Source organism: Siphateles boraxobius, unplaced genomic scaffold (genome assembly GCF_051911475.1).
Source record: "Siphateles boraxobius isolate OS27281-9 unplaced genomic scaffold, OSU_SipBor_1 9, whole genome shotgun sequence".
Classification (NCBI taxonomy): Eukaryota; Metazoa; Chordata; class Actinopteri; order Cypriniformes; family Leuciscidae; genus Siphateles; species Siphateles boraxobius.
Genome location: NW_027509219.1, coordinates 15249429 through 15530000, shown reverse-complemented (window position 1 = coordinate 15530000; position 280572 = coordinate 15249429). Strand labels below are relative to the sequence as shown.

General features: G+C 38.1%; 5 protein-coding genes across 9 annotated transcripts; all 5 read left to right on the top strand.

Annotated features, from left to right (window-relative positions):
* The first annotated feature begins 3173 nt into the window (after positions 1-3173).
* Positions 3174-24870, top strand: piwil1 (piwi-like RNA-mediated gene silencing 1). The gene is made up of 21 exons (XM_077222604.1): positions 3174-3267; positions 11212-11325; positions 11403-11514; positions 11631-11759; positions 12215-12429; positions 12532-12653; positions 12740-12820; positions 13925-14122; positions 14368-14476; positions 14559-14685; positions 17875-17992; positions 18073-18187; positions 18279-18466; positions 18544-18616; positions 18699-18899; positions 18974-19077; positions 22447-22517; positions 23263-23416; positions 23499-23624; positions 23929-24076; positions 24175-24870. The coding sequence occupies exons 2-21, from the start codon at positions 11257-11259 to the stop codon at positions 24289-24291; spliced, it is 2577 nt and encodes an 858-aa protein (XP_077078719.1). The 5' UTR covers positions 3174-3267; positions 11212-11256; the 3' UTR covers positions 24292-24870.
* Positions 24871-25383: 513 nt separating this feature from the next.
* stx2b (syntaxin 2b) lies at positions 25384-35315 on the top strand. 3 transcript variants are annotated; one of them, XM_077224487.1, is made up of 12 exons: positions 25399-25644; positions 25749-25887; positions 26115-26195; positions 27355-27454; positions 29221-29295; positions 29402-29469; positions 29565-29673; positions 31187-31260; positions 32248-32385; positions 32810-32920; positions 34297-34448; positions 34656-35315. In XM_077224487.1, the coding sequence occupies exons 2-11, from the start codon at positions 25858-25860 to the stop codon at positions 34432-34434; spliced, it is 924 nt and encodes a 307-aa protein (XP_077080602.1). In that variant the 5' UTR covers positions 25399-25644; positions 25749-25857; the 3' UTR covers positions 34435-34448; positions 34656-35315. The 3 variants fall into 3 exon arrangements, with proteins under 3 accessions (XP_077080604.1, XP_077080602.1, XP_077080603.1); XM_077224489.1 differs by lacking the exon at positions 34297-34448 and having other exon boundaries at positions 25384-25644; XM_077224488.1 differs by lacking the exon at positions 25399-25644 and having other exon boundaries at positions 25729-25887.
* A 4923-nt stretch (positions 35316-40238) lies between these two features.
* Positions 40239-215528, top strand: rimbp2b (RIMS binding protein 2b). The gene is made up of 33 exons (XM_077224507.1): positions 40239-40422; positions 40529-40660; positions 68509-68655; positions 97399-97464; positions 109583-109666; positions 137842-137931; positions 151007-151129; positions 151878-151907; positions 155942-156046; positions 158665-158715; positions 159267-159287; positions 160713-160754; positions 161013-161223; positions 162339-162508; positions 164677-164756; positions 167364-167473; positions 168095-169000; positions 169138-169197; positions 182288-182439; positions 184047-184649; positions 190102-190251; positions 191030-191185; positions 193317-194003; positions 201677-201791; positions 202294-202419; positions 205051-205217; positions 206493-206661; positions 207034-207096; positions 208878-208981; positions 213262-213294; positions 214233-214304; positions 214524-214658; positions 214764-215528. Exons 2-33 carry the CDS (start codon positions 40532-40534, stop codon positions 214788-214790), a joined length of 5184 nt encoding a protein of 1727 aa, XP_077080622.1. The 5' UTR covers positions 40239-40422; positions 40529-40531; the 3' UTR covers positions 214791-215528.
* Positions 185865-187821, top strand: LOC143732995 (E3 SUMO-protein ligase ZBED1-like). The gene is made up of 3 exons (XM_077224511.1): positions 185865-186045; positions 186082-187108; positions 187199-187821. Exons 1-3 carry the CDS (start codon positions 185882-185884, stop codon positions 187715-187717), a joined length of 1710 nt encoding a protein of 569 aa, XP_077080626.1. The 5' UTR covers positions 185865-185881; the 3' UTR covers positions 187718-187821.
* Positions 215529-220836: 5308 nt separating the features above from the next.
* Positions 220837-269268, top strand: adgrd1 (adhesion G protein-coupled receptor D1). Of its 3 annotated transcripts, XM_077222656.1 has the most exons (26): positions 220975-221169; positions 221247-221292; positions 222440-222556; positions 223328-223423; positions 225109-225231; positions 225935-226111; positions 227568-227825; positions 230267-230340; positions 232303-232464; positions 233419-233478; positions 233794-233920; positions 235785-235892; positions 238042-238117; positions 243196-243337; positions 254960-255033; positions 256505-256628; positions 259196-259299; positions 259498-259609; positions 260748-260901; positions 263038-263104; positions 263220-263286; positions 263376-263467; positions 263548-263674; positions 263939-263980; positions 264455-264547; positions 265327-269268. In XM_077222656.1, exons 1-26 carry the CDS (start codon positions 221119-221121, stop codon positions 265420-265422), a joined length of 2769 nt encoding a protein of 922 aa, XP_077078771.1. In that variant the 5' UTR covers positions 220975-221118; the 3' UTR covers positions 265423-269268. The 3 variants fall into 3 exon arrangements, with proteins under 3 accessions (XP_077078772.1, XP_077078771.1, XP_077078773.1); XM_077222657.1 differs by lacking the exon at positions 223328-223423 and having other exon boundaries at positions 220837-221169; XM_077222658.1 differs by lacking the exon at positions 223328-223423 and having other exon boundaries at positions 222440-222532.
* Positions 269269-280572: the final 11304 nt, after the last annotated feature.

Sequence of the window (280572 nt, the reverse complement as noted above, 5' to 3'; positions counted from 1 at the left end):
GATTGATAGATTGATAGATTGATAGATTGAGTGATTGAGTGATTGATAGATTGATAGATTGATAGATTGAGTGATTGATATATTCATAGATTGAGTGATTGATAGATTGAGTGAATGATAGACTGAGTGATTGAGTGATTGATAGATTGAGTGATTGATTTATTGAGTGATTGATAGATTGAGTGATTGATAGATTGAGTGATTGAGTGATTGCTATATTGATAGATTGAGTGATTGATATATTGATAGATTGAGTGATTGCTATATTGAGTGATTGTGGTGTTGATATATTGATAGATTGAGTGATTGATATATTGATAGATTGAGTGATTGATGTATTGATAGATTGAGTGATTGATATATTGATAGATTGAGTGATTGATGTATTGATAGATCTGATTGATTGATAGATGAGTATTGATATATGATAGATTGATATATTGATAGATATAAGCGACACAAACACCGTTCTGTATACATCCTGCAGCACAGCACTAGCTATAGCTATCTGGGCATCGACATTAGCGCTTCGGGACGCTTCGGTCTGGCTGTCAAAATACTGAGTGATAAGGCTCGGAGGGCTTTTTATGCTATAAAATCACGACGTGGCCACCTAAAATTACCCATTAAAACCTGGATAAAATTATATAATTCAATAATAAAACCAATTCTTTTATATGGATGTGAAATTTGGGGACCAGTACTAAATTTAAAAAATTGGGATAAAACACCAGTAGAGAAATTACAATTGGAAATTGCCAAAAATATTTAAGGTCTTCATAGAAACACATCCACTGCTAGTGAGCTAGGCTTGTACCCGCTGAACATCGAGATCCAGAAGAGATGTGTTCAGTTCTGGCATCACCTCCATCAGTCTGAACCAGAGTCAGTCCAATATAAAGCCCTCCTCGCCAATGAAAGCTCAGCAGAACCTCATCCTCTAAACACACTCGCTCTTCAACTCGTCCATCAGGCTACACCCTCCGCTGACCACAGCTACAGCCCCAAAACTATTGTTAAAGAAATACACACAAATCTAAAAGACACCCATGATGAGTCACTAAAAGCACATTTTGACCTCCAGAATAAACTCCAATGTTACTCGACCCTCAATAGAACCACTAAATTGGCCAATTATCTATTTATTAAACATTTTAAAGAAAGACAAATCCTCTCCAAATACAGATTAAGTGACCATGATCTAGAGATAGAGAGAGAAAGACATAGACAAACATGGACAGAGAGAGAGCAGAGGATCTGTAGACACTGTGATCTATACAGCACATAGAGGATGAGGAACACTTTCTGCTTTTCTGTCCCAAATATACCGATATAAGATAAACTTTTCTGCCCAAATTTGAAACCTTGATTCCATCATTCTATGAACTGTGTGACACTGAAAAAATGTCCTTCTTACTTGGAGAAGATGATGCAGCTGCACTAGCGGCACTGATAGGCGAGGGTGTGAGGCTTCTCTGGAAAGAAAGATAGAGAGAGGGAGAAAGAGAGAGAGAGAGAGATAGGGAGAAAGAGAGAGAGAGAGAGAGAGAGAGAGAGAGAGAGAGAGAGAGAGAGAGAGAGAGAGAGAGAGAGAGAGAGAGAGAGAGAGAGAGAGAGAGAGAGAGAGAGAGAGATTGCAGACTACTTAACTTTTGAATAATTAATCTTTCATCAAAGTCTTAGAGAGGCAAAAAAGAGAACAGCCCAATCGGGTAAATGGCAGGCTACATAGTACATAGACATCATTATGAAACAGAAAGAAATGGTTGAGATTCAGTAAAGAATCACTAGAACATGAAAATGTATTTATCAGTTAGTGGAACTTAATTCAAATATATAAAATTTGTTGGTTTGTTTAGAAATGTTATATGACAATCGAGCTAGCACTTTGTTCCAGATTGGTTATTTTTAGGAAAAAAAATCCTGGAATACTTTCTTAGGAATATTATTTTTCTGTCTATTTTTATTCTAAAAATATTCTATTTTTAACCATAAACTAACATTTGTAAAACTTTCTGATGACAATTTTTTTTCCACTGGGATACTCTTACTCTAAAATAAAAAGAAAGAGAAAAAGAAGATTTTTTTAAAAAATATAAATCGAGAGCACAGATAAGAGGCAGCTTTAAATTATGGAATATATTTTTGCATCCAAAAACATTAATCAGGACCAAATGTGCAATTATGTCACATAATCATGTGTCTTAAACCTCACAAAGTAACATCAATACAGCAGTGAAAACAAGATGCATTGCCTGATACATGGGCGATCTCTCATGATACATGCTGAGTCTTTTTTTGAAGATATGGCAGAAATTAGGGGGGAGAAGGGAGAAACCATTCAGTATTTGTGTCAACGTCTATTTCTGTACATCCCAGATCTTTTCTGATCTAGCTTAAATCAAAACAAATGATGGATGATGTATACAGACACTTTTGCACTGCAGGAGCACGAAAGCAGCTTATCTATGTTGCCTATCATATCTAACTTTCACAGGCTTGATGAGGAACATAAAGCAGTGTGTATCTATTGGCATCTGATGAGCCTCCCTTAATTTACAGTAAATAAGTTATTAAAACAGTATTGCAAATTGTTATTTTAGTGGGTAAAAATAATTATTTGGTATGCTATTCTTTGTTTTCTCACCAAAAGGAACATTCTGTAACGGCTGAAATCTTTTGGATGAGTGACTGTTAAAAGTAAATAATAACTTAATTTCTTTAACGTTTCATAAGGAACTTTGGTTAAAAAGTTTTAACCTTCAATACGTAATCCGTTTTTTAAATACATCTCCTAAAAAAGAAATCAGTCAATATTACGATTTTGCAAAGCACGTTTTCCCTCAAATATAATTGTGATATGTATTAGCTATTGTTAGCGACATAACTTGAAAATGTACCTTTCACTCTGTGTTGACTGGAACAATCAATTGTTTTGTGTATTTGAACGCCATCTTGTGGTGAATGGCATGATTTACGTGCGTATTTCATGTTAACAGGACCAGGTGACCCCCGTACACAGGTAGTTATTTATCCTTCCAAATAAAATAGTTTTCCTCAACAACCTTTCCCATTCCATTTTCAACTAGCATTTCTAGCAATAATAAGTAATTAAGACTTGAAAATACTGTAAAAGAACGAAGAATTCTGAAAAATAGTAACTATAAAGAAGATGAATCTATTTAGCGGCGGAGGGATACAGGTGAAAACAGGTTAACGAGCTGGCTGAAGTTAATTGAATGTCATTTGGCGCTGCTCGAAGAAAGGGTAAGAGTCAGTCGACGATTTCTAAGACTTCAATGACTTTATACATTTATAATTAGACAGTGTATTGTTCCTGACATTTGCTAAATTGTTTATTTTCTTATAAACAATAGAAATGTCTTGAAAAATGTCTTAAACCATCAAATTTAGATTGCCATATTGTTTTGTCAGTTTCTGGCAATCAAGTCATTAACTTACTAACGTTACATCAGTTGCACTAAATTATATACACGATGAAAGAGCACTTTACTCCAGTATTTAGGTGATATATATGTATTTCGAATCGTTCAAGTTAACTTTTTTCACCAAATAACTAGAACTTTCTGTTACAAGCGCACCAAACACGTTCCTTAATAAAGTTAACGTAACGTATAGGATATTAACAAGAATAAAATATTTAATAAGATTTAGTATTTCTTTTAAAAATACAATAAAGTTACCGTGTATGATATTTACTCTAAACTACTAACTTATGCCGTATTAATGCATTTTACAGGCCTATAATTTATAACGTCACTTATTAAGTGCGAACTTGTCAGAGAACTCGTTATAAATTTGACAATAAAAGTGCACTTTTTAATATGTACAAGGAAAATTAAGTTAACAAACGTTAATTTTATACTATTCAAGAATTTGAGTTTAAACCTAATTAAGACACGATTTGAATGTCACGTGGCCGCTGTGCGCCATGCACGAGATCATGGATGAATCACGTTTTTAAATTCATATAGCAAGATTCCTCTACGCATTATATAAATTAGCTCGTTGTTCGTGGCAGATAATTCCTTTAAGTGTCAGTTGGCTGTTGATAATTACTTTTTCGATCAAATTACTCTTTACAAGTCTTTACTCTTTACAAGCCGAGAATAGGCCTAACGTTACTGCGTTTTAGATTATGGGAGGCACTTCCAGTTTGGAGAAGTTCCACTCAAGGCAAACAATTTTAAATCGTACAGATCCTCCTTATTCGTCTGAATGAGCTGTACAATTTCCTTCGTTTTCTATTTGCAGATGTCAGAAGAAAAACGTAATGTTTGAATTTTAATGTGACTCCTATAACAAGAATATCTATCAAAGAGCTCTTTTCCTCCTGATCATTTTTTTCATGCTTTTTTATTCTGTTGTAAGGTAAACAATATAAAAAGGACAACATATACCACATATTTGTGGTGTGCTCTCCCGATTTAATTTACAAAACCATTAACTGGAATTATTCAAGAATCCATCCTTTTCTCCCCAAATCTTCAAATTTTTTGTTTTGTTTTAGGAATGTTAACAATTAATCGACGATTGATTAATTGTCGATAATACATTTAATCGATAAAATGTATTGATCACAGGGCTCCAAACTAACTTTTTTCAGTAGGAGCACAGTGGCCACCAACTGAAAATTGTAGGGGCACAACCAGAAAAGTTAGGGGCACACACCGTAAATCAACATGCTGACCAAATATTCACATTTTTACTAATTTCCACTGTATTATTAATAAAAATCTTTGATAATAGATGCAGAAATTGCAATGTGCTGTTTCAAATTCAGTGTCACATTTTATTGTGCACTTTTGAAGATGCAACAACAAGGTAAACCAACAGCACCATCGCTGTCATGTCAGTACAAATAGGAAAAAAATATACCATACATTCAGAATAAAAAAGTGCTAAGTGACAAAGTGCTTAGTAACCAGACAAGGATGGGCATTTCAAGCAAAAATAATATCCGAAGATCGCTGGGTATTATTTGATTATTATTCGAAAATCGCACCCCTTCATCACATGCACACACACATGCGTATAGGCCACACACCAGAGCATGTGAGTAAAGCGGAGCGGTGTGACGCTTAAATATAAGTTAAACAAAAACTAAAAAATACTTTTTATGTTTCATTATATAATGTTTTTTATTTTTTTCATCTATGTTGATTATATGAAAAGGGAACCACATGAGATGAGTCAGATACGAGCATAAAATGCCCAATATATCGGAAAACATTTGGAATGGGTCAGACATGATTTTGACCATTTATTAAGTTTTGTTTTGTAGTAAGCCTTTCTTTAAAATGAATTTAGTATAAATTGTATTTTCATTTTAATCAATGTTTCATCAACAAATTGTCTGGATTAATAAGAAGCAAATATAGTAGACGATATAATCAGGACACGTAGGCGCGGGCGCTTGAACTGGAGCACGTCTCATAAATCAACCGAAACTCAGCGTATAAGATACTTGCCTCAAAGACCTGAGAAGTATATCTACAGAAAGCTTATAATGTCAACTTTTAAACAAAATAATTAAAAACGAACAGAAATGGGTTGCTCTCTGCTTATGTAGGTTGATTCATATGAAGTGTGCATTTCTCTCTATAGCGCTTCAATGCGAAGATGGCGAGTCAGCATCGTTAACTCTATCTTTGCAGTCGACACTGACAGAAAACACTAGTTTATTAATAAATAATTTAAATGTCTCATGCATAATCATTACTTTTGCAGTTTTTTTGTGGTAAGCTTTATGCGTGCGTTGAGATGTGGAATGGGCAATATATTACGAAAACGCTCATTATGGTTTAGCATTCTCTCCCATATAGTATACTTAAATTCAGTCGTGCACGGGCAGCCCTACTTATTTCACATATGTTAAACAGCACGTCACACAGGGCGTTCTGAGCGAGCTGCGCTTAATCTTCAGAAATGCGCACTCCGCTCTGGAGGAAATATTACTACTCCGCTCACATGCTCTGGTGTGAGACAATGTATATCTTCTTCTGTTGTCTGAGAGTTGATTGACAGCTTTTAGATGCATTATTGGCATCGCCACCCTCTGGTTACATGAACGTGTCACCGCATCAGAACCGGAAACATGGGGATTTTTTATAGACAATAATCGCACAACCTATTTGATATTCTATAATAAAATCAACTAATCGAATATTTGAAAATCGTGTCTCATCCCTAGCTCAGACGCACATACATAGATGGTTGTGATATTTTCTCCGTCTCCTTCCAACAGACATTTACACACGCTCATTATCTCTAGGACCCTCCCCATCCACACATTAGCCACTTAAGTAGCCTTTCCCTATTCTTCTCACCCTCATTGGCCTGCCACACATTCCGGATTCATTGACGCGCCCCTTCCGAGTTCAACTGTTAAAAAAAAGGGGGGAGGCAAATTTACTGGTCGTACATGTGCGACTGGATGTAAAATTCAGTCGCGCACACTCAAATTTTGGTCGCAGTCTGGAGCCCTGGATCATCGATTAAGTAGGATCATGGACTTGCCTGCTGCTCAACCGCGAAACATGCAACGCCCGTTTCACACATACTCCGTATGCGGTGCGTATTTTTTAACGAACCCATGTCAACGCCGCCTTCACACTGGCAGTTGAAATCAGCTCCGATACGGCTCCGAAACGACCGGAAGTCATTCATTTCCTATAGAGATTGGCAGACCACATGGGTCCGAAACCATAGACATCATATAGATAGACGCCCTATCGCCCGCTACTGCCTATTGGCGCGGACAAGCCGTGGGGCCGCCATCTTTAACTGGTCACACGCTCCACTCAGTGAAATCTGTTTAGCAGGTGCAATGAGCTGTCAGCGCATTTAATTAATCATATACCTCACTGAACTGATTTTCACGCCGGTTTTTTTCTGCAAAGGTCTTACAGGTAGCTATGATACACATGGTTCGGCGTATTTTAATATTCATAGTGGGCTTAACAGTAATAGAATATTCTGATATATGATATAAAGTGGCCATAATCCCCGAAAAGGTGGGAAAAAACTGGGACATTTTGTCTATCAATTTGATTGAAAAACCTAATGTTGTGTCTTCAAAAACAAAACGGGGATAGAGGTAGTTTTTTTCTGTGTTTAGCCAGGGACAGGCAGGCAACCAAAATCGCGGACTGTTCCCTGAAACCGGGGACGTCTGGTCAACCCTATGATATGTGATGTACGCTATGAAAACGTTATGCATTTTGCAAATCACACACTATAAATATGATAGAGAAGCAGAAAGAAAGTGGGAGTAAAGTCAGATATTTTAATAAGTTGAATAAACAATATATGATTATATTATATTAGAGTCTAATTGAAGCTTTTTATATTTGTCTCTCTCTGTCAAACACACACACACTGTATTACAGCATTATTCTGCATCCATCTCTTCCCAGCACTTGACATTTAGCAGCCCGCCTCCCGAGTCCCAACACACACACACGAAATAGTGAAGCTACCACCAAAATACTACATTACTAGTTAAGCTACAAGTAGTGACTGCCCAACACTGATAATAATACAGTCTGTGCCACTTGTGTAAAATTCGCAGGCCAATGTTATACCAGTAATATTTGTTTTATTTCTACAAAAACATTGTGTCAGTTGTAATCTAAGCCAGTGTTATGGAATATGACTTATCAAGTCTCAGTTCATAGCCGGGTGAACACCGGCCGGTGCAGTAAACATAGCCTAGCTAGCTGGCCACGATTTCAGTACAGTAATATCAAAGATCCTTGCTCCTTCTTAACTCTCTGGTAATATTCTATTCACAAAATACAACCAATAGTATTGTAACGTTAAATTTTACTTGTGAAAAGTAATCTCCCGAGCCCTATTTGGGATGGTCCGCCGATTTGAGCAGGAATATGCTGCAAAGTGTTCGGCATCTAAACTGCTGCTATGCGACGAAACTAGGAGTATGACCGGTTTAAGATGGCGGCCGTATTTCTCAGAGCCCAGCGGCCAATAGGGCATCTAGTCTCTATATAATATCCGAAACGACTGAAAAGGCTACATGTTTTGCTAAAAAAAAGCCACAAAGTTCCCCAGTTGTTTTGGTAGAAAGTTGTCTAAAATGTTGTGCTTTAATATGTAATTAATGGTTCATGATCAAATTAAATATGTACAGGTCTAAGTTGCATACGTTTCCAGGACAAGCCTTTTTACTATCTTTACCAAGAGTACCTCTGTTAGTTTGGTGCTACAGTATTTACATGAATCATTCAGCACAAAACTGCGAACATTTGTTATCTCGGTAATTTACAGATACGTTAATAAAGCTAAGTGACATGATGTACAACGCAGCTAGAAGCTAACGTTAACGTTTTCTAATGTTAGGCTAGAGATTAGAGATGCCAAAAATAACGTTCAAATACGTTGTTGACTTAACGTTACCTTAGAACAGATGTAGACATCCTTGTTTAATTTATCCACCACGTTTAGTTGGTGTTGTGGTCTACCGCATAATTTAATCCAGAGCAGACACTTATCTCGGTTGAGATGTGGCTTAATTTGGAAAGGGTAAAAAATACACACTGTCGCCCAGCCTCTCGGGATATCTAGTGTTGGAGTTGCATGTACTCCATGCACACCGTTTGAACATTTTAAACTTAAAATGACAAGAAAAAACATAAAAAAGAATGAAAACTGATTAACTGCAATGCATTTCAATGGACGTGGAAGCAGAGAATGTCCGAGTGTATTGGGAGCTATGCGCACTGTGATTGGCTTATCACGTTTGGGGGCGTGGCTTAGCCATAGGTCAATTCCAGCGGAAGTTAGCGTTGCTATGGTACTGATAAACAAACCTGAATTCATTTCTTAGTTTCTGCATGTTTCAAGTCTTGAAACAGGTTTGTGTTGCCTAACTTTGATGGCATGTATATCTAAAGCACAGTTTGCAGAGCAGGCTGCAATATTAACATTAACAAGAACAGTAACATCTGTTAAAAGAAAATCTCCGCCATTTTTGTACTACTCGCTTCCGACTAGGGTTGGGTACCGAAACGCGGTGCCAATAGGGAACTGGTTCCGACGTAAAGGGTAGGCTAGTAACCAGACCGAATAAGAACGAAAATTTCGGTGCCTGACTCTCTGTGTCATGTGACGCACACACGCAAGGTCTCTCGCTCTCTCTCCGCCGTGCGCGCACTATACGGTTTAGAGCACAGTCTGTTCTGTCTCACATGCGCGCTCTAGCTCGCTCGCTCTGGATTCCGGGAGATTTTAACTAATTTGCGGGCGTCAGGAAGCCGTTATCAATATGCGGGAGACTCCCGGAACGTCTGCTGATAGCAAGGGGATTAATGAAGATGCCGAAGACAAAACGCTCCAAGGTTTGGCTGCATTTCACGTGTAAAATTACGCGTCAGAACGCCCTCTGTGTGTGCCAATTGTCTGAAGCCATATAGAATCACGCCAATCCATTAGCTGATGGCGCGGGCACCGCCTCGACGCTCTTACGTCGTCATATTATATTAGCGCGTGCACCATGTGCTCCTCAGATTTCTCTGCCGAAAAAGGAAGCTTGTCGGCAGCGCGAGGAGCTTGGCAGCGAAACGCAGCGTCTCGTTCCCTATTCAGAGAACATAGGTTACCAGTAACCAGAGACGTTCTCTTTCATAGGTTCACTCAACGCTGCGTAGCTTAGACGCAGTGGGAACGAAACACCAAACTCGCTAAGCGCTGCCGTAAGTAGTACAATGACCAGATAACTTACATAACTGGTTCAAGCAGACAAAACATGGGAACCTGGAGCCATGTAAAGATTAGATTACCATGGTAGTAATCTATATTAATCTCCAGTATTATTACATTGTTTGATACAATATTGTTTTATTTAATGTTATGTAAATGTGAATTTTTATTTTATATTGGTTTATTAATTACCATATGTTACTTGTATTTATATTGTTTAAAGATTTAAGTTAATATTGTGTCCAGTTTGGCCCTGTAAATAAAAGGGTATTATTTTTTGACAAAGTGTGTGCGGTTTCGTTTTCTTAAGTACCGTTTCAAGAACCCTTTAAGCACCGGAAAGGTTTAAAAAATACAGAGTTGGTACTGGTATCAGATAAAACCCATCCGATACCCAACCCTATTTCCGGCGCTTTTCAATGGTTTAGTACGACGTCCGCTGGGGGCATATTGCGTATTACGGAACTGATTTCAACTGCCAGTGTTAAGGCGACGTAACAGGTCACGCCGCCTTACCACTGGCAGTTGAAATCAGCTTTGTATTACGCAATATGCCCCCAGCGGACGTCGTACTACACCATTGAAAAGCGTCGGAAGCAAGTAGTACAAAAATGGCAGAGATTTTTTTTAACAGATGTTACTGTTCTTGTTAATGAACATAAATTGAACATAGTAAATCTGCATCTAACTCAAGATAATACTACACTGTCAAATATGCATTTCGAGACAAAACATGTAATATTAATATTGCAGCCTGCGCTGCAAACTGCTGAAGACACATACCATCAAAGTTAGGCAACACAAAACTTTTTCAAGATTTGAAACATGCAGAAACAGGATGACTAATCAATTCTTGAGATTTAAGAATCGATATTGGTTCGTAAAAATGAGAATCGATTAATATTGAGAAATCAATATTTTTTACCCAGCCCTAGTGTTTAATAATTCATTTTGGGGGTGTTGATGAACTCGATCTACTCCATCTATTTTGATCATAGTTCTTAATCCGTTTCAGACGTGAAAGAGCTGTGACGTGTCACGCCTCGTTCTGGGTGCATGCTTTGGATGTGTGTTGTGCTGTGCACGAAAAACTTAATACACAACAAGCGAGTACCAAACAGAGAGATGCGGTTACTTTCGCTTCTATGTGCACTTGGATGTTTAAATTGACAATGATTAAAAGGTGCAAATTATTCACTTCGGGGAAGATGATAATCCAGTGGATTACTGGTAATCGAGTAATAATTCTGTGAAGGTGAACTCCAGTTGACTGATCCGACAACTGGCCCGAGTGTCTTTCATATTGGCCCCGGGCCATCAGGCAGTCCTTATTGTCGAGCCCTGATTTATATTAAGCTTGAAGGAACGGTATTGGCTGATCATGATGATAAGAAATCGGTAGTCGGTATTGGCTGCAAAAATCCTGATTGGAGCATCCCTAATGGTGACTATAACTTAACTTGTGTACAGCACTTTGAATTAGAATAAGTCAAAGCATTTTGAAGAAGCATCAAAATGACGGGACGAGCAAGAGCGAGATCAAGAGGCAGAGGTCGTGGTCAGGAGCCTGCTGCTCCTGGTGCGGTGAGTTTATTAATACTTATTTGAATATGATACAAGTTTATTGAAATAAACGTATTAATATTTAAATTTGACTGCAGCAACCACCATTATCACAAGAGGCTGCAAAGCCTGTTATGCCCCCTCCACCTGAAGGACAGCTGGTGGGCAGAGGGAGACAGAAACCTGCACCTGGAGCGATGTCTGAAGAAGGTAAGTGCATCAGAGCAACAAGTGAAAATATATACTAAATACTCTGTACTCTGCTATAGTATACTATAACATTCACGAATCACATTTCTTCCTCTTTACCTTGTTTCTTTCTGTAGTGATGCTCCAGATTTCTGCAGGCTTTCAGCAGGTTAAGATAGGGGAGAGAGGTGGGCGCAGGCGGGATTTCCATGATTCTGGTGTCCACACTCGCCAGCTCATGGAACATGTGAAAGAGTCCAAATCAGGTAGCAAAAAAATGTTAATGAGCATTTTTGCCCTTTTGCAAATGTCAGGGTTGGGTATTGGCACTGGTCTCTTGATTTGATTCTGTTTAATAATTTCTACTTGATTATAAATTAGATTAAGTTAGATGAATCCTTTAAATGGGAATAATTCAGTTAATTCAGGCAAAATTATTAAAAAAAATTCTATATCAAGTAAATGTTTTAAACTTTCTATTTATTTATCAAAGTATCCCTAAATCAGGTTTCCACAAAAGTATCAAGCAGAAAACGGTTTTAACATTACTGATGAAAAGAAATAAATGCAGCCTTGATAAGCATAAGATAATTATTTCAAAAGCAATAAAAAAGTCTTACTTAGGTGTATTTTAACCATTGAATGATTGTTCCCACGTTCATGTTCTGGTGTTTAGTTGTGTTAATGTGTGATACTAGATTTGAATCTCTTCCTGTGACAGGTGTTTCAGGCACTGCCATTGAGCTGAGGGCCAATTTCATGCGCCTGCTTTCACGGCCTCTGTGGGCTCTGTATCAGTACCACGTGGACTACAAGCCACCTATGGAGTCCCGACGCCTGCGCTCGGCTTTGCTTTTCCAGCATGAGGAGACTCTGGGCAAAGCACATACCTTTGATGGAGCAATTCTCTTCCTCCCAAACAAACTGCACAATACTGTATGTTTTTTACAACATGCCCATTGTAGTTTAATTGCTGTTGGTGAGGCCTTGGGGTGTGGATTTGATTTCATGGTCAATGATAAGTTGATTTCCCTTTAGGAGACAGTCCTGTGCAGTGAGACCAGAAATGGAGAGAAGGTTGAGATCACTGTCACACTGACCAATGAACTCCCGCCATCCTCTCCTGTATGCCTGCAGTTTTACAACATCCTCTTCAGGAGGTAATCACAGAATGCACTCTGTTTTAAAATACGGTTGTTTTTTATGAGGTGTTTAAACTTCCAATCCTGTTTATTTTGTGTTGTAGAATCCTGAGGATACTAAACATGCAGCAGATCGGACGCCATTACTACAATCCTGATGATCCATTCAACATTCCCCAGCACAGGTTATGAAAGAAGTGTGTTGTGTGTCTGTGCTAGGGATGGCGAAAACTAAAATTTTTCTTGACCGACCACCGAGCCTCATTAGCCGGTAGAAACCGGTTAACCGATTAGTTTAAAATATACTACGCTATTTGAAATAACAGCCGTTACCCTTAACATCTCGAGCCGTGCCTGCAATTTCACAACTCTGTCGCATCTCTCTGCCGCTCTGCCTCCCGCTCACACACACACCGCCCTGGCGCCGTCCTTCCACTCACGTCACTTTTTTTAAATCCCCTACAGCGCGAAACATGAGTCCAGCAAACGCGGCGCCGAGGAGCTTGTATGTAATCGGAGGACAAATGGCTACTTAGTTTCGAAATGGTTTGGGTACAAGGTGATCGCGTTGAAAATAAAGGCGTTAGTCTAGCGTTAGAAGCTCATTTGAAACATTGCCGCGGCTCATTTAAAAATGACAGCTCCGAAGAGACGCCGCTTTAGTTTGAGGTTACGTTAGTGCTAACAATAATAAAGAAAGATGATGATAATCATCACCTTATCTATTACCACTGAAATGTAGATGTAATGTATTTCCAAATCTAATGCGGGTGTCGCGTTTTCAGGTGATACATCATAGATGATGTGCTACTACTGTATTTAAGCACTGTATCACTGTTTGGTGAAATGGTCCCACACACTACTTTTATTTGCACGCTTCATCGTGTCGTCTGCCCTGGCTCTAACATCGAGTGTTTTAGCCTGTAGCCTTTACTTTTCGCAAACCTTGTGAGCGTGCGAACCCATACGCTGTGACCTCGTGCCAAATGTTTTTATTGGTTTATTAAGTACAAACAGGCAAGTTATTAAAAATTGAGTGTGAGGGATTTGTTTACTTCACACAAAAATATCCTGGAATGAGATGGCTAACTGTAGTAGCGTTTAGTCCACTGTCTATATTAGCCTAATTTAGAGATCACTTTTTTTTTTAACCGACTACCGACAACTTTGATCGGCTAACGTTGATACGGTCAACCATCGGTCAAACGGTCATCGGTTAACAACCCTAGTCTGTGCACACATACCCGCTGCTGGAGAATGATTGTACAATGGACCATATCTGTTTGCAGGTTGACAATTTGGCCTGGCTTTGTGACCACCATCCTTCAGTATGAGTCAAGCATCATGCTGTGCACCGATGTAAGCCACAAGGTTCTGCGCAGTGAGACGGTCCTTGACTTCATGTACAGTCTGAGGCAGCAGTGTGGAGACCAGCGATTCGCTGAAGCCTGCACAAAGGAGCTCGTGGGCCTGATCATTCTGACCAAGTAAAATGATCATACACTTACATATACTCTGCCGGTCAAAAGTCTCTTATTCTCACCAAGACTACATTTATTTGATCAAAAATATAATAAATCAGTTTTATTTTGTAATAACAGTACAATTTTAAAATATAAATGGAGTTTTTCTTGGATGGATTTAATACTTGAAAAGAATTTAAATAATTAGCAAAAGTGATTTAACGTGAGAATGTACAAGCAAATGGTGTTTAATAAATTATTATTTATAGGTACAATAACAAGACATACAGGATCGATGACATTGCCTGGGATCATACCCCTAACAACACATTCAAGAAGGGAGATACAGAGATCTCGTTTAAGAACTACTTCAAAACGGTAGCTTAATAATATAGGGAATTATTTTGACACTAGTTGCAGAATTTTATGGTCATACTCAAGTCATTCTCCTCCTCTCCAGCAATATGGTCTGGACATAACAGATGGCAACCAGGCTCTTCTGGTTAGTCATGTGAAGAGACCTGGCCCTGCAGGACGGCCTCCACCAGGACCTGCCATGCTCGTTCCAGAGTTCTGCTACCTCACAGGTAAGTCTTTTGAAAACCCATTAAATTGTTTGAAGAGTTTTCCTTCATGTGATGTACCTGTATGCACTGCATTAGCCATAAAAAAGGACTCATCCTTTTTTAATAGCCAGAATCCTGTAGTTTATTGCAATCAGGGTTCGTACAAGGTGCTTAAAATGATCGAAATACTTGAATTTGACATTCTGAAATTTAAAGGTACAATTTGTAATTTTTTCACCCGCAATTTCAAAACAATAACAAAGACAAAGCTTGATGACAGCTATGGAGAGTTTAATGATGGGAGATGTCTTTTTCACCATCCAGAGATGTATGGAATTCACATCAGCTAATAAATTAGTTTTTGTATTAAAGGACAATTCCGGCCAAAAATTAACCTAGGGGTAAATAACACATGGGTACCGAGTCGACCGTTCGCTGGGATGCGTTTGCATCATAATCGAATGTACCCAGTTTTATCTTTAATTTTAGTTTTACCACAGATGAGCTTATAACGCTAGTATATAGGGCATAGAATAAGTAAAAAATAAAAATCGGTAGCATAATTAAGGTCTCTACCTGCAGTTTAGACAGTTTAATAAGATACTTTATAAAGACAGTACACTTCACGTATTTAGGCAGGAGCCATCTTTGGAAAATAGTCTCGATCAGTCGAACCACGAATGCCATGCTACGTGAGCTGAACTGTGGCTTTTGACCAGCACGTAGCATGGCGTTCGTGGCTAGACTCATTCGAGTCATAAGACGTTTCTTTGTGACTTCAAGACGAAACATTAGCATATTGCGCTTGCAGACACCAGGGAAAACTTGAAACCACTCAAACACTGCAGCTGATTCCTGTGGATGCTGGATAGCATCATGTCGAGACGACGCTGTGCTCTACAATGTGAAGGTAAAGCCAGTTTTTTTCACTGCCCAAGGATGAGCATGTGAAGAATCACTGGTAAAAATTCATCTTTACCAAGATATTTGTTCAGTGTTGAATTCTGCATGCGGGCTAATCCTCTGATTATAACAAACAAAGTGTAGATATTATGAAAGATTCTTTGTGCAGTCAGCTTTATTGATTATAACTGAGACTTGTGAGATCACGATGAATTGAGATGTCAGCTTTGTAGGAATTATCAAGGGAGCGCACTTTGCGCACATTCAGTCATGCCAATGCACGCAGTAGCCTGTTTGCTTTTCTTAAATTAACAGTGGTTTGTGAATGTTGAGGCTTTAATAACAAATAATTTATCGGGAACCTTTTATGCTGATGTGTAGGTGGTGGTGACGCGTAGGCTAACTTGAAAATATTTCATGCATGTACAGAAAAAAATCTATTTATACTTCTATGTAGGCAGGAGTGGGGAAAAAATGTTGCGGGCGGGAGAAGGTAACTTATTTATTTGGGAGCTGGACTGAAAAAACCGTCCCGCACAGGTCTCTAATGTAAGGCCGGGGACATAATGGCTGCGTGACGTGCACGTCTCAGCTGCGTGGTGTGTCCGTTTTTATTTCGGCTCCCGTGTTAACAGGTTAGAGCTTGCATACTGTCTGCGTGACGTGCGTTTCAGGCGTGCATGCTAGAAATAGAACCGACGCCTATTTTTCACGCGACACGCAAGCGTGTTGGAAGTGTTTCCAGACCAAATAGAATAGGAAAAGATGTTTATATGTCATTTTGACACGAATAAATATTAATAAATTACATTTTTATGTTTGAAAGTCTATAGGTTTTGACATAAATGCAGATATAAATATAATTAAAAAAATAATAATAATGATCGATTTTCAATTATTGCACCTGTCAATACAGATCGAAATATTCTGTAGGCTAGCCTATTTTGCAGTCTATACTGCCGACGTGGTCTTTGCTGTATCAGTAGGCTATATAGGCCTATTTATGTTTATAAACATATACATGCATATATATATATATATATATATATATATATTTAAACAGCACCTATGTCCCGAGATGGCCCTCCCTGCACGTCGCCTAGCAGCAGCAGCGCCGCGTCACACGTTTCTGGTGTGCAAAGACACAGAAAACGCAACACAGCTGACACGCAACAGAAACGCCACGCTTACATCACGCAGCTAGTGTGTCGCCGGCCTAATGCTATATTAGCCTGTTACTAATATGTGGCTATTTGTCAAATGATTTGGTGGGTTAATGCTGCTCAGTTTTACACATTTAAAACAATCGTAATAAAAATAAATTTGAACAAACTTTTTTTTTTTGATTTTCGAACGATAATCGACTTTTGCTCCTCGTTTTTCGAATGGCATTTTTGGCAGAAATTCACATCCCTAGAACAAACCCACAGTATTTGCAAGTAATACTTGCAATAGTATTACTTATTTAAAAAAAGTAATACTCAGGTCACTTTGAATAAGGAAAGCGATATCTTTGTCATAGTAACTTTTCAATGGTTAAAGTTACCACAGTAATTGCATCTGCTGCACTTTATTTGTACCGTTTTGTTTTATTGCTTTATTTTTGTTTATCTATTTACCTTTTTTAGAATTTGAAAGATAATAAAGATATTGTTTGATGAGTGTGATCTCTGATTTAAGTCCTTATAAACCAAAAAAGTAGTGATAGAAATTCGTGGAATTGAATTTTACAGTATTTGTTTGAACCCTGTGCAATTAAAGACACTGAAAAAACCTTCCATCATGCATTCGAATATGCCTACAACTTGTCTAAAGTATTCACACAACAGTAAGCAAAAAGCCCTCAAATGACCTACTACTTCTGCCGAGATTCTAAAGTGCTCATCTAAATCTTTACTATCCCACGAGACAACGAGAGAGGATTTATAAAGTGCAGTGAAGCAATGCTACCCTACAAGTCATGTGACAACATGGCTAATACAGTGCATTCATATATCATTCATACTATATAGAACATACTATTTTAATGTTTGAAGGTTTGTTCCTTATCAAATTTCAGTACCTACTCAGTGAGTTATTTGCTACTTGTTTAAAGTCAATGGCAGGTGGTATTTATATTAAGGTGACAGGGACATTTTTTTAGAGACATTTGTTTTGTTTTATTGTGCAAAATTTGTAGACACCTCAAGGTGAAAGGTGACGACCTCAAAACTGATAGACAGAGTAAAATATGATTTGGAACGCATTTAAGTCTTGTTTTCAACTGTAAACAACTCCCTGACCTGTATGTATTCATTTGCCTTGAAGGTTTGACAGATAAGATGCGAGCCGATTTCAACATCATGAAGGATCTTGCCTCGCACACAAGGCTGAGTCCTGAACAGAGAGAGAGCAGAATTAACCGCTTAATCTCCAACATCGACAGGTTCTATACCAGCCCTATTGATGTGTTTTGTTTCTTAATTATGAGTATTTGTATATTTTATTGGCTCTCAAATTCACTAGAAACGGAGACGTGCAGAATGAACTTACTACTTGGGGTCTGAGCTTTGAGAACCGACTGCTGAGTCTGAATGGAAGAGTTCTGCCCTCTGAGAGGATTATACAGGGAGGGAGAGCGGTAAGACAGACCGCTTCACATCCCAAAAGGCATTCATAACGTAACAGTTTCATTGAGGTCCTGATTATTTTCTTTCGTTTTCATCTCTTAGTATGAGTATAATCCATGGGCAGCTGACTGGTCTAAAGAGATGAGAGGTCTCCCTCTGATAAGCTGCATGAATCTGGACAACTGGCTGATGTTCTACACACGCCGGAATGCAGAAGTTGCCCAATCTCTGCTTCAAACTCTCAACAGAGTGGCTGGGCCCATGGGAATCCGCATGCAGAGGGCCATCATGTGAGTTGTGTGAAACGTTTAATGTCCAAAACTTTCCATTCAATTTTCATGTTAATAAGCATTTCCTGCCCAAGCAGGGTTGAGTACGAGGATCGTCAGGAATCTCTCCTAAGAGCCCTGCAACAGAACGTTGCACGTGAAACACAGATGGTGAGACTAGCAATCACATTCATGCACAATTTGAATATCCAGACTGAGCTTTTGTTTCAAACAGCTGATGTGCCTTCCATAGGTGGTTGTGATCCTGCCTACCAATCGAAAGGACAAGTATGACTGTGTGAAAAAGTTCCTGTGTGTGGACTGCCCCACTCCCAGCCAGTGTGTGGTGTCTCGCACCATCAGCAAACCTCAAGCGCTTATGACTGTGGCCACCAAGATTGCTTTGCAGATGAACTGCAAAATGGGAGGAGAGCTGTGGAGTGTAGAAATCCCTGTAAGACTCTCAAATGACTGGCTCTGTTGGTTTGTGCCAAGTGTCCGATTCCAAATGTAATCTTTGTCTTTCAGCTCAAGCAGCTGATGATCGTAGGCATAGACTGTTACCATGACACCGCTTCTGGGAAGAGATCAATCGGAGCACTGGTGGCCAGTCTTAACCACGGCATGTCAAGGTAATATAATGATTTGAAGATGGGACTGTTTAAACAAATGAAAGCTTAAAGCTTGGGTATGTGATTCTCTTTTTTGTAAATTTGTTCAAAGTACTTTAAATCCTATTCCTAACCCACTTACAGCCACTGAGTTAGAAGCGCTGAAATGAAAATTAAGTAATTTAATCATCTGTGGAATGGGCAGGACTCAAACTCCAGCCAATAATTTCCAAGACCACCTAGAATCATTGGGCTGTAAGCTCGTCAATCAAACGGTCGTACCACAACCACTATGGCAAGCCGTTTTAACTTTTATTCATTTCCAGGATATGAATTCTTGATATCAACAATTCAATTTTTGATATCAACAATTACATTTTTTATATCAACAATTACATTTTTTATATCAACAATTTAATTATTGATATCAACAATTTAATTATTGATATCAACAATTTAATTCTTGATATCAACAATTAGATTTTTGATATCAACAATTGAATTCTTGATATCTGTAATTGTATTTTCACTAGTGAAATGTCACCATAGGCTGCCATTCAAAATTAATTGTTGATATCAACAATTGATTTCTTACTAGTAGAAATATAATTTTTCATATCAATAATTACATTGTTACTAGTAAGAATGTGAATTCCTGATATCAATAATTCAATTGTCACTAGTTGAAATGTCTATTCTTGATATCAACAATTTAATTGCTACTAGTAAAAACTTTCATTTTTGATATCTGAAAATGTATTTCTGATATCAATATTATTTCAGATATCTAAAATGGCTTTCTTACTAGTAACAATCACATTCATGATATCAGAAATTAACATAGTCACTAGTGAAAATGGAATTATTGATGTCAAAAATGAACATTGTTACTAGTAGCAATTCAATTGTTGATATCAAGAATAGACATTTCAACTAGTGACAATTGAATTCTTGATATCAAAAATAAAGGTTTTTACTAGTAAGAATTGTATTTCTGATATGTGAAATTGGAATTGCAACTAGTAAGAAATCAATTATTGATATCAACAATTGATTTTGAATGGCAGCCTATGGTGACATTTCACTAGTGAAAATACAATTACAGATATCAAGAATTATAGTTTTTACTAGTTGAAATACAATTCTTGATATCTAGAATGAGCATTTTAATTTGTAAAAATGTGATTGTTGATATCAAGCATTAGCATTGTTACTAGTGGAAATGTAATTTCTGATATCAAAAATTGCCATTGTTACTAGTATAAATCTAATTCCTGATATCAATAACTATAATTTTAACTAGTTAAAATTGAATTGTTGATATCAAGAATTCATATCCTGGAAATGAATAAAAGTTAAAACGGCTTGCCATACAACCACACCCCCCTCCCCCCAGCGCGCGTGACCCCCTTCGTTCGCATACTCAAAGCTAGGGATGCAACGATTAAAGATTTTGTAAGTACGATTATTGTCTGAGAAATAATCACGATTTAACAATTATCACGATTATTATGCATCAATTAATTTCACAACACTATATGTATAATATCACATGAACACTCAACACTAGATTTTCATGTGTTATTTGCCACAACACAGTACAAAATTATAAAATGACAAACGATAATCAATCTCTTCCTTTGGAATTAAAGAGAAGTGCTTTGTAAACATCCAGCATTTTTCTTTTAAAATAACAAATTAAGTCAATGGCTGCAGGGCTCTTTGATTGAAATAGATCACAAAATGATTAAGTGTTTAGTTTGTTCTAAATTTATTTTCAACCTGAGGTAGAAAACTTGATAACATGAAAACAATATCTTGTTGGTATTTGACTTAAAAACAAATAAAGGGATAATAAATCCCAATGAAAATAAGAATAAACAAAGTATTTGGCTCTATTGAATTAAATGTAAGCTAAATATTAACTATGTATTTCTTTTAAAAGAAAACAAATATAGTCCACATGTTATCCACTCCAATATTATTGTACTTATTTTAATACTCTTTTTTAAATTATTAATCCAAATTTTACATGTGCCTTTAGAAAATCATCTATTATAATCTCATTATTTTGGTTTGTTTGTTTGAAGTTTAAGTAAAAATTATAGAAAGAAACTGAGAACATCTCTCATGTAGTGTTATTAATAACTGAAATGCAGTTAATTGGTAGTCCTAGAAGTCTACACGGCCCTGATCTTATGTTAGTGTTTTACACCGGGCATATTAAAACTACAAAGCCTAACATTTACAGGAGAAAGCAATAGGATATTAAGTTAAATGTTCACTGACTGAAACTCTTGAGAGCACGTCACATTCTGTTTTCCACAGACTTGGGTAACCAAAACATTCCGCTGTTTTTTGGTTGTTGTTTTTTTACGTTGCACTGAAAGCTGAAAGTTGCACGCCACGTTCTCCTTTTTCCAAAGCGCTAGGGCGGTTGCGCTCCGGAGGCGTCTGTCGTTGCTGTGTTGGTTCTTGTCACTTGACCTAAGGTGCGCTTGCGGCATTTTGAAAAGTAGAGATGTTTTTATCTCGATGCGGCGCGCACGCGCTTGGAAAAAACGAGCGCGCCGCTTCCCTTATGAGCGCGCATGCCGCACGCTTACATTTGAAATAACGAACTTGAGCGCGCAAAAGACGCGATCTGTGAACAGGCCCTTAAGGCGTTTTTTCGGTGGAAATAGAGCGTCGCTGCTAGTCCCCCTGCCATAGTGGTTGACGAGCACGGCATTAAGCTGGTGCACCGCTGGTGTAACCTTGTTTTCGTTTGGTGCAAAAGTTCCGTTCCGTGCAGAACACTCGGTGTAGCATAGTCTTTACGATTAATTAACCGTGACGTTTTAAAGCGCGGTTAATTGTGAAATCCGGTAATCGCTGCATCCCTACTCAAAGCTCGTGACGTATCTTGTCAGTAAAGCCGGTTCCATGATTAGTAGTAAATTGTCATTACAATCTCTCGCGCATCTGAGTTTTCGCTCGTGCATGATTGCGCGACCATGTTCTTTGAATGGGTGGAGTCAGGGCCAGCGTTGGAGGAAAGAAGGTAGGACCATTTGAATTGTGTATTTTCAAAATCTGCCGGTCGTTTTACAAATCACATACCCCACCTTTAAAATTCTGTGCTCAACATTATGTTGGACTGGTTAGGCAATAAAACAAAAGAGTCCTTACTGTGAATGTTTTTCAAGAAAATGCGAAACATTTAAAGTAGATTAAAGTTGAGTTTTGAGTTAGAAAGGAACCTTGCATTTTGGTTATTGGTGGACTAGGTAGTCAATAGGATTTAGTGAAAATAATGCTGTTGTCATTAATTCTGCAGTTAAAAGATTTCAGAATACATTCATAATTGTACATAATTGTTGTATAATGTTGCTTTTGTTATCTTTTCAGGTGGTTCTCCAAGTGTGTCTTACAAAACCGTGGCCAGGAGATAATCGATGCACTGAAAGGGTCGTTGCAAGGTGTGAAATGTTGCAAAATTATTTTGGTTATTAGTTTCACCTTGCTGCTTTGCCTTTTCTTTAAAAAAAAAATCATAATTATGTAATTAACTCAGCGTGTCATTCCAAATCTGTTTGACTTTAAATGAGTCTGGTGGGTTTTTGGTTAAATGCCTAAAATAAGGTTTATGGTTAACACAAATTCTCAAGATATTAAATACAACAAAATATATCAGTATTACCCCAGTGATTTTTTAAATTAATTGATTAATTTATTTTTAATTATGAAAAAGGCAGTCGCTAACAAGTAGTTGAATGGCACTACAGAGTTTGTTGGTGACACTAAACGTCGGCCCGCAAAAAAAAGGAAAACTCTACAATACTTGCTAGTCTACTTTCACAGCCTTGTTTATGGTCTTGCAAACTATTCTCTCTCAAACTTTCCAACTTGTAGATTTTAAATGAGATTGAAAGAGGTGTCGGAAATTTTGTGGGGGGGGTCATTTCTAAAATCTTAATAGACTAACTTTAACTTTATATTTCTGCCTATTTTATGTAGGCTTTAAAATTTATAAAAGTTATTAATTTGTGAAGATTACCTTGAACAAAATGCAAGAATTAAAATTTTGATGGTCACATCTTACATTCTGCAATAATCCAAAAGCCATTGGGAAAATCCCCTGGTCAAGGGAACCAGGGTGATGCGAAATTGCTAGTTTGCTTACAAAATACATCATCCCTATACTGAAGCTGTGTGTCTCTTTAGCTGCTCTGAAGGCCTATCTGAAGTACAACAATTCCCTGCCCTCACGCATCATTGTGTACCGAGATGGAGTTGGAGACGGCATGCTGCAGAGCGTGGTGGACTACGAAGTTCCTCAGATCATGCAGTCCATCAAGACCATGGGGCAAGATTACGAGTAAGCCACACTTATGCACACATTCACACTGTGGGGATGTTGAATTCCCTTGGTTGTATTCATATTTTTGTTTTGCATACAGGCCCAAGCTGACAGTTGTGGTGGTGAAAAAGCGCATCAGCTCCAGATTCTTTGCCCGGATTGATGGCAAAATTGCCAACCCTCCTCCTGGAACAGTCATCGACACTGAGGTCACTCGTCCTGAGTGGTGTGTATAGATTCTACGGTCATCACGATACTGAAATTTACAACTTCAATACGATACCTTGAAAAATATTAATATTCGATTACCACAGGGAAAAACTGACACATGCTGCCATACAGATTTATTTTGAGATTATATGGATTCGATCTGAATGGATAACATTACGTATTACATATATTTGTGCAGATCATAAAGGTTTTAAAAAGTCTTGCAGTTGATTTTAAAAAGTCCAGATAGCCTAATATTATCTGTTTCATATTAGTACGATAATGCAAACTGCTCACCTTAATGCTACGTCTGCTTTCAGGTATGATTTCTTCATAGTAAGTCAGGCTGTGCGCTTTGGTTGTGTCTCACCTACGCACTACAATGTGGTGTTTGACAACAGTGGCCTCAAGCCAGATCACATGCAGAGACTCACCTACAAACTCTGCCACATGTACTACAACTGGCAGGTAACAACCAATGTAGATCAGCATCACACGACTGAAATAGCTCTATAATACTATGTGCCATCTCATGTATTCTTCATGGCTCTCTTCTTTCTCTGAAGGGGATTGTCCGAGTGCCTGCGCCATGTCAGTATGCCCACAAACTGGCCTTCCTGGTTGGTCAGAGCATTCACAAGGAGCCCAACATGAACCTGGATGACTTCTTGTACTACCTGTAACCTGCAGGGTTACCATAACCCTGTAACCTGTACCTGTAACCATAAGTGATAAGATGGAGGGTCTGGAAGAATAAATGGGCCATTCTTATAGTTTATTTTCAAAGTTGAATCAGTTGAGTGAAAAAGTATATTATCAGGAGAACATTTGTTTATATTACTACATATAGTGTCTTGAGAGAGATGCAGGTACAAAAATGTTTGTTTGTAAGGGAGAAATGCTCATGGTCCTACTTTTTTCTTTTAAATACTCCCTTCTATTGTTCTGATATCTTGTGAAGATAAACTCCCTGTTTTAATGTAAAGGGATAGTTCAAATTGCAGATTTCTTAGATTGTTTAGAGGCTCTGTTAATTGAATTAAACATTTATTTTCAAGTGTCCAATATAAAAGATGAACAGTTAAATGTGTAGTGAATGTCTTGAGTGTTCATGTACTGCATTCATTCATGTATGGGTTTCATGTTTCACACAATTAAATGGTAGTGATTGTAGGAACAAAGGAAAGAAAATTTCCATGTAAATCAGAAGTATTCGAAAGAGCTAAAGATGAGAAAAATAAAGTATTGATGTGTTGTTGAAATCCATTTGGATTGAGTCTTATTGCAGGGCACAGATTTGAAAAGAATAAAGCTCAAGTTCCCATGGCTTGCTAGCTTTTTTTGTTAAAACATTAATTAAAAAATAATTCAGACCACGGGGTACAGTGCAAGTGATTTGAGAAAAGTATGGCTTTAATGGGAATTCAATATACCATTTATGAAAACGGGCATGTGAAAATTTTCAAGTTTCACTTCTAACGGTTTACTATTGAGAAAGTAACTGCAGGCGGCGCATGGAGGCTCAGTAAACCCAATCCTCCATTGAGTCGCATATAAATCTTATTTATCTCATTATTCTTATCTTACAGACATCGACACAAAGTAACATATTAAATCTAATATCTAAGAAGAGTGAGCCTTGACATACAAGTTCATTGACCCTATAAAGGCTAAATTAATTCGCGAACGAAAATGGTTTTGATTGGGCCTTTTTGCCGAGCGCTGAGGAAAATAACAGACGCCACGTGACAGCGTCATACACGCTCTAATTCGTCAGAACTAAAATTTACACCTGAAGAATGACAATGAGAATCGTCATATGCATTTAATCAAAACACAGCAAATGGTAAAAAAAAAAATAGAAAAGAAAAAAAATAATATGACAACGCAGTGCTGTTTCTATGGTTACTACCACCCTGTTTCGTTTAGCAGCGCCCATAATCTAATCTAAACGCGCAGAGAAGAAGAGAGCGTGAGTTAAAAGGATGGCAACCAAACAAACACGCACCACTTCATAACTGGATTAACTTTGAACGGTAAAGCCTTTATTTATAAGCGTTTATCGCTTATAAATAAATATAAAGTTATAAAGTTGCTAACTCCAAACGTTAATTCATGTACTTTCTCCAATACACTTTAGTTTGTCGTGAACTAGTCAGGACTTGCAATGGACTTTAACGCGCGCGGACCGCGACGGATGTGTAACGTTACAATCAACAGAGGATAAACGACGGATCAACGACATTGTTATGAGGGACAGACTGGCTGATTTAAATGCGGTAAGTGATTGATAAATAACCAGTTAGACTAACTAATTGTTAACAGAGTCAATAATATATGTAGATCAATGTGTTTTGGTGACACGGGTACCATATTTTACATAAAACTACACATACATGTTTGGGGGTAACTTTCTCCATTGTTTATGTCTTCATCTCATGTTTGTGTCAGTGTATTGGTCTTCCTCTTCCTCCGTGCTCATCTGTGTCTTTGTGCTTTGTTTTAGGGCAGGCAAAGTACCAGTGAAGATGGAGGTGTCATTGTGTCCATGGAGAGAGATGACTTAATGCAGAACTTTTTCAGAAAGGTGCAGTTATTCATCTTTATGATATGTGCTCCTCATCTGTACACTGTTTATTTGTTAAGGACAGTAAAATGCATTACAATTCGGGCCGAATGAATCGATTATTATAATCCGATAATTGTTTTCATGTTATTGTTCATCAACAAAATAAATGCCAGATATTTCAAATATGTTATTTCAATATTGTTAATTTCCTAATATTTAAATTAACTTTTATTTTTATATTTTCATTTATTCATGCAATATTTTTGTAACACTGTACAATAAGGTTTCATTAGTTAGTACTTTAGTTAACATGAATTTTGAATGAACAATACTTCAGCATTCACTAGGCTATAGCATTTATTTATTTAAATTAATGTTAGTTTCAACATATACTAATACATTATTACAATCAAAAGTTGTATTTGTTAACATTAATTAATGCACTGTGAACTAACATGAGCAAACAATGAACAATTGTATTATGTATTACCTTACAGTAACAACGATAAATAAATACTGTAACAAATGTTTTGTTTGTTGTTAGTTAATGTTAGTTAATACATTAAGATTAACTTATAAAAAATTGTCGAGTCTTTATTTGAGTTATCAAAAACTGTTTTTAATATTTTTAGTTTTGGTTAACAATAACACCACTGATTTTTACACTGTTGTATGTAAATGCATAAATTAACTAATTTAAAACCATTAAAAATTATTTTAAATCGTGTAACAATTTTTTCGATAGTTCACTTTAGACATTCTACTAACAATAAGTAATATGCAACTACATGTCAAATACCAGTCATTACAGTATTAGTAGACTTAATATCTGCTTAACACTTGATGGTCCCTCAACAGACATTGTAACAACTGACAATAGTAACTTTGCAAGTACATGCCAACTTATTCTACTATCCCTGACCCTAACTTAACAGTCCACTGATACTCTAATTATAGTTAGTAGAAAGTGAACTATCAAAATAAATTGCAACCTTAAATTGTACCACTGATATTAGGTACCACACCATCGTAATGTACAGTATTACATTTATAAGAAAGAAAATGAATTACCAATATGATGCAACATGCATACCCAGCAGTTCACGTCTAGAAGTGCACACTAAATCATTAATGAAACCTTAAGGTTTGTGTTGAACTATGTTTTGCTTTATTTCAGGTGGAGGAGGTCAGAGGTGTCATCGATAAGATCTCCTCCCTAGTGAATGAGGTGAAGAAGAAACATAGTGTGATCCTTTCAGCCCCCAACCCTGATGAAAGTAAGTCACCCCTACTCAAAGACTGTGAAATTTGAGCAAATGTTACAAATGAAACAAGTAAGGACTCGTTTCTGAATGGTCAGGTTAAATAGTTTTTAATGACAAGGTGGTCAGGTTAGCAGATCGAAGGTTCAAACCCTTTCAGGTGTGATTTATGAACTGTCACCATTGAGCGTTTGAGCAAGGGACTTAACCCCAGTTTGCTCCAGTGAGAGCAGTAAGGGGCCGTACACACAGAACACATTTTTCCATTCCACTGCACTACGTTTCCTTTACTTTCCCTTGTTCATGTAAACGCAGCTACTGTTTTAACCACAAAATATGTGAAATGCCCCTACCGAACCGTACTATGCAGTGGAAAAGTGCCGTAAAAGGCTTTCACACTATATTTAACTCTGGTTTTATCTTTTTCTAAACCTAGTTAAACCTAGTCATTTTAAAAGTAGGCTAAAATGGGTTAATATGACACTGAGGCTAGTTTACACTGATCGGTAATTAAGTTGTACATTTGTCCAAGTTACTCACTTCAGTTTAGCTTTCAGCCTCTTTGTTGTATTACCCAATAAATGACAATGACTTTGCGTCACACTGCTGTTGTCTTTGTCTGAACCCACTTTAAATGTTTCCGTCATTCATATCCACACACGCACACACACACATGAAAAAAACAACAACAACAACTGATGCTCAGGGTTCGGTCATGAACAAAGAAACAATTTTATAATCCTCGTCCCAGCGGCACATAGCCTTATAACAGGAAAATGGGCTTCTTCTGCCGGAAATATCACATCACATTACTCTATACAAGTACACCTCTGAAGCAAGCCAGGAAAATGCTGTAGGGAAAACATTTCTCACATGCACACACATACTTATGAGTAATTGGACCTTTTGTAATGTCTTGGCAGTGTTCATGAGGGTGAATGGCATTTGCTCACAATGACCAAATGTATAGAAAATAATTTTAAAAAATGGGGAAAAGAGACCCTTTAAAATGTAGTATAGGGAGACAAGTTTGGGCATGCAAGGAATCATGGTTTCCCCCATCCATTCTTAATTTTAAGTCAGTGAGTTGAGGCTAGTTTTGGCTGTTACTTGCAGGGCATGTATGGGACATGCAGGCAGGAATGTGAGATTGAGATAAAGAGATCTGCAAGGGAGTGAGTGTTTCTGCAACAAACTCTATGCTCTGTTTTTCTTCCACACACACGTGTTGTATCTCGGAGATGTATCAAGTTGATAGTAAAATTGAATGATCTGTTTGAGGATTGTGATATTTCACCTATTTAAGAGTGAGCATAGCCATCTACAGTCACTTTTCATCTGTATACCTGCCTGCATTTTATATTCAACTCACCACAGTGTTTTTCCAACATGTCACTTAATGTAACTAGTGCTGTACAGGGGCATATTTATTTCCAAAACTGTTTGTAAAAAAACAAAAAAAACACTAACTTTGATAGCCAGTGGTTTATTTAATAGTCTATTATCTGTGAGTTGTATATCAAGTAAACGTTAGGCCCTGAAATATCAAGAAGGGGCCTTTGCATTTATTTGATCAACATACAGTAAAACCGTAATATAGTAAAACAGTAATTTACTGTATCAGCATACAGTAAAACAGAAAGTACAAGAATTGCATTTATTTGAAATAGAATCTTTTGTAACATATAAATGTCTTTATTGTCACTTTTGATCAATTTAATGCATCCTTGTTGAATAAATGTATTCATTTCTCTTATCCCAAAATATGACTTTGCCATCAGAAACAAAAGAAGAGCTGGAACAACTCACATTGGAAATCAAGAAACATGCCAACTGTGTCCGGACCAGCCTCAAATGTGAGTTTGATGTCGAGCTGCTTCTGTCTGTTGATGATAATAAAGCAGAGCTCACCAATGCACTTGAAAAAGGAAATAAATAAGTTCTGATCTATTTTCTCCTCAGCAATGCAAAAGAATCTACCTTCAGATGAGCAGGAAAATGCAGTGGATGCACGCATTCAGAAAACACAAGTGAGAAATTTCTCTCCCCTTTAAAATCCTACCATCCTGTACAGGCATATTTTCATCTCAAACTGATTTATTGCACTTATTGTTTCTTTTTTTAGTACACTAACTTGTCATGTAAATTTGTGGAGGCAATGACACAATATAATGAAACCCAAGTGTCCTTCAGAGAGAAGAGCAAAAGCAGGATTCAGAGACAGCTGGAGATCAGTGAGTCACACATGTGTACCTTCATACATTCGCAAACACATATGTACATATGATACCTGTAAGCTAGACTATTGACAGTTGACAGATTTCCACTTAAAATAACCATACTGTATATATTTTCATGCATACACTGTATATTAATAAAAAAGGCCCTCTTATTCTCTCTGAGAAAGCGTAGGCGCTGCTTTGTTTATGGTTTGCATATCTGCAGTCCTAGTTTTGGTTTTCCTTTTTGAATGATGAATATAGATACTATGAAATATATATATTGAAACCTGCTGCAAAAGACAGTTATTTCCTTACACACAGGCACAGAATGCATGTGCTAGGTGACTGACAGCTGTAGTGTTTGCAGTGTGTTTTTTGGCCCACGGTCATTACACGGTCAGCTTTTGTCACCGGTCACCACAAGCTCTTTGACGTCGGCTGCGTGTGTCATTCCCTTTAAACTGTGTTTGCTAGGGATGAACGATATTAAGCCGGTATTAGAGATTTTAAAAACATATCAGTATTGTTTGATATATATATATATATATATTAGCTAAAATTGGATATTTAAACTCATCTCTTATATTTTTACATTTAGATTACCTTGGCCTTGATCCAAGACTTACTTAAAATTAATCTTTAAAAAAGCGCTATTATTTAATAGTTATTAATTTAATAATTTTATTGTGAAAATTATATATGAAATGTAGTCTTTAGCCAACCTCATAATGAATATCCATTTCTCATACTGTACATAATGTTGTGATGTCTAAATACACTTGTAGCATTTAAAATGATTAATTTTAGTTTTAGCGCTTTATTTTTATATTTAGGCAAAATAGTAATAGAATTTAGTGCAGTTTGGGCAAAAATGTTTGCCTAATCAATGGTTTCTCTTATCACATGACATTCTGCTCATGAAATATAATTTGAGGTGTGTGTGTTAATAAGGTACTTTCTTTGCTTTACGACACGTGAAACGGAGCGGTTTGTCACCAGAGACTGTAAGGCGAGTGTTACCTGGGCAACAGGCCTCCAGAGATCCTCTGCACAGTGGGCTAGGAGCAGAATGTCATCTGATAGTATAGTGAGTCATAAGTCATGTGACTGTTGTATTCCCATGAAGACCCAGTTACCTCAACTTTGCATTTGAAAAAAATAAAACCCATGAAAAAGGTTTTGTTTTGCGCTATTGGAAGTCAGTATTTGAGGTCCAATTAGTATGTTGTGAGATATTTATATAAGTATGAATGCGTGCACTGGTCCACTGCTAATTATTTGACTGTGTATTTTTCCAGTGGCCTTTGCATTGATGGTTTCAACCATTGTAATGTTCCTTCTCATTTTCCCAGCTGAATCAATATAGTCCCCAAGCATGACCACACACACATCGCAGCCATTTATCCATTGAGAAATGACAAATTCACACACAGTTTATCCAACAAATAATGGCCTAAACAGGATCGTCCAGTTCGTGAGAAGAGTGCTGTTTTTTCTGATCTATTACACTTTCTGAATATTGTAGCTGGAAGAATTACAACTAATGAGGAACTGGAAGAGATGCTGGAGACTGGAAACCCTTCCATTTTCACCTCTGATGTGAGTTTGCTTCTCGAAAATGCTTATTTCCAGTCTTACTCTAGGCTGAAGGAAGGAATATTAAAATACTGCAGCTCTCATCCAGAGCCAATTTCCTTTGGCCTCTCATCTTACTGTTTTTGTGACATGACATGAGAGACACTAATCTTTTCAACGATTATGCAGAATTTGCTCCCTCTGCTGGCTGTTTCTCTGCATTTTGTGTAATGGTTTGTTTAAAGCAGGGATGTCCAATCCTGCTCCTGGAGGGTCACTGTCCTGCAAAGTTTAGCTCTAACCTCAATTAAACACACCTGAATAATCAAGGTCTTTCTAGAAACTTCCTGACAGGTGTGTTGAGGCAAGTTGGAGCTAAACTCTGCAAGACAATGGCCCTCCAGGACCGAGTTTGGACACCCCTGGTTTAAAGGGACAGCTCACCCAAAAATAATAATTCTGTCATCATTAACTTCATTAATCATGTAGTTTTAAACCCATATTTATAACATGGAGTACTAACTTGAGAAATTTTCAACAACATATTTTTTTTACACTTCCATTCATAACTTTAGTGTTGATACGATTAAAAAAAAAAAAATATATATATATATCTTATGCTCACCAAGGCTGATAAAAAAATACAGTAAAAACGTCATTTGTGAAATATTATTGCAATTTAAAATAACCGTTTTCTATTTCAGTAGATTTTAAAATGTAATTTATTCATGTAATGCAAAGCTGAATTTTCAGCATCATTACTCCAGTCTTCAGTGTCACGTGAATATAAATGTTACACTTCAGAAATCATTCTAATATGATGATTTGGTGCTTCAGAAACATTTCTTATTGTCTTTATTCTTATTGTTTTTTGAAAAAAATTAAGAGCTATGTACAGGTTTTTAACATGAGTAAATGACACAATTGGGTGATCTGTCCCTTTAATGTTCATGGAGTGTTGACACTGTTTTTAAGTTCTTAGAGGCTGTAAAATATATCCTTTGATTTCAGATCATCTCCGACTCTAAGATAACTCGACAGGCCCTCAATGAGATCGAGTCTAGACATAAAGACATTTTGCGGCTGGAATCCAGCATTAAAGAGCTACATGACATGTTTGTAGACATGGCCATGCTTGTTGAGACCCAGGTACAGTATACAGTCATCACTAATCTGTATTGTTGTTTGTTCACTTATTTAGTTACATTTATTTAACCAGGCAAGCCACTTAAGAACAAGTTCTTGTTTTCAACAACAGCCTGGCAGGAGAGATAAAATCTCCTGAAAGACATACAAACATACATTGCCATGCACACACATATACATTCAATTAAAACATTTACAGGCTGTGATAAAAACACACTCCCTTTTAGTTTTTTAAATGCATAGATTGAAATATATGTCTCTAATTTCAATGACTTTTGTAATACATTCCAATCATTTGGAGCCGCAAAACCAAAAGCTGAACGACCATAAACAGTTTTCTTATTAGTTAGCATATTGGTTTACTTCTTAGTTGTTATTAGCACTTGTAGTGCATTCATTCGTTGAGTCACTCATTTATGTTGTACAGGGTGAGATGATTGACAACATTGAAAAGAATGTGAACAATGCTGTAGAATACGTCGACCAAGCTAAAGTGGAGACCAAGAAAGCTGTCAGGTACCAGACACAGGCCCGCAGGGTAAGAGAAGAAAAACACACAGTTCTCCATAGAGAAACTGATTAGCTCTGAGATTAAAGGCTGGAATGCACTACACAACACAACTTGAACCGATTTTAAAACACTAGACATCACACATTTGCCAACTTTGTAAATGGTTGCAGAAAAAATTCGGCATCATGCACTAAACATCTGAGGATCACAACTTTCAAGTTGTTCCAAACACAACAAACTCAGGCAGAAACATGCGCCTTGTTACTAGGAGACACACGGCAAACGCAAACAATAATGTGTTTAAAAATCAGCTTAAAATATCAAACATGTTTGACTGGATGGAATCAAAGTCTTAACGCTAAAATAGGCTTTGTCCATCATACAATACATGATTTTATGTGAAATCTGTCAACTCCCACTGCTCAAAATCTGCAGGCTGGCTCTGACTTCCGGCAACTAGCGTCGACTCCTCCAGACATTAAATCGTGGCAAAACCCATGTAGTGTATTCCAGCCTTATCCGGTTTCACAGAAACGTTTTAAGCCTAGTCCCAGACTAAAGTGTATGCTTGAGCTGTTTTAACTGAAAGCAACTTGCACTGGCATATCTTAAAATATATCACTGATATTGTTTTGTTCTTAAGATGCACACCAGTAATGTTTTTCTTAAATGTCCTACTTGAACTAAGGCCTATTCCTGGCTTAAATTAAGCTCTGTCTGTGAAACCAGTCCCACATAATATTCCTCTTTTTTTTCTTTTTTTTTTTGCCTCCAATCAGAGTTTGTAATAATCAGAAATAATACAGCCCTAAAATAACACATTTGTGACCCTGGATCACAAAACCAGTCTTAAGTCGCACGAGTATATTTGTGGGAATAGCCAACAATACATTGCATGGGTCAAAATTATCAATTTTTATTTTATGCCAAAAATCATTAGGATATTAAGTAAAGATCATGTTCCTTGAAGATATTTTGTAAATTTCCTACCGTAAATGTATAAAACATTTATTTTTGTGAGTGAATGCAGCACAATCGCGAACATAAATGGACAACTTTAAAGGGGATTTTCTCAATGTTTCGATTTTTTTTGCACCCTCAGATTCCAAATTTTCAAATAGTTGTATCTCGGCCAAATATTGTCCTATCCTAACAAACCATACATCAATGGAAAGCTTAATTATTCAGCTTCCATGTGATGTATAAATCTCATTTCCAAAAAATGACCCATATGACTGGTTTTGTCACCCAGGGTCACATTTGGAGGGCGTAGAGCTCTTTAGTTTTATTCTGTTACAACATGTACTACAGGCTAAGAATATTCTGCTCTTCAGAATTTTTAAATGTTACCAAGTGCTTAAATAAATGCAATCATTATAACACTTTCTTTCTGTCTTGTACAGAAATACATCATTCTTGCTCTTATTGTTTTGTCCGTGCTTGGTGTGGTCGCACTAATTGTTGGCTTGTCTGTGGGCCTGTCTGCTAAAACCACTACTAACTCCGCCTCCTCCAGCTCTAATGCAGCCAATCCTGTCTAAGCAGGGTTCCCAAGGTAAAAGCCAGTGCCCAATTACTAACAATCTCATCTAGCCTACTTTCACTTTCTTGAATAACAAAGTCATTTTAAAGGGTTTGAAGAAAGATTCAAATGATGCCAGTTTATTTGCTTCTAACTAATTACAAAAAAGGTACATTTGCATTGAGTAATTTTATACATACTGATACTTTTTCTCTGTTGTTCAATATTTCTGTGTCATAGAAACTGGTCTATGTTGGCATTTGTGGAGCCGTGTGCATCATCATTCTTCTCGTCATCATTGTCGTTGCAGTTTACAGCGAAAACAAATAGTTTTTTGTCCTGCTGCATACCACACTGCTCTTGATTTCATTTCCAGTGAATTGTGTGAAAAATTCCAATGAATTGTGGTCAAAGACTTTCCTCTGACTTGTATGCCTTGCCACTTACTATAGCAACCAGAGGTAATTTTCTGTCTTTCATTTATTCAATGCTGGTAATTCAATTTTGCACAATTAAGTAATGTTTTCTAATATTACAATATGTAAATTTGGGTACTTCGTACTTTGGGAGGTCTGACTGACGATGTGGAGTTAAATGCAATCCAATAAAGTGCACTTAAGATATTCTTTAATAAATAAATTAAAATTAAACTATTATATTCAAGTCACAAGTTCAAAATAATTTGTTTCAGCTTTTACACAATGGTTTGACTGTTCGATATGACCGTTGTCTCCACACAATATGATGTCAGATCTGTGAACAATGTTACAAAACAAGTTTTAATCACAATGTTTTTCTTTTTTGTCTCTTGCATATGACTGTACCTGAAAGGAATGTTACCATATAGTCAAATGCTCACAAAGTATATTGTAAAATAAATGAGTTGCTCTCTGCTCAAAACTGTCATACTTTATCCTTTTGTTATTGGTGAATGTTCATCACATACAATTGTGTTCAAAAGTTTGTACTTTTAGTCAGCAAGGATTCATTTAATGGTCTTTACTGTCTCTTTTGGTCATTTACATTGTTACAAATATTTAGCTTTTTGTTCATACTGGAACTTTAATATTGATCATATTTAGAGAAATGATTCTTGAGCACAAAATCAGACTATTAGAATGATTTCTGAAGGATCATGTGACACTGAAGACCGTAATAATAATGCTGAAAATTCAGCTTTGGATCACAGAAATAAATTAATTATATTGAGATAAAAAATGGCTTTTTTAAATTGTAATAATATTTCACAATATTACAGTTTTTACTATATTTTAAATCAAATAATTGCAATCTTGGTGAGCATAAAAGTCTCCTTTAAAAAAATCTTAAATGCCACAAACTGTTTAATGCTAGTTAAATATCGCTTTCTCTACAGTATCAAAAACTAAAAATCATAAGCTTCATTATTTACATTATCTTCTTTTCCATGGTATCGATCAACTGATAATTCCATATCCAGAAAGTCCAGAAAACACTACCGTTGTTTTAATGAGAAGTCCTCAACACTCCTTGTTGATGACATCATCCTCACCGTTACCATGAGAACCTCAGTATGCGTGACAAAGCTGAGGCAGGTGCATATACTGATGCTCATGGGATTTTACTCTGGACGCACAGCAGCTGGGGAACACACTCACACACATTAGACACACTAGATGCTGTCTGTGAAATCCATATGCACATACACATACACAGCATGATGGAAGCTGAATAAATGCCTCTTGTGACATGACACTTTCAGGACATCATATCTCTGCTATTGGGTTGTGAGTGGGCAGAAGCACAGACATTATGTAACTCAAATGTTCCTGCCTCAGAGACAGTAAAGAGAGCATCCACACACACACACACACACACACACGCATGCATGCATGAGAGAGAGCCAGTGAGAAATAAATAAATGAAAATCTCACCTGACCTGGTTAGGGTGAGTGAATAAAACGATGAAGCTGAAAGGGGAGACATTGTTTGTAACGGTGATGAGACAGTCAGTGCTCCTCTCTCATTCTCTGTGAGTCACTGGAGCAGCAGCGTACTGTACTGGAAACCACAGGGAAGGACAACTAGGAAAACGTGAGTTCATTATAGGTATGAATGAGGATTTTCATGTTGAACCCCTTTGAGAGAGGTTGATTTTCTGTTAAATGAATCCAATGGCTACCAAATGCTGCATGAAATATATACTCAGTATATATAATATATATAGTGTAGACTTGTTTGACGTTTTAATTTCATTTGAAGTTTGAGAACAATACCAGACTTGTGTACAACTATTAAAATGAATTGTGGAATAGACATCTTCACACGTTTCATCTTCACTTGTTGACTTAGTATTCTGACTAGTTCTTTGACATGACGGCTGTTTTTTTACTTCTAATATTGAACATAGAAAAGTTCCTTTTAATATTTAGACAGGGGAGAATACATGAACTGAAGAAAATGGATTAAAGTCATGAATGTTTTTTGGACACTTGTGAATAGTTTAGGATTATTTATGGATCAACAAAAGCATGGAAGTTCCTTTTAAAAGAACGTTTCAGAAGAAAACGTGCTGTCGTTTCATAAAAACATCAGTCAATAACATGGGCTTTATAATATGGTATATTGTGAAACGACAGCTGATAGACTGTGTAATTCATGTGTTGTTCAGTCTATCAGTCATAGAAAATATTTAATTTTTAATTACTTTGTACCATCTCAGAATTATTTATTAAATCAATTCAAATATTTTGATATAGGCCTATACACTACTGTTCAAACGTCTAGGGTCAGTAATGTTTCCCTTAAGCAGTAATTATGCATTAGGCAGCACAACTGTTTTCAACAACAACAATAGGTTTCTTGAGCACTAAATCAGCATATGATTTCTGAAGGATCATGTGACACTGATTCAATGTGAACATGAATCATGTTGCCCTTACAGTCCTTTTCATTTATGACTGTAACAGGGCTGATTTTCTTGCTTATACAGCACAGATCATTTGGAAAAACTATGCTGGGGATAAAAAGATAGAAATAGAAAAAGAAAAAGAAAAGAAAATAATTTTACTGGATTTTTGTCAGTGTGCTAAAAAACAAATCCTGATATAAAAACACACGCTGTAGTGAAATGAAAATTGTGTCATTACTTACCCTCAAGTTGTTCCAAACCTGTATGAATGTCTTTCTTCTGTTGAACACAAAAGAAGATATTTTAAAAGAATGTTGGTAATCAGACAGTTGATGGTAGCCATTATTTACTTCATAGTGAAAAACATAGTGCACATATTAAGTCAATGGGAACCGTCAACTGTCTGGTTACCAACATTTTTCTAAATATTTTCTGTTGTGTTCAACTGAAGAAAGAAACTCATAGAGGTGGAATAACATGAGACTGAGTGACAGAATAACATTTGTGGGTGAACTATCCCTTTAAACCTGGTGTCAGTTATATAGGCCTATTGTTTACACACATTTTCATGAGGAACACAAAAGTGGCCATTTCCTTATGGAGTTACTTTTTTATGTAATCAAACATACTCTGTTTAAGAGCAAAAATAAAAGTAAATATATACAAAAACATTTGTGAATAAAAGATGTTGCAAACAAAAAGTATTTTAATTACAGTAACAAAGTTATGTAATAAGTGGTATCAAAACTCATTGCAGTGTGAGTAAATCTTACGGATTTTTTTGTGTGCAGTTTTCATCACGCACACATAAACATTGCTCTGTTCTGTAGTCTGTCAATGTCAATTGGTTAATTATTTCCAGTGTGTGACTGAATAAAAAAAGGACATATCGTGGCCTGGCCCTTGTAGGCTAAAGCTTCAGCGGGGCTTCTCTGTCAGCCTCGCTCGGAGGGGAGATTATTCTGCTGTTCTTGCCTCAGGCAGCGTCCTCGCTTTCCAATGGACTGCTATCGAGTGACTCTATTCATAGCCATAGTCCTGTCCCGGGCAAACCATGTGGCCTCTCAGCAGTACTACACCGCACATCTGTCCAGACGCTTGCCAATGCTTTCTCCATTATCATTCAGTCAGACTCATTTAAGAAGCAATACTATCAGAGGGGATTATGTACACCCCTGAAAGGACTTCTTCCTTTACTGTCTCTCCTCAAGCCGCTTTCTTCCCAGTCAGTTTCTGTACAGTAACAATATAATCCAGCGCCTTCTTATGTAACTTCAGCGAAGTGCAGACATTAATAATCCCACGCGGCCTGTGGCACGCGGGCTCTGTGACATCACCATCAGCAGCAGTGGAGTATGACTAGAGGACTGTGGGTAAACACGTTTAAGAGCAGGACATGATGGAGCGGTTTGCTGGAGTTCACAGTGATGTGTAGATTATTCATAGATTATGGGCCATGGTATGTACGGATGTGTGGATTAAGAAATAATATATTTGTAGATTAGCATGTGGATTGAGTGTCATGTAGTGTAGGCTGCACTAAATCTTAGGAGATGATTTTAAACATATTTGTATCGTCTTTAGGTTTTGTGCATTTATTATGTTTGCTTAGGTTATTAGATTATTGGATTACTAGGGAATGGGACTGTAAAATATTATCTATGCATATGTGTTTATAAGAATGATTTATGTTGTGCATGCAGGGGACAGTTATTGTTCATACTTATGTGATGGCTCAGTGTGTGTGTGTGTGTTTGACTGCACCAGGGGTCTGTGCATGATGTCAGACGTCTGGGTGGGATTTGTATGCATTATGTAAAAAGTGTTTGTATGTAGGCTATGTGTGCGCATTTTTTGCTTGCGTATGGGGAGACTGGGGACTTTTACCATTTTGTTCCTCCGTCTGTTTTACTGCTATGTGTCATATTTAATCTGCCATTCAAATGTTTGGGGTTGGTAAGATTTCTTAATGTTTTTTAATTTTTTAAACAAGTAATTTATGCTCACCAAGATTTAATTATTTGGTTAAAAATACAGTAACATATATATATATATATATATATATATATATATATATATATATATATATATATATATATATATATATATATATATATATATATGTTACTGTATTTTTAACCAAATAATTAAATCTTGGTGAGCATAAATTACTTGTTTAAAAAATATACATATATATATAAACAAATTATTCCTGTGATGTCACAGGTGAATTTTCTGCATTATTAATCCAGTCTTCAATGTCACATGATCCTTCAGAAATTATTCTAATATGCTGATTTGGTGCTCAAGAAACATTTTTTATTACTATCATCAGGATTCTTTGAAAAAAAAAATCAGGATTCTTTGAAAGACAAGTAGGCCTATAGAAAGTTCATAGCATGTTCAAAAGATAATTTATTTGAAGTATAATTTTCGTAACATTATCTCTTTACTGACACTTTTGATAAATGTGAATAAAAGTAGCCTATACTCTTTCAAAAAAAAAAAAAAATTCTTACTGACCCCAAACCTTTGAACAGTAGTGTATCTACAAATGACTATAGAAGAATGCTGTAGTTACATTTTAATTATTCAATCAGTTAATGTCTTTGGTGTTTTATTAATACTTATTCAAAATAGCCCAATTGTTCCCTGTCCCATTCCATCCCTCTCTTTAATTTAACATATTGGAAACATTATAAAAGTTAGAAGTAGATTTAGAAAAAAATCTTAAATCGAATGATAAACAGCTTCGGTGTGAAACATAACAGCAGTTAATGAAAATCTTCATGCACCCACGCCACGAGGTGTCAGTAACGAGTCCAAGACAACTGGAATAAAGAAGAAATAAGCGCACCTTGTCATCAAGTTAAATAAATAAGAGAATTATGTAGGGCTAGCTAATATTAGGCACTAGTTCTGTTCTGTTATTTCAAATTATAAATAGATGTGGAATTTTACTTGTCCCAAAATTGTTTGTTTTTATTTGTTTATTTTACTATTGTTTATTTTACTAAATACTATTGTTTTGTCTTGTAAATCCTCTATTATTTGAGACTAAGACAGAGATTTAATACTTGTACTGTCACACCACGAGGATAGTGATCATGAATAATTGTAATTTTACCCCTGTTGCACATTTTCCAGTCTAGTTAGCTAAACTGATTGTGTTATGACTCTCTCTGGCCTATGGGTGTTTAAGGGATGTGTATCTGACCTGTAGGAGATGATGGGGGTTGAAAGGCAGTGTGAGGTGGAGGTACTAAAACAGCCCCAAAAGGAGTTACAGTGGGTCCGAAAACAGCTGTCAGTCAACTCTAACAGAACCAATGGACCAGGCAGGACCAAGGATAAGGTAAGTCTTTACACCACAACATAGATTATCATTAATTGTTTGTGTTTTTAGATGTTATATGGACTTGAATTCAAGATGTGTGTGTATATACTAATCATAATTGTGATTACTTCAGTGAAAGGTTAGCTTTTTGAACTTTTTGAATGAAAGATCAAAAGGATAAACAATGCACATTTATTTCCCCAAAGCCTTCTTTGAGCAAGGGAGCCAATAATTCTGACCTGGACTGGACTGTGTGTGTATACATATACACACACACACACACACACACACACACACACACACACACACACACACACACACACACACACACACACACACACACACACACACACACACACACACACATATATTTATATATGTATATATATATATATATGTATGTATATGAGATTAGCTTGGTTTAGATTTTAGAATTAAAATGAAAGATGCAATAATCTGCTAGTAATGTCGTGGTTTTGGTTCAGAGCATTATTGGATTAGTCTGTGTCCTGATCATGGTTTGGTTTTCTGAGGACTTGGCCTACTCCCTCTTCAACCCTTTCCCACCCCTCCTTTCCCTTGCACCCTCCATCTGTTCTTTCACCAAAATAAAAATCACAGACTACTTTCTGAAGTCACTTGATGACCTGTTGTAAGCTTTGTAAGCAGTTAGTATCATGGGAAAACATTTAGGAGCACCACATGTAGTGGCATTTCTTTGAGTAACAGATCAGCATTCATCATTAGACCTTATCAATTGGAGCTTAGTGAAAGATCAAATTGTACATAACATTGGGTCTTTTTGTGGCAAAGTAGCCATTCAGTCTGCTCCAGTCTCTTATTTAACAAAGGTAAAATCAATCCTTCACTTTAACCAACAGTGCTTATGAACAGACGTTTTCTGCTTCAGATCTGAAGAGGATGGAAATTGCTCACTTATACTCAGGGCAAATAACATTTACTTGGCTGGAGTGTTTTAGAGATGTTAATGAGTCCTGCGATGTACTCTGGGTCTAGATGTGCCTTTCAGAGATGGGAATCAGTGCAGGTTTATATAGAGTGTTGCCATATTTGGCTGTGGTTATGCAATGTTAGATGTCTGAGACAGCAGAGGGCTCTTTTGGGAGAGACTGAGGGAGACAGAGAAGACAGCCCATTTAATAATTGTTGCGGTTGCCAGGCAGCAGTTTAATGAGTATCCAAACAAGTCAAGCTTGTTTTTCCGTCTAGTTTGTAATTTTATTTTCATGTATATTTCTTTCTTGAATCTCATCGTCTTTTTCTGGATACGCTGCTGTATTCATGCTCCGTATTCGTTTGTTTGTGGTAGCGTTTGAGTAATTGTGCAATACCGGTGAGAGGCACAGAGGGCAGTCTTGTCCTATTGTTTCATTGCCATGTCTGGGGAAACCCTTAACTATCCAAATAATCCTCCTTAATACCCTGCTGCTCCTGCATCCCTGATCTCTGATTGGTCGCAGCTGCTGGGAACGGTCCTGCCACTCCACACAGTGGGAGATAAGCGATTGGGCAGACTCACTCACTGGCGGAAAGAGTAAGCGAGCATGCATGAGAACAGGAGAGAGAGGGTTCACAGGGTTTCTCATCAGGGATCCTCATTAACAAATCAATCTTCTGCAGTCAAATCGCAGAAATGTGTTGAAGCATTTACTGTAATACGCAGACATAAACTGAAGATTGACTGAATTAGTGACCATTGATGAAGCATGTTCCTCAGACATGCAGGTGTGTAGTATAAATACATTTCCGGGCATAATACATCCACCATGTTGGAATTGTCACCTGACCCGGATGTTCTTTGACCCATGGCCTCATGGGATAGTAAAGTGTCCACTTGTTGCACACATAATCTCTCCTGAATACTATTACTATTCAGATACCCTTCTGATTAGTCATACTGATTTTTTGAAAACTTCTGTTTATATATAGTAGTATTGTGTTTATATGTGCAAGAATATTCTAACATTTATCAAAATTAACCTGATTTCCATAATTAGATGAATCCAGTATTCCAGTTTCTGGAAATCTGAATCAGACCACTTGGATTTGCCTATATTAATCAGAATTTTGGGTTGTGTAATAAACTTATTTGTGATATTCATTGTAACTCAACATTAATCTGCGTATGTCTCAAAAAAGGTAATTCTGGGTCATACAGAAACTGAATTGTTGAGCTATTAAAGAAACAATTTTTTTGAGCAAGGAGGAGGTATGTTGTTCTAAAAGTCCCATTGTAACAGAAGTAGCGACAGATCTTTTGAAAATTAATGAAAATCTTATTGAAAAAGCAAAAAATTTAGGCGGGGACTTTGTTCAATTCATCGGTTGTTGATTGGATGGAGGAGGATCTGAATGTGAGCTTTCAGGCAATTGTAAGAAAGGGGCTGGGTTTAAGCAGACTAAATGATTGGAGAAGTCCGGCATACATCACCAAAGACAAGCCTGTCGTTTTCACTGGAATGTTGAGTTATGACATTTTAAGCAAAGAGTAAAACATTATTACAAATAATAATAATAAAAAATTATCAAACATATACATGGACAAATTGTTCACAATAAGATTAATAACATTCATTTAAAAAATAGAGTGATTTTTATTTTCATCCTTGAAACGTCATCCTTATCACTTTAAGGACATCAATGAGAATTGAAGTGTTTGAATTACTCTAATATATTTAATCTGATAGCTGTGCACATTGTGAACATCCTTTGAGTTTAAGGTTTAACAATATTGACCTTAATGAGAAGATTATGTTTATGTAAATGTGGCCAGTTATGGGGGAAGGGAGTGTGTAAGAGAGAATTCAAAAACACCTTATTTGACCTTGTCAGCTCCAGTCATGGAGGATGGGGGATGCTCACCTGGAAGATAATGTAGGTTCACAGCATTTGGCATGAGAGATGGGTATTTACATCAGAGATTTCAAAGGGAACCAACGCACGACTGTTCTGCTGTAAGCTGCACTGGCTCTGCACATGTGCGTGCTTCTGTGAGTGTGTGTGGTAAAGTGAGATCGAATAGGCCAGTCGTGTTCACATATCTTCTTATCCAGCACTCATGTAGAGCGCTTAAAGCGCGCGCTAAATGCAGAGTGTATTCGTGTGCAGCGCTCTTCCAGCAGTGTGAGTGAATGAGTGAGTGCGCGCGCGCGTGCGGTCTCCTCAGTACCGCCCGCTCGAGCGCTTTTCCCTTCCCGACGGTCGCTAATGAACCGTTTTAAGCCCGGATAGCGCTGACAGCGGACCGCAGATGTCAGCTGCACCTTAATATGACACAGTTGGACGCGGCTGTCTTTACGGGATTCATCTTTCAACGGAAGAGCGGCGAAAGAGGTAGAGTCGCTGTCCATCGCTTGTTCTCGTGCACGCGCTCAGCTGATTTGAGAGCATGTTGTGTGTTGATAGGTCAGGTATTGGATGGTTTGGTCAGACATGTCTTTAAATTTGTTACAATTTGGTTGTTTAGTCGGTTAGATGTTAACGTTGCTGCTTTGGTTGTACATTTTTATGATGGCTCGTGCGGTCGTCTGCACTATAACCTTATAGACGGTAGGCAGCATGCTGTATTAAATGTGCTGAAAACATTATTCAGGATTTCTCTGCCAGTGAAACACATGTCTGTGTGGGGTAGGTTTGTCCAAAGCCATTTTAGATTGCAGCACTGCTGAATATCACACAGGAGCTTGTACTATTAAAGAGATAGCCCATCACTTCTGAGCTCTTCAAACTCTCCATCTAGATTTCTCTGTCATAATCAGATACAGTTCTTTATTTTAGTAACAATTAAACGTGTTATTCATTTTTAAACAACCTAAAAGTGATATGTGACGCTGGGGCTAGTTGTCACATGGGTTATGTCTCAGCCAAAAGTCCAATTGCACAAATGTGTTTTCTCTTTGAATGTTGATTTCTAGTTAAAACCCTTCTTAAATTATTAATATAAAGATAAATAATAATAATAATAATAATAATATATATATATATATATATATATATACATATATATATATATATATATATATATATATATATAGAGAGAGAGAGAGAGAGAGAGAGAGAGAAAGAGAAAGAGAGAGAGAGAATTCTACACTTGAAACTAAAATTCAATATATACATTTCTACAATTTATTAATTAGAATTCATAAGCATTTTACTGACCAATATCAAAAAAGTACAGATGGGATATTATTAGTCACCATGAAATCAAAATTGACAAATCTTATTTTTTATGTAAAATTGCCGTATTTATTATAAATGATTTATCTGTGCAAATCTTTTTTATTATTATTATTATTTACATTTTTTTATTCATATGCCTACGTAATATTTAAATATCAAAATAACCTTCCCTCCTTCTTGCAGCGACATCTCTTCTCTTCTCTGATGACGTGTTTACTGACGAAAGGGCGGGACAACCTGTCAATCACATGACATCACTGCAATAGCAAACCACAATGATCCAATCAATTCCTGATGGACTAAAAAAAGTCCCGCCCTACATATTTTCTTGTTGCTGTTTCGCTTGGATATCTGTCACAATAGGGAAGAAAAGACTATTGCTACTTCCATTTCATGCTGACTTTAAGTACTTTATAGTAATCGTTCAGTACCATGATAATTATGAAAGCACCATAATCATGCAGCATGGTACTGTATGAGTACTTTTTTGTAAAGGGATTTCATCTTTAGCATCGTATCAGTTGATGTCAGATCGATCTGTTTTGACAATGAATTTGTGTCTAGGGGAAAGGAGCATGACACATTTCATGAAAAATTCACGTTATCCTGAATTAATTTCAATCAGCAGCCAGTTTAATAGTTATGGTTTTTCTATTAATTCCAGTTGCTTTATATCAAATGCATTTCGTCTAGCCGCCAAAAAAAAAGTAATTCCAAACACATGCAATCACCCATGTGCTTTTTAATTATTAATACAGTCTATGTAATAACATGGTGTAACCTTATCTTCCTGTATGTTGATTTACATCATAGTATGAGGAAGGTATAGATTAAAATTGTACAGATGGTATTGTTTTGTGGTCTTTAACTCCGTAATAAGGTAAATGCTATTAAGCAGGTGTTTTTTTCTGTACTAATTGACATATAGTAAATTAATTCTAAGAACATTGATGCAATGTGGTATTATATATCAGGCACAATGATGGTATAGTATTGCATTCTCAGTAAGTTTTCACATCTTGGATCTTGCCTTGTGGGATTGAATTTGTAACCTTCATGCAAGCTTCTGAGCATTAGCAGTAGTATTTAGGTGAAACTGCTATGGAATAGGCATATTTTCATACATCTAGTATGCTGATACGAATGCTGAGAGTGATGCTTTTTCATTTTTCATTTTAAAATCCAGTGTTTATGATTTAGATTGTATTAGAAGGATGAATAGGTTGTTGTGCTGTTGTAAAGCACTTTACACCAACAGCCTAAATTACGTGAAATGTGTTCTCTCAGAGCTCATAGAATATTAAAAAGAATATAACACCCTCACACAAAACTTCAGCGACTCAACCATCCCAGCATTCTCTCTCTGTCTACAAACACCAACTGTTTTGTTTGTTTCAGTCATGTCATCAGTCAAAATGAGTTCAGTGCATTTGATTTGAGCATTGCAGATTGCAGGTGAAATATGTGATTTTGTGCGCCCCTAATGCTGGTTTTAGCTGGTTTTACTGGAAGATACCAGAACTACACACTCTATATGTCTCTTTCGCAATTATTTGCAAGAAACATGTTTGAACTACTGCAAATATTTAATTATATTATAGCAGATGTTTTACTAATGCCCAATTTTGCTTTGGAGGGCCCTTAAAAGTGCAAAATGGACTCAAATTTATGCTTGTCTTTTACGTCACAGCTCAAGACTAATGAAGGGTTTGGGACTGTGCATGTTCTCATTGGCCAATCAGCTTACAGTAGCATTCTTTAGGTATTATAGAGTGTAACAGTCCTGTTCCAAAAGTTGATTTGTAACAATAACTTATTAACCTTTAAAGGTGCAGTGTATGATTTTTTAGCGGCATCTAGTGGTGAGGTTACGAATTGCAACCAACAAAAGTTATGGTGGCCGACAGGAAAATATGTCATCATCTGAGACAGCATAGAGTAGCCAGTTCAGCAATGAGGTTTCTTTACAAGGATAAATTAAGAAATTATGTTTACTTAATTATTCAGTAAAACTATATGTTATTGCGAATATTATTGTTACTTGTTCATCATTGTGTCAGTGTTTTATTCGCTGAACTAAGCTTGCTTCCTTGCACGAAGAGCAACATGGCGACGAAACGCTTTTGTCCATTTAGGGCCACTGTATAAACATGTCGGCGCATTTCAATTTCAATGGGGACCCACGGTAGCCTGGCTCCGCCCTCCTACGCAGTTCCGCTCAATTTCATTTTCCTTCAGTACTACGCCTGGGATTGCGCTGTAGACTTTGGTTTTCTCCGATCAATTTTTTACCGGGCCAATCAGCGAACAGAGGGAGTGGCTGAGAACGATGACGTTGATGTCGACTCGTGCGTTATTTTGAGTTGTAGTTCAAAATAAGAAAGATGCGAGCGAAGCCATTCGGTCCGTTGTGGCAACGCTGGCGAATATCAAGAAGTTAAAGCCGGAGCAAGAACAATCTTTGCTTAGTTTTGTGTTTATGGCCATCCTCCCACGGGGTTCGGGAAAAGACATATGTCACGACCAAACGTCAGCGATTGGTTATGGCAGATAGAGTGACTCTGGGCAGATCCAATAGTTTTAGACTTCAATAGAATACCCGCCTACAAGGAAGTTAAGGCTTGTCAATGGAGCGGTGCCAGACTCTCTGTACAAATGAAATGTACGAGAGTCTGGTAGAACCAGGCTAGACCCACGGTGTATGTAGATAGAAACTGCTCATTCTAAGGTAATACAAATAAAACGGTTCATTAAGTAAGGTCTTTATACACCACTGAAAACTTCTTTTTCAAGGTAGTGACGAGACGCACTCTGTAGCGCTGTTTGTTCGCTGTCGGCTACGGTAGAAACATGACGACACAACATGTAGACCTCCTTAAGGGGGTGCCCGCGGTTATGGAGATATAAATGTCTCATTCTAAGGTAATAAAAACATAATGGTTCATTATGCAAGGTCTTTATACACCACTGAAAACATAGTTATGGATCTTATATTGCATTTCTATAAATAGATCCTCAGAAATATTACACATTGCACCTTTAAAGACCGACCTACTGTGAGCTACTGTATGAGGTTATTAATCAATGGTATATGTTTTTGTTGAAGCCGTCAGCTTACATTGTTTCAACTTTTTTATTAAAATAATTGCTTAACAGCATAATTTAGTGAAAAACTACATTACCCATGATTCTGTAAAGAACTCCCCATCAATCAGTGCATCAAAACAAGCAAATTGCACCAAACAAACTGCAACACTCTCAAACACTCAAATATCTGTATGTATGATTTTTTGCAATGAACTTCAAATATATTAATTCTGTATATTTGTAATCAACATGTTTAAATCAATAGTTTTATATTTCTCCATAGTTTTTAATCTGATTGTCAATTGCAATGCTTTGTCTTTTTTGTCCAATTTACAAATACTTTTTTGCTTCAAATCAATCCACGTTTGTAATGTTGTGATTCACCTCATATCTGACTATTTTGGTTCATGGCTTATTACACAGCCCCGCCCATGCCAAGAAGAGAAAAAAATGGATATTGTGGACACAAATTAAGAATTTGCTCCCACCATGTATTAATTCGTGGCCATAGGTTATTTAAGATAGACAATGTAACTTTTGGCCTTCTAGCGATTAAAAAACAAAACTGCATGCATTTTGCCTTAGAACATTTTTGGTTGTGGTTTGGCTCTGCGTGACTGTGCGGATGAATATGGTTATCATACTGCTCATAAAACATTCACTACTAGGCTCAAGAGATGTAACCAGTTTAGATGGAAAGGATCTCAAGCTGACTAGCTGAAAATGTTTCAGCACAGTACTTCCTTGACAATAAATTCCAGCACAGCTACAACAAACATAATGAAATGACCCTTCACAATAGATAAGCTACATATTAGAGAGCTACATATGGAAATTTATCTGTTCAATAAAATACCTTACTAAGCTTTTGAGTAATAAAAACACCACTTACTTACAACATTTCAAATCCCTCAGTTCTTGTCATCTGTAAAGCCAAGCCAATCTTGATTATCGTTTTATTACGAGCTCTTCCGCATTCTATTTTTGTAAGCAGAAGTTTCTCTGTTTTGTGTTTTTTTTTTTTTTAAACAGGAAATTCCCCTGAGGTTTGAGATTTAGCGTGCTCCACGTCAACCTCTCTTACTCGTTGTGACAACTAGCCCAAACTATGCCACTCACACATGCGTCAAAGTAGCCAGAGCAACTTTTCTTTATTTACGAGTATATCGAGACACGCATGGACGAGTGGCAAATGTACGAAATGTTGCGCAAAAAGCATCCCGCTCGACCTAAAATATGAACTCTTATAACGATCTTTCCATAGTGAATCAGAGTAAGACAAAAAAACGTTTTGGAAGAAGGATTGATGGTGTATTGACTCATTATTAAAATTGTGTTCATTTTGAACAAAAAAAGTTGCATAGTGCACCATCAATTAATATTTATTAATTGAATTCCATTCCCTTAATTTAGTTAAATCATGTCCTCAATATCTTGCTTTCTTGAAAATAAAAATAATAATAGCTCTATTTTTTAAATGAATGTTATTAATCTTATTGTGAACAATTTGTCCATTTATATGTTTGATTAAATTTTTTTATTATTACTATTTATAATAATCTTTTACTGTTTACTTAAAATGTCATAGCTCAACCTTCCAGTGAAAACGACAGACTTGTCTCTGGTGACGTATGCCGGACTTCTTCAATCATTTAGTCTGTTTAAACCCCGCCCCTTTCTTAAAATTGCCTGCAAGCTCACATTCTGATCCTCCACATTCATATCTTGTCTCCGTAGCTTATAACTCCTTAATAAGGACATTTTTGTCCCATAGGGGGACAAAAGGACCTTTTTGGTCCTTTTACTAGTAGTTAATGAATGAAGGAGGCAGGATGACTGGTTTGGATATTAGGTCACATAAACTGTGCTCCTGATGCTTCATATGTTTTTTGTTTTTTTTTAAACTAATTAGGTTCTGAATCTATCACAGTTTATTCAGGGTTCATGAAGCAGAAGATGTGTGAGAAAAATCTGATTAATTGTAACAATAGCAGAACAAGAGCCTTGTACAAGAGTAAAGATCCTTAAACCTCAACACAAAGAACCATTTCACCATAAAAAGGCTTCGTTATGTAGATATGATTTTGAAATTGAACTAATAATGTCATTATAAAATAATATCATTTTGAGGCTGCGCTGTAATATCTGGATTTCTGGTGATGCTTAGTGCCCTGCTGGCAGTACAGGGCACGTGTCTTTCTCTCGCTCTTTCTCTCTCTGCCTCATTCCCTCCATCCCTGCCTTACTTGTATGAACAGCGGCAGTCATGTCCAGATTACATAACTTCCTTCCCCCTCCCTTGTTTGTGTGGTCCAGTAGATGGAAATGCTCAGCGGGGATCTCATTATGGTGTTGTTCGCCAGGGGTTAAAGTGCATTATGATCATACATGTCCTTTCTGGAACTGTATGCCCATCATATGAATCTCATCAGGCAGGTGCTTGTCACTACGTATCTATCGTTCTTTCGTTTTGCCTGAAATGCTGTGTTTTGGGGATTATATTCGATTCTTCTACAGCGAAGAGGATTTAGATTTACTAGTGTCCACTCTGTATGTGTGCTGAGCTGTGATCTCTGTGACAGACAGCAGTCAGTTTGCAGCTGCCGAGAAAATGGACATGCTTTTGAATAATGAAGTATGTGTGTGCATGTAAGAGGAGGACAAGGTAAAAGGAACAAAGATGGAGAGCCAGAGAGAAAGAAGGTGGAGCGAAGGAAAGAGCGTTAACACCAAGAGAAGACAGATGCCAGTCAGTCAGGCTGGGGTTTGCATGCAAATGAATTTGGAATATAATAGAGGAGGCTGTATTTATGTGTATGGACAGATGTTTTAGTGTGTAGGTGTGTTTGTGTGTTCACGATTAAAGGAGTAGTTTACCCGAAAACAAAATGAAAATGACACTTCATGACATGTTAAAAACATCTGTGGTTTCCGTTCTTGTGGAACACAAAAAGAGACATTTTGAATAATGTGCTAGTCACTCTTTTTAGTGCAGCTATAATGATTGAGGACTAAAGGCCTGTTCACAAAAAGAACGATTACTACAAAGATAACTAGCCTATAAATATAAGCATTTTATTGTAAGCATGCTCTTCAGTTATGTCTTCTGTCGCTTTAAATGCTCAAGCTCATTTGAGGGTGGATTCTGATTGGCTGTTGATTTTTTTTTTTATTGTTCATCGGCTGGAAAAAATCTTTCTGAAAGTGATTCGAATTATATTTTTCCTCTGTCATAGTAGTTATAGTTGTGGTGTGGATTTTCCCTATTCTCAAATTAGAACGATTATTAAAGGCAGAGGCTATTTGCACTAAGTGAAAATAGCAGTATTTTCTTTGTGCTGAGTATTGTTAGATGCCATTTTATATTTAGTGCAAATAGTGGCAGACACTATTTATATATAGGCTATTTTTTTTAAATAAATGCCTCTCCGAGCTGATATGTGATGGGAAAAGGGAGTTCTGAAAAAAATCATTCTTGGGTCGGTCGCTACATGCCACTCAACCAGACAGTGGTGGGCAGAGTTATCTCTGCCAACAAGGTGGGTATTTTGCACTTGGTGTAAATAGATACTCCGATTATTAAAGCGTCATCGCTATCGTACTTGGTGTGATCAAGCCTTAAGACTTTTGAAATCGTTCTGAAATGGAAATTTCAACAGATCTTTGCTTCATTATTGTGACGTACACTGCTTTCTCCCAGATGTGTTTCTTTTAAACACTGTCATTTAGCTCTGCCTTCCCAAGGGCTTCCATAATGAGTTTATGCACCATACTCGTCTTTAGTTCTTGTGGGAACACCCTAAGTGTCCAAGGAGCTCATATCACGTAACACTCCACAACGAAACCTGATGTTCACGATAGCGTAATAAATCGAGCCCTGACCTCGCTGTAATTTCCAGCCGTTTAATTGGCTTTAATTGGGACAAATAAAACACACCAGCTCAGGCCTGCGTTACTAAGAGATAACCTTGACATTCTATTTAGCCCTGTTGTCTCACAGTCCTGGGAATTCAGCCCAGCAATTCAGCTTGCTTCATATCTGACGGTGGAATAGCCGCTCTTCACTTCCAACATCACCAATCTGGACTGTCATCAATCCAAGCAGAAAAAACAAACAAAAAAAACGATTATATCCAGGTTCTCCTCTGAGAGCCACGACTCGCTTTTGATTTTTAATTATACGAACACAACACAGAGGCAGTGATGTTCTACAGAGGTCTTCAACAGATCTGCACTGCTATCCAATTATTCATTGGGTATTAATACTCACTTTTGTGACAAAATGAAAATTCGAGGCTAACGATAAATGTTTAACTGTCCTTCTTGCTTTAATATGTGTTAAAATGCAAGGTGTAAAATTATACTTATGAATATTTTATAATGATTATTTTAATTTCTTTGATCATGTAATACTAATCTTTATGAATGCTATTAAAGAACAGGCTTAAATTCAAGACTCAATCTTGATAAAAAAAATATATTTATATATTTAATTTATGTATTTTAACTAAATTAAACATCACATCCATATGGATTACACAGTTTTAACATAAACTAATTAACTGTGATGTATATTTGTCCGTCCCAGTTCTGTCTCCATGTCCACTGATGTACAGTTGTTGTAGTTTTTAAGCTCTGGTGTCCTGTTTGCTATTTTATTATTCTGAAGGACAGTGGACGACTACTTATTCTGGCCAAGAACCACCCACTTAGACAGGACGAGGCCATCTGATCAACCTGTAAAGCGTCCAACGCAGTTTGTATATGACATTTAGTGCCGGGTATTCTGAAACACAAAAATAGCCTGCTGGTAGTAATTGTGTGCCATATATTGATGAAGCCATTACTGCAAACAGTTGTACAGAATAATACCAGAGAAATTAGCAGATAATGTGCATTGACTATCAGAAATTAAGTAAACAGAAGAATATACAGTTCTTCACATGAATATCTAGTGAATATTTGAATGATGCCGCTAAAACATCAGACATGCTTATTATATCAGCCCGTTACATTGTGAATGTAACTCTGTTAGCTTTCTTATACCTTCCATCATGTTATATACCGTCTTGCACTTGAAAAGGGGTCACAGCACTTGTTGCCATTTCATTAGAATGACGAATTTAAGTGGTTCGTTAATTAAATTCACGAAAATAATGTGAATTTAAGGGATCAAGAGTGATTGCTTATTACCAGTGTGTTGTGGTGCTCGGTCTGATCCACTTTCAACAGAGTTTCTCAGAAATCACTTACTGCACCTTTAAGATGATCTCTTGCTGTATTTGTGTGCAGTATTAACGGCACCAGGTCCTCATTAAACACAAGTCTGGGACCTGAGAATTATTACCCGTTGTAATCACTTTTTTTTTTTGCTTGTGATTAGACGAACACCAGCTAGTTTTAAGGCTTCATACGAGACGAGATTTAGTTCTCCGTGTGATTGCTTATGACCTGAGCATATGAGAGCAGAGGACCTGTTGATCCAATCATGTGGGGATTCACACTAATATGAAGTAACACCTTTCAGTAAAGCTGAGCTTGGGAGGCTGCCTCTGTTACCCAGTGATGTTTTCAGTGACAGCCAAAGCTTCAAAGCTCGCCCTGTAATCATCCAAAAACACCCACCCCATGCGATGACATCGGACATCTGGTGTCACATTCGGCGATTTTTTTGGACACAGATGGCTTGTTTTTGTTCATTGTCTTTATAAGCCAGAACATTTATTTGTTTATTGTCATGTTTGTTAGATATTTATGCGTTTATGTGATTTTATGCTTAAGTAAATGTTTCATCAAAAGTAATTGCTGCATCAAAGCATATAGCTCATTTCTATTTATTAGACCTCTGTAATTGAATACAGAACACCAACAAGGGAAACTTAAAATGGCATTAGGCATTATTACGAGTTTTAAATGAAATATAATTACACACGCAGAGAGTAAGAGACAGGCTACAGTTGGCATATCATACGTTGTTGTTTAGCTTTTTTTCCCCTGCGGTCCATTTGTAATGCTATGTTGTTATTATTACTTTGCATGTAAGACATAATTTAGTTTTTCACGGCTATTTGTCCACCCTCTCTTTCATGGCTATATTTCTTATCTTCCCGTTTTGTTTTTGTGCTTTTAAGGCTTTTATGTACACTAACATCCAAAAGTTTGGGGCTTGTAAGATTTTATTGTGTTTTGAAAGTGTCTAATGCTCACTGTGGCTGCATTTATTTGATTTATTTAAAATCGTTTTTTTTGGTAACATTATACATTTTACTGTCACTTTTGATCAATTTAATGCATTCTTGCTGAACAAAAGTGTTTATTTCTTTCAGAAAAAAATGAACTGACCCCAAACTTATGAATGGTAGTGTAAATGTCCTTTTCGCATATGAAATGAGCAGCAGCATTTACTCGTGAGCTGCAGGTTTGGGCAAAGTTTGTTCTGGTAGTATGTGATCTTTTGCTTATAGATTGACTGGTTTTGACATAGAATGTAAAAATTATCTTTTTTGCCTGGAGTTTTGAGTTCTATAGACCCCTTTTGCGCTGACGTCACAATTACGTCACGGCGTTAGCTGGAGGCAAAACAAAGTAAAAACTGGAGGCGCCAAATACAAATCAGCACAGATTCGGGTACATAATAAGGAGCTTAAATTTGTATTATTATTATTGAATGTCATCTTGTTGTGTTGTTGGGTGCTAGAATCAATGAAAAATGAATATGCTGTATCTGGAATTTTTATTTCTAGAAAATATTCACATCATTAAAATTGCTCCGTAATGTCACTCTTCACATTGTCGCCGTCTTGGCGCTGGCTAGGCAGAACTGCGGATCGTACTACACAAGTCTTGTACATGACCATTCAGCACATAGTTATAGGCATCTAAAGATTTATATGCCCTCAGTTTCTCTATATGCTCGGTTTCTCTATCGGATAGGTGTAGAATTCAGGCTACTCAACCGGAGTTAGCCTAGCGTTAACGTTAATCCTGTCAGATCGTCCATCCATTGAGTGAGCGTGTACGTGCCAGCCAATCTGCTTCCGTCCGTTAAAATTAACTTTAGCAAATAACAATCGTGGTCCTGGACAGTGAGTGACCTTGCACATTAAGATAAAATCGGATTTTCTCCAGTCATTGTTAAAAAACAAGCTAACAAAACTTGCAAACTAACGTTAGTGAAGCGGCCAGAGTGATCGTTCTGCCTCCACCTAAGCTCCGCCCACAAAAAACTTCACCATGTTTACCAACTGTAAAGGGGTCTATAAGTGACAGTGTGTTTTCTAAAGATCAAGGAAAGTTTGGTTCCTTTAAGAGGAGTAAAATTGATCCATGCTGGCTGGCCTGCTGTGAATGTGATAGTCCAGATAAGTCTGGATTGACAGTGATGTGAGTGGATTTGAGGAAAAATGCCCTTCAATTGCTGCTCAATGAAGTCATCCTGACCGTCCAAGAGCATATACATGCTAGCCTTTAGCCGTCATTAGAGAAAGAAAAAGAACAGCACATCTCTGCTTTGCCACTATACAGGCTTCTCAAAAGCTGTGCTGGAATCAAATCTGAGGTGTATTGGAGATTTTCTGAGAGGTTCATTTATAAACAAAGTCTACTGTGAGACACCGGCTGCCAGTATGTGACTTCACTCGTAAAGTTTCTTTGTGTTTGTGACTTGAGTTTTATTTCCCTGAGGATTCTTAACTATTGAATATTGTATATGTGTGTGTGAGAGAAAGCATCCCTTGGCTTTAGTTCGGTGAAGTGATAGGTCTGCTGCGAGTGTTTAGTAATGTTGTTCTTAAAGGGATACTCCACCAGTTTCCTTATTAAACTATGTTATTCCCTTAACTAAGACGAGTTGATACATACCTCTCTCGTCTCAGTGCGTGCACTATATCGCTCTGTATTGCCGCAAAACTATGTTAGCACTTAGCTTAGCCCATGCATTAAATATGGGCCAAGCAGAGAAGCGACCAAACACTTCCACGTTTTCCCTATGTAAACACAGTTACTCGAGTAGTGTAACTTGACCTGGGCTGGTGACACAAAATAAACCGTTGCGCTTTTCTAAGCGTTTAAAATTGATGACTATATTGTATGGCGGAATACCATAACAAGTGCTTTTGAGCACTTCGACTTGGCGCAATAATATCTTCACTCGTGAAAAGTCCTCTTACCGGCTCCCGCTTCCTCTCCCTCTGACATTTCCGTCAATACAACGAGAGGAAGCGGGAGCCGGTAAGAGGACTTTTCACGAGTGAAGATATTATTGCGCCAAGTCGAAGTGCTCAAAAGCACTTGTTATGGTATTCCGCCATACAATATAGTCATCAATTTTAAACGCTTAGAAAAGCGCAACGGTTTATTTTGTGTCACCAGCCCAGGTCAAGTTACACTACTCGAGTAACTGTGTTTACATAGGGAAAACGTGGAAGTGTTTGGTCGCTTCTCTGCTTGGCCCATATTTAGTGCATGGGCTAAGCTAAGTGCTAACATAGTTTTGCGGCAATACAGAGCGATATAGTGCACGCACTGAGACGAGAGAGGTATGTATCAACTCGTCTTAGTTAAGGGAATAACATAGTTTAATAAGAAAAACTGGTGGAGTATCCCTTTAAGACAAACCTTAATAATTTGTATTCCTGAAAAGAGTGTTCTTAAAAATCCTTGCAAATAACCTCTTAAAGTTAGGACATCCTCCAACTTGGATGTCCTAACTTTATGGTACATAATTTTATAGGGATGTGCATGAGTACTATGAAGTGATAATATTGATCGATAATGTAAACAATGATTTGTTATGGTTATGCTTGATATGACTTTTTGCTAAATTTGAAGTTCAGTAACAAGTCGTTTACCATCATTCTGCAACCCCTCTTCCACCAAGGGACAATATTTGCCCCTAGTGCATTTATGTGCAAATAATGTTTTAAATGTTCAATAGAGAAATATTGTAACATGCTCCAAGAACCAAGTTAAAGTCAGTATCTAGATGCAAATAAGAATGATGTTTAATGGCTCACAACAGTAATTCATGGCTTAAGCGTAGGACAATTGACATAGAGCATAAAGCTTCACCATAACAATGAATCCATGAAGGGCATGTTCACACGAACATTAGAACAAACTAACATTCAGACAATAATCCATACAGGTAAGAATGAACACCATGGTTAAATAACAGAGCTAATTAGATAACACGAGACACCTGAGTCTAATTATCAAGAACAAAAGAACTACAAAGACCATGAACAGAACTACAAAAGGAACTTGAAGTCAAATGACAGTTTTCACAATAAAAGACATGACAAAGCACAGGCTACTTACACATATGCAATGATGGTTAAATATTTAACTAAAACCATTTAGTTTGAGCTATTATTTAGTTTTAAAATAGAGCAAACAATACTGAAAAAACTGTGTTTAAAATGTAAATCACTTAATATTACCCTTTTATTTTTAAATCTGTCTCCTTTGCAGTTGTGTCGATATTTGAGAAAAATTGCATTCTTGCTCGTATAATTTATCGCCTCCTCAAAAACGCATGAACATATTTGTTCTTCATGCTAGTAAGTGCTAAATTCAGCCCAGACTCATTAGAAAAACGTACCTGTGGCAACATTTTTGCAAAACGCAAAATACATTGGTCCATTTTATGGTCCTTTTTAAAATAACATACACCTCAAGCCTAAACCTAACCGATAGTGTTAACAAAAGCAAATGTGACTTAGAAATGCAATTGTAACCATGGCAATTCAGCTTGTTTTTTAACTCTTGTCTTCGAGCTCTTTTATTGTTACTCGTCTTTTACGGGATTCGTACCCGAGCTCTCTGCATCACAAGTACAATTGTGCACCAGCTGAGCTACCGAGCAAGGTGAGTTCATCAGTAAAACCGAACATATGGGGCTGGTTAAGTGATACAAACTCCAAAATATATTTGTTCACAAATCATACACTATGGTAAAAAAAAGTGTTTTGAGGTCTTAACATAATTTTGCAAGGTGAAAACAAGTTTTTATGAATCCATTATCTGCCCTTAATCATAATTGTGTGTGAAAACGATTAAAATTGCTTATTATGATTATTATGGTCATCTGCAGGAAGCGCAAAGAGACGGCCTTTGAGGCTTTTTTTCCATTGAGTTGACCAGCAAGTCTTCGTCAAAATCCGTCATACTGTCAGATAACACCAAAGTCTTTTCCTTTTTGTATTTTCTTAATTTATTCTTTCATTCTTACACACTTCTGTCTTCAGTGTAAGTCTATGGGATTTTTGCCTGCTTTGTTTCATAAAGTCAAATAATATACAATCGCACACCCCTCCTCAACAATACTTCCAATTTCAGGTATAATTCATGTCCTTTGGATCTAGTTTGAAATACTTGTTCAAATCCCTTTGAGCAAGGACTGTAGCCAGTCTTTATATAGTTTCCGATACTACTGTGATAGGGTTTCTTTTGGGTGAATTCTTTCTAACAGCCAATAGTGCTTTTTTTGTTTGTTTGTTTAGCTGACTAGCTGATGACTTCTTTTTTTTTTTTTGGATGTGCCATATGTTGTTGTAGACTTGTTTGGATCCACCTTTTCTGGGCAAATGTAGCGTTGCTTTTTTCTGAGCATGCTGGGCAATGGCTCAAGATGTGATGTTGTCAGGGATTTCTTCAGTGATCTGGGACAGATTGGAAACAGCTGCTCGGAGGCTGACGGAACTGGAATTATCAGGCATCGAGTCTAACGATGCGATTTAAAAATGTAGATCAGAAAAGAGAGATTATAACTGTTTCATTATGTAGCCTATCGTTATTAATCAATTTATTACTGAGCACGTCTGTGGTGTGATGTAATCTGCAGTGCTCATATTTTACAGCGCTGTTCTCTTTAAATTGTGGTCATTAATTTAAAGCAATAGTTCACCCAAATATTTAAATTCTCCACCCTTGTGTTGTTCTAAAGCTGTATCATTTGTTTCTTCTGTGGAAGACAAAAGGAGATTTTTGTATAATAAAATTGGATGTTCGTCAAAAAAATCGTAAGTTTAGAAAAAGGAAATTTGGGGTTTGTAAGATTTTTGAAGGATTTTGTCTCTTATGCTCACCAAGGCTGCATTTATTTAATCAAAAATGCAATAAAAGAGCAATATTGTGAAATATTTCTCTTTTCTACAACCCCAAATCAGAAAAAGTTGGGACATTTTGTAAAATGCAATAAAATCAAGAATCTGTTATTTGTTTATTCTATTTAACCTTTTATTAACTGACAAAAGTACAAAGAAACGTTTTCCAATGTTTTCAATGACCAACATAATTGTATTTTGTAAATATGAACAAATTTTGATTTTGATGGCTGCAACACACCCCAAAAAAGTTGGGACAGAGACACGTTTACCACTGTGTCACTTCACCTTTCCTTTTAATTACACTTTTTAATCATTTGGGAGTTGAGGATACTAATTGTTGGAGTTTTGCTAGTGGAATATTTGCCCAATCTTGTCTGATATAAGACAGCCGCTCAACAGTCTGTGGTCATCACTGTCTGATTCTCCTTTTCATGATGGGCCATACATTTTCCATAAGAGACATATCTGGACTGCAGTAAACAGGCACATACCTTCTATGGTGTAGAGTGTCTAGAAACAACTCAGTTTTAGCATGTGCAGAATGAGGCCTGGCATTGTCTTGCTTGCCAGGAAAGATATCATCTTGATGGCAGTTTATGTCTCTGTACAATTCAAATACATTCCTCCATGACAATGGTACCTTCACAATAATGCAAGTTACCCATACCGTTTGCAATGATGCACCTCAATACCAGCACAGATGTTTGCTTTTGCACCTGTCGCTGGTGAAAGTCGGGTTGGTCCCTTTCGTCTTTGGGACTGAGAACTCTGTGTCCATTTTCTCCCAAAAACAAGCTGAAACATGGACTCACCTGACCACAGCGCACATTCCCACTGTCTTCTAGACCATCTGAGATGAGCTCAGGCCCAGAGAACTCGCCGGCATCTCCACATAGAACTGATGTAAAGCTTTCTCCTTGCGTAACAGAGATTCAAGTGGCATTTTTTGATGCAGAGTCAGACTGTGTTCAGTGAAAACGGTTTTCCAAATTACTCCTGAGCAAATATGTCTGTATTTAACGGATTAGCATGATTGTATCTTGTGCAATGCCATCTGAGGGCTCAAAGGTCACGCACATTCAACAGAGGTCTACTGCCTTACCCAACACAGACTGAGATTTCTCTGGATTCCCTGAATCTTGTGACAATATTATGTATGGAAGATGATGAAAGGCATAAATTCTTTGCAATCTTGCATTGAGAAATGTGATTTTTTTAATTGTTTGACAATTCTCTCATGATATTTGGCACAAAGTGATGAGCCATGACCCATCTTTGCTTAAAAAGACTGAGAAGCACTTTTACACCCAAACACGATACCCTCAACTATTACCAATTCACCTGCTCATTGTGGACTGTTTCAAAAGAGTTGGATAATCTAATTTGGATAATCTTTTCACTTTTATTTGGTCTCTGTCCCAACTTTTTTGGGGTGTGTTGCAGCCATCAAAATCAAAATTTGTTCATATTTACAAAATACAATTATGTTGGTCAGTGGAAACCGTTTCTTTGTACTTTTGTCAGTTAATAAAAGGTTAAATAAAATGAACAAATCACAGATTCTTGATTTTATTGCCTTTTACAAAATGTCCCAACTTTTTCTGATTTGGGGTTGTATTTTAACATATGTAACATTTGTTTTCAGGTTTCTTTGATAAATAAAAACAGCATTTATTTGAAATGATAATCTTTTGTATCGTCACTTTTGATCCATTTAATGCATCCTTGCTCAATAAAAGTATTAATTTCTTTTAAAAAGCATCTTTCTGACGGCAATCTTTTAAATGGTGTTATAAATACACTATAAAAGTAGTTTGTAAATCTTGTGATATATTCAGTCTTTGATCCCATACAATAGTGAGAAAGGCTGAAATGTAAATCTTTTTTTTTTCAGTGAAAATATTGCCCTTCATCATAAGAGGTCATATTTTCTGTGAATAATGAATTACATTTTTATCAGATTTTTTTAAAATCTGGTTTTGAAAGTTTGGCTGCTTCTTTTTATTATTTTAATAATCTGTTTTCTCCTATACTTCTGATCAATAAGGAGAAAAAGGCCTGACAGGACCCTTGTTTACTCTGCAGAGCTAATTGATTCTCACTGCTGTTCTGATCAATTTCATTTCACACATCATTATGTCAGCATAAATTTTGTCCCACTGTGCCCACAGATAAATGCTTGTCTTTTCTTTTTGTCCTCTTTTGAAATGTTATCTTCGCACCTTCCGATTCATCTTCGCAGTCGGCTCTCCACAGAGACCGTTAATGTGTTAACGAGAATGTGACCCATTGTTATCGTCCTCTTTATTTAGCCGAGGATGTAATTATAATCCTACATTCTTTCTATATGAAAATTCATTCCTTCAAGCATTACAGTATCATCATATTTTGTGAAAGCCATGTTTTTCATAGCCTGTGTTAAAGGACATTATGGCTTTGAGCAATTGAAAGAGGTTTTAAGTGGCTGCTTGTGATGCCACAAAGGAAAAAGGTCACCTACAAGCTTTCTAAAGGTGTTTGTCTTTGTTTGCTAACTTCATCCTTCCTTTTTCATCACTGTGTTCTGATACATGAAGACGTACAGTAATAGCATAGAAAAATATGTTTTTTCACTTCAAAATAATTGCTATATTGGAAAGCTTTTTTTTTGGAACAGCAGAAAGAAAAAGGAAGTGAATGTGAGAGAGAGCCAGAACTCAAACGCCAGTCAAATGTTTTTCACACCTGTCTGACTTTCTTCTGGTCTTAAGACCTTTTGACCTAAAGGTTTAATGATTAAAATGTATGACATTAATTTTATAGTTATGCTTTTATTAATTTGACAAAACAAGCATTTGAATTTTTAAAAATGAAAAATCTTTAGTAAGAAGAATTTGCTGTAATTTAGGTAGGGGTTCTTTTGATATCATTCCCATACTTCGCTTACTTTTATTCAGCAAGGATGCGGGAAATTAATCAAAAGTTACACAAAGTATTTACACATTAAGTTTTTTTAATATGCTGTTCTTGTGAACTTTCTATTCATCGAAGAAATCAGCAGATCAGCATATTAGAATGATTTCTGAACGATCGTGTGACAGCGATAACGAGTAATGATGCTGAAAATCCACAGGAATAAATTACATTTTAATATATTCAAATAGAAAACAGTTATTTTAAACTGCTATAATATTTCTGTTTTAATAATGTGAGCTCTTTGAGACTTTCAAAAACAATAAAACAAATTCACACTACAAACTTTTGAACTGTAGTGTACCTGATAAACCTCACTAAATCTGGTTATATTTATGCTTTGAAGAAAAATATTTTGACTGTAAAATAAGACAAAAATAATATTTGTACCTGGAAATACCTACTGCACAGCACAGAGTAGAATTAATCAAATGTTTTCTTCTCTTTTTTTTCCTCTGGTGCTGTTCTCTCTTTCTGATGGTCCCATGTTAATTTGAGTAGCGCACCTAATAGATGAGTGCAGATTCTCTATCTCTGCCTCTTAGTGCATGGGAGTAGCAAAGGCTAATTGAATAGCATAGCTGTAATAGGCTAGATTTAATTTGCCTTGCCCTCACTGAAAACCAATTAGGAAAACGGTGAGGAGGGGTGGCCGCCTTCTAGACCGACACTCTCTGCGTCTGCAGAGTTCTTCAGGACTTGCAGCCGAGCCGTTCGGGGAATGTTTGCCTGTGCTGACAGGATTCCAGACCTGACCCCAGTACAATGGCCGCCTGGCTGTTGGGGAAAAAAAGGCTTAACCATATTCACAGACAGCCAAACACGCTAATTAAAATTGATAATGGGGAGAGAACAAGCTCAGCTCCACAAAGCTGTCAAAATGCGGGATTTTTCAGGCCCTTGTTTGTTTAGAAGTTGGACATTGAGCCAAGGGGAAGGTCAGTTTTGTGGTGCTGAACTGGCATGATGGCTTGGTAATCTGCTCTGAATGTTTCTTATTGCATGGGAATTGTTTTAGATTGGATTCATTATTTAATTCATGGACCTGGGACAAGTTTTATATATATCAGATGCTTGGTAATGTTTCTCTAATAATTATAAACATCTCTCCAAAAATGTTGGAGCATATTTTTTAAGGTTTAATCATAACTCATTGAGTTATCCCTAGTATAATAATAGTTATTGTATATGTATATAATACATTATTATAAATATGTATACAATATACATATTTTAAATGAAGAATATTCAGTCATAAAAAACTACAGCTGAGTTATATCACTAAAATACTTTATTAAACTTCATGAGCACAAAAAATATCAAACAATGTTTATAACAAAATGCATTATTTTAAATGCCAAATCATGTATGTATTCTTTGCCAATCACTGAAATTATATCATACATTGAGCATATTTAAATAAATGTAATTTAAACTTTTATTATTATTATTATTAATATGATTATTTTTCAGGCGTTTGTTGTATTGAATGTGCACGATGGAGGAGTAGAGAAACAAAATAGTCTTTAATATAATCCTCAAACTAAAACACAGGAGATTGCTGGAGGATAACGTTACACAAGCACGAAACATCGACGAGACCGGACAATGGAACACAGAAAAACGGAGGGCTTAAATACACAGGGGATGATTTAGTGAAACAGAACAGGTGTGTAAGACTAATTAGCAAACAAGGAAACCAACTAGCAAATCAGGCAGGCAAAACGGTAACAGAACACAGACAAAATGAAACCAAAAGAGATTATTATTATTGTCATATTGCCAGGAGATGTTTTTTATTGAACTGTCCTTAAAGCACCGTGAAGGAGAATAAACAGTCTGAGAATCATTGTTTTGTATTACTCTTCTGTAATTTATATCGTCTGGCTAGGACTAGTTTATAAATTCCAAAGGTAAACAGTGATGGTGGATCTTTTTCTTGCTCTCTTTCAGCCCATTTTTCGTTTTCCTGCCTGATCATTTATTCTCTCCCTTTTGAGGGCTGTTGATGTCCAGATGTCTGTTTGTGTTATGGACGTTAGTGTGGTGGGTTGCCGGAGGGGTGAGCTTGTGTTGCCCAATTGCCTGTTGGCGGGGTGTTGGAGCCATGCAGCTGGGGACGAGTAGGGCTATAAATACCCTGCTGCTCACTCTCTTGAGGCCAATGGCTGTGCAATGCTCTAGCTCTTTCTCTCAACTACAGTCACACTTTCAGCACGCAGCATCTGAAAGGTCATTGAGTGGTCAGCCATGCAAATGACGGATCTCAGACGGTGTGACTATAAAGGTTCTTCAGTAGTACTTTGTAGCACATTCGGTTCTGCAAAGGACCTTCTTATCAAGAGCCATTTTCTCTGTTTGGTGCTCTTGACTTGGGCTCTTGACTTTTAAAGTCACTTCTAATTTGGAAAAGTTGAAAGAGAAATAGTGTAGCAATAATAATAAGAACAACAATTTATTATAGTATTGTCACAGCATTGTTCAGTTTGTTTTAGTTTTCATGGAAACTAAATGGGTGGCGGGAAACTGAAACAAAGAAACTATAATGTGACTAATGAATACAAACTAAAAGTCCATGCAAACTAAAACAAACTGAACATAGCTGTGGCAAGTATACATATTTTGAATTAAGATAAAATAATCACTTTTTGTCTAAATAAATATGTTTAATTACTAAATAGTCACCATTTCAGTTATATCAAAGACATGAAAGATATATAAAAGACCATTTCATATATATATATATATATATAGTTAAAATTAAATACATATTTAACTAAATTTTATGAGTACAAAATTGATTTAAACATTTCAGAGGGCATTTACACTTGGTCTTTTAACGAACCGATAGCTATCCGATCAGAGAAAACATTTGTTCATTCATTTGCCTACTGGTTTGTTTTGGATCAACTGAATGATTGTTTTCAAAGAATGTCATTTGAGCCATATCTTGAAATCGCACAGTTTTAACAGATCCGTTGTGACACCAACACTAAATTACAGCTTAACACAACATGCCTGGTGGTCAGCAGACTATTCAAGGCTATTTGTTTTCACATACTTGTCAATGACAAAACCATTTTCCCTTCGCAGCTGTTCACACCACAGTCTAATTTTAGCCCTGTATATTACCCATGGTTCATCCCCTCAGTGTAACGTTTCTGAATCTTCTCCAGAACAAAGGCCGCCCCCCGTTACACCTGACTGCTGCCATGAATTAGTAAACACGCTTTTTGTTCCTTCTGCTTCCTGTGATCTGAAGGGCTAAGCTAACAGTTTGGCTAACTCATCTATCCTGGTCATTTAAGAGCGGACGCTTAGGCAGGTGTGAGTATCTGAAGATCTCAAATGCCATATATGTAGGTACTTTAAACTGAAACTTTAAACTGCTGAGTCATTACATGGCTGTTTTTGGTGCCTTTTATAGCACATTAGTTTCTTTAATGAAGTATCTTGCACTCTTGTCAAATGGCATCTTCGATAGTTCAGGCTGCAAATATAGTCAATATTAGAGATTTTCTCTGGAGTGCTAATCAAACTATCACATTTAATTATAAATGACATATAGTGAAATCCAAAAGTCTGAAAACTTTAGTGAAAGTGCTTTTATTTTAGCATTTTTATTATTATTATTATTATTATTATTATATGGGTAAATTACACATACAAGTCTAAGATAAAGAAAAGGACAAATATTTTAAAAATCTAGTTTAAACATGTCGAGTTCTAGGAAATATATGCTTTGTAATTATGTTGGTTTCATATGGTTTTGAAAACTTATATACTGTTTTCAAAGAAAGTTTCAATTTATTGTCTCTATATGTGGTGAAACATAAAAGTTGAAGGGTGGAGCCTGGTTTAGTTACACTAGTAGTATTTTGAGATTCACGGCTATGGTAAGGACATTTCTGAAACGCACTCGAAGCAGTTGACCAATCACAACACACTGGTCCAGACAGCCAATCAGAGCAGTGAGAGCACATTGTGTTTTTTCTTTGTAAGGAGGGGCTTCATAAAAACAGGAGCTAAACAGGGGTGCGTTTCCCAAAAGCCTTCTTAGCCAAATATGGTTGCAATTTTTCCGTCTTTTCCAACATAGTTGAACGATTTGATGTTTCCCAAAACCATAGTTCCTACGAACATTCGCGAACAGCATCACAAACTTATGTGGTTGGAACTACAGCTCTTGAGCATAGAGCTTAAATAGATCATGCTCTTGGGGACTAAGTAAGCAGTTTAACATTCAGTTCATTCTATATCTTTCATCCCATTTAAATAAATATACATTTTAATCTATAATTTAGCGTGTTAATAATCAGTGCTGTTTTTGAGGAGTGTGCATGTGCATTGCATAGAGAGAACCCCGGATTATGAAATATGAAAGAACCCGCAATGAATCAAACATCTAATGAAGCAAAACAACAGGGAACAAAAATAGTGTCCTCAGTTCATTACGGCATCATATTAGAAAAATTATGTTACGTAGAGAAAACTGCTGACCAAATGACCCACATGTATACTGGAGTAAAGTGTACGCCAAATACTGCATGTTAATGTGATTTAAAAAATATTAGCCATAAAAATATTAAATACATTAATTGCTATCTCGAATCGATTAATTAGCAGAAGTTATTACTCCACCACCTACACATGACATCATTAATGATAGCCCTATAGTGTTAAACTAATATGGTTCAAACGACAGAGGTGCGACTGGTTTTGGGAAACTAGCTAGTTAGATTAAACAAAATTGCATCGTACCATGATAAACAAACTGTGAAGAGAGGTGCTGCTATAATAATGTAAAATATATGAATTTTTTTGAAAATTCAAGCATGAAAACCTATTCTAGTAGACCCCAAAAACTAAATCCATACTTTGTAAAAGGGCATAATAGGTCCTCTTAAATATATTGAAAATGGCAACAACAAGAAGATTTTCAATGTGGTCTCACAGTTTTGGACATTTTTTTTAGACTTTGCATGTCACACTGATTATGTGGTTGTTTCTTAAACGATCATTTTTTTCACTCATATTTTAACCAGATCATAGCAGTCTGGCAGCCACTTGAATTTGTAAGCTTTTCAGTAACTGAGAGCTTTTGCTGAAGCTAAACATCTGGTTCAGCTTCTGTTATAGCTTTCATGTTACCTGACTAACAGCAGCAAGCAAGATCATCTGTGTATGTGTGTTTGTTCATTTACAGCAGTTTAATATACACACACGCATTTGTGTTCATGCCTGTTTGTTCGTTGCTTTCTTTACATTCAAATGGAGCAGGTGATAATGTTCTGTATGTAACCCAAACCAGTTTATGGACACACACACACACACACACACACACACACACACACACACACACACACACACACACACACACACACACACACACACACACACACACACACACACACACACACACACACACACACACACACAAACAGACATGTTGATAAGCTCCTGTTTGCTTGCCAGAGTAGTAATGGCCCCTGGTAATGTGTAAAGAACATGATGATGGTGTAATGTTGCTTTGTACTCACTGGCCACCTGCTAAAGTCAGGCCTTACAGGAAACCAGTATTGTTGACAAGAACCACAAAAGAGTCACTCTGCTAACAAAGAACACACAGTGTACACACAGACATACTGGCTAGCTAGACTATTTAATTGTAGATGACATGCTTGTTTAGCTGTAACAATCCTTATTTCCTGCATAAAGGAAAAAAACATGATAAAGTTGAGATTTTCAGTTGACCTTTAAGTAGCAAAAATGGCACATAAAAGTGAAGTGAGTACTTTGAAAAGCTTTAACAATAGCTTTAATGAATATGCCACTTGTCTGATATTTCATATCTAATGTAACAACATTCATACATTAAGTTTGACATAAGTGTCCAAATACTATTGGGGTCACAGTAGAAACATTTATCTTTTATATTTTGTATTTTATATAATATTATTATTATTTATTTCTATATTAATAATATTATGTATTAAGATACAATTATGTGGCGAGCATGACGAGGCCGAGGGCCGTGGGAGAACGGTGCGAGGCCGGTGGCGTGTTTACGTATGATCGACACATGCGCAATGCACCGGTCTCATATTTCTCACGGAGGAGCGGAAGCATAAAAGGAGGAGCGACGACAGTGGAGATCGAGAGAGGCCAGGCCTGGATTTTATTTGTTGTTTTTTTATTATGTGAGGCGGCAGTCGACCGTGAGGGACTTCCGTCTTTACTTTCGTTTTTGTATTTGTTTATTTATTATTAAAATTGTTGATTGTTCGCTGGTTACCGCCACCTTCTTCCCATAACATCCAATCTTGTTACAGATTATTTATGTATAATATTTAACTGTTTAAAAGTTTGGGGTCAGTAAGATTTTTGGTCTCGTATGCTCTTATGCTGCATTTATTTGATCAAAAATACAGTAAAAAGAGAAATGTTGTGAAATGTTATTGCAATTTCCATCCATCCATCCATCCAATATTTATGTAGTTTTATTTCTGTGTTTTCCAGAAACTGCGGAATGAGGTGTTTCCATTGCATTTATCTGAATTATCGTCCCAGCATGTGGAAGCGTACCGACTGCTAGAGGAAAGGAAACACAAACTTTCACCCGAGACCGCCGCCCTCTACCTGCTTCGACAACAGCACAAACTTTTGGTCAGTCAGCATGCGTCCTTACTCTTAACCGTATGGCAATCATGCCAAAGACTTAATGTTTAAGGGTTTTGCTTAAGGAAAGTAAAGATGTGTTTTGTTCCTTGCATAATGTTAAAGCCTAAATAAATGTTTGCTTAAATTGATTTTAACACACACTCTTATGTGCATATATACGTATATCCCACCGGAGATTGTTTGGAAGTCTTCAGGCTTCTCTTTGATGTGCTGGTCTAGATGTAAATTAATTGCACTGATTACATGCACACACCAGCTTATATTCCTGTCACATCATGTTTCCCAGTAGAAGCTGTCCGTGAGTCATCAGATTTCCCATTTCAGTAGCTTTCAATTCTGTAAAAGATGTGTTGTCCAAAGAATACTGGATTGCATGTAATGAATGTTGGCCCAAATGTATTAAGTTGAGATTTATTCAATTTGGGCGAATTTTCATTGGGAGTAAAAAACTGAATTATGTAGTGCACAACGTCTTTTATTGCCATTGGCTTTTAGCACAAATACAGTGTCCACATAACTATGCCAATCACATTATAACAATATGATTTAATATTTAATTTTAGTGGGCTTTGTGTCATGTCTGTTTGTGATGATTACACATCATCAACATCATCATGTGGTCGTGTGGCATGTTCGGTTTTCTTTCTTAGTCTCACATTATCTTTTTGTTGTGTTCCTTTACCAAAGAAATCGAGTCCAATGGAGAATAATGATTATAGGCCCATAGCCTTACAGAGGATTCTGTTAACACTATTACTAATACTATTGCAAAACATTTGGAGAGTCCAAAAGCTTATGTACGGTTGCTATTTGTTGATTTTAGCTTGGGTTTTAATACAATTAAGCCTCATGGTTTAATTAAAAAATGTAAGCAGTGGAGTGTGAACCCTTTTTTATTAAATGTTATTATTCTTTTTTAACAAATCTAATGCAGCAGGTGTAAGACTGAAAAAACTGGAAGAACTGTTAGAGAGGGCTACTCTCTGAGAAAACAAAGGAAATTAACATTTAAACTCTTGCTATATTACCATCCCCATTCGAGACATGATCACACTTGAGTTGATCACCTCCCAATTTACACATCATTCCCTTCACCCATCCCTACCTGAATTCACCCAAAAATCTATAAGGTTTAATATTAACAATTATCATACATTACTATACATGTTTGGTATCATTTTAAATGTTTCAGTGCGACTGGTACAAAGGTCTCATTTGATGTTTTGTATTTATTATCTTTGGACTGATTATGAAATTGGCATGATACATTTACCTGACATAATAAATTGTAAACATTTGACTGTCTCTGAAATTGTTTTCCCAAGTAGATTAAACGGATTCGTATGTATCCGCAAGTCAGCGTTATATTAGTGACGACTAATATTTGGCATCAATTCAAGTGTTCTTGGTTTGCAAAGACAAGAAGTTAATTTCAATTAAGAACAGCAAATGCTGCTTGACCAATCTAAATTTGGGTATGTCTTACCTCTGTTTTAATTTAATGTTACTTTAGATAAGTGTACGTGGGAAACCACGGTTTGGCCAAATTCCAAAGCTATTATAAGAGAAGTAATGTTGATTACCTTATATCTGTAATAGTGGCCATACCTCTATGAAGTAAACATTAAGTTAAATTCAAGTGTATGCAATCTCCATGGGGGCGTGAAAGTGACCAATCTCAGGTATATAGCAATTACCTCTGTTTGATGACCAAAACTGATTGAGCTTGTGTACGTGAGACCCGCGTTTAAACGTGAGGACCTCTGAGGGACTAATTTTCCTAATTTGAAGGGATAAATATAATTACAGAGTTAAAAAGAATAATCAAACATTCGCTCTCTTTTAATGATGCTCAGATATCATTAAAGGGTTAGTTCGCCCATTTAAGACATGAAGCTGTATGGAATCCTTACCAACACTATAGTGCATACACACTGACCCACTCTGTAGTCACCTCCCTGGTCAGAGTTTTGGCCGCTGGAAGTTTTTCAAGAAAGTACTCCCGGTTAGTTTCCGGGGCCTCAAAACTGTGCGTTTTTACGTGAAAAAATGATTTGCGTTTCAAAGCTTGATTAATTTAACACACAAAAAACACGCCGGTCAAAATTCATACCTCATTTTTAATCGGCACTATTTTCTTTCCATTTCTATCAATCCACCCTGCTGTCAACGTCAACAGTGCGCACGTTCCGATCAGCTGTTGATAGCGCGACTCGCTGACAACATGTCTGACTGCGTAACTTCTGATGATGAAACCAATTTTAGCACAATGTCAGACGGAACAGATGAGGATGAAAGTAATTTTAGCACAACGCCAAAGGGATACCTTTATGAACCGGAGTATACCGATGCCGAACTTCAACAGATGGAGATAGAACGGGAAGAGAGAGAGCGAGAGGACAGAGATGAAGTTGTCCAAGTTGATGCTGGGCCCACAGCTGTAGCAAGAGCCATGATGAACGACAAATGGTGAGCACTGCACACACGATAATCCTTGATTCTGGATATTTTAGCTCCCACAGAGTAGCCGATGGCAACCAGCCAAAGCTGTCTCGTAGCTATATCCGAAACAGGAAAACAAGGGAATCTGAACGGTGATCCCGGCACATTCTTGTGGTCACAGCCTGGAAATTTACAAGTTCGCACCATCATTCATTTTCTACTTTTTACGTCGTTTCGTAATCGATTGTGTAAACACTATGGAACAGCTGATCGGAACGTGCGCACTGTTGATGTTGACAGCAGCGCGGATTGATAGAAATGGAAAGAAAATAGTGCCGATTAAAACTGAGGTATGAATTTTGACCGGCGTGTTTTTTTTGTGTTAAATTAATCAAGCTTTGAAACGCAAATTATTTTTTCACGTAAAAACGCACAGTTTTGAGGCCCCGGAAACTAACCGGGAGTACTTTCTTGAAAAACTTCCAGCGGCCAGAACTCTGACCAGGAAGGTGACTAACCCTTTAAAACCTTTTTCATTTATGGAGTCAGATGAAATAACGAGGTAATACATATGAGAAAATGTATTTCATTTAATCTTGTTGTGTTGCGTAAAAGGAAAGACAGTAACGCGCAGTGACCTTCACCCGTCTTATTGGAAACCCCTGTTTGGACCGATAAACGGGCTTACACAGGTTAAGGTTAACCATAGTGTATCAGAGTTTAGAAGGACAAGCATAGGTGTTCCACAGGGCTACGTTAGTTCCCCGATTCTCTTTACGCTCTATACAAATAAATGTACTAATTCTGATCCTAGTAACCTCATAATAAAATATTGTGATGATACAGCTTTGCTTAGCCTCTTGTATAGTAATACTAATAGTAACGCAGTTAGATGTTGTGGGAAGAAGGAGGTGGGAACATTCAACAACTTTAATAAAATAATAAACAAATATAAAACGAAAGTAAAGGCAGCAGTCCCTCTCTGACGACTGCTGCTGCCACATATAATAAAACAGAAAAACAACACAAAATCTCTCTCGTCCTTCACTGTCGTCGCTCCTCCTGTTATGTTTCCACTCTTCCGTGAGAGATACGAGACTGGTGCGTCAGAAAGGTGTCGCTCATTATGTCACAATTTCTGCCAAGATTAAGGGTCAAATTTACTTACAGCTTGTGATTTTGGTGTTAAAAAACTACTGTCCGGATTTACTAAAGACACGCAGTGAAAAATTAACGCTGAAAAGGTATGGACAGGTTTATTTTTGCGGTTGATCTTATTGCTTATACATTTGTAGCAGTTTTCATTTCAGACGGAAAATTTATGGTAGGAGAGTATTTAAATGAATCATGCAAGGTGATTTACTAAGGTTTGCGCTCGTCAATTTACTGGTGTTTACTGGTTATTATGGAAATGATCTGGCCCTAAGAGTTTACAGGGTAGAACAGAAAGTAATGTATTTATTTTACCAGGCTGTAATTGAAAGTATAATACATTATGGTTATACTGAATGGTTTGGCAACTTCACAGTCCAAAGCTAAACTTGCTCGCCTGGTAAAGATAATAGGAAATTATAGGAAAAAGGGAATATCAACCATTGGAGTATTCATATGAGCAGTCTGTTATCAAGGAAGCTACCAAGATATTATCTGATCCTTCACATAACTTATATACAGAATATGAGTTTCTGCCTTCTGGCAGATGATAGAGACTACGTCGATTAGACTTTTAAATATTTAAAAAGCAATAATTATTTCTTCTTTTTGTTCTTTGCGTTTATAATGTGCATGTGTATGTTTCATGGATTATGTTTTTGGTCAGTGTATGTGTATGTGTGCTCCAAGTCCAAGACAAATTTCCCCATCGGGGACTATAAAGTGTATTGAATTGAATTGTGGAGGCACAGAGCTGCAGTTCCTCTAACCTGTTAGTTGCTTGGAAACAGCATTTTTATAAAAGCAGTCCATTAGCATTTCACTTATCTTGTTTTGGTGTGTCACATTTTTGCATTGTTCAGTAACTGAGAAGAAGCATGTAGTGTCACGGTATACTATTCTCTGGTTCCTTCTCGTCTCGTGTTTATGTTGTGGTATGAATGCACGTGCGTTGTGGGCGTGAGTGTGATGTCATTACCTGATCCGCTCCAGCTGATCATCATATCACCACCAGCTGCAGTCCATTTCCTCACCCTATTTATACTCACCGGTTTTTGTCCTCTTTGTCAGATCGTTGTTTGATGTCTCCTGTGTCGGTGTTCCAGTCCTGTCATCCCGCTCGTCCGGTGTTCGTGTTCTTCGTGGATTGTCGTTTCGTTGTGGATTATCGTTTGGGTTGTGTGGATTCCGTCTTCTGTGTTTCACCACTTCACGGTTCCTGTCATCACTTCTGGCCATCGAAGTCCCTGCGCTACCATTCCACGCCCGTGTCATTGTTTTGGTCATTAATAAATTGAGTTACTTGCTATTGCTTCCTGTGTTCTGTTCCCCGCCATGACAGAACGATCTGACCAAGCCATGGAAGCAGCGAGTGCACCATCGTCTTCGTTGGAGGACTTCATTCGGCACAGCATACGTAGGATGGATTCCCAAGAGAGAAATTTGAATGACACGGGTCGTGCGGTACAATCTTTGGTGGCGCAGGTGTCCGAGCTTACCCAGCAGATCCAACAAATGCGAGCTCCCACTGCGCCACCCGCACCAGCCGTTCCCCCCACACCACCAGAGTTCCACCACCAGTCTGAGCCCCGCCTACCGGTTCCGGAGGCTTATTCCGGGGAGTCCAGGTACTGTAGAGCCTTTCTGACACGATGCTCGATGCATTTTGCGCTACAACCAAGAACTTTTCAGACTGAACAGGCCAAGGTAGCGTTCGTCCTGACCCTTCTGACGGGAAAGGCGGCGCTATGGGGAACGGCGGTGTGGGAGAACCAAGACCCATGCTGCGCCTCGTTCCAGACACTCTCCTCCGAAATCAGACGAGTTTTCGACCGCGCCGTCGCGGGGAGAGAGGCCGCCAGGGTGTTGGCCGACCTGCATCAGGGAGAGAGGTCGGTTGCGGACTTTTCCATCGAGTTCCGGACCCTGGCGGCCGAATGTCGATGGAACGAGGAGGCGCAGTGGGACATGTTCCTGCATGGGTTGGCTGACCGCGTCCAGAGGGAGATCTACGCCCTGGACCTCCCCACATCTTTAAATGGACTAATCGAGCTGGCACTGCGGGTGGACGCTCGACTCTCACGAGTCGAGCGAAGAGGGTCGTTCACCCGCACACCGGAAGGAGCCGAGGGTCCTAGGTCCAGCGGCAGGGACGCGGTCAGTCCCGTCTACGATCACGAACCCATGCAGGTGGGGCGAGCTCGGCTTTCCCGGGAGGAGAGGGAAAGGCGGAGGTCCCAGGGCCTTTGCCTCTACTGCGGGGGTACGGGACATTTCGCATACAACTGCCCGGTAAAAGGTCAAGCCCGATAGTAAGTATGAGGCTACTATCGGGTGGGATCTCCGCCAAGAAGACCTCATCCACATCTACCCTCCTCCCGGTAAGACTAAGATGGTCAGTCCACCAGCACGACTGTAGAGCACTTTTGGACTCCGGGGCTGAAGGTAATTTTATGGACAAATCATTTGCACTCAAGTTTCAGATTCCCCTCAAGCCCCTCACTCACAGGATTGCAGTACACGCACTTAATGGTCAAGAACTTCCCACTATTTCACTCACGACTGAAGATATTACCCTCATCACATCTGGCAACCACACTGAGACTATTTTTTTTTACATACTGGATTCACCCCTCGCACCCATCGTTCTTGGACACCCCTGGCTCATCCACCACAACCCCCGTATAGACTGGCAGCAAAGAACTGTGCTGGAGTGGAGCAAGGAATGTCATAAGTCCTGTCTTGTGTCTGCTTGTTCGTCTGTGCCTGTTTTTATGTTTCAGGAGGAAGCAGGGGATTTGTCTAGCGTGCCCAGGGAGTACCTGGACCTGAAGGAAGTGTTTAGTAAGTCTCGTGCTGCTTCTCTCCCTCCGCATCGTCCCTATGACTGTGCCATAGATTTACTGCCAGGTAAGTCTCCGCCCAAGGGCAAGTTATACTCACTGTCTGTTCCTGAGAGGGAGGCCATGGAGAAATATATTTCTGATTCTCTAGCAACCAAGTTCATTCGCCCTTCCTCTTCTCCAGCGGGGGCGGGGTTCTTTTTTGTGGGGAAGAAGGATGGTTCTCTGCGACCTTGTATCGATTACCGGGGGTTGAACAACATCACGGTAAAGAATACTTATCCTTTGCCGTTGATGTCTTCAGCTTTCGAGAGGTTACAGGGAGCTTCCGTCTTCACGAAATTGGACTTACGTAACGCATATCATTTGGTTCGCATTAGGAAGGGGGATGAGTGGAAGACTGCGTTTAACACCCCCAGGGGGCACTTTGAATACTTGGTCATGCCGTTCGGGCTGTCCAACTCCCCTGCGGTCTTCCAGGCACTCGTCAATGATGTGCTGCGAGATATGATAGATCAGTTCATTTATGTCTACCTGGATGACATATTGATTTTTTCATCTTCTCTCCAGGAACATGTGCAGCACGTCCGACGAGTGCTTCAGAGGTTGCTAGAGAATGGGCTTTTTGTCAAGGCGGAGAAATGCGAATTTCATGCACAGTCTGTTCCTTTCCTAGGGCACATCATTTCGTCTGAAGGAGTGCGTATGGATCCTGAAAAGGTTAAGGCTGTGGTCGAGTGGCCAAGCCCAGATTCCCGTAAGGCCCTACAGAGGTTTCTGGGCTTCGCCAATTTCTACCGGCGTTTTATTCGCAACTTCAGCCAACTAGCCGCACCTCTGACTGCCTTGACCTCCCCCAGAACGGCGTTCAGGTGGACAGACACAGCGGAAGCTGTGTTTGCCAAACTGAAAGGCCGCTTTGTTTCAGCCCCCATCCTTATTGCCCCTGATTCTTCACGTCAGTTCGTGGTGGAGGTTGATGCGTCAGAGGTGGGGGTAGGTGCAGTGCTATCCCAACGCTCTTCTACAGACGACAAGATGCATCCCTGCGCGTTTTTATCTCATCGCTTGTCCCCAGCCGAACGTAATTACGACATCGGTAACAGGGAGTTGTTGGCAGTCAAAGTAGCGTTGGAGGAGTGGCGTCACTGGTTAGAAGGGTCAGGGGTACCTTTTATCGTCTGGACTGATCATAAGAATCTAGAATACATTAGAACGGCTAAAAGATTGAACTCCAGGCAGGCTCGGTGGGCACTTTTTTTCGGCCGTTTTGATTTTACTCTCTCGTACCGCCCGGGTTCTAAAAACATCAAACCCGATTCATTATCTCGTATTTTTGAGCCTTCCGAACGCCCGTCTACTCCCGAGTGCATTTTACCCGAAACCCTATTTGTTTCCACACTCACATGGGAGGTCGAATCGAAGGTCAAGTCGGCCTTAGAAGGGGTAACGCCTCCGCCCGGTTGCCCACCGAATCGTTTATTTGTGCCGGAGGAATTACGGTCCGACGTCATTCAGTGGGGTCATTGCTCCAACGTGGCTTGTCATCCAGGAGTCAACCGAACCAGTTTCTTGGTTAAGCAACGATTTTGGTGGCCACTTATGGCTCGTGACATTCACAGTTTTGTCTTGGCTTGCTCAGTTTGTGCCACTGGTAAGACTTCTAATCGACCTCCAGATGGGTTACTCCAACCGCTGCCAGTCCCTTCGAGACCCTGGTCCCACATCGCGCTAGATTTTATTACCGCCCTCCCGCCCTCCCAGGGTAACACAGTCGTTTTGACCGTGGTGGACCGGTTCTCGAAGGCGGCTCACTTTATCCCCTTACCCAAATTACCCTCAGCTAAGGAGACAGCGTTGACTGTCGTAGATCACGTCTTTCGTTTACATGGCCTCCCGATGGACGTGGTCTCCGACAGGGGACCCCAGTTTGTGTCCAAATTTTGGCGAGAATTTTGTAGATTACTGGGTGCGACGGTTAGTCTGTCCTCAGGGTTCCATCCCCAGAGCAATGGCCAAACTGAGAGAGCCAACCAAGATCTGGAAAGGATGTTGCGGTGCTTGGTCTCCAAGAATCCTTCCTCATGGAGCCAACAACTATCCATGGTGGAGTACGCCCACAACACGTTACCGGTGTCGTCCACGGGCCTTTCTCCGTTTGAGTGTAGTTTAGGTTACCAGCCACCTATTTTTCCCAGTCTGGAATCCGAGGTCGCGGTCCCCTCTGCTCACGCCTTCGTCCAGAGGTGTCACCGTACCTGGACTAGAGCCCGTGAGACTCTACTCCAGGTGGGGGCGCGCACCAAGGCCAAGGCCGATCGCCACCGGTCAAGGCCTCCCGTATACATCGTCGGTCAAAAAGTGTGGCTTTCTACCAGAAACATTCCTCTCCGCTCCGTCTCCAATAAGCTTGCTCCCAAATTCATTGGCCCGTTCACTGTCACCAAGATCATTAGTCCGGTGGCAGTCCGCCTCAATTTACCTCCGGCGTACAGGAGGATTCATCCCGTCTTCCACGTATCCAAAATTAAGCCCGTGTTTCATTCGCACATTAATCCGCCAGTCCCGGTTCCCCCCCCGCCGCGACTCGTAGATGGGGAAACCACTTATTCGGTCAACCGTATTCTGGACTCTAGGCGGAGGGGACGCGGATTCCAGTACTTGGTGGACTGGGAAGGTTACGGTCCGGAGGAGAGAAGTTGGGTACCTGCTAGAGACATCCTGGATCACTCCCTTATCGATGATTACAATCGACAGGTAAGGGAGTCTGAGAACGCCAGGAGGCGTTCTTAGGAGGAGGGGTACTGTCACGGTATACTATTCTCTGGTTCCTTCTCGTCTCGTGTTTATGTTGTGGTATGAATGCACGTGCGTTGTGGGCGTGAGTGTGATGTCATTACCTGATCCGCTCCAGCTGATCATCATATCACCACCAGCTGCAGTCCATTTCCTCACCCTATTTATACTCACCGGTTTTTGTCCTCTTTGTCAGATCGTTGTTTGATGTCTCCTGTGTCGGTGTTCCAGTCCTGTCATCCCGCTCGTCCGGTGTTCGTGTTCTTCGTGGATTGTCGTTTCGTTGTGGATTATCGTTTGGGTTGTGTGGATTCCGTCTTCTGTGTTTCACCACTTCACGGTTCCTGTCATCACTTCTGGCCATCGAAGTCCCTGCGCTACCATTCCACGCCCGTGTCATTGTTTTGGTCATTAATAAATTGAGTTACTTGCTATTGCTTCCTGTGTTCTGTTCCCCGCCATGACATGTAGGAGTGGTGCATATGTTTGTGTGTATGTAGAGGAGGCAGACCTGAAAACATCTTGCTCATGAATAACGGTTATTTTGCTATTTTGCTAACTCTGCAGTCTTCAAACCGGGGTCCAGAGACTCTCAAATAGGGGTACAACGATTGTTAAGGGAAAAAAGAAACAGACTGTAAAAATCCAATTTTTTATACACACAAAAAAAAGAAAACTTTTGTGAAAAACATTTGAAACACTAAATTGATTTATGAGAATGTTTTAGAATTTAATATTAATAATGGGTAGAAAAACAATATGCTATAAACTTAAAATACTAAATTAAATACTTTCCAGGTAACATGTCAATCAACTATTTTGGATTTAGTACAGTGACAGTATAGAAGCTAATTATTTAACTTTTAAAACAACATGTTCTAATTATAATATCAGACGTAAAGTTTTGATGTAATGGAAGTAGCGACAGTATTGTGTGACGTACACGTAAGTGAAATAGATTAATGGAAAATAAAAAAATAAAAAAGTAGAGTGGGGACTTGGTTCTGTCCATCAATTGTTGATTGGATAGAGGAAGATCTGAATGCGGTTGACTGGAAGAAAGGGACGGGGTGTAAGCGGACTAAATGATTGGTTAGATTGAAGACCCAATACATACGTTTCATACATCAAAGCCATACGTAAAAAAATTAATTAAAAAAAATATTTGTTGCAGAATGCTGAACATTAACAGTTTATTATCGATTCAGTTTATATAGAGTTCTATGTTTTAGAATCATATTTTGGTGGGGCACTGACTATCCTAAGCTGTGACGTCCATCCGGAAGTATTGAACTCGTCTCAACGGGGTCATGAGAGGCCTCTACACCCACTCTCATCCCTATCTCAGCCCTGAAGACACCCACACATACAGACACCTAAAGTATCTCTTATCGTCAACAGTGAAGTAGTGAGATATAGAGCCTGCAGATGCATACATGCATATACACAGGGTCCACAATGAATGCCAATGACAGGTGAAGTAAGATTCCTTATCAGACATCATTTCATTAAAAGGACTCTTTCTGTTCACATGATGAAAAATTCAGTTTTTCTCTAGGATCATGTTACACTCTTAAAAATAAAGGTTGACATTCATGCTTCCATAAAGAACCTTTAACATCTATGGAAACTTTCCATTGCGCAAAAGGTTTTTTTATAGTGGAAGAAGGTTTAAAAAGTTCTTCAAACTAAGAAAACAAAAGTTCTTATTTCTTCTAAGAACTGTGTCATGAAAGGTTCTTTGCGGATCCCAAAATGGTTCTGTTATGGCATCGCTGCAAAAAAACAAACACTTTTGGAAACTTTATTTTTAAGAGTGTAATCAGCCTCTTCAGCCCCTTAATGTGTTTCATATCAAGACATACTGTACCTGAAAGACATTTTCTGAAAAAGACAGTTTCATAAGAACCAGCTCATAAAAGTAATTTGTTTCAGGGATCGGCCAACACTGTTTGCGCTGGATGTCATCGCACCAGAAATGTCCTACAAAATTCACCACAGTTCATAAGTCTTGGGTCAGTAATTTTTTTTAAAGAAATTAATACGTTTATTCAGAAAGGATTCATTAAATTGATTAAAAGCGACGATACAGACACTTACAATGTTACAACAGATTTCTTTATTTGAAGAAAAAAAAAAAAGTAAGATGGTTTCCACAAAATATTAACCAACTGTTTTCAACACTGATAATAAGAAATGTTTCTTGAGCACCAAATCAGCATATGGACCCTTTTTACATTTCCGGGTTTCTCCAAAGCGGAAGTCGTCAAATAGCAAAAGAAAAACACCACGATAGTGTTTTCACGACTCTCAAAAATAGGAAAAATAGAAAGCGATTGATAACGGTAGTCAGAAGCGAGAAAGATGAAGACATTATTTCTGAAGGATCATGTGACACTAAAGACTGGAGTAATGATGCTGAAAATGCAGCTTTGCATCACAGGAAGAAATTACACTTTAAAATATATAAAAATAGAAAACAGTTATTTTAAACTGTAATAATATTTCACAATATTACTGTTCTGACTCTTTTTGATCAAATAAATATAGACTTCTTTAACACCATAATAGGTGGAACACAGTTGGGATATTGTGCAGCTGAAATATTTAAATTTCTGGTTTATTAAGATGAGAAAAGCAACATGTCACACATCTAGATGAAAATGATACCTCTGACATCACCCTTTCTCACTTTCTTTTGTCTCCGAACATCTCCCATTAGATGAGACAAAAAAGAGAAGAGCTGATGACACAGGAGAAATCAGCGGAGTTGAAATCTCTTCCTTCTCTGCCAACTTTCACAATCGTTTTTTCTCTGACTGTGCGAGAATTCATTAAAATTTCACTCAGCCTGCGGCCTCTCTCTCTCTCGTCCTCTCAATCTATCTTTCTCTCTTTGCCTTTTCACTCTCTGAATGAATGAAGCTTTGAATAATGTAACCAGTTTTAACAAGATCATAAAACCACCCCCATCCAACATTCATAAGCCAGTTAGCTGAGGTTGAGGATCTTGGGGACGGCACACACACTATAAGCTCACCTCGTTTTTCTCACACACTCGCACGTACATGCAATCGGGCACGTGCATTCTGAAAAGCACACTCAAATGTCTCTCTTCCAGACGCAACCGCACACACATACTTGAATTCCGCAGAGGATGAAAGAGTGACGCAGGAGCTGGAGAGATGAGAGAGGGATGCCTTGAGGAGGAGGATGAGAGACAGAGAGTGAAATCAAAGAAGCAGTGATGTAAGAGAAGCCCCCATAGGTCCTGTCCTCCTGTCCGTCTGTTGAGAAAATATCATGAGCTCTCTAGCGCTGACACAATTTAGAGGACTGTGAATGTCGTTTACGCTGCTTTTATTTCTAAAACCCTTTAATTATACGTTTTAGTTATCATATATTTATTATAGTCCTGAAGGATAAAAAGGTTGTATTGAATATAACTACAAATACACCAGAAATATCTGAGAACCTAAGGAACATTATTTTCAAAAGCATCCAGCAGTGCAATACTTCCCGTAACCCTTTGCACTATAGAAGAGAAAAGCTCCATTTGAAATGTCAAACCTTCAAAGTATGTGATTGCAGAAGTGCAGTATTTGATGGAAAACTGTTTATTGTTCATGAAGTATGTTTTATTGGTATCCATGTGTATAGTATGAATACAATCAGATTCAGAATATTGGCGGAATTCTATTTTCTGAATACTGTGTATTTGGACATACTATGTATTTGAGTATTGCTTTTTGCATACTACTGTATATAGTATAATAGTACTATTAGTATTTGTTAATATTTTGAATTTGGCTTTTATTTTTATATTTTTAATTTAATTTTTCAATTGTATATATGCATCCAATACAATAAATTAAGGTAATACAATTTGCTATGCTATTTTTAGCTAGCTATTTTTTTATCACTAGTGCAGAACATTTTTGTACAGATACTCATACAAATGATTCACATACAAATGAAGGATAAACCAAGAAGCATTTTCATACATAACATTTCCGTAGTGTAATGTGATCCTGATTTAGCGATACAGGAGTGTGTGTGTTTGTGTGTGTGTGTGTGTGTGTGTGTGTGTGTGTGTGTGTGTGTGTGTGTGTGTGTGTGTGTGTGTGTGTCTCCTTTAAGTCTGTGAAAAGGAAATGTGACCTTCATAAGAAGATGAAATACACTGTGAGCAACAGACTTACATTGATTTCTGCAGCAATTATTGCCATTCCCAGCTCAGCTAGTGCATAAATATTGATGTTCCATGTTGAGACATTCAACATTTGGTGGGTGTATATCAGCATGTATGCGTATTTTTGCATATATTGCTGGTTCTTTTACTTTCCCTCTCACTTTCTCTATATATATTTGCTTTTCACATTTTCCATGAGCATATAGCTCATATTCACATTGTCTATTTTTCAGCCGTTCTCTCTTCGCAAACAGATGCAGAACGCCACACATCCTTCCAGCAGACGTGTCAGACGTCACAGTGAGAATGCACTCCAAATCTGTAACATCTAATTTTACGCTATCAAAAGGAGGGACATGTTCAATTTCACAGCCCTTAATTAGATCTCTGGCACTGGAGGTGTGCATGTATGTGCGTGTTCACATACACACATCTGTGTGGGTGTGTGTTTGTGCTGTAGAATCAGCAAGAGGCATTACAATCAGTGTGTGTCAGATTCTTGCATGCATGTTCGTGAGAAAAAAACAAAAAATGGAGCATCATATGTCTTCATGTTATTTGGTTCATTAATGGCTCGTTTACAACACCTTATTTATTTGTAGTTCAAATGTTAACTAGTCTCACATATTTTAATGGGTGTTTGTACAAACACAGACTCTCCATGTATTCCCTCTCCATTTGATGCTCATGCAGAGGAGTGCATGTGCAACGTTTACAGAGGAGGATTAGGCCACTCTCGCTTTGATATTTCCAGAATCTCAGCAGGTCGAAGCCCGTGGGAGAGAGTTTTGACACTTTTACGTGTGATGGAAGAAGCAGAAGGATAAAAGTGAACTAAACAGGAGTGTATAGATGAGAGACTACACATTCGAAGCTGCTACAGTACATTGGTTATTATTTAAGGCCTCCCAAAGTGATACTTGGACTATGATTTAGTGCACAATCTCTGTAGAGGGTTCAGACTGAAATAACAACACTTTATGTCGAAATGGTCAGCATATCGGGTGTTTAAATCATCCTAGTTTTAGCCTCAGATGGTCCATAGGTTATTATAGAGACCATCTGATCCATTTTGCAAACAAAGATAGTGAGAATTGGATGAAATCCCTCTAATAAATTGGTCAATGCAGCATTTACAAGTTACAGCTTGTGTGACAATGAGCTCTTTTGAGGAAGAACTGATCTTTGGGTTTTCCCAAATTTTGGAGGCTCATTTAAATCATATTTGTTATTCATATTCAAAAGTTTTGTTTGAGACACTTAGATTTAATCACCCCAACAATCAACTGAAAAAATTAACTGTTGTAGGTCAGAATTCATTAAATATTTTTGGAAGTCATGTGACATGCTATATTAATTTATTAATTTTGTATTTATTAATTTATATTTTTATTAAAATAATTAATTCATTAACAAAAAATGGTGTTCATGGACATCGTAGGCCCCGTTTACACCTGGTATTAAGATGCGTTTTGGTCGATTGAATCACATGTAGACAAGGGAGACACATTTCCATTTACATCTGGTGTTTTAATCCGTCTCTTTTGTCCACTTTTAACCACTTTTAACCACTTCTGTCCTGATTTCTTCGAGGGGAGGGTAAATGTTTGAGCTTTTTCACATCTTTCGATCTTATATGAAATAAGCTCACACAATTTACATATGAATGCGACCAGAGACGATGGATCTTCAAACCAAACATGGGTCTTCAGCCAACAAAGTTTAATACAACCAAAACTCATCTTAATACCAGGTGTAAACAGGGCCTCAGACTTCATGTCAAATATCCACATGCCAGTCAAATAGCCTTTTTCTGTCTAAGTGGGTGGTTTTTGGCCAGTAGAAGCTGTAATGTAGACCACACTTAATGCAGATTATCGAAAGTCTGGCTACAGAAGACTAAAAGCATCTTAAGATTGCAAAAAGCACAAAGCATGCTTTTTTTGGGCCTCAAGGCCATCAGCAAAACAAGAAAAAAAGGCTTGATTGGGCAGTGAGTGTATAGTTGAGCTCCACTCTACTGTGTGCTTGATTCAGCACCACGGCCAGCTCCTCTGACTAGAGATAGAGCTGCATCGAGTGGACTACATTCCCTCAAACTGTGTCTGTCCTGTGCCAAAGAGCCAGTTTGTCAACACTTCATTAAAGTCTCATCAAAGAGCTGACTAGTCATGATGAATAAATTATTGGAATAAATTATTAACTGTTATGTTTTTTGCTCAGTGCCTTGTGGTGGAGAGATGCTATAACAAAAACCTCACTGAATTTGCACAGTGCTTATGTTTCTAATCATCTTGCTGCATATACAGTCTTTATCCTTTTGTAACAGCTGACATCTTTGTGGAATTTTCTTTTATTGTCTTCACTTTTGAAGAACATTAATAAAGTAACACTTGCTGTAGTCTGTTCAGTCAAATTATAGAAAGATTTGTCTCCATTACGAACACTGTGTCCTACTAACCAGGCACAACATGACAGGATTCCAGTGATGTAGTTTTTTCTGTTCACACTAAAAGAGAAAGGCTGCGTTACATGATAAAATCACAGCTGATCAAAACCATGAGAGAGTTCTATATGTGTGCATGCTTATATATTATATCTGATGTATAAGCAATGTTGTAGGGCTTCTAAATGTCGTTATAAAATCACCATCAAATTGTCAGTTATTGTCAAATGATCATTAAATGATTAGAAAATTATTATCTTTTAAATTATATAACATAAATTTAATGAATAAAATTAAACACTATAAAACTGATAGCTTAGCATACCGTTAACCATTCGGCCTGATGGCTTGGGATACTGTAAAACACTCAGCTTGATAAACTTTTTACTAATCAGCCTGATAACATGGCATACTGTTAACCATTTAGCCTGATAACATACATTTAACCATTTAGACTGATAGATTAGCATTCATTTAACTGCTTAGCCTGCTAGATTAGCATGCCGTTAACCATTCAGTCTCATAGCTTAACATACTCTTAACTACTTAGCCTGATAGCTTAGGATACCATTAATTGCTTATCCGGGAAGCTTAACATTCGTTAACATTCAGTATGATAGCTTAAAGGGCCTGTTCACACCAAGGAAGATAACTATAAAGATATAGTTCTAAAAATCATGCTAAATATAAAAGAATAGCAGAGTCCACATCACAACTAATGATAATGCAGAAAAACAGTATTGTTAGAATCATTTTATTCACTTTTTTTTTCCAACTGATGAATGATAAAGACTGATTGACAGCCTATCAGAATCCATCCTGATTTAGAGAGCTCGAGCATTTAAAGCGGCAGACGACAAAACTGCAGCACGCTTTATTATAAACAGAACGATATCATCCATTGGTGTGGATGCTAATATAGTTATAGTTATCTTTATTGATATTGCTCTTTGTGTACATGAGCCTTAACATACTTTTAACCGATCAGCATGATAGATTAACTAACATACCGCTAACCGCTTATTTTGACGGCTTAGCATACTTCAACCAGTTAGCCTTATAGCTTAGCATATTGTTAACTGATTAGCCTGATGACTTCTCATACTCTGCACTATTTTTCCAAACCTATACAAGTTATTACACACATAACAACTCTCTTTCTGTGTGTGTGTGTGTATTTGCATTAAGATGAAGTGTTTGTTGGCATATCTCTCAGTGTGTCTGTGCAAAAGGTTAATGTGGACTTGGGTCGGTTAAACCTCCTCTGTAACTCAATCAACAGGTATGGGATCAGTACACACTGTTGCGGTATTGAGTTACGGTGACAGCGCTCAAGTCTAATGGCGTTCATCCAGACTTCTGGAACCTTCATGAGTATTCAGATGTGTCTGTCTAGATAGAACTGTTAGTCTAGTCTGAGTGTTTGTGGTGCGAGCGCTGTTGTTAGTGGGGAAAGAACACGATGAGAGAAATTAGCCTCCAGTACTGCTCGGTGTGTGCATGGGAGAAGGTAAGCAGAGGGAGAAGAGAGAATGATTGTACTGCACGTAGTTAATGTTGTCACATGTGTTAAAGACTGCTTGATCATCTAATATACTGAACAAGTCTGTTTCTGTGCTTAGATTACATCTAGATTTCATAGGAGACCATTTATGCATTAGGAGCGCTTATCCTGTTTATTAATGCATGAGAAATTATGTGTGTATAACCTAAATTTGTGAATGTTGTATATGCACAGTTTTTTTTTATTACTTACCAGATTTTCAATGTGGTCTCAGACTTTTTAACCATAAAAACAACACATCAAAAAAAAAAAAAGACAGAAATTCAGAAATGCTGCATTTATTTAATCAAAAGTGACAGTAAAGAGATTTATAATACACATACATTTATTTCCACAAAAATTGAAACCAGCACAAATGTTTTCAACGTTGATAATACTAAGAAAATGTTTCTTGAGCATCAAATCAGCATATTAGAATGATTTCTGAAGGATCATGTCACACTGAAGACTAATGAACGCTGAAAATGTAGCTTTGCATCACAGGAACTCATTTTAAAATATATTCAAATAGAAAGGTTATTTTAAATTGTAATAATACTGCACAACATTACATTTTTTTTCTGAATTTTGATTAAGTAAATGAGGCCTTGCCGAGCATAAATTCTGTCAAAAACAATAAATCTTTTCCTCAAAATTGTTTGCATGAGTAACGTTCCAAGAGTTTCAACAAACAGAACATATCTGTACAAAATGTCCTCATTTAGTACATTTGTGTGTGTGAATGTGTAAATGCAAAGGGGTGTGTGTGTGTGTGTGTGTGTGTGTGTGTGTGTGTGTGTGTGTGTGTGTGTGTGTGTGTGTGTGTGTGTGTGTGTGTCCTCATCAAGCTGGTTTAATAAGTGTTTGATAAAGACTTTGCTCCCTGCAGTGTGTAAGACAGTATCTCACTTTAGTTGTGAACTCATATTGGGAAATACAGCATGCACCTCAGTGGTGTAATAAGATCAGCTCAAGGCTACGGAAAGTCTGATCTCTGATCATCTCTGATGTTCGCACCCTTGGCAGGGTCCATTTCTCTTTCTCCTCTCCTTTCCCCTTTAGCTTATCTCTTTTCCTCCGATAATCGCTCTTCTCATTTCACTGCAAGGCTAAAATTCAGCTGAAATCTCTTGACATTAGAGGATGGATGAGATTCCCTATCTTACCCTTACTTTTCTCGAGAGCACTCTATCATTGCCCTGTGGTTTATCGGTTGGAAATCAGTATTAATATACTGATTTACATGATTTCATGTTTGTTTGTTCGCCACATTGAGAGACAGTATGCAATTGAATCTAAAATAAATCTAATTAAAGACAGAAAGGAAACTTAACACATACGTTTTATTTGCTGCAGCATTCTTTGGAATTTTACTGCTGTGTTACCAAGGTAACATTCCAATTCCGAATAAACTGGCAGTGTTATACAGTTTTGTGTAGGGTGTGCCAGACACACACGCACGCACGCACGCACGCACGCACGCACACACGCACACACACACACACACACACACACAGACACACACACACACACACACACACAGCGTTCTAGCCTGCATCCTTCAGAGTACTCACTTCAAGTGCTCTGCCCTTTAGAGTGAGTAGGTTGTAGTGATGCTCACTTCTGAATGGATTTCACAGTTTGTTTACTCTAGAAATTGCATTGCAGGATCAGCAAGATATATATATATATATATATATATATATATATCATGGTTTTTCTTGGGTCAAAATGGTCTTCAGTGATGGCGTACAAACACAGTCATCCACACACACAATACAAAGTACTCTACCCATGTGAACTGTGAGCCCAGTACTGACATTAAATCCAAAATAAGTGCAAAGAAAAAAACAGTTTGCAATATATTAAAGCTGCAGTCCGTAGTTCAGTCCGTTGATTAAATCTAACGATCGCTTCATATCACGTCAAACCGTGCAAATTGTACTTTGTTCTCAAATTGTTGATGTTAACAACATCAGCATTGCGTGACTACATTTAATGCCCTTCCGATATTTATCCTTGTTTTCGCATGGGCCCGGTTGCAGTCTCTTTTTTTCTGTAGCCACTCCGAAGTCCGGACGAAGTCTTTTGCATTTTACAACGGGTGAATCTCCAGTTGTCAAAAGGCTATAAATCTCCACCTCCAACATCCTCACACGCAATATAGCCTACTAGCCGAGACTCATTCTTTATGTGTACAGATGTGATGTAATGACGCAAGGACATGCTTGAATTTCCCGCGGAAATCCACCAGTACCACTGGAATTAAAAACATTATTACAAGCTTACCGTTTTGAATCGAGCAAAGGCAAGCAGACAGTTTTGAATACTCGCTGGTTATGTACTTGCTCAAAAATTTATTTTGGATCATTTTTAACCCAAAAAAGTAACGGAATGCAGCTTTAACTTATACTATTTATTCATGAAATAAAACAATAATCACTGTCAGGACTAAAAGAAACATAAAACAAAATGCTTAGAACTATTGAAAAATCTGTAAGTGTACGTTGAAAAGTTAAAAAGTTAAAAAGTGGCAGGCCTATTATTTTGCATTTACACTCCGTGCACAGATCATTGACATACAGTATCAGATTGTTTTGTTCCGTCCATTGCTATGGTCAACTCAACCAGATTCAATTACTCATTTTAATATGGTTGTCCGTCCAGAAACTTTGCCATGTATAGTTAGCATCATGAAAAATATATATTATATGCAGAAAGAGAGCAAAGATGCACTCTTTCAAAAACTCCTGTTATAGTCAATGAAGCTGTCTGTGCAACAAATCTCTTATTGACATTGTGTTTATACTATGTTGGTTGTAATGAAATGGATTTGTGAATTTGCAAAACTCGCGCTAAACAAAAACTCTGCTGTTTTGAGTGAATTTATGCGTATTCTGACTAACTTCAGCACATCTGATTGACCATTGCGTTCATGGGCTAAACAGATATGCATGTTATTGGTCACAAAGCTCCACGCTGCAAAAACGCGTTGTAAATAGAAACCTTTGTTGTCTATTGTGTGGTATTTAATGTGTTTTTTGTTGTACTAAAATTAATATTTAGTTAAATGGTACAGTTTATCCCTGTCTGTGTGATGTAGAAATAGTTTTATTTTTGAACATGATTAAAAAGAACCAGTATGTAAATACAATTTGGTCATCAATCAGTAATTAGGGCCCGAGCACCGATGGTGTGAGGTCCCTATTGGAATTGCTTTGTTTATTGAATTTAAAGTTGCAATGTAACTGATTGATCTTTTCATCCATATTATGATTCAACTGATAAAAAAGCATGGTGTGGACTTTGTTCTATCCATCGGATGTTGAATGGATTTTTAAAGGTGGGCATTGCACTCAAAAATGAATGCGATGAATGGTTACAGTTGACTGTCGAGGGACGGGATCTAAATGATTCAGCATACAGAAGTCCAGCATACGTCACTAAAGAAGTCTGTATTGTTTATAATAAGATCAATGACATTGGCACGTTCAATCTTGTTTAGTTTTATTGTCACTTGCCTTGTCTTGCCTGAGTTCCCATTTATTAATTTGTTGTCATGGTTTCTGATTAGTTTGCACCTGTTCCGATGATTATCATTCCTTGTGTATTTAAGCCCTCAATTTTACTTGTTCATTGTCTTGTGTTAACATTTATGGTAAAGTGCATCTTTATTCATTCTGCGTCATGCATCTCAACTTTTTTGGATTCGCTACATTGCCACTCGTGACAAACATGCATTTACAAAATAGATTTGATTTCATGCTGACATTCTGGACAAGAGCACAGTCATAAGATGCCCATTGATTAGTGTGGGTGTTACTACATCATTTCAAATTTCAATCTTCATATCAGAAATTATTATTAAATCAATTTTGATCACTATGCAAGTGCATTTTTTATGTTGATATTGGTAAGGGTTTGTGTCAGTGGTAACTCACATCCCTCAAACAAAGCAAAATTGAAATAACCAAAAAAAATCTGAATAACTACTATACTAAATAACGCCTTAATTAAAATATGAAAATGCAAAAAGGTCTTTTTGAGGTTTAGAGGACAGAAACCCTTCATTATCTCAGTATAAACACAATAGAAGTCAATTGTAAGTGTGTGCATGTCGTAGTTTAGTGTTCTTCTGCTGCATTGGCTGTATGAGCTGGAGATTTGAGCAAACTTAAGGAATATAGATGATCTTCTGCACTAGTGATGACTCATTCACACGGACACACACACACACACACACACACACACAAACACACACACACACACACACATGCGCGCACGCACGCACACCCTGCAGATATAAAGAATGGGAGACCGGGTGGAAGAGAGACAGAGAGAAAGAAATTACAGTGATGGAGTTAGAAATACAGTGCATGCTTGGACACACACTCACACTCAACACACTCTTGTTAATGCTTGCATACACACGTACAGTTACATTATGATAACTGGAGTCAATTTAGCCTTCGGATATCTCACATGAGAAAATTCTGGCTGACATTTATATGTGTGTTTATGCATGTGACCACCTATATTTATCTATATGTGTGAGCATGTCTATGTTTGAGACTTTCTGTGACATTTAATCGTGTGGCTCTAAATCCTAAATCATTTTTATGAATGTGCATGAGTGTGTACATGTGTAGGGGTCTCTATTTGCATGCATACCTTATACAAATATTTCAACTTGAACAACTCTTTCAAATGTGATCATTTCTCGTTTGTAACTGAGCCACATCCAGACACTGTAAACTCGACAGGCGTCTGCTCTCCAGGGCCTGGCGGACTGACTGAATGTGAGCATGGAGAGAATGATTGATGTGGGATTTCAAACAAGATCAAGCGTTAGAGAAGGACGAAGGTTGGTTTGGACACAGTAGGTTGCCTGGAGTCTGTATCGTTTGGTGTTGCTCCATGAGTTGTAAACTGTAATTGCTTTTGATAATGCATTGCTATTAATTCAAATGGTTAAATATTAGTATTTGAGGTTTGGCAGGTAGCTTTAGGCTCCACACTATTGTTATCTCAAAATATTTTTGAAAGTTAGGCCTAATGGTCAAAATCCTAAAGAATTTAGTCTGTTACGATTCCACTGCCTTAACAGTTCCTTCAATGATTCTTTAAGTACTTTTCAGCAAGAAATATATTATAGAATAAAAACAATTTTATTTTAAACTCTGACATTTTTGATAATAAATACATTTAAAACAATTGTTGCAAAAGTTGAAAGCTCTGCGTGTTTGATTTATTAACAAACCCTGGCTCATAAGAGTCATTTGTTGAGGTATCGCTTGGACTACACTGAACTCACTGTGGGTTTGGTTCACTGAAAATAGCAAACTCATAAGGGTTATTCTTTTCAGAATTATTTGATGAATAGAAAGTTCCAAAGAACAGGATTTATTTAAAATATAAATTATTTGAATAAATGTATTCATTCATATTCTTTTTAACTGCAGTGTATAGTGTTTTTTTTCATTGTTGTTCTATTGTAGGAAAGAATCACAAACTAAATACTATACTCATTAATTTGATAGCTCTCTGCTCTTACTACGTCAACAAATGTTCTGGTATTTATGTTTTTTTGGGGGATAGTTCACCCAAAAAAAATTCTGTCAGTAATTACTCTCCCTCATGTTGTTCCAACCCCGTAAGACCTTCGTTCATCTTCGGAACACGAATTAAGATATGTATGATGAAATCTGAGAGCTGGATCACTCCTCCATACTAGTCCATAGGCTTCTTCAGGAATTGAAAGGGGCTTCAAAAGGGGCTTCAATCCTTTTGAAGCCCTTCAGGGGCTTCAAAAGGATTGAAACTTGCCGGTCCCGAAAAGTTATTAAAGACATCGTTAAAATAGTCCAAGTGACTACAGTGGCTCAATCTTAAGTTTATCAAACAAAAATAACGACTTTATTTCAACTATTCATTTCCTTCTCTGTGGGCCTCTAGTCAGTTAACTTAGTGTAATAGCGTAGAGCTACGTCACACGTAGGCTCACTATTGGCCGACGCTAGTTGTGTGTGATGCGTGTAACGTACAACAGAAGAACTGCGCTATATCACTATTGTGTATGGGTGCGTTAATGGGTGAATGTGAAGCAATATGTAAAGCGCTTTGGTGGCCATTGGGTCTGTTAAAGCGCTATATAAATGCAGTCCATTTACCATTTACCATTTACTACTGAACTGACTCGAGGCCCACAGAGAAGGAAATGAGTGGTTGAAATAAAGTCGTTATTTTTGTTATTTTTTGCGCACAAAAAGTATTCTCATCGTTTGATAAACTTAAGATTGAGCCACTCTGGTCACTTGGACTATTTTAACGATGTCTTTAATAATTTTTCGAGGCCGGCAAGCTTCAATCCCTGAAGAAGCCTATATGGACTAGTATGGAGGAGTGATCCAGCTCTCAGATTTAATCAAAAATATCTTAATTCGTGTTCCGAAGATGAACGAAGGTCTTAAGGGGTTGGAACAACATGAGGGAGGGTAAATACTGACAGAATTTTCATTTTTGGGTGAACTAACCCTTTAAGTTACGAAAGAGCATCCTCTGAGCAATAAAATATTCCTTCAGCCCCTCCCAACTTACAGTAGCGTGGCTCGTCTCTTACTCTCGGTAAGATTTTTCTATTCTTAGCCCGGTGAGTCAAAACAAGCGTGTTCCTTTGGCTGGACGTGATCGCTCAAATAACTCCCTCTTTCCCAGAAGGCTAGAATGGTCTCTCTGACTGACCGATGTGCACTGGTCACCACAGCGGAATTGCATTGTGGGAACAGAGCTCAGTTTCTTTCCATTTCTTTCGTACAGTGTAAATCATCATCTTTGTGATTAGCCAACAAAGCTGCCACATGATATTTTAGCGCCTCCTAAACGTTTTAAGCCCAGCGCACAGTCCCTCAGTGACAGCTCTATGATTAATGAACAGCAGCTCTGACAGTGAGAAGAGCATAACCTGCTTGCATTATATAAAGGGACTCCATGCAGGTCGCCTCTATAGACTTCTCAAATCCCTCTAAAAGACTCAACTCATTGACTGATATCAGAGCTGATGTGATCAGAGAAGTCTGTCTGCATCTCTTTGAAGACGCCCGGTCTCTGACGCACAACAGAGAAGTTGATATGAACGTAATCTGTACAGGGGTGCCGCCACAAGACTTCATCTGAGCCTGTTCAAATCATAAGTCACTTGATTTTCTGTATCAAGCCTTCCTATTTTGGTTTGTTTTATGTTTAAATGTTTCCCAACAAGTATATAAATCAGTTTATACATATATATATATTTTTTTTTTTAAATATTTATTTAAACGTGTTTTTTTTATTAATATTTGTTAATAAATTGCTTATATAATTCATATAATGGTCTACCTATTGTTGTGATTTGTGATTTCTTTATTTAAAAGGGACAATGCACATTAATCAACATGAGTACAAGTCCAGCATGTAAATCATCCAGATTTAGCCATTCAGGCTATTTTTCATCTGCAGTCCCTATAGCAGGTTGATGATTAAAACAATAAATAGACTACAACGATACAATAAATACATTAAAGAGCTGTGTAGACACACATTAGAATGCATCAACAACACATAAGCACACACAGAAACACGACTATAGCGATGAATACAAACACATTATTCTGTATTATGGCAACATTTGATTTGTCAATAACCAATGTTTTATGGATTTGGAGATTGATTTAATAGATGTGATGTTCCTTAGTTCTGTGGGTATGGTATTCCATGTATGAGCTGCTCGAAAAGAGAAAGCTGACTGTCTAAAACTACTTTTTCTACATGGTATTTTACAATCCCCTCTTGTGGATGCTCTGGTGGATGAATTTAGATTTTGTTGGATGAATTTATTGAGCGGAGGGGGAGCCATACCATGAAAAATTGTATATACAATTAAGATATCTGCAAACTTGTATATAAACTTATATACGGTTCTTATATCAGAATGATTTTATTTATATTTATGTATTGTATATATTTGGCCATTTTAGGTGTTTATTGATGCGTTAAACATTAAAATTATTGTTGTTGTTGGTGTTATTGGTTGGTACTCTTACTACCCTGCGTAAAAGACCAAATTAGGCCTGTAATAATGTCCAGTCTGGTTTATGCAGGTTTGGTACTTGTCTACCAGTTGGATCAACATAGTCATGCTGTTCATCAGCACAATAGTGGTTAAAAAATTAATGCAATTATGGTGCCATCGTTGTTGGAGTGCACAGAAAATAATTTAGATGATCATTTTATTCCCCAACTATTAATTGAATCCGAATATTGCCTAAGTAAACACTACTGGAAAACAGTGCAGACTAACCTAAACTGTTTGTTCATTTTAGTTTGTTTAGCATGTTTTAGCTGCTCTTCAGCCTGGTCAAGCTGTCACAAAACCGCAAAACAGACCAAGCCATCTGGGTGTTTTTTGTTTTGTTTTGATTTGTTCTGTTTTGTTTTGTTTTATTCTGTTTTCTTTTCTGTCTTTTCTATGTTGTTGATTTAGATTTTTAGTGAAAAGTGTTCGTTTTTAAATGTAAACAGGCAGTTTTTCTATGTATTGAGTGTGAATTTTGCTGAAGCTGACAAATGAAAAGTGATTTTTCTGTTTCTGATTGAGGGAATTATGTTTTAGAGAAGTGATTTTAAGTGTACATAGGCTGGGGTGTGCAACTGTACAAGTTGAAAGTTAACTACTGTACTCTCAGATGTATTTTGAATAAATCAAACAGAAAAACAGTGTAGAGATTGGTCATCAAAATTAGCATATGCCCTTCCTTCTGTTGGCCTGTTACATAAACAGAGGCAGTTGTGCTGTGAAATACACTGTCATTCACAGCCACACTCAGATCCCCTTAACTGAATGAAACGCCTCTATAATGTATTCATAATGGCCTAGATCTGCTCGACATCATAATGGGATCAAATTATGTGATCAGATTCACAATCTGTGTGAAAGGTCTGGTATGCCATTTGTTTTTGTGTGTGCGTTTTTGTGGTTTAGCGGATATTTGCACTTTGTGTTTTATCGATCAGATAGTTAACCATTTTGTAAGATATGTAAATTGAATATACATACTTAAAAGGATAGAAATTGGATCATTTAAAACGCCTGAAGTGGCTAGGCCTTTACTACAGTCAGCAGAAGTTCAAAGTGTTTTTGTGTTCGTTTGTGTGTGTGAGTCAAAGCTTGCCTAGCATTCAGTTTCAGGTTTAAAAGTGTTTGATCATTCTGAAAAGTTCTCGGAAGAGGATATTTCTTGCTTTATTTTCTCCACTCGTTCTCCACCCTCGCCTCAGAGACGAATGGCTGCTTTCTCTACTTGACTGACTGCTGACTTACTAGTTCAGGCATCTGTAGAAAAGAGGCTGTGCAGTCAGTCAGTGTGTGTGGGCTCCTGTCTGTGGAAATCTGCTGACAAACAAACTCTCTCTATCTCCCTTGTGCTGGTGATTTTTCCATTCATTCATTCCCTGCTCAGAACTCAGAGATACTTTCTTTCAGACTTTTCTATCTGTTCAGTGCTTCTTTCATCTAATAGCCAGGCAGCATTGTATTGAAATCCTTCATACTACTACTCACACATTTCTGCAATTTATTCAGCATTTAACTGTAGATTACACGGTTTTAACATTAACATTAAATAAAGCACATTAACATTACCTGAGATTGTCATTGCCATACTTTGTGTTGTTGTTCCAGCCACGCCGCCGCAGAAAAATAAAAACATTTCTAAAATACAATTGTCGTGTGTCGCCGTCGTGGCTGGTAAGGACAAAAACTCTGATTAACGTGGAAAAGATACCTTTTATCACGTGTCGTGGCGCATCTGATTTGGACACTATTTATTATGAAATTATTTTTTCCCCCTCGAAAATACGTTGTCCTTAATTTTTGGCCCCTTTTTACTTCAATGATAAGTAAGGTTAGATTTTTGTTGATTTTTTGAATGAAAGATATACAGACTTCTTTGCTCATTTATTAAAGGGTGCCAATCATTTTGACAATAGTATCATGAGCTAAATTGGAGCCACTGGTTCCACAATCTACTAAGCTTACAATGCTTTTATGAAACGCAGCCCAGGACTGTAAATGTTCATTTGACCATTTCCAGTATTCTATTTGTTCTCCCAATTCAGAACTGAGTCAGGGCTGTCTCAACAGAACCCAATCCTCTCTAGACAGGGCAGATTATCCCCTTTGACACATTGATCTCATTGCGGTTCAACATTACATAGAGAGCACACATGCGATTGCTATGTAATGTTGAGGAGCAGTAAGTCATCTGATGTAATTCCTCCACTGTCATCATGACTGTCTGTCCAATCAGCATCACACTGATGCTGATAGCTGCTATTTCAGACTGAAGCTATATTTAGTTCTTAGTGGCAAACGCTGGGGATGTTCAACTGCCAGGATACAGAAAGCATGCACCAGACTGCCTTTCATCCTTCTGCAGTCTGTTCGCTGTCATGACATATTTTATTTCATAATGACATAAAGACAAAATGTTATTATCTTCTAAAACAATGCACTCTCTGTGTTTGTTTGACTTCGTCATCGCTCAAAGACAGGAAGTCAAAATGTGATTGTCTGGGTCTTCTGTCTGGAATTGAGGACTCAAAGTGCAGAACAGAGAAAGGTCAAATTTGTCTGTCGTCATTCTTTTTTCTCTTCCTTTCTTCCCCTAACCTATTTCTTTTTCTCTGTCCTTTACATCTTCTTTCTTTCATGCGCTCTTTTTGGAGAGAAACCTTTCGATTGTTCGATTTCAAAGTCGGATCAAGTAAAGGTCTGGAGTGAGATGTCAGATCTGTGATGGGTCATCTCATGTGTTTACTTTGTTGGTTGTTTTCTTGTTTATGTATTCTCTGAAGCAGACAACGAATGCTCTGACATTCCTGTCTTATCTCAGATAAGGACCAGTGAACATGTCAACAGTAACCAAGCCGAGAGCCCATGTCTTTGTTTATGTGTGTGCGTATTTTTAACAGATGCAGAGAAGGCTTTGTAGTTTGCTTCTCCAAAAAAATAGTGTCTGAGAGTGTCTATGCCAATTGGTTACTTATTACAAAGATCTCTATGAAGTGTGAGTGTTTTTTCTCTATCATTCATTTAAAACTAGTTTTCAGAATCACGAAGTAAGCTATACAATTTCAGAATACATTTCAAAGGGGTAGTTTTTAATTAATTTTTTTTTAAAGTCAGTTTTTTTCCATTCATACAATATAAGTGGGGTCCAATTTTATTTTCAAAAAACAGTTGAAACATTCTTCATAATTTTTCTTTTGGGTTCCACAGAAGAAAGAAAGTCAGACATGTTTGGAACAACATGAGCGTGAGAACTGTACCACTCAGAAGTTTGGGGTCAGTACGTTTTTTTTAATGTTTTTGCACGAAATATCTTATTCTCACCAAGGCTGATCTTTACTCCAGTCTTCAGTGTCGCATGATCCATTTAGGAATCACTCTAATATGCTGATTGGTGCTCAAGAAACATTATTTTCTTATTATCAATAGGGTCGGGTATCAAGGTTCAGATTCCGATTCTCATCGATTCCCACTTTCGAAGTCAAACATTTAGATATCAAACATATTTATTCTGTCTTTTTGCAAAACATTCTGTTGCAGCGGAATACCATGAAAAAAAATCAGAATTCTTACACAAGGAGCCTTTGCCTGTTAACAAAAATACCACACCAAAAACAACTAGACTAACTAATATAAATTTCAAACATCATTAAAGACAAGTAAACGGTCTGTAATAAAATAAAACAAATTAGCTATATTACAAATAAATACAACTAAAAAAAGTTCAGGTACAGAAATTGAAATCCAAATGTAATCAAATGTAAAATAACACTACATAGTTTTCGTTTTATAAATAAAATATAGATTAATCCTTATTAAAGTTACTAAAGTTCGTCAGTCGATGGATGTGTGCACAGCACAGAAAACAGCGCTCGAGTGCCGAATTTAGTTCTCTGTCGCTTCCTCTTGCGCTTGAATGGTTTAAAATTACATTAAAATGTGCACACATGAATCGATAGCAGAATCGGAATGTGCGTCAAATCAAATCCTCGGTTCTTGGATATTTGGTAATTGGTACCGGTATTAAAATAGAGCAGGTTGTCGATATCCAACCCTAGAAATCTATGTTGAAAACAATTGTGCTGCTTAATATTTTAGTGGAAACCATGTTACAATTTTTCAGGATTCTTCCATTAATACAATATTCAAAAGAACGGCATTTATTTGAAGTAGATTTTGACATAATCTAAAAGTCAATTTATCAAAATTTAAAATTGATCAAAATTAGAAGTTTATAAAAATGTCAATGATAAATTTAACGCATCTTTGCTGAGTAAAAGTATTCATTAAAAACGGTGGTGATAAAAATTTATTTTTCTCTTAAGAATGCATTTTTGTCTTGGATGTGTGTCTGTTGTCTTAATTGTGTTCATTTTCACATACATTTTCAATAAACGGCTCTTCAAGGCCTGTCACCATAACGTAATTGTTTTTAATTTGAAGTACGCAAATTGGGATGCAGCCTTTGTTTTTTGGGGATTTAGTTATTATTACCATCCACAGATTGATGATAAAGATTCCTTTAAGTAGAAATGACTAAATATTAGCAGTGGAGAAGGAGGACGTATGTGTGTGAAGTGAAGGAGAGGATGTTTTGAGCTGTACAGCGCCTGCAGTCCAATCTGTGTGCAGAGCAGAAAATAAAGCAATTTGTTATCCACCGAGTCTCTGCAGGGGTGCCTCCTCAGCACTTTCCGTACTCACTGTGTATATTAGAGAGAGAGAGAGACTGTTTGTAGTTTCAGTTGTGATGTGCTGTGTGTATGTTCCACTACATTACCTTAATTGGCTGGGTCTGTCTTTGTGTTCAACTCAAAGCAAAGCTCAAGCACCTTTGACTCACTAACATGCTCAAAACTCAGCCTGCATTCTCTTCCCCTGTATAATCCCTGAGGTAAAGCCGGTTAAGTTTGATAGAGATACAAAATTGAGTGTCAAATTGTCCTGTAGACATCAGTCATATTTGCTGTTAAATGTGCTTGGGTAGCAGTTCTTTGTGAAGGTACCTGCTAATTCTGCAAAGAGCAATGTAAATTAGCTCTCACATTATCGGGAAATTGTTCACCTGTCAAAAGTTTGGAAACGTAATTTTTTTTTTAATGTTTTTGAAAGAAGTCTCTTATACTCACCAAGGCTGCATTTATTTAATCAAAATACAGTAAAAACGGTAATATTGTGTAATATTATTATCATTTAAAATAATTGTTTTGTATTTTAATAAATTTAAAAATGTAATTTATTCCTGTGATGGCAAAGCAGAATTTTCAGCATTGTTATCAGAAATCATTCTAATATGCTGATTTGCTGCTTAAAAAAACATTTATTATTATTATTATTATTATTATCCAACAGTTTTTGCTGCTTAACATTTTTTTTTTGAAGACCAATTTATCTTAAAGCTATCTTCTGCAATTTTTTTTTAGCATATTCAGTGAAATTGACACTGTAATCCGACAGAACAACATAAATAAAGTGGTTTTAGAAAAAAAAAACGAGCTTCTAACTCCACCTGGAGCGGGTTATTTGTTTTGCAAAAATCCACCGCTCCCGGATCATCGGCTCCAATCAGCGCAGGGGTGTGTGAGATCTGAGTGTCAATCACAGGTCGTGCACACGCCACCCTTCGCGCACGTTACCATCACATGCACACGCCTGAAGTTCGCAGGGTAAGGAAGAGTGATGGCGGAAAAGATTCCAATTCCTCAGTTAACCTCAAGAGCTAGGAGGTCAAAAACAACTCAGGAAAAGAGAACACCTGCTGACAAGAAAGAAGTAAAGAAAGAAAGCTACTGTGCCCGTAAATAAACCAGGATCAACATCGGATCGGCATTTGAAAGGTGGAGAGATTTACGTGATTTAATTGGGTTCAAGCTGAATGCAGAGTTTGCAACATTTCTTCTCGACAGGTAATTGTGCTTGATCAACCAGTTACTTTATTTCTTAGTGTTATTTTAGTAATCTAAGTATGTTTGCCCAAATGTGTTGGTATGGATAGCTAACGTTAGCACTTGTTGGGCAGGTTCGTTTGCTTTGTTTGCACTGAAATCCGTGTGAACGTAACGTTAGGTGGATAAACATGTCCAGATGAAGGGATAAAGTTCGGCTTTTTGGAAGAATCAATGCTACTCTATCTTTCTTACGAGAGTAAGAAGAGTAGTAAAGCTACTGTTATTGTATGTGCTATCTGACTAGCTCCAAATACTCAATGGTGTTGATGGATGCTGATGAGATGGGAGCGTTCACAGAAAATCTGTTGCACACGCACTGACGAGCACGAACTCGTTGGGAGGGTATTCGTTGATAGTGGGGGAGGGACATGAGAGTTGTAAACATTCAAAATGTTGCCCAAGTCCACTCAATCTGCCAGACTTGCCGACTGCAGCTTTAATTGTTTCGTTCCAGAACTAAAAACTGACATTTAGTTTGGCTTTTGGGTGAATAAGTTTGAGTGGATGTTCAACAGAGATCATTATTGTCGTGTCTTTCCCTTTCTATAAATACAGAGGACACTAAAGAAGAGTCAGAAACATAAATTCAGGAACGAAAGAACTTGCATCTCTTTTAATGCTCACATTCACTTGTATATACTCTGCCGCACGTCACAACGTCATCATCACATGACTTCACCCGTTACTTATGTCTTAAAGTAACAACGCTTTATACATAACAATTATGCGTGTGTGGATATGTTAGGCCTGTTCAGATGAGATCAAGAGCTTTTTAGCTCCCTGGGAGAAGCTCCTGTGTTCATTTAGGATCAGAGAGAAACGTTGTGCCTGAAACCAAAGGCTGATAGCACATTGCCTTATAGCCAAGTCAGTCAGTGGAAGGAAGGAAGGAAGGAAGGAAGGAAGGAAGGAAGGAAGGAAGGAAGGAAGGAAGGAAGGAAGGTATGTCCTACGATTGGCTTCTAAAGTTACAAAGTAACAAATTCAAGTGAGATTTAAAGAATATGTAATAACTCCTGTGCATATTTTGTTTGTTGAAATAGAAAATAGATAACTGTTCAACTTCTATGTCAAATGACATATTTATTGTTTCAACCAACTGGCAAACTTAAAGCATACGATATCTTAAGCAGAAATTGATTGTTCTGTCAAAAATGACCATGTAGACGGATCTTAGTAAAAAAGATATTATGTGTACATTGGATTCTGATGTCCACCGATGGTAACTTTATTTCGATGGTCCACTTACTGTATTTTTAAAAGTGTGATTTCTAGAATTAGAGAAGTCATGTAAATTAATACTGCTTTTATCTACATGCTCATTTTTATAACGAATATACATTTTTCTAGTTATCCCAAGCTCTAACATATTTTATCGTGTGGAAATTTGAGAGTAAGAAATATTTTTGAAATCCTTTTCCTTAATCCTTATCCAGTAAATCACAAACAACAGGAAAATTACTGGGGCGTTTGAATATTGTTGCGGACAAACAATGGGGGGCCTTAGAGTTAAAAAACACTGCTATACCATAGACAAACCCCAACTTAACCCTAAAAAGTAAAGGCTTTGCGCTTCAGAAAAAAATATTTGCCTTATTTATAAATTGATTTTCTAATTTCCATAGGGAGCCTCTCCCTATGGAGGAACCCTATACCACTCTACAGATAAAGCGTTGTGGAATTTTTCGGTTCGCGTACCTACCCAAAGTGATAAGATAAAATAAAATTCTGCATAAAAATGTATAGACAAGACAAGTAGTTTGTTTAGGCATGGTTTGTAAGGAATTACAAACCTGCGCACATATATTCAAACGCACATAACTATAGAATCAATTCTTAATGCGCATGTGAACGCCATCAGCGTCTATAAAAGGTTCACTTTAAAGTCTGTTTAGAGAGAACGGTGTCGTCTTAGCGGCCCCTAATTTAATAACAAATGACATTTAGACGGAAGTGAATCAATCAAAACTAACTTTAGCTGGAAAAAACATTTTTCAAGAACCACTATAAAACCAAATCAATCTCTGTTACCTTAAATTATATGTTTATCTCTGTAAAGCTGCTTTAAAACAATCTACATTGTTAAAAGCGCTATATAAATGAGGATGACTTGACTTGACTAATTGAGGATGTCTCCAATTGTCCCCAAAGGGAGGTTTTGTCTGATTGAGCTCACTTTTGGGGGCAATTTCGTACACAGAATACACTCTCTTTGTTGGCTCTTTTGTGTAAACTTATGAATGGTCTTTGTGAATGCATCTATAAGACATAATGGAATCGCATTACTACTCATTGTGTACTTTTATGGGGAGTGTGTTGTGAGCATAAATGCTCTTATTTTCAACGCTATGGTACATGTTTGCCCTGTAATGAGTCAGACTGTCTAGCGTTGACTGAAGCAGCCCTCGAGCATTGAGATCTCACACACACTGATGTTATGTAATTAATTCGGCCTTTTCCAATGATCTGTGATCAGCAGCATCTGAGAGGAGGATTAGAGTGTGTCTGGACAGCAGCCGGCAGACATGCTCAACAGACTCATGGTTATGAGGGCATGTGTGATCTCACTTGTGTGTGCACGGAAAAGTAGATTTGTGTTGTTTATATTACACTGAGTATGGAAATGAGTGGGGTTGAGTATACAACACTACAGCATGACAAATTAATCAGTTTTGATTTTGTGTCTTTTTTGCTCTCTCCATATCCTCATAAATACCAAATACACAGGGATGTGTGTGTATAGACTGTTATGGGAATTTAACCACTGACCTTGCTATTACTGTGTGTGAGGTGGTAATAGTGTCAGTGACCTGTCCTTTAGCTGTGAGTCAGTTCGCTTCACTCTGAATGGACAGATCAAGCAATGCCACTGCAGGTGTGTTGTCTCTGGGGTGCCGTATGCTGGCTCTTGTGTTAGTATACAACAATATGAAGATATTTAACGGCTAATGTCTAATAACGAGATGGAGAGAGTTAAATTGTATTGATTACTGAGGGGAAAAAATCCATGCAAGACCATGTTAGCTCTTTCCATAGTAACACTCCCTGTACTATGTTATTTTGACAGAAATGTAGAGTCATATTTTATAATCATTTAGGTGAGTGAGGCAGTCTTCTTAAAGTTTATGGAGCTTTTCACACTTGAGATTGTTTAACCAAGGCTCATTGTTAACCATGGGTTATTTTGTTGTATTCAACACTGTTCAGACTTCATCCATGCTTAGTACACAATCCTGGGTAGTCACCTTTGTGAAAAAAGGGGTTTAATTGTATTGAATGTGCACTACTGTACTAAAATTTTTAGAAGTACATAAAGAAAGTACACTTTCAAGATTAATACACTTAAATACACTTTTAAAAAGTGCACATTGTAATGATGTCAAATTAAATATTTTACTTTAAAGTACGTTTTTAACAACGTTTTAATAATTTGTTGCGTGTTAAGGTACGCTTATTTTGAGGTGTTGACTAACATTCTTAAGCACATGTACAGTACTTTATTTTTTTAACTGTAGTGCGTTATTTGAAATTACACTTACAGTTCATATATGTTGAATGTACTAAATTTCAGCTTTATCTTCAATAATGTGTAATTTAAATTATATTTAAATACATGACGTATAATTTCAGTAGAAAGTGCATTAAAGTATATTTTAGTGTACCATAAAAGCTTGTCAGTACATTGAGCACTTTAACCATGTTTAAAAGACAATAGAAGTAATTGTGAAATTATACTTAAGTGGATAAAAAAAACTCTAATGTTCAGCTAAATGCATTGAATATCAATTTAAACTAGAATACCATTTTATTTAATTGCAATTAAGTGTCTGAAAACATTGCATTTGGTTCACACTCAGAATATACCTAATATAATACATAATAAGAACTCTTTTTAAAAGTCTGCTAAAGGTTACTTCTTTTTCATAAGGGCAAGTTTCAGGATTTCATGCTGTATATTTGCAAACCTATGTTAATGTTCGTATTCTGTCATGTAGATCCACTCTGTCTAGTTCTGAAACATTTAATAAAAATAATACCCCAGTCTCTTAATAACTCCACGTCTACATCACATGCAGCAGTTTAGTCTAAATATAAGTTTAGATTTTAGTTTAGATAGGTAGATTGGTGGATTGAAAGGTTTAGATTGGTAGTGAGTGTCCATTCTGTGTTTTACCTATGGTCCTGCTTCTACAGTACAAAATAAGTTAATGTGTTATGCAAAAACCATATGCATTTTCATAACGGGTCAAAAATTGAGCCGTACATGAGAACCAATTAACTCTTGTTTCCAGATGGTTGCACAGCTTTGAACAGTGTTACACAGCATGAGAAGATGATACGGATAAAGCATCAGAGTGAAGGCATTATATAAAAGGGTGATTAGGCCTGATAGATCGCCGTACTGGATGGGTTTCTCCCTCCGTCCATTTAATCTCAGCGTGTGCGGTATCGATGTACCGTGTCTGTAGCCTGGCTGAATGCAGGCTGGAGGGTTTTAGATGAACATCAGTGCTGTGCTTTAAGACAAATGGCTGCTGATGAAATGTTAAATATTCAGACTTACACTTACCGACATGTCAGAAACAACCCACTGCTCTACAACAGCCATTAAACACCGGCACGCCCCAGATCTATGCTGCCAATCTATATTACATAAGTCTGTGCTCCGCTAAACAAGAGCATGCAGCGGCAAGCTGCAAAATGATACAGGCATTACTCTCTGGCATATTAAAGACCCACAGTGCCAAGTCATGTTATGTAACTTCACAAATACACACTGAACATGCTGAGACTAACATACTAAGATATACAACTACACAGATAGAGATACAGAAGAACAAATAACTCATCATTTCATTTCACCACTCTGCACCGGACAGTGGGAATGTTTATGAAGTAATGGAACCTTTTCACATTTCTGGTGTTCTCGGGAGCGGAAGTCGTCATAGTTGGGTAAACTTCTATAGGTGAACTAGAGACAACAGCAAAGATAATTTATAATAAGAACTCTTCTCCAACAGCAAAGAAAAAAATCTGTGATACAGTAGAAACACCCTCGCAGCAGCTTTAATTCCTTTATTATAATTTACAGACAAGGTGATGAAACACTAAGTATAGCGTACAATGGAAACATGAAAAGCTAAATTTGTGATAATAACTGTGGAAACACGTCATCACAGTCCGTGAAAAGGTTCCATGTCACTGATTATAAATAAGTCATATATCATATATAGATCACTTGTTCATGTGCTACACGGGCTTCTTGCATATTTGAGTGTTACAATAAGTGGAGTGTGTGTAAGGCTGGGCAAGGCTTCCCCTTGCCACAGAATTCAGACTAGTGTGGAATTTTCTCACTCAAACCACTGACTGCTGCTGCTTCTGATTGCTTTAGAGGGAAGAGCTGCCCATAACTGCTGGTCTGGGATCAGTTTTCTCCGTAATAATAGCATATGGATTAAACGGATTTGGTGTTTGCGCTTTTGCGCTGTTTTTCCGAATTAAGCAATATAACCAATCACAAACATATATGTAGATTTCTTTAACGCAATGGCCAATCCGACGTTTTCAAATTCAATCACCAGTCAGGTCCAGTTCTGAGTTTTGCATGTTCGCAAATCCTCTCGTTACAAGTTAACTTATAACAAACAAAGTGTAGACATTATATAGGCTAAATAAGAGATTCACTATGCAGTCAACTTCATTGATTATAGTGGAACTTTGTGAGATGAGCGACAGCTTTTTAGTGATTATAAAATAAGCGATTTCTGCGTGCTTTCAAGGCGATATATAACCGATTCAGAATGAGTGTAGGAATCATTATTTTAGACTATATATACATATATATTTCATATGTATTTTTACATATATAATTTAAGGTAATAATATATGTTTTACATACCATTTAAAAGTTTGGAGTCTAATTATTTTTAGAAAGGAAATAATACCTTTATTCAGCAAGACTTGATCTTAAATTTATCTGTTTGAAAGTGAGAGAAAAGACAAAAGATGCATCATAGTTTCCACAAAATATTAAGCAGCACAACTGTTTTCAACATTGATAATAATAAGAAATATTTATTAAGCATCATATTAGAATGATTTCTGAAGCATCCTGTGTAACTGGATCATGTGATCATATGTTACTGCTAAAAAAATCAGCTTTGCAATCACAGTAATGAATTACATTTTAAAATATGTTAAAATAGAAAACAGCTGTTTTAAATGATAATATTTCACAATATTACTCTTTTTTACTTTATTTTTAATCCAATAAATGCAGAATGGTGAGCATAGACTTTCAAAGTCATAAACAATCTTACTGACCTCAAACGTTTGATCGGTTGTGTGTGTGTATAAAGGTTTAAAAAAGTTTTTCCAAATGTCCCCTCAAAAACGACCATAGAACTCCAAAAACTAAGGTTGCAGAGACGTGCTGTATGTAAGGAGATGACCTTGATCTCAGGCCAACAGAAAATAATGATGTTTATATCCCATGAATCATTTTTACTCAGTTTTTCTAAAGGATTATGTTTAGAGAGCTGGTTGTCTTTAGCCCATAATATCTGTTTGTTGTTTCTGATAAATGAATGACTTGATTCACAAAAAATATCATTCAAATGGGTATTTTTAGATCTGATGACTTCTCTGTGTTGATATAATGGTCTAGGAATGAGCACACATTCTGTAAAAATTTTTACAACATTAATCTCAATCAAATAATGAGGCTTTTTAACAATTAACAGGTTACAAATCCCGACTATTGTGCATAATACTTCTATAAACTCTACACATCACCATAAACTTTACAGGTTAATGCATTTAAATTGCAACCTTTTCATAGTAAGTTAATTTGCAATATATACAAATATGTTTATTATGTATGTTAAATATAAATATATTTTTGTGCATTATAAATTGTACTAAATATAATATATATTAAAAATGTCAAGTTATATCCATTATTTTGTCCAACAAAAAAGGTCAGGCGAGGTAATGTCACCCCTGTTTTTAACATCTAAGTGTTCTGTATTTGTTCTGAACTGCTAAAGGGTTGAATAGCTAGTATCTCTGAAACACAGGTTTTTCCATCCATTAATCCATGCATCCATCCATCTATCCAGCCATTCATCCTCATGGATATTCGTTTATTATTGAAATTGGGTCTTCTATCTCCCCATCCCAGGTGTCACTCAGCAGGATGGATGTTGCCATTCACTAATACCTGCATGCACACACACTCACTCACTCACTCACTCACACACAGCTTATGTCAGCCTCTCTTGAGACTGATACACCCAGTATGAGCATCATGAGATGACCATCTGTAGCCCACACACATGTGTATATATACACATAGAATATATGGGAATAATACAGGTAATGCAATAATACACGTATAGTACGGGGAAAGTATTAATGAGGGTCATGCTGTTCCGTCTTACCAAGAATATCACACAAAGGATCCTTCCTGAGTCACAGTGCGGCTTCAGGAAGGATCGGTCCACCTCCGACATGATCTTCGTCCTGCGCCAATTGCAGAACGAAGACCTGTTCATTGCCTTCATCGACCTGGCAAAGGCTTTTGACACCATTGACCGCCAAGATCTTTGGGTCATTCTGGAGAAGTTTAGGGTTCCACTAACATTTCTGGACATCCTACAACAGTTTCACGTTGGCATGCAGGCTCGTGTGATTGTGGGTACATCTCAATCCCACTCCTTTCCTGTGCAGGTTGGAGTGAAACAGGGGTGTGTACTGGCTCCAGTGATCTTCAACCTCTTCTTGGCAGCAGTCACCCTCCTCTCCCGCAACTCCCTCAGCCCTGACGAGGGTGTTTGCCTACAGTTTCTTCTGGACGGGACCCTTTTTAACCTCCGCCACCACCAAGCCATCACCTGCAAGCCATCACCAAGACCGCCACCATCACAATTCATGAACTGCAATATGCTGATGACTGTGCCCTTCTAGCCCACAGCCCTACCGCAATGCAGCACACACTGGATGTTGTATGCACAGTCTATCAAGCTTGTGGCCTACAAGTCAACATCTAAAAGACAGAGATCATTGCACCGACCACGGTCCCCACCCCCACACCCCCTGAATTCTACATCCATGGCATACCAGTAAAGGTTGTTCGGCACTTCTGCTACCTTGGAAGCATCCTTACACCCACCTATCTCATAGACAACGAGATCCAGGCACGCATAAATCTCGCTTCCTCTGCCTTTGGTAGACTTCGATCTGGATTCTTTGTTAATAAAGATCTCCGTACCTTCACCAAAGCGGCCGTCTACCAGGCAGTCTGCGTTTCCACCCTGCTGTTTTGGTGCTGAAGCTTGGACTCCCTACCAAAGGCATATTTGGTGTCTCGAGGGCTTTCACATCAGATGCCTGCAGCGCATACTAGGTGTCACATGGAAAGACAAAATCCCCCACATGGACCTACATCCTACAAGGACCACCTCAAGGGGACCCTGAAAAGCTGTGGCATCAACCCTGGAGTCCTGGAAACAACAGCTGCTAACCGTCAGGCATTGAGTTCTGCATGCGATCTGGGGGCCTAACCGATTGAATCACAGCGTGCCCAACACAGAACTGTGCTACATCAGCGCAGACACCAACGCGCACAGCGACAACTACATCCATCCCTAGACTCAGAACTCACATGTCCCGACTGCAGCAGGACATGCGTTTCCCGGATTGGGCTTCACAGCCACCTTCAATGGCACCGCCGACAGTAGCGGCTGCCTCAACATTCCAACAACGCATCCTAGAAGTGACGTCATCTTCGAAATTGATGGACTGCATAAGAAGAAGAAGTATATATACCTATACAATCCCACATATAGGCCCACGCTACACCTGCCTCCCTAAAGACTAATAATGTTGTTTAGCCTGTTTAGAATAAATATATGAATAACCTGACCAAATTGCTTTATTTTAAATTGTTTTATTTTATTTTAAATAATGTACTTCCTTTTGGTTGGCTGTTTGGCTTCTTTTCAACGTTTTTTTTAACATTGCTTGTTTAAGTCTAAATGGGTTTGGGAGCTTTTATAGACAGATATGAGCATGTTTTTTACATTGAGTGTGTGCATTTTTCATGACTATGTATGTGCATTAGAACTGTGTGTGCGTTTGTTTTCTTTTAGTGGATTTGTATTTATAGTGACTTTTTAGACTTGTGCATCTTGCTGGTGGCATTGCAACATAGCCATAGCAAATGGTTGCTATTTATAGATCAATGATGCATACAGGTGCCCACTGGCTCAGAGAATGTGGTACTATTACCCACACGTACACATGCATACATACACAGATTGTGTGTTATGCCGCATCCAGCCTTCCTGAAGAAAGGTGTTTGCATTATGCCACATCTACTCTTAACACCAAATTGAATCCATCTATCCATCTAACAGTATTTATTTTCTTTCCTCCCTCAGGAGACTGAGATCAGCAGGAAAAGAAAGGAGTGTGAAGTCCTTGAGGAAGAGGTGAAGAAAAAGAGCCAGTCATGTCAAACTCTGGTGAGAGTCTTTACAAGTTCACATCTTATGGGATGGTCTCACATGCTGGGTGTCATATCAAGACTCTTCTGAGATATTTACTTTTAGTCTTCCACCATACGGCTGTTTTTGTAGTTGTGATTCATAAGGGGCCGTAATGGGGTTACACTATTTAAGAGGCCTACTGTTACCCACAACAAATTAACGATTAAAACTGCATTATATATACTGTGGCCAGGAGCACAATTATGTATGCAATTCAGATAAAATAGAGACATCATAGTAACGATAGTAATATACTGTAGGTGGATTATCACACAGTGATTTGTGGGGACAGAGTAACTGCTCGTCATTTTCAATGAGAATTAAACATTTTCTGTTGGTGATATGATGAATTTTGATTTATAAATTAGAAGTATTATGCTTCTTGGTTGCAGGTTTGTTTTTAGGTCCAATATACAGCTGCAGGAAAAAGTGTGTGAACCATTTATGTATGCCCACTTATGCAGAATTTCTAAATGGTATGGGTGAATTATTAGAGCTAGATTACATGTGACATGGTCTTTAATTCCAAAAAAACAACCTCATCATCACACTTTAACATCCTATTTAAAAGTGCAGTGTGTGATTCATAGAGGGATCTAGTTGTGAGGTTACGAATTGCAACCATCAAAAGTTACGGTGGCCGACAGAAAAATATGTCATCGTCTGAGACAGCAGAGAGTAGCAAGTTCAGCAATGAGATTTCTTTACAAAGATAAATTAAGAAATTATGTTTACTGTATTATTCAGTAAAACGATATGTTATTGTGAATATTATTGTTACTTGTTCATCATTGTTACAGTGTTTTATTCGATGAACTATCCTTGCTTCTTTGCACGAAGAGCAACATAGTGACGAAACGCGTTTGTCCGTTTAGGGCCACTGTATAAACATGTCAGTGCATTTCAGTGTAAGGGGAGCTGTGGTGTATGTAGATAGAAACTGCTCATTCGAAGGTAAAAAAAAACATAACGGTTCATTTAGTAAGGACTTTATACACCACTGAAAACATAGTTATGTATGTTATATTAGTCCAGTAGCTTTTTTATTTATTTACTTACAAAATATTTAAATGGTAAATAATCAATATAATATATAAATATAATAAATAACATAATAACCAGACCAAATAGATTTATGTGTGTATTTTTAAATTATATTTATTTATTTAGAGATGCTTGGTCAACATGTTGGTTTTCTTGATGGTTTGTGATTTTATTTTATTTTTATCTTAGATGCTAGAATGGCTCCTTTAACTCTGACCAGAGTGCATGTAATGTTATGATGCATTGCTCAATTTCAAAACGTTTGGGAGGCACTGTAGGATTGTATAAGGGATCAAACCGCAAACCTTGTGGGAAGTGGCCCACTTCTGCCAACCCACCCATGAGAACTGTGTGCTTTAGTATCATATTTAGATTTTGATTGGCATGATACATTTTGTTCCAGGGGGACAGTTTTTTGGACAACACAGGTGCTGATGAAGGTATTTGCCTGTTTGAAGCACGTGAATTTTGGAAATGCTGTTAGTTTCACGCACGCACACACGCACGCACACACACACACACACATCAGTGCATACTCATCACTCTCAAGGGCGTTTTCTCTCTTTTCCTGCTCCCTCTCTCAGACTTTCTCACTGTTCCCACACACCAGACATGGAGAGCTGACTCCAAGGTCCACTGTCAGGGGAAACAAAGCGAGCAGAAGGACAAAAAAAAGCAGGCACAAGAGAGGGGAAAAGAGAGAGAGAGAAAGATGAGTGAGAGTGAGAGAGATAAAGAGTGCGTGTATATGTACAGAGACTAATCGTCCCTGACTGCCAGGGAAGCTCTTTTAAAGAGCCTCTCTCTTCTTCTGTATTCCTCTCACCTCAGCGTTCGGGAAAGACTTTTCATCCATTACACATGAGAGAGGCTTTGCCGGGGCTTTTTAGAGCTGAGGAAGACCTTTTAAATGGGTCATGCGGCATGCCCTAGGTTTCACATTTGATTCCTGGTTTTTGGTCTATTATGGAATTAATTGAATATGAGCTCGTGTATCATGTGTTGTGAACTCAAGGGACGAGTGCATCACTGTTTAAATATTAATACTTCAGGTACGCATTGTTGTCACAGATGAGAAGAATGCCAACAGGTAAGTGAAACAAAGGAATTTATTGAAAACAGGAACAGAAACAGCAGGTGAGTAATCCTTCTTTAAATCCGTCATGAACGGTGCACGGAAGAGTCAGAATGATACAAGTCTCTTATCTGAAGCAGGCGTGGGAAACTGGACGAGATCAGAAGGCGGAGAACCCGGATACAGATGGACGGCTCAGATGAAGAACAGAACTCTCAGCAGAGCGGGTGAGTTTGCAGGATCAGTTTCGTATACTGAAGAATCTCAATATGACGTGAGTCAGGACGTCTAGGGTTTTGCAGACGAGACCAGACAAAGGACAGAGGAAACTGACGGCGATTATAAAGGTGAGTGAACTTGATTGCAGATCGCCGACAGCTGATGCAGACAGGTGTACAGAATCAAAACTCCGGGGATGAGGAACGAGTGGGTGGAGAGACAAGATCTGGCGCTGATGACTGGTTGTTCGTGACAGTACCCCCCCCTCCACGGCCAGCTCCTGAGGGCGGTATGGACCGACGACGACGGGGACGACCTCGACCTCTGGGCGCAGGGCGACTGGGATTTACCATGTGAAAGTCTTGAAGTAGAGTGGGATCCAGGATGTCATTCTGATGCACCCAACTTCTTTCCTCCGGGCCAAAGCCCTCCCAGTCAACGAGATATTCCAATTGGCCGCCCCGTCGTCTCGAATCCAGAATTTCCTGAACTTGATAAATGTTTTCAACTGAAGGATCCACAGGAGGAGGAGGCGGTACGTCATCAGCACCAGACCCTGTGGAGGAAGGGAACAGAGGATTAGTGTAAGGTTTTAACAGGGACACATGAAATGATGGTGCGATTCGATAATGTGGAGGAAGTCCAAGCCGATAGGTGACCTCGTTGATCTGCCTCTGTATAGCGAACGGCCCGATGTACCTGGGACTCAGCTTGCGACTGGGCTGTCGGAGGCGGATGTCCCTGGTGGAGAGCCAGACTAGTTGTCCCGGTTGGTATGAGGGAGTCGTAGATCTCCTTACATCTGCCTGGCTCTTATACCTCCGAACAGCCCTTTGCAGATGTATATGTGCTGAGTCCCAGACCCTCTCGCTCTCCTGAAACCAGTGGTGGACGGCTGGAACGTCCGAGGGCTCACCAGACCAGGGAAATAGTGGTGGCTGATAGCCGAGTATGCACTGGAAAGGAGTAAGCCCAGTGGTAGACTGCTGGAGAGAGTTCTGTGCATACTCGGCCCAGAATAGGTAACGGCTCCAACCGTCCTGGTGGTCGTGGCAATATGACTGCAGGTATCTCCCGATTTCCTGGATTTTCCTCTCCGTCTGACCATTAGACTGTGGATGATATCCAGAAGTGAGACTCACAGAAACACCGAGCAGATTAAAGAATGCCTTCCAAACACGGGAGATGAATTGTGGACCACGATCTGATACGATGTCTTCCGGAATGCCAAAATGTCGGAATATGTGAATGAACAGGGATTCCGCAGTCTCAAAGGCAGTAGGTAAACCAGGAAGAGGGATCAACTTGCAGGCTTTGGAAAAACGATCCACCACTACTAGCACACAGGTGTAGGAATCTGAGGAAGGGAGATCTGTGATGAAGTCCACACCAAGATGGGACCACGGTCTAGTGGGTACCGGTAGAGGGACTAATTTGCCTTCTGGAAGATGTCGGGGTACCTTAGCCATGGCACAGACGGGACAGCCCCTGACGTATCGGGAGACATCCTGGGTCATATTGGGCCACCAGAAGCGTTGTTGAAGGAGCGAGAGGGTTTGTTGGCTGCCTGGGTGTCCAGAGCCCGGAGAAGTGTGTACTGAGTCCATGAGGGTCAGACGCAAACGAGATGGCACATATGTCCGACCCTCAGGACCTCCCGGCGGAGCAGGTTCCGTTCGAGTGGCATCTGCAATATGGTCATGTATACTCCATTGAATCGGGGTGACAATCATGGCTGGAGGGAGGATGGGTTCCGGGTTAGAGTGAATGGTGTCAGGTTGGTATAGTCGAGAAAGTGAATCGGCCTTGATATTCTTGTCTCCGGGTCGGTAGGTAACTTGGAAATTGAACCGAGTAAAGAAGAGTGACCAGCGGGCTTGACGGGTATTGAGTCGTTTGGCATCACGAAGGTATTCCAAATTACGGTGGTCTGTGATAACGTCAAAGCGGTGCTTGGCTCCCTCCAGCCAGTGTCTCCACTCTTCCAAAGCCAATTTGATTGCTAGCAGCTCCCGGTTTCCGACATCATAATTCTGCTCCGCCGGGGACAGTTTCTTGGAGTAAAAGGCACATGGATGGAGTCTGGGAGGCGTCCCCTGCCGCTGCGACAATACCGCTCCTATTCCAGTGGTAGAAGCGTCAACCTCCACGAGGAAATGCAAATCAGGATTCGGATGGACGAGGGTAGGAGCGGAACAGAAAGTCAACTTGAGTCTTTCGAAGGCCGTGAGAGCTTCATTCGACCAGGACAGAGACTTGGCCCCTTTACGTAACAGAGATGTGATGGGTGCACTGATCTGACTGAAACCTTTGATAAATCGTCTGTAAAAGTTGGCGAAGCCCAGAAATCTTTGAAGTTCTTTGATGTTAGTGGGTAATGGCCAGTTGGCGACCGCTTCCACCTTCCTCTGGTCCATGGAAACTCCTTGAGAGGAAATCACATATCCCAGGAACTGAATGGACTCTCGATGAAACTCACACTTCTCTAATTTCAGGAACAGTTGATGGTCGAGCAGACGTTGTAGGACTTGAGTGACATGATGTTGGTGCTCGGATAAACTGGAAGAATATATCAGAATGTCGTCAATATAGATAATTACAAATTGTTGCAAGAAGTCTCTGTAGATCTCATTCATAAACCCCTGAAAGACAGCGGGAGCATTGGACAATCCTAAAGGCATGACTTGGTATTCATAATGACCTGCTGGGGTGATGAACGCCGTCTTCCATTCGTCTCCCTCTCGGATTCTTATCAAGTTATATGCGCTCCGAAGGTCCAATTTAGAAAAAATTCGAGCACCACGTAGTTGTTCCAGAGCCGCAGGAACCAGAGGAAGAGGATAGCGATATTTGACAGTGGAGTTGTTGAGGATACGGTAATCGATGCAGGGGCGCAAGCCTCCGTCCTTCTTCCCGACGAAAAAGAAGCTAGAAGCGGCAGGGGACGTGGAAGGTCTGATGTAGTCCTGATGGAGAGCTTCCGCAATGTACTCCTCCATGGCCTTCTGCTCCGGGATGGACAACGGATAAATTTTACCGCGTGGTAGAATAGCCCCAGGCAGCAGGTCGATCGCACAGTCCCATGGCCGATGCGGTGGTAGTTTCGTGGCCAGTTGTTTGTCAAATACCTCCTGGAACACCCGATAGTGGCAAGGAATCACAGGTTCCTTACTGGTGGCGGGACTCTCAACTGTAGTAGCGTTGATGGGAAGATTGGAAACTGGAGTAACTGAGGCAATCTTCTTGATGGATGACAGACAATGAGTAAAACAACTTTTCCCCCACTGAAGAATTTCTCCAGAAGACCAACAAATATTTGGAGAATGGAGTTCCAGCCACGGGCGTCCCAGGATGACCTCCGCAGTGGAGCCCTCCAGTACCAGAAAAGATAGTTTCTCCACATGCATACAACCAATCTTTACAGTCAAAATGGGGCTGCAGTACCTGATGTGTCCACGACCTAGCGGTTTCCCCAGGATAGAATGAATGTGTAGTGGCTGGTTCACAGATTTACGTCGGGCTTGGAGTTTTAGAAGAGTCGAGAGTGAAATGAAGTTTCCAGCGGATCCTGAGTCGATCAGCGCCTTCGCTGGAACAGATCGCATACAATATGTAAGCAAAATCGGAGTATACTTCAACGAGGAAATGGGTGATGGGAGAACCACTGTACTCACCGCAGGTCGTGGAGGACGCACTGGACAGGTGACGAGGAGATGACCAGCATTTCCACAGTAGAGGCATAAATTGTTGTTGATACGTCGGAGTCGTTCAGAGTGACTTAAATGAGCAGAATCTACCTCCATAGGCACTGGTACTGAAGGGCTGTCGAGTGGATTGGGGCGAGGAGGAAGAAGTGCAGGCTGGTTAGTAAGGCAGGCGGAGCGTCGCTGAGCCACGCGAATGGAACGCTGAATGAGGCATTCGATTCCAATGGTGTCATCATAAATGGCCAGTTGTAAACATATATCTCGATTTAGACCTTGACGATAAGCAGTAACCAGCGCTGTCTCATTCCAGTTGCAGTTGGCTGCGAGGGTGCGAAATCGCAAAGCATAATCAGAAACCGAGGAATTCCCTTGGCGAAGACGAAATAACTGATCATGAATGGAAAGGGAATTAGGAGCTTGAGCGAACACTTCTTTGAAATGAGCCGTGAAATTAGCCATGGTTTGCGTTACCGGCCCATTCGCGTCCCATAACGCACGTGCCCAGAGCAGCGCGCGTCCTGTGAGGAGCGAGATAATAAAGGCAACCTTCGCTCTTTCGGTGGAAAACTGAGCAGCCTGCATTTCCATATATAGCTCACATTGCAGCAGAAAACCACTGCACTCCCCCTCCTCACCAGAGAAAGATGATGGTCGGGCCATGGGACTTACAGAGGCAGATGGAGGGGCGAGCGATTGAAGCGCCTGTCGAATCTCCGGGACCGGAATCTGAGCAGCCGCTCCTTCCGCGCTTTCATCAGCGGAATCTTGCATTGTCGGTCTGGTCTTCTGTCACAGATGAGAAGAATGCCAACAGGTAAGTGAAACAAAGGAATTTATTGAAAACAGGAACAGAAACAGCAGGTGAGTAATCCTTCTTTAAATCCGTCATGAACGGTGCACGGAAGAGTCAGAATGATACAAGTCTCTTATCTGAAGCAGGCGTGGGAAACTGGACGAGATCAGAAGGCGGAGAACCCGGATACAGATGGACGGCTCAGATGAAGAACAGAACTCTCAGCAGAGCGGGTGAGTTTGCAGGATCAGTTTCGTATACTGAAGAATCTCAATATGACGTGAGTCAGGACGTCTAGGGTTTTGCAGACGAGACCAGACAAAGGACAGAGGAAACTGACGGCGATTATAAAGGTGAGTGAACTTGATTGCAGATCGCCGACAGCTGATGCAGACAGGTGTACAGAATCAAAACTCCTGGGATGAGGAACGAGTGGGTGGAGAGACAAGATCTGGCGCTGATGACTGGTTGTTCGTGACAATTGTAGGGTAGATTCTTAAATTAAATTATTGATCCTAACTGTTTTCAACAATAATATTTCTATTTTATAATATTATATTTATTTAGCATTTTTTAGCATGTATCATACGCTTTAAGTCTGATAATTTGCACTTTGGCTAACTGTAAGTATATTTGTATTTTTTATTGTTAAATAATTTTGTTGTTGTTATTTTTTACATTCTAAAATGTAGCTTATTCATGTGACGGCAAAGCTGAATTTTCAGTGTTCAGTGTCACATGATCCTTCAGAAATTATTATAATATGCTGATTTGCTGATTAAGAAAAATTTATTATTATTATCATGTTGAAAATGTGCTGCTTCAAATTTTTGAAATACGATGATACATGTGGAAACCATGATGCATTTTTTTCAGGATTATTTGATGATTAGAACGTTTAAACAAACTGCATTTATTTAAAAATAGAGATCTTTTGTAACATGTATCATCGTATTTCAAAAATTTGAAGCAGCACATTTTCAACATGATAATAATAATACATTTTTACATTTTTAAAAATTACATTTTTACATTTTTACAAATTAATACATCATTACAAACTACCCCAAACCACGATAGAACGGTCACCATTACAAAAATTTTGGGGTAAGTGACCGTTCTATCATGGTTTGGGGTAGTTTGTAATGATTATAATTTACTCTATTTGAAAACAAAATAAGCCCATATGTCCTCATTTAAAGAGCTAGGCTCTCTGTATGCCACAGTATGCTCCATTTTCACAGCAACGACTGTAAAAACACTTCGCTTAATCTCCTGACAGGTCTATACACACACAAATACTGGCAAAGCCTGATAGAAGTTTTTTGCCTTCTTTATTTACATTGTTTTCTGTGGATTGGCAGAACATTCATCTAAACCTCTACAGCAGCCAGGCCAGCACCACTAATGAGTGAACTACACCTGAAACATCAGCGTTTTTCACTCCGTTCCAGATGGAAGATCCTGAGATGTTCTGGAATACAAACAGTTCAGTGTTTTCCTATTTTTTTCCCCCAAGCATAGCAACAACTTTAGCATGCCACTAAGGTGTAATGCAGTCAGCTTTTTTCCTTGACACCACTAGGTTGTAAAAATACACTGTAAAAAAAAAATTTCAATGAAATGTACATTTAAAAAATAAACAAACAGCAGCTTTGGTTACCAGAACTTTAATGTAAAAAATGTTTTACAAATTGGACCAAAATTTACGGTGAAAAAAAAAACAAGTATTTTTTCAAATTACAGTAAAAAAAGGTCATTAACAGAAATGTTTTATGACTGATAATGTTAATATACCAAATTATTAAAAGGTTTTTTTTTTTTTTTTTTTTTTTTTTTACCTCCGCAGGTGTCAACCACACAAATACAAAACACCATAACGGTAACATGATAACACTTAAATAATGCAATAAACATTAATTTTAACAACATAATGTAACATAAAACCCTAATGTACATAACAGATGATAAAACACTAAAAAAAACCGTTATTTAAAAAAAAAACATAAAAGGTAAGCTGTCACACAGAGAATTCTGGGAATGTCAATTTACGGTGTTTCACAAAAAAAAAAGGGTAACATTTTACAATAAGGTTTCATTTGTTTACATTATTTAACTGCATTAATTAACATGAACTAACAATACTTTTACTGCATTTATTGATATTAGTCAATGTTAATTTAAATATTTTTTACCATTAATGTATGCACTTTGAACTAACATAAACAATAAACAATATTTTTTTACTAAATACCTTTAAAATATAATGAAATTAGAAATATAATGATATTACTCATGTAGTTAACAATATACTGCTGTTCAATGTTAACAAATGGAACCTTATTTAAAGTGTTACTGTTATAATTCACTTCCAAATACTGTACATTTAATGGTATTTTACTGTGAAATTAGATGAAATACCCCATTAGATCTATTAATTTTTTTCAGTGTATATAGCAAGGTTAACCTATAAAGCAGTTAACCAATTAACAGGTTTTCACTGTACCATTTTTACTTGAATAACATTTAATAAAACCGTTATCAAGAAACTTTTTAAGCCAACATCAATGGCCGCGTCTGTAAGCAAGCTATAAGTTCTTCACAATGCACAACACTAAAAGGATAATATTACAGGACGTTTAACTAAAGTTTTACAAGTGAAAGTCTCTAAAATGCTATCCGAGTGCATATTTGTATCTCCTGTGACCTCTTTGCATAAATGCAATCATTCCTATAATATTCCCAGTGTACAACTTCACTAGCACACTGTGTTAAAAGATAGAGCGGTGAGCTGCAAGGGCCAAACTCAATTACCTAAAAGCAGTGTGTGCCAGCCTTTAGACAATCTACGAGGTACCCTGGGTTGTTTGAGTAGTGTGTGTGTTGTGTGAGTATACATATACTTTCATGTTTTTGTGTGTCCTTTAGTGGCAGAGCGAGCCGCTTGCCCCCTCGGCTACAGCGGTTGCTTTTGTTAATGGGGGAAAAAAAGGAATTAATGGGAAAAATACAAAAAGAGAGATGCTGTCCTTACATGATGTGAAAAGCAATTTGAGTAAAAAACACTTCAGAACCCAATTTCACGCTTTTGCCATTTCCCTCGACCGCCATTTTGCTCTCCTGTCTCCTAACCGCTGTGTTTTGTATGGGAACAGCAGCCTGTAATGTAAAGCTGTGGCTGGTGGTGTTGCATTGTTTCTTGAAAGGTTGGATGTTGGGACAGTCTCTCTTTCGGTGCCATCTGCCTCTCTTCTTAATCACTCATCACATTTACATCTGATAGTTCCAGCCAGTCCACATGCACGCATATGCAGCCTCATGCACGTGTGATTTCATGCACACCCAGGAATAATTGCCATGCTGTTGTTTTTGGATGCTTCTGTAACACATTTCAACTAGGGCTGGGTGATATTTCCAATAGTGACATTTTAATGTGTTTTTTATTGGTCCATTAAGTTTCTCAAAGACCTTGTCATACTTTTTGCAATCCTTGTCTTGCGAGTCAGAACTATGAGAGCATTAAGACTTTTTATACTTAAGTAGCAAAATCAGCATACGTTTTTTAAATGTTTTTGTAAAATCTCTTTATTTCTAAAGGATTTATTTGAACAAAGAGTCAAGTCAAGTCACCTTCATTTATATAGCGCTTTTAACGATATGGACTGTTTCAAAGCAGCTTTACAGTGATAAAAGGAAATTAAAGTAACCAAGATTGTTTTGGCTTTACAGCAGCTCTAGAGTAAAGTTATTGTCCAGCCAAAGTTTTAATTGATTCAATTCTGTCGCAACGATCATTAGTTATTAACTTAGAGCTTTTTTCTTCTCTTAGAGCTAACAAGACACCGGTCTAACAGAAAATTCTTTAATGCGATCCGGCCGTTCATTTGCATAAAACAGTGCCTGGTGGCTCTGAGAATTTTTTAGCGCTTCCGCGTAGACACGTGAATCGGAATTATCCCGACAACGTTTTATCATTACAGAGGTAAAGGGGAAGGAGGCCTTCACAAGGGAGAGACTAGTGACACTTCAGCAAATATTATTATATAATAGCATTATATAAGCAAAAACTTTTATGTTAGAAGTAATTAATCGCGATTATTCGATTTGACTGCACTTATTTTATATATATATAAAATAGGACGTTTTGTTGCTTCGTCGACCAAAGCGCAAGCGGGGCTAGCTAGACCGGAAACAAAACAACAGGCACGCCGCACACACTTGTTTGGGCTTGCGAGCCGGCCAAATAGTTGGTTAACATTACGTTTTGAGTGGATGACGAGCGCGAGACGCCGAAATGGATGCCAATAAGATTCTAAATGGAAAGTTTACTTTTAAAAAGTTGCCAAATGGTTACAATACATTGACAAGACCAAAGTTATCTGTGTGTTTTGTCATTGTGAACTGAGCTATCATCATCGCAGCACGTCCAGTCTGAAATACCACTTGATGATGGCCAAGGACCCACACACAGCTGATGCGAATGCTCCGCCCCCTCGTCAATATCAGCACCTCGTCAGTATTTCTTTCACCCTTTTATTGATGGACAGTGTTACATTGTGTGAGAGATTATTTGCTTGAAGTGTCAATTATTGTGTTTTTTCAATAAAAAACATTTGCACAAAGCAAGCCGATCCACTTTTACATGTTGATAAGAGCATTAAAATGAGAAAAATAATGGGACAAAAATAAATCAGGAGACATTTAGAATAGATAAAAATGTGCCATTAATTGCTATTAATCGCAAGTTAACTATGACATTAATGCGATTAATCGCGATTAAATATTTTAATCGTTTGACAGCACTAATATATATATATATATATATATATATTAGTGTTGTCAAAAATATCGATATTTCGATAAATATCGATACTGAAATATCGGAACGGTACCAATACTAATTTCCCGAAGTATCGATACACCGATACTAGCCGAGGGGTCACTTTCACTTCTCGCCAAAGGCGCGTTGACAAACACGACACGTGACGCACTCGTCTCATTCGCTCTGGTTAAATAGCAAAAGTGAATGGGAAGATGGCGAGTGCGGCGCCGCGACCGGCTTTGGTTGATTGATAAAGAACACCGCGAGCGGGCATGCCGGAGAATAGCGCGGACACGCGTAAAAAACACACCGCGAGCGGGCATGCCGGAGAATAGCGCTGACACGTGTAAAAAAACACACCGCGAGCGGGCATGTCGGAGAATAGTGTGGACAGGGCACGCGCTACACACCGCGAGCGGGCATGTCGGAGAATAGCGCGGAGACGCGCTTCACACTCCAATTTGATACTGTTAAGTGCTTTGACACAATCTGTATTGTTAAAAGCAATATATAAATAAAGGTGACTTGACTTCATGCCAATCCATTGAGCATTGTTTCCGCGTGTGATGCACGCACGTTTGCATTTAAATCTGTTCATCAAATTACGTTAATGTAGGCTATTAACCAGCATTTATGACCGATGAACAATGCATTTGTTACAGTATATTTTAATCTTTGATTTACGTTAATATATTAACCAGCATTTTTGACCGATGAACAATGCATTTGTTACAGTATATTTTAATCTTTGATTTACGTTAATATATTAACCAGCATTTATGACCGATGAACAATGCATTTGTTACAGTATATTTTAATCTTTGATTTACGTTAATGTATTAACCAGCATTTATGACCGATGAACAATGCATTTGTAACAGTATATTTTAATCTTTGATAACAGTAGGTAATAAAAAAACAACGGCTCATGTTAGCTCTTGTCCAATGAAATAATATTAACAGATAGAACTCAGGACATTTTTTTCATGTAAAATATACCTCATTGTCATGTTCTAGACTTGTTATATTTAGCTTTAAATAAAAAAAGACCCCCTTAATATTGTGGCAGTTTTTTTCTCTGTGGTATCGTAAATGGTATCGAATATCGATATTTTTCAAGGTATCGTATCGAAGTTAGAAATTCTAGTATCGTGACAACACTAATATATATAGAATATGACCAAAAACAAAGAGAGATATAGCTCGGCTCTACTTTCAGCATTGTGTGTGAGTGGAGAGCACATGCTTTCTTGGAGCTAAAAATGCCAGTAGTTAATTTGGAGTAGGACCATCACCTAAAGCGTTAGATCAGAGATTATTCATGTGAGAATCAAGCACTGACATGCTTTTGGCAAATATTCAATAAAGCATATGCATATTGTATGTGTTTAGTTATTTACCTTCTAATCGTGTCAACAATATCATCATTAATTCATGTCACAATTCAGTTTTTGTGTAAACATATGGAAAAGACTGTGCCTCTGGTGTAACTTGTATTGTGTAGATGTGCGTTACTGAAGTGGCTGGCATGACTTTGCCAACGGGACTTGCTCTGGTTGGTTCAATTCTAAGGTCATGCTTCTGTTGAGTGGTCATCATAGAGCAGATGTGACTGTGACTCAAACTATAGATTTAGCCAAAATGACTGAAAAACATTTAGCAGCCGCATAGCAACGCTCCGGCAACCACTTTAATGATATGTGATATCTTTTGCTTGGGAAAGCACCACTCACATTTTCTTCAGAAAATGAAAATTACTTTTACCCTTTATGACCTCAGTCTTTACTGACTAACTCATATAATATCAGTATTACCATATCTCAGGCTCATTGTAGCATGAATCCTGGTTTCAATGGGAATATAGTAGCTATCTCTTGAACAGAGCGGTCGCAAAGAGAGTGGAAGGTCATCAAATTGTGTCGTCTCAAAGGTCAGTGTTATTTCCTGGAAGGGCTCGACATACATTACCCTCGCTCCGACGGGACATCTTCAAAAAAGCAGGATGTCTGGCTAAATAAAATGAAAGCTTTGGTCAGTGTGGAACACCATGGTTTGATTAGTCTCTGTGTGTTTTTATATATATATAATAATTATTATTATTAGAAATGTCTCATAAAATACTCTCTCGAAAACCTATATCCTAATCCTAAGCATAACGGGTTGTTAGTCATAACTTGATCTTCTATTTTATGTGTAGATATACGCAACTGCATATATTCCTTTTTTAATTTTTTTATTTATGCAATACAAATTAGTACAGGCAGGCAAAAAAGTAATTATTGCATTATGAAATAGTTCAAAATATAAATATGCATAAAGTGTACAGTAGACTGTTGTTTGGTAGTTTTTATTTTTAATATAGTAAAAACATGTTCTGATACAGAGAACGAAAAATTCCAGAAATGTGTGTGTGTGTGTGTGTGTGTGTGTGTGTGTGTGTGTGTGTGTGTGTGTGTGTGTGTGTGTGTGTGTGTGTGTGTGTTGTTAGCATGTTTGTAATTAGTGCGTGCCTCACTTCTAATACATTATTAGCAGGCTCTTCCAGCAGAATGAATAGGATGTTTTCGTAATGACCTCCCTCGTGGCATCCCTCCCATTTTTCCGTTTGTTTTTTTGTTTTGTTTTTATTTTCAGCTCATGCAAATTATGCTGCTGCAGAATAAGAACTGAGTCTCCTGGGCTGCTTCATGCAATTTGTTAGTGTTACACATTCGATGTGAATCAAGTTTATATGTGTCTAATCTGTAATCATTAGCTCTCTTGCTCTCTCTCCTGTAAACTGGGTGACTCCATTTTTTCTCAAGGCTTAGTCTATCATCCGTCCAGAGTTTTTCTGGATCGATGTTCAGACCGTGGGCTGCCAATGCAATCATGTGCAGCTCAGGAGAGATTGGAAGTGACTGCAGCGAATTGACGCTAGTTGAAATGACAATGGCCTTTTCGATGGGAGTGAATAGAGAGAAATGGATGTGATATTAGTTCTGTCTGTGTATGTATGTATGTGTTTGTATGAAGGAAAGTGTCAGTAACATTTTGTTCTTCCTTTTTTTTTTCTTTTAATTACATTGTTACTTTCAGAGTTTTATTGGAGTATTAGATAAACAGTATGTTAATAGAAAGAAAAACATGTTAACAAATCTGTAACAGTTTACAATAAGATTTCATTTATTAACATTAGTTTACATAAACTAACAATGAAAAATACTTTTACAACATTTATTAATCTTAGCTAATGTTGATCTCAACATAATTTTTTTTAGATCAGAAGTTGTATCTTTTAACATTATGTAATGCACTGTGAACTGACATGAAAATGAATATTTTTTTATTGAGTAACATTAACAAAGGTTAATAAATCGTAGCAAATTAGCTCAAGGGAAATAAAAATAATTAAAACTCGTTATAATTATAAATATTTGGGTCGGTTAATAAGATTAACTTGATGTAGCAGAGTTAATATTACAATCAATTAACCTGTTCTTCCAGCGAACACTCATATTAATATTCTGTCAATTCTTATAAAGGATATTTTTCGTGGCCACAAAAAAATAACACTTTCTTACTGGGTACAGTGCTACTCAAGAGCATGTAGCTGTGATCGCATCTTTAAAGGGACTTGTTTTGCAAGCAGTGACCACAGAAACAACACATGTAAATGTGTGCAAAAGATTTTTAACTAATCACGAACACATAACTAGTCTAAACAAACACATACACACAATCATGCATACATGGGTAAAACTGAAAGTGAATGAAAGAAATTAAAAAGAACCAGGGAAATTAAGCTATGGAAACGTAAAATTCAGTTAGCCACCTGAACAAAACCATCAGTTTCTTAATTTTAAAGCACCTTGGCAACAAAGTGTCTAGAGGTTACACTAAACCTCTGTTTAGTTAGTTAAATGTACAATACTTACACTATGCCTTAGCCGTTGAACAAGCGTTCTGGATATGCAGTCTGAGAAGAAAGTCTTGATGGTTCAGTAGTTCGATGGTGGTGAAGTTTCAATCAAGTTCTTTTTTACGTTGAATGAAGAAATGACAAACTTCAGTGGTCTTAGTCTGCATTGGTTATGGTCGGTTGGTCGTTTGTAACTTTGAGGCCCCTCCGTCTGCACGGCTGCGCACTGGGGCAAAGGTCCCCAAAGGATGACTCTTTTTTTTTCCACACAAACTGCAACTTGAAGAAAAAGAGGGGTGGGGGTCATTGGCCTTGCAGGTGTTCTGACATGCTCTGACATTTGTGCTTATTCCTGTTACTTGTAACATTTTCATGGCTCAAGTCTGATTACACTGTATTCAGCACAAACTCTGCTACAATAATATTTGAGCAGCATGTATGTAAAAGTTTGTCGTTTTGAGAAAATGACGTTTATCCATGGTTTGTTAATAATAATAAAAGAGTCACTGAAATAAGGCCATAAAACCTATACTGACTGATTAGTTTTTGCTTCAAAACGATGTGAAAATCATCCTGCCCACTCGTTCACAACACATTGATTTAATATTTGTAAGACATGTTTTGTGTAAGAAAGCCGTTTGGGAGGAGTCGTAAATCATCATGAACATTGATGCGTTTCACACCTGCGAAGACAAAGACCCTCCCCTAATAGCCCTATCAGGTGGGACTGTGTGGGAACTATAAACAAAAATTAAGATTAAAACAATGGCTTTTTGATTGTTTGGATTTATTTACAACACAACATAGTCCTAAGATACAAAAGACAAAAAGGAACATTATTGAGCACACTGATCTAAATACAGAGGCGTGAAAAGACACACACATTTGTGCCCATTTCCAAGGTGTTTGCTTCATTTTACCATGTTCCTATACAGAGACTTGTGTGAATGTTTAAGTCAGTTTCATCTGGTCCCTGTATACTTTTTTATTTATTTATTTATTTGTTTATTTTTAAAGACAACGTTGAACATGCTGATATCAAGAGAAACTATAGGGCTGCACGATTTGGGAAAGAAATCTAATTGTGATTTTCTGGTTAAAATTGAAATTTAAAATTCACAAAAAAATATATATAATGAACACCAGGTTTGTTGTGCCTTGTAGGCATATATTTTGTAGGGGTTGCATAAAATAATAATTTTTACTTTACAGAAATACAGGTGGCCTATCATGATAAATCAATAAAAAGAAACACGTCAGTACACTACACTAGAGAAACAAATATGTATTATCATATGTTTCTTCAAATGTTATCATTCGTTATGACGTTATTGTAGGGAAGCCAACCAGTTGGAGTGGAAAAGGGAAATGACGTGCTGTACAAAAAGTTGATGCAAAATCCAAAATGGTGTTTTATTGGAAGGTGCTAAAATATTTACAGTGCAGGAGAAAACAAAAATAAATAAAAACTGTACAAAAAGAAAAGAAAACCGCAACAATGTGCTAATTTTGGCTAAACCAAATGGCCCAATGTTCACAACACTGCTCAGTATTCAATTTCTCTGAGTTCACAATCAGAACTGAAATTCTTTCATCCAGCAAGCCTATTTATAGGCTGAAGCCCCGCCTATAGGGCATACCAACCACAGGTACAAACGAAAACGTTTGTACCAATCAATTTAAATAATATAAACACCCAACACAACTCTTAAACCTCCAAAACAGCTAAAACCACAAAAATTAACAGAGAAAGAGTTTAACAACAAATTATATGGCAAACACAACTGTTTCTAACTCCCCCCTCCTCTGACATCCCACCAAAATGGTATCTTCCACAGGAAGTGATGTGGCTGTTACTATAAAAAACAGTTTAACCTGGATTGTGGGTTTGGTTGTACAGAGTGTGAACCGGGAAGTTTAACTGCAATAAGGTTTGTGGAAGATATGTGGAAAAATAAAGGTAATTATCATATGAATTATTGTGTGTTTCTGGCATTCTGTTCTTTTAGAAAAATAATGACAAACTTAAAGAAAAACTATAAAGAGTTGAAAATTATAACAAAATACAGCAGTAACAAACTTTAGACTGAACAAAACAAAAAATCCATAACACCTTCCTGATGTGTACACAGATGTTAATATTGCCGGCAATGCACAGTATCAGTGAAATGGGTGTATGTTTGTAAGTCCAAGTTTATAGAGTCACCAGGTTAACCTGTGACAGTTATGAAATGAGATTGGAGTAAAAACATGTAGCCTAACACCGTGTCCTAACTACCTGCGACTCCGCGACACAAAATAAAAGGTATCTTTTTCATGTTAATCAGTTTTTGTCCTAACCAGCCGCGACAGCAACACGCGATTATTCTATTTTAGAAACGTTTTTTTTATTTTTCTGCAACGTTGTACTGGAACAACAAACATAAAGTGTGGCAATGATAATTTCAGGTACTGTTTATGTGCTTTATTTAATGTTAAAAGCATGTAATGTGCATTTCAAAGGTTTTCGAAAGAATTGTTAATAAACAAATTATCAACCATCTCGAATCCCATCACAGTCTTTCTGACATTCAATCAGGTTTTCGAGCCGGTCACGGGTGCACTTCAGCTACACTTAAAGTAATAAATGACATCATAACTGCTCTTGATCAAAGACACTATTGTGCAGCAGTATTTATTGACCTGGCCAAGGCCTTTGATTCTGTCAATCACAACATTCTAATTGATAGATTGAAAAACCTAGGTTTCTCAAATGATTGTCTTGCTTGGTTCACTATTTTTCTGATAGGTTTCAATGTGTTAAGTCAGAGGGACTACTCTCCAGTCCTCTGGCTGTCTCTATGGGGGTGCCTCAGGATTCAATCCTCGGGCCGACTTTATTTTCTGTATATATCAACGACGTTGCTCTTGCTGCAGGAGACTCAATGATTCACCTTTATGCAGACGATACCATTCTTTACACATCTTGCCCGGGTTTGAATCTGTGTTAAAAAACCTCCAAGAAAGCTTCAATAATATACAACGCTCTTTCCGTTCCCTTCAACTGCTTTTAAATTCTAGTAAAACTAAATTTATGTTTTTTAATCGATCTCACACTGTATTTGACTGTTCAAAAAGTATCATGACACTAGATGGGTTTGCAATAGAGCAGGTAGATACCTATAAATACTTAGGGGTCTGGTTAGACTGTTCACTCTCTTTCCAGACCCACATCAATCAGCTTCAAGCTAAAATTAAATTTAGGATTGGCTTCTTATTTCGTAATAAAGCCTCCTTTACTTTCCCAGCCAAACTTGCCTTTGTGAAAATGACTGTTCTTCCAATTATTGATTATGGTGATGTTATTTACAGAATCGCTTCAAATTCTCTCCTTAGGAAATTGGATGTTGTCTATCATAGTGTCATCCGTTTTGTCACCAATGCTCCATATAACACTCACCACTGCAACCTTTACAGTTTAATCGGCTGGCCCTCATTACATACCCGGCGTCAAAAACATTGGTATCTTTTTATTTATAAATGCTTACTGTGTAACACCCCACCTTATTTACGATCATTAATTTCCAGAGCAATCCCCTCTATGAACCTTCGTTCAAGCAGGTATATCACCCTGGTGGCTGCTAAAGCTCGTACTTCTTTTGGACGCCTCTCCTTCCAGTACTCTGCTGCTAATGATTGGAATACATTCCAAAAATCTTTGAAACTTGAATCCATTGTCCCGTTAATCACTTTCAAATTACTGTTAGCAAATTTACTGTCGGACCATTGTACATGCTAACCTGATCTGTGTACTTGCTCTACGGATCTGTATATTAATCTTCTTCTATGTTAATTGAGTACTACTCTGTCTTGTAGTTTATATGTGTAACTTATGTTTTTGTACCTCAACGCTTTTTTGGCCAGGTCGCCATTGTAAATGAGAAAATGTTCTCAATGTGCTCACCTGGTTAAATAAAGGTTTTATTATTTTATTATGTGACTTTGAATATCATTTAGTGCTCCCAGCTTTGCAGCTGTAAAAGCAACAATGGATAATTCTCCTCAGATCTTGAAATTAAACAAATTGTTACGAACCCCTGTTGTTAAAAAATGCTCGTTTCGTAAGGGTTCGTCAACATAAAAGGAGACGCAAAGCAAAGAGCAGTTTAAAGCATGTATTATTAGACTAATAAATAACTGCACAAACTCACGTCTCTCAAGTTCTCACTCCACAGGTAACACACATTTACTCTACACTAACGTCAACATAGACATACCAAGCACTAACAAATAAAACAAAATAGTAGCACAATACAAAGAACACAGCTTGAGTTGTTCAGCCGGCTAGGCATCATGACGCGCACGGAGTTCACCGCCGCCTCTCTCACCCTCCTGCACACTCCACTTATATGCTCAGCACGAGCCATCAGAGAAACGGACCACAGGTGCGCTGGGGAGGAGCCCTTTGTATTATTTGACAAAGATTGTTTTAGTAACTCAGTAGCCTATGTATTTGAATAATGTTTAAATGTTGTAATATTTGTGAGTTTGATTATGTAGCCTACTTATCAATTTTCTTGCGAGTACTGTCAAGATTACTCTCTGGTGCTGTGCACTTGTCGCGAGACTCCGCCCACACACTGTTCTGATTGGCTGTGGGTTTTGATTGATTTTTATGCATCTCGCAGTCGTGTCGCGTCTGGTGTTTTTAAACAAATAATAAAAACAAATAATTTTTCGCTGGAATCTTATCGCATCGCATCTGGTTAGGACACAGTGTAATGTTTGGCGCGTTTTGCTTTCAAATGCACAGCACAAGTGACCCAAACTTACAACACTTTACAATATTGTTACCACATTATAAACATTTTACCACATTATAAACATTTACGTTCGAACACACTATTTAACAGTAAACATGGGTCTAAACATTATAATATTCATCATGTTAGTGTAAACACTCACACTAGCCTACTTTTATATCATGCTGTGTTTTATATTATCAAGGTTAAAACATCCTTGTGTCCTACAAGCAGGGGTTAAATTGGGATTTATTATGTGGGGGTGCTCTCCCTAGGGGGGTCCGGGGGCATGCCCCCCCGGGAATTTTTTTTTGAAAAATAAACCATTAAATAGCACTTTCTGGAGAGTTTTGTGCAAAGAAATGGAGAAATTGAGTATTACATGATATGTGAAAAACTGCAAGGTTAAGAGCATGTACTTTGCAACAGGTATTAGGACATTTAGCATTTACATTACTGCTAATCAGTCATCACTTGATTACAAGTTGTAATACCTTGTTATGATATAGTGACCCATACAATGTGCCAAACATAATGTGCCACATGGAGAGACAGTGCAGCATATGACAGTACCAACAGCTGAGAAGATTTGGGTCTGTGGTGACCAGGTCCACCTCATACAAACTTCCTTCTCCCATTCTCTCTCTTTACTACGACAACACACACACACACACACACACACACACACACACACACACACACACACACACACACACACACACACACACACACACACACACACACACACACACACACACACACACACACACACACACACACACACACACAATTTAATTTTGGTCATTTTCATACTGTCCCATCTCTACTGCCAACATGTTACAGAGCTAGTCATGCTAAACATGTCTGGAATATCACCCCACCTTTTGAAGAAGTAAGTCAGTTTCCTCTTCTTGGGTGAACATGCTCCACTCATTTCAATTTATCTCTGAAAGTTGGAGAATAAATGCTTGATTTAATTTTCATTAACCACAGAGCTTGGTAGCTAAAAGTAACTTAGGTCTAGCAAGTCTTACATTTCTGTAATTCACACAGATCAAATACAAATATGCTGACTGAATAGATTGCTAGTTTATTTTAAGTAGCCAGCTAACGTTAAATTAGCAATTCTCTTGGCAGTTTCCTGATAATCCGGTATCTGAAGTAAAATGCTCAAAACATCTCCTGAGAAAAATCACATGGTCAACCTAGTCCTGGTTATTTAATTTTGATTTAGTCTTATTTTTCTTACCTTGTCATTCAAGGCCAGGGCACTTTTTTGACATTTCTGGAACATCCACATCCCGCGCAACCACGATCTCCCAGGAACATTCATTATTGCTGCGTACATTTATCCGTGTCAGATGCGCATGCGCGAGCGGTGCGCGATCATGGTCGACTGACAACGAGATTAAGCAGCTGAACAAAAATACGGCCGTGTTCCGATTTTTCTCATCTCAGCTCCGCCGAGACAAAATAGACATGCCATTTAAAAAATCTTTCATTTATTGTCAGAAATATGTTTTCAAAAGCATCACTTTCATCAAATTGTATGTGACATAATTTCCAGTAGGCAACTGACTGCAAACGAGCAGGCTTATGTGCCGGGGCTGAGCCCCGGAGAGCCCCGGCCCAATTTAACCACTGCCTACAAGTATATTTATTTAGCATTTAGCGTGAGTGTGGTCATAATAAGGACAAGCTTGAGAAACTGTACATCTCGTTGCTTTCATACGGATTATTTAAACATAGAATATTTGTTTTTGATATGAATTACATAATTTAAAAATGGACACTTCAAGCTTTCTAAAAACACATCTCTCACGTATGGGTGGCAAGTATTAGCTGAGTTACTGTTTATTTTCTGTCGCATTTTAGAAAGAACTTCACACTGAGAGAGACGGCAGAACGCACATCATGTTTATTTTCTTTATTTTACGAAAAGCAGAATATTTTGTTTTTATTACTAGTGCAAACAAATAAATGTAGACATTTAACATTTTTGAATGATGTATAAAACTTGCCTGTATGACAAAAATAGAGTTATTTGAGTGCCGTTTGCACTGATAAGTAGGGGTGGGAATCTCTAGGCACCTCACGATTCGATTACAATTCAGAGGGCTGTGATGCTAAAACGATTATTGATGCATCTTTTTTTTTTGTGACTACTTGGTACTTTTAAAGCAATGTATTTAAAATGACCCATAAAGAATTGACTTCCAATATATTTTATTAATAAAACAAATGGAAGTGATTTGGCAAGTCAACTGTTAGGTTACATTTGCCAGCATATGTCCCAACATTGCAAAGAACCAACAGGAAAAGAATGTGTGCCTTTACTAGCAGCATACTTGTAGTACATGAATACAAACTTCAGAATATTCTGAATCTCTAACATTTAATAATAGACTTCTAGCCAAAATCCTCCTGTTATGTGCAATGAGCAATATAATCCTTCAGACAAAAAACAAATAAACATTTTGCTGTAGCAAAATCACAAACAGCTTTGATTCAAAAATATAGAATTATGTACCAGCAGCTCTTATACAAAAATAATGCTTGTGGACTTGCTCATATTCAGAATAATTAGTTTTAACATAAAAAGCTGCTCTTATACACAACTAAATAATAAAGAGTTATGACTTGACATTTTTGATGTATACCACAATCAAAAACAGCTTATACAAAAAAAAAGTAAATGAACATCTACAGAGAGGACAGTCAAAATCTGATGTACACTGTGACTTTGGAGGGCAGTACAGTAAACCTATGTATAACGTCCGTATAACCGATCGGTTTACAGCATATTGATGTGAAAACTAAACAATACAGAAAGCAGCTCTCATACAAAAAATACAAAACAGGTCACAATGAAATTGGCCATTTTCCATACGTTAGCTTTTAACGAAGAGGGTCCCGTCCGGATTTCGCACTCAGCCATCATGCGTCTCTGTTATGTGCACGCCACAGAGTGTCCATTAGAAAATGTTTTTTTTAGAAAATCTATTTTTGACATTTGTGAATCAATCGTGCAATGCATCGCGATGCATCTAAGAATCGTTTTTTTCCCCCACCCCTACTGATAACAAAAAAGTGAGGTGATCGCGCTGGCGCAACCGCCAACCCCAGGAGGGTTAATTTCTGCAGAGGTCTCACCTCTTGAGTTTAGTTTTACCATTGAAAAAGATGTAATTTCGAGCAGGAGAAGTTCCTTTCATGCTCATTTGCATGTTCAGAGTGACCTAGTAGTTTTGTGTCCTTTTATACTCTGATTAATATAACAAGCATACAACGCACGTTATAAGAAGGTGATATACACCAATGGTTGAAGAGTTAAATGAGGATTACTTTGATATGAACCATGATACCAATTAGGTTACATTATATAATAGTTTTATTATAAGGCATTCAAAAAAGAGTATACAATACAAAAAGACAATATATACAAAACAATAATAATACACGCAATGTCCTGGGAATATGCATGTTCATTTATAGAAAGGTATCTCTATGAATTAATGGAGAGAAGTCTATTTAATGGGCCTGTGTCTGTCTTTCCTATGGCCTGTGCTGTTGCATGTAGCCACAATCCCCCAACTGGAATGTCTCTGAGGTTCACTAGTTACCCAGCTAGTGTCAGCAGGGGGAATAAAAGGTGATATTAGCCATGTTACCGGGCTAAAAGTGAGTGTGCAAGTGCGTGCCAGGACCAGTCGCGTTTCCACTGTCACTTCAGGGGCTTGATTCGGGCCTCATCAGGGGTTCCTCTGGGCCAACGGCCAGGGTTTTTTGGCCCTGCCCAATACCTTGGTCCAAAGCGGGCCAACTGGGGTTTGAGGAGTGTTCATGAACAAAAGCAGAATTTACCTGAGTCAGGAGACGGTCAACACCGCTGCTCATTTCCCACGTTATCATATCAGGCTAACAGCTAATTTCAACATTGAAGTCATTTTAAACAATCTTCAGCTCAAATAAATGTTTGAAATAACTTCAGTGCGATCCGCTGGGGATTCTGGTCACCGTATTATGCAAAAAATATATTTATACAGTATGCAATTTTAAAGGCTACTTACGCTAATCATTGCGATAATAAATACACATATGTTTATGGAAAATACCAGAGACTGCTTGAAGAAGACAAATCATTTATGATAATAATCATTATTTTATGTTTTATCTGTCTCTTCCCTTCCGGTGCCTTTCTTGTTTTCGGACATTTGTCACACACTTCGGTTAACTCGTATAACTGATAACTCCTGTTTTCTTCTCCTGAGCTCCCTCTGTTACTCTGGCTGAAAGGATAACAGTATGAGGGGCTTTCACTCCGGATAGTTCTAGGAACTTATTCTAGGAACTAGCCACAACGATGGTTCCCCGAGAACTAATTGTTCCCATAGGAAAGTTTTCCTGGTTCCATTCGCACCACCAGTAGGGACTCTGAAGTGACATAAGCCACACTTGTTGTTGTGACTTTTATTTTGACGGCACTGAGAATGCCAGAGCCTGAGCACACAGTGCTCGCATTCTCCGTGTTCATTCTAACTGTCCTGTCTTATATGTTATTAGATAGAACTGTTATACATAGAAAGTAATGAAAAGTTATAAGCGAATGCCGCGTGGTTGATTGCTAGCTGAGCAGAAATACATAATCATGTTTGGCTTGGTCCCTTCAAAGTTGCGTTGGATTTTCTCCTTACCGCAAAAGGTTAAGAGGCCCATCTATCACTGTTTTCCGTGTTCGTATAATTAGTTTGTGGAGTAAATATATAGGCTATAACCTGTGTGTTTACACAACTTCTTTTAAAAATGGCGGGTGCTGGTGTTTCACGTGCGTTTGGTCAATCGGCGCACACTAACGTCACGGATAGTTCCTATTGCGCTGGGTTAGACCCTACTCTGAAGTAGGAGCTAAATTAGTTCCTCCAAAAGAAGTTCCTAGAACTTAAATCATTCCTAGTTCCTGCGGTGCAAACACGCCAAAAACCGAGATCTTCCGGCAATAGTTCTAGGAACTACGAAAAAGGTTCCTCTGGTGCGAAAGCCTCTATAGTGAGACCATAGATTGAGATGGGAGAGATTGCTCAAACCTCCTCAGATCACAATCAATAGAAATGCTCAAAAATGTGATGTTAACATATGATATTTTATCAATATTTTTCTAAATGTGTAAGCCTTTGGACTTAAAAGCCTTAATAGAGTTGATTTGTGCATTCCTGTGAAAGTGAATAAATGGAAGCAGGTGCAGCTGAATAGGTATGTTTTCTCTTTTTATGTGAAATAAAAAACAACAGTTTGATTCAGCATGATCGGTGTGCACTCATGACACAAAGTAATATATATTGTAAAACATTGGTCAAATATCGATGCTTGAATCTTAAGGCTTTTAAAGACGAAACGTTAACTTCTGTCATGCCAGTCATTTTGCGATCCAGCTCAGTAAACTGGCGAAATGGTGAGGTTGTGTGACCTCGTTTTATGGTGGTGTGTTAAGGGCGGTTTTTACGGTAGCGCTGCTCGGCCACTGGCCCGACAGTGGAAACGCAACTTGATTTTGGGCTCAGTGCTTGAGGTCCGAGGCTATTGTCCCCGCCCGGCACGTTGTTAGCCCTAGCTTGCACTGGCCCGACAGTAAAAAACAGCTATTGAGGCCAGATGTCTCGGAGCTTGCTTGGACCTTTGCTTGTCTTGAGGGGGAGTCTTGCGACTCCCAAGTGGATGATTTGTTAAATATAACAATTAATTGTTTGTCTGATCGGTCCAGTCGCTACAAAAAGATGTAAAAATATATTTTCTCGTTGTTAGTTTATTTAATGCATTAACTAATGTTAACAAATTAAACCTTGTTACTAATAAACCATACAAACTCAATATAGTTTTGCAGCATTTATTAACCTTTGATAATGTTAGTAAATAAAATGTTCATGTCAGTTCACAGTGCATTAACAAACACAACTTTATTTATTACATTAACTTTAACTAAATAAATGCTTTAGAAGTATTTTTCTTTGTTAGTTTATGTTAACTAATGTAGTTAACTTATGTTAACAAATTAAAACTTAAGTGTTATTGATTTTCTTTTTTTTTCTGTATTTTTCTTTCTTTCTGTAGACTTACAACAACAACAAAAAAATCAAATATTTTTCTCCTGGGAATATGTGCTTGGGGATCACCGCTCTGAGCAATACATTTTTCTTCTGTAGATTGAAAACAGGAAGACAATATTTTCACGCTCCTTAAATGCCCCAGCATATCAGACGCCACACACACACGGAGTCGTGAATGTGAATACTCATTCTTGAAGATAGCCGACACTAGCGTCTCACCACCTAGATGTTGTTGGAGTGTAATTAAGTTTTCCTCTTGCAGTGAGGGGAGAATCTGAAACTGTGTGGGATGAGGGTTTGGTTAAGGGGGCGTATGCAAATTTTCTGCAGCATTCAAGATTAACCAATGATTTTAGAAGTTAACCTAATTACATAGAGCTATTTAAAGGTTTACAGATGATTCAGTCATAAAACCAGCATGCTGTCTACTGTGCTGAGTGCTTTTCTCCTCTCTTGTCTTTTCCCTGAGTAATGCCTCATCAACATTACTTAATTGTACTTCTCACTTTCTCTCTCTGTCTGTCTCTCTCAATTATATTTTAATTTCAGTTTAGTATGCTTTGTTGGTACGACAAGAACAGTACATTTGTATTGTATGTGCACTGTGAAAAATGTGTGAAATATAGTAAAATAATGGTAGTGTAACAAATAAAACAAATCAAAATTGAATTACTGTTCAAAACTTTTGGGTCAGTAAGAATTATTTTAATGTTTTAATGTCTCTTATGCTCACCAAGACTGGATTTCTTTGATTAAAAAATACAGTTATACAAGTAGTAGTAGTAGTATTGTAATTTAAAATAACTGTTTTCTATTTCAACATATTTTAAAATTTAAATTATTTCTGTAGTGGTCAAAGCAGAATTTTCATTACTCTATTCGTCAGTTTCACATGATCCTTTGGAAATTATTCTAATATGCAAATTTGATATCAAAACAGTTCTACATTTCTTTCAGGATCCTTTGACGAATACAGTTTAAAATAGCATTTATTTGAAATATAATTTTTGTAACAATATAAAAGTATTAACTTTCACTTTTGATCAGTTTAATAAATCCTTGCTGAATAAAAATATTAATTTCTTTTAAACAAATTACTGACTTTTGACGGTTAATAATATCGTTTCATTTACAAAAAAAGTGCAGTAAAATTTATAAAAGAAACAGCACATTAATAAAAAAGAAATAATTAGATTAAAAAAAAGAAAATTAGATTAAACTCCATGAACAGTTTATAGGTTCTTGTAATTCCACAGAATCGTGATAATATTGCATCAAAATGTAATAATATTCTCTTCCTCTGAAACAACTTTTCTCTTTTTTCTGATGTCCCTTAGGCCATGCATGTTTAGTGATGGACTCTCTATTGTAGGTGTGTTGTGTGGAGACAGCATGATTTCTGTTGACTACTGATCTCTTTAGTCCAAACCCTCAGTGTCAGTCTTTCTAAGACAGATGGGCCGCAGCGTCTCTCTCTCTCTTATGGTCTTCTCTCACTCTCTCCCTGTCTTGCTCTCCTCAAGATGAATAATGCATTGACCGACACCAGCTGTGTTGGAAACACTCTGTTCTTACCAGGAATACACCCTGCCGTCTAAACGTGTGTTTATCAGTGTGTGCCTGTGAATATTTCTGCTAGACACAATCACACTTGAACATTTGTACCACAAAACTTAAGAGTCTAACCTTTCTTTTTGTGTGTTGACAGGAGAGTGAGCTTCAGCATGTTCTGCAGGAGAAAGCACGTCTGAATCTCCGGTTGTTCAACGATACCCAGAAGGCAACAAAGTATGAGCAGGTAAGCAGTCGCTCTCATTGTAGCTGACGGCTGCATGACAAACCCTCGCCGTCTACTTGCTCACACACACAATGGCATTGTAATCCATTCGCGCCATCATTTGTTCCCTGGTGGAGAGCAGTAATGGTGTTTTTGCCACTTGAGTGGAAGTGGAGGATTGTTCCTCATAAAGCTGGAGGCCTTGGGCTGCCCGGCATGCATTTCAGCATCCTCTAACTCAATCCGGCTAGTCCCCCTGCCCCTCAGGAGCATAGCAGTGACCACCCACTCACTCATGAGATTGATGAGTTCATCTCTGAACGGGTGTATCAATGTACAGTGTTTGAGTTTGGAAGATTTATGTGTAGACATAAATGTCATGCAGAGTTTGGTTTATGCTGAAGGAGAAACACTGTAAGAATAAGGTTTGACTTTAATGGAAAGAAATCACTGTTACAAATACTTGACTCACAAGGAAAAAGTGTGGAATTTTTGTCATAAGGACAAGTATTTGTACACTACCATTCAAAGGTTTAGGGTCAGTAAGATCAGTATGCAGACAGGAAGCGAAGTGGGAGAGGGGGATGGGATCGGGAAAGGTCCACGAGTGCCGCCCCCTATCAGTGCTAATTACGATTAAAAAAAATATGTTGAAAGGTTACAGTTAATCATTGAAAATAATAAGAAATGTTTTTTGAGCTTCAAATACGCATATAAGAATGATTTCTGAAGAACATTAACACTGAAGACTTGTGTAATGATGCTCAAAATTGAGCTTTGCTATCATAGTAACAAATTACATTTTATTTATTTTTTTAAATAGAAAACAGATATTAATATTTCAGATGCTAAATAATTCTAATAATATTTTACAATATTTTATTTTTGTTTTTACTGTATTTTTGGTCAAATAAATGCAGCCTTGGTGAGCATAAGAGAGTTCTTTCACAGACTTTTTAACAGGGCTGTAAATATACTTTTCTATAAAACAACGCAAAACTTATATACATTTAACATCTAAAATAATGACCGAAAATTCCATTAATACTTTAGACTGACTGAGATGAGAACTGCTCCTTCATGAATCAAGTTAATCATTTGATAAATGTCTCTTTCCAAGTGTTAAAAATAGATCTGTAGTGGCATGGGGAGTTATACTGTACCATGACAGATAATTCCTCTGCATTTTATTAAATAACATGAGGTTTAGATTTCCAAGTCAGTGTTAATTCAGTGTCATTGATATAGTGTTATTGTGTTTTGTTAATATTTTTAATTAGATTTTATATTTATATTCTATTTTTTTACTTTTATTTTGTTGTGTTTTTGTCATTTTTATTAGTTTTCTTTTTATCCATGTCTTATTTTTAATTATTTATTCATTAGTTTTAGTTTATTTATTTAACTTTTAGTAAAGTTATTTTAGTACTTTAGTACCTTACAAATATGAGAAATGTTGCCTTAGCATCTAGCTGAAATAAAATATTTTTTACATTTTATTTCAGATATTATTTACTTTTTGTACTGTGGCGCATTGTTGCCACATACATATTATTTTTTACCACTCAATTGTTTCATAATAACGAGATGTTATGGCGTTTAAAAAATATATTTTCTCGTTTAACCATTAAATTTAAAAGAATTGCAGTGGAGTGAGGGGAAATAGCATAAAACTGTTTTATTATTAAAAAGTGCATATTTACAAATGGGGATACCATTTACGAAAATCCATTACTCCCACCCACATTAACTTTAGCCAAATTATAGCCATACAATTATAGGTTAATTATGAGGGTTCCTTGGAAGATTGTCTACCTTATAAGGGGTCCATGGCACCAAAAAGTTTGAGAACCCCTGGTTTAAATGAAGTCTGTGATGAACTGCAAATCAAATAAATCACAACAATCCCGTGCTATGGTTTCTGCCATTGATAAAGACTTCAGCAGAAGGTATTTTTTGTCATTATTACGAGAAAATATATCATCATCATAACATCTCAACATAACATCTAGTGGTGTAACGAGACATTGTTATTTCAAGATATTGTTATAAAGAAATGCAACGATATGTATCGGTGATGTAAACGATATGATTCGCAATATATAGAGTTAGTTTTATTCAAGACTGAGTTTTGAATTTATTTGAATTTAGTACTGTATTTATATGGTATAATTCACTCAAAAATGTCAATTTTGTCATAATGTCGTTTCAAACCTATAAGATATTTTTTATGAAACCTGAGAGATTTCTGTTCCTCCATTTCCGTCCCCCCAAGTCCATTCCTCTAAAACTTACAATATCAAAAAAATGGCATCGTAATAATCGTAATTGAGTGGTCTAATCCAAATCACATTGCATATCATTATTATGAGAAAATATTTAGTTTAAATGACATAACATCTCGTTATTACGTCATCATTGAGTGGAAAAAATAATGTATGTGGTAGCAATGCGCCACTGTAATTTCGAGTGATGAAAATGTTGTTAGTAAATGACAATAAGCCCGTTCCAAGACCTTCAGTCCAATTAAGAACAGCGGTCCCCCAATGGAGCTTTTCTGAGTCAAAGCGCACATTTCTTCTTGCTGTCAATGTATTTTTGGGTATTTTCTAATCTATCAGTTGTATGTGTCTACTGTATAGAGCTTGTGTCTGTGTCTTGGTCCTTAAGGGGTAAAAATGTAATTTCCTGGATAGTGAAGTTGATGTCCCTTGTGATGTTGATCTTGCGATGATGGTCTTGAAGTATGAGTTTGTGCATGTTGTCATGGAAAAGCAATTTCCTGAAGGCCCGTTATATTACAGTGTCAAGAGTCAAGACACATTGTTGAACAAGACATTTCGAGTCAGTTTTTGGCGTGCATGTTTGTGCATAACTTAGTTGGAGTTAGTTGGTAATAACCAACAATTGGAGACTTTTCTTCAAGGGTCTGAATAGTGGATGTGAAGAAGTACTGCTCTCTGGAACTGGAAGATAGTACATTCTTGAGCAGCAGCATGTTTACAAGTGCTAGTTTGTCACAGCATTGATGGACCATAACTGCCATCACACAGACTTATATTACCAATATACACAGCACTACATATCACTTAAGTTCTTGTTACCAAACACTGCAGTTTCTGAACTCTTCCGAAACCACTCAGGTACAACAACAAAAAAGAAGAAGCTGAATACCAGTGTCATTTAAATGTTTTGTTAGTATATATCACACACTCACAATACTCGATTAACAGCTGATCTATAAATATAAAATGTTTTGCTCAAATTTTTGGGGTGCTAAACAGAATTTTACTCGATTAGTAATAATGGCTATTATTATTATTATGATTATTATTATGATTGTTAAAAAAACACTTTTATATAGAAAATATGGATATTTTTGTGGAAATCATGATACATATTTTCAGGATTCGTTGACGAATAGATTCATCAGAACAGCTTTTGAAATAGAATTTAAAATAGAAATCTTTTGTAACATGAATTGTAGTGTATCACAGTTTCCACAAAAAAAATATTAATCATCAAAATCTGTTTTCAACATCGATAATAATAAGAAATGTTTCTTGAGCAACAAATCAGCATATTAGAATGATTTCTGAAGAATATGTGACACTGAAGACTGGAGTAATGGTGCTGAAAATTCCGCTTTGCGTCACAGGAATAAATAACATTTTAATAATTATATTTAAAATAAATATGTAATAAAAAACTAATTATATTTTCAAATGGAAAGCAGTTATTTTGAATTGTTATAATGTTTAAAAATATTTTACTGTATTTTTGATCAAATAAATGCTGCCTTGCTGGGCTCCATTGGTTATGTCTCCTGGTGCAGCACCTTTGAACTATAATCGTCTACTTTGGTCTTCTTTTGATGTGCACTTTTCTGGTCTCCCCTAGTTCTGTCTCACACCCGCATGTGTGATCTGTTATCTCTGATTTATGCCTGCTAGCATCAGCATCCCTGTAGCCTGCTTATAGTTAATCTTTTAGTCATGTCTGTGTCAGTGTTTAGTTGGAGACACATCTTGGCACCCAATCCTGGCAGAGCAGTGTCCTCCTGCCGAGCTGTTCGAAGGTTGGCCTAGTCCGATACGTCCGAGTAGATGTGTTGTCAAACGCTGTTGCAAAACAGGATCCCCGCTCCCTCATTAGACATTTATGAATGCAGATCCTATGAGGCCGATAGAAATACGGAGGAAGGTAAAGGAGAAAGAAAAAAACATCCTCAGAACCTCAGTAATGTAAAGTCATCAGAAAGTCTTTGTACTGTGAGTGTGTGATATTTATTAAGAATTACAGTATAACACTTTCCACAACTTATGATTTGTGAGTTCTAGCAGTACACTCTATGCATTTATCTTGTCCAAAGCTCAAATGCTTATAGGCGAGCTTGGGAGCAAATGAGAGTAAATCCTCACAGCCATGATCCAACATCTACTGTAGCAGAAAACCTTCTCAGAGGTGTTGAAGCTGTTAGAGAAGTGAAACTTCTTATTAATTCTAATGGTTTTTGGGTCATTGACATGACGTTTCATTTAGCCGAAAAAACAAAACTTTTTTTCAAAATCAAATGGAACCAGGAAAAAAAAAATTAGGATTACAATTATTGTAAGAACTTGTTTTAAAGGAGATTTTAAAATATGTTTCTGTTTAGTGTAGTGGATGTACAGCGTGCAGAGTTTCACTAAGACTTTTACCACCTCATTTTGAAACGTGGAATTAAGATCTTTTTTTTTTAATGTGTGAGACTTCCGATTCATTAGCCGCTATAGGAAATTATTAATATAAAATAATATAACAACAATTAAAAGTTTGTGATATAAAGCAGCATAACGGACTGTTTTTGTACAGGTAAAATAACCGGAAGTGAATGACACTGGAAACCAGACGCATTCAAGTTATGGCTGCGCCTGCTCTTTCCTGAAAAATAAGGTGGAGATATTTGCCTACATTGCAGGCTATAGCACAAAACAGCTCCTTATGTTACAATGGTAAACTGAGAGCAGTAATGGTGTGACGTGTGAGTCATGTGAGCCTGCTCTTGCTTGAAAAGAATGGTCCTTCATGCATCACTTATTTTTTGAGCCCCCCCCCCCCCCCCCCCATCTCAAATGGCTGTTTCAGAGAGAGACATCCTTGAATCTACAGCTCTTTCCCAGCTCTCGAATGGAAGTCATCAAGATTGCAGCTGCTCCATCTACACAGCCTGTTTATTACAGTCCGTTACTGGCTCAGCATTACTGTAGGGTCTTCAACCTTTTTTGGAGACACTTTGGGGGACAGAGAGGTTGTTGGAAATACACACATACTGTACTTATATTAAAGGTACAATATGCAAGAGTTGTTTGCCGCTAGAGGGCGCTACATTCCAAACAACAACAACGGCGTAGCTTGATGACGATGTGAAGGAGCGTGGAATGATGGGAACTGTCGTTTTAAACTCCGTCGTGGATGTAAATCAGTCAGACGGGAATCGGAAAATCATATTCATGGATGAGGTTATTTTTTTTATAATGAAATGCTTTTTGTGGCGAGGGTGGCGTGGTTCAGCGTGGCCTGTAATGGGAGAGAGAAGAGACGAGCGGGAAGTAGGTCAAGTGCAAATGACGAACACCTGTGTCTCAGGGCTCTCAAGTTTTATCAAAAGTTTAGAGTGAGATTTAGGGGAGGAGCCACCCAAATATTTGCAGCAGCGGTCCCTCGACCCAACCAAATTCGCTTCAATTTTTGCTAGCAGTTCAATTTTGCCTATTGTTCATAATTGACCAGCACAAATGGAAATTATAATAATTGTTAAATCTGATAAAAAGACAAATTCATCCAAATAAAATAAATAGTTATATTTAAAAAATAAAAATTTATTGAAAAATAAAAATATATTTGACCCTAAACAAGCCAACTGAACATCAGTGCTCAATGTACATAACATTGTGTCATAACAACTTGCCCTGAGCATGTATGTCAAGACCCAAACCGGTCACCTTTACATGGGTCATCGGATGCCCATTTTCCACAAGTTGGTATGATTCTTTTGGGTCTTCATGTAAAGTTTGTAACATACGTTGGTTAAAATTTCTCAATGGTTGTGTAAAACAACACCCTTTTTACCTCTTCAAAAACAGCTCTGTTCACAGTGACCCGTTTTGGTGCATGTATCTTTAAATGATAATGAGCAACACCTTTTTGGCTTTTTGAGGATTAAAAAAAAGTGAATGGATTTTTTTCATTGCATGGTGATTGTGTCCACACACTGCAAAGACACATTTATTTGCAAATACCATATAGAAGTGTATTTTGCATCCGATGACCCCTTTAAAAGCAGTTGGAGAGTTTTTGAATGCATCAAAAATAATTTAGCACGAATTTGGCTATACTCCTCAACATCAGCTCTCACTGTCTTTGATCACAGGCAAGATATATCGTCCAGGAATCGTAAAATCAAAATGCTAAAAAAAAAAAAAAATGAAGATGTCCGCAAACCGCATTCATCAGATCGTGTTCTTTCAACTTCCACTCCGTGTGTGCGCGTGTTGTCTAGTAACGAACGTGCTTGCAGCGGGAACACATAATTTACCCGGAAACAACTAATTCTAATTTCTGATTGGCTGGTAGCTAGCATTTAACTCTGTATAACTCGAGACAGATGCTATGAACTTGGCAGAGAACCGGTGGATCAGAGCTCTCATTTTTGAACTGTTTTGTGTCGTCGCGGTTGCCGCGGTGAACGCGCGTTGTGTGCGACTTTTGTTTGTTTTGTTTTATTTTAATAAAGTACGAATCCCAGTCACGCAGACCCCTGTCTTCTTCCTTCATGACTCTTGAACCTCATCACACTTTTATTTCATTAAAATGAATTAACCGCAAGAAATGTAAGGTTTAATACCAAATTGGTTATCATAGATGTTACAGTATGTCGAATTCATTATTGTGATGCTGTGCAGTTTTACGTGTTCTAAACAATTGTTGTAAAAGTACATTCGAACATACCCACATAATTTGCCAAAATACTGATTAATCTTTATTTATAACACATGCTATATTTATTTACATGGCCATAAACATCAGACGTGATAAACAATGTCAATAAACTAAACACAGATCTAAAGCAATAATACTTACCTTACATAAACATAACTATTAACGAATGCTACATTTGGAAAATATAAAATTAAGCATGCTTTTCGACAGAACCAGCTGCAATCGGTAAAGAATAACTGTTCCGTAACGACTGTACGAAACAAGCTAACGTTTGTAGCTTGATAGACGCTACAACTACAACTTCTGCATTTGTCAAGGACTCCACGCAGTATACGAGCGGAAACCGAGGGTAACTCGGATATGACGCAATTGACTGGCGACTCCCAGCTCCCCCCTGCTGTAACGCCCCGTTTCCTTGGTTAAAATCACAATATTCTCATGATTTAAAAATAGTTGGAAACATTTGGGATATTGTAAGTAATCAACTTAACAAAATATATAACACTGGCCTTGATGGGATATTGTAATGCCAAATTCTTACATATTGTAGCTTTAACATTTTGAAATTAAACTTCTTTTGGTACCTCACGATTCGATTCAAATCGATTCTTGAGGTCACAGTTCGATTAAAAAAAGCGATTCTTGATTTTTCAAATTTCGATTTGATATATGCATAGATTTGATTGTAGTTTACTGTTTTGTGCTACATTTCTTATTTGACTACAGTAGACAGTTTATTAGGTCTAGAAGGAAAAATATCACTGAAGTAATGTGATTTTCCTATTTTAGTCAACCTAATATTATAAAACAAATGCCATTCAAGCTGACTGCAATCATTACACACACGACTTTCTGTCTTCTGTAATAAAGCAAGGCAGTCCTGAGACAAATAGAAAAACCACTATATACTATACTAGGAAAAACTAATAATTAAAATTCCTTGATGCAAAAATAAATCGTATCATTTGAACTTAAATTAAATGAAAATAAATAAACAATAGGAAAAATACAATAGAAAAATATTCATATTAAACAAAATAAGTTTTTCAGGTACAGTTTCATTAACATGTCTTAAGAAATAATACAGAAACTGAATAATCAAATGTAAGAATACAACACAGTATATTCTTCACTGTATGAATTAAATATAAATAATAAAGATACAAAAGCGATTCAGTCAAAAGCAGTGAGTGATTTTCTGTTTTATTTTTATTTTTATAAATGTTAATGAAACGGATGGTGTCAGTTTATTTGGCGGCTGTCCCATTAAGAACAATGCACTGATCTGATATACTGTGGCACATTCAGTTAGCTTCCAACTATTTACGTTCACATAGGACATATTCAGACTGTGTTTATGTAAATACTCCACACGATGTGCATTTTGAAATAATTTTGTGTGTGTATTTGACCATTCAAGCACAATAAGATGTGAAAGAGAACTGTGGTCGCACTTCGGCTGTGTGTCCGTCAGCGAGAGCACCACATTGAGTCCTTTTTCGCGGTTTATTGTGATTAATAACTGTAAGTAGTATTGCGAAGTTAAAGAAGTGCTACACTTTAGAATTTAGATTTTTTAAATTTGTGAAACGCTGCGAATTGGCAGAAGATAGAATCACAGTTTATTTGTGAATTTATTTTTTTCCCCCACCCCTAAAGCTTACACTGCAAAGGTATTAATAATCTGTTCTCTGCTGGTGGACTAGCTATCCGGACAGCCAAACTCCTGACAATATTACAGAAACAGTTAAAAACTCTTAACTACATACTGCTCACTCTTTTATTAAAAGAAACAAAAAATTCTGTGCTCTCAATATTGTTTAACCCTACCTGGTCTAGATTGTACTATTCTAGAGAATGTTTGAAACTTTGCATTTTTTGGTATTATTATGCAATATGTTATTATTATATTACTATATATTATTGTCACGTGTTGTGATGGTAGCAGTGCATGATAAAGACATAAATGAAAGTCTTTAATAGACTTCACAGGAACCAAAACACACAATACATAAACGAATAAACACAAGCAAACAGGAACAGAACAAAACCAAACTAAAACACAAACAAACAGAACATAAACCTATATATTATATTATATTATATAATGACTATTAGAATTGTTATCATTGATGTACTTTGTATTATTTATGTACATTTATGTACACATTTATGGCAAGAAACATTTAGCAGATTTTTTTTTCTTTTGGTAACATTAGTTTACATTGTGTTTTTATTTAACTGCCTTTTTTATAAATGAATTTAAATAAATAAATTACATTTTTATTTTATTTATTTCATTTGCTACTATGACTAAATAGTGAAATAGGAGTATTTTGCAGCTGTTTTTATACTCTTATATACTCTATGTACATTCTTTCCCAATGTTTTTCTTTCCTAAGGCCAGGGGTTATTGTCAGGGGTGGACTGGCCATCGGGGAGACCGGGAACTTTCCCGGAGGGCCGACGTGCTTTTTGGGCCGATACAGCTCATACTTAATATATAGCCTATATATATATATATATATATATATATATATATATATATATATATATATATATATATCATGGTGTCCGCGGGTCCTTAAAAAGTCTTAAATTAGATTTTAAAATTGTAAGGCCATAAAAAGTCTTAAAAAGTCTTATTTTTACTTATGAAAGGTCTTAAATTTTCGATGGCAATTTGACTTAGACATATCTAAATGTTTTCCAAATTAAAACTATCTAATTAGCGTACTTTTTTATTTATTATTCGTTCTTTGTGGATTTGCTTGTTCACGTGACATTTCGCGTCACATTCGCGCCAGCATTACGTCTGTCTCCTGCACGCGAAACAGCAGGAGAGAAGGAGAAGAAAGCTGGTTAATTTCAGTTAAATTGTAAGTTCATTCTTTATGTGTGTAGTGGTGTGCGATGTGTATTGTCTATTATGATATTGTAATCATTGTTTTACTTTAACGTTAACTATGTACGAGGGCGCACTGCGAGCTGACATCGCATCGTTTCTCATGCTTGCTTTCACTGCGTGATGTGTCAGTGCAGTTATAGGTATTTTCCCCAATAGACGTATAAAGTTTTTGTATTTTAGCATATGTTGTTATCATACAATATTACAATATTACATCAGCAAGAGTGCTGTTTTCCCGTGCACAATAGCAAATATGATATTTATTTTATATAACAGTTAACTTAAATTAACATTGTGATTTACATTTTATAAACAATATTGTCAATATTGTTTGTTTTCCCTTTATTTCGCTGACGAGAATTTCAAAATGTAACCGTAGCAGAGTCTTAATGCAAAAGACAGCGATGATTTCTTGACTGAAATCCGCGTTTTGAATGAGTCATTTTAACGATTCAATTAACAATAGGCTTGTTCGACTTGAACCAGCGTTGCACAGACCGATCGGTTGATGACATCAAAGTACCGCGAGAGCGATTCAAAAGCATAAGGAGCCGTCTGCTCTCTAATCGCTCTCGCGGTACTCTGATGTCATCAACCGATCGGTCTGTGCAGCGCCGGTTCAAGTCGAACAAGCCTAATCACTTGCACTTCCTGTATGAATCAGCCGTCTGAACAAATCGGTTGAATGAATGACTCCCTGAGACTTGCCGCCACCTACTGGCGGGTTTAGTTTCACATTTAAAGTACCCTGTAATTAAAATTTTACAATTAGAAATCAGTTAATATTTAAATATTGAATAAAGAATTGAAAGAATTGAATATCTCATAGCTTTATTTATGCAATTGTAAATGGAGTGTAAATATATTAATGTCAGTTCTGATGCTGCTTCTGTGTCTTCTCTGCACTGCAAAGATGGATTTTGATTTAATGATTTAATTTAACTGGTAACAGTGGCATTGTGTTATTATTCTACTATAATTTAATTTGAATGTTAGAATTTGACATAAAAGGTGATGCATACCTCTAAGTAAAAAAAATAGTCCATATATGTGTGAAAATGCCCCTGGAACTCAATTTAAGGTTGCAAATATTGTCCTTTAATAAAAAATGTTAATTTCTTTCACTGCTGTGAACTGACCAGTGCATAGAATATGAAAAATATATGTATCTTCATGAGTCAGCTGTCAACAACAGGCCTAAACCAGCCATGGTACCAGTATATAAACACAATATAAATATCATCTAATTATCAAGAAAACTTTGAAAATATTGAGACATATTTTTGTCAATATTGCGCACCCCTAATGTAAGGTATTAATTTTGATTTCTTCAGGTCTTAAAAAGGTCTTAAAAAGCCTTAAATTTGACTTTAAAAAGTGGTCAGATACCCTGATATATATATATATATATATATATTTTTTTTTTTAACGGCCCATAAAACTCGTACATCGGCGGCCCATTAATAATAATAAATAATAATAGAGAAGAACTTTCGTCAGATATATAGATGGATCATGAAATGTTGCACTTTGAGATTATCTGTTAATAATGTTTTACCTGCTCAGATGCTTTGGTTATCCAAGAATAAAATTAAGTTGTTTCAAAGGTGAACAAAGTTATTACATTTTCATGAAAACTTGAAACATAAAAACATATAAAAATTGTTTTACACCATCATAATCTGACACAAAAAAGTCAGTTTAGATATCATGTTCTTTTTAACTTGAGTGTCTTTTGCCCAACACCAGTATGACTATCCAACGACATGCCGGTAGAATGTCATAAGAAACAGCTATACAAGTGTAATAGGTCAAACACATTTCCTCTAGAACAAGCAAATTCAGCTGTAATTGCAGTTTCAGTATATGTGTGTGGTTCAGGTTGCAGATAAGAGATGAGTGTCAGATTGGACAGGCGTGGAATGTGTACTTGCTACCTCTGACTCTGTCAGCTCAGCTTTTTATCATGACTGAGGCTGCGATCGATACAGGACGTCAACCCCTCTGCTCTCGGCCTCTAAATACACGACTCTCACCCCAGAGCTCAGTGCTGACTACACATGCTCCATTTATCGCATAAAAGTCAATGTAGACAAACAGAAAATATCATTTTCAAAGGATCAAAGTATTTAATAGCAAAATTTAATTATTTCAAGAAACCCTTTCATATGATGTAACAGTGGAGATGTAATGTTATTATTATTATATTATGCATTATATTTTTATAGAATTATATTATTGTGATATAATATTTTAAAATAGTCATTATTGATGTACTTTACATCATTGGTGTGAATTTTAATTTTAAAGGTTTAAATGTTTTAAACATTTTACACAAAGAAAGAAACTACTTTGGAAAAATATGCACTTTTTTTAGCACATTTATGACAAGAAGCAGTTTAATTGTTCTTTTGGTAATATTAATACTGTTTTTATTCAACCTTTTTTTTTTTTTTTTACAAAAAATATATTAAAAATAAATAAAAGTTATATTTTATTTTGATTTTGTTTGGTTAAATTGTATCTTACATCCGGCTGTTTGTGAAATAATAGTACTTCGCAACTGTGGTTAAATACTTGAACTTAAAAAAAATAAAAACATTGGAGCAGATGTGCTGGTCAGGATACGAGCGTCTAGAGCTGCCCTCTCAGACCCTGATGTTTATAAGAGTATCGTATGCTGGAGGTTGGTAGATTGTTGAACGATTTCACCTGTTAGCCTTGTGGCCACATGTGTCCAGATGGTGTTATTCATACATGATCTTCCTCTACCCCACTGCAGATCCAAAGACAACCACTGCAGTTTGATGCTCACGACTACTATCTTAAAATCTCCCCTTCAGTAGTTGGTATGAAATAAATCATCTTTTTTGTTTTCCCCATGTAAAATCACACTTCAATTTTTTTTATCAAATATAGCCTAAAGAGAGAGCCGGAATAAAAGGGTGGAACAGGGTCTAGAGATGATTCAAACTTAATTCAGACCTGTCATTTGCATGAGCAATAGTGTGTAAAACACGCATCTCAGACAAGGTTGTTGTTTTTTTCAAATCTTTTTTTTTTTTTTGCAGGATAGAATGACCTTTCACCTTTCTAACTGAGGTCAGAGGGGAAACAGTGTAAGCCTGAAGACACTCTTGATTAATATCTCTCTCTCTCTCTCTCTCTCTCTCTCTCTCTCTCTCTCTCTCTCTCTCTGTCCATAAGGTGAAAAGTGAATATGAACAGCTGCAGGAGGCTCTGTACACTGTGACAGTGGAGAGAGATTGCGCTCTGTTGGAGAGGACTGAGCTCCAAGGCAAACTGGAGAACCTAGAGCAGGTGCTGAAGGTGAGAACCAGCCAGACTCATCCGTGTAAATCCCATAATCAAAAGAAAAAGTTATTGAAAAATAAATTCATGCCTTTTTTTTTACTTTTTTTCTACAGTTCTTCAGTTTTGCATTGTAAAAAATAATTTTCTATCTATCCATCCATCCATTTGAAAAAAAAAAACTACAGTCAGTTCTTTAGTTTTGCATTGTAAAAATTATGTATCCATCAAACTTTCTATCTCTATCCAAGTAATTTTCCATCTATCCATCCATCCATCCATCCATCCAGAGTTTGGTCTTTGCGTAAAAAATAATGTCACAAATAATATTAAATATAGCCCTAAAATAGTCTTCATTTTAGGCTTTATGAAAAATACAATTATAAATTTTTTCCCTTTAGATTTTTTGATGAAATTGTACCTTTCGTGAGATTCACCATATTAAGACATTTCAACCTAAAATGAAAGTGTTATAATTTAGGATCAAGAAATAAAAAGTATGATGTGGATATATTTCTTACTGGTTACCTGATTAGCCTTCATATATGTTGAGTCGTCAAGCTCAAAGGTGGCAAAGTGAAAATGTTATAGTCCTTTATGAAGAGTGAATTGTGTCAGTATACAAGCTCATGTTTCAGGAAACCCAGCTGGCCATGTTTAAGGGTGATTTAGATCATGACCTCCACTTTCATCTATGTTTTCAAACCTTTTTTCTCCCCTTGTACTCTTTTATGGCATCACAGGATTTTTTTTTTTTACCTTTTAGAGCTGTCGTACACCCTCAAAGTGTGGATCTGTGAGTCCTGGAGCGCCCTCCCCCTCCCCTAACGTCTAACCCTCTCCTGCCCCTTCCCTGTCCCTGCCAACTTCCATATTTTTCATTCATCAGGTATATCTAAAGACTTTACAGAAGCCAGCACTAACTGAATGTTGACCTTTTGACTGAATACTAACAGCTGATCTGGATGCTGTATGTGATCTGAATGGTCGGCCAGCTAAGGCACTGTGGAATGCATTTGTGCATGACACGACAGTTATGCACAATTACACCCTCCCCTCACGAAACAAACTAACCCAGCTTTTCTTTTGAATGTGAGCATTCAAACTTAATATTGTTTAAAAATATATATAATTATGTTTTTTCATTTCAGTTATAAGGTGACAGTTTTGTTGAATGTACAAAGTGTGAAATATGTTGAAACCATCAGCCTTGATATACAGCAAAAAGGAACCAACTAATCTAGTAGCATCACAATATTTTATTGCTTTAGTTGAGTCTAAACCAAAAAGATATCATTTGTATTCTATGGTAATATTTGTCTAGGTTTTAGCAAAATAAGCTGGAACAGCGTAATCATTAAATGATCTTGAAGGTGTTTATTTTGCAATTATGACTGAGCAACTGTACATTTTGCATAAAATACTTTTAACATACTGAAGCTTTTTAATAAAAAAACAGTTTATGCTCGGGGGGGGGGGGATTTTTAATAAATAAATTAATGGTCACAAACCCCAAATAATACATGAATGAGCGAGTGTGAGTGAGTGAGTGAGCAAGCAAGTGAGTAAGTGAATAAGTGAGCCTGTGTGTGGGTGAGTGAGTGTGTGTGAGTGAATGAGTGAGTGAGCGAGTGAATGAGTGACCGTGTGGGAGCGAGTGAGTGAGTGAGTGAGCGAGCGAGCGACAAGTGAATAAGTGAGCCTGTGTGTGTGTGTGTGTGAGTGAGCGAGTGAGTGAGTGAGCGTGTGTGTGAGTGAGCGAGCGACGAGCGAGTGAGTAAGTGGCAGTGGCTCTTGAGTGGCTCTTGAGCGACGAGCGAGTGAGTAAGTGGGGCGGCAGTGGCTCAGTGGTTCATGTAGGTTGTCTACAAACCGAAAGGTTGGTGGTTCGATCCCCGGTTCCACCTGACCAAGTGTTGAGGTGTCCATGAGCAAGACACCTAACCCCAACTGCTCCCGACGAGCTGGATGGCGCCTTGCATGGCAGACACCGCCGTCGGTGTATGAATGAGTGAGTGAGCGTGTGTGTGAGTGAGTGGATGAGTGAGTGAGTTAGTGAGCGTGTGTGTGTGAGTGAATGAGTGAGTGAGTGAGCGACGAGCGAGTAAGTGAATAAGTGAGCCTGTGTGTGTTTGTGAGTGAGCGAGTGAGTGAGTGAGCGAGTGTGGGTGAGTGAGTGAGTTAGTGAGCGTGTATGTGTGTGAGTGAATGAGTGAGCGTGTGTGTGTGAGTGAGTGAGTGAGCGAGTGTGTGTGAGTGAATGAGTGAGCGTGTGTGTGAGTGAGTGAGTGAGTGAGTGAATGAGTGAGCGAGTGTGTGTGAGTGAATGAGTGAGCGTGTGTGTGAGTGAGTGAGTGAGTGAGTGAATGAGTGAGCGAGCGACGAGCGAGTGAGTAAGTGAATAAGTGAGCCTGTGTGTGTGTGAGCGACGAGCGAGTGAGTAAGTGAATAAGTGAGCCTGTGTGTGTGTGAGCGAGTGTGTGTGAGTGAATGAGTGAGCGTGTGTGTGAGTGAATGTGTGAGCGTGTGTGTGTGAGTGAGTGAGTGTGTGAGCGAGCGACGAGCGAGTGAGTAAGTGAATAAGTGAGCCTGTGTGTGAGTGAGTGAGTGAGTTAGTGAGCGTGTGTGTGAGTGAGTGAGTGAGCGAGCGACGAGCGAGTGAGTAAGTGAATAAGTGAGCCTGTGTGTGTGTGAGCGAGTGAGTGAGTGAGCGAGTGTGTGTGAGTGAATTAGTGAGCGTGTGTGTGAGTGAGTGGGTGAGTGAGTGAGTTAGTGAGCGAGCGAGCGAAAGAGTGAGAGAATAAATAAATAAATAAAATATTTAGGTGTTAAAATGATTAAGCTATTTAATAAGTAAAAAGTACTTGATAATCTATTTCAGACATACAAATGAGACGCTTTAGATTTTTATTAGATGCTTTGACCCATTAGCAATAATCATAGAGATATTTACTAACATATAACCATAACATATTTCACACACAGTACAGTTTATTCATCCTCTGAAGGTTAGATTATTCTAACCTTCCTCTTCCCTGCACTCCTCTTTAATAGCAGCATGGAAAATTCCTCCTCTACCCTTTATCCCCTGTAACCTCACCTGTCACAAATGGAAAGAAGATTGCTAGGTTTTGTCACTGTGTACTTTTAACAGGTCAGAAGAGCTGGGGATGATGTCGGGCAGTAATCTGCGCTGATTGAACATGCTGTGTTGTTTGCACACACCCTTTCATGTACAGACCCTTAAGAGCCTTTATTGATCATGCAAAGCTCCGTGGCTGTGCTTTGTCTGGCTGATTGACATGATGCTTCACTTCTGTTTTTGATTTACCTGAAGGGGTGAAGCAAATGACAAAACCTGATTGATGATGACATTTTGCTCTTGTTTTCAGTGCTTAAAGGGATAGTTTGCCCAAAAATGAAGATTCTGTCATAATTTACTCCCCCTCATGTCATTTCAAACCCATATGCTGTTTTTTTTTGTGTGAGTTTTCTACAGTCATATGATACCTTTGCTTGATGAACAGGCTGAAATTTAGTTGCTATTCACTCAAAATAATTCGAAACAGCCTATAGTTTTAGAATGACTTTATTTTTGGATGTACCATTCCTTGACTGTTCTTTAGGTTTTAGAAGACAACAAATAAGTGTACATATTCTCAAGGTTTTAACAAAGTAAGGGGCCATTCACAGAATGTGTTTTTGCATTCAAAGTCAGCATGGACGGAAGTTTCGATAGTCTTTTCTTCCCTATATTGTGACGTATACATCTGAGTGAAACTCCTTCTCGTAGGGCCGGACTTGATTTTGTCCATCGGGAATTGATTGGATTGGATTGATTGTATGGTTGTGGTTTTCTATTGATGTGATGTCATGTGAGTGACAGGTTGTCCCGCCCTCATGCTATTAAACACATCATCAGAGAAGAGATGTCCCTGCAAGAGGGGAGGGGAAGTTTAAAGATTGCGAGGGCACATGAATTACCAAAATACAATAAATACTGCAATATTCCATACTAATTTTGAATTTTCCATTTTGATTTAATGGTGACTTTATAAATGCAAACGCAAGGCCAATGGAATAAAATAAAAACCCAACGTTTAGAGACGCTTTTTAGAAAAGGTTAACTTCTTGAAACGTGAGTGCCACATTTTTATGAGATCATCAAGCGCAGTCAAACATGCATGTTTACATACTGTAGAAAACCTGTGCAGTGGAATGCAGAAACTCGAACAATGTGAATGGCCCTTAATTCTGAGTTGATGTGCTCAAGTAAGACAGAAATCTTAGCGTTTAGCTCAGATACTACAGGATTAGAAGGGATTTCTGTCTTTGCTGCTCCTGGAGACTGATAAAAAGAGGGTCTGTAGATCAGTGCAGGGACTCTTTGTTGAGTGTTAACAGCAGCTAACAGCTCTGTGACCTAAAACGTTTTTAATGGAATTATTTCACCCAAAAATGAAGATTTTAGTATTATCCATCTAACGCAGTTCCAAATCCATACTGTTTGACTGAATGCGTGTATTACAAGAAGTAGTTATATAACGGCATGTCCAAGCTGTTTTACAATAAAAAGTCAATGATTTCACGGCTGTCCCTGGTCCCCATTTGATTGCATGGAAAAAAGCAGTTTGGACATTCTTCTTAATATCTCCTTTTGTGCTCCACTCAATAAATTATGTCAACTTGAGGGTGAGTAAATGATCACTGAGTTTTCTTTATTGGGTGAACTATCCCTTCAACGATGATTGATGGTTGCTCTCATTCTGTCTGTGTTCATCCTTTGCTGAGTTTCCTCTCACCTCCTGCTCTTTCTTCTCTCTTTCCCAGCATATGCGAGAGGCTGCAGAGAGGAGGCAGCAGCTAGAATTAGAGCATGAACAAGCCTTGGCCGTCCTCAGTGCCAAGCAGCAGGAGATTGACCTTCTGCAGAAGGTAAGAGGTCAGGGTTTCCAAACACGCCATACCATAGGATCGAGCTCAAGCACAGACTACAGTGTAAAAGACCTTGTGTCATGCTTAAGGCTTCTGGTGTCTGATTAAACACATTGACTAAACTCATTAATCGAGACTGGATTCTGGAGATAAACTGTTTTACATGGTTTCAGTCTGGTCAAAGATGGTTTAGATGGTCAATCAGCTGGTGGGTTTTTGTCAGATGATTTTGGATTGGAAATAGGGTATTTCTTTAATAATGGGCTGTATGTGTGTCTTAATTTATTTGAAATAATTTGCCTTATATATACTTTTTTTTTTTTACAATAACATGACTGGAAAATGAACTTTGTTTTGCTAAGGTTGATTTCATAGAATTATATGTATCCTTAAATAAATACAGTTAAATAGTATTTTCAAACATTTTGGATCATTTGACAAAATTACAGCTTGTTTGGGGGGATAAAAAAACATTTGTCCCATAAATAAGATTTAAATGGGTTATTTATGCTCTTTGTTTAGATTTTAACATTTAGAAATGTGTACCATATTTAGGGCCGAGCACTGATGGTGTGAGGACCCTATTGGAATTGCTCCTTTTTTATAACGGATTTTCACAATTTAAGATAGAAACTAGCTAGGACATTACAAATTTTTACATCTAAGATATTTTGAAAAGATTAGTGATTAAGCATGGTAAAAAAAAGTTTTTGAGATTTGAGTTTTAATGTGCCTTTCATATGATAAAAAGATAGTAGTTAGTTTTAATTAAAAATCAACCCCCATGACACAAATTTGCCTAAAGTTGAAGAAACACCCAATATTAAAATCTAGCTGTCAAAGTGCTCATAATGAAGAGAGATGTTTAATGAAAATGTGTTTCAGCATTTTCATGTAACTTGCTGATATATTCCACTTATTTCTCGTTTGAATGGAGAGAAAAGTGCTGCTGTCTCACCGCCCAGAGTAAATTACTCTCTAATGAAACGGCAGAGCAGGTGATCAAATCTGACATTTTCTCCAGAATGCGAGAACATTGTCACCCGCTGAAACGTTTGAGTTATTGTCTGTCTTTATTGAATGGAGCACCGTGATTACAGAGGAGAATAAACAAAGAGGAAATGACACACACACATACTCATCAGAAGTCAAGAGATTAGAACGCAGTTCTGTTGTTCTAAAGGTCTATCTCCATAAGTTTTTCTGAAAACAGATGTTCTTCTATTCATGTGGAACTGAAGGCTGTTTTGCACAGCTGCTGAGAAGTTACAATAAATGACCTGTAGATTTGAAAATCATGCTTTCCCCGTTATGGTTGAATCACGGAAGCTACACCAGTTACTTTTGCCAAGAGATCTATTTATTATTTTATACATGTATCAGACAGAGAAAAACAGGCATAGCAGAAATTCTCAGTTCCCCATTTCTCTATTCCCTCACCCCATCATGTCAGCTGTAATGGTTTCTCTATGTTTCTCCCTCCTCACCCCCTCATGCCTTTATGTTTCTCTGTGTTTCTCCTCCCTCACCCCCATCATGCCTCTACGTTTCTCTGGGGTGGTACAGTAAGGATTGAGCTTATATACACCACTGAGGGATTTACAACTTTCTTGTAAGGTAGCAAAACATGTTGCTTATGTTTAAAAATGGAACGTATATCTAATGCTTACACATGGCACAGTCCACTTTCCATATTAAGAAACTTCCCTTCAGTGTATACATTTGTGGTACATTGCATCAGTTGAAAAACATTCCATACCTTGTAAAGAATCAACACATACTTGTATGCTAAATATAGCTCACCCCATATCTCAGCTCAGCACACATGTACAACATACTCTGACTTCACAAAATACATTATGAAAAATTATGAAAATGAATAAAGAAAAATAATGCTATAAAATAACATTAAACAGTAAAATGTTTGTCTTCATGATCCTACAATGCACTGTGTCGTCTGTGTTGCCTACAGCTTATTCAACCAAACCTGGTACTAGAATTTTTAAGAATATGTTCAGATTTATGCATTTCAAGTATATGACAAATTTCCATCAAACTGAACTAATTAAATTATATTATGAATAATGAATGAATGCATTTCATAACAATGTTTTAAAATAAGTATTATAAGAATACTTGTATTATAAGAAAACTAAAATAATTGGTTTTAAACTAAACGATTTGGTAAAAGGCAAAGCAACTACATTTGCTTTGCCTATAATTAAAGACATTAATATGTCTAGCAAAGTTAAAGAAATTTAAATAAATGTAATTAAAACCATTTGTTTAAATATACATTTTGCCAGAAGTTTTTTTTTCCCCCTGAGTGTATGAACATGTTTACTAGATTAATTCCAAATATTTCTATATTTACAAATAAAAAATACTTTATATTCAGTTCTTTAGCCTATTTGTGTTATATGTCAAAAAGCAATACTAAATACCTTTAAAAATGCAAATCTGAGATTTGGAGCAGCTTGCAAAATATGGGCTGATCTGCCAGTACAGAGAGATGTGGGAACATATAGGAATATTTCTGGCCGTGACTTTTATTAAGAGCATGTCAGTGACTGATTTGGTATTAATGGTGTTATATATTATTTTTGTGTTGTTGATAGGCTCAGGTTGAGGCTAAGAAGGAACATGAAGGTGCCGTCCATCTGTTAGAGGTGAGTAACGATGTCTACTCATGAATGTTAGTGCATGTGTATGTGAGTGTGCATATAAGCATGAATTCTAAATCTTATCTTGGCTGACCTTTAAAGTACAGCACATTCCACATGCGTCATCATGTATTTTCTCATATTAGCCAAAACTCTTGCTACCAAATGAATCACATCTTAGCTAACACCTTTTTATCTTGAGTTATTCAGACAAATTTATCAAATAAACTAATAAAGTAAGTTCTTGTGTACATATCTTCGCTGATTAGTTTCATTATTTAATGTTTTAAACTAATGTAGCCTACATCTCTTTGATGCACATTTTATGATTTATTTTCCATATTTTGCCTTGTTCTTTTCATTCATTGCTGCCATTAATTGGCAATTAAGGGGAAATGGGGGGAGGGGGGAAAAGCACTCATGTTGGGTTTTTGTGACTTCTGAAACTGAAGAAATGCTTGTGTGTAACTGTGATTTGTTTGGTTTCTTACATCTCTTGTCACTATGTTACTGGTCTTTTTTGTTTTTGTTTTTGTTTTTGTTTGTTGCATATACAGAATCACTTGGACAGCATGCAGGTATTTTCGAGTTACTTTTCTTCAAAGTTCTCCCTCCCCGTGTGACTCATTGGGGTAGTTCCTGTCTACTCGTTTAGCTGTCCTGTCAATTACTACTCATATCCATGATTGATCTGTAAACATTTGATCAATATCTTTGATCTATATCGCCATAGATCAAAATATTGAACCATTTTATGAGAAACCATCAAACTTCATAGTCATTTTATATATACCTGACAAAAGTTGTTTGTGTTTTATAAATGTTTAAGGTATAAAAACAGGTCACGTTTTGCACGCTTTTGTCTTCAATGCCAACAACTGTTTTTTAAAGCATTTTTTAAACAAAATATACATACATATTTATATATACACACACACACACACATATATATATATATATATACATACATACACATAATAGTATTAATAACAGTATATAATGTTGCTAATAATTAAATTATAATTAAGTTAAATTGTTTTTAATGTAAAAAAAATGAAAACTATTTTAACAATATATGTATAAAATGGTGTACATAATATAAATATCAATATAAAATGAAATATAAAAAAAATATGATTATATTTAAATATTTTAATGAATTGTTTGTTACTGCTATTTGAAATGTTTTTGTAAGATGTATGTAAAATGGGTGGTGGCATATACTTGTCATCCAAATAGATAATTAACTAATCACAAACTCTACCATCTTTAGCAAAGGGTAAAAAATTGTCTTCCACTGTAGATTTTTTTTAAAACCAGATTGTTTGAAACCATCCAGCTGTACCCTCATTCCTCTTAAAAGGCAGTTTTTATTCAATTTTTTTGATAGTACAGATGCTTAACAAGAGATCAATGAAAATGAGGGCAGCCTCTGTAGTTGAGGGCATATTCATGAAAGTAAGTTTGTTCTCAGTGGTTAAAGTATCTCATTCACTGCCTGATCGTTTCTGCTCTTCCTGTGTTGAGATGCATGTATGCTGAACTTGTGCTGAATGCTGTTAGCGCCTCATGGATATGTGCGTTTGCAGAGCAGATCAGCAAAAATAAACATGACTGATGGATTGCAGGACGTGTCATGTCTACCTTCCACCACCCTCCTTTAATTTTCTTGCCCAAAAAGTCCTGCTTAGTGATTTATGTGGACTTGTAACTGTGCATAAACATATTGCACAAGACAAGTTACAGTTCCATGTTGACATGATTAAAATGCAAACTCACACCTCTAATGCAGTTAATAGTATTGATGTACAAGTATTCATGTGAGTTTCGTCAAATCATCAGGCATAAACAGCTTTTACTGTTATTTTGGCATGTGTGGTACCCTCCTCCATGTAATATTACTTCCCATTGCTATCTTCATGACCAAAAAAGAGATTTGTTGTACAATAACAGCTGAACATAGATTGACTCCTGTCTTTGTTTGATTCTGTTGGTGTCTGAAGCTGAGAAGTGTCCTTCGCACTAAGAACACAATGCGATTTTTGGTAGGAAAAACCTCCTTTTAGATGTGGGCCATTCTTGTAGTATTGTAGGTTGCTTACCACAGCTGGTAGAGTTCGTTGGCTCCATTCATTAGCTTTGTTCGGTTAGTTAATGTGAAGTGCAGATGTTAACTATTGTAAATGTCACTGCTGCTAGAATCTTGCTTTTTATTACAGACCAGACCAATTTGGTCTCTGTACAGGTTTTTAACGCTAGCCTTTCTCTTTTCCTTTTCTTTCCATCCCTCTTTTTCTTTCCAGGCTAAAGTGAGAGAACTGGAGGAAAAATGCCGGACACAGAGTGAGCAGTTTAACCTGCTGTCAAAAGAGTTGGAGAAGTTCAGGTTGCAAGCTGGGAAGTTAGACATCCTGAGCAGCAGTCAGCTCACAGGGAGCGACTCTCCCGGTTCACCCACCAAACCCCTCACCCTCTCCCAGCTCCTCAACGGCCTCTCTGCCCCCTCCGGGAAAGGTACTGGATGCACTCTGAAGAAGATCATGTGTTGACACTTCCTGAAATAGTTAACTGAGTAATGTAGCAAGTAACATGGTATGTTTTCTTTTGTGCTGAAAATCCGTAGATCCATTCATTCTAATTAATATACAAAATAGTAGATACATAAATTACAAGGACCTCAACATAATTAGAATATTTTGGGCATCTTTGTCTTTGTGTTATAAAATCTATTTGCATCTGCAAACAAATAATGTTCTCAAAACTAACTTATTTTAGTCATGTTTTTCTCTTTGACAACCAGATAGTGGCTTGTTAAAAATATATCGATATACAGTATATCAATACATCAATTATTTTTTTTTTATAATTTTGAAGCTGATTTATTTGTTTAAAATAAATGGCATTTGGTTTTAAGTTTTGCCACTTTTTTAAAATACTTTTATTCAGCAAGAATGCATTAAATTGATCAAAAGTGGAAGTAAAGACGTTTATAATGTTACGAAAGATTTCTATTTTAAATAAATGCTGTTTAAAAACAAAAAATCACAAAATATTAAGCAGCAACTCTTTGCAACATTGATAATAATAAGGAATGTTTCTTGAGCACCAAGTCAGCATATTAGAATGATTTTTCAAGGATCACTGGAGTAACAGTGATCCTTGAACAGTGATCACAGTGGATAACAGTGATCCTTTGACACTGGAGTAATGATGCTGAAAATTTAGCTTTCCCATCGCAGGAATAAATTACATTTTAAAATATTTTAAAATAGAAAACAGTTCTTTTGAATTGAATTAATATTTCAGTAGTTCTTACTGTATTTTTGATCAAATGAATGCAGCCTTGCTGATCATAAGAGTCTTCTTTTAAAAACATTTTCGACCCCAAACTTTTGAACAGTACTGTATAGTTTCTGTAAGGGATTGATTGATTATAGTTCACTTCATATTTGTTTATCTTCAGTTTGCCATCTTTTATCCCTTACCTTTCCAATTAGAGCTTATGAAACAATATCTAATGCTGAAAAATCTGAAGGCTGAAAAAATCAACAGCAGTGATGATGTGCTGAGATGGGGCTGTACAAAGGAATGAAGTAATCAGTCACTTTTGTGTGTGTGTGTGTGTGAAGGTAATGAGGATTCAATGAGTAAGATCTCAGAGCTCATTCGGCCTCTGCAGATGACTGAGGGGGAGAAGGTAGAGCTCCTGTCTGTTAAACCCACCTTCCTGTCACGAAGCACCCCCTCCAGCCCACGACGGGCCTTCCTCTCAGAGGTGCGGCCCGTCATCGCCACTGCTGTGAGTATCTCAAACAAACCAACCAATCAGTGTTAGTTCATTTTACCTTTAATGTTAACCCTTCACACTTTCATTTTAGTTGAATCTTTTAAACTGAAAGTTAAATATATAGAAAGAAGTGCGGTTCTACAGAATAAAATAGTTTAGATTAACATTTTTTCTGAATGAAATACCGGTGCTTACAAAGCCAGCACAAAAGCAGTGTCATGAACTGGATTATTTTATAATGTTTCCTGGGGTGCCCTTATAATGTTAGTATGATTTTTACATTAAAAAAAAATCATAATCTACAAATAAAAGGCATTTTTCCAAGCCTTATTTTAGCCTCTGATTTGAACGCTCTGTTTGAAGGGGCGTGTCTGCTGTGAGACTTCAGTGTAAACTCCCACTGCTGTGATTGGCTGACATGTTTGCATATGAAATAGCTACTGGAATTACAAGTGGAACTCTCTCGAAATCTTTTACTATGTTTTTACTATTACAGCTATCATGATTAAAGAATCGTGAAAACTTATGTTGTATTCCCATCACATGAAAGGTTGCAGTGATGAGCACTGAGCAGAGGACATACAGTCTGTTGATCGCGTGAATGAAGAGATCTAATTATGGCAACGCAATTTCTGCACTTTCACGAATGCTTTCACCAAATAACAATGCAAACACGATGTAAATACAGTTAGAGCTTCGTTATAAATTGTAACAGCATCATTGATTACATAACATTTTGGCAAGTGTCCAGATAAACTCCCGCTGTGTGATTGACAGCTTGGGCGATTGGAAAGAGCATTCTTTGATTGCTTTCTGTATGTAATTTAATCACAGTTTAAATAAGATTATTTTCATCCTACTAAGAGAAACGACGTGAAGTTGATCCTTTAGTCACCGGCTTGATTTACTGATGCATAAACAGTATTGAACGATTTTGAGAGATAATCTGTCTGAACTTGAATAATTATACATCAGAAATCACTGATCACAGATCAGGCATTAGAATAAACATGATTACTTACATGTGCAAGCACACTTGGCAATACAGCTCTTTCTGATTCTGATTCTGATTCTGACATGTTTGGGGCGTTGCTGGCAGATCCATATCGTAAAAGTCTGCACTGAAATTTACCAAATAATCCACAGTAAAATGAATAATGCACTGCTGAGACATTCACATTGGTCTTTCGCTGCTGTGTGACGTCATAAGTCACCACTTTTTAGATCCTGTCGTTTTCTGGCCTTAGTTTCAATAAATGCAGTTTTTGGAATAACAAGGAAGTTTTGAAACTTACAGGGTATTTTTTATAGTTTGAACGAACTCTTAACTGTCAAAGATAAAGGAAAATTTGAATTATCAGTTCATGACCCCTTAATAGGTTTTAGACTTTTGTTCTGTGTGTAAAGTAAATGCAAGAATTAGAAGCGAAAAAGTCAGCTATAGATGGCTAAAAGATGCCAGAAAGAAAAAAATTCCAGATAAATGCAAGAAAGAAGTCTAATAGCAATTCAGTATGCGAATATTACAATGATTTAACCCCTTCATTTTGAAAGGCAACAACGCAAATCAATGGAGAATTTTCACAACATTTTTTTTTTTATAATTTACAATTTGACTTAAATTTATTATCAAGTTAAAATTTATAAAACACTGAAATTGTCTACAAAATAAAGTTTGTATAGAGTCTAATAAATAGAATAGAATAGAATAGAATATAACATATAAAAACCCAACAGAGAAAAGTAGATTCTAGTAGTGTGCCGTACCACAGTGATTTGGTCATTATGAGAATAATTACAGTATACATTGACAGACTGTGTGTGTGTGAGAGAGAAATTGTGTGTGGGTGTGAATAGTCCAATCTGTCTGCTCAGACTGTGCTCTGCTGGCGCTATTGGCTTAATCGCCCACATTATCAGATTGCACACGAGAATTTGTTCTCAATTAATTCAGATTTCAGTTTTTGCCTAAAAAATTATCAAAAATCAAAACGTGAAAACCATGTATTCTCTTTACAACCCATTGATTTGTCATTGACATTCTTAAGTTTTGTTCACACTGCACACAATCAGATCTGGTTTTCAAATCCAATCTCGAGGTCTAGGAGTTTCAGTGGCTTAGCAATCCATGCCCTGGGCCCATATGCAAGAATTATTTTTATGTCCCCTTTTTCTTTTAGATGGATAAAGAGCCCGGCTCGTCCCCCAGGTCTAAGTCCAGATACACAGGCAAAGTGAGACTGTGTGTTGCCCGTTACAAGTAAGTGGATCCACTACAGCTGTTGTAACATGTTACCATACGTTACAATTGGACGTTTGCAGTAATAATAGGTTATAGTATGTCATTAGCTGTAATGATTTGTTATATCATGCCATTAGCTGTAATCATTAGGTATAGAATAGTGTTAGTGACTGTATCAAGTCTGTGTTAAGTACAAGTTAAGTACATCAACAACATCTGTGCACACAATCAATTACCGTACAGAAAAGAATTTTGATTATCTACCAAGCACAGCAGATTAACATTTAAAATACACGGTAATACAAGCATAGAAAAGATTTACCAAAAATACAAGCTTCACATTTTTGCTTTAAACCTTTCAGCCAGCTTGCCCATTGGCTCCACTAGCACCACCAGATGGTTTTTACAAAAATAATGAAAAATAATGTTTCAAACAAGTTGCACTCCACTATATCAAGCTGGCCGGGATGCCCGGACAAACCAAGCAATGTTTTGTACTGTAGCTGCCACAGAGCTACAGTGCTTAACATTTCAGGGTAATTAACCTACCAATTGCTTAGTTACTGTATATAAGCATTTTCCACTAATAGTTTACCATCAAAACATATACATTTCTCCTTTAGGTTTGATTTAATCTAGAATATACCATACAAAATAAGGTTTAATAAAAGGTTGTTTTTTTTAAAATCATGAATGAATCCAGTGTTGCCAGATCTCGCGAGACAAATAAGCAACCAGGCCCGTGAAAACAAGCCCAAAACAAGCGACTTTTTCTCATAGACAGTAAAAGAGCTTTTTTTACGGAGCCCCCCTAGGTTCCGGGAAGAGAAAAATAAATAAACTGTGTGCACGGTTTTACAATCCGTGGGGATGGATAGTTTTAAACTGTGGGTACAGATTGTCAATATACATCCATGTGGACAGATTGGTAAACTGTTCGCAGTTTTGTAAAACTGTGCATACGGTACCGTTTATTTTTCTTCAGTAATGAAGCTTGGCTGTCCGTCTAGTGAAAAATGTTGGTACTACGCCCAAATAAATTGTAACTGAAAGCTCATTTTTGAGATGTCAACCTAAAATTTGGAACACAACTTCTTCAGATTTTTGGCTTACATTTTCTTGCAATTTTAGAGTAAAATATGTTTTGTAATATATATATATATATATATATATATATATATATATATATATATATATATATTTTATATAAAATATAAATAATGATATTTTTACATTGTTCATTTTCATTAACTCAAACTTGTAAAACTTTTTTTCTGTTTCTGTTTCACTTTCATAATTTCACAATACTTTACTTCAACAATAATCTGGCAAATGTCTTCTTTAAAACAAGACCAACCATAGGTCTATATTCCAAAGCATTCTTGAATTACAACCATTTAAGTTTGGATAGTGATTTTTATGTCTATGCGAAAAAAGGGGGAGTGACAGTTAAACGGTTAAACGATATTAAACTATAATATCTATATCTATAATATCTAAAATATAATTAATATATAAAAATTCTCCTACAGTCCAGTCACCATCAGTCGCGACGGTCGTGACTCGCACGTATTTTCATTTAAACGTCACTCACTGACGTTTTCCTAACCAGAAAAAAAAAAACGATTGCCCTGCTCTGCCTCTGATTGGCTAGTACTCATTGCCATCTGGGTAAGAGCCAAATAGAAGCAGGATGTGGGTGGGAAAAAACTCTGTGTATAGAGAGCCTAAGTCCCTCCCCTCTGCTTCCGGCTCATGGGACCTTATTTCGGAAAAAAATTTGTATGGTAGTCAATGGCGAGAGACAACTTATCTTTTTATTCCATCTGAACTGTGCCCTCAATTACACATATGATGTTTGTCAATTTATAAGATAATTATGAAAGTCAAGAAAGTCACAGTTTGTCATAAAACATAAGAGTAACATTTCGTTTTATGTGAAAATCACTCAATGAACTACATCGCACTATTTACGTCACCAAGCTCATGTGTGTGCAGTCTGGTACAAAACACACAGGCATTACGGCGTAACGTTACGATTATAACGTTAGACTATAGAAAAAATGACAGACGTTAGCTTCAGTAAAGTTAGCTTCATTCATTGAGTGAAAAGGTAAGACGTCACATGCGCGCCTTTTGGGTTTGTAGTCTTTGTAATTACGTATTTTCACAGTCTTATACCTCAACAGTTTTACATCAAACTGCGACTTTCTTGACTTTAAAATGTATCTTTTAAATTGACAAACATCATATGTGTAATTCAGGGCACAATTCAAACGGGATCCAAATATTTTTTGTCTCTCGCCATTGACTACCATACAATATTTTTCCGAAATGAGGTCCCATGGTGGTCCACCGGAAGGGGAGGGACTTAGGATCTCTATGGGGGGGGGCAGCGGGAACAGGCAAGACAAACTCCTACGTTTAAATAACATATAGAAAATATCTGCTTGACAACGAGGTGGGAACAAGCCCAAATAAGCAACTACACTTTAGAAACAATCCCAAAAAAAAACGCGACCCGCGACTACCAATATTTGTAAGCGACTTTACAGAAAAACAAGCCCAAAGTCGCTTAAAATAAGCGGACTTGGCAACACTGAATACAGCGTTTCCTCTGTGCAGTTATAACCCTTACGATGGCCCCAATGAGCATCCTGAAGCAGAGCTCCCCCTGGTGGCTGGGAAGTACCTGTATGTTTATGGGACCATGGATGAGGACGGCTTCTATGAAGGTATGTCATAATACAAGACTACTTCAGAGTGGTTATATACTATCATTCAAAAGTTTGAGGTAAATAAGATTTTTTTAAGAAAGAAAGTCTCTTCAAGGTATTCTGCTCAACGAGGTTGCATTTATTTGATCAAATAAAGTATGAAATATAATTACAATTTAAAATAACTGTTTTCTATTTGAATAAAATGCAATTTATTCCTGTGAAGGCAAAGCTTAATTTTCTCTAGTCATTTCTTTAGTCTTAGGTGTCACATGATAAGTTCAAAAAGTAACAAAATAGAAGCCATTTGTAACACTTAATGGCTTTACTGTCACCTTTACTGTCTTCAATTAAATGCATACTTGCTGAATAAAAGTATAAATTTCTTGAATTGAAAAAAAATCTTACTGACCCCAAACTTTTAAATAGTAGTGTTCAACTGCTGCTGTTTTCTGAGTGTGAACAATATACTGTAGTGTAAGCAGTCAAAATTGTTAAAGATCCTATGAAGACATTGACAACTGCAGTTTTCTTTTTCATGTTGACATATTTCCTAATAACAATATCTTTTTGTAGCATGAATAGTCTTTTCTCCCTCATGCTCTTTTTCACCACTCAATGCCCTTTTCTGCACTTCAGGGGAGTTGTTGGATGGACAGCAGGGTCTCGTTCCCTCCAACTTTGTGGACTTTGTCCAGGATGAGGATCTTCCCTCCATTCCTCTCTTAGACCGCATCAAGGAACCGTCCTACCTCAACCACAGCCCCCCCTCCATGCCGAGCAGCGCCGTGAGCACGCTCAGCACGCTGCTCTCGGACAGGCTGGATGCCCTGGGCTCGGGTACCGGGACGGGCACCAGCAGCAGCAGTGGGGTGAGCAGCTTGGGCATGAGCATTGGGCTGGGCATGGACTTTCTGGGACCCTGCAGCAACGGCACAGGCACGCTGGACGTGAACATAGATGAGATCGGAGAAGACATCGTGCCTTACCCCCGCCGCATTACCTTGATCAAACAGCTGGCCAAGAGTGTCATTATAAGCTGGGAGCCTCCAGTGGTTTTGCCTGGGTGGACACCCATCAGTGGCTACAACGTGCTGGTTGATCAGGAGGTGCGCATGAGCGTGCCCTTCGGCGGCCGCACCAAGTCTTTGATCGAGAAGCTGAACCTGGCTTCCTGTACTCACCGTATCTCCATCCAGAGCATGACAGAGCGGGGGCTCTCCGATCCGCTGCGCTGCACACTGCTGGTGGGGAAAGATGTGGTGGTTGCACCCTATTACCTTCGTGTGGAGAACATCACACAAGTTTCGGCTGAACTCACCTGGATGCCGAGCAACAGTAACTACAGCCACATGATCTTCCTGAATGATGGGGAGTATGATGTAGTGAAGCCTGGAGGGTACAAATACCACTTCTACAACCTGAAGCCCATGACTGTGTATAAGATACGGGTGGTGGCCCGACCCCATCAGATGCCCTGGCAGCTTCCCCTTGATCAGAGGGAGAAGAAGGAGGTCTCGGTGGAGTTCTGCACACAGCCAGCCGGTGAGTCAGCTAACATTGAGTGCACTCTCTGCATGTTCATTTCTTATTGCTAAGTGATATTACATCTTATTACTAGCGCTGTTAATCGATTGAAACATTCAATCAGATTAATTGCATAACATTTCGTTGCGCCGCAGATCGCCATGCGTTCTTGCAAAAACGTGAAGTTGACACTTCAAGATTGAATTGCTTCAATGGTAGGCACATTTCTTATTACAGAGTTTACATACAAGTAAGGGGTCATGATTAATTGCGTTGTTGTTGTTGTTGTTTTTTTCTATTAAATATATAGACATTATATAATTGTAATATGATGTAAGATGCAATTAATATACAGTTAATTATTTATTATATAATATTTAAAAATAATAAATATATTGATAAATATTAATTATTATTTTATTAAGAAATTAATACTTTTATTCAGCAAGGATGCATTCAGAAGATAAACAGTAAATACATTTATAATGTTACAAAAGATTTCTGTTTCAAATAAATGCTGTTCTTTTGAATGAAGCCTGAAAAACCGTCTCAAGGTTTCCACAAAAAGATTCACATTTATAATAATAAGGTGTTTAAGATAAAATAATAAGATAAAATGTTTCTTATGCACCAAGTCAGCATGTTAGAATGATTTCTAAAGGATCATGTGACACTGAAGACTGGAGTAATGATGCTGAAAATTCAGCCTTACCATCACAGGAATAAATTACATTTTAAAATATATTCAAATATAAAACAGTTTTTTAAAGAATAATATTTCACAATATTACTGATTTACTATGTTATTGATCAAATAAATGCAGCCTTGGTGATCATATGAGATATCTTGCGATCACATTACAAAATCTTACTGACCCATAACTTTTTATTTTAACTTAACTTATTTGCTACTAACCTTGTTTTTTTTAAAATACTCATCCTATTCTGAATGAATAATGAGAATACCTGGATTTTTACAGTACATTTTTATCAAGAATTTTTCTCAAAACTTGTCACCACCATGCCAGGGTGTTATTTGTGGTTGCTAGGCTGTTGCTAAGTGCTTTCTGCCTTGTTCTGATTCTGAGTGGTTGTTAGTACAAAAGCAGTGCCGTGTCTATGGTGTTGTGAAGTTGTTGCTAGCAGTTTTTTAAAGTGTTTGGGGTGGTTGAACTTGCTATCCAATTACCGGTAATCCAACTGATCCTTGAAGGTGTCGAATTAGTTAAGGCTATTTATGGTGACCTAAATCTAAAATTTGCAAAAAATTTCCTGCTCCATACTTTTAAATACTTTTGTACCCCTATATTTTTTTGCAAAACTTCTATTTATTTATTTCCAGGCCACAAAACATCTGCAATACCTTGTTTTTAGGGTATATCTCAAGAATTTGGATTACTGATGCATCAAAATGAGCACAATGTTGGACCATACCCAACAAAATTTTTTAAAATCTCACATTTTGATCATGACAGGGACTAAAATTGACAGAAAGCCTAATCAAGGCTTATGTTTTCAGATCAAAATACATTGAATTAGTATCCTTGGTAAATTTTACGAATGTAATTAATCCCACAATACCACCCATGCAGTGCTTATTTTGAGCCGGATCCTGGTCCGTTAAATGTCAAATTTTAGTTTTTAGTTTCAGTATTTGTTTTTAAACAATCTGACATTAGCAAGTGCATTACATGGTGACAGTGCGTGTACACGTGTGAGACAAAGCAAGCATGAGTTTATGTAGATGTATTTGGAGGTTATGTTTTGCTATTGGCCCTCAACATATACATTTTTGACCAATCAGCTTTCTTAAGTTCAAAATCACTCTCATTGATTGTTGCTTACTGCTTATTGTTTTACCCACGGTCAGGGCTGGACTGGGGCTAAAAATCGGCCCGGGCATTTTGGCCCAGACTGGCCCACTACATATAAACGATCTTTTCACGCCCCTGAATATGTATACCAACTCCTATTAAAACCACTAATGCCATGTAGCCTAATGAGTGAGTAGGAATGAGTAAGAGTTAATAGATGAAATAACTACTAATTGTAAAATACAATCGAACTACTCCGGAATAATGAATCCTAAAACAAGCTATAAGCTGCATTGGCATAGCAATACCAGTGTTTGACACAGGATTTTTGGTACATCTGTGGTGGGTGGACCTCTGTCTCCTTAGGGGGGTTTGGGGGAGAAAAATGTGTGCTTTTTAATGTTAAATTCATCAATCTTGTGCACTTTGAGAGTTCAAAATTAAGAGCACCAACCCATAATCAGTGTGGAAATTGAACAAAGAAAAAAAACTATTTTAGTTGTGATATAGTGTCTGTCTACATTGCACTACTACATAATAATAGTTATAATATTAATTCCATGACAGTAATAGCCATATATTGTAAAACAAATGCACTGAAAAATACTATTTGTACTAATTTCTATGCTTGAAAGAGATAAACACATAATCTTTTATTTTGGCGGAAAACATGGTTTACAAACGCGTCTCATTACAATTCTAGTAAAATGCGTAATCGTCAACTATGCCGATGTGTAAATAATGCGTACCTGGGTGATGGGTTCCAACACTCATCGCCTCAGTGTTCTGAAAGTAGCCTAGTTCTGCTTACCACAGTTCTCTACACTCACTCATTCTCTCCTGATCCTCCTCAATATCCTCATCAGACACTTGATGGTCCAGTTTCTTTCTTTACCCTATTTCTCTGCACATTCCTTGCGTTTCTTCTCCATCTCTGACTATTTTGACAGATACACACTGACACTGCACGCTCGCTCAGAGCCCAAAGGGGGATTGGTTTAAAGATGTGATTGGACCAGCCCAGTGCCAATCAAGAAAAGAACCAATGGGCCGCTGATCTACGCGTTTCATGGGCCGGTCTTTGAAAAAAAAAAAACCTATGCTGACTTTTTTTGTCCAATGCATTACACCAGCACAAAGATCCCAGCCCCGCCAATTAAGCAAAACTAAACGAATGGGCCGCCGATGTACGAGTCTTATGGGCCGTTAGACAAAATTTTTTTTTTTTTTAAAGAATGATCTGTATCGGCCCAAAAAGCACGTCGGCCCACCGGGAAAGGGCCCGGTATGCCCGATGGCCAGTCCAGCCCTGCCCACGGTGAGCAGCGGAAAGTTCGGAGAGAGTGTATATACCTGACTAATTATTTTAATAAAAATAAGTTAATTTCTTCAAAATGTCAAAAAGACAGTCAAGCATATATAAAATTTTTATATCAACGATTAAAGCTGGTGGTGTTTGTGGTTAAAAGAGCCCTGGACAACACTAATACTAATCAGGATAGCGGGAGACAAACAACGGGAGTTAGTTCAGAAATTGATGTAATGAATGAGGCAACAACGTTGTCGGTGAGAGAATGATATTTGGTCTCAATGTATACAGAATACGTGGCGGAATAAGGTGTAGGGCCAGGCAGAAACTTGTGAATGATGCTTTTATAGTTGTGCCTTCACAGTTTAGTGACGTCATGTTCCGGGAAAACTAAAGTTGTATGGTCAGTTTGGTCACAGCACTTTAATTGTTGTTTTGGTTCCGACAATTATTCATTTACAAATTAATCACTGCACCTACATCTAGAAATGTTTCACTTTTTTCCAACTTTTAAGGGCCAATTATGAAAATATCTGTGTACTCTGAGCAGACTCTGATAAAATTGGACTGGAGGGAACACGTTTGTCTTTGTATCTACCAATTCCTATGAGACCAGCCATCATAATCCTTGTCCAATTATATTCTCATCCAAATATTTTGAAGATGGTGCTTCCTCAGAGAATATCATATAAGTTGTCAATCGTATGTGGGAGTTCCTCATGTGTCAGATAACAGTTAACATTAGGGGTGTAACCTTGATGTTTGCTATGCTGTTTCTGTTCATCAATTCACCCTGCTAAAGGAGACTGAGAGTTTAGTGCTCCATAATGAGCCTCCTACCCTAGAGAGACTGTAGACAAGCACAAGCTGCCTTCATTAAAAGAACCCTATGGCATGTTAGCGAAAAAAAAAAAAACGAAGAGCTGTCGGCTCTGGTTTTCACAGAACTATTACGCAAACGTCTACCTGAGATTTTGATCAACCGAGTTGCGTTTTGCTTTTCTTCATCTCTCCACGCTGTTCCCAGAGGACCCTGAACATGCCTTGTTTTTAAGCTTTGGAGTACAGACGAATGAGAGCAGAGGAAATGAATGAATGCGTGATGAATGGAAATGGGACGAGCGTTTGCCGCAGTAGGGAAGCGGAGCGACTGAAGATGAAAAGAGGAAGAATCAGAGAGGATTTGAGAAAGGCGAGGGCGGAGGGGGATAACAGGGGGATGCCCAGTATTCTGCTTCTGAGGGAGTCCTCGCTTGCTCCTTCTTTACTGTCTCCCACATTATTTCACACTGGCTCACACACTCACAGACGTATACACGCTCGTTGTAATGCCAAAAAGCAGAGCAGACATGCATATGAGGATGCTTTCAGTGCCAGCTCATTTTTTCCCCTCCGATCCTGAGTGTGACAGCCATTATCCAGGGAGGAAATGAAAGGCCGTCAGCATTATTATGGCGGTCTCCTGCTGTGCCGTGGCTCTCAGCAAAGCCTCTGATCATTAACAGTTCCAGATTTTATTGGTATAGAATGTTAATTAATGCCTATGTTCTGTTTGGTGTTGAGAGACCTGAAGACCTATTTAATATCTCATAAGTCACTCTTCATATGGTTGATACTCCATGACTTATTCTAGTCTTACAAGTGTTTCCCCTACCATTGTTTTGGGGGGGTGGCCCGCAGTTCAGTACACATGAAATCAAATCGCGATATACATTCACCTAAAGGATTATTAGGAACACCTGTTGAATTACTCATTAATGCAATTATCTAATCAACCAATCACATGGCAGTTGCTTCAATGCATTTAGGGATGTGGTCCTGGTCAAGACAATCTCCTGAACTCCAAAATGAATGTCAGAATGGGAAAGAAAGGTGATTTAAGCAATTTTGAGCGTGGCATGGTTGTTGGTACCAGACGGGCCAGTCTGAGTATTTGACAATCTGCTCAGTCACTGGGATTTTCACGCACAACCATTTTTAGGGTTTAAAAAGAATGGTGTGAAAAGGGAAAAACATCCAGTATGCAGCAGTCCTGTGGGCGAAAATGCCTTGTTGATGCTAGAGGTCAGAGGAGAACGGGCTGACTGATTCAAGCTGATAGAAGAGCAAATTTGACAGAAATAACAACTCGTTATAACCGAGGTATGTAGCAAAGCATTTGTGAAGCCACAACACGCACAACCTTGAGGCGGATGGGCTACAACAGCAGAAGACCCCACCGGGTACCACTCATCTCCACTACAAATAGGAAAAAGAGGCTAAAATTTGCAAGAGCTCACAAAAATTGGACAATTGAAGACTGGAAAAATGTTGCTTGGTCTGATGAGTCTCGATTTCTGTTGAGACATTCAGATGGTAGAGTCAGAATTTGGGTTAAACAGAATGAGAACATGGATCCATCATGCCTTGTTACCACTGTGCAGGCTGGTGGTGGTGGTGTAATGGTGTGGGGGATGTTTTCTTGGCACACTTTAGGCCCCTTAGTGCCAATTGGGCATCGTTTAAATGCCACGGCCTACCTGAGCATTGTTTCTGACCATGTCCATCCCTTTATAGCCACCATGTACCCATCCTCTGATGGCTACTTCCAGCAGGATAATGCACCATCTCACAAAGCTCGAATCATTTCAAATTGGTTTCTTGAACATGACAATGAGTTCACTGTACTAAAATGGCCCCCACAGTCACCAGATCTCAACCCAATAGTGCATCTTTGGGATGTGGTGGAAGAGGAGCTTCGTGCCCTGGATGTGCATCCCACAAATCTCCATCAACTGCAAGATGCTATCCTATCAATATGGGCCAACATTTCTAAAGAATGCTTTCAGCACCTTGTTGAATCAGTGCCACGTAGAATTAAGGCAGTTCTGAAGGCGAAAGGGAGTCAAACACAGTATTAGTATGGTGTTCCTAATAATCCTTTACGGTGAGTGTATACTAGTGTGTGTGAATATTAAACCGCAAAAGAACTATTTAAATACGAATCCTGCATGTTCTGTGTTTATGAATGGTGTAGCCGACTTGCAGTCTTATTTACCACACACACACACACACTGAAGTACGTGTGACGCTCGCGCTGTTTTTTGCCTATATGAAGACACGAATGCATGAACTTCATCTCCAGACTCTAGATCCGCTCTGAAAGTCACTTCGTGAGCATTTAACTGTTCATTTGAGAAAAACTATCATCATGTCATAAACACACAGAAACTCAAAGGTCTTCACGGCAATCCGTCAAATTAAAAGTTCGGTTTAACTTGACAGAAATATATTACTGTTGTATAGTAGAATTTAGATGTCTCAATGTAATAAAAAAGTCACTATTTTATTAATAAAATACTATTTGTAAGTGAATAATAAACACTAAAACAAATAAATTATCATCCAAACTTTATTTTTTATGGAATAATAAATAAAATTCTTCCATGTTTTAATTTTAACATTAAAGCTCAAAGTTTGTTTAATTTCATATGATTAAAAGAAATTAAATGAATGTTTTATGTCTTCAATTGATTATCAGAAAAAAAACAGACAGAATTAGAATTGAAATTAAATTGAAAAAAAAAATCATAGATTTTTTAAAAAAAATGTTGTATAAGTTTAATGAGTCATAATACATGATTTCAATTAATTAGACATGCTTTTTGATTACAAAAAATTACCTTTTTCGTGGTCTACTCCCCCTGAAAAAAATCCTATGGGAAACAGTCTTATGTGGACTGATTATGAGAACTTGATACACTCTTAACTAACAATGCTGTACTACTAATGTTTGAGTTCTTCTCATATACTGCAGATATGGTTAATGTGCTAAGATTAATAATCATCTTTTTGTTTGATGTCTCTTCACTGTAGAGCTAAACTTTTTTTTTATTGAATTTTTCCAATTGTTCAGCTGACCTCAGACACAACATCGCTAGAATGGTTACCAGCCACATTTCTGAAGTTTGTATTTACACTACCGTTCAAAAGTCTTTATTGTTTATATAAGAAGTCACTTGTCTGCTCTCTTTTCTTAATTTGCTTTGGCAGCAGGCTAAATAAAGCCTCAGAAAAGGTCGTAGACAGAAATCAGGGTCAAACTCACTTTACTGGAGACCAATTTGTGAAACTGCAACACAAATGAACAAAGAAATTGAAAAAATACTATCTGTTACAAAGTTAGTCACTTCACATGGCTCAAAACAGTATTTAAGATGCAGTCAAATGTAAGATCCATATAAATCACCTTTACCCAACATAGCGATGTAAGAGATGAATAAACAATCTAGCATCACAATTATGTGCCTCGAGTTACATTTAGCGTGTCACATGTAAATAGTTCTTAAACATATGCATAACTTTGCATAAAATTCACATAATCATATTACTGCATAAATAAACCTTTTAAAGTTACAGATTGTGCTTTCGGGATGGACGTAGATGTACATCTGCACAATGAGCTCTGAAATCCAAATGGCTGATGTATTACTCAAAGTGACAGATCTTAAAATGACCACGAGGTGTCAGTACTGACAAAATAAACTATAATATTTCTAGGGCCAGGATACTCACCGAGGCTGCATTTATTTTATTAAAAAGAAAACAAACATTAAAAACAGTAATATTGTGAAATAATATTACAATTTAAAATAACTGTTTTGTACTTTAATATATTTTTAAATGTAATTTATTCCTGTGATATTAAGGCGGACTTTTCAGCAGGCATTACGTCTTCAGTGTCAAATGATCCTTCAGAAAACATTTTAATATGACGATTTGGTGCTCAATGAACTTTTATAATTATTATCAACCTGTGATACATTTCAGGATTCTTCAATAAATGAAAAGTTTAAAAGAATACTATTTATTTGAAAGAAATCTTTTGTAGCATTGTTAATGTCTTTTCTGTCACTTTTGATCAATTTAAAGCATTTCTGCTAAATAAAAAAATATACATTTCTTTTACTACTAATACCAATACTACTTACCCTAAACTTTTGAACGGTAGTGTATCTTCATCAAATAAGCATGTTGAGTCAATGAATATTTGCCAGTGTTAATTAAGCTATAAATTCTATAAAACCACCTAACATGAGGTGCTTTCCACCCTTCGTATTGTGAACACCAAAGCACAGTCTTCAGCATTGTGGTTACTGTGTGTTTAAGTATTTACATTGTGGTTGGTGTGGTACAATTTACTGTACCTTATAAAGTAAAAACATTTTATAATTGTCCTTTAATTTTAATAGCTTTCATTTTGCAGTGTTACCTTCAATAAAATTTAAAGGAATTTGTTAAAACCCAGTTTAGTTTCAATATATCAGAAGTGGGTATGTGCAAACCAGCTTTATAGTTTTAAAGAACATGAAGACGATGCAAAGAAATCATGCTTTTAAAGTGTGAAAAGAATGTGTTTTTCTCACACAATGCCTATCTCTGATGTATTTTTATTATTATTATTATTATTGATGCTTTTAATTGATATAGAACGTTAATTAAGGGAAGTTCACTAATGATGGAGCGGTCCTGCTCGCAGATTATCGAATTTCTAGCACAGTGGAGTGTATGCCTCGGGACATCTTGATGTCTTGAGATAAATGAACCTTCGGTCTAGTCTAGTGCGTAGTGTGTTCCCCACCTACAGACTGTGTAATATACACAGGGCAATGTAAACCCATCTGCGGGCTTCCCTGTTGACTACCAGCGCAAGCTTTTATTACGTGATGCCCATCTTCAGGCATTTAGCCGTGCAGGGGTAGCCTCAAATGAAGGCCTGATCAGATAAAGGCAGCCTTTGAGCTGTTTTCAATTACAGAGCATTGATCCAGGGCCTCTGGATCAGCTTCACAAATTACATGATCCACTTTTAGCTCCACTGTCTTTCCACAGGCTCTCAGTCATGCCCCCTGACGTCTCTGGACCGATCGGCGCTCCGAGCGCCCCGTGGGCTCTGATCAGTGAGGGGTGGTCATTGATTAAGCGCTCCCCGATGATCTGTCATGTGGTGGGCAGAGAAGTGATCATTGTGGATTAGTGTGATTCCAACCTACCTGCTCTCTGACATCAGGATGGCTTCTCTTAATTGATTGTTTAAGTGAGAGCTTGTCACTGGGAAACCATATACAGTTTAATTAGTGTTTTAGTAGACCAGAACTGTGATGGCATTTAACACAATGAAATGCTGTTAAACTATTTTTACATAATAGCATTAAAATAATAGCTTTGTATGAGGAAAGCTCTTAAATCTTCTTCACACTTGTCTGTGCACAAAGATGGCGCCATTATTTACACGCGTATCAAGAAAAAGTGGTGAGGATGGTGAGTCTTTCTATCGAGTTGTCCTGATGGGCTGCATGCAAAGATTTAGATGATTTATATGAGCCAGTTCTTTTTAGCGAATCAAAATATATACTGTGCAACCAGAGTTGTCTGATTCATGAGCAAATGATTCTTATGATCCGGTTCCTTTTATCACAGACAGAGTAGCCAGATCCATAAGCAAATGACTCTTATGAACTAGTACATTTTAGCGAATCAAAAATAATATACTACAGGGTGGACCAGAGTAGCTGGATTCACAAGTAAATGATTCTTATGAGCCTTTTTTTTTCCAAAAATATACAGTGTGAACAGAGTCTCAAATTCAAAAGCAAATGATTCTTATGAGGTGGTTCTTTTTATCAAATCAAAAACACACAGCATGACCAGAGCAACTGGATTCACAATTGACCTGTGGCTAAGCCACGCCCCCTCCACTCACTCGGACAAACAGTCAACATTTGGTTACAGGCGCTATGGCAGCTGTCACAGCAGGAGACATTTCACAGGAGGCTATTGATGATTTTTGGAGACAGAAAGATTTTATAGATATATATTTTGGTAGAAAGTTGTCTAAAATATTGTGCTTTAATATGTAATTAATGGTTCATGATCAAATTAAATATGTACAGGTCTAAGTTGCATACGTTTCCAGGACGAGCCTTTTTACCATCTTTACCAAGAGTACCTCTACGTAAAGTTTGGTGCTACAGTATTTACATGAATCATTCAGCACAACATTGCTAACATTTGTTATCTCGGTTATTTACAGATATGTTAATGAAGCTAAGTGACATGATGTAGGCTACAACGCAGCTAGAAGCTAACGTTAAAGTTTTCTAATGTTAGGCTAACGTTACGTTAGAGATGTAAAAGATAACGTTCAAATAATTTGTTGACTTATCTTAGAACAGATGTAGACATCCTTGTTTAATTTATCCACTTTAGTTGGTGTTGTGGTCTACCATAACTTAATCCAGACAATTATCTCGGTTGAGATGTGGCTAGGGAAAGGGTAAAAAATACACACCGTCGCCGTTGCATGTACTCCATGCACACCGTTTGACCATTTTAAAGGGTCACTCCACCCATTTGCATTAAGATTTCCATTTTTAGAAATCCAGTCATACTACTGAATGGTCGTGCAACACTCTTTCATTTTCCCCTGAGACGAGAGAAATCCTCTATTTACCTTTTTCACTTCCTCCTACAATGACCCAAAAATCGTCATTTTACGTAATTGTAGGAGGAAGTGTAAAAGGGAGGGATTTATGTGAAGACTACAAGCCCTAGTTCCCACCCTTTCAAACCCGCCCATAGGGGGTTGGACCTAATGCGCTAACAGACCTATCAGATCAGTGCCAGTGCGTTTGATTTCACCGGAAGAAACTTTTTGAAAATATGGACGAAGGTACTGAATACGCAGACGGATGCATTATGGAGGATCTGGATTTTGACGTAGTTATGGTAGAAACGGATGTTCGTGGCTACCTTTATGAGCCACAGTATAGCGAAGAGCAGCTGAGGGCTATGGAGGAACCGGAGGCGGCTGAAGCTGCTGCCACCACGGCCGATGCAGAGGATCTGCCTGCCGCGGATGAGGAGCCCGCAATGGCTCGAGCTGGGGCAGATTGGTGGTGCCTGTGCTCTCACTGTGCGCCAATGGACACAGAACAAGAGTCTGTCTGCTGCCGAGAATTCCAGCGGTGCTACGGAATCGGAGGATGACACGGACGTGTGTGTTGTTGCTCACCCGACTTTCGCACCCCATATGGATAGCGGCGTCCTGGAGACCTTCTTTAGAATACCTAAGTTCAACTGGCAACGTCAGCCAAAGCCTACAGGGTCAAATGGTCGTCTTTCTGTAAAGTAAGTTTATTTTCATTTTGTTAACACGCTAACGTGGCAGGTTCATTGCACAAATATCTTGCAGTTCAGCTAGCTACTGTAGTGGGAGTGGTCTGCGGAGCTGAGCATTGCAATGCACTATGGGGATTGTTGTCTACAATCCACAAGCACTAAAAAGTCATTTTCTGCCTTTTATCGGCCAAGAAGGTCCCAAATTAGAAATTTATGATACTATTCTACTACATATATGACCCACTTTCAATACATATTCATGTCTCCACCGGTGGAATGACCCTTTAAACTTAAAAGGACAAGAAAAAACATATAAAAACGAATGAAACCTGACTAACTGCAATGCATTTCAATGGACGAGGAAGCAGAGAATGTCCGAGTGTATGGGATAGCTATTCGCACTGTGATTGGCTCATCGCGTTTGGGGGCGTGGCTTAGCCATAGGTCAATTCATGTAGAGGATGCAGCTCTAACAAACCTTTCAAAGAAATGCTGAAAAAATAAAGTTCAACCATCTTACTTCAGCATTAAAAAAAACAAATGTGACATTTACTAAAGTAATTTTTGTATATTTGTATGGTTGAATTGGTTCATCGAAGGTCAGCAGACAAAGCAAAAGACAATGATTAATAAAGTGAGATTAGATACATAAATTGTTTTTGTTTTAACATATTTAATTATTGCAGGTTTGCTTAATATTTATATTGAGGAATACTGAATCTGTTTTTGTGCAAGTGAAATGAGTGAATGCCTGCTCACATTAGAACTACAATAACCATCATGTTCACACAGCACACACAACGCCTCTGCAATAACTCTCGGTTTCTTTCAACATGAGGACAGAAGAGGTGTCAGTCAATAAATGGGAAAACAAATAACTTTCATTAATTATTTGATAAAGTAACTCGGGTGAATTTAAAGTCGTTTGTTACTTTCCTAGTTAATTGGAAAAAAGGAAAAAAATAATCTGATTATGTAGCTCGTTACTTGTATTGCACTTCCCAAACACTGATCATGAGCCGTTTTCTTTTAAAGGTGCACTTTGTAACTTTTAGCGTCATCTAGTGTTGAGGTTCCGAATCGCAACCAACAGACGTTACGGTGGCCGTCAGGAAAAGATGTCGTCGTCTGAGACAGCAGAGAGTAGCCAGTTAAGCAATGAGGTTTCTTTACAAAGATAAATTAAGAAATTAGATTTACTTAATTATTCAGTTGAATGATATGTTATTGTTACTTGTTCATCGTGATATTGCATTTCTGTCAACAGATCCTCCTAAATATTACACAATGCACCTTTAAGGAGTAATTCAAAAAGAAGAGTTACTGGTTTGAATCAGTCTGAAGCACTGCCCTGTATAAAGTACAGCATTAGCAGAGAGAAAATGTCTTCTGGATGGAAAATATGTAAACAAAATTAACATTATAATTGGAATCGAATCAAAATTAGAATCAAAATCGAATCAAATTGAGAGTTTCTGCATCGGAATCGAATCAAATCTGTAAATCTGTATCGTTACCCAGCTCTAATGAACAATCTTTTAAATCGAACCTAAGCAAGAGATGAGGCGAATGACGTCTGCTCGTCTCTTCCTCTTGCTTTCTCTCTCTCGTCTCCATTCACTCTGGCACTGTTATACAAAATACCTGAAGTGATAACTGGACATTGTTTGTTTTAGGTTCTGAGATGGTGCAGTCCATTGCTGACAGCCATATATAACACTGGGATTAAAACGAATCAGCCCACATAAAATCAGAGCGCTGACATAAGCGAATACACTATGATAGTCTTTGCACAGCTGGCGTCCCTTTCGGCTGTAAAATACACACATTTACATGCCGTTACACATGCATCATATTTTCATGCACAAGCATGCACATGTTTCTGAAAGCATAATGCATGTCACAGCCCACCCACAAACACACAAATTTGCTTGAATCATGATAAAAGTGTAGCAACTCACATTTTGTTTCAGTATTCTGTTATTTCATGAACATCCTCTTTTTTTTCTTTTTTTTTTTCAGGTCCTCCTTTACCTCCTCAGGATGTGCAGGTTCAGTTGGGACAGACACCTGGAGTCTTGCAGATCCGGTGGAAGCCCCCTCCCCTCACTTCTACTGGCACTTCCAATGGAGCCAGTGTAATCGGCTACATAGTCTGCACTAAAGGTCAAAAGGTGAAGTTATGCTGCCGATTCTTACTATCATCATGCCATTTAATCATAACAGTTACTGATTTGCAATAAGCTGTGTGCCCTGTTTATGCAGCCAATGAAAGGTCCAAGATCAGCTTTGTAGGATGAACATGTTATGCTAGTTCACATGTTTGGAGTGCAGGTTTCTTTCTGCTCACTGGCGCCATCTGGTGATCGCTTGTGTCGCTGGATGGCCAATGTTTTCCGTGTGTTATATATATTGCAGGGGTTTATGCAAGTCATTTTTGAACAATCAGGCAAAAACATATTTTGAAATGATATCAACCCCTTTTTGTGGGACAAAAAACTGTATATTCAAAATAGATAATTATCATGTATACATAAATGTATTTTTCGATGATGTTTTTCATGTACCAGTTGGGTTTAAATAAAGCAGGCCTCAACAATAAGAATAGATGATCCAGGACCAGTTGGACAAAGTTTCAGGCCTGTTGACAGTGTCACTACGCAGTTTGGCACAGTTTTACATTCATGAATCATACAGTATATGTTTTTGTATGCCTGGCAAACACTTGGATTTCTATGATGTATTAAGAATATAGCTGACTAACATGTCAAAATTGTGAGAATTGTGTAAATATCATTTGTAATAGGTTGGAAATCTAAACAAAACACCATATGCTGTTGTGTTTATTAGTTAATTTCTGTCACAGAATTATTTTGTAACTGTGTAATTTCCAGCTATTATTGCACATTTTTATTTTATATATACATTAAAATATACAATATATAAATAATACAAAATAAAATATGTACATAAAAATATATGAACATAAAATATATATATATATATATATATATATATATATATTATGATATACACTCTACCGTTCAAAACTTTTAGATTGGTAAGATTTTGTTAAAGATTTTTTTAAATTCTATTTCAGATAAATGCTGTTCTTTTGAACTTTCTATTCATCAAAGAATCCTGAAAACCATTGTCCACAACTGTTTTCAACATTGATAATAATAATAAATGTTTCTTGAGCAGCGAATCAGCATATTAGAATGATTTATTAGGAGGATCATGTCACTAAAGACTGGATCAATAATGCTGGAAATTCAGCTTTGCCAACACAGTAATAAATTGCATTTTCAAATAGAAAACAGTTATTTTAAATGGTCAAAATATTGCACAATATTACTGCTTTTGCTGTATTTTGGATCAAATAAATGCAGCCTTGGTGAGCAGAAGAGACTTCTTTTAAAAACAATAAAAAATCTTACCGAGCTAAAACTTTTGAATGGAAGTGTGTATATGTGTGTATGTATGTATAAAATACGTTTTGAAAGCACAGGTACAAATCAAATACAAATTTTAAAAACATATTTTAAAAAATATTATTTTTTATTTATGTATGTTTTATGTTTTTATATATTTTAAATTAGTAAAAAGTTTAAAATGTATTCATTTCTAACACAAATTGAAATTAAATTGATAATTTTTGCTATTATGAAAATATCAAATAAAATAACAGGGCAAGTACAAATCTGATTAACTGTCTGACTGGACCAGAAGAAAACTAGGGACATTTGTTCATCCTGTATTTTTGTTTGTTTGTTTTCAGATAGCAGAGATAATGTACCCCACAGCAGATTACGTTACGGTGGAACTGAATCGTATCCAGTGTCTGGAAGCGCGGGAGGTCGTAGTGAGGACAATATCAGCACAAGGAGAGTCACAAGACTCTCCCGTGGCCACCATTCCGCACAGCCTCCTGGTGCCTCACCATGGACACCCTCACCTCCAGACTCACCCAACTCCCTACCCACAAGCCTACCCCCCAACCCATCCTCAACCGCACGTCCAGCCTCACTCCGGCCCGCCACCGCACCCTCACCCTCAGCCCCCGCCCTCACATCCCCACTCCTCACCCTCCCTGTACCCCATATCTAAACCCAAACTCCTACCAAGTGCCAGAGACCCCCATGCCAAAGAGCCAGAGATGAGCAGGAGACCGGGACAGTCCTGGGAGCCGCATCCCCGGGCCCCGTCACCCCTACCACCCCCTTCGCACACGGGGCACACGCTGGAGCCCCCTCACGTAGAGGGCCGGCGCTCGCCCTCCCCTCAGAGGATCTTGCCTCAACCTCAGGGAGCGCCCATTCCCAACACAGTGGCTCGCGCTATGGCCCGCCAGGCAGCGCAGAGGAATGCCCCGAACAGTAGGGTGAGTCCACTAGTTTAAGTAAATGAGGATGTTGATGCCAAGATTTCAATATAGATGATTGCTAGCATACAAAACAATTTAAACTTATGAATAAAGCGGCCAGCTGTGTCTCTAGAAACTTTTAATGTTTTGGAAATCTTCTTGTAGCCATAGATTTTCTAATGTAACAAAACAATTTGTTCTCTATAACTTTTGTGAGAGCTCTTTTGACTTGGCCATATTTGCAAGTCATATTTTCAACTTTAGCACATGCATAGGCTAAATGTACTGTATTTATGTGAAACAGCACAAGATAATTCAGTTTTGTTATAGTTTCCAAAGGCTTAATTGTGTTTTAACACAATTTGTACCATACAAATAAAAGTGATTCAAAAACAGCAAAGTTGAAATATAGGTTGAATTATTATGACAGCTGTATTAAAAAAAAATCCTATACCTCAAAAGCATTACCATTATATATTGACATTATTACTTTTAAAATGCCACTTAACTGTTATAGATGCAATTTGAAAAAAAAATAAAAAAAATAATCTGTATCTTTAGAAAAGCTTACTTTTGTAAATTATTTCAATCTTCGGGAGGTTGGATAATGGGTTGGATCATTTTTATTTCAACTCTATTTATTATATATTCAATATTTAATGTGTGAAGTAGAAACAATTATGTAATTATAAAGTTAGCATTATATTGTATTAATATAGAAAAACTTCATTGTGTGTAATTTAAGTGTTTGTATACAAATTAGTTTTAAATCATTTTAACCTTCAATATTATAGTATTGGTCCATTTGAGTCCCTGTATAGTTTACAGCATTAGTTTTCAAAATTGGATTGAACCACAAGCTTGTGAATCGAAATCAAAAATCCACCCCAAATATATATATATATATATATATATATATATATATATACACACACACAATACATTTTTAAAATAATAGTAACAAACAATTCACTGTAATATTTTATTATAATAATTGTATATATATATATTAGGGATGCTCATTTTGACCGTTTAACCGTTAACCGATAGTAAAAATTTTGACCGATTAATACTATCAGTTAAACGGTTTAAAACGTTTTTTTAAGCTTTTTTTTTTTTTGCTGCATGGTTTAAAAAACAAAACTATATAGGTTTTACTATATAGTTAAAACTATGTATTAACTCACGGGGCGCATTGACACGCGCAACCACACACGTGCCTGCAGACATTTTTTTACCGAGCAAGCAAAATGAAGCGATCGAAAAGAAGCACGGTGTGGGACCATTTCAACAGAAAGGGCGAAGACGAGGTTACCTGTAAAATATGCTGCGCTGTTTTAAAATACAGCAGTAGTACGAGTACGATGCAGTATCATTTGAGAAGCAAACATCCACAAGCATCGAGTGATGAAGGGCAACAAACTTTGCCCGCCATGTTGTCAGGGAGAAGATGCGATGCACGGCGATCTGAGGAGATAACGCAGAGAATCTGTTCAATGGTTGTAAAAGACACTTTGCCCATAAGTGTCGTCTGTGGTGAAGGTTTTCAAGAGCTACTGGGCTATATTGAGCCCAATTACGAAATCCCATCAAGATGCACTATTACCCGTAGAATTGAAGCCCGTTTTGAGGAGAGAAAAAAATCGCTTAAATCACAACTCGAAAGCACAAAGTGCGTGGCCCTTACGACTGACTGCTGGACGGCACTCACAACGGAGAGCTATATAACAATAACGTGTCACTACATCGATGAGGACTGGCAAGTTAATTCAGCTGTCCTTCTAACACAGAGTATGCCTAGCAGACACACAGCTGAGAACCTTGCAGCTAAACTAATTGATGCGGTGGAGACATGGGGACTTAATGGGAAAGTGTCTGCATGTGTTCATGACAATGCACGCAACATCGTGGCTGCAAACTCTCCAGAACGGGTGAACTGGGAGTCGGTTCCGTGTTTTGCTCATACACTACAGCTAGCTGTAAATGATGGATTTAATGTGTTCGTGCATCGGGTCATCGTTGCAGCTGGGCGCCTGGTTAGGCATTTTAACCACAGCACCCCTGCATGCAAGGCACTGGAAGATAAACAATCACAAATGAAACTTCCGAAACACCAGCTCATTCAGTCTTGTAAAACAAGATGGAACTCGGTGTGTGACATGTTCGGAAGACTTCTCGAACAAAGGTGGGCTGTTACAGCTGTTCTGTCTGACCGAACGGTTACAAGGCTGCAAGATGCCAGAACGCTGGAGATACGAGACGAACACTGGCAAATAATGGAGGAGATTGCACCCGTGTTGGAAACTTTAAAATGTGCAACCACCATAATGTCATCAGAAAAGAACGTTTCAATTTCCAACATTTACCCCATCACCTTTAGCCTGCTGAACACACACCTGATGAGAGCCGAGGATGACGGCCACAGAGTGACGGAGTTCAAGGCAAAAGTTCGGCAGTCCTTAAGTGGCCGCATGCAGGTAGTTATTATTATTATTAGGCTATTATTATTATCATTACTATTATTGTCGTTGTTTTGTATTAATTGGGGGGTTATATGTTCGTCACAGGTTGACAAGGATGATCTGGTGGCCAAACCTGCGCTGATCGCCTCTGTCCTGGACCCTCGCCATAAACATCTCCCGTTTTTTGCACAAACGGAGAAAGAAGCCGCAAAAGCAAAACTTATTGAAATGTGTGCTGCTATGGAAATAGCCAATGCGGAAGATGAGACAGCGGTGTCTGCTACCCAAGCTGGAGATAAAGACCGCAGCCAAAGTAACGCCATGATAATGCTCCTGGGAGATGACTACAGCGCCCCTCGTCAAGCCACTGATTATCCAGAAGAGGTTGACATCTACATGAGAGACAATCCTCCATCTCTGGATATTAATCCTCTTGACTGGTGGAAAGCAAATGAAAGGCGCTTCCCGAAGCTGGCCACTCTAGCGAGACGTTACCTGTGTATTCCCGGGACATCTGTGCCATCGGAGAGGGTGTTTTCTGCCGCGGGTCTAACCGTCAACAGGCTGCGCTCCAGACTAACCCCAAATCACGTTGACATGTTGCTTTTTTTAAATAAAAATTAGACACGGTGTGGATTGAGGTAGGGCTGCTATTTTTATTTAACGAAAAATCTTAGTCTAACGGAAAAAAATGCCGGCTTTTAATCCGTTTCGTTCAAACGGATTCACTGTTTTCTTTTTGTCATGTTAATTTGTTAATTATCTAAGTGTAAAAATATATATATTAAGTGTAGGCATATTTCATGTTTTTTTTGTATTATTTTATTCTGTTTTTCCTCTGTTGTCACAAAATTTGATCTGAATCCAGGTTCTGTGGTTGATCTGTTCTTTATGCTGCAGATTGCACTTTGCACATTAAAATAAACCCTTTGATAAATAAATACAATTGTTTTTATTTTTAACGGGTCACAGATACGCATTTTATTTTTATTTAATGCCAATTCAATATTAACGTTATAATCTTATCAGTTAACGGTTAATAATCGATTTACGAGCGGCGGTTGTCGGTCGGGAAAAATAACCGAAATGAGCATCCCTAATATATATATATATATATATACACAGGTCCTTCTCAAAAAATTAGCAAATTGTGATAAAGTTCATTATTTTCCATAATGTAATGATAAAAATTAAACTTTCATATATTTTAGATTCACTGCACACCAACTGAAATATTTCAGGTCTTTTATTGTTTTAATACTGATGATTTTGGCATACAGCTCATGAAAACCCAAAATTCCTATCTCAAAAAATTAGCATATCATGAAAAGGGTCTCTAAACAAGCTATTAACCTAATCATCTGAATCAACTAATTAACTCTAAACACCTGCAAAATATTCCTGAGGCTTTTAAAAACTCCCAGCCTGTTTCATTACTCAAAACCGCAATCATGGGTAAGACTGCCGACCTGACTGCTGTCCAGAAGGCCATCATTGACACCCTCAAGCAGGAGGGTAAGACACAAAGAAATTTCTGAACAATTAGGCTGTTCCCAGAGTGCTGTATCAAGGCACCTCAGTGGGAAGGAATAATTGTGGCAAAAAACGCTGCACAACGAGAAGAGGTGACCGGACCCTGAGGAAGATTGTGGAGAAGGACCGATTCCAGACCTTGGGGGACCTGCGGAAGCAGTGGACTGAGTCTGGAGTAGAAACATCCAGAGCCACCGTGCACAGGCGTGTGCAGGAAATGGGCTACAGGTGCCGCATTCCCCAGGTCAAGCCACTTTTGAACCAGAAACAGCGGCAGAAGCGCCTGACCTGGGCTACAGAGAAGCAGCACTGGACTGTTCCTCAGTGGTCCAAAGTACTTTTTTCGGATGAAAGGAAATTTTGCATGTCATTCGGAAATCAAGGTGCCAGAGTCTGGAGTCAATGCCTGAAGTCCAGTGTCAAGTACCCAGAGTCAGTGATGGTCTGGGGTGCCATGTCAGCTGCTGGTGTTGGTCCACTGTGTTTTATCAAGGGCAGGGTCAATGCAGCTAGCTATCAGGAGATTTTGGAGCACTTCATGCTTCCATCTGCTGAAAAGCTTTATGGAGATGAAGATTTAATTTTTCAGCACGACCTGGCACCTGCTCACAGTGCCAAAACCACTGGTAAATGGTTTACTGACAATGGTATTACTGTGCTCAATTGGCCTGCCAACTCTCCTGACCTGAACCCCATAGAGAATCTGTGGGATATTGTGAAGAGAAAGTTGAGAGACGCAAGAACCGACACTCTGGACGAGCTTAAGGCCGCTATCGAAGCATCCTGGGCCTCCATAACACCTCAGCAGTGCCACAGGCTGATTGCCTCCATGCCACGCCGCATTGAAGCAGTCATTTCTGCAAAAGGATTCCCGACCAAGTATTGAGTGCATAACTGAACATAATTATTTGAAGGTTGACTTTTTTTTGTATTAAAAACACTTCTTTTATTGGTCGGATGAAATATGCTAATTTTTTTAGATAGGATTTTGGGTTTTCATGAGCTGTATGCCAAAATCATCAGTATTAAAACAATAAAAGACCTGAAATATTTCAGTTGGTGTGCAATGATTCTAAAATATATGAAAGTTTAATTTTTATCATTACATTATGGAAAATAATGAACTTTTATCACAATATGCTAATGTTTTGAGAAGGACCTGTATATATATATATATATATATATATAGAGAGAGAGAGAGAGAGAGAGAGAGAGAGAGAGAGAGAGAGAGAGAGAGAGAGAAATCTACTGTATATATTGAATAATCTGTTAAATAATGTTCTTCCTTTGACGGCCCAGCAATAGTTAATATTTATTATGACCTTAAATTTCATAAAACTGAGGACCCGCTGGGATTTTTTTTATTCACACACCTGAGTACATTTTACAATTTTCACACATCTCTTTTTAGTCGCAAATGCGAGTGAAACACTTGCAATGTGAAACCCTGACTTGATAGTTATCATTTGTTTCAGGTGGAGAGGAGGAACATCTTCAGTGAGAAGGGTAACGCTTCGCAGTCTTTGAACTCAGATGAGGAAGAGGACGGGTACGATTCCCCCCACGCCAGGCGAAGAGGAGCTTCTGTGGACGAGTTTCTCAGAGGTTCTGAGCTGGGCAGACACGTGAGTCTTCGGAACGACAAGCTTCTCAACTTTAAAGTGCTTCAGTTCTGTTATTGCACAGGGAAACTTTTCTGGGAGTTTTGGGCCAACTGACAGAATCATCATGCATTCACTACATCTTACGTGTGTTGATGTTGACTGTCTTGTACTAACTTTTTCAACACAAGAAATAGGCTTTTCTTTTTATTTATGCTGTACAAATCATTAAAAAATGTACATTCCAAGTGTCACAATATATTATATTTAATTATGTTATGTTCATATTATATTGAATTATTGATTCAATTATAATTATATTTATGTTGAATTATGTTTTTTTATGTGTTTTTTTTATGTTAACATTGGGGAAATGCCATTCCAATACCTGCATGCCCTAAATATTTGAAATATGGGGGGACTACATTTTTCAGGGGGTGTACTAACTTTTAGTTTTTTTGAGCTAAAATATGACATTCATACACTTTTCCCACTTCAAAGTTACTTAACAAAGAAACAAAGAAAAGAAAACAACACAAATAAATCGCAGGTCTAAACAGAGGGTAAAATATATAAAAATATACAAACCAAATATAAAATCAAAGCAAATCAAAGAAAACATCAAACCGATACAAATAGAAAAAGACAGACAGATTTACAAAACCAATTAAGAGTGAGGTATTGATGAGCAAATGTGATTAGGGACAAAATTATGGACCAGAAACATAGTGAGATTTCCGTTGAGTTTTGAAGATCTCTTCCTGGTGTCTCTCATGGTTTTGTTAAACCTCTGTACCTCCAGCATCATCAATACAGCCACAGTGAGGAGTACTACACCGAGAGCAGTCGGGGCTCTGATCTGTCTGACATCATGGAGGAGGATGAGGAGGAGCTGTACTCGGAGATGCAGCTGGAAGAAGGCCGCCGCCGCAGCATCAACTCACACAACACGCTTAAGGTATGGAACAGACACCCTTCCGGCCGCCGTCTGTCTTGGGCGTGGGCCACAGGGCCGCAGGCTAGAAGCTGGGACAGACGAAAGGGGGTGGAGTATGCTGTGGTCTGTAGGGCTCCTCCGAGGGGGTGGTACTAGCTGGTTGGCACTTCAACCTTATAGAATTAGTTTGAAAGGCCAACTGCAGTTTGGTTAAGGTGGTTTTTAGAGGTAAGCTTATTTTTTGTTATAAAGTAACTCCTTGGATTTGTCCTGAATATGACAAGCGCTGTTTTTTTTGTGATTTTTGAATTTAAAACGGGGGGTGTTACACCTCTGATGTTGTACACAAAGCTTGAGCGACAAGATCTTAACAGGTCGCCCCATCCTCAGTCTCTCCTGGGTTCTACAAGTGGGTCGCTTTGCACTACCGAACTTCGACGTCATCCAGTCATTTAGCCAGCTTTGTATAAGCCTGTCCAGTCATACAAAGCTCGATACATCTGAATGGCTTAACCTGAGGCTGCACACGCAATGCATGAGTAGATGATCTGATATGCTTTATGCTCTCCGGGTGTTGCAAACTGTGTTGTTCAGTTATAAGTCCTGCTTCATTATGGATTTGTATCTAGTAGAATAAGATCTGAATGAGACTATAAAGTAGGATTGGCTCTTGTTACGTGGAGTTGACAGGATTATTTAGCAGATACTTCGATTTTTTGCATATGACAATCATATATGTGTATTTGTTTGCCTTGCCTTAAGTGTTTTACTCTTGGAATATAATGCCATGGTTCTATGTGTTTGTGATTATTATTAAATAAAGACAGGGTTCGTTTGTGCACTGTATGTATAAGTATTACATAAATTTAACCTGTTTAAAGTGTCAAATTAGCTTCTGCTTGATCAGGTGAAAATGCACATATCATTCCAAGGGCATTTTGGGAATCTCATTTAAGTAAAGTATGCTTAAATGAAACAGTTATTCACTTTTGATTATGTTTGTCTCATGGTTACACTTCTGTTAAGTTTTACTTTTCTCGGTGTAATTTTACAAGTTTGTGAATATCTGTCTCTTCATGAAAATGTCTAATATATAAAAATGTCTAATAAAATTTCTTTCAAAATATATATGAATAAGTATAATGCAGAAAGGGTAACACAAAATACACTATGTATTGAATATATGAAGCAATAAATGGTATATTATATTTCAGTTTTTGTCATTTTTGTTTTGAGTTATCTTTTTGGAGACCCATTTGGGATTGTGGTATGAAAGCTAACACTTTATATAGATTATATTTATTTGTTTTGGATATATCTGGCCTGCAATTGCAGACATTGTGCTACAGTTTAGTATGATTCAGAAAAAGATATTTGCAGCATTGTTGACCTCAAATACAAAAAAAAGACAATTTGTTTTTATTTTATTTTTTTATTCTGCTATAGCCATCACCACTTAATATATGCTATGTGTATCAGGATGTAGACATTTTAAACCACCAATCACAATTTTCATACACAATTTGAAATCATTAGAAAAGATTTGTATTTCTAATAATATATTTTTTAAAATTTCCATTCCAGGTTACTGGTCTACTTTTGAACACGAATCACTTTTTGCTTGACAGACGAACCTCCATTTTTGTTGTTTTTTGTTCGTTTTTATTCATGTATAGTCCTTAGATTTTTTAGTCTTGATCCTTTGATTGCCTGTTTTTAATTCCTAATATTATGTGTTATGAATACTCATCTGTAGATTTTTTTTTGTTGTTGTTGGACTGTGCTTTGTAAGTGGATTGTCTCAATGAACCCTGCATATGTGACACTCTCCGGTTCTCATTTTCTGTATGGTTTGCGTTTCCTGACATTTTCCTTCTACAGATTCCCTTCCGTCGCATGTCATGTACGTCATGGAATGAGACTGCATGCCCTACATTCGACCATGATCTCCAATAACTAATTCTGTCTTTATTTTGTCTTTCTTTTCCCATTTTGTTCTCTTTTTGCACACTGTTTATTCTTCTCTGCCTGTTCTAACACCACCAAACAAAATCCTCCAAAACGATCCCGATTTTAACTAATTGAAAAACATCCAAATCTAACTGAAACTTTGGCTCCTTCCTCGTCCATCACCCTCTCCGGCCTCTAAAAGGCGTATTACAGGCGTCAGGATCTAGCGGTGGAACGAGACAGTTGGGACTTGCAGCGGGAGGTGGTACGACAGCGCTCCTTGCGCTCCCACAAGCGGCTCCACAGCATCCCGGAGGTTGCCGAGGAGGATCCGGACACTGGGGCGGAGGTCATGGGTCAGCGGCTGCGTTTCGAGGAGGCTCGTCCAGGCACTCCATGCAGGAGCCCAAGGCCATACCACCAGGACTCGCGGCAGCCGAACCACCTCTCCCCAAGTAAGTCCATCCGCAGGCTGCAGAGGCAGCGCTCCTCTCCGCGCTACACCTCCATAGAGGAGAGGCCGCAGTGCTGGAGCAGCAGCAGTAGCAGGCAGAACACTAAGAGCCCGGACAGTGGACTAGACTGCGGGAGCGAGGACGAGGGTTCGCTCGGTTACCGCGGAGTCTACCACTCATACACAGGGGGCAGCCAGCTGCGAGTGGGTTCTGGGCCTAACATGCGGGTTATTCACTGCGAAGGGCCAGTGGAGCGCCGTGCTCTGGCTGCCGGCAGGAAAAGGTCGCTGACCCGCCAGTGCAGTGTGGAGGAGGACTTCCTGGACAACATTCCAGAGACAAGGAGCATGCGGGAGTCGTACCACCATTACCACTATCATCCGCACCATCACCAACCCCAACGAAGGTTCCGGAGCGAGGGCAGACTGAGCGAGGTTGGCAGGACCTATCACAGGGACATTAGGGCCTACTCTGTGGCCAGACTCAACAGGGCAATGGATGAACCCCTGGTGTGTGTCTTCTACCCCTCCTCTCACCCTTCCGCCCTCTTCTCATCTGCCAACTGCTTTGTGTTCCCATAGATAAGCAATAAAACCATTCTTCTGTTCATGGTGTTCCACCCAGTCTGTCATTGGTTCATTTGGTTTGGTTCTTCTCGTTTCACTTTTTTGTTTGGTCTATTTCGCTAGACGTTGCTTAACTTTGTTATTGTTTGATTTCACCTTTTGATATTGCTATTGTTTTGGGGGGAGGGGGGGATCTTTGCTTGTAAGATCTTTCTTGACTTTCTTGATTTGTTTTCGATCTCATGTGATTTTTTGTTTGATTCCTAGAGTGTCAAGTGAGATTTTTTGGATGTGTAGGTTTGTTTTGATTACCTAAAGGCCATTTCTGAGTGTTTCTTGTTTCTGTTGTAAGAAGAGTCACAATTCAACTGACAATGTTTCCACAGCCCTCCAACTTATAATTTAAAGTCCAACTTTGAAGCAGTTTAAGGGGCCGTTCACATATCGTGTTTTTTGCGTGCTTAAGTTCGTTATTTCAAATGTAGGCGCGTGACAAGTGCGCTCATAATAGAAGCGATGCGTTTGCGACGCACTCATTTTTTCCAGGCGCAGCGAGATAAAAAAATCTCAACTTTCCAGAATGCCATAAGCGCACTGCAGGTCATGTGACAAGAACCAACCAATCAGATTCACCCTTTCCATAACAACATTGAAAGCTCAGTCAACATGGAGGAACAGCTGATTATTGCGATTCAAAGATATCCAGACCTTTTTGACTCATCAATTGCTTACTATTTTGATTCAATTAAATTTGATTCAATTCAATTAAATTGTGGAGAGCCCAGTTCATGATTGCATAGCAACGACAGATGCCACAGGAGCGCATGTGAACGGCCCCTAAAGCAGTGTTTCCCAACTCTGTTCCTGGAGGCACCCCATCAGTACAAATTTTGGATGTCTCCCTTATCTAACCCATTCATTTCAGGTCTTGGAGTCTCTAATAATGAGCTGATGAGTTTATTCAGGTGTGTTTGATTAGGAAGAGTTCAAAAATGTGTAGTGTTGGGGTGCCTCCCGGAAAAAGGTTGAGAAACAATGGTTTAGAGTTATTTATAGGAAGCCGAACACCAAAATAACGATACATCTACACAATCAACAGTGTGGTGTGGATAAGTTATTTGTGCAAGCCAATAAACAGTGTGGTGCACATATTAGAATGATCAAAGCTGGTTTGTTTGTTTGTCTGCACAGTTTCAACCATGAAGAGCCAAACAATCAGAATTGTGCTGCACTGTTAAAACTGGTTTGCACCACGCTAACTTTAATCAAGTTAGTTGTGTTGCAATCCAGTTAGTTGTGCTGCACTGTGCATTGGCTCGAACAGATATCTCATCCACAATTCTCTGAATTGAGCAGCACAGATGCATCTTTTTTATGTGTTTTGCTAATACCTGCGCATACATCAAGGGTTTCAGTAATGCTTTTAGCCTAATATTACTAAATATTGAGGGGAAACCAAATGAATAACTTAAAAAGCCCTTTAGAATTAGAAAATCACCCATTTTTCTGAATATTTGGGGGAAATGTCATCCGGAATGTCTGTGGTGGTTAAGGTCATGAGTCTGACTACTATCCATATACAGATTTGTAGCACCTATGAATAGTTTTATTTACCCTTAATATACTTAAAACATTAAGAGTGTAGACAAACCGCAATGTAGAATTATATGAATCAGACACACAAACTACATTAAAAACTTCCGTGTCATAGCCCGCCAAAATGGGAGTGGCTTAGCGTATAAAAGCCAGGCTCGTAGGCTGTGTCACTGGTTTCATCAGCTGAAGTGAAAAAAACGCTCGTGGCGGTGGCACGGTCGTGCACGGTCAGGTTACGCAATACTCGTTCCCTTTTCTAGAGAGAACCGAGGTTACGTTAGTAACCGAGTATCGTTCACTTACGAGAGGTTCTCTCGTATTGCTTAAGTTAGTTTACTCTACGGGAACCCATTGTCAACTGTGCGCGCCCAGCCTCCACTTCATGAGTCCCAGGGATTCCCGGGGAACATAGATAAGTGGGAACAGGTGGCCAGCAATGAGGTCCAGCACATGTTATAAGCACGTATAGGGTATACAGTGAGGCGTTGCCTGTCCATATAACTGTTCACCATATAGTGCAGCTCAACCAGGAGAGCTAACGTCGCTTGAGAGAAGTCTGGGCATGATAATCTGGGCAGAACAAACACACCGCTCACACTGACAGAGGTCTAGCCTGCTAGGCGGGAAATTCCAGGTTATAAAACCTAACAAATGTGGACGGAGAGGCCCAGCCTGCCGCCTCACAAATGTCATGAATGGAAATTCCGCTGGACCAAGCCCACGACGAGGCCACGCCTCTGGTGGAATGCTCCCTGATGCCCAAGGGGCATTGCAGACCTTTAGACCTATAAGCAGATCTGATAGTTTCCACTATCCATCTGGACAGGCTCTGTTTCGCGGCGGCGAGACCCTTGGTGTGCCCACCGAACGAGACAAAGAGCTGTTCCGAGCGCCTGAAAGAGGCGCCCTGACGGGGCAGAGGAGATTCACATCACCCTCACTATCGGACGCTGGCAGAACCGAAAGAGAAATGACCTGAGCTCTAAAGGGGGTGCCCAATATTTTAGGGACATAACCATGTCTTGGCTTGAGGATGACTTTAAGAGTCATTTGGCCCGAACTCAAGAGAACTCTAACAGATAGCGCGTGTAGATCCCCCACACGTTTAACTGATGACAGAGCTGTCAGGAAAACAGTTTTGAGCGAGAAGTACTTTAGATCCACGGAGTCTAATGGTTCAAAGGGGAAAGCTTTCAGGGCCTCTAGGACCAGTGAAAGATCCAACATGGGAACCGAAGGGGGTCACGGGGGATTCATCCGTCTAGCTCCTCTAAGGAAGCGAATGACGAGCTCGTTCCTTCCTATTGACTGGCCGCGCGTCGACTCAGCGAACGCTCTGACGACCGCCACATAGACTTTAAGTGTGGATGGGGACCTGCCCTTGTCCAACAGCTCCTGAAGGAAGCTAAGCAACCCCGGGACCCCACACATTCGTGGGTCTAGATCTCTATCAGCGCACCATTTGGAGAACACCAACCATTTAGACGCGTAAAGCCGCCTCGTAGAGGGAGATCTGGATTGCGTAATCGTGTTCATCACTCCCTCTGGCAATACAACGGGTAACCGTTGATCAACCATGCGTGCAGAGACCAGCGCTCAGGATGGGGATACCAGATTGAGCCGCGGGCTTGAGAGAGGAGGTCTCTCCTCACCGGTATCGGCCAAGGGGCTGTGTGGGACAGCTGCATCAGCTCCGGGAATCAAGTTTGATTCTCCCAGCACGGGGCTATAAGGAGCACCAAGTGGCGCGTTTCCCTGATTCTCTTAATTACCTGTGGTAACAGAGAGACCAGAGGGAAAGCATAAAGTGGGATGCTGGGCCAGATTTGGGCCAGCGCATCATCGTTCTTTGAAAAGAACAGCGGGCAATGAGCGTTGTCTTTTGACGCAAACAGGTCGACTTTCGCTTTGCCGAATAGGCGCCACAGTAACTGGACTGTTTGGGGTTGCAGGGACCATTCCCCTCTGGGAATGTGGTTCCTGGACAGTTTGTCTGGACCGTCGTTCAAGTGGTCTGGCACATGTGCGGCTCTCAGCGAGCGCAGGCGGCCCTGAGACCATATAAGAAGGTGTTCCGTCAGATGGCAGAGGTTTCTGGATCTGACGCCGCCCTGACAGTTTATGTAGGACACCACAGACATGTTGTCCGAGCGGACCAGTACATGGTGGTCCTGTATGAATGGGGGGAAGCTTTTGAGCGTGTTCTCGACCGCTATCATTTCCAGACAGTTTATGTGGAAGCGTTTCTCTTGGTCTGACCACAGGCCAAAGGCCGGTCTGCCCTCGAAAATGGCGACCCAACCCAGGTTGGAGGCGTCCGTCGAGATGACCAATCGGTGTGAAACAGCCCCCATTGTCACTCCCGTTTGGTACCGTCGGCCGCTAACCAGGGCTGCAGAGCCGAAACGCAGCTCTGAGTCACTCTGATTCGTCTGTGGCCTAAAACCCAAGCCCGATGAGGCACTTGGGTGTTCAGCCAGCGTTGTAGCGGGCGCATGCGCAGCAGGCCCAGCTGAAGCACAGCCGCAGCTGATGCCATACAGCCTAGCATGCTCTGGAATGCCTTCAGAGGTATAATGCTGCCTTTCTGGAAAAACGCGGCTAGCTGTCGAACACGGCGCGTGCGCTGTGTCGATAAGCTGGCCGTCATAGCCACAGAGTCCAGTTCTATTCCTAGGAAGGAAACTGACTGACTGGGCAGTAATGAGCTCTTGGTCCAGTTGACCGTGAGACCCAAGCTTTCCAGATGGCTGAGAAGCGCAGCTCTGTGAGATAACAGTTCCATCTCTGACTGGGCTAAAATCAGCCAATCGTCCAAATAGTTAAGAATTCGCAGCCCTTTCACTCTCAAAGGGGCGAGAGCCATATCCATGCACTTCGGTAAATGTACGGGGCGCTAAGGATAGGCCGAACGGGAGGATGGTGTATTGATATGCCCGACCGTCGAAGGCGAATCTCAAGAATGGCCTGTGACGTGGGGCTATCGGGATCTGAAAGTATGCATCTTTCAGATCGAGAGAGATAAACCAGTCCCTCAGGCAAATTTGCGCGAGGATTTGTCTGGTCGTGATAATTTTGAACGGCCGTCTCATGAGAGCTTTGTTCAAATGTCTCATATCTAAGATAGGTCTTAGAGCTCCTTCCTTCTTGGGTACGAGAAAATAACGGCTATAAAAGCCTGACTCGCTCTGAGAAGGAGGTACTGGTTCTATGGCCCCATTGCACAACAGTTTGGCTATTTCTAGCCACAACATTGAAAGCTCAGTCAACATGGAGGAACAGCTGATCATAGCGCGATTCAAAGATATCCAGACCTTTTTGACTCATCAAGTGCTTGATGAGTAGATGCGCTACATCCGCTTTCACTTTCGTCTCGGTCCGCACTCGAAAGCGAGGGGGGCGGCGAGCGAACTGAAGCGAATAGCCTTGACTTATTGTGCTTAGCACCCAATCGGTCACACCTGGAATAGCCTTCCATGCTTCTACATGTGTAGCTAGGGGCAGAATGGGCTCCAGGTTCCGCTCGCCGTGCTGCGCGGGCTCAGGAAACTGTACCGGAGGCGTGAGCAGGGCGCGCGCTCTCTGAACTCAGTAATGGCGGCTCGCTGACAGCTGTAACTGCCTGTATCATTTGATATGACCCGATTATTGGGAATGGGGAACATTTCGTGGCAATTTTTATTGCGAGCGGAGCCTGGGGCAAAGTGTTTGTCAGTAAGCGTGAGCGCTCGTAGGCGGTCACGTGACTTAGGTTCATAACATGGCCGTTGTAAGGCTGTTGCTGTGTAACACAGCGTGCAGCGAGTAGGCGTGAGCACAGATTTGTGGGCACATTCTCTACATCTGACACTCGAGCGGCATTTGCCAGCTTTATGAGAGTGGGCTCTGTGAGCATGTGAGATACATGGGGCATAGTGTTTACATGTAGGGGTGAGCACTGATTTGTGGGCACGTTTTCTACTCCCGAATTTATACTCTTTCTGAGATTTCTCTGGGTCGCCGTGAAAACGGCATTTGTGTGCAGGCAAGCGGGCTGTGTTGCCGACTCGTTGGCTGCTATATGTATGTCTGCAGTAGCCTTCACTGAGGGGACTGACAGGACGAGATGCTTTGACGGTGGTCCGGCCAGAGCGAGACCAGCGTGTCTTTTCCTCACTGGCGTTGCTAGGAGGACTTTCCCTGCTCGGGCTTCAGCATAACCTTGGGCCGGGGTCCTGGCTGGGCGCTGGCTAACGTGTCGTGCAGGCGGCTCATGTGGGCGGCTTGCAGAAGAGCTAGCGCGTCGCAGCAGGAAAAGGTTCATGGCCTGTGTGGTCTTCTGCACTGACCGGAGAAGCGGTCGACGATCCCGTTTACCACTGGGCCAAAGAGACCGGAAGGGGAGAGCGGCGCGTCGAGGAACATGGACCGCTCAGCCTCCCCCATATCCGTCAGCGTCAGCCAGAGATGCCTCTCTGTGACGGTGAGCAGGGCCATGCATCTGCCCATCGCCTGTGCTGCAGATTTCATAGCGCGAAGGGAGAGATCCGTCGCGCTCCTCAAAACCGTAATGGCGGCCGGGTCCTTGCTTTTCTCGTCCCACTCACGGAGGAGATCAGCCTGAAGGATTTGCAGCACGGCCATCGAGTGCAGGGCGGAAGCAGCTTGTCCGGCGGCGGCGAAAGCGCGGCCAACAAGGGCTGAGGTGGTCCTGCAGGCTTTGGACGGGAGGGCAGGCTTTGAGCGCCATCTCGCAGAGGGCGGGCAAAGGTGGGCTGCGACCGCCTCTTCCACTGGAGGTGTATATATATAGAGGTGTATCCCTTCTCGGCGGCGCCGTCCACTCGGGAGAGCGTCGAGGAGACATTAGAGTGGAGCCTCGAGGAGACTAGTGTGTTCCACAATTTTGACAGTTCAGCATGCAGCTCCGGCAGAAATGGTGCAGATCTGGAAACGGGCGAGGGGCGGCGGCAGTGCAGAAAAACAGCCGTCGAGCCTGTTGGGTGCGGGCACCTTCGGCGGTGACCAATCGAGGCCAAGTTGGTGAACGGCTTTGGAAAGGAGGCGCATTAATTCGGCGTCCACCCCTGCCCGAGTCCTGCTGGATTCCTGGACGGATGAGGAGGCGGAGCGATGTGAACTCGACCACTCCTTGCTGTCTGATGTCAGGATGGAACAGCTGTCCACTGTGTGGCCTCCTTCAGCTTCGTCCCCTGAGGCAGCGGCAGCGTGGGCCGAAGCCGACAGCTGCGCGTCAGGGAGGGGCGGAGAAGGAGAGAGTGAGGCCGGCAGGAAACGTTCAGGCGAGCACTTCACTGTGGCCACAGACTCCAGCATCCTCTGAGCACAGATGAAGATGATGAAATCAGTGACGCAGCCTATGAGCCTGGCTTTTACACGCTAAGCCACCCCCATTTTGGCGGCTATGACGCGTGAGGGCGCGAAGCAGGCTCAGGCGCGAGGCTCAGTGGTAGGCTGAAGCAGTTGCCGCAGGGCAGCCAATGAGCACGCAATATGGCCTGCTCTAGGTCTGCTGGCTGCTGCACTGCTTTGACAATAAATACAAAATTAAGGATAATTTTTTGGCTTCAATACCTCGAGCAAAGATGACTTTACCCGTAGCATAAGCTAGCTTACGCAATACGAGAGTACCTCTCGTAAGAGAACTATCCCATATGACCTAAAGAGGAGCAGAACAAAAACCAAAATGGTCTTTAGCTAAGCATCTGATTTCTGCCAAAACCCTGCTCATGTTGTTGTCAGAGTTTGTTTCAACTGTTTATGTTAAATGTTTTGGCGGGTTCATCCTCCTTGTTTTGATTTCACTTGGGACTAAAATCTTGTTCTCGAAAGAAATCAGTTTTTTGTTTTTTCATTTTGGGGTTGATGGGAATAATTTTTTAATAGGATATCTATTTTTAAGGCACCACATGCTTTGATTAACATTTTAATGTTTACTTTTAAAGATTATTGGGAGCTCTCCCTCTACGGGACGCTCGGATCGACTGGACCATTCCGGCCGTAGGATGAATCATGGCTGTCCACCCTCTCAGAGAAGACCAATGACAGTCCCTTCCATTGGTTAGTCAGGTCATATATTTGGACTCTCGCTCCCTTCTTTTACTATTCATAGAGACTCCTGTTGTGTGTTCCTCTGTTTTCCTTACAGTACATGTCATGATGACAGTTATATAGTCCTGTAGGCCCTAGGAGTCCCTTGATGTACCCCGTCACTTTTGGTTGGCCTTTGCCATTCATCCTGTTTCAGATTTACAAATAATGAAAGGAGGGAGAGTTATTCAACTGCTTTATTCTAGTATACAGATGGTGCTCCTAACAGGGCACACACACCACCACCTAAAAAAGCATCCTCATCATGAACATTGCTGTTTTACTCTAGAGCAACTCAAGTCAGCTGGCTTTCAATACTGTTTTAAAATCAGTATGTCATTTTGACTAAAGCATTAGAATGGCATTTCTGATCCTAAAACACATCTAGAGAGCTTTGAAAACATCAGAATCCACAACTCACAGGCTGAGTAGAGGGTGTGTGGCTGTAATGCTCTGATTGGTGTTTCCTTAGAAATCACCGTGGAGAATAACAGTGAGGGGAGTGAGGGGAACCTCTCACCTATCAAGGATGATGTTTACTATACCAATGTAGCCCACCGCAGGAAATGGCCCCCACAGCGAACTGAGCAACGATATGGTATGTGGCGTGGCTCCTCCATGAAAAGAAAATCGAACAAAAATTACCAGAACAATTTGACCTGATATATCAGATTTTTACAAGAGTATCTAGTTTAAAGACCCCATGAAATCAAAGTGAGAGTTGTTTGGCTTTTAGGGGCTGTTTATACGACACCGTTTTTGACAAAAAATGTAAAGCTTTTTGTGTCGTTTGGCCGTTCGTTTACACGAAAGCGCCGTTTTGGGTGCCTGAAAATGCAAACTTTTGAAAAGGGGTTTCAAAGTGCAAGTTTCGAACGAATCTCTGAAGACAACGACATCATGAACATGGTAATTTTGTGTTAAGTCTAGTGTCTCAACGGCATCTAATAGCCTGGCAGCGGAATAGAGGGCTTTCAGTAATTTTGGATCGGTTTCCATTTTAAGCATATCATTGCTGTGTAAATGTACCGTTAGTCTATGACTGTTAGTTTTTAGTGGCCTATTTGTAAAGATGTTTAAGTGGCTTCTCAGGTAAGTTTTAGTTTAGTTAGAGTCTGATTTTTTGGGTTCACGAAGATGTTTTTTGGTTTTTTTTGCTGTGTTCATGGTCATGGTAACTTACTCTAAATGGCTAACCTGCTCCGAAGCAGATTTTATTCTGGCTAATTGTGCTGGCTCTTACACAAGAAGTAAATCTAACTGATGCTTTTCATGTTTGGTGTGATTGGGTATTTGCTGCAGATGTCAAACTTTTAGGTGCACATGCTGCATCACGGGTGGATCAAACTCTGAGTTGACAGAGAATTATAGCAAGTATTATGAAGCCGCTAAACCTGATCTTAACCGGTTTGGATTTGTTTGACTTTGTAAACTCTAAACCTACTCTGAAACTCAGAGTTTGTTCAACTAGCTTGGTGTAAGAGACCAGTGGTCATGCTAGTCCACTCATAAATGCTGACAAAATTAAAAGTATATATCGAGTAAGCTTATTTTACACCTCACAAATTTTTGTCCTGCCCAAACTTCCTGTTTCAATATTAAAAAACATCAATACAGCAAAGCAGACTACGTTTTTCGAGTGATTTAATGGGGTCTTTAAAGGATATTTTCAATCTTAATACAAGTTAAACTCTATTGACCGCTTCTGTGAAATGCTGTTTACCACAGACAAACATTTTTGACCCAAAAAAAAGTCCACTCGAATAAATGGTAAAAAAAACACATTTTCTCAGAAGTAAAGTCACAAGAATCAAACATAATACACATTTACATGAAACTAGTATGGTGGTATCACTTTACTAACCTTATCTAAATAAAGTCATATCCACTATTTCAGCTCCTGTCATGTCCATGCTAAGCCCTTAAACCTTCAACTTTATCACAAAATTCACAAAAGAATACCAGAAAGGGACACAAACAGGTAGCTATTTATAAAGGACTGTTTATAACTACATAGAAGTTCATTCTTCAGCAGTATTCCCAGCATTAAAAGAAAACTGGGACAATTGTAAAGCTCAAACAACACATTTACAGTATTTAGACAAAAATACAAGCTTCACATTTCTTTTAACCTGGAATGTAAACACAGTAACTTACAAATCTCAGATGCAGTTGCTAGAGCTTTACTTGCATTGCTGATCTTAAAAAGAACAGAAGCTGCCTTTACCATATTTAGGTTTTAATCAAGAGGCAATTTCTACATGTATTTTGCCTTTATTATTTCCACATGGTAATTTGTCTTTATTTTTGTTAAACATGATAAGGATTAGGTTTTGATTTTGGTCTGTTTAAGGGTGATTGCTCCTTTCTTTGTGCTTATCGTGTGGTCTAAAACACCAGGCAGTGTTTGTGAACCCCTCTTCCACTCCTATTCCTCATTGCCCATCTTTTACGGAGCTTTAAAAAGTTTCCCTTCGAGATCCTCGAATGATTTATTTGCATGGATGTCTTTCTACTGTTGGATGTTGTGTGACTGCTAACTATAAGAGCAGAGATGTCTTCACCCCTGTGCCAGCTGTGGTTTTAAATGCTGCTTGTGAATGTTCTGCATATTCTAATCAGTAACTGGGTGCATGATTCACTTCTATCAGACCCATATACACTTCTAATTAACTGGCATGGTCTACTGTATACTACTATCTTAACAGCCATTGGTACAAGATAACAGAAAAGTGTTTGCTATACCTCATTTTTTAAATAATTTTGAGTGGATCATTCCAGTGAAGTATTACTAATGAGTTGCTGCATGTCTGTCCAGGAAAATGCTGTATGTTTTCACAGTAAAACAGCAATGTTTTATCCTTCCCTTGTTTTTTGAACATGCATGGCCATTTCAAACGTGTTCTTACTTCTGTTTTCAATATGCTCGCATATTACCCCACTGGTATGTTGTGCGGCAGATCATTTCACTGTATAGGGAACGTTTGTATCAGCTGTGATTAACATTTTTAGTTTCTTATGTTAATATGTGTTTTTTGCCTCTTTTTAAGAAGAAATCGTATATCATATAGTCATGTAGCATCATACTTTTATATAATTTTTTAAAATTGTTTAGCTGCATGTCACAGATTTGGACTGATGCCTCTGTAGAAGTAGATGAGGCTAAATTTGTTATTGTCTTTTTTTGAATTCTGTGTGTAGCAGAAGCTTGCCCTCTTCTCTGTTTCAGATGGTTATGGTGGACGGGAACGGCGGTCTTTAGACTACTATGAGGAGTCGGAGCCAGAAGACTCCAGAATATTTGTGGCCATGTTTGACTACGACCCCCTGTCAATGTCTCCCAACCCTGATGCTGCTGTAGAGGAACTTCCCTTCAAGGAGGGCCAGATCATAAAGGTTTGATCTGAACTGACTGATGTCAAGCAATTCTTAACCGTCATTTTTAATTCCACAGCTTGTTTTTCTTTTGTTTCCACTTTTACTTTTTTTCTTTTCTTTTTCCTTTGGATGCACCTTTACAGAAATGCTGACTGTTACCACTAATTGATCATTATATGTATGTACTAATGTACATATATAATTGCAAATATTAAAAGTATTGATTATTAAATTAAATAGTATAGTATTAAATTATAAATATACATTTTTCATCAAAAATCTTGGTGTCATAACTGACTGTTTTTGTGTCATGGCTGGCAAAAATTAATAATATAATATATTTAATTTAATTATATTTAATATATAATTATAATTTACATTTTCTTAAGTCACGCCCATTGCCAGGTGTGGCAAAAGGTTAGTTTTAGTCCCTGTATACATATATATATATATATATATATATATATTATATATATATATATATATATACGTATATATATACATATCTAATATATATATATATATAATATGTAAATTGGCAGTATTGAACATTCTTATTATTAAATTATAAATATACATTTCAATACGAATGTAGCAATATATAATGAGTATTTAATCAGTTTTGTTTTATATATATATATATATATAGAAATATTTGTTCATTATTTAGCCATTATTTATAATTTTTGAATGTTTAAAAAGATTTTGCATTGCTAATTTTATATTCAAAATCTGATTTTTTCTAATTCTATGTAAGCATGGAATAATACATGAATTTTTAATGATATCCTTAATCTATAATTATATTTAATGTATTTATGTATCAATATAATAAAATTATTATAAAAATTATAAGTGTACATTTTTCAATACAAGTTAATTATTTTAAAATGAGTATATAATTTATACAGATATACAGTATAATCAGTATAATCCTTTCATATCTATACATATGTATATAGCTTTAGAATTATTTATTTTGTATAAATAATACTTTGTACATTGCTAGTTGTAAGTTATGTTCTGTTCTTTTCTAGTTAAAGTCAGTCCATTACTGTCTTGCTATTCCAATGTACTTATTTTTACTTTCAGAATTATGTGGCCATTTGCATTTATTTAATTAGCACTTTTATGCAAATGAAAGTTATAGAAGCATAACTGAATAATCCATAAAAATTAAAATAAAACATTAGATGTAGTGCTGCTGTACCAAATTGAGTAGAGGACATTAGAGAGAGTGTAATTAAAAATGCAATGAAATGAGTTTAATTATGGCCCTGCTGTGTTGTCCAGGTGTTTGGAGAGAAGGACACAGATGGATTCTATAGAGCAGAGGTCTGTGGCCGCAGGGGGCTCATCCCCTGTAACATGGTCTCAGAGATCCAGACGGATGATGATGAAATGATGGACCAGCTGCTCAAACAGGGGTTTCTTCCTCTCAACACGCCCATTGAGAAAATAGGTATGATCTAACAGGTGTGCTGACCCCTGCCCATCTTACCCTCTGTGCTTCATTTTCTGCCTTCTCTTTCCTTTCTCTGTTCTGATTTGTTTTACAGTAGATTAAACATGGTGCTTGTCTGTAAATCCTCTACCTGTTCCATAGTTTTCATTTTAGAACCCTTTAAGGGATAGTTCACCAAAAAATGAAAATTCTGTCATCACTCATTTCGTTCTAAACCCATATGACTTTCTTTCATCTGCGGAAAACAAAAGAAGTCATATAGAAGAATGTCAAAGGCAGATTTTTCCTTTAAATCCTCTGCCTTCCTTGCCTTCATCCTTTCCCCTCTCTCTTCCATTTCTTTCTTGCTTTCCTCTTTTTTTTCTCAAGTGAACTGTAATAGGTTCAAAGATGGCCGTTCAATTAATCGCAGGTCCCGGAAATCCAAGAGAGGTTTGTGCCCCCATCTTTTCTTCATCCGTTTTCTCATTCAAGCCATCTTTTCTTTTTTACTTAAGTGCCTTTTCTCAGTTCACCTCCAATTTTCCCTTCATCACTTGAATGACACTTAAATGTCAGCATGACTTTATTATTCTGTTCCCACTGACACCTGACATACAGGAAATAATGCAGATTGAACATTGGGGTCCAAAAGTTTGCAACTATTGAAAAGGTCTGGATTTTGTATTTTAGAGCATCTTGTGCTTTAATGGAAACATAAACATCTGACCGTTTATACAAAGGAGTTCACACGATCAATGTCACTCATTTATTTTGATTGGGGACCTAGTACAGAAACTTTATTTCCATTTTAAATGTGAAATATGTAATATATATACCATTTTGACCCCACAGAAACGTTTCTACTTACTACTAAATGTGCCTTCTATTTTTTCATATCATGACTAGTATTTATTCAAGAAAAAAATGCTCTATGTGTCATTTTGTAGAATTTGTCAAATAATTGTATTGTCATATAAAACAGTCCAATCATCAAAACTCATGCCAATGGTTCAGTCCAATGACTTGAACAGTAAAAATATTTTTTACATAAAATAAATGACACTTTGTAAACACATATTAAAGTTGGTAATATGCAACTTTGAATTTACTACTAAATGTGCCTTCTATTTTTTCATGTCATGACTTGTGTATTTATTTTGAGCCATTCAAGAACAAGTGCTGCATGTGTCATTTTGTAGAATTTTTTGAATCCTTTCATTGTCCTAAAAAGTAGGCAAACTCTTGAAATCTTTAGATTTTTTTTTTTTTAAAGCTAGGGTAGACAATGTTTTCCATAAAAAGTTTTTGTAATTCTGGTTGAACATCTCTTAACATCCTGATAGCAATCAATAATAGAAGTGGCCTAGGTATTATAAATATGTCTTCTATTGAAGTATCATGACCAAAAAAATGTTTGTCCGAATGCAATGATACGATGTCCTACCTACCTGTCAACACATGTATTTGCATACTTCTGCGCACTCTGCTCGCGCAGACATCACACGTCATCTGCGCATTCCGAAAGGTTATGCAGATAACCAGATAACAGACAGTCACTGAACACAGCAAAAAAAACAGCAGCCAACTTTTACAGTTTATTTTGAACCAAAACAACAAGCTTATGCTGCGTTCACTCCATAACTACCTTTATTAAGAGATGGCGGCAACCCGTGACGTTCTACTCTGAGCGGTTTCTGTCAACACTATCAATACCGAAATGAATCTGCCGCAGTAAGGTGGTACAAGTCTGCTCTAAGTTATTTATATTTCACTATTATTGAAATGTTATGTGCTTTGAGTAAGCTAATTTAATGCAGTCTCACATGATGCTTTGCAGACTCTGCTCTGGCTGTGCGCGTTCATGTGTTTTGACGTGGCTTTGGAGAGGTGTCTGATGGGAGGGTGGGATCTTATGCATTCAAAGCTAGCTTGCTATTGCTAGCCTCTCCGAAATTGCCTACCCTAGCTTTAACATAAAAAATACACTTCACCTTGAAAGTTGAAATTCAACTCTGAATTTATCCATAAGAGGGCATCACATTCTTGCTGTCATCATTACAACCAGGCTTGCTGTCATTCATAAATCATGCGTTCCTTTTTTATATATTTATTTGTAATTAATTTCAATGATCAAAATAAATATCAAATAGTACTGTGTTTTTTGTTTTCTTTCTCTCCAGAACTTATTTATTTGTTTTATCCATCTACTCTTTCATTTTTTTTTTTCTCAGAAAGGAACAAAAGGAGTGGAAGGCAGCATGCGGTGTCGACGCGGAGGATGGTGGCCCTATATGACTATGATCCCAGAGAAAGCTCTCCTAACGTCGATGTTGAGGTAATGGAGTCCTTTTTGTCTGTGCTTTCTTGCACTTATGGTCTCATCCCGTAAGCTTTTGATTTTACGCTGGATTGCCTGGATGCCTGTCTCTGTAAAAGCCACCAAATTCATTTTCAGCTTATTGTCTTTGCTTTTGCGTCAACAATGTGGTTTGTATTTTTTTATGTTACTATTCATTCAGATGGCACATGGCAGCTCTAAAGATTTAGTTCTGTTTAAAGATTGTTCACCTAAAAAAAAGAAAATCCTGTCATTACTTACTATCACTTCGTTTTAATCCTGTATGACTTTGTTCCCTTTCAGTCAGTCACGCTCGATGTTACGTTGACATATTGGGGTCTCACTTGGGAGTCTTTGTGTAATAAGAAAATGGGCCAGTGAACATTGGCTAGTGAGATTCCAAGGCACTCCCCCTGACTAACGGGTATATAAGCTTGCCGGAAACTCACTCATTCATCTTATTGCTTCGGAGCAGAGTGGTTGTTTCAAAGCACTTTGCCATTTACCTTCACTTTGAGAGGAGACACATCTACAGTTGGTGAAAAGGCGCATTCAGTTGGGTTTGCTCCCCACGATTGCACTGATAAGTGCAGCTAATTCACCCCTGGGTGCCAGCATCGGGTTTGAGTTGAACCCTCCACCCTGCCCTGAACGTTTGAGGTTGGACGACTGGTTTCTCAGCACGGGGCGTGCTGCACACCATCGTCCTGCCCAGGTACCTTTCTTCCTGGAGGTGCATGAGGAGGTCACGAAGTCTTGGAAGGCACTTCTTACTGCCCTAAGCCACTTCACTGCTTCATCCGCTCTCACTAACCTCGATGGTGGGGAGGTCAAAAGTTACGCAGAGATTCCTCAGGAGGAGCAAGCAATTGCGATGCATTTATGCCTGCAAAGTGCCGCCAACCTGGCAGAATCGCCCATCCAAGGCCTGTAAGTTCTTGGCAGCTCTTGCCGCCAATGCTTGCAGTGCCCCTTGATAGGCTGCTTCCACCGTGCATGCTATGCTCCTCCTGTAAGTCCATCAGACCAAAGCACTAAAAGAGCTGCACGATGGTAATTCTGAGCCATGGTTGTTGCAAGATCTGTGCACGGCGACTGACCTGGCCCTTGGCCAGACTATATCCACCTTGGTTGTCCAGGAATGCCATCTCTGGCTGAACCTGGCTGAGATGGACACAGACAAAGCTTGCTTTTTCAATGCCCCCATCTCCCAGGCCAGCCTCTTCGGCAACACTGTTGAAGACTTTGCCCAGCAGTACAGAAGAAAGATTTAACACATCTTGCCCCGGCGGGATGCTTATGCTACCAGACCGCCGAGGGCTGCCCCTCCGCCTGCTCATTGCCGAGGGCACCTACATCAGCAGCAGGCAACATCCAGGCTGCAATCCTTTACTGAAAGAGTTTATTTCTGTTCCCATATTTTCACTAAAAGAGCAGTCTCCTCAATCTCTGGGTCACATGAGGACGCCACGCCTCTTCGCGCATCTCCTCGTATACGTCTGTAGTTCCGCTAGTGTCACTTGCACAGTGTGTGGGGGCCTGGCTAGCTCTTCCAAGCCCGTCTTGTTCGCTCATTCAGACGATCAGACTTGATTATGCAATTCAGTTCGCCCTGTGTCCCCCCAAGTTTAGCGGCATCCTGTTTACCTCAGTGGCAAACAAAGATGCCCCTGTCCTACGTGTGGAGATTGCGGTCCTGCTGCCGAAGGACGCAATAGAGCCGGTCCCTCCAGCCAAGAAGAATTCAGGGTTTTACAGCCCGCACTTCATCATACCCAAGAAAACCAGTGGGTTACATCCGCTCTTGGATCTATGTGTCTTGAACCAGGCCCTTCACAAGCACCCCTTCTAGATGCTAACGCAGAAACGCATCCTCATGTGCGTTTGCCCCTAAGATTGGTTTGCACCGATCGACCCAAAGGACGCATACTTCCATGTTTCGAATTTTGCCTCAACACAGACTCTTCCTATGGTTTGCTTTCGAGGGTTAGGTATACCAGTATTAGGTCCTCCCCTTTGGGCTGTCCCTGTTTCCCCGCATCTTCACAAAGGGAAGTGGGCATTCACATTCTCAACTGTACAACCTGCTGGATCCCATCTCGACTCCTCAGCACAAACCTAAACGAGTGAGTTGCCAGCAAGCGTATATACCCGTATGTCCGGGGGAGTGGCTTGCGATGCAAGTCAGTACCCAATACGTCAGTATCGACGCAATGTCTCCGTTCCCTCCTTCAGGGAACGAGGTTTACAAAAGTTTACATTCATTTTATTATGCGCTTCTGTCTTTTTTATTCATTTTTTTTAAATAGTACTAAAATTATACTTAAGTATACTTAAATATATTTAAGTAAAACATGATTATTTTGGTCAATGCAACATTTATAATTTTAGTTTGAAGTCTAGTTTAGTTTAAATTTAAACATTTTAATAGTTTTAGTTAACAATAATAACACTGGTTTACCAAATAACAAATAGTCCCACTCAAACTCATGCTATTGGTTGAGCCAATGTAGCTGTTTTGGCTTTGGACAGTAGAAAGTATGTAAGATCTTATGGCTCGTTTCCACTGAGCAGTACGGTACGGTACAGTACGGTTCGGGTCGGGTCGGGTCAGTAAACCATGATCCAGCTAGCGTTTCCACCGCCAACAGTACCCTACTTGATAGGCGTGGTGTTTGCCGGAAAGAAGCGATCAACGTGATTTTCGCGCGAAGAAGAAAGCGACAGAGTAAACACCAATGGATGGCATACAGCAGATCTTGTCCTTGCTTCTCGTCATGTTTGTCACAAGAAGACAAGCGCCGACATTAGGCATTTCTCAATACCAAGTATGTAAAGTTCTCAGCAGAAGGACTCCTGAGGACGCGAGTCCGGTAATTCTCCAAATGGAACAGCGCGTTCTGCATGTACATTTTAGGCAACAATAAAACGAAATATGTTATAAAACACCACTCTGCCTCTTTTCGTTTTCATTTAAATAAATTTTAAACATTATAGGCACACAAATGTGGTTCAGGCAATGTATAGACCTGATTATATACATGTTTAACGTTAGCCTATTTATAACAAAACGAAATATAAAACACAACCCTGCATCTTTTCGTTTAAATTTAAAAAAATATTAAACATATTCCAGGCAATATGTGCATTTGTACAAATGTTGCAATAAACAACATTACAGTGATAATCTTGTAATAAAAAATGACAAAACTCAACCCTATCTATTTTTTTAAAATTTCAGTTCTATCAATAATAGCCATTATAAAAGTATAAGTAAAAGGTAACGTTACAAGAAGCTATACAATAAGAAATAAAGCAAACAATTCAGTCAAATATACAAATTCAGCGCTAGTCTAACGTTAACTTTACAACGGAAAAGTTATAGCCTAAATATATGAAACTTCACTTAGCCCTCAGCCAAAACGATTGGCCAGGGAACGAATTATCGATTCACGAGACCAAAGATCACCCGTTAGATATACACAAGACGAATTACCACTAGCTGCTACAGAGTCAGCGGCAAACGTCAGAACGACTAGCCGAGGAAAGGCTGCTCCAGGTGGGGAACATGAGCGCCGAGCGCCCGGTGATCGCCTAGAATGGATCAAATTATCATAAATCATTATAAATAAACCGCAGATTTGAGCTTTAAACAACTACATTCTCGCCTCAAAAACTCTTAAAACTACATTTCGTGAAAGAATAACCGTAGTATTATATTCCAACTGTATATTAAAAAATGGCGCTTCTTATGTTGCCATTCCCCTCGCGCAAGTGACGATCTATGTCAATCAGCGTTTTGCAGTGAGTCTAGCTCCTCCCTTTAGTACCGTACCACTGTGCTAGGTACCCCAACGGAAGGGTACCCAAAAAGTGGTACGGTACGGTTCGGCTTTTTGGTACCATTCACAACTTTTGACAGTGGAAACGCAAATAATTGCGTACCGTACCGAACTGTACCATACCGTACCGCTCAGTGGAAACGAGCCATTAATCATAAAAAAATTAAAATCTAAGGACAAAAAATAAACAGCAGTGTTAAAAACAGTACATTTAAAAACACATAATTAGGTAAAATGTGTCCTTAGTAGTAACTTGTCCAGTTAAAACTCAATTTTCAATTTAAAAAAATTCAAAGTTCAATTTAAAGAAAATCTCAGAGAACAAACAATATTAGATCTGCTAATAATTCTATATTATTATTAGTAATAGTATTTTCAAGTCTTTTACACCCCATTGTCACTTACTGTCACCTTTGCATTGCCGCTGGCGCACAGGCCCGCTATGGCGGCAGCTTGCAGACTGAGGAGGTGAGTGTGGAAGGAAGTAGTGAGTCTACACTCACTGGGCCTGTGACAAATGACACTCTATTTCCTGCTGAGGGAGCTCACTGCACTGCATCAGCACCTTTACTGTTTGTGGACATCTCACTTTTGGGGCCCCAACATCATAATGCATGAACAATACATTTGCATTGTGTACTGAATGTGTTTTAAAGCCTTCATAATATGCTTGATGAATGATTCTCTTAGGTATAAGCATAATAGGAAACCTTGTGTTTCATGATGGTAGTATTAGTGCGATGCTCTGGTGAACAAAATATGCATTTAAATTAATTCCAATGTGTATGCATGCATTTATTGGATATTATGAATCATTATAATGCGTTTATGAAGGCTTTGTGACAGGCTGTCGTAAAATTTGCTCTGCTGTAAGTGAGTGAGTTCCTATGAAAGGAATATGGAATGGTTATTTGTGACACTCTGTGTGTGTGTGTTTTGCTGTTGTTGGACTGAAGGTAAAGGGTTACACAATCACTGTGGTTTTTTGAACACAGCTCACAGTCTCCCAGAGAGGACCTGCCTTGCCCAGTGTTGGTTGATCTGTGTTTGTATTTCATTAGTTTGGTGGATGTTGTTTTGGACCTTAACTCAGGAATGTTCCTATAAAATATTAGATTTAATTTTCATTCTAATTGGAAACGTAGTGTCTCTTTTTTATATCTGATATTTCTTAGCTTTTTTTAATATAGATAGATGATTGATAGATAGATAGATAGATAGATAGATAGATAGATAGATAGATAGATAGATAGATAGATAGATAGATAGATAGATAGATAGATAGATAGATAGATAGATAGATAGATCTACATTGTGGTTGTAACTGTTGCATTTTTGCATATTAAATGAGCTCTGTGACAGTTATGAATATGAATCTAACATGTTTTTCTCTTTCTGCTCTTCAGGCTGAACTGACGTTTTGTGCAGGTGATGTGATCACGGTGTTTGGAGAGATCGATGAGGATGGCTTTTATTATGTGAGTAGATTATTCACACCACCTGTGTCTTTGGTGCAAACACTATACTATTCCGCAAATGTATTTTCCTGAGTGGCCAGCATTAATTTTTTTTTTTTTAAAACACCTAATGGTGATCCTTCATGTTTGAGGTTATTCCTACTATTGACTTTGAACACAGGAGAGCTGCCAAACTGGGATTTAGCCATAGGTGCGTGATATCCTCTGTTTTCCATTCAGGGGGAGCTCAATGGACACAAGGGTTTGGTCCCCTCCAATTTTCTTGAAGAAGTGCCTGATGACGTGGAGGTTTACCTCACAAACACCCCGAGCCGTCACCCCCAGGACCACCCGTCCCGGACAAAGAACAAAAGGGTACATCCTGTTACACACTAGCCCTCTGTCATCCATTTATTTTAATCTTCTTCCTGCTCCGCTGTTTTTTTCCTCTTCTCCGTCTGTGTTTGTGTTGTGTGACAGCCAGATGCTTTTTTGATGGATCATTGAAGGAAAACAGAAAAGAAAAGAGAAATGAAGACAGCTTACTAAACACAGAGACCTACCGTTAAATACAAGACTGAGGAACCTTTATTTTTATGTCAGATGCTCTGCGGAAGCATTTGAGGAGAAATGTGAACTGTTAATGAAATTGCATATTCATACAGCATTGTTTGAAAAAAGAATTCACGCGAAGAGACGTGCCAGATTATTAGTGGTTTATTGTTATTGTTTATGGGAAAAGAAGCACTAAAAGACTCTTTATTATTTTTTACTTAATTCACAAGTGAAGCATTGTAATTGATGCTTTATGAATGTAACTGTGTTTAAACGTGAAATCAATTTATAATAGAGGAGATAGTTTTGATGTACAGAGAACTGAAACATGTAGAACTGTAGAACTGCATGCTTTTACTTTCAGAATGCTTCAACGCCACCATGAAACTTTTTTAGGTGCTTTAACGGATTGAGACCAGTTAAAAAAAAAACCAACCTTAAATCCTTTTGTATATGTTTCCAAAAGAATTGTTTTTTGTATATTGCTGATATATAAGACTATCAACTTACAGAGAGACACAAAACAAATGTTGCAAGTAGAGAGAGGTATCAAGAATGATGTTATCTGTAGATGTAGATATTGTACAATGGACTGTAAAAAAAGAAAAGAAAAGAGAAAAAAGAAAATATAATTGCTGATGGATGTTCTGCTCAATCATCAGGACCCATCAAGGTTTTTCTGTACTGAAAGTTTGGTGATTTTGTTTTTTTCATATTCATTGTGAAGACAACTGAGATGCATTACATCATGGCATTGTTTTTTTTTTTCCTCACTTGCTTGGCAAAACAGAAGAAGAGTGTTCATTTCACTCCGTAACGGCTCAGTATCTGTCACGTAAGTGAGCAACAGAGGATACAACGAATAACGCTGTCTTCGTCTAATGCATACGACACGGGTCCTTATTACTGTTGCACCTGGTATGCATAAAACATGCACATACAGCACATTAACACCAAGCATTTACAAAAAAAGTTACTATAAATTGTTCACTGGCTCTAATTGCTCAAATGTAAGAAAAATCGAACACAGATTTTACGTATATTTACAATTATTTAATTTTAATTTGTAATATTTTATTTTATAACTCATAGTTTATTAATATATCATTTTTACTTTTTGTAATTTCAATATTTTTATATTATTTAAATATATATATTTAAATATTAAATAATTTCAATATTTAAAATCTATAGTATATATATATTTAAAAAAAAACAAATAATAATTAAAATATGTATATTTATAATATTTATTTAATAATTTCACACTAAAATAATGGGTTACATTGACATTATTTGTATGCACACAAATTTGCATTCATACTCATGCATGCACAGACAAGACGCATAACACTCCTATAATTCTCATAACCCGGAATTCTCATCTCATATATTTGTGCATCAGTTTCACAGTACTACAAGTAGCGCTGCTCAGAGAGCTGTGATTGGTCCACTGCTGTCAGTGCATTAGACAGGCACAGCTGGTATCTTCAGTTGTTTCTCTGGGTGTTGTCCATTATAATGTTCGTCTTTCATTGACTCCTACTGTAAGTCTTAAAAAGCTATAAGGCCGTTGTTGCACGGTCAGAATTGGACCCCTGACCCCCTTCCCCCACCCCTTCTCTTTTCTAATGTGTGCAGTTTAGTAGATTCCTAGTGTAAGCCCTGGGACAAACCCTCTCCTCTCCTGTGGACGTGCACCCTATAATACTGCACTGAGCACGAATTCACACTATTTCAATTTTTATTTCAAAATGAATACTGAAACATTGGCAAGGTCAGCCAGGTCATACAGGTGTGTGTGTATGTGGGGTGCACTATTTCCATTAACTTTAGGAATGAACTCAAACAAGCATAAGTATCCTTACCCTTATCCATCTGAAGCTTAGATTGTAGTTCTATTCTCATATATATATTTGATTGAATTGATTTTAATTTTAAGTTTATGCGTTCTTGCAGCCACTTTTGTAAATGAAGCTTTTTTAAAGCAGGTTTGATTTGGCTCCAACACCCTTGGTGAAGTTACCATGCTGAAAGGTGATAGATTACTTCAAAAGACTGGTAAATTAAATACTTATCTTCTCTTTTCATTGCCATTATAGATTGTCACTGTTAGCGTAAATACTCATTTTAATGATGTGTTGTGCAACTATACAACTAAAATTAACGGCAAAGTATGGCATGTAAAAGTGTTTTTGCTGTTAAGGAGTTCATAATTAGTTTATTGTCACTAAAAATGAGATTACTGTCCTTTCACTGTGTAAAAACAGTCACGTTCTTATGATTATTGTGTTGCACGTGCAGTCTGAACAGGTTTATTAATGTTTTAATGAAAGTTTAGCTACAACTTGAAGGGAAGCATATTTTTTTAATTTTTGCAGTTTTACTAAAACGATTCCCACAGATGACTGTTTAGAGTGCCGCCCCCTATTGGCTGGATGTATTATTTTATGATGCAAAATGTACTATACATTCATAATTGACTGTATGGTGGCCCTTCTGGGACAGAAAGGACTGTGAGAGGAGATGGGAGTGTCTGTTGTACAGTAATGACGTTGAGATGCTTTAAAAGGCAAAGAAACACTTTCTTTTCTTTTTAAACATCCAGCCCTGAACTGTCCCTTGCGGGTCTTCCGTTAGGTTCCCGTGGAAAAAGCGGGCCCTCCCAGAAGAAGTGCCACCCCCACAGTGTGCCCACACATCCCGGGGTCCAGCCCCGCAGCACAGGGGCCCGGCAGTTCCTTCCGGCGCCCCCGAGCTGACTCTAAGAAAAAAGGACTGCTCTCCAAAGGAAAGAATCTATTGAAAAGGCTTGGTGCTGTCAAATAGTTTCACACACAGTAACCCTCCTCACGGCAGCTGGGTTAAGGAAAAAAGTGGAATTATAAGAGAAGGTGGGAAAAATAACATAACACTTCTCCCATCTTCTGTTTCTGTAATCACATGAATTGGGCATGGAAAAGAGAAAGGGAAACGGTGGAAACTCGGGCTTTCATGACCACTACTTCAGCCTGATCCCGTTACTGTTACTCCAAACACTGTAAGTCTTGTTTGCCCGTTTTTAATTCTTAAAAGCACAGAAATGCTCACTAATGTGAGTTGATGTCTTGTCTTAAATATACAGTACAAGGGATAATGAGATATAATGTGTATTAAATTAGGATAATATTTTATTTTATTGATTTAAAGGGATAGTCATTTATTGTATTGTCATTATTGATTACATTATTATTTAACAGCAGCAACAACTACAATAATAAACAAAAAATAATTACATTTCCCTTAAATTTAATACAATTAAACATACATTTAATATAACAAATATCCAATAATTATTATTATTATATAACTATTTTTGGCACATTTTAGAACTAGACCTCCTTTTCTAAGAGAAAGATAACCTAGCACAAATGTTTAGGAGTTAGCACAAAAATGAAAAGTGGGTTTTGCAGTGACTAAACTGCTTATATTTCTACAAAAACCATGAGGGGGGAAAAAATGTTCTGTCGCTTATGACTGGATTGTTTTAGCACTAAAAGGTCATGAAACTCCTAGTGGAGCCCCGTCATATTTGCCTTATTCAATGCACAATGGTTTGTGTTGTGTCCAGTCAGTTGGGTGAGATTCGTCTGTCTGTGTCATGTACAGTCATGTAGATGTTTTCCTCCTCATGAAAAAGCAGTGTATTCCAAATCTGTGTGACCAAGTGTTGTGTTTTTTGCAATGTGTGTCAAAAGTAGGGAGGGAGGACTCTAACCTTGTTTAAACCACTTTGGAAAGAACAAATGTCTGTTTAAATGGTTCGTAAATCCATTCGCATGTAAATTGTGCAAATGAATGCAACAATTTACTTAAGAATGTATTTATACACGATTTACACATGAAGTTCTGTATGTTTTCACAAACAAGGTCCCTAATTTCCACTTATTTAGCACAACTTATTCATAATTTTACATAAATCAGTTTGCTTTTTGACTCACTGAGCATTCAAACCATTTGAATAAAATGATGCACCTATTCTGTACTTGATAAGGATGAAGGAAATGAGCAATTGTGAATGTATGGCCAAGGAAAATCTTTCTGGAAATATTTCCAACCGTTTCCAATACATGATCCCTTTGATTCCAGTCTGTACTACTTGTTCCCCAATCATTGTTCATCTTATTTTTTTTTTTTTTTGTCGTCATTTCACCCCTACATTTTGCCCTGAACAAACATGCTAAAGTAGGTTTGCAAGGATTGACCGAGACTGCCAAAAAAAAAAAATAAACAGGAATGTCTGAGAAACATTCTGTATATCTTGTACAATTTAAAGCCAAATTCCAGGCATTTTAATTCATCAGAATAAATAACTGTATATTTTTTTTGCCGAGTCATTTAATCACAAGATATGTTACAGAACATCGCTTCTACATGTTTGAGTGACTGCTGCTCTTTTTGTACTTTTGTCCATTTGTACATTCTTTTTAAATGTTTATACTTGCTTTTCAGACTGCCTTTTTTGTACATTAAACTTTATAATCTGACAGTGCAAGCTATCCTCATGGTGTCTTCAAACCATAATGTTTTAAAGTCTGCAAATGTGTGCTAGCTTTATGAAAAAGAATTATAAGCCTATATTGATGGTTATCAAATATTGTGTGAGTGTGCATGTGCAGTTTTATATCAAAAATAAATTTGATATTTTATACACACTGTAGTATGCGTTTATTTTATTAGCTCAATATTCAATGTTCTACAGTTTTACAGGTGAGTGAATGCGTAATGGTGATGATTGATACAATATAATCATGTGCTTCCAATAGATGGCGCCCCAAGTCAAGAATTGCCTGCCTTTGTAGTGATTTACATCCTTTAAAGGTGTGTACAAATTCACAAAATGTACAAGGGTCAAAGGCCGTTCGCCTTTCTCATACACACTCCAAGATAAAACAATATACCTGCACACACTTTTTTGTCCCTACATGCATATTTTACTAGAGTAGCTTGCCACATTTTCATGTATTTGTTTTTAGCTCTGTAGCCCCACCTTTTTTTTTCTTGAAAATAATATAAACAAAAAAGAACAGGTATGAGATCATCATATAAATTGCACAAAAGCTTCTCATAGAGACCTACTGCGTTTTGCTTTAGTGTTTTTCAACCCAAGTAGTAACTCAATATACATTTTCTTATCTATCTGAAATAACAAAAAGTTTGGTTTTCCTCTAGCCCATTTTTGTTTATGTATATGGTATTTCCCAATAATCAAACAAAGATAAACAATAAAGGCCACATTTGGTGGTAATTTTGGTATATTCAAATAAAAAAATGCATCTTTTTCAGAAAAGTAAACTCTCATCCCTAAGCTTTTAAAAAGAAAGCATTCCAAATTTACCCAAAACATTTAGCTATAAATGCAATTGAAAAATAAGTGGACAACATTTTCTCTCTCAGCCCCACTTTATAGTCGTTTTAATCATCTTAAAAATGACGTCATTAGTCTATATTTCCCACGTCCAGGGGCTAAGAAAAGTTCTAAAGCTTGTTCAAAATGTGTCTATTTTTAACTGCTCTAAAAAATTATTATTTTTAATTGTTTGCTGTGTATTTCAATAGATTGTCACTTTTACACAGTTGTTCCGTTTGTTAATCCAGATCGTTGAAGAAGTATCATGAAGAAGACGTTGTCACGGGCTAGATGTTACTGTTCTCAACGCTGCTCAGATGGACCAATCACTGTTGCTTGTGATTACTATCCAAGGTTATAGATATTGACGGAACGTAGTTCCTTTCTGACGTCAGGTTTCTTGAACAGATTTACACTGTAACTCTAATATATGAATATCTGAACTAAGACAAACATGTCCTGATATTAAATGCGAATCAATGTAGGAGCCTGCATGCGCCCCCTGCAGGAAAACAAATTCGTGTCCCATAGGAAACAGTTATGTAGTAGCATTTACCGCCCAATGGGCTCAACCCACTGAAGAGAGCGCGAGCCCAGCGCTTGTTCTTCATCTTCATCAAAGCTAGAGCGCAGCGCGCGATAGGCTGCTAAAGGACTCTTAAACGATGGATTACAAACTCTGAATTTAGTTACCAATTACAAGTGATCTTTATTACTGGTCATTTTGAACGTCATATTCTGACGCACTCATAACTTTTTTTACTTAGCAAAACACCCTAAAAATATCTTTACTCTGACATAGGCGCAATGATTTGTTCTTTTACCATTAACGGCGCAGTATAGATTTGAAGACTGTAACTTTCTTTTGTTGCTGAAAACTCTTTTTAAACTATGGACTTAATATACTGTAAAGTCCTACTGACTCTCCTGAGCGTATTTCAGGTAAGATTATTTTTATGGACAGAAGAGACATTTGTTTTTAACATAGCTTGATGTGATTTTTAATATGTTTTTTTAAGTTCTTTCAGGTTCGTAGTGACACTGTATCACAGTCAAAACATCCAGGTAAAAGAAATTCAAATTCATTATTTTTTTTCTTCAGAACTTGTAGGGAGGGAAACCGTAAATTTGATAGGCCTATATTAAGATCAAATTCGTTATTTTGGTTAACTTTAGGGCTACACTAATAAACAGTAAGAAATTAATCTTAGAGGTGTGGATGAATGTTGTTTTTCTCTCTCTCTCTCTCTCAGTTGTGTTGAATTTAAAAGGTTCATTTAATTCAGTGCAACCTTTAGGTTATAGTAAAAAAAATAGTAGTTTTTTTATGGCGATTTACATACAAATGGTTGAAATGTCTTCTTTTTTAATGTTCCCCTTGCTTGTCCTAAAACACTGAACACGTCACCGTAATCGCAGCGAAACGAAGCATCGACATTTAAATCTTTTTAACGTTAAAGTTTCTTTCTACAAATAGAGACCAACATACTCCTTCCTCCATCCATAACAGCACTTTCTGATCGAAATCTGCTCAAAACCTTATCTAGTTTTGTAAAAATACGTTGTATTGATGGAGGTAAATTGATAGGTAAACAAAACTAAAACTAGTGTATATATATATATATATATATTTATATATACACTTTTTAAAAGTATTAAAATATATATATTAATTAAGAGTTATTACTCTTATTTAGAAAGTTATTAACTTTCTAAAATAAATAATTAAGATATAACTTATCATTCATCACCTTACAAGTTATTGGAATTTGGATAAATTTGTTTTATTAAATAAATATTTAGATTATTAACCACTAAAATTGCTGTCTTTGCATACAGATAGAAATGTCTAGATTTCATTCTCTAAAGGCAAGTCCTAAGAGGCATTTCCTTACAGTCCAGGTTAAGCAGTCTTGGATGTTTGTTACCATGCACACAGAATTTTCCAAATTGAAGCCTAAATTAAAAAAAAAAAATCAAAATTGACCAGCAGGGATGAGTCTAAACTGGACTGAACCAGTGATAAACAGTAGAGTTGTCTGACGATAATTTCCATAACTCTGTCAACCTTAATAAAAACAAACGGAAAACAATCGTTTAAATGATGATGCTGGATTGAGACTACAAACTCTCACTCTAAGGGGTTTTTTTTTCACTTGTGTACAGTATTTGCATTGATGTTCATGCTTGGATGTGTGTATGTTGTGCTCAGGCCTGCAGGTGCTGGCCACGGCTTCACACTACTGGCCCCTGGATTCAGTGGAAGGGATCCGCAGTCTATCGGACCAGATTGGGAACAGAACAGGTCATGTTAATGGGACTAACATAAGTATGTAAACATGTCACACCTGCTTTTCTTTCTTTCTTTCTTTCTTTCTTTCTTTCTTTCTTTCTTTCTTTCTTTCTTTCTATCTATCTTTCTTTCTTTCTTTCTGTCTTTCTGTCACCACAGCTGTTTAACATTCTTCTACGGTCACGTCTTAGTTTCAGAAATCTCTGTGGCTTTGCAGCTGTCTTCAGCTCTTAAAACCAACTGATTTGCTTATTTGAGTCGAAAAGTTGAGGACTTGCGTGATTACCTCGGTTGTGATGAAGACAACTGACAATGACATTTAAGGGTGTCAAAGGTTTCCCTCAGTGATTTACTAGTCCACTTTTTAGAGGACCAAACTCACCAATATACAGTACATCTTGGTGAACAGACCTGTTGAAAATAAGGAATTTGTGCATGTAAGACAAACATCCACACATTATTCCATAGCTGGAGTATATTTCCACTCCAGTATAAGTACAGTATGGTATTTGTTCTGTGCCGGCTAATTCTGAACAAATGGAGGGCTGAGAGGAATTCGCTAGGCTTCTCAGACTTGTGTCGGCACAATGTGTTGTCCCATGTGCGGACCTGAAAGATATGTTAAAATCTCATTGAATGTTACACTGGTCATCTTGTCCACCATGTCTGCCTGAGTGTCTCACAATGTCCCTTTTTTCCCGTCTCATGTCTCTATACTCATTTGTACATGTGTATGTTGCTGAATCACCTGTTTTTTCTTTGTTCTGTCTCACTTTCTTTGTTATTTCCACATTCTCTCCATCACAGCTGTCAGAATCCACAACCACACTGTCCTGACTACCCATAATTCTTCCTCTGTGTATACCAATGACTCTGCCTACACTAACATTTCCGCCACTGTAGGTGAGGCTCTCACACGTTCACTCACTTACTAGTACACAGCTAGAGTCTCAAAGAACAGCATTAGGGCCTATACATTAATGTAGACCTGTTATATCAGCGGGACATCATTAGGAGAAAATAAACTAAAAAACTCTGACATGTGACCATTTACATTAGAGTAATTGAAGCATGAATTGTTTAGTGCTGTTTAATCTGGCATTCTTCACCGAAATCAAACCTTTCAAGATTTACGAGGGATTTTATTGGATCCAGTGTGTTTGTGAAACTGCGTTTGAAAACCTTGCCCCATTTTGGAAATCTACTGTTTGCGCTGTGATTTGTTATGTCAGTTCATTTAAAACAAATGTCCCAGCCAAAAAACAATTATACAACGATTTGAATCTGATTGGTCGAGCAGCGTTGCAAGAGTGCTGCTACTTAGTATAACAGACCTGCAATGCTTGATTGTGCAACATTGTAACTGTTTTCATGGTTTCGGTAAGATTTTTTTGAATGGGCTGCATTTATTTGATCAAAAATATAGTAAAATATTATGATTAAAAAAAAACTATTTTCTATTATAATATATTTTAAAATGAGCTGAATTTCCACCAGCCATATGATTCACCCATGCTGATTTTGTGCTTAAGAAAAAATTATTATTATTATCAATGTTAAAAATAATTGTTCTGCTTAATATTTCATATTCAAGATTATTTGGAAATAATGGAAAGTTCAGCATTTGTAACATCTGGCATTTGTTACATCTCTTTACTGTCACTTTTGATCAATTTAATGTGTCTTTACTATGCAAAACTTTAAAACTTAAACATAAATGAGACTGAAACTGCAACAGCTAGCAAGCTCCATTTTGAAAGGTTACTGGTCATCCCAACTTGATAACTTTATAATTTAGTTTCCAGTCAAACTTGTGATTTAGAAGGGGTTTCAAGTGACGCTTCTATGCAACTTGTATTTATGATCATTCTGATAGGATATGAAAGCAGTATTAATATCAGCACAGATTGCTTGTGTGACTTTGTAATTCAGATTCCCCCTTTTTACTGTAAATCTCAAAATCTAGTTCACGAAGGCATGCCGATTCCCTGGATCTCACTGCATAGATGGATGTTCACTCCTCTGTAGTCTGTACCTCTTTATCTCTCTGCTCTTGATCACTCGCTCCACACTTCAGTCTGTCTCCTCTCTGTCTTCTGCCATTCACTGTGTCTTCACTGAGCACTCTTTTCCATCATCATCTCTTCTCTCAACTCATCCATTCATGAGGTGTGATGTTGCTTTGGCATTACGCACTGTGATCCACAGATCCTGGCCTTTTAGGTATAACAAAGGACGATTTATTGACCAAAATCACTGCCCTCGCAAAGGAACAACTTACCATTGACAAAAATCAGACTGTCATGAATCATCTGCAGTTCAGTTGCTCAGATGGGGGATTTTGGATTCCCTAAATCCACATAATTCAGGAGATCTGCTTTTGTTGTTCTAGAGGATGGAGCAAAATGCTCATATTTTTACTATATGGGTAAAAGGTTAAGATTTCCCTATAAAGGCTTTGTTGTCTTTCAGATCGGCTATCAATGATTATTCACCCAAAAGATTTTGCATGAGGTGATTATAAACTGTAATGGTTTTAGTTATATTGCAAGTGTTATAATCTTGTTGGTTGGTCTTTCATTGTGTAGACATTGTAGAAGGAATGGTGAATAAGGGCATCTATCTGAATGGTGATAATGGAGCCACTTTCCTTCACTTTGGCAACTATAAAGACTCGTGCATAAGTGATCCTACTCTGTGTGGACCTGCCGGTGAGTTTTCATCATCTTCATGCACTCTTTTCTGAGGTTATAGAAGTGCATCTTTATATGGTCATAGATGTATGACAGTTGAGTAATGTGTTGCTCAGGTTTATACATGACGTAATAAAGGCTAATGGTTCAAAATTAAGTTTATATTTCTCAAGAGCAAATATATCAGCTTACATCAAACATTTTGTGCGTGAAAGCTGATATCATCTGTTATTCATCTGCTCACATCAGTGCACATTCTTTTGCTCACAAAAAGGAGAATATGTTGCATTTATATTTATTTTCCAGGGCTTGACCAAAGTAAGACTTGCTGTAATGTTGTTTGTAATGAAGCAGCCTGGATCTAATAAAGAAGCTTTTGTTTAGTTAAGTTAGATCAGTATGTATCGGAAAAAGAGCTTGGTGGTTGGTGAGAGCCAGAGGGTTATGAAAATCATATTAAAAGCTTAAATTTATTGATACATCCCTCTTTGTTGTTCATTTTCTATTATTTATTTTAAATTTACATTCAAATTACAACAACAAAAAATATAATACATTTGAAAATGAAAATTGTGAACAAATAAATGCAATTATATGAGCTTCTTGTCACAGCCTACTGTTAAAACCTGTATACGCTGTATTTGTAAAGTATTATTTTCCTTTAAGTTAAAATACCTTGTGCTCAACATTAAAGCTTTTTGTAACTGTTACTCCTGGACAGGGATAACGTTCTCCTTCTTCTGGAAAAACAAAGAGATTGAGTCTCGTTTTGCGATTGCATCCGGAGGTAAAATCGTCTCGAGTGGTTTCTCCGTCTACTCCAACCCTCATGGCGGATACGTGGAGTTTTACACGAGAGGAGATTCCATGACATGGAAAGCACAAATCGAACTCCCAGGTAGTTATTATTTGAGTGTGTGGGGGAAATTTTAGTTTAGGATATGGAAAGAGTTTAAATGTTGGAGGAACCAAATTATTTTGCCTTATCTCTAAAGCCAAAAAAGATTTCCCATGATCTTGATATTTTGCGCTCATGGACAGTTTGAAATACATTCTGGTTTTGAATTACTCTTGCAGTCTGACCATAAATATTTTGAATATGTAGTTGTGTTCATAATTATATTGATTACATCCAGATGTCATAGGGCTTCAAAATAAACTTTCTCTTTTGCACTTGACAGAGTGCTTAAATTAAGATTTAAATTTTGATCTTACTGTGAAAAAAATGAAAGTTTAAGTGAAAAGTTTAAGTGGCTGCCCGAGAAGATAATTATCTCACTTTCATCTAAGATGTTTCAGTCATTTGGGGATTTGTGTCACTTCCATCTTCAGTATCCATGTTTCTGCTTCTCAGATCTTCAGAATATCTGGTCTTGTTTGGACTGAGGTGGTTTATAAGTTTAGTGATTGTATGCACACATCCAGAAGTTTGGAGTCAGTAAGAAAAAAAAAGAATAAAAAAAAAAAAGATTAATAATTAAAAAATACTTTTATGCAGCAACAACGTAATAATTTGATAAAAAGTGACAGCAAAGACCTTTAAAATGAAACCAACATTTTGAATAAATTGTTCTTTTGCATTTTCTATTATCACATGACCAAATCAGCATATTAGAATGACACTGATGCTGAAAATTCAGATTTGTCATCACAGAAATAAATTACATTCAAATAGAAAGCATTTATTATAAAGTGTAATAATATATATATATATTTTTTAAATATTACTGTTTTAGTTCAGTAATATGCAGCACAAGATACTTATAATTACATTATCTTATGATGTGTTTTATAGTGTGTACAGATGTTACAGGAGCATTTATATTTGCCCAGTCAATGTTACTAAATATAACCCATAAATATGCAAATAAGAATGTTAGAAATACACCAAGGCCTTTAAGATAGAGTCAGAACATGAACAGGATACCCCGGGATTATATCCGTAAGACTAAAACATGTATTACCAAAGCATGAACCAATCCCTCACAAAAAAAGAGAGAGAACAATACGTCTTGAGTGGGATGATGTGATGAGTCAGTCTCCGTTTGCCATTCTATCCCTGGACAGATAAAATGAGCCATTGAGAGTTTCTGTATACCATTTCTTATTGGCTTCATTATAAGCTGATGAAATCCATTCCACATGCTGTCTCCAGCTCTCCGTTTCTGTTCATTTTAAACTTGTGTTTTATGGACCCAGACAGCACAAGTAAATCTGGAAATAATATTACTATTGTCTCTATTTCCAAAGTCAATTGTTGTATTTATTTATATATTGGTTTCTTTGTTTGTTTATTTGAATGTTTTTTAATTTAATTTTTTCTCTCTCTCCTATCGTCTCTGTGCTTGATCTAGGGCCCTACTGGACACACGTGCTCTTCACATGGACCCACATGGAGGGGTTAAAGGTCTACATTAATGGAACATTTAGCACCGGAGACCCCACAGGAAATGTTTCCCATAACTATGGTGATCCCTATGCCGATCTGGTCATTGGCACAGGAAACATCGGGAGTTACAACCACTATGCCACGGGTGCCTTCGATGAGTTTGTGATTTGGGAGAGGGCCCTGTCCCCTCAGGATGTCTGGATGTACTACAAAGCAGCTTCTGGTAAGTTATTATAGAGCTCATTGTGACTCATATCTGCTGTCATCATGATTTCATGTATCTATTCGTTTATTTTCTCTGTGGCAGCCTTCACTTGCCCCAACCATGTGCTTCTCTGCAGTTGTCAGCCATTGCCATTGTTGTCAGGGTTTCCCAAATTAGCTGCGCCTGGTCTTTGGTGTCTCCAGCTTGTCCCAACTTGCCTCTTAGCAGATGCTAGCTCTTCATGCTTTTCAATATATCTAGAGTATTCTTGGTTAATTCTGTCTGTCTCTAATTATTCATTTGAAGTAAAATACCAATTAAGCCACTTTAGTTGAAACCATGCTAAAAAATCATTGGTAATGATAAAAAAAATGTTTCTTGAGCACAAAATCAGCATGTTGGGATGATTTCTGAAGGATCATGTGACACTGAAGACTGGAGTAAGGGTTGCTGAAAAACTTTTGAACTGTATATATATCACCTTTCCAAATCTCAACAACACTTTACAATTACCCAGATTAATACAGAGAAAAAGTGAACATTAAAATGTAATTGGTGGAGATCAATAATGTCGGATTTCAGAGCGTTCTGTTTGACTGTTGGGAAACAGAAACATCTGTGATGCTGCTGCTTTGCTTTTCTGTCATATCTCTGAAGTTATTACCCTACGTGCAGGTTTATTATAGAGAGGAAGAAGCATTTGAAGTTAATTTCCTTCAAAGAAACCGGTCCTCATTCCAGCAGTCCTCAAACTAACCACAATGAAACGCACTGTCGAAATACCATTATATGGTTTGTTGCGTCCTCGAAGACTGGCTTTGGTTATAACTACGCATATCTTTACCTTATATGTATGTAGCGGTGGGACGAGTTTTATATCAAGGGTTTTGTTTTCTTTTAAACTGCTAGTGTTTGGAACCTCGTTTGGACAGCTGGTTGAAGTTTCTTGCAGGCAAGAAGTCTTCAGTGTGGCAAAGACAAATTTAAGCTCCCATAAGGCTGCAAATGGTTTCTGTCTTCATCAACAGAGACCAGACCATTGAGATCTCTAAAGGATTAGTTCACTTCAAAATGAAATTTGAGAATTTTCATTTTGAAGTGAACTACTCCTTTAACACCTGAAGAAAGCTATCAGTTAGCATTTAAATGCAGATGGTGTAGTTACAGAATCCACTAGCAAGAGCTAACAGGGCCATTTAGACCAGATAACTCAAAAACTTCAGAGTGATACCTTTCAATTACCTTATGAAGAAGATTTAATTTTCTTCCATAACTAATACAATTAAAGGATGTATAATACTGGACCAGTCATCTGGAAAATCTGATGTGTTTTTTAATCTTTTTATAAAACTTAATCATTGTCTTCTTTTACAATAAATGTATTTAAACATACTTTAAAACCAGATAAATTTACTGAAGAATTTAAATTGGCCAATAGTTTTTTCCGCCTTTTCTAACCATGACGTGTTTGTTAGGCAGTAGAACATGGCGCTAGTATGTAATGCATGAATTTATGCTTTGGTATCTGTCAGGAGTTAGTAAGGAGCCATGAAGCACACTAGACAGGAGTAACAAACTTCATCCATCTTGTTTGCTCTTTTCACTTACGTCAGAACACAACAGTTCAACAATTCAGACTTAAATCCAATGCAAGTCACTTTGAATAAAAGCATCTGCCAAATCCATAAATGTAAAATCATGTTTAAATTCAATATCCCCTCTATAATACCCCAATATTTTATCTTTTATTTAACCTTTTGTGGTTGAAAATTCACTATTTAAAATCATAAAATGTATTCTGTACTGGTTTTTTTACAAGTATGGATCCATAGCTCATTTAAACGGAGATGATAGTGATTATTTAGGTCGACTTTTGGCATATATCCTCTCAGCATGCTGATTGTTAGCTACTGTTAGGGATAAAGACCTTTTGTTGATGATAAAAAAAACATGTTGTTGTTGAAGAAGACAAAACCTACTGTTGTTTTGCACATGTCCACCTATAACAGGCTCTAACGAGGGGCATAGTACAGACTCAGAGTCATTAGAGCGCTGCTTTGCCAGGGGCCCTATAAACCTTACTGCATCCGACATGTGCATTCAGGAATAGGCTTTCCAGCAGGTGTGAAGTATTTGTTCCATGAGGTGAAGTGTTTAACTTGTTTAGAGCTCTTTAGAACATGGCTTCTGTGTTTTGATTATTATTATTATTATTACAGCATCCTTCAAATTTTTATTTATCCGATTCTGGATTCTTTTTGTTTAAAATATCCTATTGAATTATTCCTCCCTGTAGTTATCCTTATTTATGTATTAAGTTTTTAATTAAAATAAATTCAAATGTTATATTTTATTAAATACATTTGAGAAATATAAATACATTTTATTTTTTTCTATTTATTTCTATTTATTTATTACTTTTCTTTTAACTTAAATGTGTCTATGTTTTACTACCACAGATGAGAATGTGATATCCACCTTTCCAACCGAAGCATCCATCAATCTCGTTGCTGCGACAGATAATCAATTACAGGTAAATTATTCTGATCTGTGGTCAGCCGTTGCACTTTCTGAATCAGTTTCTATGTGTGTAGACTGGAGTCTAGGAGAGTAGAAAGATAACAGCTGAAATACAACTTCATCACATATTACTCTAAATTCCAGGGTTATCTAAGATATTTCACTGGGCAGTAGACTAATGTGCATGAATACAAACACATCTGTAATGAGGTTAGGCACTAATCTGTCTTGCTTATCTCTCAGCGAAAGTAAAAAAATAAGTGCTTGTGGTGATTTCGCCAGTATCTCATTACGAAATATGTTTGTTGACTTTGGTAGTCTGATTAATAGAGTTCACTGAAAAGACCACAAATACATAATGGGATTTCTCACTCATCATCCTTAATCAAAACCACCCCAGCCTGGCTAGATAAATTGCAATGAAGTTGGAGTTTTTTGGAGTTGAAGATACAGATTATATAAAAATGTTTTAAAAAATCATTACCAGTAAAGGTTAAGTGTGTTATTTATTTATGCGCTAATGTCAGCTTATTCCAATAAAATCATTCTTTTCAAACAGGTTTCCCGAACCGGTGTTGTTTTAGTATCATTGACATACTATTATAGATTTTGTTAATATTTTGAATTCGATTTTATTTAATATTTTCTGTTTTCATTTAAAGGGTTAGTTCACCCAAAAAAGAAAATTCTGTCATCAGTTACTCTCCGTCATGTCGTTCTATTTTCGGAACACATGAAGATCTTTTGGATGAAATCTGAGAGATTTCTGTCCCTCCATTGACGGCTACGCAACTACCACTTTGACTCTTCAAAAAGTTCATAAAGAGATTGTAAAACTAATCCGTATGAATCGAGTGGTTTAGTCCAAATTTTCTGGAGACTTGATCGCTTTATATGATAAACAGATTAAATGTAGGCTTTTATTCACATATAAACATTGATCAGTGAACATAAACAGAAGCTCAACCGATCCTGCTTGATGTACAAGAACAAACCTTATTGGTTCTTGCGGAAGCTATGGGAAAGTATTTATGAGAAATAATTACACACCTTTAAGGTCTGCCGAGTAAATGTGAGCACATGGAGAACAGCAGTCACAGATTACAGTACACTTAGACTGTTGACTTAATTTGGAAGATAGTAAATTAAGTTGGGCATTCAAGACACTGACATATCTTCTAAAGGCTCTCAGCGGTGTTTGACACCTCCTTTTACATGCCCTCAATCTGTCTGCTCTGACTTCTTCCCCACTCAGTAATTAAATGAAGGTAGTGAACGTACACAGAAAATCACACGCACACAACACGGCTCACCCTCAGATGATTAGGTGTTACGAAGCCGACGCAGACGTCGCTCTGGGATCGGCCATGTGCACACAGACGCACACACCCTTGGCAGACGTACAAGAGCCCAGCATGAAATGAGGTGGAGGCCGAAGCTGTAAACACAAACAAATCCAGCTCTTTTGGAACTATTGTTTCCCCCCAGACTCTGAGAAAATGGAAAGAAATCAGAGATTGAACACTAACGCAAATGACAACACTGGCTGTTATTGAGTAAGGAGATCAAGTAGAAGAGAAGTAGAACAACAGGGCAGAAAGGAGATCCAAGATTTTCCGTAATGGCCACATGTAGGGTATGGGGGGGGGGGGGGGGGGGGGGGGGCTATAAACAACTAGTTTGGAGGTTCTTTCTTTAGACTTCATTGGAAAGTTCCAGTAAAAGTGGCATTTCATTTTGCTCTTAACATTGACATTCACAAATTACATTAGAAAAAGATTTCATAAAATCATTTCAATGGCAAGCGCCAGCTATTCCGGTGCTTGTTGTTGAAATTATTCTATTCAATTATGGGCTACCAAACCACAAGAACACTGTTATATTCTGAATCTCAAGTCCAAACCACACAGAGCCGTTACATGTAATTGTGGGTGATTTTCTTTTGACACATCCACCTTGTATTTGTGTGTTACAGAGAATCACAGAGATGCCCCAACCTGCCTCCACAAACCTGACTGAGGAAGTTCAGAGACTTCAGGAACCCATGCAGTTACAAGCTCTGGACCTCCTTCAGTCTCTATCGTTTAACCTTCCAAACAAGACTATACCTCAAGAAACTGCCAACAACCTTACACAGGTAAAGACAGGAATAAAGAGAACGTTTTAGGATTTATAAAAACATAAAGAAAAGTTGAGGTAAAATAATTAAGAAATTTTTCAGGTTCTGGCCTATTTTTAGGACACTAATCAAATGAATTGATTTGTTACATTAATTGTGTGATTATTTGAACAGAAGGTCAGATGTTCTTGTTCATTGAAGCACAAGATGCTCTTTGGACCTTCTTCAAATCTAATTTACTCAAATCTAGTTACTTTTGTGATTCACATTTCAAATAAATCATTTTCTTTCAAAATTTCTATTCATCAATGAATCCTGAACAAATATTAAGCAGAATTATAGCAATATTATAACATTTATAAAATGAGAAATGTTTCTTGAGCAGCAAAACAGCATTTTAGAATGATTTCTGAAGGACGATGCGACACTGAATACTGGAGTAATGATGCTGAAAATAAGCTTTGCCATCACAGGAATAAATTACATTTAAAATATATTATATTAAATGTATTTTATAAAATAAATTAAAATAGAAACAGTTATTTTAAATTGTAATAATATTTCACAATATTACTTAATTTTACTGTATGTTTGATCAAATGAATGCATCGTTGGTGAGTATAAGAGACCTCTTTCAAAAGCTTTTAAAAATCCTACCGACCCCAATCTTTTGAACGGTTGTGTACATAGGCATAATTTGTGGGTGGGACGGGTCCTCACCGCTTTTTGCCAGCGCCGATATTGGTCCCACCACTTTTAAAACATCTCGCGGCACTAATACAGAAAAAGCAGTTGACTAGCAGATACTTAATGTCTTTAGTTTCTGTTAAATAAGAGGTCTGGCGCTGGACTTTCCGGTGAAAACACAAAACAAGCAAAACAATTTGAGAAAAATATACAAAACATAATCATCTTCAGTGTTGCTTTTACACACACATTTGAAACTCTCCTTTATTCTGCTCTTTGTTGTAGTCTCTACTGAAGAGTGTGGATGAGGTCATAACCGCCAGCGACTGGAGAGAAAACGATGAGGTTCGTTTATTGGATGGATTAATGATTGGATAGAGAGATTCGATCAGTCCATTCATGAGTTGATCCAAACAAATCGGCACACTTTTTCCACATTTAAGCACATCTTTTGTTATGTGAAATTAATAAATTCAAACATGGTCAAATGTGTTAAATGGAGCTGAAGGTGCTATGCACTTGGTATCTGAAAGAGTCATCAAATTTGATAATTTTAATAAAGCAAAAATGATTTTGTTTTGTAGAGTTCTGCAAGTTCTGATTTGTTAACCTCAGTGAGCTGTAATATACTTTGCACTTGTCTTTTATCGGGGTGAGCAGTGGAGTCCAGTGGTCAATGGTCTGGTGGAGACTGTGGATAAGGTGATGGTGCAGATGGCCTCCAAGCTTCGGTCCAGCCCAGACTCAGAGGCTCCTCTGGCCATAGGGGGCAAGAGTTCTGTGGCAGGTCAGTACACGCTCCAAAACACTTCTTCAAACTCCCGTTTCCAGAATATCTATTCTTAGAAATTCACTCTCCCTCCCGTCCTCTACATACATGGCTGGCTTGAAGTATGTGGAGTATGTCCAAGTATGCTCACAGGGGATGCCTACCTAATACACATGCAATGAATGCAGCACACTTGGTGAATGTCAAAATCAGGCCTGAGTGAAGGAATTTGATGCATGAAACATTGCTTTTCATTGTGTTTCTTCGATTGTATGTTTCTATTTTTTAGGAGTGTTGAAATGTTAGAAATTTCCCAGAATTGTTCATTTTGGGCCTGTCTCCTATCTAGGTTTTTTTAATAATAAACTTTCCTAAGAATAAAAAAAATGTTTACTTAGTTAATTGACTGAAATGTCATGATATATATTTAACATAGATGATAAACAGTTGGAAGAAGTTTAATTTTTCAAGATTTGAAATAGTGCAACGTGCATGTCTTTAATGCCTTCTGAAAAGACGTAACATGAAATGAATTAGACGTGGGCCGTAACATCTCTTGATCTACTTTGTGCAGATTCAAAATGATTCAAGTATCATTGAAGTCTCATTTCTAAATCATTCCCTTTGATACTCAAGGCTTCACAGTCAACTTTCTCTTCTGTCTCTGATCCTCCCTTTGCTCTGATAAGACTGTGTGTGAGGACCAGAGGTCACATGAGGAAACCTTTCCGGTTGCCTGAGCTATTATTGAACTTCAACTGTTTCATTCAGTGAATAAACCATAAAAAACACAAGATCTCAGATGAAACAGAATCACCCAAGAACAAGAGATGATGTTGAGAAAAGATTTCCCATTAGTTCATTCGGGCAACGCCCTGCAATATTCTCGATTCAAACTTTTAATACACTATACTTTACCAATACTAGTGAAATATCACAATTCTGTGCCAATTTTTACATCACCACAAAAATTAATGTGCTATTTAACCTTTATTTTAAATTACACTATGGTTCAGAATTTTTGAGACAACGATATTTGTTTAGATTTTTGAAAGAAGGTCTCTTATGGTTATGGGGTTCATTTATTTGATTAAAAATAATTCAGAAATATTGTGAAGTATTATTATAGAATTTAAAATAAGTGTTTCATTTAGGTAAAAATAAAGTTATATATTTTTAAATGTAATATATCCCTATGACGGCAAAGCTGAATTTTCAGCATCATAACTCCAGTCTTCAGTGTCACATGATCCTTCAGAAATCATTCTAATATGCTGATTTTAATGATTTCTTATTATTAGCAATGTTAAAAACAGTTGTGCTGCTTAATATTCTTGTGGAAACTGTGATACATTTTTTTGTATAAATACATCTTTTGTAATATTGTAAATGTCTTTACTGTCACTTTTTTATCAATTTAACCATTTTTGATTAATAAAAGTTTTTTTTAAATAGTAACAAATTAAATTCAAAATGCAATATAGCTATTTTAGTATATATATTTTTTCAATTAAGTAAAAATTGCTTTAGGTTAATCAGATAATTATTCAAGACGTTAACAGTCTGTAATAAAAATAAGTAACAAATTGCAAACAGAACTAATATACAATTGAAGTAAACAGTGTTGACAGTGTTTACATTAATACCTCACAAAGAATTGCACCAAAAAGCGCAGCCGCTTGTTACAGAGCATGCTCACAAAATGCATGTTAAACCAGCTGCCTTTCAGATGGTGCACATGCAGGGACAGAATACAGTCAGTACTCGGCTTCACCGACTTGGTACCAAATTGTGCTTCTTTTGACCTTCTAGTGCAGTAACAAATCAACAGTATACTCACTATGAACAGTGACCCAAGCCTTTTTTTTTCAAATGTATCTAGATTACTCTCTTATGAAGATCCCTCAGAACTACAATCTGCCCAGCTACCGGTTCCCCACACAAGGAAAGAGTTACATCTCAGTACCAGGAGAGGCCCTCACAATGCAGTGTGAGTATGCACATCTCACAAATACACACACACAAACCCTAAGATCTGCTGGTGATCCTTGTCCTGATCATGCAGCTCTATCCTGTGCCGCTCCAGAGAACAGTGCTTGTCTATGTCGCCTATACAATGAACTGCCACTGACTAATGGGATAAATCGTGCTTAAAATAACAAACTTTAATGCTTTTCCACTTACTAAACCACAGTTTAACCATAATGTGCATAATGGAACAAACAAATCCTGGACGGGAGCATAGACATACAGTATGAAATGGATTGGATTGCTAAACAAACTGCCAATCATTTTTTCTTTTTGAATAAAAGGTTGTTCTGAATCATTCCTATCCAATTTAGCCCCTGATTATGAGTAAATGTGCGCATACACATCTCATTGCTTTTATACGCCTCTGGCTGCAGTGAAAGAACACATTGTTATTTCATACAAAGAAGATGAAGGACATTTATTTGTTGTCTGTCCGCTTCAGCCATAAACAACAAATAATCAACGCAATCAACTCTGATGACTTCCTGCTGCTCTCTAATGAAACCTGCCAATCACACGAGCCCCTCCAGGAGAAAGCGTTATATAATTTGGAGTAGTTTAGAGCAGAATTGCATGAAAAACAGAGAAAGTGTAATGTATAAATTTGAGCAATAGTTAAAGAGCGAGTGTTGCAATGTTTCCCATGTGGCGGCAGTAATTATGAGGGCATTAAACGTTTTGTTTGTTTGACACTGTTTTGGGGTCAGCTCTCCTCAGCTCCTCTGGCACAGTTCTGAACCTGAGCCCCGCTCTGTTCATTATAAACAGTTTTAATAAACTATTAAAGCTCTATTATCAGAAATGGCACATAAACGCTAGCACAGGCATTAGCGTGCCATTGAACTGCTTCTCCAGTGAAGCCGGACATATGGTACACTTCATTAACAGAACCAAGCAGAGCTTTTATACGCCAATTAAAAACGGCAAGAGAAGGAGCGCATTGAATCGCCGTGTATTCCCGCTGGGCCAAGTTTCTTTTAGTCTTTAATAAAAAGATTTGTAGAGAGATTTTGCCCCTTGGTTTGTGAGGTTATTGGCCCAAAGCTCATCTGAAGCCCAACTCAGAGGAGATAGTTGGGACTCAGTGATATTCCTTATTTGGTCCATTAACACCTGTAAAATCACTAATAAGTTGTAAAAGCATGTTCCACTATAATATCAACTGTGAAACATTAGTAATTAACATTAATATTAAATAATACATAATAATATATAAATATACAACATACATATTAAATAATGTGTATTTAAATAATATTTCAATATTAAATATTTATATTGTGCTGAGTAGCTGCTTGCCCAATTCTTTATGTAGGCCATCCAGTATAAGCTGAGAACTGAGTTGCTGACTCATTTTATTGCTTTTTTTAGAGTAGTTAATCAAGACATTTACAAAAACTCTTCAGCACTCATTTTCGTGTGCCACCGTGAACAGAAATAAAACATGCATCTGTTGGTTAGTTTGCTTCAAACTGGCTGTTGTTAATGATTGGCCTAGACTTATTTAAATGCCTCTGATTGGTTGCTGTGCTCAAACCCTGCAAAACATCATGTTGTTAGAATGTGGAGAATACTTTAATGTGATACTGTAAATTATACTTTCCATGATTAATCACAGCAACTCTCATATTAACGTAGATTATTTATTCACTTAATTGTGCAGCCCTAATTCAGACCCTGTTGAAATGATACTGCCACATCCAATGGTCTACAACAATTATCAACTATATTTTACAAGGTTATTTACACAAATTCTGCTGTCAAATTGTGATTCTAGTTATTGTGTTTTCATAATAATACTGGAGTTGTTTTGAAACTCGAAGGGAAATGGCCCTGTGTATTTATTTTTTAATGGTCGAAAGATTTTTTGAAGTATAGTGTAACATATTTCCCCCTCACACACGTGGTGGACCCTCAATCACACTCTTCCCGTGTGTGTGTGAACACACATCTTTCCCATTAGAGCTGCACTGAGAGGAGCGCATGCAGTGTCTGTGATAATGAGTCTATCCTCTCTATGCATTTCAACGGAAGGCCAACACATTCTTCAAAGCACACATACATATGTGTGATCGAACGGTAATAGTTGTGTCTGTTTCCCCCTGCAGCTCAGACCACGATCGTGGGACTTTTCTACCACAAAATGCACAACTACTACAAAAAAATCAGCCCTCTACAAACAAGGTGAAGTGTGTTTGTGTGTGTTTCCTGTTGTACATTGTGTTCTAGTGAGCATGGCTTTATCACTGTGGTTCTCTCTCATCTGGGCCTCTGTGTCTGATACTCCCAGTCATTAAGTCGACTGATAACACTCTCTTCTCATCTTAATACAGCCATGATCAGTACTTAACTTTATTTATTTATTTTTGTAAATCTTTTTATGTAACTACCCTGGGCAAAAGAGAGATTCTGCAGGGTATATTCTCATTACCATCTAAATTAGTGTTGGGCGATATGCTCCATTTTCACTTCGTCCTATCGTCAGCCTGTGAGATCGGCGATACACGATATTATCGTGAGGGGGCGGGGCTTACTTATTTGGTTATTAACTTGATTATTTACTCATTAATTTGCTTGTTTTATTACTTCATTTTATACGAGAATATTTTTCTATTTTGCTAGCAAAGGTGGAGTGTTTTTTACTAGTCTAGATCAGGTTATTTCCCGGTACAGTGAGGTAAAAAAAGATCCTAATCATTTTTGTATCTGACTCGAGTATTTCAACATGTCAGAGGGAAATTTACGGACACATGATCCTCTCATGCCGTTACAGATGCAGCATTTTGACAGTACTTCTGCACGAGATGAAAACACGTTTTAATAATTTCTAAGGTCAAGAAAGAGTCAGAGTTTGCGATATATGTCCTCCCACCAGTGGTCTCTCTGTCTAGATGCACTTCACATATGCGCACTTCAAGGAAAGAACACAGGTTCTTGTTTTTTAAATGCCGGGGGAAATCCGAGTAGGCTAGGCGGCAGAAATCTAGCTGAGTCGATCGGTTTATACTTAAACTTATGACTTGACTCCGATAAAGGAAAACAGGTTAATGCGTTTACATGACCACATGCTTTGTCAGTTTATTCAGAATAATCGGGTTAAGAACGTGCATGTAAACGCACTCATTCTCTGAAAGTGAAAGTAAAAACGGACTGAGCTTTCGGCTGTCGCTGCATTAATGAGACAGAGACGACGTTGGATATAACGGTATAGCGACTATCTTAATTTACTGGCTTAATATTCCTCTTGTGGACCTATATGATGACAGTGAAAAAATTAGAAGAATATTTCTTGTTAAAAAAGTGTTTGAAGCTGCTTTTGATTTTCACAGATGGCAGAGTTGTGCTGTGTTCGTGAACTAAAGACTGGCCTATATAATTTTAGTGATATTACTATTATTATTAATATTTAGTAATTGTATTGTTTTTAGTGCTATTATTGTCATTAAACTTTTTGTTAATGTGCTTTGGAAACAAAAAACTGACGAACAACGATGCCGTTTTCATCTTGGATATGCATCTGTTAAAACAAGCACTCTTGACAATTTGTGAATGGATCACCTTGCAATTCAATTTTGATGTGGGATGTAGGCCTAGTTTTTTTATTCTGTTTTTAAAACATTTTCTCAGAGTCCTCATACGCGCGTGTTGGTGTTTGTCGCAAGTGTTAGGCTATGTGGTGATGTTGTTATGAATTTAGGCAAGGCAAATCAATTGTAGTTCCTAATATTAATTTATTAACAATACTAGCTTTATAATTATATTACTACTAATAATAATTTAATACGTTCATGGTAAAACGAGCCAATTATCGTATTGATATCGTCAAAGGCATCTGCCATCGGCGAAATCTCAGACTATCGTCGATACACGATACTGTCAGTCTGTGCATTAGTGGTGGGTTACATTGTTGAGGTGCGGTCACATTTACCAATGCACTGCAAAATTTCGTGGGCAAAATCCAGTCAGTTCAATCGAAATCCAATTTTCAGAGTTTTGCGGAAAGACGTACAAGTTCTCCATGCATATTTTGCTCATGTTCAAGTTGGTCATGCAAATTTGCTGTGCAGACCAACAGAAAGATGCTTGGTTTGAAAGTGACTTCTATGTGTGAGCAGTGTTTCATCATACATCGTTACACTGTTAACAATAGAGTACTGAATCCATGACATAAAAACCTGGAAGACTAATTCGCCAGTGGTTCCCTCAAGGTTTTCCTATGGGCTTTTATAATGGGGTTTTTCAGTTTATGAGTAGGTCTGTGGTAAACAAAAGACGATACTTGGACATTTTGCTCTACAATGTAAACACACCCCAAATGTTATTATCTAGTTTCTTATTAGAACTATATATATTTTTTTAAATAAGCATAACAGCTTCAAAATTCGACATGGTTGTGTGTAACTTGCTTTGTATAGCAAAACGTCCAAGTATAATTAAGTTATATTTACCAAAGTCAACATTTTACTCATAAATTGAAGAAAAAAACAATTCTAAAGATAAAAAAAAACTTAAGCGCGAAATCGTGAGAGAACCACTGGCAAATTAGTCTTCCGGGTTTTGACATCACGGCTGCAACACTCTATAGACAATGGATTTGTGTTTGTTTTTTTGCCTGTGAAATTTCATTGAAATGTGACAGCAACTTTACACCTGTAGATGGTGACAATTGTAATTTTTCACTCATCCGAATAATTCCAAAACACTGATTCCTTCAGCAAGGAAGCAAGTGAATGAGTCGTTGAATCATTCATTCAACTAATTTATTTAAAAACACTGATGCTGCTTCCCAAATCGCACCCTCTGAGTCTGAGTAGGTACTTCTTTTGAACAAGTACTTACTTTGCAACCATTAAAAAAAGTAAATTCTATATAGTATGAATTAGGGGTGGAGCCGAACCCGAATACGGTATTCGGAAAGGCACAAATAACGTGTTTTTTACGAATACTTATTTCGAACAAATACTTTAGAAAATATTTGTATTCGGGAACAAGAAAAACTTTGTATCAAAAAGCTGCGTTTCCTCACGAGACCGCAGTTCGCGAGTGAGTGAGTGACGTTCAGGAAGAGGTGACTGACACAGGCTGCTCCATACAGCAACAGAGAGGGCTCGGCTGAGCGAAAAAACACTTAACTGTTACTATTTTTGTTGAATAGATTTTTGTACCTTAACTGGGTTCCGGAGGCAGTTTATAACTTTCGGGAAGTGGAGTTTGATCGGGAGATTATTTCATTACGCTGCATTATTGACGTCTGCAGCCGGTTGCTCTCATGTTCGCTCTGTTTACGTAGCTCTGTTAGCTCCGTAATTATTTGTTTTTATTACATGGCTTGGTTGAATTCTAATGTAGAATGCGGTCTTTTATTTCCATGGTTATTTCTTAATAACAGACCGCTGCTAAGTATAACACACCGTTGCCACGAAAAACAGAGCGTTGCCATGGATTTTTAACGTAGAGACGGAACGGACTATTTTTTTTAGCGGAAGCAATACAATAGTTTTTAAATCAATAAACTCCTTTTTAAATCAATATTTTGAGTGAAATTATTGATTTATTTGGTAGGTAGCCATGTAGTAAGAGGGATAATGTATAGCGAGGTGGTTGTTATAGCGAATACAAACCCTTCAAGCTGATTCAAGACCCCTCCGCTTCGCGTCAGGCTCATAATCAACCGCCTCGCTATACATTATCCCTTACTTATTCTGTCTGTTCAGCGTCCTCCAACAAGGACGGGTGGTGGTGGGATTCATAATGTTCACAATGGTATTTTATTAGTTGTTGGTTTAACAATGGATGAGGTAATGGCTGTTATGTTATTTTCTTTTCAATGACGTTCCTTGGTACATGTTCATTGCTGGATTTATATAATTAAAGAATACTTACACTATAACGTAAATTAGAAGTGTAACGCAAAAAAGCTAGATTTTTACGCCTATTTTGGATTTTACTCGAATACAAATACAAATACTTTTTCCCCCTCAACAAATACAAATACAGATACAAATACCGGCTGCTTTGCACACCCCTAGTATGAATGTAATCCAGACGTACCACATTTGCATAATCATTCATTAAGAAACTAAACAAACGGCAATACTGTTGCCGGGAGACACATAATGATTGTATCTTCTGTGGCTTTGTTTGAAACAATTTTTATTGCCTGGGCAAAAACAGATAATGTAACTGACAATATTGTGTCTAAAATGTACCAACAGCATCGTGAGCTAAGTTGATCATAGAGACCATTGTGGGAATGGCTCTACAATCTACTTAGGGCTTACGATGCTTTCGGGAAACGCAGCCCTGGGCAGTGGATCTGTATTTCCCAGTATACTTTGCAAGGGTCTGCATTAGTAGAGTAAATTAGGTGTTATTTTATGTGTTTTTCACTAAAGGGAATGATGTTGGTAGTTTATGTTAATGTTTAATGTTCAGTTATGTTGGACATTTAGAGGAGTTTCTTGTCACGGAACACACACAGGAGGCAGAAAATCCAAGAGCAGTAGTTTTTAATTAAAGGGCAATCCAAACTCGTAGTCATCCAGGCAGGTGTCAAAATCCAATAAGGCAATCCAAAACACAAGACAAAAACAAGAAATGGGCAAGTACAGACTGGAAAGTGAGGTGACATAAACCAAGGACTCCGTAACAAACACTAACACAGACAGGGAATATATACACACAGAACCAACAAGGTGATGGGACACAGCTGAGTGCAATAATCAGATAAGTGACAGAACAGAATGCTGGGAATTGTAGTCTAATGTGAATGACACCGTGAGAACGAGGACCTCTAGTGATAACCCAGGGAAACACAACCAGACACTGTGACATTTCTATTATTGAATGTTGTGGTTACCATTGTGCTGAAGAGTAGCGCTGTCAATTTTCACTTTGATGCAACATAATGTATTCAATAACCCCAAATCACAATTTTCACAAAATTCACCAATCAGCAAGGATCAGGTACACATGTGTAGAATGTGTCCATCCTGAGTTTTATTGGAAATTGTATGTTGGGTCAATGTCACTCAATTAAGTTAAAACAGCATCCCCCTTGTTTTATGTTAAATAAACCTGATTGAGGTAGGTTATAACAACAAAATTAGAATTTATGGGTAGAATCAGGTAGAAATATCTCCTTAAAGCAATAACTACATGTTCACTTTGTACAATGTGGCAATAAAATAATTTTCATTGCTCAGTCTGGAATGTTAACAGTAGTTCAGGTATGGCCAATAACTGACTGTCCATCTCTGCAGGATAAATGAGGCGGTGGATTTTAAAGATTATAAGATCCAGATGGCCAGTCATCTTATTTCTCTGAAGGTGGAGCCATCTCCTGTCCTGTCACTCAACCTGTCGACTGAGCCGCTCATCCGGATCGTCCTCACGCATCAGCTGGTAGGAGAACATCAATCCAACACTTCATTTTGTTCATTTTTATGTTCATTCAGGAGTGTGGGTGCTTGTGAGCATTTGTTTTTTATCAAGTTTATTTTACTTGACTAATGTGACAAGAAAAAATTGTGTACAGCGACAACTTTGAGATCAAGCAGAAAGTTCTACCAACCGTGTCATTTATTCTCATTCTAAACGAATGTGCTCACGCTCCTCAACCAACATCTGGCTTTCTGCACATCAGGTTAGACTGAATGCAATTAACATAAATTAATATTTATGACCCAGTCTGGCCTGGCAGATTCAGCACTGGTATATTCCTGATGAGAGAAGGGTGGTTGTGACAGCCTATTCTTAACATTTGTGGTCTGTCTGATACATAGACTTCTTCTGAGACTTTTGTCTAACCAGAATTATTCCTTTATGTTTCTTAAACGGTACAAAAATTATACTTGATATGTTGGAGGAAAACTTTCAAAGACCTTTTTTTTTTTGCTGCTGCTGCTGCTGTGTTTGTGGTTTTGTCTTTGGTGAGCTGTGTTACACAAGAACCCCAGAGTTCAGACTTGTCAGGACTAACCATGGAAGTCCATTTCGGTTTGCATCATCCTCTGCACTCTTTTTTTCAGTTCTGAAACAGCGAGAGTATTTTGCCAAAAGAAAAGTGGTTCCGAACGCTGGAACCATAAGCCTTGAGGTCTTTTGAAAAGGGAAAGATGATTTGGTTTAACAAGGAGCTTATTTGGCCTATGTGTGCAGATGGTCCGACTCAGTCAAGGATGCATCTGTCTGCCAAATTTCCATGGGAAACCCATCAAAAATGGATACAGATGGCATGTAGACAAGTTAACCAGTACAGCATGTTTTGGGAGGATATTTGCTGTTAAAAAAAAACTAAAAAACAGTGAGGAGTTCACCGTAGCATTGGATTTCACACACCACGTTACACACAATATCCATCAACTAACCCACATTTTACAGCTCACTGCTCTTTACCATTACATAAGTTCTGCTAAACCTTTTCAATAAATAAATAAGCTCATATACAGTGTAATCACATCAAAGAAAAACATTTAAACCTATTTTACTGAGCGGTCGTTTCTTTTTTCATTGTTCTTTTTAAAGCTTTTTCAATGCTTTCCAAATCAAAACCATGCTGGCATGCATGTAACTATAGAGACAAATGTTTGTTTTGCTGGCTTTTTATGGTTTTGTGAGAGATGATTATTTCAGTGATGTTTGTTGATGGAAATGTGTGTGTCTTTGTACAAAAACCATTATGCTAATTGCTAAATGAAAGGAACCTGCTAAAAGAGTAAAGCCAAAACACTACTCAAACACAGATGCAAATGCTTTTGCAGAGTCCAATCAAAATATATCCACAGCTTCCTTAAAACTGATCAATAATCATTCAGAAATTACCATGACTAGTTTGAATTGAAATGAAGTAATTTTGTACATCCACAACACATTTGGAAAACTGACACCAGACATTTTAATTTCCTTAAGTCATAGTTTAAATGACTGTCTAATTAATCGTGGGACACTGGCTTCCTGTGTGCAGGACTTTCCAGAACAGAGGCAGTGTTTCATGAGTGATGTGTGAGCTAAATCACTAGATCAATATTCTGTCAGTGTCAGTGATGGATTACCGTGATAAGACTGTTTTTAAGATAATGGTTAGTTTTGTGTTTTGGCCTCTGGCTTTTTTGGTAGAATGGTTTAACTACTGTTGAATATTTGTAAAGAATTGATATGCTGTCTGTGTTTTTTTTGGATGATGTTAGTGGTTCTCATGGTAAATTTCCCCTGTGATCAGAGCAAGACTTGTGTTGATTTGCAAAGATTCATATTTGGTCTTAAGGAAATCCTTCATAATTAGGCTAAATTAGGATCATGTTAACGTTCAGGAGCATTTCTTTGCAAAATATATACTACCTTTCAAAAGGTTTGGGTCTGTAAAACTGTTTAATATTTTTTAAGAAGTCTCTTATACCTCACCAAGGCTGCATTTGTTTGAGCAAAATACAGGCAATTTATATTACAATTTAAAATAACTGATTTCAACTTTAATATATTTTAAAATGTAATTTATTCCTTTGACGATAAAGCTGAATTTTCAGCATCATTACTCCAGTCTTCAGTGTCACATGATCCTTCAGAAATCATTCTAATATGCTGATCTGTTGCTCAAGAACATTTCTTATTATTATCAATGTTGAAATAGTTGTGGTGCTTAACATTTTTGTGGAAACTGTGATACATATTTTTTTATAAATATTATTTGATGAATAGAAAGAACAAAAGAACAGCATTTATTTTCCTTTTTCTTAAACAGTGTACGTCTCTACTGTCACTTTTGATTACTTTAATGCATCCTTGTTGTATAAAATATTTTCTTTCTTACCCCAAAGTTTTGAACGATAGTATGAACACTAAATACAGCCATTAATGCTGTCAATAATTTAAGGTGGTGGATTTACTATGAAACAGGTGCTTTGATGGCCCTAGCAAAGTGTCAAGTTACTCTTCTAATTGTTCAACAACCAACTCGTCAATTAGTTGTTGTTGTTGTTGTTGTTTTTTTAACTTTAATATTTTGTTGCTGTGGTGATTCAAAGATACTAGTTTCCACAAAAGAGTTTCTCAGTGTATTTCCACCTACTATATCACTCCTTTGTTGGCTGACTAGTCAAACATCCTGTCCCATCCCTAAACTACACAGACAGCAACCTAAGCAACAACCGTGCAATTATAAGCAGCAATCACCTCATTACCTCATCTTTTATTTCTCCTTTTATTCCCTCTCTTCTCTTCACCTGTCCCGTCTCTTACTGCTGGATCACATGGCACGAGGTGAACAAATGGAAAGAGTGATTTCATGAGGAATGCTGGCGATGCTCAGTGTCGAAATCATAAGGATTAAAAAAAGATTTCTGACAAGCTTTCGCTGCCTTTACAATCTAATAAAGTTTGAGCGGAGCGGACACGAAACAGAGACGCCACGCATACTGAGCATGAGCGCACGTCTGTTGCGCTGTGTGCAACCTTGTACTTGCACTTGTATGTTTACGTTAATCAAAGACATTACTAGAGGCTATTTATTCATTTTAATACAATGCAGCTCCAAATCCGATGTGTATATGAAGCAGCCTGGACTGGATTCATGTAATCATCCATTGTGCTGTGTGTTTTTGTTTGCGTTCATGTGAATGTGGTTGTGTGTCCAGTAAAGATGTTTGGTGAATTACTGAACCACAAGCAGTTTTGGTCAAGGAGGTATTTCCGCTGTGGTTCAGATTTAATTACAATTCACACAGCCCTAATGGCATTACAACTTATAAATAATCTCACCAAGTCTGACATGCATTTTGATGTATGACTGGGGACTTTTGTTGTCTACTTAGTACAGTTGGGGGTTTTAAAGTCACAATAATGAGTAGTGCTCACTGCCAGATGCTTTTATAACTCACACACCCAGTTCTTGTCTGAACTCACTCACTTTAAAAGCCTGCTCACTCACTCCCTCGCTCACCCAAACACCCATTAGGTCACTCGCTCACACTAATTTATTCATTACTAACTAATCACTCTTCTCAAACTCTCATCAGCCACTGTCGGGGCAGTGTGATCCATGGCTATCAACATGCCGTACGGGGCCAATAGCCTCGGACCTCGAGCCACAAGGTCAAAATCAAACGGTGTTTCCACTGTCGGGCTAGTAGTCCCGGAACATTACCCTAAAAGCAGGTAGACATATTTCTTCTTTCCCCAACAATTTTTTTTTAAGTTGCCAGCCAGTGCCACACATTTTTTGTTGTATGAATATCTGAACATAAAATATATCAAAAGAAAGAACAGAGCCTCTGCTTTTAAAACAAACAAATAAAACAATCTACATTTTATTGTAGCTTAATTCATATTTTTTATCAACACTTGAATATGGGAGAGTTTCATGAAAAAGGAACATTTGATCAAAAAGCTGAGAAAATGTTTCTGTTTTTGGATCTAGAGATTCTGTACTATTTCTGAAGATGTGTAATTGCTCCCCCTACCATATAACAGTGAAAACATGGATTGCTGGAAAAAACTCGTCAATGGCAGGGAAGCGTTGTGTTATAAATGACGGAAAACCTTGTCAATGGCAGGGAAAGAGTTAACATGAAATATGGAACCAAATAAACACAATTATGATGTATTCGGTGGACCAAAAGCCCCTGGCCATTGGCCCTGAGGAAGCCCTGAACAATCAACAATCAAGGCAACAGGCACAATCAAGCCCCTGAAATGACAGTGGAAACATGACTGGCCTGGCATGGATTATCACTCTCACTCACTCATTCACTCGCTGACTGATTCATTCAACCACTCATTCACTCACTGACTGATTCATTCAATCAATCACTTATTCACTCGCTGACTGGTTCATTCAGCCACACATTCACTTGCTGACTTGTTCATTCAGCCACACATTCACTCGCTGACTGATTCATTCAGCCACTCATTCAATCACTGATTGATTAATTCAACCACTCATTCACTTGCTGACTGATTCATTCAGCCACTTATTCACTCGCTGACTGATTCATTCAGCCACTCATTCACTTGCTGAATGATTCATTCAATCACTCATTCACTCACTGACTGATTCATTCAGCCACTCATTCACTTGCTGACTGATTCATTCAACTACTCAATCAATAGCTGACTGATTCATTCAACCACTCATTCACTTGCTGACTGATTCATTCAATCACTCATTCAATCGTGACTGATTCATTCAGCCACTCATTCACTTGCTGACTGATTCATTCAACCACTCAATCACTCGCTGACTGATTCATTCAACAACTCATTCACTTACTGACCTGTTCATTCAGCCACTCATTCACTTGATGAATGATTCATTCAGCCACTCGTTCACTTGCTGACTGATTCATTCAACCGCTTATTCACTCACTGCTTGATTCATTCAACCACTCATTTACTCGCTGACTGATTCATTCAACCACTCATTTACTCACTGACTGATTCATTCAATCACTCATTCACTCGTTTAACTGATTCATTCAGTCACTCATTTACTCACTGCCTAAATAATTCAACCACTCATTCACTCACTGACTGATTCATTCAATCACTCATTCACTCACTTGACTGATTCTCTTAATCACCCATTCACTCACTTGACTGATATATTCTGCCACTCATTCGTTCACTTACTTATCTATACTCACCTACATTGGCTCAATCACTCAGTTGCTCATTCTCCCTCTTTTCTTCTTCTCCTTCATTTCTCCAGTCTTTCACTGAATGTGTCTTTCAGTTGGTCTGACGTCCCCCTTTGTCTTTATTTCCTCTCCCTCTCTCAGGCTTTCTCAGATGAATTGTTATAATTTATAGCAGATGCTCTGGCTGAAGTGTTTCTGTTGTTGCTAACGGCTGCGGATTGTGTGGCCTCCTCCTTTTCTTCTTCTCCATATCTTTCTATTTCTTTCCCTCTGCCACTCTTTTGCTCTGAATGCCTGAAAACAGAACCTTTAAACTGTAGTTCTGCCTTGCCCTGTTACTCTTACCATTATATTTTTAGACCACTCTCATATTATGATTTACAGTGAACAAATCCTCCAAGCTTGTGTTTTCATCAAAATTATGATAGAAATACCATTAAACTCTTAAAATGTCCCCACATGATCACCTGAGCACGTTCCACTGCATATTTAACCTTGACAGGATCCAGGTTTTAGCGTTCCACTGAGACTTCAACCATTTCCTAGCTTTTTCCAGAGATCCGGAGGACGTCCATCAACTGGCTGACCCCTTGAGCACCTTACTGGGTTTCTCCTCACCACGCACAGCTCCTATTCAGATGTTTTACCACCTCAGTCTCATCTATGTCAGCCGAGTCTTACCACATTGTTGGACCAATAATTATAAAGACACGTGGATCCACATATTTAACTTTCAAAATGTTCAACTCTCTCTCATGGTGTTTCTAAATGTGTTTCTCATATTGTATGTTTTTGCCTTCGTTGTAGCTTTTATTTCGTTGCAAAATAGAGAGAACAGTACTGGCAATACAGTGTTTAAAATGTACTTCACTTTTGTATATTGAACTATTGTATAAAATCAATGTCACATTTGCAATGTCAGCATTTTGTTTCTCAGCACCCCCTCTGTCACCTCATGTACCCCAGTTTGGGAACCATCCTCTGAACGTGTCGCAGTTCAAGTGGTTCTCATTTCTCTTTATCAAAAGTAGCCAAGTATAAAGCAATTACATATATTGTTCCAAATTTAGCTGTGGCTTGAGCCTTATTTGTGATACTGTGAGAATCAGATTGAAGTTTGTTGTTAGCACTGGCATTTCAACACCGTGATCCATGGTGCTTTTTTGGGTCTGGCTCATCACATTTCCTATTCCTGTATCATTTCCAAGTTTTCGATGGAACATGTCTTTGCGTTTTCACTGACTTTTCAAGTGCATTAATCTTCGTATTCTATGTGTACAGAAGCAGCTGCTCTAAATTACAGCCCAGCCTGTCCATAAACGTATGTAATTACAGAGCCTGTGAATAGAATGGGAGAGACCGAAAACCTTCATTTACTTTTCAACATTTATCTTCTGTGTTAAGCTTGGACTACGCGCAATGTGTTTTTAAATTTAGCCCAGCCAGGCTTTATTTAGATAGCAGTTCTTTAAATATCCCCCAGTGCAGTGCCATTAACAAGCATGCCTCAGGGAAACCAAAGGCAGCATGTTTCATATGGTGTGTAACTGGGTTTGGTCGCAATCAGAGAGAAAGTGTGAGGAGATGTTTAGCAGACGATTCTGAGCATATGCTGTTGCGTATGTGTGTGAGAGAAAGAGTTCATCAAAGAGAGAGAGTTTCAGTTAATCAAAAAAATGTAAATCTTGAATATTTACAAACTAGAACGCAATCTCTTATGGATATCTTCTTGGAATATAACGTAAGATGTTTGAACTGCTTTTATGGTGCTTTTTGACGTTTTTGAGGGAACAGATAATTGCTCCTTTAACACTTGGGGAATTATGTTGGCTTGTTATTGTGTTTTGTAAATGAAATATAGGCTTTATTGTATTGCTAGCACTCAGTTTTTCCTTCAGTTAGTCATTGGGTTAGTCATCAAGGCAGGCATCAGGGGTACTGTCCCAAAAGAATGGAAACAATACTCCCACTCTTGTGTACTGACTGACAGCCCTTCAGATGCACACTCTGACCTATTGACTTTTTGAGGATAAGTTCTAAATTGTGAAGATACTTAGGTTGTGTTATCCACCTTATTTTTCAGGTAAGCATGGGGACAGCCATTTGTAATTTTAATGTGTCTGGCTACCGGCGTCATTCACTTCCACTTATTTTACCTGTACAAAACAGCTTGTTATGCTGCTTGATATTGCAAACTGGTAGACCATATTATTTTAATGTATTGTCTTAATTATAAACACGTTGTTTTGTGAGTAAACAGTTTTACAGTTTATTGCACTTTGATATCTGCTTCTCGTTATTTCCCTACTAATAAATCGGAAGTCTCGCACATTCACAAAAAACACCTTACTTCCGCTTTGAAAAATAAGGTGGATACATTAGGACAAATGAGAAACCCATTCTTCTCATATTTAAAGCCAAAATGTTACCACAGTAGCAGATGTAGGAGTGAAGTAAAATGAATCCAATCCAATCCATATATGAAGCGCATTTGAGGGCTTGAAAATGTCAGCAAAACTACTGAAGTCAAAGTGCAATGAGAACTAAAAAATATTCAATGTGTTGTTGTTTCAATTTTTAATATTATTCTTTAAACTAAAATATTTCTGACAATATTATTGTATACTGCTGTTCAAAAGTTTGGGGTCAGTTAGATTTTTTTATAAAATAAATGACTATTTTTATTCAGCAATGATGCATTAAAATGATCAAAAGTGAGAGTACAGACATTTATAATGTTATAAAAGATTTCTATTTCAAATAAATGCTGTTCTTTTGAGGTTTCTACTCATCAAAGAATCCAGAAAAAAATTATTTATCATATATTCCAGAAAAATATCAACATTGATAGTAATCATAATAGTTTCTTGAGCAGCAAATCAGCATATAAGAATGATTTCTGAAGGATCATGTGACACTGAATACTGGAGTAATGATGCTAAAAATTCAGCTTTGCCCTCACAGGAATAAATTACATTTTAAAATATAATAAAATATACAAGACAGTTATTTTAAATTAATAGTACTTCAAAATATTACAGTTTTTACTGTATTTTTGATCAAATAAATGCAGCCTCAATGAGCATAAGCATTGAACGGTAGTCTATATTTTATTTACTTTTTTAATCCTTAAACTATATTTACATATTCTGGTTTATATACATAAGCAAGCGGTGATACAGATGGAGATCACTCACCCGGGTGTGAAGTGTGAGGAAGTTTGGCACCCACGTGAAGCTTTCAGGGGAACTTTGAAAAAGACCCAAATAGAGCAAAGCTGCCAGGTTGTTTTATATTAACCTCTGGCACAATCTGGTGGAAGAAGTTTCAAATTTTGACAGAAGAGATCAGAGTCAGGCGGAATAAGAAACTTTTTTATTCAATTGTTGTGACTTTTGGTGATTTAGTAAAATTTTTACCACATTAAATCAAATCCGCAGGGCTCAAAACAGCTTACACGCCTTATTATCCTTGGTCATCATCCAGGACCGTCAATTTGATCCAGAATGCTGATCCATATTCTCGTTATTGTCATTCTCCACATTCCTCTGAACGACAATACAGAGGCTTGCATATGCTTGGAATTACACAAGTCGTCCAATCAGGAGAGAGACTGAAGCAGCAGTTGGCAGAGGTGACTGTGTAAACCATTCCATCAGCATGACAGAGATGTGTGTTTTCTGCTTAATTATGAACACATGCCACTCAGTCTCTCTGAATAGAGCCGATGTGTGATTACACAACCTGCTGTCATCTGATAGGCTGGTGAGAATGATGTCATAGCAGCTGCCAAATACCCCAGACACCCCCCAATATCGAAGATTACGTAACATCTAGCCAACGTTTAACCCCTACCATGATTTTTACCACTACAATTTTGTGTGCCTACGAGAGTTATAACTCAGCTAGGGACTCATTCCAAACCTGTACAAACTTGTGGCTCGTTTCTCATAAAAAGCCTCTACTTAATCACCAACCTGCATTTTTGTGTGCATTTTAAGTGTAATTTCATTCTCTCTGTGTCTTTGGATACATTAGAAAGGGAGCTCCTCCAATACTGTGTGCTCTTTTGCAAGTCCTTTGTTGTTAATAAAGTGTTGGAGTGCTTTCACGCTTCTCTGGCAAGTGCCGAGTGCTGCAGGGCTGGGGGGAGCCGCAAACACCAAGCCAACCCCATCTGTGTTCATTTGACGAGAGAGAGAGAGAGAGACTTACTGATGAAGCTGTAAAAATGACCGCCTTTTTTTAGTACTGAGATTTTGACCTAGAGAGAGAGTTGGATGACAATAGAAACTGAAATGAATGAAAATGAAAACTTAGTGAAGCGCAGAGAACCATACCCGCACCTCTATTGTCACTGTCAGTATTGTTCAGATTTCCTTTCTAATCTACCTTAGCTAGACATTTGGATTGCGGTATTTTGTATTCTGACCCAAAACCTTTAAAATATTCTGATACATACATACATCGTAATAATACATCAACACAATAAAAATATTCTATTCTATTCTATGTTAAATATAAGATCAAATGTGTCATGGAGGAGCTTCTGTGAGCATCTATTTTTTTACTGTAAATTAGAAGGTATTTCAGGCTTGTATTTTCACTTACAAAAAGCCTAAAAAAATGAATACATAAATGTAACAATATTTTAATACTGAATAAAAGTTATCTTTATAACTCCAATTTCTAACAGTTGTTAATATGCCATTTTTGCGTAATTTAAAGGTTGATAACATTTTAAAACATCTTAAAACATCATTCACTTTATTTATGATCTGTTTCCCTTAACAAACAAATATTGGAACGTGTGCTAATTTAATAAAATTTCATTCACACACATTTCCCTCTCTGAAACTTACTGACATTCTTTATGCCATTTATTCCAGCCATACAAGTAATGCAAAACTAGGGTACGTTTACATGACAACAATGTACTAAAAACGAAAAAAAAGGAAAAATTGTTGTTGCATTTTTCACATAGAGATAACATAATTTTCAAAACGTTCCCCGTTCTCACGGATCCACTAAACCGTCAAAAAATGCTGTATTGTTCACGCCAGGCCAGTAGTTGCCAATGTCACTTTGTAAAGAAACACTACGCGCCTATAGACTAATACGCATGCGAATGACATCACATTTTGCATGAAGACGTCATAATGGTCAGCATGGAGACGATAATGGTATCGTTTTCAAAAACTTGCATTTTTGTGCACCACTAAAATGCCATTGTTGTGTAAATGAACGGCCAAAATGCATAAAAAAGTTTTACGTTTTTCGGTGTCGTGTAAACGGCCCCTTAAAAAAACAAAAAACGAAGCACCAGCTTTGTGTCTCCCAACACCCATGCAATCACTCAGTCATATTGCGGTTTCCTTTTAGATTTTAATGATATGTTTTGTTACTCTTCATCCAACAGCACAACAAAAACTGTGCCATTTTCATTTAAACCACCAGTTTATTAGTTAAACCATCTTGTATACACTTTAAAAACAGGCTTGGTTATCCTCACTTCAAAGCCATGTGTGACGAGGGAGATTTGTGAAATGCTACAAACTGTTTATTCTGACCAAATAATTTTGAGTGTTCCTCAACGCTTACCCGCACTAATAATGATATCTTTATTTCTATGTGATGTCAAACGCTGCCACAACTGGATCACATTTTGTATGTCCTTCTAATTCTCTCATTTTTTTCCTCGCTTAAATTATCATCACTTTGACTGGTTGTTATACTAGTCTCCGGGTCATTTCCGAACATCCTTCATCCTCTCTACCAGTTCTTTTCCATTCCTGTCTGGAATATGTTTCTGTTCTTTACTCCGTCCTGATTCCTTATAGTGTCCTTCATGCAGTCATGGAAATTCTGTGAGACTGACTATTGAGAGGAGATGAAAGCGTTCTTGTTTCTGAATGTATTTATTTGAAAGCAATGTGCATGTATTTATGCACATTTGATATATTTAGCGATATTGGCCTCTAATCTCTCAATGTTGAGGGACTGTGGTTGTACGTTGACAACCCCGTAACACTTGTTTCAAACTTCTGGTGTGAGTGAACCTTTTCGACTGAATGACACTAAAGGTGCAGTCACATTTACCATAGCTTGGTGAAATGTTGTGGGCTATCTAAAAATCTAGTCTTTCTTGCATGAATTTGCACAATCGGGAGTTTCAAGTAAAGTTGGTCATTTGAATTTGCTGCGCTTACCAACAGAAAGCTGCTTGATTTGAAAGTGACTTCTGTATGAGCAATGCTTTTAACATCTCTACGCTACTGATAAGGGACTTTTATGTGCACACTAATGTATCCGCACCATAAAAAGGACTCTACTGTGATTGGATATTATAGGTGTGATGTTTCACTCTTAATTGGGCTGGTTTCCTGTCTTTCAGAATACAGAACAGCAGCTCCTGGCCTTAAACCAAAGCAATAAAGTGTTCCTGTACTGCGCTTTCCTGGACTACAGGTGGGTCTCACATCTTCAAGCGCTCCTTTATGCACACAAATGTTTCATATTTCACAATTATTAGTTTGTAATTTGTAACCAAATATTCAATATTTGGGGGGTATAGTGACAGACATTTTTAGTGCTTGTATATTTTATATTTTATAGTTTATATTCATGTTTTTCCTATCCGGTATGGTGTTAATATACTAACTTACTTTAACTATTAAAATATGCTGTGTACTTTAAAATATATACTGATTACCACCATAATAATCAATAAACAATATTTGATTTCAATGAAGTATAAAATCAAATGTTATGGTGTCACGCATGGACTTCTGAGAATGTCCACTTACTGTTTTTTTTTTTACTGTAAATAATCAACTTTATTTTATTAATGACAAAAAACTTACGAAAACATACTTAATGTATAATTTTAACAGCACTTTAATATAAAAGTCTTATTTTAGTATTTTATAATTTTTATAAGTTTTACTCTAGCATTTTTAGATACTTTTTCTGTTAGAAATATTAAGATCCCAATGTCGGACTCGTTTATATTTTTAGATCTTTTAAGGATGTCCCAACTTTCATCCTCAATTTCACTGTCCAGAGATATTTATGCAGTCCTTCCTGTATAATCTCTCTCATCCATCTATCTCTCTCTATCTGTCATTTGAATGTCTCATTTCACATTTCCTGTTAAAGCTTGTCAGGAAGTACTTTGATTTATCAATCTGTCTTGTATTTATATCCCACTGTTATCCTTTACCTATACAGGTTACATTTATGACATTTAGCACATTTTAAACATTTTCATTTGGACTATTTCATGAATAGAATTGGCATTGTTCTAATTGATCTTGCAGTCTACATCCTTCAGTCTTTTTTCCAATTCGTCATTCAAACGAGTCTTTTAGAAATCATGAAAGTCTGTTGTTGATAAAATGCAATCTTATACCAAAATAGCTATAATCAAAAAAATCATTCAAGGCCAAGTAACGAAGCCAATTTTAGGATCATGAAAATTGTGAAATTGTTTAATCATTTAATTTAGAGTGAGACCCCTTCCTCCCTTGTCTGCTCTCTTTCATTCTTTCTCATGCTTGTTCGATCTTTCTCCCATGTAATTATTCGAAAAAATGACTGCATCCGTAATGGGGTGATGAAGCTGGAATATTTTCTCTGACTGAGATTAATGGGATTTTACATTAGTTTTGATTTCGTTTAGATCAGATTTGATTAATAACTCTCTGGTAATTCCATTAACGCTCCACCAGGGTGTGAATGCGTATGGTTTCAATATAAACAATGAATAACTCCAGCAACTGTAATGCTCAATTAAACCTGTGTGTGTGTGTGTGTGTGTGTGTGTGTGTGTGTGTGTGTGTGTGTGTGTGTGTGTGTGTGTGTGTGTGTGTGTGTGTGTGTGTGTGTGTGTGTGTGTGTGTGTGTGTGTGTGTGTGTGTGTGTGTGTGTGTGTGTTCAGCTTTAAGGAGGGTGTGTGGTCCAATGAGGGCTGTGTGAGAGCTGATGGAAACCTGTCCTTCTCCATTTGCTTGTGCAACCATCTGACAAACTTCGCCATCCTTATGCAAGTGGTTCCCTTGGAGGTGAGGCACTCTCAATGTCACTCAATACTTTTGAATTTTCTCCATTCCATCAGGCTTAATCTCTCTGTTGAATGCAATAACACGTTCTGTCTGAGCAGCCCCTTTTTTAAATGAAAGCATCTCCGCTGTTATTTCTAATTTTGTTTGCTATTTGGTCTTAATGCAAACAAGAGAACTGAATCCTGCTTTACAGATACAAGCACGAGCAGACAATACCAGATATTTGAGGGTTCTCAGTCTGTGACATCTATATCTGACTACCTAAGTCTTATATAAGCTCCTGAAAATTGCACATATACATAGTACAAAACTGGCAGCGAAGCCTGAGGTTAGTGGAATTTCTCAAGATACCTTGATTGAGCGTTCAGGTCATATCCCATCAGGGATCTTTGAAAACACCAAGGCACTGCGATGAATGCGTTCCTAACTGTGTTTCTGGTCTGCATCGAGCCAGCAGCATGCAGGGCTTGAGGTTTTGTTTGGCCGAGACTCTCTGTAAATCAGCAGCAGAGCTTTAAAAGAAAAGACAGTTTGGACACAGTTGAGACACTTCTCCAGGGGTGACGTGCAGGATTTTGTTTCTAGTTCATTCGAAACTCATCGTTGTGTGTGAAAGTGTCTCAGGGGAGGCCGCTTGTCAGAGTCTGTGTGGGTCGAGGACTGTGGGCCGAGTTTGGGCGGACAAATGGATTGTCATCTGTCAGAGAAAGCTTGTAAGCATCTGCCTTTGAAATACAGAACGACAGGCACAGCTTGATATTTTGGTAACCCTTGTCCTGTTGATTTATTTAAAGAGAACTAAAGAGCGAATTTAAGTCAGGCTAAAGATGCTGTCAGCAAGATGTACTCACTAAGTAGGGACATGTTTGTGAAGATAAGAGACATATTGCTTCACACGAAGGCTGATTGCCGTTTCGAGGTTCGTTCTCCGATGGTGCGTGAGCCAAACCGAGGCAACCAGGTGCATCTTGGCTCCTCTGCCTCTATCATCTGCATGTGTTTGTTGAGAAAATCTGTCCTTGCTCAGTCATGTAATCATCTCCTCTGGAGCTTTGATGCTAATGGCCGCCTCTGCCGGGGCTTCAATTAGCGGCTCACCTCAGTACTTCAAGCCTAGGAAATCGTGCTTTCTCCACCGCTCTGCAGATCCTCGATATTCTGGGCCTGAGATAATCACAAGGCAGGAAGCGGAGTTAATGTACGATCGAACCCACGCACGGAAATAGAATTATGGGGGAAAACAACTGCCAATAGGCCCGATGTGCAGAAGCACCAATTACTGGCACTGGGTCAGAGAAACTGTAACAATGCAAGTCTATATCCTGTCCGATGTTCGGGAATAAATCTATGCACTCTTTAACAACAGTTATAAGGGGCCGTATCATGAAAATCTGTTAGTTAAGGGTTTTTGCACTAAAAAACAGTGGCAAATTTGTTTTTATAACCATTTTACACACTCTATTTATTTAAATTGTGATGCGCAATTTCAAGTTCTGTTTTGTAGTTTTTAAACATTTATGAACCTTCTGTTTCCAGTCAGTTGCTTGAAAGTGCGTACCAAGACGTGATGCCAGCAAACAAGGTTTAAAGCAGTTCATATGACATCTTCAGTTGTGGAAGTACAGAATAAACCATTAGTTTTGAAAAATGCAGTAGTCTTAGTTTTAGTAGTGATATTTTCTAGTAAATCAAACCATGACGTACACATTCTTGGGGGATCAGTAATGTTTTTGAAAGAAGTCTCTTGTACTTGGCAACGCTGCATTTATTTGATCAAAAATTCAGTATACAGTAACTAAATAACAGTAATATTGTGAGATATTATTACAATTTAAAGTAACTGTTTTCTTTTGCCACATGGTCTTTCATAAACCAAATGCTGATTTGGTGTTTTTCTTATTAATACTAATGTTCAAAAAGCTGTGCTCATAAATATCTTTGTGGAAATCATGATACATTTGTTTCAGGATTCTTTGAAGATTATACATTTCAGAAGAACAGCATTTATTTGAAGTTTGTTAAATAAGCATTATAAATGTATTTACTGTCACTTTTGGTCAATTTAATGCATCCTTGCATAAAAGGATTAATTTTAAGAGAAATATTCCTGACCCAAAACTTTTGAACGGTAGTGTATTACAAGTTATATATACTTATATATGTATATTTGATTAAGCAAGACTGTTACTGTTCATCTTTTCTCAACCGTTGGTCTACCTTGTCTGTAAATAGTTAGTGCTCTCTAACAAAAACATTTTGCTCCAAAGAAATAATTTGATTGATTGGATTTATGTCAGACTCATGCTTGTTTGTTCTGATGAAGTGATGTTGAAACTTTCAAGTCATTGAATATTATGCACACGTCAATCCAAGTACAGCTGGTCATTGGTAACCTTTGACTTTTCAATCAGTGGATTGTTGCTGTGGTATTCAGTGTCTCTTATGTGCAGTAACATCTGGGGTTTTCAACTCATTTAACCCCCTTTGATTCTGTGTTTTTTTCAGTTTCAGATTTCCAGACAAATTCATCAATCTCATTGTCAATCTCACATTTGTTTCCACCACAGCTCTCAAAAGCCCACCAGGTGGCGCTCTCCGCTATTAGTTACATCGGCTGCTCTATCTCTATTTTCTGCCTGGCAATTACACTGGTGACCTTTGCGGTGTTGTCGTAAGTAACCCATATTGCTTTTTGAACATGCATGATTATAATCTTCTGTTTACCGGTGAATATAAAAAAAAGTATCTACTACATGATAAAACTTTTTTGATTTTTTAATAACTTGTAATTTCATTGAATTTAATACTAAAAGCCTTTAGTGTTTCTCCACCATCACTATTTAAAATTCATAACTTTTTCTGCATACAGGTCTGTTAGCACCATCCGTAACCAGCGTTACCATATTCATGCCAACTTGGCATTTGCCATTTTAGTCGCTCAGGTCCTCCTGCTCATCAGTTTCCGCTTCAGTCCCGGCACGGTGAGTCCATCTAGCATACTCATCTTAAAGCAGTGCTTCTCAGCCTTTTTTGACTTGAAGATCCACATTATACTGGTATTTCTGCTGTAATTATGACAAATTTGCTTGTTTTCTGACAGTTATAAGATACTGGTAGTATTGATATATTAGATCAACCTAACCATTATTCATTTTGTGATTCAAGAAGATTCAAGAACAGTATGTTCTTTAAGTATGGAATAATTGACGACAGGCCGTTGAATTATTAGAAAAATAATACACTCCCGAGGTGGTAATGTGGCCACGACGCGAAGCGGAGTGCATTATTCTTCAATAATCCAATGGCCAGACTCAATTATTCCTGTAGTCTGTAAGGACTTTTAAAATAGCTGAAATCATTTGGCGAGGTGATATGGAATTGTAATGCTGTCAAAACCTGCCTGGAAATACTTTAGCCGTGCGTTTGCCTAAAAATAATATTTAGAACACTTTAGAACGTTCATCAACCAATCAGATTCAAGCATTCAACTGCCCCGTAGTATAATTAAAAACAATAGTTATTTTGTGACAGATTATTTAGATTAGAGTTTAATTATTTTAATAATATATTTATTTAAATATTTGAAGTCATCCTGCACCACACCCTGCTGTATGCCACAATTCTGCACTACAGTAGCAAAGACAATAACTAAAACAAAATTGGGAGTTTGCAAAGAATAATAATCTACCACACTATATATTGTTAAAGATGCTTATGAAATGTTCAAATGACATCGATATATTTTTTACAAGATGTGATTATGTTTAATTGTGTTTGTTGTCTATGGTGATTATCGTTTCATTATCAGAAACATGTTGTCATTACATAAACGAATCCAATAAGGTGGAAAGAGCCGATGACTGCTGCACTAATCTCCTAACATGCCTCTGGCATTACGGACAGATTCATTTGATACTTATTCAATTTGATTGTGCTTCCTCTGTCTGAGGACCCGGCTGAACACCCGCTTAGCTCAATGATGCAGTCGCCCACGTGTTTATTTTAACAACATCTATTACATTAGCTATGATTTACAGTTTTCTGTGCAGTGCATTTGGTCTAGACACTTGTCTTGATCCTAAAGGCCATAGTGAATGATACTGTCCTCTGCCATCCCAGCTCCCATGTAAGATCATGGCCGTGTTGCTGCATTTCTTCTTCCTCTGTGCGTTCGCCTGGATGCTGGTGGAAGGCCTGCATCTCTACAGCATGGTGATCAAGGTGTTCAGCTCGGAGGTCAGCAAACACTTTTATTACTATGCCATCGGATGGGGTGAGTACAACGTCTTACATTTACATTTATTCATTTAGGTGGAGACTGCAGCAGATCACAAAAATAATTGGCACACTACAGTATATTACACTGTAATCCAGAATCGCCTCTTAAAAGTGCTGAAAATGCCTCTACAACACATTTGAATTGATCACGTTTAAACACTCTTCTCAATCATATGATAATCGTTTGATGAATTACTGTCATAACTAGAAACTATACACAATGTATCTTTTAAGAGGAATTCCATTGACCACCTGCTTTCTGTGGACGCAAAAGAGTAGTTGTAATCGCACCAGGCAGGTACAGCTGAGTTTTACGAATTAGACACATCTGTAGTGAGCAGAATTTACATATAAATGAGGCATTTGAGCTGAAAAGACACTTGGCCCCATTCACTAACTGTGCATACTCAAGTATTTGTGCATCTGCGTACAAACTTTTTCATGAACAAATCATGATTCACCACTAACATTTGATAATGTTCAATATTTACAAAGAAATTTAGAAACTGGAGCCACACTAAAATCACATACTCTGGTAAAGATTAATTAAGATAAATGATATGTCATCATATACAGTAAAAGAGTTATAGTATGAGTTGCGAAGTTTCTCTTTATAAAAATGCACATAAGCGTATGTACCACTGGGTAATGAGAGGTCTGTAGTCTGTTATCTAGCCTGTTTGAGCTGGTTTTGAGAACGGCAAACTTGCTATTTTTTGAGGAACTAGCTGCGCATGCTTTACATAAACAGTTAGTCACTGGTTAAAAGACATACTGACTTTAGCACATAAATAAACTATATTATGGGTTATTTGTGAATAAGACACCAGATTTTGAACTAAAACTGCCACAGATACAGTGGTGCTGTTCAGTGAATTCATCTCATTCATATAAACTACACACTTCATTACACAGACATGCTTAATCGAACTTACAGAAAGAAAAACATCAGATCTATTTCATTTGCCTTAAACGACCCGTTTCAGTGTAATACACAAACCCAAATGTCAAATGAGGTTGTCCCACGGCAGGCATTAGCACTGAGAGAGATCAGCCTCCTCCCTCAACCATGACTGATTTGGCGGTGTTGTTAAAAAAGAGATTAAAAGAAGACATTTGTGTGTTACAGTCCGTCTGAGGTGTCAGTAGATAAAAGGACATTAAATCTTAGCCGAGTCTTCAGTGGGTCATCGCTAATGATGTCGTCACTGTTATTTATCAAGCTGTGCTCAAATGTGCTGGTGTGCTAATAGACAACATCTGTTTTATCTTATTTTCTCACTCGCTCTTTTGAGAACAATTTATAATCCTCTGCTTCTTTTTTATATATATATATACATAAAATGACATTGCCAGAGCAAAAGTCAAAGTTGGCACCATGATAACTGAAGGCGTTTTTCATTATTACATATGAAAAAGTGTTGAATAAATAGGCATGTTTATTTGTATCCCTGGTGATACATGTGACTGGCTTAATGTGGATGAAGAAAACAGGATTTGTTAGACTTAAGTCATTACTTTAGACTGAAGTCTACTCCCTTTCTAAAAGCCTTTGGCACAGCTACACTGCTCTTTATTTATTGTGGCACGAAACAACCGGCCACAGTCCAACAGTTCTTATTTTAGTTCCTACGACATAATCTGAAAACTTCTATGCTGAGTTTTACAACAAGGTATTTTTAGCTCCAGTAACCTTTCAGGTGTTTCTCTCCACTTTTATCCTCCTTTTAGCTTTTTGCAGATCATTAAAAACATCATGCAGTGTGACAAATGAGTTATTAAAAGTGTGAATGGTAACACTTTCATTTAGGGTCCACTTCTCACTATTAACTAGTTGCTTCTTAGCATGCATATTACTAGGATATTGGCTGTTTATTAGTACTTATAAATCACATATTAATGCCTTATTCTGCATGACCATATTCTACATCCCTTAATCCTACACAATACCTAAACTTAACAGCTACCGTAATTAGGAGTTTATTAAGGCGTGTGACCGTGTGAATAATTATACATGGATTGGAAAAATGTTGTTTAAAGTACTTTTAGATGAAGTATAACATGTCAGGGCACTGCTTGAAATTATTTACTCCTGAAATTTCCCTCTAAAATGGTTCATGTTTTCACTCAGGATGCCCTGTGGTCATTTGTGTGGTGTCTATGACCTTGTCACTCAACAGCTATGGAGAGGTTGGCAAGTAAGTTACCATAATAACACTGTGGGTCATGACATGGTTAACAGATGTCCAGTTTGAAGTGAAAAGATGACTTGTTTGATATAATTTGTCCATTTTGTTTCGTCTTTCTCCATAGTTGCTGGCTGTCTCTGAATAACGGAGCGATTTGGGCTTTTGTAGCCCCTGCTCTGTTTGTTATAATGGTAAGCAGCTGTTAATGAAGTGTGTTAAATGCACTACGCTAGGTGAGCATGAAAGGAACATTTGTAATGTTGTAATCTCTGCCATCCAGGTGAACATTGGCATTTTGGTAGCTGTGACACGAATCATATCCAGAATCAGTGCAGAGAACTATAAGGTTCACAGAGATTCCAACTCTGTGAAGTGAGTTTATCTGCTATCATGAATGTAATATCGGCTATCTTGCATTTGCTTTTTTCATATGTGTGTGTCTTTCTTTCTAGGCTGACGACCAAAGCAGTGGCGGTACTCTTGCCCATCCTGGGCATATCATGGATCTTCGGGGTTCTGGCGGTGAACGACCACTCCCTGCTTTTCCAGTACATGTTTGCAGTTTTTAACTCACTACAGGTCAGAATTCACTACTGTGTAACACAACAGCGCTGCACTAAAGACCACAGGTCTTACTCAAACTGATTGATTTTTACTTCGATAACAGCCTCCAAAGTCAACAGCGTGTTCGCCAAACAATGTCAGCTTCAAAAAAATATGAGACATAATAATGTTTGAAATGACTTTGGACCTGGACTGACTTGTAAGAACTTTTGCAGATGTGAATTGGAGCGCTTTCACAATATTTAGTGTTATCTGTTGTTTTCCTTTTTTTTCTCAAAGGGGTTCTTCATATTCCTGTTTCACTGTCTGTTAAACTCTGAGGTAAGAGCGTGTTTGTGCAGCTGTGTCTGACGTCTGTGCCTTATGTCAGGGGAAAATACCTGACGTTCCCGCAGCGAGCTGGTGTAAATGATGGAGTTTGTTGTATGGAGTTGAAGTGTGATCGCCATCTAGTGGTGATGATTTGATACTCCATTATGTGAATGCACATTTTAAGGCCAATTCGCACTGCACCGACAGATGCCGACCACCGCAGACGATCACCAGATTACAGTACGTCGGTTCTACGACCCGATAAGTGCCGATTTAGCATGTTCATTCGGCGAAAACAAGCTCTAACAGATGCCAAAACTGATCCGACAAAACCCGGTATCTGTTGCCGTCTGTCGGCGCAGTGTGAATTGGTCTTTCTTTAGAGACCCTTTTAAACTAAATCACAATCTCTTTTTGATATATAAACCAAGTGTCAAGCATTGTGTTTGTTAACAGATTTCATGTCTTATTACTGCTCAACAGGTCAGGGCTGCTTTCAAACACAAAACCAAAGTGTGGACTTTAACCAGCAGCTCAATCCGCAACATCAACGTCAAACCTTTCAACTCAGACATCGTGAGTAATTCCAGGTCTTTTCATTTTTACTTTTGTATTGTTCATGACCAGTGATTTTAGACTTACCCTTGTGAAAAATAAGTACACTTTAACATGCTTCAACATAAAGAGCACTTATTATGGAAATAATATACTTTAAAAGAATATACTTCATTAAATGTTTTCGCCATGTTTACAATTAAATGAAAATGAGTTATAGTTTAAATATATGAAATGCAGTTAGTAGAACTTAACAGTGCTTTTTCGCCCACTTCAGTTCAAGTACATTTTTATAATTACTTCTATTTGAAATATGGTAAAAGTGTACTGCTCAATGTAACGACAAGCATTTTTGGTAAACTAAAATATACTTTTATGTAATTCCTATTGAAACTTGTATGCCATGTATAGAAATATGTTATTAAAATAAAATTATAATCAAGTACTTTGCATGTGCTTTAGTATGTTTAATAAGCCAACACATCAAAATAAGCGCACTTCTTTAAAGCACGACCAAAGATTGTTAAAACAATGATTTAAAATATACTTTAAAGTAAAACGTTTCATTTGACATTATTACAAAGTGCACTTTAAAATGTGCCATGACCAAACCGTTAAAGTGCACACTCAAGTGGCCTGTTTTTTTGTTAATATTATATTATCTGGAAATATATGTTTTTTTAAATATACTTTTAAGATTTGAAGTACACTGCAGGTGCGTATTTAGTACAATTAAGCTCAGTTCTTCCTCACAATGGTATTATAAAAAAAACATGTATTAATCTGGTTTTCTTTCGCAGATGAACGGGAACAAGGGAGGTGTGACTCCCACGAAGATGAACACGTGGGACAAAAGCACCAACTCAGCCAACCGCATAGATTTGTCAGCAGTATAATGGCTTCTGATGAGGACAACAGCGTAGCAATTCCTGTCGAAGATGTGCCGATCTATATCGCATTTTAAAATGACTTCAATGGTGAAATGGCTACAAACACTTGCAGCTAATTGTAGAATAGTTAACTCACAACACAAAGTTCTCTGATGTCATTTGCTCCTGCTGATGATCTCTCTATTACAAACATTGGATGAAGACACAAGACCTGTTGTTGGGATGAAGGAGCGTTTGCTAATAATGTGGCCTGCTGAGGACTCATGAAAATATACTAATTCTCACAGACAGGAGACTCTCCTGCTTGCTCTGCTTGTTTGGATAATACACTAGATCTATGCTACACTTGGACCACTGTCTGGCCGTCCTTCAAAGAGAGGAATCATGTACAGGTCTGGAGTGTCTCAACTTTAGCAAGAAAGATTCTTTGCAACAGTCCTCCTGAGTGAAGTACGTAGCAGCTTCTATTCATTCCTGTCCATCTGTCACTAAAGTTCCTGCTTTTTCTTTTACAGTTTTTCAAAAATGCTTATGTTTTTTTTGAAACTATGGCTCCATTTCTCAAAACTCTACACACAAAATGCAAAACTTCACACATATCTTGCAAAAGCAAACACTTCATTCAAAACTATATTAACTCTTCTAAAAATGCTATTTTTGTCAAGAAACAATACACAAAAATAAAATGATTAGCCACATACACGCCAAACTACACACAGATGTGAAAAATGTAAAACACTACTCTCTTGTGCCTTTTGCTTGTTCAGAGTGCAGAGGAGTGCACATAGCACTCGCATGTACATATGGACAAATACACTATACAGTATGTACAGTATGTATGCGCAACTGATTCATTTGACAGTTATGGAACTGAACTGAATCAATACTGAAGTGACATAAGCTGAATAATTACACTATTAGCTTGAACTGATTTACAGCAGAATTTGTTAATTAATGTGAAGATGCAGTGAAACAATCTAGATATATTGTAGCTTGTATGCATATATATATGTATATATATACACACACTTAATATGCATACAAGTCAGAAAGTCAACTATGTCTAAAGCGCTTTGTGTGCGTATGTGTGTTGGTATGTATGTATGTATATGCATAAATATACATATATACATATTTACACTATAAAAAGAAATGCAAGGGGGCAAAAATCATTTCTTTCTTTCCAAACTGAGTTTTAATTTCTAAGTGATCAATGTATACGTGTTTTCACACATGATCATTGGGTGTAGGTACACAGCAAATGAATATGGCAGGGTTTTCTAAATAAAACAAAAGAGATGTTAGTTTTGAATGATGTGTGTAATGTAGAGAACTGTGTTTAGAGTTTTGCAAAATGATTGTTTTACAATAGCAAACTGAGTTTAGAGCACGTAATGTGCTTTTAGTTTTGTAGACTTGGTCTGAAGATTCGGTACACAAATGAATGGTTTCACTGAGTGGGCCTCAAGTACCACTTTTAGTATCTAAGCAATTTTAAAAAATAAACTGTAATTAGACCTGAAATAGAAATACAATACTGGTGAGTTTTTCCTGATCATTGGGACGGTTTTCCCATTTTTATCTAGTATTGTAAATGGCACTTTTTTAACCAAAAAGGTTTTGAATGGAGACTAGAAAATTAGGCTATTCATTTTTTTATCAGAGCAAACATATAATGAATATTTGTATGTGAAGTTTGCAGTTTTTGCAACCCTGTTACCAAGACTAGCAATGATCACCAACATTAAATGACTAGATTTATATATACTGTGTGTGTGTGGGGGGGGGGGGGTAAATTAAGCTATCAGGCATTTGGAGCTAGTTAGTTTGAGACCAAATGTTGTTTTGTAGTTATTAATGAAATAAAATTTCCAATAAATCTAAGTAAAAAATATTGTTCTGACAATAACTTTGGTAATAGGGTTGAATAGTTGACATTGACAAATACAGTAAACACTATAAACCCATGAAGAAAATGGACTGAGCTTATATGTTTTCTTCATGTCTTCTGTTTTTCTAATTTTAAGGAATGTTACTTTTTTTTATAATAGGGAAAGATCATGTGATAACAGGGTTGCATGTAAACTATGGGATACAGAGAAATATAATGTTTTGGTGATTGATTGAATGATTAAATTTGGTTAATATATACTAATTGTTAATGCAAATTAATATTAAATTAATACATTCAGTTGTTTACTCAAATTAATAGAATATTGTTATATGATTTTAATAGTTTGATACTGTTGAGAAGGTTAAAACCTCTGAGGTGGGTCAGGCTAATTTCATTTTAGATAATAGTTTATTTAATAATTCGTAGAACAAAAAAACCATGGGAACTGTGACTCTTATGCTTTAAAACAGTAACTGAACACCTAATTGTACCCTGTTTTTGGAAATTCCCACATAGTTCTGTCATTTCATGATATGTACCAGTATGCATCAGTTCATAAAAGTGGCCACTTTTGTGATGTAAATAATACAGAACTCATGTTAAATGCCCTAAAGCCAGTGTGTGACACACAGCCATACAGTGTCTGTAATTGTTTTATTACCAAGACAGGTCAGTGTATTTTTAACGTGTGACCATATATCTTTTAAATTATTGTCGTCGGCATGTTCCACAACAAGACTTTGATACTGCTTGAAAGATGATCTTATTCAGTATCATAACTGCTATTTTTCTCAACGTTATAGCTTAATCAGCTATTGTTTGTAGTTTATTAGCGGATGTCTGAGTCTTCATGATCTTGGTACATTAAGGTTTTTTATTTTATCAAGACAGTTTCTCCCAAATGAACATTTTAACACCAAGTGCACTTCTTATCTGATTGTTATTTAATATTTGAAAATAATTGTTTTTATGCAGTGTCTCTCAATTAGGGGACATTCACTATTTTTGTATCTTTAACACATTTATGTAATGTTTTTCTCATATGAAAATGCTGGAACCATTGATTGAAAGTACACCATATATGACTGGACTTTTACATCTTCACATTACACATGCTTCTGAAGTATTAAATAGCACCGGTATGATCTAAGCATACACACACGAATGGCCATAGCAGTGTTTAACAGAGGAAGTGCTTTTAAATTCCAGTAAAAAAAAAAAAAGGTTTTTCTTAAATGTTTATAATGTGAGAAATCTTTCTGTGAAGTTTTTATTTGATTTATTCTGTTTCCTTGATTTATTCTGTTCCAATGCAAATGGATTTTCACTGTTTTCTTTTGAAAAATAAAGAGTATGCCAAATAAAACCTTTTATGTAAGTCTAATAACTGTATCCGACTGTGATATGACAGAAGTGAGTTGTACATATTTGTATGTCCTATATTCGTACATATCATTTTTTCTAAGAGTGTCTCTTTAGGTTTTGAAAATAAATTGCTACGTCTAGACAATCTTTAGACTTTTTCTGCATTTTCTCTGATTCATTTTCAGGGGTAAATCTGCGGAATGGATCTAATATAACCAAAATATTTCTATTTTTTATTTACAAATCCTGCAGACATCTCTGGGAACAGATTCAGTGTTCAATGCTGACTGCTTATTCACTATGAGGACGGTGATATGTGATCGATATTCATGAGCTCATTACTTGTGTTTTCTGTGTTTCTTTTATACGGTACACAGAGTCATTCATTAGGGTTTAATGTGGAGAAGGATCATCTGTGAACAGTAGGCCTAACATGCATTAAACCTTATACCCATGTTGATTGTCTTTACAAGTAAAATCTGAATGACGTTTTGATTGTCTTTGGCATCCATTACATTTTGAATGAAGGTCATACTGTTTGTAATATGCCCTGTATATCTCAGTTTTGAATAAAATTGACTCTTTAGTATTGACGTTATGCATTTTTGAATTTTAATTTACCATTTGTCTTAAAAACATATTTTTTCCTTCTGATTAAGCAATGTGAGGATTCAGTAATACAAATTCAACTAGACACCATTTCCATTTTTATTAGATTCGAACAGTGTTTTTGTCTCATAAGTTCTATTTCTTAGGTCTAACAAGCACTGTCACCTCAGGAGGAAGTTTAGGGTGAAATATTATTACAATTTAAAGTAACTGTTTTATGTTAATATATGTTTTCAAATGTAGTTTATTTCTGTTATGTTAAAGCTGAATTGTCAACAGCATTACTTGTAACATCACATGATCCTTCAGAAATCGTTCTCTTTTCCCGCCAGCCTACCGTCAGCATTTATGATTTTTTTTACAAAACTTTCATGGCCACCTGAATATTTTGTTACCTACATGCAATGTGTAAAAAGAAAAAAAAAACAGATCATACAATTTGTTTTATTAAAAACTTTTATTCTAGCTTCATTGCATTATTTTTTGTCAACACTTACAAGCCATATACAGTAAAATAAATAATATTTGTTATTGCTTGTTAATGTTTCTGCATCTTCTCCTGTGTTTTGATGTGAAGATTCTGTACTCTTTCGAAGATGCGTAATAGCGCCCCCTACCGTATAACAGTGAATGGCGGGTAAATAGTTAATAATAGCATTTACTTTTTTTTATTTTTTTTTATGAAATTAAAACAAATAAAAAAAGTACATTTTGATCAATTTAGCTAATCCTTGCTGATTTAAAGTATGAACTCAACATGGTAAACAAACGAAGAAAGAAACCGACCACAGACGAAAATTAGAATGGAAAACAAACAGAGACAGGCTAGACTGAATTACAGAATTCAGAATTTTTATTTTTATTTTATGCTTGAAAGAACCGTTTTATTGCTTTTTGCCAAGACAGAATTGGAGAGAATGACGTTTGTCCAGCGGGAAGTGTCATCATCATGGCTCACGTCAGAGTGATGATACCCCTCCTTATACACATTTAAAACCTCTCACACGCTCGATGGCTCATAGATTTGGCAGATTACAGCGTGACTGGGTGGAGTACAGTTGAGTTGAGATACACAGCAGATTCATTGACTACGTTCATTGCAAATGACTGATCATGAAGGTCCCAGGCGGCTTTTTCAAATCCTACGTTTAAAGGAGTGCTGCTTATCAGCTACAAAGTGTTGTATGTGCGGAAAGGGAGCAGAATACGAATTAGAAAACTTCTAATATCATATATCATTAGGTTTGGGGTGGATGTGTTTATATGCCAAACGTTCAATTTAATATTATGAATGATATAATAACCCAGAAGAGTGATCAGATAATGCACTTATTCATTCAGGACAATGAATAGGGTGATGCATGCAACCAGTACGACATCCACAAAAGCAGACAATGACCAGCAGGCTAACCAATAGTGAAATACAACATGGAAACGGTTCCTCAAGTGGATCTTTGGGAATTCTGCCTCTTTTAATGAACAACTTATGGACTACATTTACGGTTAAAGGAAAAAAATACCTGTCAAAGCCTATCAGGTAGAGCAAAAACAAAATTTCTAACTGTTTGACCTGTCATTTTGTAAACGTTACAGCCTCCGTTAAAGTCAAGAGGCTTTACATTTTACATAGGCTAATACTTTTTTTCATAGATCATTAATCTTTCATTGGCTAGTACATGTTCCATATATCAAAACTATTTACAATATTGCTCTTAGTTTGAGCGTTGCAATAATATAATTCTACCACACGATGGCAATGTTGTTATGTCTAAATGTGAAAGTTTGTCTCGCCACGCGCTTCATAAGAGGCAGTCAGTCGTGCTGTTTATGTTATTATATGATTTAGTTATCCAATATCACTTAGAGAGCAGCGTGATAATGTTAAAGTTATATAATCGAATGACTTTATCATGCTCTGAGTGTGAATGTGTAACTTTCTTAGTCGTTTTGGTACATTTATTGAATCATCCTTAAGATTTGCACCTTCCACCACTCATCCTTACTCCTCTTCTTCTTCTTCTTAAAGACTGTTGACCCTGTTTGTTTCCTTGTTGTTCTTCCATTGTCAGAATTTGTAACTTCGTGTTGTGCTCTGACTGTATACGCTTGCCAAATAAAGCTTCATGACATGCACCTCTGAGCTTTTTTAGATAACTGTTTGATTATTGCTTGATCTTGTCCTTTACATTTCCCTTACATTTACATTTGCTGAGTATCCATATTGTTTCGAATTTTTTACCCCTTAGTTTTCTCAGCTTTTTCTAGAGTTCTTAGTTTAGAATTTAGTTTTGCCTTAGAAGATTGCTTTTTCCTTTTCCTTTACTGGTTCCTTTAGTTTATTCCTAGCTTTAGTCTCTGTTTTTCTCTTTATTTGTTTGCTACTTAACAGTTTATATAGTTATTGCAAAGCATTAGTTCCCTTTCGAGAGGTCTCTCCTATTGCGTAAGTAGCTTACGCTATGGGAAAACTCCTTTTCTCGAGAATATTGAAGTCTTTATGTAAAACGCATTGCAGCTGCACAGCTGACAGCAATGAACGAAGGCAGCTCGGTCATTGGCTGTGCTGCGGCAACTTGCTCGAACCAATGACGGGGCGACTCTGAATGCGCGACCAATGAGCGCGCTTCGCGCCCGCGCGCGTCAGAGCCCGCCAAGATGGGCGTGGCCAAGAGCTATATATTGGGCGCCCCGTCATGAGAGTTCTTTAGATTTAATCTCCTTCAGCGAACACCTTCTTCGCTGGATCCTCCGGATTATTGAAGCTTCGCCGTCGAAAAGCATACCAGCGGGATATGCTACGAGGACGTCGGCACCTTCAGCCGCCTTCTAACGCGATCCTACTGAGCCATCCGGCGTACTGCTCACGCAAGTATTTACATCTGTTCGCTCTGCGACACTTGTAAAAGAGCAAATTTTCCAAGGCGTTGTTTCAAATGCCTTCCTGCGCGTCGTGCAGAGACCTTCTCCCGGACGGGGATCGTCACATCATCTGCGCTCGCTGCCTGGGCCGGGACCACGCAGAAGCTGCTTTGACCAAGGGCGGATGCCCCGAATGTGACGACCTGGGTCTCTCCGCACTGCGGGCTCGCCTCGCCGCTTTCGCCGTGAGCGAGCCCATCGCCGCCATCCCTCTGTTCGAGCCGCGCACTAAGAAAAAGCGCCGCTCACAGAGGCTTCCTGAACCTGAGCTCAGTGACGTCACGCCGAGCCAGTCTCCGCGTGCTTCACCGCCGCTCTTGCCTTCCCCACCGCCGGTTCAGTTCACCCAGCCGGACCCACACCCCTCTAGCAGAGCGGTGGGTCTTGTGACTTTCGGCGCGTCCGAGGACGACGGGGGAATGGATGACAGCTTGTCAATCGACGCTGCATCGGACGACTGGCCGGGCTCCACTCTCGACCCCGCCCCGTCGACGCTAGCTAGCGCGAGCGGGGGCTCCACCATGGATAGCGAGATTATCCGCGTTCTCTCTAAGGCCGTGGAAGACCTCGGGCTCGATTGGTCTTCTCCCGAAGAACCAACCCGGAGCCGACTGGATGAGTGGTTTCTGCAGGGGCGCCAGCAGGCCCCTCGGCAAAGGCCTTCTCCCTTCTTCCCGGAAGTTCACGACGAACTCACCAAGTCGTGGAAAGCCCCCCACTCTGCGCGCCTAAAGCCTTCTTTTTCTTCCTCGCTCTCCTCTGTGGACGGCGCGAAGGAAAGAGGCTACGAGGGAACACCGCCCCTCGAGGAGGCCGTGGCCAATCATCTCTGCCCGCCCTCCACCACCGGATGGAAAGCCAAAGCTTCCCACCCCTCGAAGCCCTGCCGCACTACTTCAGCTCTCGCCGGTCGCGCCTACGCCGCCGCCGGCCAAGCTGCATCAGCGCTTCACTCTATGGCGGTACTTCAAGTGTTCCAAGCCAAGCTTCTCCGCTCTATGGACGAGTCTGGCCCCGAACCCGAAGCCTTTAAGGACCTACGCAGCGCGACTGACATAGCCCTGCGAGCCACGAAGGCCACCGCCCAGTCTATCGGCCGTGCCATGGCTAATTTGACTGTTCTCGAGCGCCATCTGTGGTTGACTCTGACTGAGATGAAGGACGCGGATAAGGCGCCATTTCTCGACGCGCCTATCTCCACCAGCGGGCTGTTTGGACCGGCGGTTAAGGGTTTCGCCGAACGCTTCACTGAGGCCCAGAATGCTTCACAAGCTATGCGGCATTTCCTGCCCAAGCGCTCCAGCTCATCGCAGAGCAGACAGAGGCCGCCGCAGCCGCAGCGGGCTAGAACAGCCCCCACCGCCTCTCAGCCCGCGCCTCAGGCTGACGCTCGACGCCGCTCGCGCTCTCACAACCGCAAGCCGCCTTCTGAGCGACGGGGTCCTCGGCCCAAGATTGTGCTGAACCCCGAGCCTCGAAAGCCGTCCTAGCCACAAGAATGAAAAGAGAGAGTGCGTGTCTCGCAAAAGCCGGACCACTCTCTCTGCAAAAGCTCAAGCATTACCCAGTCCCCTTACAGGCGGCTGGATATGTTCATACAGCAGTCAATGGGCCAGTCACAGAGCTCGCTCACCTGCAAACAAACGCCGTTTTTACGGCGACGCACAGAAAACACAAAAAGAGTCTTTTTCTGCCTGTGTCACTAAGGGTTCACATGTCCACAAGGTGTGCATTCCCAGATACTGTCAAAACAGTGCCAAATTCATTCCCAGCTCAAGCTGCGCACCCCATGAATGTAGATCACGTGCCTACGGTCATGTACGCACCACTACACACAAGCACTGTTCACACAGTTATAAATTCATCCCCAGTAAAAGCGGGAAACATTATAAAAGTGATGCGTGTGCCTACCACTGTTTATGCACCCCCACTTATAAACACTGTCCTTACAGTGTCAAACACAACCCCAGCCCAGGCTGCGAGTTTTACAGACACAGCGCGCGCTGCTGTAATCACACACGCGCCCATTCACTCAGCTGCTCAGCGCGCGCCCGCGCCTCTGAGAGCTATGAGCTCAGGCGATTCGCTGGCCGGGTCCCTGCGTCACAGCGGCCCGCCCCTAGCCTGTATTCAGCCCATATCTGTACACGCAGCGGCATGGGAAAATATTCCAGATATGCCGAAATGGGTATTGAATATAGTAAAGCACGGATACTCGCTCCAGTTCGCTCGCAGACCACCACGTTTTACGACTGTGGTCGAGACGAAAGTGAGAAAAGAGTGCTCACATGTTCTACGCACCGAGGTGCGCAAACTAATAGAAAAGGGCGCTGTGGAAACTGTTCCCCCCTCTCTGAGCGAGGCAGGTTTTTACAGCCGCTATTTTCTCGTCCCGAAAAAGGATGGCGGTCTCCGCCCCATCCTAGATCTCAGACACCTGAACAAAGCACTAATGATTCGCTCGTTCAGAATGTTAACAACCAAGCATATCCTCGCGCAAGTACGCACAGGAGATTGGTTTCTCTCAGTGGATCTGAAAGATGCTTACTTTCACATTCCAATAGCGCCTCATCACAGGCCGTTTCTGAGATTCGCTTTCGAGGGACAGTCGTACCAGTACACAGTACTTCCGTTCGGCCTGTCCCTGGCTCCCCGTACATTCACGAAATGTATGGATGCAGCACTTTCCCCCCTAAGGCGAAGGGGAGTGCGAATACTGAATTATCTCGACGATTGGCTGATTCTAGCACAATCAGAGAGTCAGTTAATAACACACAGATCTTGGATTATCAGCCATTTAGAATGCCTGGGTCTAAGAATCAATTTTGCAAAAAGCATACTATCTCCCAGCCAGAGGATTTCTTTCCTGGGAATAGTTCTAGACTCGATGCAAATGACAGCGCGTCTCTCATCAGAGCGCGCGCTCACCATCCGGCGCCTTGCAACATCATTCAGGGCGGGCGCGCTCGACCCCGTCAAGCGGTTTCAGAGGATGCTCGGTCTCATGGCCTCAGCATCGGCCGTACTCCAGCTAGGATTGTTGCATATGCGCCCTCTCCAACGCTGGCTCAAGAGCCGCGTCCCTACTCACGCGTGGCGTTCGGGCCACCTTTTAATCAGAGCGAACCACGGCTGTATAAAAGCCCTGACGCACTGGAAAGCCGCCGACTGGTACCAGTCAGGCGTGAGTCTGGGTGTGAACACAAGGAGAAAGATGATAACGACAGATGCCTCCAAAATAGGTTGGGGGGCCCTTTACGAGGGCAGGCCTGTCTCCGGCTTTTGGTCAAACCCGGAGAAGCGCCTACACATAAACTGTCTGGAAATGAAAGCGGTCGCTTTGGCTCTCAGAGCCCTGCTCCCACAGCTGAGAAACGAACACGTCTTGGTCCGAACGGACAACATGACGGTAGTATCGTACATAAATCGCCAGGGTGGACTCAGGTCGAGCTCCATGCATTCAATGGCCAGGAGACTCATTTTATGGTCCCAGCACAACTTGCGCTCGCTGAGAGCAGCGCATGTGCCAGGTGCCCTGAACCAGGGGGCGGACATGCTATCCAGAGACAAAATTCTCCCAGGAGAATGGGCTCTCAACCCGCTGACGATTCACTGGTTATGGAAAACCTTTGGCAAAGCGGAGATCGACCTCTTCGCCTCCAAGGAGAACGCGCACTGCCCTCTTTTCTTCACGAAAAGCATGGATGCGCTCGCCCAGAGCTGGCCGAGCCGTCCCTTATATGCCTTTCCCCCGATCGCGATGCTACCGCAGGTCATCAGTCGGGTCAGAGAGGAGAAAGACGCAGTGCTGCTGATAGCCCCACTCTGGAAGAACCAAACATGGTTTCCAGATCTGATGCAAATCCAATCTGCACCACGGCCGATTCCACTGAGGCCAGACCTCCTCAGTCAGGCCAACGGGATGATATTTCATCCCCGCCCCGATCTGTGGGCCCTTCATGCATGGCCCCTCAACGGGTTCCCAGGAACCTCACGAGCGGAGCACTAAAAACCATCGCTGAGGCGCGGGCGCCCTCCACGAGACGCTTATATGCCCAGAAATGGAAAGTGTTCAGTGTCTGGTGTAATGCCAAGGGCCTGAACCCTGAAACATGCGAGATTACGAACGTACTCGCTTTTCTACAAGGGCTTCTGGAGGCGGGCCGCGCCCCCTCCACGCTCAAAGTATATGTGGCGGCCATCACAGCATCACACGACCCTGTAATGGAACGTCCATTGGGAAGAAACGACCTAATTATTCGTTTCCTAAGGGGCGCTAGGAGGATGAACCCTTCACGCCCCCCCTCAGTGCCGATCTGGGACCTAGCTACTGTCCTAGACGCTCTTAAAGGGCCTCCGTTCGAACCACTCCGAACCGTGCACCTTAAACAGCTCTCGCTCAAGACTGCGCTCTTGCTGGCACTCGCCTCGGTCAAGAGAGTGGGCGACCTGCACGCGCTTTCGACAAGCGCTGCCTGCCTAGAATTCGGACCTAACGACTGCAGGGTCGTCCTTAGACCGAAACATGGGTATATTCCTAAAGTGCTCACCACTCCCTTCAGAGCACAGGTTATCTCCCTAACTGCGCTATCGTCCCCAGCAGACGAACACGACGCTAATCTACTCTGCCCCGTTAGGGCTCTCAGAGTGTATTTGGAGCGTTCTGCCCTATTCAGACAGACAGAACAACTGTTTGTATGCTTTGGCGGCCGTACGAAAGGTTCCGCCGTTTCAAAGCAGAGAATCTCTCACTGGATAGTTGAAGCTATAGCGCTGGCTTATGAAGCTAAGGGACTTCAATGCCCCTGGGGAGTCAAAGCACACTCCACCAGGAGTGTGGCTTCTTCCTGGGCATGGTCGAGCGGGATACCGATCGAGGATATTTGTGCGGCGGCAGGCTGGGCCTCACCGTCCACATTTATCAGGTTCTACAACCTACAGGTCCCGACACTGCATTCCAATGTACTATCAGCATGATGCTAGTTGAACTACGAGTTCGTATCTAGATTATGTATGTGCTTGTGTCACACTGAGCGCCTTCTAGCCGCTCTGTATTCTTTCCCACATATAAAGCTCGCCTCTGCCGGCTAGTTGGATGATAACTTTGCTTTTTTAGCTCAGGCACCTGCCTCTGGCTATCATAAGGCGAAGTTCAGCACGCACGGCGTTTTGCATGGTGTTCCCATAGCGTAAGCTACTTACGCAATAGGAGAGACCTCTCGAAAGGGAACGACTCGGTTACTAACGTAACCTCGGTTCCCTGAGAGGAGGGAACGAGTATTGCGTAAGCTGCCGTGCTTGTGCTTGGTTAGTTCGCTTCAGTCGTTTTAACCTAAAGAACTCTCATGACGGGGCGCCCAATATATAGCTCTTGGCCACGCCCATCTTGGCGGGCTCTGACGCGCGCGGGCGCGAAGCGCGCTCATTGGTCGCGCATTCAGAGTCGCCCCGTCATTGGTTCGAGCAAGTTGCCGCAGCACAGCCAATGACCGAGCTGCCTTCGTTCATTGCTGTCAGCTGTGCAGCTGCAATGCGTTTTACATAAAGACTTCAATATTCTCGAGAAAAGGAGTTTTCCCATAGCGTAAGCTACTTACGCAATACTCGTTCCCTCCTCTCAGGGAACCGAGGTTACGTTAGTAACCGAGTCGTTTCCGCCATCTGTCGTGTCTCGTCTTGTGTTTGCGGTGACGCTTGTTCATGATTTCTTGCCCATTGTTTGGACTGTGTTCACCTCTTCCCTTGCCTCATTGTGTCTTGTCTGTTTGTTAATAATTCAGTGTAACTCATTCTGTGCTTGAGTTCTCTCTCATAGATCCCTGACTATATATATATATATATATATATATATATATATATATATATATATATATATATATATATATATTTATATTTATATATTTATTTATATATATATATACACTCACCTAAAGGATTATTAGGAACACCATACTAATACTGTGTTTGCCCACCTTTCGCCTTCAGAACTGCCTTAATTCTACTTGGCATTGATTCAACAAGGTGCTGAAAGCATTCTTTTAGAAATGTTGGCCCATATTGATAGGATAGCATCTTGCAGTTGATGGAGATTTGTGGGATGCAAATCCAGGGCACGAAGCTCCTCTTCCACCACATCCCAAAGATGCTCTATTGGGTTGAGATCTGGTGACTGTGGGGGCGATTTTAGTACAGTGAACTCATTGTCATGTTCAAGAAACCAATTTGAAATGATTCGAGCTTTGTGACATGGTGCATTATCCTGCTGGAAGTAGCCATCAGAGGATGGGTACATGGTGGCTATAAAGGGATGGACATGGTCAGAAACAATGCTCAGGTAGGCCGTGGCATTTAAATGATGCCCAGTTGGCACTAAGGGGCCTAAAGTGTGCCAAGAAAACATCCCCCACAGCATTACACCATCACCACCAGCCTGCAGAGTGGTAACAAGGCATGATGGATCCATGTTCTCATTCTGTTTACGCCAAATTCTGACTCTACCGTCTGAATGTCTCAACAGAAATCGAGACTCATCAGACCAGGCAACATTTTTCCAGTCTTCAACTGTCCAATTTTTGTGAGCTCTTGCAAATTGTAGCCTCTTTTTCCTATTTGTAGTGGAGATGAGTGGTACCTGGTGGGGTCTTCTGCTGTTGTAGCCCATCCGCCTCAAGGTTTCTGCGTGTTGAGGCTTCACAAATGCTTTGCTGCATACCTCAGTTGTAACGAGTGGTTATTTCAGTCAAAGTTGCTCTTTTATCAGCTTGAATCAGTCCGCCCATTCTCCTTTGACCTCTAGCATCAACAAGGCATTTTCGCCCACAGGACTGCTGCATACTGGATGTTTTTCCCTTTTCACACCATTCTTTGTAAACCCTAGAAATGGTTGTGCGTGAAAATCCCAGTGACTGAGCAGATTGTGAATTACTCAGACCGGCCCTTCTGGCACCAACAACCATGCCACGCTCAAAATTGCTTTAATCACCTTTCTTTCCCATTCTGACATTCAGTTTGGAGTACAGGAGATTGTCTTGACCAGGACCACACCCCTAAATGCATTGAAGCAACTGCCATGCGATTGGTTGATTAGAAAAAATTGCATTAATGAGAAATTGAACAGGTGTTCCTAATAATCCTTTAGGTGAGTGAATATATATATATGATGCTGACAACACATCAACATCACAACTCACAACAAAATCACATCACAACAGCAGCAGCTACTTCAGTACTGTATAAATACTTTTGTATTTATACAGTGCATTTATTTTTGTAGAAATGTTACATGTAAACTGAATATTCTTGTCATGGAAGAGCAATAGGAAGATATGATGTGTTAGAGAAGACATAATAGAGTGTGTAAAAATGAACACGCAATAAGTACATGTAACACAATTCTGCACAAATAAATGTTAGCCAACAAAAAATTAGAAAAAAAGCATTACATTTGTACACAATGAATATTATGGGGAAAAAACACCTACACATTTTGACCAGTTTGGTTCACATGGCAACAACAACAAAAAACTATTTTGCTACCATTGGCCAATTTATTGGCATAGTAACTAGATTTTGATGCATGAATTAAATGTTTTGGGTGAGTTACTACATTTTGCAGGCATCCAATAGAATTGGGATGCAAACAGCACATAGAGTTTAGAGAATCTTAAGACTGTTTTGAAAAATGTGCCAAACTGATTGGGAAAAACTGTGAAAACATACAAGGCATGAGTATAGTTATACCATGTATTTGAGATAATATTCAACAGGGAGCATATAATATATTATGATCAACATGACATAAGCAATTGATAATGTAGGAAACAGCGGACATTTGTATAGGCAATAATCAATTGCATGAATGTGCCAAAGATTTGCAATTTGTTCAAAAGAATGAGAAATTGTTTTATGATGTGCACAAGTGGCTAGATAAGGTAGCGGTTGAACAATAACAGTTTTAATTTTAACATTTATTAGAAACCACCTTGTTGTAACTCTTCAAAATTAAACTTTATTTTTTAATCTTTTTTCAACACTGAATCTAATACTACAGATATTGAACTATTTCAAAATGTGTATTGGTCAATCTCAGGCAAATTTCTTTAATTTTTTCAAGGTTTCTAAGCAGAAGATGGACGCATGTTTTCTCAGTCCTGTTACCGAAAGTCATGTGCCATTTAAAAAAAATGTCAATTAATTCCTTTGTTTTCCCCACAAGAAAGTGTTTATTTTAAAGAAATTGTTGGTTATATGTTCAAATAATTGATATTTGTGACAAAAAAATCACTATATGTTAAGGCAAGGTGTATTTTAATAAAAAACACAAAGCCATTTTTTTTATTTTAAAGAACACCGAACCCTCAAGTTTATAA

Bases quoted from the DNA above. Each gene is read 5' to 3' on its own strand.
- piwil1 (XM_077222604.1), top strand. From the start codon at position 11,257: ATGACGGGACGAGCAAGAGCGAGATCAAGAGGCAGAGGTCGTGGTCAG. The intron at 14,123-14,367 runs GTAAAATGATCA...TATTATTTATAG, and splicing joins GGCCTGATCATTCTGACCAA to GTACAATAACAAGACATACA. The intron at 23,417-23,498 runs GTAAGCCACACT...TTTTGCATACAG, and splicing joins ACCATGGGGCAAGATTACGA to GCCCAAGCTGACAGTTGTGG.
- stx2b (XM_077224487.1), top strand. From the start codon at position 25,858: ATGAGGGACAGACTGGCTGATTTAAATGCG. The intron at 26,196-27,354 runs GTGCAGTTATTC...GCTTTATTTCAG, and splicing joins TGCAGAACTTTTTCAGAAAG to GTGGAGGAGGTCAGAGGTGT. The intron at 32,921-34,296 runs GTAAGAGAAGAA...TGTCTTGTACAG, and splicing joins ACCAGACACAGGCCCGCAGG to AAATACATCATTCTTGCTCT.
- rimbp2b (XM_077224507.1), top strand. From the start codon at position 40,532: ATGATGGGGGTTGAAAGGCAGTGTGAGGTGGAGGTACTAAAACAGCCC. The intron at 137,932-151,006 runs GTAAGCAGTCGC...TCTGTCCATAAG, and splicing joins AGGCAACAAAGTATGAGCAG to GTGAAAAGTGAATATGAACA. The intron at 191,186-193,316 runs GTATGGAACAGA...GGCCTCTAAAAG, and splicing joins ACTCACACAACACGCTTAAG to GCGTATTACAGGCGTCAGGA.
- LOC143732995 (XM_077224511.1), top strand. From the start codon at position 185,882: ATGAAGCGATCGAAAAGAAGCACGGTGTGGGACCATTTCAACAGAAAG. The intron at 186,046-186,081 runs GCAACAAACTTT...GTCAGGGAGAAG, and splicing joins CAAGCATCGAGTGATGAAGG to ATGCGATGCACGGCGATCTG. The intron at 187,109-187,198 runs GTAGTTATTATT...TGTTCGTCACAG, and splicing joins CCTTAAGTGGCCGCATGCAG to GTTGACAAGGATGATCTGGT.
- adgrd1 (XM_077222656.1), top strand. From the start codon at position 221,119: ATGGACTTAATATACTGTAAAGTCCTACTGACTCTCCTGAGCGTATTT. The intron at 255,034-256,504 runs GTGGGTCTCACA...GTGTGTGTTCAG, and splicing joins TGCGCTTTCCTGGACTACAG to CTTTAAGGAGGGTGTGTGGT. The intron at 256,629-259,195 runs GTGAGGCACTCT...TTTCCACCACAG, and splicing joins TGCAAGTGGTTCCCTTGGAG to CTCTCAAAAGCCCACCAGGT.